The sequence below is a fragment of the Gasterosteus aculeatus genome, chromosome 7, assembly GCF_964276395.1.
Source record: "Gasterosteus aculeatus chromosome 7, fGasAcu3.hap1.1, whole genome shotgun sequence".
Classification (NCBI taxonomy): Eukaryota; Metazoa; Chordata; class Actinopteri; order Perciformes; family Gasterosteidae; genus Gasterosteus; species Gasterosteus aculeatus.
Window position 1 is genome coordinate 5,353,471 of NC_135694.1, and position 257,500 is coordinate 5,610,970.

At 45.6% G+C, this 257,500-nt stretch overlaps 14 protein-coding genes, 6 long non-coding RNA genes and 4 other non-coding genes across 47 annotated transcripts in view; 7 read left to right on the forward strand and 17 right to left on the reverse strand.

The window, feature by feature from the left end:
• Nucleotides 1-1,737, reverse strand: part of LOC120823039 (alpha-2 adrenergic receptor) — a 3,525-nt gene extending 1,788 nt beyond the window's left edge. The window contains exon 1 of the mRNA XM_040183102.2: nucleotides 1-1,737. This exon is cut by the window's left edge and continues 1,788 nt beyond it. Within this exon, the coding sequence (XP_040039036.2) occupies nucleotides 26-1,324 (1,299 nt within the window). The 5' untranslated portion in view covers nucleotides 1,325-1,737 and the 3' untranslated portion in view covers nucleotides 1-25.
• Nucleotides 1,738-20,237: 18,500 nt separating this feature from the next.
• Nucleotides 20,238-39,815, reverse strand: LOC120822677 (protein Dok-7). 14 transcript variants are annotated; one of them, XM_078107214.1, is made up of 13 exons: nucleotides 39,685-39,815; nucleotides 39,506-39,551; nucleotides 38,246-38,476; nucleotides 36,693-36,893; nucleotides 34,232-34,351; nucleotides 30,651-30,749; nucleotides 29,558-30,363; nucleotides 28,234-28,282; nucleotides 27,516-28,040; nucleotides 26,594-26,682; nucleotides 25,861-25,930; nucleotides 23,628-23,798; nucleotides 20,238-21,938 (listed from the first exon to the last, which is right to left on the reverse strand). In XM_078107214.1, exons 1-13 carry the CDS (start codon nucleotides 39,736-39,738, stop codon nucleotides 21,802-21,804), a joined length of 2,598 nt encoding a protein of 865 aa, XP_077963340.1. In that variant the 5' UTR covers nucleotides 39,739-39,815; the 3' UTR covers nucleotides 20,238-21,801. The 14 variants fall into 14 exon arrangements, with proteins under 14 accessions (XP_077963340.1, XP_077963337.1, XP_077963338.1 ...); XM_078107211.1 differs by having other exon boundaries at nucleotides 23,556-23,798; XM_078107212.1 differs by having other exon boundaries at nucleotides 25,861-25,963.
• A 421-nt stretch (nucleotides 39,816-40,236) lies between these two features.
• On the reverse strand, nucleotides 40,237-48,517 carry hgfac (HGF activator). 4 transcript variants are annotated; one of them, XM_040182515.2, is made up of 15 exons: nucleotides 48,189-48,517; nucleotides 48,042-48,090; nucleotides 47,476-47,569; nucleotides 46,174-46,247; nucleotides 45,943-46,086; nucleotides 44,959-45,090; nucleotides 43,996-44,106; nucleotides 43,616-43,790; nucleotides 43,308-43,405; nucleotides 42,585-42,626; nucleotides 42,184-42,433; nucleotides 41,451-41,590; nucleotides 41,077-41,217; nucleotides 40,814-40,956; nucleotides 40,237-40,546 (listed from the first exon to the last, which is right to left on the reverse strand). In XM_040182515.2, exons 1-15 carry the CDS (start codon nucleotides 48,252-48,254, stop codon nucleotides 40,373-40,375), a joined length of 1,833 nt encoding a protein of 610 aa, XP_040038449.2. In that variant the 5' UTR covers nucleotides 48,255-48,517; the 3' UTR covers nucleotides 40,237-40,372. The 4 variants fall into 4 exon arrangements, with proteins under 4 accessions (XP_040038449.2, XP_040038452.2, XP_040038451.2 ...); XM_040182518.2 differs by lacking the exon at nucleotides 44,959-45,090; XM_040182517.2 differs by lacking the exon at nucleotides 42,585-42,626.
• A 1,781-nt stretch (nucleotides 48,518-50,298) lies between these two features.
• Nucleotides 50,299-78,990, reverse strand: LOC120822579 (regulator of G-protein signaling 12-like). The gene is made up of 18 exons (XM_078107210.1): nucleotides 78,771-78,990; nucleotides 75,994-77,879; nucleotides 74,363-74,455; nucleotides 64,613-64,634; nucleotides 63,233-63,402; nucleotides 62,638-62,730; nucleotides 61,064-61,207; nucleotides 60,407-60,589; nucleotides 60,144-60,294; nucleotides 59,329-59,426; nucleotides 58,922-59,107; nucleotides 58,644-58,717; nucleotides 58,399-58,525; nucleotides 57,818-57,914; nucleotides 57,592-57,650; nucleotides 57,040-57,145; nucleotides 56,324-56,890; nucleotides 50,299-51,456 (listed from the first exon to the last, which is right to left on the reverse strand). Exons 2-18 carry the CDS (start codon nucleotides 77,788-77,790, stop codon nucleotides 51,158-51,160), a joined length of 4,266 nt encoding a protein of 1,421 aa, XP_077963336.1. The 5' UTR covers nucleotides 77,791-77,879; nucleotides 78,771-78,990; the 3' UTR covers nucleotides 50,299-51,157.
• Nucleotides 75,553-76,268, forward strand: LOC144410402 (uncharacterized). The gene is made up of 2 exons (XR_013468437.1): nucleotides 75,553-75,693; nucleotides 76,039-76,268. It is a non-coding gene; the product is annotated as an uncharacterized LOC144410402 (long non-coding RNA).
• Nucleotides 78,991-79,847: 857 nt separating the features above from the next.
• Nucleotides 79,848-82,471, reverse strand: msantd1 (Myb/SANT-like DNA-binding domain containing 1). The gene is made up of 3 exons (XM_040180198.2): nucleotides 81,971-82,471; nucleotides 81,580-81,870; nucleotides 79,848-80,915 (listed from the first exon to the last, which is right to left on the reverse strand). Exons 1-3 carry the CDS (start codon nucleotides 82,222-82,224, stop codon nucleotides 80,624-80,626), a joined length of 837 nt encoding a protein of 278 aa, XP_040036132.2. The 5' UTR covers nucleotides 82,225-82,471; the 3' UTR covers nucleotides 79,848-80,623.
• Nucleotides 82,472-84,135: 1,664 nt separating this feature from the next.
• dtx4a (deltex 4, E3 ubiquitin ligase a) lies at nucleotides 84,136-102,160 on the reverse strand. 3 transcript variants are annotated; one of them, XM_078107219.1, is made up of 10 exons: nucleotides 101,848-102,141; nucleotides 101,503-101,637; nucleotides 101,009-101,223; nucleotides 98,250-99,456; nucleotides 87,552-87,613; nucleotides 87,235-87,396; nucleotides 87,054-87,115; nucleotides 86,658-86,978; nucleotides 86,474-86,563; nucleotides 84,136-86,359 (listed from the first exon to the last, which is right to left on the reverse strand). In XM_078107219.1, the coding sequence occupies exons 3-10, from the start codon at nucleotides 101,214-101,216 to the stop codon at nucleotides 86,129-86,131; spliced, it is 2,343 nt and encodes a 780-aa protein (XP_077963345.1). In that variant the 5' UTR covers nucleotides 101,217-101,223; nucleotides 101,503-101,637; nucleotides 101,848-102,141; the 3' UTR covers nucleotides 84,136-86,128. The 3 variants fall into 3 exon arrangements, with proteins under 3 accessions (XP_077963345.1, XP_040036127.2, XP_040036125.2); XM_040180193.2 differs by lacking the exon at nucleotides 101,503-101,637 and having other exon boundaries at nucleotides 101,848-102,160; XM_040180191.2 differs by lacking the exon at nucleotides 101,848-102,141 and having other exon boundaries at nucleotides 101,009-101,816.
• A 184-nt stretch (nucleotides 102,161-102,344) lies between these two features.
• Nucleotides 102,345-102,416, reverse strand: trnaa-cgc (transfer RNA alanine (anticodon CGC)). The gene has a single exon. It is a non-coding gene; the product is annotated as a tRNA-Ala (tRNA).
• Nucleotides 102,417-102,764: 348 nt separating this feature from the next.
• Nucleotides 102,765-105,028, reverse strand: LOC120821736 (uncharacterized). 2 transcript variants are annotated; one of them, XM_040180682.2, is made up of 4 exons: nucleotides 104,870-105,028; nucleotides 104,405-104,518; nucleotides 104,069-104,174; nucleotides 102,765-103,720 (listed from the first exon to the last, which is right to left on the reverse strand). In XM_040180682.2, the coding sequence occupies exon 4, from the start codon at nucleotides 103,716-103,718 to the stop codon at nucleotides 103,110-103,112; it is 609 nt and encodes a 202-aa protein (XP_040036616.2). In that variant the 5' UTR covers nucleotides 103,719-103,720; nucleotides 104,069-104,174; nucleotides 104,405-104,518; nucleotides 104,870-105,028; the 3' UTR covers nucleotides 102,765-103,109. The 2 variants fall into 2 exon arrangements, with proteins under 2 accessions (XP_040036616.2, XP_040036618.2); XM_040180684.2 differs by lacking the exon at nucleotides 104,405-104,518 and having other exon boundaries at nucleotides 104,870-104,965.
• A 738-nt stretch (nucleotides 105,029-105,766) lies between these two features.
• On the reverse strand, nucleotides 105,767-112,165 carry coro1b (coronin, actin binding protein, 1B). Its single transcript, XM_040180687.2, has 11 exons — nucleotides 111,406-112,165; nucleotides 110,304-110,509; nucleotides 110,049-110,171; nucleotides 109,699-109,828; nucleotides 109,075-109,256; nucleotides 108,845-108,964; nucleotides 108,336-108,440; nucleotides 108,107-108,252; nucleotides 107,660-107,717; nucleotides 107,200-107,529; nucleotides 105,767-107,124 (listed from the first exon to the last, which is right to left on the reverse strand). The coding sequence occupies exons 2-11, from the start codon at nucleotides 110,505-110,507 to the stop codon at nucleotides 107,002-107,004; spliced, it is 1,521 nt and encodes a 506-aa protein (XP_040036621.1). The 5' UTR covers nucleotides 110,508-110,509; nucleotides 111,406-112,165; the 3' UTR covers nucleotides 105,767-107,001.
• Nucleotides 112,166-114,105: 1,940 nt separating this feature from the next.
• trnar-ucu (transfer RNA arginine (anticodon UCU)) lies at nucleotides 114,106-114,194 on the forward strand. Its single transcript is given in 2 exon segments — nucleotides 114,106-114,142; nucleotides 114,159-114,194. It is a non-coding gene; the product is annotated as a tRNA-Arg (tRNA).
• A 566-nt stretch (nucleotides 114,195-114,760) lies between these two features.
• Nucleotides 114,761-123,412, forward strand: LOC120821737 (oxysterol-binding protein 1). The gene is made up of 17 exons (XM_040180685.2): nucleotides 114,761-115,159; nucleotides 115,940-116,113; nucleotides 116,224-116,432; nucleotides 116,563-116,731; nucleotides 117,036-117,147; nucleotides 117,319-117,502; nucleotides 117,590-117,704; nucleotides 117,969-118,026; nucleotides 118,202-118,366; nucleotides 119,246-119,491; nucleotides 119,710-119,830; nucleotides 120,003-120,106; nucleotides 120,448-120,543; nucleotides 120,669-120,853; nucleotides 121,058-121,293; nucleotides 121,430-121,468; nucleotides 121,598-123,412. The coding sequence occupies exons 2-17, from the start codon at nucleotides 115,977-115,979 to the stop codon at nucleotides 121,738-121,740; spliced, it is 2,319 nt and encodes a 772-aa protein (XP_040036619.2). The 5' UTR covers nucleotides 114,761-115,159; nucleotides 115,940-115,976; the 3' UTR covers nucleotides 121,741-123,412.
• Nucleotides 123,413-123,967: 555 nt separating this feature from the next.
• On the forward strand, nucleotides 123,968-127,292 carry LOC120822705 (N-acyl-aromatic-L-amino acid amidohydrolase (carboxylate-forming) B). The gene is made up of 7 exons (XM_078107222.1): nucleotides 123,968-124,337; nucleotides 124,531-124,802; nucleotides 124,916-125,111; nucleotides 125,223-125,316; nucleotides 125,409-125,516; nucleotides 125,608-125,720; nucleotides 126,409-127,292. The coding sequence occupies exons 2-7, from the start codon at nucleotides 124,531-124,533 to the stop codon at nucleotides 126,643-126,645; spliced, it is 1,020 nt and encodes a 339-aa protein (XP_077963348.1). The 5' UTR covers nucleotides 123,968-124,337; the 3' UTR covers nucleotides 126,646-127,292.
• Nucleotides 126,761-130,498, reverse strand: LOC120822704 (claudin domain-containing protein 1). The gene is made up of 4 exons (XM_040182550.2): nucleotides 129,540-130,498; nucleotides 129,064-129,171; nucleotides 128,797-128,934; nucleotides 126,761-128,279 (listed from the first exon to the last, which is right to left on the reverse strand). The coding sequence occupies exons 1-4, from the start codon at nucleotides 129,844-129,846 to the stop codon at nucleotides 128,059-128,061; spliced, it is 774 nt and encodes a 257-aa protein (XP_040038484.1). The 5' UTR covers nucleotides 129,847-130,498; the 3' UTR covers nucleotides 126,761-128,058.
• A 208-nt stretch (nucleotides 130,499-130,706) lies between these two features.
• Nucleotides 130,707-136,161, reverse strand: LOC120822706 (uncharacterized). Its single transcript, XM_078107447.1, has 9 exons — nucleotides 136,134-136,161; nucleotides 133,906-133,966; nucleotides 132,753-133,819; nucleotides 132,575-132,639; nucleotides 132,278-132,450; nucleotides 131,899-132,164; nucleotides 131,630-131,691; nucleotides 131,386-131,534; nucleotides 130,707-131,288 (listed from the first exon to the last, which is right to left on the reverse strand). The coding sequence occupies exons 1-3, from the start codon at nucleotides 136,159-136,161 to the stop codon at nucleotides 132,799-132,801; spliced, it is 1,110 nt and encodes a 369-aa protein (XP_077963573.1). The 3' UTR covers nucleotides 130,707-131,288; nucleotides 131,386-131,534; nucleotides 131,630-131,691; nucleotides 131,899-132,164; nucleotides 132,278-132,450; nucleotides 132,575-132,639; nucleotides 132,753-132,798.
• A 2,981-nt stretch (nucleotides 136,162-139,142) lies between these two features.
• On the reverse strand, nucleotides 139,143-143,952 carry LOC120822145 (uncharacterized). Its single transcript, XR_013468438.1, has 13 exons — nucleotides 143,763-143,952; nucleotides 143,590-143,654; nucleotides 143,315-143,493; nucleotides 142,794-143,050; nucleotides 142,440-142,501; nucleotides 142,195-142,343; nucleotides 141,765-142,021; nucleotides 141,423-141,484; nucleotides 141,179-141,327; nucleotides 140,400-140,599; nucleotides 140,062-140,123; nucleotides 139,817-139,965; nucleotides 139,143-139,720 (listed from the first exon to the last, which is right to left on the reverse strand). It is a non-coding gene; the product is annotated as an uncharacterized LOC120822145 (transcript).
• Nucleotides 143,953-148,635: 4,683 nt separating this feature from the next.
• LOC120813921 (uncharacterized) lies at nucleotides 148,636-152,680 on the reverse strand. Its single transcript, XM_078107448.1, has 2 exons — nucleotides 152,607-152,680; nucleotides 148,636-152,467 (listed from the first exon to the last, which is right to left on the reverse strand). The coding sequence occupies exons 1-2, from the start codon at nucleotides 152,678-152,680 to the stop codon at nucleotides 148,639-148,641; spliced, it is 3,903 nt and encodes a 1,300-aa protein (XP_077963574.1). The 3' UTR covers nucleotides 148,636-148,638.
• A 10,562-nt stretch (nucleotides 152,681-163,242) lies between these two features.
• Nucleotides 163,243-163,837, forward strand: LOC144410403 (uncharacterized). Its single transcript, XR_013468439.1, has 3 exons — nucleotides 163,243-163,377; nucleotides 163,408-163,602; nucleotides 163,711-163,837. It is a non-coding gene; the product is annotated as an uncharacterized LOC144410403 (long non-coding RNA).
• A 634-nt stretch (nucleotides 163,838-164,471) lies between these two features.
• Nucleotides 164,472-180,264, forward strand: LOC144410433 (uncharacterized). The gene is made up of 3 exons (XM_078107449.1): nucleotides 164,472-164,475; nucleotides 175,285-177,168; nucleotides 178,366-180,264. The coding sequence occupies exons 1-3, from the start codon at nucleotides 164,472-164,474 to the stop codon at nucleotides 178,533-178,535; spliced, it is 2,058 nt and encodes a 685-aa protein (XP_077963575.1). The 3' UTR covers nucleotides 178,536-180,264.
• A 2,265-nt stretch (nucleotides 180,265-182,529) lies between these two features.
• Nucleotides 182,530-185,871, reverse strand: LOC120822152 (uncharacterized). Of its 5 annotated transcripts, none has more exons than XR_005712641.2 (4): nucleotides 185,736-185,871; nucleotides 183,721-183,804; nucleotides 183,499-183,570; nucleotides 182,530-182,738 (listed from the first exon to the last, which is right to left on the reverse strand). It is a non-coding gene; the product is annotated as an uncharacterized LOC120822152 (long non-coding RNA). The 5 variants fall into 5 exon arrangements; XR_013468441.1 differs by having other exon boundaries at nucleotides 185,687-185,739; XR_005712640.2 differs by lacking the exon at nucleotides 185,736-185,871 and adding an exon at nucleotides 185,058-185,373.
• A 6,333-nt stretch (nucleotides 185,872-192,204) lies between these two features.
• Nucleotides 192,205-195,758, reverse strand: LOC120822147 (uncharacterized). Its single transcript, XR_013468440.1, has 8 exons — nucleotides 195,574-195,758; nucleotides 194,999-195,279; nucleotides 194,819-194,883; nucleotides 194,489-194,673; nucleotides 193,729-193,985; nucleotides 193,399-193,460; nucleotides 193,163-193,311; nucleotides 192,205-193,066 (listed from the first exon to the last, which is right to left on the reverse strand). It is a non-coding gene; the product is annotated as an uncharacterized LOC120822147 (transcript).
• Nucleotides 195,759-195,895: 137 nt separating this feature from the next.
• LOC144410404 (uncharacterized) lies at nucleotides 195,896-196,832 on the reverse strand. The gene is made up of 3 exons (XR_013468442.1): nucleotides 196,648-196,832; nucleotides 196,074-196,354; nucleotides 195,896-195,960 (listed from the first exon to the last, which is right to left on the reverse strand). It is a non-coding gene; the product is annotated as an uncharacterized LOC144410404 (long non-coding RNA).
• A 41,382-nt stretch (nucleotides 196,833-238,214) lies between these two features.
• On the reverse strand, nucleotides 238,215-239,410 carry LOC120822153 (uncharacterized). The gene is made up of 3 exons (XR_005712643.2): nucleotides 239,260-239,410; nucleotides 238,573-238,633; nucleotides 238,215-238,477 (listed from the first exon to the last, which is right to left on the reverse strand). It is a non-coding gene; the product is annotated as an uncharacterized LOC120822153 (long non-coding RNA).
• Nucleotides 239,411-251,649: 12,239 nt separating this feature from the next.
• Nucleotides 251,650-254,991, forward strand: LOC120822154 (uncharacterized). Its single transcript, XR_005712644.2, has 3 exons — nucleotides 251,650-253,577; nucleotides 253,890-254,013; nucleotides 254,566-254,991. It is a non-coding gene; the product is annotated as an uncharacterized LOC120822154 (long non-coding RNA).
• The last annotated feature ends 2,509 nt before the right edge of the window (nucleotides 254,992-257,500 follow it).

Below are 257,500 nucleotides of genomic sequence, written 5' to 3' on the forward strand. Positions count from 1 at the left end.
GCGGTGCAGCCATTCGCCTTCAGATTCAGAAGGACTTTCTCCAGGACTTGCACATGATCTTTTGGAAGGCTCGTCTGAAGTCCCGGTTGAAGATGGTGTAGATGGCCGGGTTTAGGGAGCTGTTGCAGTAGCCGATCCAGAAGAAGAATTTGAAGAGCGGGTCGGGGATCTTACACGAGTCCCTGCACACACCGTACAGGCTGTAGCTGAAGAAAAAGGGGAACCAGCACACAACAAACACCCCCATGACCACAGCCAAGACGAACGTGAACCTCTTCTCCCTGGCTTGAGAGGCCTTTTTCCGGGCCAAAGAGCCCCGGCGGCGTTTCCTCCTGGAGGTGAAGAGGTCCATGGATTTGTTGCTGACTCTGGAGATGCGAGTGGACTGCTTGGAGAGAGCGCTCCTCTCGTGGCCGGCCCTCTTGGCCGCCGTGGAGTCGTCCTGTTTGGTCTTGTGACCTTTGCCCTCAGAGGAGGAGCTCTCCATGTCAGCATCGTCCGTCTGTTGCCCGCCGGTGACGGTGCGTTGGCTGGGCGTAGGCGGGCACTGGCAGTGTCCGTTCTCTCTCTCGCCCTGGAAAGGGGAGCTGGCTTTGCTCAGCCCATTCTCAGTTTGCGTGACACCATCCGGCCTGGGCTTTTTACCCGACATGGTTCTGGTTCTGGTCTTGGCCACCTGGTATATTCTGATGTACACCAGCACCATGATTAAGCACGGCGCGAAGAAGGACGCGATGCTGGAGGAGAGGATGTACCAGGTGTCGTCGTTCAGCGCGCACTGAGGCTGAGAGCCGATAGTAGAGCTGCTGTCGATAGACAAGAGCGGCGGGGACGAGATGAAAGCAGATATCAGCCACACGATTACGATGATGCACTTGACGCGCTTGGGGGTCCGCTTCAGGTTGTACTCGACCGCCTGCGTAACGGACCAGTAGCGGTCCAGGCTTATTGCGCACAGATGGACAATAGAGGAGGTGCAGAACAGAACATCCAAAGCCAGATAAATACCGCACCAAACATTTCCAAAATACCAGTAGCCCATAAGTTCATTCGCCAGGGAAAACGGCATCACCAGAGTGGCGACCAGGATGTCCGCGGTGGCCAGAGACACCAGAAAAAGGTTCTGTGGGGCTTTCAGCGCCCTGCTCGTCAGCACCGCGATAACCACCAGAATATTCCCAACGACGGTGAAGAGAATGAGGAAACTCACAAGAGCGGCGATGCTGGCTATCGCCCCTAAAGAATATCCGCTGTCCAGACTCCAGGAGGAATTCAGATGGATCACCGCGAACGCGTCCATCCCGCTGGCGTTAAAGGAATCCATGGCGGCGGTGCGTGCGCTCTATGTACATCCCGGAGTGGCGGAATCTGGGCAAAAACAATTCACGTCCAGCCCTACAATGACCGTGGAGTCCATCCAAACGCGCAGCTCCGCGGCCAATTCGCTAATCTGACGACATGGCGACGCGCGCAGGAACAGAGCCCCTCTTTGGGGGTTTATTCGTAGACAGTTGATCATTATTCGAGATAACTTACTTAAAGGGACAACAAACTGCTCCTCCGCACTCTTGCCAACGCGTGGTCGCGCGTCTCCGGATGGTCAGGAGTGGAGTGGCGTCCAGCCGCGGCTGCGCGTCCCCAGTGCGCTCCCGCGCCTTAGTGATGCTCCATGTGTTGTTCTCACCAAACATCGCGCGCCGCTGCCCCGCCCGCGCCACGCGGGATTACTTTCATATTTGTTAGGATAAGGCCTACAGGACAACACCTGAACATATATATTTCTAGATTGTATGTTTCCAAACACATTATGTTCTTTTAACAAAAAAAAACAGATGTGTCCAGTGGATGCTGCTGCTCAAGGATGTTCGTGCCCTACGACTTAAATCCAAGCCTGCCAGAGGATTTTTGTTGGGGAGTCGTGTGTTGGTAAGTAAGCAGCCTTGAAGAGGAGTGTGTGAATGAGTCGTGTTGGAGTGTGAGGTGGGGGAGGTGAGGGAGGGTAAACACATTGAGGGAGTTGAGCTCATGAGCAATCGAATCGGATGCGCACATTTGTTTTGTCAACACACAAATAATAGCACCGGACAGCTGTTCTCCAGCAGAGCCCAGTGCACAGTGCACATGTCATGTGATGGAAGTAAAGAAACCCCCAGTACACCTAAAATGTGCACTAAAGTTCACATTTGAAAATGCCTTTCACTCTTCAAGGGATGATCTTTGATTCATGGACATCTCAATCAAATTCACCATCATTTTGTCCTGGATTTGAGACGACAAAGCCTTAGTAACGTGAGAAATGATCAGTGTTAATATTCACCCACATGAACAACTTAAAGCAATATATGGATATGAAATATTCAGATATTTGGCCTCAGCTTTGTTTGTGCTCGGCTGCGTGTCGTCCTCTGCAAGTTGAGGCAAGTCAAGAACATTTCAAGTGATGCAATTAATCAATAACTACAGTGAGACTAAACATAAAACGTTTTCTTACGGGATAATTCCTTTTTAATGGATGATTTCAAAGTAGTTATTGAGCCCTCATAACGCAGTCCTATTGAGTCTTTTTATAAAAGATATCTGAGACGACGCTCACAGGATTTATGTGACCTTCTGCTGCTGTCAGCTTCAGACGATGGAGAACACGTAGTTCTAGAAAAGCATCTCTGTAATCTCTCATGAGAACTTCCATCCCCACTAAGTCAACAAAATCAAGGCTTTACTTCTTTCAAAAAGCACGAGTCATCTTCTTCTTCTTTTTTTCCCCCCCCATATCTTTCTTTGCTTCGTAAATCCTTTGTGATACGAGCTGCTGTAGCAGAGTCCAGCAGTTCAATATCCGTTACGTCACCCTGGTTCTCCGCGGAGTTGAACCGGTGACCTTTCAGTTAGGCGCCCGCCTCCCTCGTTCTCCTCCGGCTGCTAGCAGCCTCCGACTCACCGCAGCAGAGGACCTCGTGTTGCCAACTGACACTAATAAACTAACCCGGCATGAGGTAAGACGTCTCTGCGAGAGGAGGGGAGAGGAGGAGAGGAGGAGAGGAGAGGAGGAGACAGTGAATTGATTAGTGGGGACCTGCAGAGTTTAAGATGTGTTGCATGTCCAGACCATTCATGTTCGTTTTTATAGAGCTCAACGATGGGAACTGATGCATCGACTTTTAAGCACATAGTCATCTGCTCCTAATGGGGTCGACTGTCAAGTGACTGTCACCACCAAAGGAATTGTGCTTTTCTTTATTCTCTCCTGTACAAGCTTGGTCTGATAGATCGCCGTTTACTGATTGGCTTACTTGGATTACCTGCTTTAGATGTTTGTCTTTTCATACAGATGTCTCCGTATGTGCAGGGCACTCGGTTGATTTTCAAAGTCAGTACACAGGTCCTATGAAACACGTGAAGGACTTGTATAAAACCTTGTGTGGCTGTACAGGTAAGCTACGTGTGCAACGTCACGCATGTGCACAAGGTGAGCAAACCTATTTCTTCAATAGAAAAGAAGAGTAAACCAGATGTAAGGCATGGGGTCAGAGGAGGTGAGTAGAAGAGGTCTGTGACGTTAATGGATATGTCAATAGTGGAAACAGAGAGATCCTCATTACCTGAATCCTTAGAAACGTGATAAGAAAAACGTTTTTTTTTTTCTACTTTAAAAGAAGGGCAACGTTTCCTCCACCTTCATGGAAACGTGGCGCATCAGCACGCTGGCTGCCTACAACGCCTGCAGCTGGAATAAAGAAGAGCAGGTTTACGGAGGCAGCAGAGCTGAGCAGCCAGTCCAGGAGAGCTGAATAAACAACCCGTCTTTGCACAGCGCTGCCGAGGGGTGAGTGGCGTGCTGTTAATTGAGCACAAAGCGCACTGGCAAGGCAAGACAAGGAAATGGGAGAGGGGGGGGGGGGGGGCAGTCACCCCTTTTGAACCCTTTTGTTCCCTGATCCTTACGGGGGAGTGAAGCATTACCCTCCTCATTAGACATTTATTTGCAGGTAATATTTATACATCTCATTTACATATTTGGTGTTCGACAATGTGAACCTTCACTTCACTTCGTCCTGAGCGAGATGCACAATGAATGGGACTTGTTTTATATATATATATATATATATATATCGACTTTGGCGGTTTCTCCTTAAAGCAAATTATTGCCATTAATGTAATGACTGGTGTTAGGAGCCAACCCTCACAGATTGTTGGCTCAGTGCCTGTGGTTTCTTATTGGTTTGGTATATTGAGGCCTCAAGTCTTCTCCCACATGATGTAGTATTGCACCACACGAGCAGCTCACATTGAGGATAAATTACGTTAAGAAATGAACGTTCCAAGCGCACCAAGGATTGTATTGAGGTGCAGATCCTCTTTTATTCGGACGTGTTTTTCTTGAAGATCTTGCAAACAGGTGTTTTCCTGTTGGTGCTGTAAACCCGAGTGATACAATGCAACCAAGGTTGAAAAGGCACAGCGTTAATGATCAGCCGAAAAAAGAACTTCCCCAACCGTTTGGCTTTAATGGCTCTATTTGTCAGTCGGAGTTCAGAGAAGGGTACGATCCTTTTCCATGGGGAAAACAGAAGGCGGCCGGTGAGGCTTTGGGCGAGGGGCAGATAAACCATTAGACAGAACGGGTTTGATAGACTGATGACAATTTTATGACTTGATTTTCTCCCTGAAGCTTTACCACAAACATCCTGAACAGTGTCACTATACAACGGCAAATGTATTGTTTTCATACATCTATAAATAATACAGTCCATTGTTAACCGTAACCTTGGAAACATCGGCCTAATATCCTACTGAATCAGTCTCTTCGCTCTTATTATTCCGCTTCAGTAGTGGAACGCTGCACCAGGTGCATATTATTGATCTTCTTTCTTGATTCACAGTAAAATAATCCAGATCCATGTTTACGGCTGCAGGCCCACACGCTAATAAGTTCTATAAATGAAATGTAAACCCCGCTTTGTCCACAGTTTCTAGTCCGATATAGTAGTTTGTCAGCAGGATTGCAGTGAAATCCGCAGGTCTGAACATAGAACCCAACATTTATTTTTCTTGTTAAGAGTTGGAATAAAGCCCTAATAGCAAACATCCACATATGACGTGAGAGCTAAACTTCTTCTGGGTGTCACTGCATATTACAATATGATATCTAGAAATAAACTAAACTAAAACAAACATGTGGCGATTGACAGCCACATGTTTGCACTCAGCGTTGACACTTGAACGTGAAATAAAATCCATGTCAGCTTCAGGGGCAGATGTTGCAGCAGCTGTCAGAGCTTCACATTTTAGAGTCCTGTCCCCAAGAAGCGGGCGTTGGACACGGAGCCTCTACGAGGGTTCACTTCTAAAGGTACAGTGTGTTATTTAGGTCAATCCATTGACAGCAATGGAATAAAACATCATTAAGTATGTTTTCGTCGAATGAGATGATTATATCTTTCTACTTAGTGGGTCCTCTTCAGCCCAGAGAGGACAAACCAAACATTTGTCCTTGTATTGCCTGAAGTATTTCTTTATTTCTCTGAAGTGAAACTATAAAATGTGACCTGGTGGACAGACTGTTCCTCTCCTTCCATCACAGAATGTTTTGGTGCTTTTGCATTGCAAGTTGAGTGAATCAACAGGTTATTCTTTCAAACCCTTAGAACCAGATCTTTTGATTTCCATAATTGGAATATCAGGTAGAAATAAATGTATAAATTATCTATTGACCTTGAACAAATCGGCGAAAACTGTCACCGGCAGAAGCTCTCACACACAAACATAACAACCTCTCCAGCGAAGACACATTTCACCACACGACCGCGTCTCTGAGAAACGCTATATTTGAATCATTCATATCTGTCGGCGAATGCGATTCTGGATGATGGACGGGCCGGCCGCCCAGCAGCCTGTGAAGACAATAAGCGATGGAGGGGGGGGGATTGAATGCATCGTTGCAGGCCGCTCATGCTCTTTGATGTCTGTTTCAACCCAGCAGTGTCACATACGATCCCAAAACACACCGGTGCTTGGCTCAGCATCCACTTTCACATTAGCACGAAATGAAGTCCACTTCTTTCCTTGTGTTAAATGTCCCTTGGGGGCCTGTTAAGACGTGAACCTGGATTCTAATTGTTTAAGACGGACTTGGAGAGATTGTGCTGGGAAACATGGGAGGAAATGACTGATGAATGAAACGAGCACCTCCATCCTCATTCATAGAGTGACGCATAAGCTCAGTGATGTATAAGAGAGGAAAGTACCACCCTGTGCTTTCCTTTTAACAGCAGCTTGCTCTCGCCGAAGAACTATCAGCCACAAAGTCTTTCAAGACTGATAAATTGTCAGAGGCGCATGCACCACCCCAGGCGGATGCGTGACATTGATATATTGAATTCGTTTTATGACAAATTCGCTGACACAACAAAAGGCTTAAACGCGGCAATGTCAACGTCTTCGCATCTTTTCGCTGTTTGACCAACAGTCCAACACATGAGGACAGTTATTTTACTTTGAGGGCAGAATGAAAGAGCAGAGCTTCACATGTGGGAGTCTCTTTCTCTATTGTTTTATTAGTATAATAATTATAATCAGTCACCTCTAAACGCATGCACGTAAGACATGAACACGCCAGCACCTGCAATGTAATGTACAAGTACATGGTAACAGTAAGTTGAGCTTTGTTTAAGCCTGATGACAGCAGTAGACTGAAGAAGACCAATACAATCAATGTTTAACTGACACCAGGCGCTGAACACGCATCGTTGTTGTTGATACATTTCAAATGTCAATAGTTGTCTTGTTTGGATGCGCATCGCCTAACAGCTGTTTCTGCTCGACATTTCCCATTTGGGTTGAATTCGAAAGGAGATCAGTTCGAGCTGTTTAAACTTTAATACATTTGGTTCTTTTTTCTCCTCCTCTAATTTTTTTTCTTTTCTTTCCACGATGGTTATTCAAGAGATTAAGCCGACCGTGATCATCCGCGCATCACGCATGTCTTTTCTAATTCAATCAAACAGACACAAATTGTCCTTTTCGTGCGAGTGTGAGTCACGGTGTGTGCGTCACACACTTGGGGAAGGCGCCGCGGGCACCTTTTGTGCGTCGGTTTTAATGTATTCTTTGTGTATCTGTGCTGCGTCACATGATCAATTAGGAACTACAGACACCTTCCTAACCTTCAGAACGTGATAATATTCACTTCATTGGTTTAAATGAAAACTCGGAACTGAAGCGTCCTTGAACGAGGCCGGACTTGTGCTAAAAGAGACTTTCTCTTTTCTGACATGGTCATAATCTTCAATTAATATTATGGTTCTTCCAATATTTTGCTGGCCGTAAAAAGCGGCATGTCAGCAACGGTAAGCCACAGTAAGGACTTTATACTTTAATATCTTTTATGCAAAAGAATGAGTAAGACTTCATGAATAATTGCTCGGGCACACTTTTTGTTCTTTACCATATGCTGCGTCTCCTGCGCCGTGATGACCTTCTGAAGCGTTCGCGTCACTCATCCTAAGCTGTGCTCAGCAGGAGAGCAGACGATAAGAAATAAAGAAGAAACATTTACTCTGTAATCCAAATTAAAGTCACTGTCTATTTTCAAGACATTAACACCAACAGCAAAAACAAGCCTACCGGTATTTGTAATATGAGTAAAGTGATGTGGTTGCTTGTGTCTTACCCTCAGTTCTCTTAGCTCAATGTTTGGGTTTTACTTCCCGGGGGGGGAATCTTAGAGTATTCATAACACGTAGGCAGTTAGTTTCCCTTTCACGCACGTAAAAATAGCGGGGAGTGTTAATCAGAGTGAAGGATCCATGTTATGCGATGACAAATAGCTGCAGATTGACTCATTCACTGATTAACCATTCGTGTTGAGACCTAATTGTTCGAATCAATCACAGTTGTTCGCCGTGACACGCACAGCACACGTGTTCTCTGTATGTGGCACGCGGGGGAACAAAGAAGCTGTAGATCCTCGTGAGCTCCGCGGCTTCGTAGTAAGCAACTGTCACACAAACTTTAAACGCGCCGCCCTGCAGGCCGATTTCTGTGAGTGATGGAATGATGGTGGGAGCAGTTCAGCGTGGTCAGGTCATGTTCACTTGCCTCATGCAATAGATATTATTTCATGAATACACATTTAGGTGTAAATTGTAGAGGCACAGCTGCTTTGAACCAAATGCATTCCATTTTTTTATTTTATTAATTTATAGGTGTAAAATCAGATGTTTTCTGATTGTAGTTAGAAATATAAATCTTTTTTCCAGAGTATTAATATAATTTCCCCCTATAGTTTACTATTCCCTAAAATTTCCCTAAAAGAACTTATTTAGCTGCAGGATTTTTTGGAGCTATAAATAATTGTTTGACTAACCTGCAGGGCTGTGATTTTTCTTGCTAAATAAGGAGCAAAAGCTTCTGTCATGGTGCCAAAACCAAACATTTCTGTGCAGGTATGCAGAGACTCGGAACAAGATGAGTGGGCGGGCTTGAGAATACATTCAATTTAACTGCTGCTATTTAGTGCACTTGTCAACACGGATTCTGTCTTTAGACGTTGACCACAGAGTTTAAGAAACAGATCAGCAGAGAGTGAGATTCTCATACAGAAAGGCCCAAGGTCGCGTCCTGAGAGAGAAAATAGTCCCGGCTGAAACGACCTTCCTGCTTGAGTAACGTTTTCCTCCCAAGAAACAATTTCACACAAAACAATTGCAGATTTGGGGCGTGCTGCGTAGCGTTGTCCCCCCGACGTTATTCTCTCACTGTGGGCAGGAACCGAGGGGAAAGCAAACAAGGCCGACTGCTTTGTATCAGCTCACTGAGCCGTGAGCGGCTCAGCGATGCCACACATCAGTGGGTCGTCTGAGCATCTGCGCAAATAACGTCTGACTCTGCGTGAAAATGAAATAATAAATCACCGCCATCCCTCTGATGTCTCCACAGCTCACTCGCAGCGAGCCCCCCCCCCCCCCGCACGCCCGAATCCCTCCAGCGAGCAGAGGGGAAAAGCACGCGAGAGGGCCGACGTCGTCTCCTGCGAGTCAGTCGCTCCACGTGTGCAAACAACAGCTCAGTCTGATGACAACGAAACGCTCCGAAAGGGAAGGTGAATCGGTCTCTTCGAAGTCTGACAGTGCGATTTATGGTATTTAACTTTAAGAGAGACGGACCAATGAATTGTTTTTGTGTCAAGGCAATGCTTTCTTTGTCCTCGTTTAAGTAGAAAAAAAGGTCCTTCTAGGATGCTTTCAAAGCGGTTGTTCTGGTGTTATTGTGTCTTCAAACGCTCGTGTCAGCCCAACTCAGCAAAGGAAACAGGAAAATCAGACGGGGATGAACATCCCATGACATGATCGGTCTGTGTTCACGCACACTACAAAGGACATCCGTCAACACATTAGCCTGGGCTACAGAAGATAAAGCTGAAGCGTTTTGTAATCACACGCAACCGTGCTTCGAAGCAGGAGTTTGGACAGACTACAACAGACTTTTAGCAATGATTTATTAAACAGCATCAATCTGAATAGTCTTTGGGGCTTGATCCAAGACGTCTTTTTGTGTGTTCAGTGAAAGTGAAGCAAAGTTAACTGCGTCAGTGGGTACAGTCTGTTTTACTTAGGGTGAACATCGTCCCCTCAAGGCTGCACTGTTCCATCAGGCAGCGCTCATTCTAAAAGTGCTCCCAAGGACGACCATCAGTTATGTAAGTGAAGCAGCACTTAACTTCGCCGCCAAGTCGACGGTGAAACCAGAATGGACGCGGCGCAGGATAAGGAAATAACCTCCGATAGCTCGTCGCTTCTACGTGTTTCCCGTGGTGAAAACCCCTACAAACAAACATCACAGCGTTGAGCCCGAAAAGTTGAGGTTTAGGGTTCAGGGGTTAGGGGTTAGGGGTTAGGGGTTAGGGTTTTAGGGTTAGGGTTTAGGGGTTAGGGTTCATTTTCCCCAAACGGTATGTAATTGCGTGTTGCGGCCCTCTCATGCAGGCTGAGATGCCGTGAATTCCAAATGCGTGCCCTTTGAGAAGCCTTTCCTCGGGCCAGAGTCCTTAACGCGAGGAGACACAGAGGACAAGGGATTGGTAAGGAGCGCACGAGAGGTTAGAGTGCTTCCTATCCTTCAGCCAATCAAGTGCGGGATAATGTCAAGCTGTGGAAAGGCCAGGCTGAGAAACCAACATGGCGGTTCACTCCCTGAAATGTCAGCTAGTGTTCCTGCAAAGTTAATTTAAAATCCCTCCCGCCGCGGCAACCCGCCTAAACACGTGAACGCTCTGCTGAGTACACGCCACTACAGTAATAAACTGAGACTTTCTTATAGTCTTTTGCTTGTTGATGAAGATGAATGGCGGTGGGATAACAAGCTTCCTCCTCAGCCGTGAGAAACTTTCAAAAAGAGCTTGTTTAATAGTTTACATCACATTTTGTGGATCATCGTGGCTTTTATGCTATTTTCCGTTGGATGGGATGTGACTGCAAAAATAAAAACAATTTACTATCATATTCTGCACATACTGTATATATGTAGCTACAAAGGGCCCTTTAACATTCTGTCTAATAACTTTATTTAATTGAATAAAGAACGTAATTTTAACAAAATGACTGCTGGGTTTTACAATAAAATCCACATCAAGTTTCACCAGTTGAATGCTTGTAAAGAAGCACCAGTAGGAAGATCAGAGGTAAAGTATGTAAAGTACAACTGCAGCGAATCAAAAATGTGGTTTGATTTCATGGAAATATTTCAGGGTAACAGCTTGAATAATCACATTTAGAGGTTAGAGCAGGGAAGTTGTAGCTACACCTCAAATGAGTTGGTTTCCTGCTGAGTTATTGTGATATTATATCAGGAATAAATGAAGCCTCTTGAGTCATTTATTTGATGGAAAAGAAAAACTCTCTAACAGTATCAACCAGCCATTACCTTCAAACCTCTGAAGCGCGTTGAGCCTCTGAGAGACAACGGCGAGCTCCATGTTCTCCGGCCCTCATTGGTACAAACAACAGTTACACTAAAAGTGCTAAACCATGTTGACCCTCAGGCTGAGGCTGAACAGTCAAACGCTTTTCTCCCTTGAAAAGGGACATGTGTCCTTCCGTCTTTGTCCTCCTCAGGACAGACATCCGAAGTGTCTGACTGATGCGTTTACGAGCTTCTGCAATAGTTTACAGACCTTTTCGATGTCTTTTGCTGTAGTCTTTTTACAGCCCACACCTCTGATTTCAGCTTAACGCTGCAAGCTTGAGGTCTTGATAACCAAATGAAATGTATTCTTAAAAAATATCATTTTGAATAAATACTTTCTTCTTTGTATATGAACGTAAAAAGAAATCTTGGACAGAACCCTTATTACAATTGTTGCTACGGTAAAAACTGATCACAACAGACAACAATGAGGCACAACATGTGCAACATTTCCAAAAGGTCTTTTCAAGGACCTTGGTTCCCAGATGAGATCCGGATCGCTAATATAACCTCTGACCTCAGCGTACTGCAAAGAAATGGACAAATAATTCCTGTTGCACTGCTGCGAATGGCTCCTGCTGGCTGTGAAATAATTGGACCAACAGCACCGAGGTCACTGAGAGGCCTGCACGAGGCCGGCCGGCCCCCTTCGAGTCTGCAGAGGTACAGTTTCCCAGTACAGACAGTCAGACCCGTCGATTCCCCCCCCCCCCCCCCCCTCCATCCATTATCAAGCCTCTGTCTTCTGCCCGGTGTCTTTACCACCACCACTACGTCTGCTAATTGCTTCATAATGACTTGGCCTTTCCTTATGTTTGTTTTTTACATGGCTCAGGGGATTTCAGAGAGAATCACCAAACCCCAAAATCAAACCGAGCCTGATGGAAGATTATAGCTTCTGGTCTCAGATTATTGATTGCTGGAAGAAAATGCTCTTCCTTAATGTGTTTGTTTAATTTCAAGAGTAAGATTTGATTAGTTAACGCGGCTCTGTCCAAAGTTCATCCATTCATTTCAATTTGAAATGCATCTTGTTTGTAAGCTACGTGTACTTTTGCATCATCCGATTTCTTCTGCCAGTCTTTTGCTGGACAATTATTGGCGATCAATAGAGTCCTTAACTGTGCGTCTGCAGTAAAAGCGTCAGCTAAATGACATGTAATGTAATGTAATACTACCATCACACTACGTGGACACGCCTACTGTCGGCGAACACCCGTCATCTTTTGTCAACATGTCAACGTCCCTTCATGAAACCCAACAAAACATACTCGGCCCAATTATTCACGAGATACACACGAGTTATACAATGTTATAGGTGCCTTCTCCACAATTCAGATCTGTTTGTTTGAGCCGGCATGCTGTGACAACTCCCACTCATCCTCTCTCGCGCTAAAGTGAAAAGAAAATGGAGAAAAGACAAGACATTTAAGTGGTTTTGAAAGCACTGCAATTTAAATAAATTGTCGTTTGGAAGAAAAAAAAGAGCAGCAGTGAGCTCGCTGTGCATCGAGCGAGTCCTTTGATTTGACAAACCACATGCGTTTGTTTCATTTTCTCTGGAGAATTTACTCTCAACTTCAAGGAAATAACGTGAAACAAGGGTTCTTGAAAAAAGTATGTAAAACTTTTACCTTCCGCTCCGTTAAACTTGCCCATTATTTCTAATCCAGTCTAATGGGAAGTGACAGACTTTTTTTGTGCATTGGTGTTTGAATAAATAACAATATAGGCCTGTTACTCAATATTAAGGCTATTCCTGCTATTTTATAACTGCATAAAAACATTTGACTATTTACATACTAAAAAGTATGAAACTTATTTTCAAGGTTTTTCTTAAATGACATTGATCCACACATTTTTAAATAAGATCTTTGCAGATTATCCACAGGCATCTTAACGCGATGACGAATGGACCCGTCTTGCATATCAAACAGGCCCTCGTGCACGCTGAATAAAGCTTTCCTCCTGGATTACTGGTGTCCCCATCACGTTGTCACATTTGCACCGCAGCATTACGGTATCTGCGCACAGGCACTGGCTACACGGAGGTGAAGCCTGATTAACATTCTGCCGAGCAATGCGTGTCTATTTTTTGCAGCCGACGCCATCGAGAAAAAAAAAAACCCTCGTGACTCATCTGCCGAATGTCAAGTCCGTTGGTGCGCGATGAGCGTCTCAATTGATTCTGCCTTAAAGAGCTAATCGAAGGCCGCGTTTTCTGCTCGGCGCAGATGTGCCAGAGGAGCAACGGGGAAGCCGAAGGTGTTGTCGCGGAGAAGTGCCATGACATTTAAGAGTGGCACAGGTTAAATGAAAGTTTTCTCTTTATCAATTCTACCCCCACCCGGGGTCGTCAGCAGACGTTCCAGGTGACGGCTCCTGTGAAGCGAAAAAGAACTGCACTTAGTTGAGATATTTTCAGCCGCAGAATTACAGAGAGTCGCACCGATATAGAGAGTCCTCCTGTGCAGGTCACACGGGGTCAGGACGCGCCACATTTAATGTAACGCAGCACAGAGGCCTCCGCCCCCCATTACATCCCCAACCCCCTGCGTACGGCGACCTCGAATCAGGCCGCCCCCCCTCTCGGGGTGCCCCGCTTCCGCTTTAGGGGCCGCTCTGAGTGCCACGTGCCCCACGGAATGCGTCATGTGCATCCAGTGCTTCTCGGGGCGTCTCGTCACCACGTGACAGACGGGGCTCCGTCCCCTCGCAACGCCGTCTCGTTAAAAGTCCATTGACACGTCGCCCGCTCGTTTGTGATTCGGGACATCTTGACATGTTTATTCCAATGAGGGGAAGCAAGGGAAATAAACAGGAATGGCAACCAGGACACACTCTGTAAAGAAGGAATCACTCTAATCCCTCGGTCGGTCTACAGACCTTTGAAAAGGGCCTTTGAAAAGACTTGAGGAGGAGGATTTCTACCGTCTTGAGTCCAGTCACACTGTGATAACTGTTCGGCATTTCAAGGCAACTTTGCCAGTAAAAGATTAAAACATCAAGGAGGAGGTTTTTAGGGATGTTTGGCAAACCAAGGTCGGGGTAAAGAACACTGAGGCAGAGGAAGCTGGAATAATATATATACTTTTGTCCGATCAACGAGGTAAAGACGTCACCGAGAAGATGACGGTTTTTGTTGAGTAACAGTCAGCAGATGAGCATCCAACGATATCAAGCCGAAGTGTTTGTATTTGGCTGGACATTCATTGTTGTTCAAAAAAAATCATTGAAAAAAACGGACCCCATTTGGCGCGTTACGTAACTCACACTCACACTGCTTTGTTCTCTTTTGATGCGTCACAGGAAAAAAGTGGGAGGCCGGAAAAGCGAGCGCATTCACAGGCGTATTCCCCGATGTTTTACACACACTAAAGCGTATGAGCCGGTTGGTCCATTTCACTCGACCCTTGCAGCGACATCACACATTCTAAAACGCTCAAATAACGTAACTTGCCTCGGCTCGCTCGATATTTGGCACCATGATCTTCTCTCCCAAAGCTGCATGCGAGTGAATCATAAGGACAGATTAGGAGCGCAGCCTGGAGCCCTTTAAAGGATAATCAGAGACTAAGAAACGAGAGGACAGTGAGCTTCAGTGATCACGTCCAAGAGCCCTTCATGTTGTGGTGTTAATTTGGAGCGATGCAGATCATTGAGCAGCCCCGAAAAATCTACTTTTCCTTTCCTTGAAACCATCTGAAATCATCCAAACCGTTTCAGTCATTTCTTCAGCCCACTGACTCAGTCACATTAAAAAAGGGAAAAGGACATTTGACATCGATCATCTCTGTAGCCTCAGCTGTCCTTTAAACCGCCAACTGTTAGCAAATTATCAGCACCTTTAATAGCAGCAGGGCAATAAAACTGCTACAATCCGAGGAAAATAAAAGCTTCATGAAGGGGGAATAAAATAAAATAAAAACCTGATTAAGGCTTTTCATCTTGAGATGCCTGCTGGGCAAGAGGCCTCTTTGTGCGTTGGTGTAAGACGTTAGGGGTCGTAATTGAGTTGGTCCCAACGAGGCCGACGACGGGAGCAAAAAGGTCAGCGGCTGGACTTTATTGGGTTGCCGTTGTCGAAATGCTGCTAAACCCCCGCGGGCTCCGACCGTTGGCGACAAATCACTCCCGACAGATAAAGCAGATCAGCTGCTATTTGTGGAAGCGTAACATTTACTGAGAAGCCACGAGGCCCCGGCGCTTGATTTAAAGTCAGCGGAGCCGGGCTCCACACTCGGGACGCTGTACGTACCTGCGAGCTGGAGCAACAACTCACATCTGGCCTCTGTGAAGGACTTTAAGATGAAACTCTGACAGTTACTTAAAATACTTTGTATTAAAAACGCTGACTTAAAGCATCGTCGTCCTGCTTCAATTTGAGTCAATTTGTTATTGTGAATTGTCCCTCTTGTGAAATAATCTTTTTCATTTAAGGTGCAACCCCCCGTGAACTCTCATTTGTCTTTTGACATGTAAATAAGAGACGGGGTTGCTGCTGCAGGGAATTAAATGGTCGCGGCCATAATTGGATGCTGCACACTGAGGCTGGACAAACAATAATGTGCTCAATGTTCTCCGAGAATTATTAATGCACTTTGTGGCAAGAATTTCCTGTCAGGCCTTAAAGTGCTGCGGCTTGAAAATGAACCGTTCTCTCAGCTCCTGCATAATTTAGTCCTTATTTCTTCTGAGTCCTATGAAAGGAGCAGCGGGATCAGTGATGAAGTACGAGTGTGTGTCTGTGTGGAGGTCGGTGATGGTCCCTGTTACGGCTGACTCAAGGCCGCAACAAAAGAGGGGAGACCATGCCACGAGCAACGGTGCCAAACATAAGTTTATTGTGCCTCAAACACAACTTTAAACAACAAAACCAACGATGAGGTGTGAACGGCAGTATCAGTGGTGTAAAGCAAGTGTAGGGATGTGTTGTATGTGTGGGAGCAAGTGTTGATTGTCAAAATAAAAGACATAACCGCAAATAAACTTAAATGTGCATCTGTCACGTCCTTGGAGCCCCAAGCGAGGTATGGAGCCGGACGGGCCAACCGAGCGGCATCTAATCCTCCCGTCGCCAGACCAGCGCAGGAAGAAGAACCTCATGCAGCAGAGAACCTCCCATTTAACCCCCATCGTCCCAGGTGTCCGCAATTAGGCCTGAAACGAGAGGAGGGGCAGGAGAACGACCAGAAACAGGCCAAGGGCCGTAACACCCCCCCCTAACAAAACAGGGACCACCTAAGGGTTCCCTTGAGCTGCAGGTATCCCATGAAACTACGCAAATTTTTAGGCGGCATATCTTACCCAACACATTGGAGACCGGGACAACGCGTCTGCCACCACATTGTCCCGCCCCTTGATATGTCGAATGTCCAAAGTGTAGGACTGGAGGTGGAGAGCCCAGCGCATCAGGCGCTGGTTGGGAGTCTGTAGAGTGCTGAGGAAGGTTAGAGGATTGTGGTCAGAGAAAACTACCACCGGACCGGAGCCCAGATACACACTGAAATGCTGTAACGCCAAAATAAGCGCAAGCGTCTCTTTCTCTATGACGGAGTAATTTCGCTGGTGGCAATTAAATTTCCTGGAAAAGAAACACACAGGCTTGTTAATCCCCTCATCATCCTTCTGCAGCAACACTGCCCCAGCCCCAACCATGCTGGCATCCACCTCCAGGCAAAACTCACGATCCCACCTAGGAGCCACTAGAACCGGAGCATTCGATATCAGAGCTTTTACCCTCTCGAAGGACTGCTGGCATACCGGAGACCACACATACTTCGTCTTCCCTTTCAGAAGATCAGTTAGAGGTGCGACCACTGTAGAGAAATTCCTGCAAAAACACCTATAGTAGCCCACCATACCGAGAAATCTCATGAGCTCCTTCTTTGTCGTTGGTGTTGGGATGTCATCAATTGCACATACTTTAGCACGCACTGGTCTCACCGACCCCTGGCCAACCACACGACCCAAGTAGACCACTGTGGCCCTAGCAAATTCACACTTTGCCAAATTCACTGTCAAACTAGCATGAGCTAGACGCATAAACAAAGCTTGAACACGCCCCAAATGCTGTTCCCAGTTGTCAGCGTATACCACCACGTCATCCAAATACACTGCACATCCTTCCAGGTCACGCACCACCAAGTTCATTAGGCGCTGGAAAGTTGCCGGTGCATTCCTTAAACCAAAAGCCATAACATTGTAGGAGTACAGCCCCCCTGGTGTAATAAAAGAAGCAATCTCCCTTGCCCTGTCTGTCAATGGCACTTGCCAGTAACCTTTAAGTAAATCCAGCTTAGTCACAAATTTCGCCCCCCCCACTTGATCAACACAATCCTCCATACGAGGAAGAGGGAAGGAGTCAGGCTTGGTAACTGCGTTCACTTTACGAAAATCTGTACAGAACCGAGGAGTATTGTCTGGCTTTGGGACCAAGAGACAGGGTGAGGCCCAACTAGAGTCAGAGGGAACTGCTATTCCATTATGAAGCATGTATCTAATCTCATCCTCCAGGTTTTTACGCTTCTCTGGGTGAACACGGTAGAATCTTTGCCTAATGGGCTTCGCACCTCCAACGTCTATATCATGCCACGAGCAACGGTGCCAAACATAAGTTTATTGTGCCTCAAACACAACTTTAAACAACAAAACCAACGATGAGGTGTGAACGGCAGTATCAGTGGTGTAAAGCAAGTGTAGGGATGTGTTGTATGTGTGGGAGCAAGTGTTGATTGTCAAAATAAAAGACATAACCGCAAATAAACTTAAATGTGCATCTGTCACGTCCTTGGAGCCCCAAGCGAGGTATGGAGCCGGACGGGCCAACCGAGCGGCATCTAATCCTCCCGTCGCCAGACCAGCGCAGGAAGAAGAACCTCATGCAGCAGAGAACCTCCCATTTAACCCCCATCGTCCCAGGTGTCCGCAATTAGGCCTGAAACGAGAGGAGGGGCAGGAGAACGACCAGAAACAGGCCAAGGGCCGTAACAGTCCCTCGCATAAATAATGCTAGATTGAGTTTTCTTATTAATTTGTTTTCTGACGTGTAAGTACGAGATTGACAATTCAGAGGGTTTTCTTTGCGAGCACCGATGACTTATTCATTAAGATGTCATTTTCTAACACGGGAAAAATAATGGAAAGAACTGAATGGCCCCGAATCTATAGAAGACATACAGTACCAGTCAAACGATTGGACACGCTTTCTCATTGAATGAGAAAATGTCAAATGTGTAAGACAGCGTGTGCTTTCTGTTGAGGACCATGTGGAGCGCAGAGCTTTTTCTTTGCATTTTATCTAGTATGATGGAGGTAAAAAGGAGAGCGCATATTGAGTTGGGTTTTGTCGGTGCAAATTTCCAATCAAAGCAAGATTCCAATCAGGTCTCCATAATTTAGAATCAAGTTCCCAGTGACATCAAAGCCAGAAGAGACCTTTTAAATTGTGGTCCCCTCAAAGCAAGTCTTGGGGGAAGTCTCAAGTCTTTTTAAGTGGCGTCAGAGTCGGTCGAACATTTAGTCTCAATAGACATAATGCATGTGGCCATCCGAGACCCGCCTGTTTTTTATGTTGAAAAAAAAAGTTTATATAGCGTGTTAAAAAATGGTGGTAGTATAGCATGTCAAAAAAGTCTTGTTTTGAGATGCTATACTATGACCGTTTAGTCTTATTTCGACGTGCTATACTATGACCGTTTAGTCTTATTTTGACGTGCTATACTATGACCTTTAGTCTTATCTTGACGTGCTATACTATGACCGGTTAGTCTTATTTTGACGTGCTATACTATGACCGTTTAGTCTTATCTTGACGTGCTATACTATGACCGGTTAGTCTTATTTTGACGTGCTATACTATGACCGTTTAGTCTTATTTTGACGTGCTATACTATGACCTTTAGTCTTATTTTGACGTGCTATACTATGACCTTTAGTCTTATTTTGACGTGCTATACTATGACCGTTTAGTCTTATTTTGACGTGCTATACTATGACCTTTAGTCTTATTTTGACGTGCTATACTATGACCTTTAGTCTTATTTTGACGTGCTATACTATGACCTTTTAGTCTTATTTTGACGTGCTATACTATGACCTTTAGTCTTATTTTGACGTGCTATACTATGACCTTTTAGTCTTATTTCGACGTGCTATACTATGACCTTTTAGTCTTATTTCGACGTGCTATACTATGACCGTTTAGTCTTATTTCGACGTGCTATACTATGACCTTTTAGTCTTATTTTGACGTGCTATACTATGACCTTTTAGTCTTATTTCGACGTGCTATACTATGACCTTTTAGTCTTATTTCGACGTGCTATACTATGACCGTTTAGTCTTATTTCAACGTGCTATACTATGACCGGTTAGTCTTATTTCGACGTGCTATACTATGACCTTTTAGTCTTATTTCGACGTGCTATACTATGACCGTTTAGTCTTATTTCAACGTGCTATACTATGACCGGTTAGTCTTATTTCGACGTGCTATACTATGACCTTTTAGTCTTATTTTGACGTGCTATACTATGACCTTTTAGTCTTATTTCGACGTGCTATACTATGACCTTTTAGTCTTATTTCGACGTGCTATACTATGACCGTTTAGTCTTATTTCAACGTGCTATACTATGACCGTTTAGTCTTATTTCGACGTGCTATACTATGACCTTTTAGTCTTATTTTGACGTGCTATACTATGACCTTTAGTCTTATTTCGACGTGCTATACTATGACCTTTTAGTCTTATTTTGATGTGCTATACTATGACCTTTTAGTCTTATTTTGATGTGCTATACTATGACCGGTAAGTCTCGTCTCGGTGTGAGAGATTCACACTTTTCCTACATGAAGTCAGGCACCGGCTGTCTGTGAATTTGCATAGTTCATTTTACTACTGCCACCGGCTTCCGAATTGCGTTAACATCCATTTATTTAGATCAATATTGAACCGCAGAGACAACCAATTACGCTTTTTCCCTTTGCATCCATATTTAATGAGTTTCTGAGACACGCTTGGCCGTACGGTTTAGTTGCACGTCGGTTTAGTGGCAGAGAGCCGTCAGTCAGGGGCAACAATCAGGAGCAATTCCTGTTGATAGAACCTCTGTGAGACGGCGTTCAACCTGGACCTTCTAAACTGCACTGTAGTTGTGTGTAAAATGCGACTTAATGAAAAAGAATATAATATATAATGCATTTCATGTCGCGTTCAGGGAGTGCAGGAGGATCCCCCGCTGTATGCTATGACCTTTTTAAAAAAAAATCACTTTTCAACGTGCTATACTAAACATTTTTAATATTATTATTAATTATATAATTTGATCAGAGCTAAGAAACAGCGTACTATAGCTCAGTCATTCAAATTCATAGCAGTGCTGAGTGATAAATAATTATTCCAAAGATGCTTCATATATGTGGGGAAAAGTCCCATACAGAATATGCTGGTCTAGAAAAACTGAACGTGCGGAGCAGTAATGATGTATTGTTATATATAATTTACAAGAAAAATGGCAATCATTGAACTCCTCCCATGCACGCTTTCTGTACATACATAATGTCTTTACATGTATAGAACAATCCAGATCTAAAAAGAAAGAAAATGTATTTACAGATATGAAAATAGAGTGTAATCATAGCAGAGTTTGAAACTAAAACAATACATGGACTAAAATGTGCTACTAAAACAGTTGCTCAAAACATTACTCAATACCTATTTTGGTTTCAGTAAAAATGCTTTTGTGTACACACGTAACAGGAATAAGGGAAAGCATTTAACCATTTCAGGGAGTAAAAAAAGAAAACCTCAAAAACTCTATTCAAATACGTAATTTCACAAATCAGGAGCATGAGTGCCAGGCAGCGAAATCTGGGATACATTTGTTCCAGAATAATTAAGAATATCAGTTGATTTTGACATCCTCTCTGCTTTGCATTAGTAATAAAGAGATTATGTTCATCACGAATGTCCATTAGTTACACCCGGGCTAAACGTCCTCATGCACAGGATGGAAGTATTATGAGGCAGCATTTCTTATCCTGTATTTAACAGCACCGATTCAGTGTGAAATGTTATTTCTGGGTAAAACTGGATGAACTTTATCCCTAAATATCAACATACACTAATGTAGAATTAACGATTCGGTTGTCTCTGAGGATATGAACTCCTTGTGAGAATAAAACACATCTCCCGCTGCCAACCTGCCTCCTTCTCCCAAAAAGAAAAGGCAAAAAGCATACTGCATGTTATTAGTGATTAGCCGGGTGAGCTGTGGGGGGTGTTTGGCGTCGGTGACTCAGCTCAGGACTCGCACATTTTCCTCCAAATTGGCCCGAGGCTCCGCCACTGACATAATGCCATTTAATGAGATGCCCAAATCCACCAAGGAGAATAATTCAAAACGTTGGTGCAAATCCTCTGCTCCGTCTTTAAGTTGCTTTTAGCCGTCAAACCTGCATCTTAGAGAAGTGGAGGAGGTCCGGGCAGACCACACGTGTAGACCAGGAGGAGTAGAGGAATGCCGGTTGCTCGATCCAGGCTCAAGCCTTCTTCCCCCAGGTTTAAATCTTATACGCTTTAGGTAGGAGTTCATAAGAAAACGAAACTATTGCATCTGAATAAGACGAAACCCACTTAAAACTATATTCACAGGTTGACCTGTCAGTTAGGACCAGGCTTAGCAACCTGCAGCAGAGAATCTTTTGGAACAGTCTCAACTAAAAAAAAAAAAAAAACATCTCAGAGCGATGGCCGGCATGTGGTACGCTGTCCTCGAGGCAAAAAAAAAAAAAAAGCACACCCTGCTGAGATCAACAGTCCAGCGACCGAGGGAATCAGTGCGGCGTCCCCTTCCTCCTCTGCTCCAGGGCGTGCAGGCCCTCCTGGCGTCCCAGGGCGTGCTGCGTGCCCACTTTGTGGGCTGTCTCTGTGGCGGTGATGTCAATCTGCGCGTACTTGGTGGAGCTCCTCCCTGCCGAGACACGAAAGGAGGCCCGAGATTTGAATGCGGGTCGGATGTATAGAAACACTTTGGTAATTTTGCTTCTAGTGGGAGAGATCCTCTGAACTGTCCAGGGACGACAATTCTAGCCAAAGAGCGTGTGATATTAGGCAGATGCATATTTAACAAAGGGTCGAATTTGAAAGCCTTTAAATTTGATTTATAATCACCATCCAGGGAATAATCCGAAGATGAAAGGAGAGAATAAGGAAGTAAAACTGCCCATTTATCTTGTCGGTTTTTGAGAAATAAGCTTGTTTGCTTTCATAACAAGAATTAGAGAAGCAGATTGGTAGCAGACAAAACTTGAGCCAGCTCCAACTTGTGGTTTTATAAAGGTGAGGTATAAAATCTTGAATGAGACAAATAAGCAGATTTCCTAGTTTTGAAGCATATTTTCAATTGGCAACAATGTAATTAAGACAGAACTGGACCTTTCAGATATGAATATATACTCTTTTTGTCTGTACAGTTTTGTCTTTGACCTACTAGACAAAAGAAAAAAACATAATAACTTTTTCCAATTCCAGCCAATTCCTACCCCGATTAGCTGAAGCCAATTAATGCTTTAGAATGCAGCAAAAGCATTCTTCTGAATCAGCATCCAATTTCGCGAACTGCTGGGAACATCCAAACCAAACACGACAACAGAGAGTTAAGTGGATCTCTGCCCCCGCTGCCAACGTGATTGCTTGTGGTCTGCGGCGCCGTGTCGCCGCGCCAAGCAGAACGATATGGCAACGATTCAGCGGAAGCCTCTTAACAACCCCCCTCCGCCCCCCACCTTCCCTCCCTATGCAGCCCTCCATACAGCGCGTCAGTGGCCCTCCAGGAGGAGGAGCGCGTGTGAGCCGGTGGATGCCCTCTACTGCGCCGCCTCGGATGGAGAGGACGCCGCCGTCTTTCAGCGAGACGGAAGGAACGCCGCGGAATGGCTCGGGAGCCGACGGAGTGAAATAGAATTACAGGCTAATCATGTATCTGCGGCGACTTTTCATGTATCCCGGCGCGTTTTTAAATTGGCTCTTTCAGAACCGTCTGCACGGCTTGAACATCTTTTTAAATATTGCCTTTGCATGGAGCTGCACGGATCAGACACGGATCAGGAAGCCTTGTGTTCAAGACAAGAGCACGAGGTCAAGACCGAGGGCATTTTACATCGACCTTAATCAATTCAGTAATGCCTTCACCTGCATATGAATGAAATATCCTTTGAATAATGAATATGCATCATAGAGTATTCTATATTTCCAAGCTTATGACCATGGCGATTTACAGCATTTCCTTTTGGGCTGATGCCGTGAGCGCGCAGATTGATATATATATATATATATTAACATTTATACAGTGGACCAAAAGCTAGATTTCATGTATGTTTAATAAGAACAAAGGAGTTCTGTGTGTGTGCGAAAGTAGATCAATTCTGACGCAATATCAGTAAAAAGGATGAGTACAATAATGCTAAATGATGGCCATTACTAATTTATTAAAAGTGCCCTTTAGGGCTCAACAGACACTAAAAGAATATTTCCCACTGAGACATTATTAACATTTCACTTTGAGAAATCAAAACAGACCCCTCCATACATTTTCTGACCGTTCTTCTTGCCCGACACCAACCGTTGACCTTTGACTCATCAGAGGTTATGCATGCCTTACGCTGAGGGGGGGCGTGCGCCGCGGCACCCGGCTCCTGCAGCTCCAGCTCCATGTAGTTGAGCTGTTTCTTGGATGTGGGACTGACGGGAATATTCACATACGTCACGCCTTCGCCGCGAGGTCTTTCGGGGAGCGCTGCCTCCGGGGGGGGGACGGACGCCGCCGCCGCCCCTGTCAACAAAAGAGTTAATTGAGTTTCGGTCATACGTGTCGTTGACAGAGAAACAAAAAGAGGCAGAAACTTAATCCCACAACGACGCCACAAGCAACAAGTGGTTCGTCATTGTCTATTTATTACAATGAGCACTGGCGAGTTATTTCACTGTGTCTGTTCAAATCTTTCTTCAATTATGTCACGTGACTTTTTCGGGTGTACCAAATAGTTTTTTGGAGAGTTCTATGACACATATGAGGAATATGCTTCACCCGGCTGTGGATACATAGACAGTATGATTCACATGTCCTTTTACAGGAATTGTTGATAATATTAAAAAGATAAAATAACTCAAACTTTTACTTATTTAAAAGGAGAGGATTACTAATTTGTCGTTATGACCTTAATTAAATGATAACAGCGACAGAAGATTTTTGCCTCCAGGGTTGAGAGTTATTGAGGAAAAAGTCCTTATCAACAGCGCAAACGTTAATTAGTAATTAACATCCTGTACTTAATATTGTTACGTTAGTCATTTGAGTCTGCACACATCTGCAGCAAAACGCACAGCAGCAGATCTGGGATCAGCAGCCACACTGGCACACATTGCACAAAATTGCCCTTGTAACTTATCACAAGCATTAGGGTCATTTTATATCATGAGGCGGTAAAAGCACCTTGTTGTCAGTGCTAGAAATCCGATCCCTTAAACATGTGGAAACCTGGTGTGTTTACAGACACAAATGTTTTTGTTTGTCAAATTAGTGGCAAAAAGAAGGAGGCCACAAATTAAGCTTGCAGCGTCACCTGAAAAACACTACCAAGCTTAAAAAATATTTTACTAAAACAACTTCTGCAAATAACACAATATCCATTTAAACGTATTAATTTAACCAATTTTTGCCACACCAACCGAGGTACAAATCCGAAAAAGAGCTCCAGGGTAAAGGCTATTTATTCGATTGTCTTATTGAGACCGTTTCAGGCCAACAGCATAAAATATGCACATATTTTATTGCTTTTCTTCAATGTCCGTGTCTAAAATGCCATTAAGGATAAATAAAACCTTTGGTGCACTCAAGGATATCTGTGAAATTTCCCCACTTGCAAACCTGCATACTTCCGTTCTCCGCCATGAATAGTGTAATGCGTGACGCTCGGGGACTTTTGACTCCCCCTAAACGCTACCAGACAGATCAAACCCCCGAGCTGGGGGGGGGGGGGGGGGGTCAGTCACACTGTCAGTGAGAGGCCATCAGACGCCGGGAGAGTGCGGCCTTTGGCGACGCCCAAGAGGAACCGATTCCTGATCTAGAAACCCGGCGGCTACTCTCGGAGGTGTTACGTTTTATAACGCCCCCCCCCCCCATCACGCCTGTTGACAGGGGGCGCACGTTGCTCAGGAGGGAACACCTCGTGTCCAGAATTACACAAAGTCAACCGCTTTCCAGGGAAACATGACGGGTTCGGTGACAGCTGCGTCTCCGGGGTAACTGGCCTGCGAAAAGATGGGGGGGGGGGGGGGGGGTCCTACCTTTTACATGACAGACGTTGAGGCAGAGCTGGAACCGACTGACCCAAAAAGGCCAATGCGATGTTACACAGTGTTTTCATATTTACCGCTTAGTTACTCTTCAATAGAATAGTGGCGAGAATTCTATGCACAAGGGGGCGGAACCAACCGGCGGGTCCCATCAGTGTTGGGACGGCATCCTCAAGTAAACCTGAGCCGTCGGACTCGGCCGCCGTGCCGACCGTCCCCGTCCATTAACTGCTCTGTTCGTGTGCGTGTGTGTGTGTGTGTGTGTGTGTGTCTGTACGCGAACATGACTGATGTGTTCGGTGCCACATCCTGACAGCTGCTGGGACTTCCTGCAGCGGGTGTGCATTAGACTGAGGGTACCCTTTCCGAGGCGGTCCCCCTCCCCTCGCCGTCAGGGCAAGGCGTGCCGTCAACACGTCACCGCGCTCGCCGCTTGTTTGTGTTTTCTCTGGACACAATTGAGTGTTACGTAACTCGAGGAGCGAGCGATTATGAAAAAGCGATCCTGTTCATTCCTGGCCGCCGGTCTCACTCACCTTGGTCTTCCTGCAGGAACCTCTTCTGCCCACAGCTGCCCATCAGCTCGTACTTGCTTTTTTCCTCCGCCTGCGGCACACAGCGCGCAGCGTTGATTAGAATCTGCGGGAAGCAACTACGGCATTAAATCTATTGGTAGAAGTTGGTCCGCCACAGCTCGGCGGACACGTCAGGAGGAGGCCCAAATCCGTGTGGAAACGATGGTTCATCGCTGTGGATGGATGACCATGCAGCCACGTGATCTTTGATCCCACACAGCCACTGTGAGCGCGCCATGTTGGCACTGAGAATGTATATATACAGGTGATCAGCTGACTCTAAGTGACAACATCTTGGAGGTCTTTGCGTTGTCAACCAACCAACCTCTATTGTCCCTTGACTTTTCTTACTTTTGGCTTTTTGCGTCTGAAAAGGTCTCATCTCGAACCCACGTAGAAGTCCAAAGCAAAAGGTTTTAAAAGGTACAGTCCATTAACGGCTACCAGCTCATTTACATCATTCTCAACTGCTTATTCCAATCCACATGCGGGACGACTAACCGGACATCAGGTTCAAGACCACACACTTTCCCCGTGTTTAATTTCAGATACTACTTGAACCTATTATTCCTGCTCTTCACCCTCGATATCGGACACATTGTTTAGCTGAACTCGCAGCACAATGAGCTGCAGTCAAAATGTGTCGGTGGTTGATATCATTAAAGCGGATTAGAGGTTTTTTAAACGGGCCTACCTCCAAGTTCCTCTCCAGCGGCCGACTCTCCATGATCTCATAAGCGGGATCGGCTCTGCGTCTTTCCCCTTTGCTATTAAGCCTTTTGTCTGTTGGGGGGGAGAGAGAGAGAGAGAGAGAAACATTTTTAACATAAGAAACTGCAAACTCTTGTGCCAATAGCCGCGGCATAATCATTATCCCACAGCGCTTTTTAATCCATTCTGTGAATGACTTCAGACAGGCTGCTCTTTGCATGAATTCCTCCAGAGCTCCAGTGGTGGGAGGAAAAGGAAATGATAGTGGATCGATTAATCATCCTCTATTGCACACGGGGGGGCTTGAACTACAGATCTGGATGGGTGACATGCAGAAGATAAACGTGCAGCCCTTTAGTGCCATTTCATGCTCTGCGCCGCCTCGTTAGTTACTGTAAAGAATATATGTCGTCATTAGGCCAATAGTAAACTGATAAATTAGCCCTCCAAGTTTTAGTGTTCTTATTCTACTTTGCGTATACGTGCACAAAGATACTCCTGCTATAACCGGGTTGGAGGCTTATAATGTTGAGCTTTTTAAAGAGGTGCACATTCAGCCGAGGGCGCTGACTCTCGTAGAGCCTGTGCATAATTTATGATTTCATAACTCGCGCCGCAACAACTTCGGCCCCGTTGACTTTTCAAAGCCCTCGAACTCAGTTGTACGAGCAGCACAACAAAAGGGAAGGTCACAGAGTGCGGAGGAGGAAAACAAGCAGTTGATTAAACAAAAGAAGCCAGGAGGAAAAGAGGTGTGTTCATCTTTTTTTTTTTTCTTTATTGATGACGGAGCGGAAACAAAGAGGAGGTCCACTTTCGGGAGGTCGGCGGAGCAAAGGGACGCCACAGGGATCGCAGCAGCTTTGCTGGGAGTCGAGGAGAACATTGGAGAAGAGGCCTCTTACCTTCGCCGGCCGCTGTTCCACCATCCGGCTCCTCGCCGGCAAACGGGCGAGACCCGTTCGTAGGCGGTCGAGAGGCGGGAACCTTCCCGCTGCGTCTCTCCGCGGCGGGGGGCACCCGCGGGGGAGGGCGGCAGTGCTCTCCTCGACACTTGAAACAGTTTTCGTAGATGACGGCTCCTCTGTCGTCGGCCCCCGAGTCGTGAGATGCGGGCGTACGGGCGCCAGTCGGTGCAGATTTCGGCTCATTTCCCAAACTGGGGCTCATTGACTCGTAAAGGTTCAGTCTGTTGCTCTTCGCCTCAAGCTGCCTATCGGCATTTGGGAAGCCGAGCAGATCAGCTAAGAGACTGGCTAATTTATCTCCTCCTTTTCTTGGCAGCGGCGAATCGTCGCTTCTCCTCACCGGTGGCTCCTCTAAGCCGCGAGTGTTCTCAGACCCAGACGGTTTATCCAGAATGTTCCACGCCGCGATATAGTGTTTAGCGGCGTTGCAGGGTCTGCATGGTGATTTGTCAGCACTTTGATCTGCTGGATTGAAAATATGATGTTCCGGAGGCAAAGAAAAACCTTCAACATGCTTTGATTTCTGTCCCAATCAGCGAGCTCTGGCTGCAACAGCATAATATTACTGTTATTTTGACCCCAACGTGCATCCACTCTGTCCATGCACGCACGGTCCAATGCATGCAATGAGGTGTGCATGCAGCGCTTCACTTACCTGGTATGACAGGTATCACTGAAGCACTCGCAGGGATGCATTGGGTCCCCTGTAAGATGAAAAAAAAACCACAATTAACAATTTAAATTCTTAAAAGTGGTTCAAATTAAAGAAAAAGCAACAAGCTCCAATGTTTAGTTGAGAGGCATCTTAAAAAGGAACCAATTGGTTCCCAATGAAAATGTATATCTGGAAAAACAGGGCTTACAAATATAACCTTCATTTTAGAGGTTACATAGTTTTCTTTAACAGTTTAGCATTGTGGTTTTTATGAAATGATCACTTAAAAGCACTCCAGTGGCCTGTTAGGTTTCTATAACTTTTATACATTAATATTTAAAACTTAAAATAACTCCAGATGAGTACACCAATCACACTGAGAATATCGTGTTTCTACACATACATCCGTCTCTTGTCTCACCAGCAAAACTGAACAATTTGTTAAACCGCGAGGCTCGTAGAATGAATTCCAATGAACCATCTTAACGCATGTATAAATATACTTATTCAAACCGCGTATATTTAGTTGTGTCCCTTTAACTGTGAGCCAATAAACACCTCAGGGCGGAATGTGTTGCTCGCGCTGACTGTGATAAATAACCTCCCACACTCCTCTGATGTGTGATCCATAAGCTTCTGGCCAATAACTCGCATGTATTATTTAGTTCACTGAGGACTGACGGCGAGGAAACGAAAAGACAAAAGAGAACACGTTGTCCAGGTAAGCAACGGCAATTTGTCTTTCTTGACCGAATGCACCGCCAGTAGGTGGAGCTGTTAGTTTAGAATATGCAGTGAACATAAAACTGCCCTGGACGCAACAGAACAAAGACGCTCGTGGTGAGTTTGCATCTGGTTATAATCCCCCTGGAACCACTTTACGATCGTCAAACCGAGGATTAAAGCACACTCACTTCATAGTAAAGTTTTTACTACAAGCTTCTTTTCGGCATAAACAAATTCCACGGACATTCAGTTTGGAGTTTACCTGCTTCTCCCTCAAGCTAAGCCGTATTAATTCAGGCACTAAATATGCACAAGAGGTCACGAGGTTAAAATATTCAGGCGTACGATGCCGACTTGTGGCGCAGATGGACAATGCGACTGCCGCTTGTTGCGACGCCGAGCGCCGTGAAGGTCATATGGACAGTGAGCTACGGAGCAGATGATACAGTGATGATAAGGCCTTTTTTTTTGTGAGGGCCGCTGCGTAAACAGATGGCCGACGATGATGGAGCGGCACTCATATCTGAGCTTAGTCGAAGTGCTTTCTTTTGTTGCAAAAAAAAAAGAAAAAAGGATAAGACGATATTTTTCGTCTTACCTTAAATCCACCACAAACTAAGCAGATGGTCACAATGGTTTTGGAGGCAGACGCGAGGGGGCTGCAGGTGTGACACGAGTCTTGCTGTTGGCTCGAGGCCAACCAGCTTTTCCTACCCTCCTGCGAGGGGATCTGCGAGTGTTCACTCGTCGACGGCCTCTCAGTGGTTTCCGAGTGGCCGTCGGCGGTCGCGCCGCCGCTTTCATCCTCCTCCTGCGCCGAGTCTGCGGCGAGGCCTAAACAGGCAGCTTCCTCTGTTGAGCTGGAGGGTTCGTTGTCTTTGGCCCCTCCACTCGCCTCCTGCAACAGACTCCTGGGGCTCTCGTAGAGGTACCGGAGCGAGGTTGGCGCTCGGTATTCGTGGCGAGGGACGGTGGCGCAAGTACAGGGGCTCAGGTCTTGAGCCAGGCGGGGCGGCAGGCTGAGAACGGAGCCGAAGTCCTCCCCGCTGGTGATGTCCAGGCTGCCCGTGCAGGAGGAGAAGCTTCCAGAGTAAGAGGAATGGCTGGCGGTGGCGATGCCGCTGTCAGAGGAGCTCTGGCGGCCGATCTCCTGGAGCTGGCGGGGGGGCTTGGCCGCGGGCCGCTCGACGCCCCCCTGGGTGACGGAGAGCTTCTCGATGCTCTGCGAGGCCGATTTAGCTGCCGCGTGGTGGCCGCCGCCGTCGGAGGGGTTGGAGGCCGGCTCGGTCCAAACGGCCGCTCGGCTGCCAATGCTGCCGTCTGATTGGCTGGTGTCCGACGCGTCAGAGGAGCCGGAGATGCTGCGGTCGTCTCCGCCGGCAGACGGGCAGTACGAGGACGAGGCTGCCAAGGAAACATTAATGCGGTTTGAATCGATTCCTTTCAGAGACAAAGCATCATAACACCATCGCGCAAGATTCTTCTCCCAATTATTAACCACATAATAGGAGCCATAAATCAGCAGGGTGTGTATCATTACAAGCTAATGCAGCATTTATTCCCTCGGGGTGCCTCGGGAAAATCCTACGACGAAACACCCACATTCAGAGCGCCAAAATTTGTCAAATTAAGCTGTAGTTTCACCCCCTTTTTTCTATTTTGAATCCCGGCGCACATCAACCGTGCCGTACCTGTGCTGCTCTGGTGAGAGAGAAGGCTCAGTCGTTTCTCCAGCTCCTGGGCCTCGTGGTCCAACCTCTCCTCCAAATTCGTCTGGCTGGCGGAGAGTTCTGTTCGAGAGAGAATCCCAAGAATAACCCACAATATATATTCATACACATATATATATTCAATAGAAACACACAAACATAAGCGCGTACAATGTGTTCATCAAACAAACTCTCGAGTCTCGCTGCCGTCTGTGAAAACAACAACCCCAGAGTGACGAGTCGGGACCCTTTAAGCCCACGAGAGCCACCAAATGATGTAAAACAAGCACTTTGGCCAGAGGGCCGCGTGCTGTCATTTGGCCCGTAAGTGTAACAAGCCTTTTCCACAAGCTCAGGAAAAAGGGGTCACGCGGCAGTGTGTGTGGGGGGGTACTTTGCAGTATTTGTGTAACACTATTAGGTTTATTAATAGCGGTGCCACGTGGCTGTTGGAGCTAGCGGCTAAAGATCGTTGGCGGCGTACAGGGAGCTCATGTACCTTGGAAGGTCAACGCTGACACTGGATTGATTTTTTTTAATGTGGTAAATGGACCTTTACTATGGTAAAGTTCACATCCTACATGAGGAAGTTTAACTTAGTATAGACAGTGTCCTCGAATGTATCGAGTTCCTCTACATGTTGATCTTTGATTTTCAAATCTACAACTCCAAGTTGCACATCTGAATTAACATATTACAGTCAATCTGTAGGTTAAAAGTCCAAACTGAAATATTTTGAGCCAGGATTTCTAATGTTTGAATAAATATTAATCTTATACAATGTATTCATTACTGTTATATGTTGATTATGAAATATTTCTCCCTTATTTTAAACTTCAAACCTTGAACTAAATCCTAAAGCTATTTGTCATGCTCATCATAAGAAAAGGTACAATTAGAACTGAATGTTTTTTTATCAAGGTTGTTTGTGGGGACATTTGAAAATAAATACTTCACATTGACAAGGGTCAATCTTAAAATACGTGCAACCCAGCCAGAATAAAATTGATTCACTATAACTTATTCAAATAATATTTTTCTCATTTTCTTTCTTTTCTCAAGATGAAAACCTACTTTCATCTTTAGACAAAAATACGTGTATTTTTAACGATAACAGTTCTTATGCATCTTGGTGTTTCAAAGACCCGAAGAATCTGTGTGGCATTTGAATTAAAGTGTCCACGGTGTTCGGGCAGCATCATAAACATCGTATACAAACTGACACATTTCACATCCGTCGCTATGGCCGCAACCAAAAAGATCTGCGGCTACCTCATCTCAGTCAACTTCCACAAATATCTCCTCCCCTCTGATCAAATTAGGATTTTCTAACTGGACTGTAACGCGGTCTTCACTACATTTATCTCATATCCAGGGTTATAAGACCCAGCATGCATTTATATGAAAGTATAAATGTTCCCCCCCGGGCGTCGTCTTTGTATCCTGGGGACTGAACAAATAGCAGCAGAGAGCGAGAAGCAGAGCGAGGTGGAAACCGCGCAGCGGGCAAACTGATTTATGCAATTAATAAAAACACAGAGGCGGAGAGATTTAGTTCGGGGGCAGCGTGACAGCGACAGAGGCGGAGACGAGGGCAGAGGTGAACCGTGGAGCGAGAGACATAATCAAGGGCTGCAGAGAGCAATGGGAGTATAAAATGAGCGGCGGGCGACTGAGTAGGAAATCAAGTGGGGAGGCAGCAGTGGAATCCGGTGGATGAGGTTACACGCATGCCGGGAGTGATTAGGAGGCTTTGGCTGCTCTGCTTTGTGGGAACTGTGACTTTGACCCCTCGCTCTCCCCCAGACATCCTCCCCGCTATTTATTCTACGACGCAGCACAATAATAGCAGTATGAGCTCAACCTGTGATTGAAGGGGGAAGGGGGGTGTGAGAACCCGAATATCCACCAGGGCCCACAGCTGCATCGAAGTCGTTCGCCGGGAGAGACAGTTTCTTTTAAAAGTGCGAGTGTGAAAAATGGAAATGTGATAATTTGACAGCTTTGGTAATAAAAGACCAAGCGTCCAAATGTGTGAATATAACAGAAATAGAAGAAATCACAAAGATAAGATAGAGGGTTGACAGTGGGTATGACTCTTTGTATCAGAGACCATTTCCACTATTTCTATTTAATATATCATGAATAGAGACAGCAAATTAGTACACAAGTACACAAAATATCTGTAAGACAATAGATTATGTCTGTAATTCTTTTTTCTATGCGCCAAGTTACAGGTCAGGATTGATTTTAAATTTAAAACTGCAATAAGTGAAGTTATATTGACATATGAATGCCTAAAAAAACTGTATGGCTCATGTTTCAGCATTACATTACAAAAAGCAGCTTACTTAAACTTTTAGCTCCATTTTTGGTCGCCACCTGCTCTCGAAGTGATTGTCGGTCTATTAAGCTCCTAAACGATCATCAGATAGTCGCTAAAATGATTCGTTTGTGTCTGCCGTTGAGCCAGTAGCGTACCGCGCATCTATTGGGGCCTTTTAGCCAAAACGAGCACTCACACAGAAGCTGGAGAGACTTGGAGCGAGACGAATGAGAATGAGCGAATGAGAGTTGATGGCAGCCGTAAGGTCAGACGATAACTCGCTCTGCCTTCATCACTACATATGATCCTTGTCACACTGTCATTTGATCCATTGTTGATATAGAAGGAGAAAAAAAAGCAATAGCCATAAATTCAAGAGGAGTTCTATCAGTTTGTTTGTTGTTGATTGGTTGTTGAGCTATTTGATTGGTTAGCATGGAATTGAATAAACACTGTTATTGTCATCTCACAAACACCCTCGGGCTTGTACAAACGGGGGCCGAACAGTGAAGACCACATATTCAGTCCAACGTCTAACCTTCGTGCTTGACACCTTTAACAAATCGAAATCTCGCACGAAGGCCGTGATGTAATAAGAGCAGAAAATAAACCGAATGTCTATTTGGAACTCGGCCCGTTCTCCAGCGTGCCCACCAGTAGCACTACACTCTCGACTATACATAGACCGCCATTCAATTTGCTTTCCATAACCACAGTTAGTACAGTAGTTATCCTCCTGACATATGTTTAAGGTGACCCAGAGCTTTACGTTCATCACAGTACATTTAAATCAGGGGTTAGGGCGTTTGACTAAAATTATAAATTGCTTCAACGGATTACCCAATTACATAAAAACAGCTGTCAGTCATATTTTAGTCACATAAAAGCACAGCCATGCAGGGAGGAATCCTTTGAGTCATTCTGCCAAAAACGATTGGATTCCAGGAAGGGAGCACACCTAACAGCTATGATAATCCCTGGAGGCACAGGAAGGGAGCCAAACACGGTTTGACACAATTTAGACTTGTTGACACAAGTTTTTCTCCCCCCCACACTCCTTGGGTGACAGCAAAGCCGCTTGTCTTAATCGTAAAATAGGCATAACACAGACATCCAGCTTCTTTCTGTAAACGACGTTCCTTACAAATGATCCTTTCAGTCTCCCTGCGGGACTCAAGGTTTGGTATTCCGGTCCTTTTTCCGACAAAGCACCTTTTTAAACACATCTGGAACTGACCTGGTAAGACGGGCCGCAGTCCAAAGGGGCCTCTGGTGGGGGAGATGCCTCGGACGATGCAGTCGAACAGAAAGCTGATCTGCTCGCTCTCAGCGGACGCCAGCAAGAAAACACCGGCCCCTGCAGACAGCAGACTTTGTCAGTGTCACGTTAGCCAATATCCACCAGAAGTATCCGCTACGCCCAAATAGGGACGATTCCTGCTAGTGCTGCTACGACTGACATTTATTCTTATTTCGGTTTTAGTTTGTTCGGTCTCTGCGTGTCAAAATGATCATAATAATATAATTCATACCGAGGAGAACATCATTGTCCAAACCAAATTACATGGTAGTGCATCCGATTGACAACTATCAACGCCACGATGGCACGAGAGGAATAATCAGCTGGGCATCATGAATATCTGTACAAAGGATTGATGGAAATAAATTCAATAGATGTCAAGATACTTCAGTCAGAGGATCAAAGAGGACCAAATCTTCATTTGCCATCTGAAAGAAGAAGCCACATCACGATCGAAGACGGGGACAAATCTGGCCGGTCGTTCAGGGACATTCTTTGGCACTCGTCAGTTTCTGATTCAAAAGAAATCCCTTGGCTTGGCTGCTCTTCTGCATTTTTCTTTTTGACGACGTTCTAAACTGAAGCCAATGCCATCAAAAGGTTGTATGGGATTGCAAAGGTTAAAGGCCACGCTCCCCAGGGGTCTCTTTACCTCCCTCCAACGATACAAATGGGTGTTCTTTACAAGGTGTCCCCGGGTAAAGGGTGGTTGTGTCTCCCTGTCCCTGAGACCACCCATCTCAAGGCAGGCTTCAATAACATTCCCAACAATCCCCTTTTAGGGGGCAGGGTCAAGGGTCAGCAGTCACGTCTGCACCAATCTACATTGAATAGGTATAATTAACTTCAACTTAATTGCATTAACCTTATATTGTGCTCTCATTGGTCACAGGAACTTCCTTCAGGGTTCAATGTAATCTCTGCAAATCGTTTCTTTTGGAGGAACCACATCTACTCGTGTCACGCGTTTTGATAGCAGGTGACCAAACATCAGGTGTCAAAGGTTGGAGTTAAAACAAGTAAACAAAGCAAAACCAACAGGACAGGTGGTTTGGGCTGGTTTAGGTTACGACAAAGATTCTGCACAGGAACAAAAACAACAAGTGGACCCGGCTGGTTTCGCCTCTCAAGAGTGATTAAACAAACAGAACATTAAAAGGTGTTCAGTTTAAATGTACTAAATTCACTAAAGCAAAGGCTTTAAAACTATAAAATAAAGCAAAAAACCTTCCGACATTCAACAAATCTTCAAAATGTTTTCCATTTGTACTCGATAAATTACTATTATTATTGGTCATCTCTTGTGATAATCCACTTTTTAGAGTTTGTTCGGTTTCTAGTTAAGATTTCCTTGACTATTACTCTGATCTGGTCAGATTTACAGTATGTTTGATTCATTGATTCATTCATGTGATAATAAAGTATTATCCTCACTGATTCTCCAACCTTTCGCTCATTCCCTTCCCATCCATCATTGTCCACCTGAACACTCATTTGAGCCCTCACTGGTCATCGAACCCATCAGGATCTAAAAGCTCTTTTCTGTGTTTCTTCACGTTATCCACGAGTGAAGATTCGACGGCGCTAAATAAATCACGCTGCACATAACCCACGCGTCGCGTTTCCCTCACAGTAAGAAACGCTAATGACAACAAGTATTTGATCGCCGTGATCGTTCACATTCCATTCCAGCAGTTGATAAACTCCACGTTGCAATTACTGGTATCAGGATCATTTCGATCGGTCATAGCAATGTGCGGTATTGTGGACGGAGAAAGGCGCCGATTACCCGATGAGCTGCAGATTTCGTAAATACGACGTTAGCTGAAGTAAAGAAAAATAAGAGAACAGACCTACGAACATCAACACCAGGGTTTCTTTAACTTATCCTGTAAGGCTGTGGAGCTAAACAAACCAACCAATGGTGTGAAGCCTGATTGTAGGCTGTAGCATTAAGAATTCCCATAATTTGAACCAAGCAAAACAGGACAGACGCAAACAAAAGCCTTTTTCTTCTGATAATTGCCGGTATAACGTGTACTACGCATATCATTACGGTACTTCACAGCCTGATGAATGAAAGCTGCAAATTGATCATCTACAATAATAGCTTATGTGGTCTGTCTGCGAAAGACGCATTAGAGCCATTAGCCTCTAATGATGTGACCCGATTTTAATCAAGATCTTATTTTCCTGACACGATGCAGATAGGGAGGGTCTGAAGTAAAGATAACTCTGTTCTTTTTCCCTTATTTGGTTATCTTAACCGTGCTTCCATACGTTTTCCTGTCCATTACGCTGCTGATGTTCTTCTTTCCAAGCCACCCATTCGGTCAAAATGTTCACAGTTGCTTCAGTTCCCATTATGCAATTATTCCCATTAAGAGTCAAAACTCACAGTAACCACATCTTGATCCGCCCTCGAACACGAATCCATTGGGTACAGGCCCATATCTGCGCAGGTCTGGAAGGTTCCAGTGGCCGATGATCACCGGAGGGACGTCCCTGGCCAGAGTCAGCAAGTTATTGCACAGATGAAGAGTTGCGGGTCCACTCTCCAACTTGGTCCCTGGTAAGACTCCAACGCTGAATCTGTGCACTGCGGAAACAGAGAAACCAGTCAGACCAACAATGAAAATCTCTCATCTTTTTTCCTCCACCCCCTTAGTACTTGAATTTTGCCTTCAAAAGGAGAAGGAAACAGTGTCCTTACAAAAATGATGACTTCAGCGGGGATGAGATGCCAAAGGTGACGGAGAATGAGATCAGCGAGCTGAGGTCTGACAACAGCCGCCTCAGATCTGAAGCCCAAAGTAACCGACCGAAGCCCGTCGCAAACATCTGCATAATCCAGCTAGTTACACACTGACGGGGAACGGTGGGTGTAAATTTAGAAAGGCCCGTGGGTTTGCGGCAGCGGCACTGAGCCAAAGACTCCTGCTGCGCCGAGTAAAAGTCTTTGATTGACGGAGGCGACGACGGGGACGCGTCAGCGGGCGGCGCCTCCTCGTCACAACAGTGGACGAAAGATTCGTGCCGCAGAGCGACGAGAGGATCCGATCGCAGACGTTATATATAAATGTATAAATGGATTCCCACGTAGCACATCAGACTGGAAGGGTGTCCTCTACCACAGTCATTACAGACGCCTTTAGAATTCAGCTGGACTTTGGCCACCAGCCGAACAGCCCAATGCTATAATTAGCGACTTATTTGTTTATCACTTACATAACTTATACAAGTACAACCGTGGGCCTGAAGCTTGCAGCATCGGTGGAATCTTTTAAAATCACTTCTCGACCCATTTTCTTTTTCTTTAAAGATCACAGTTTTATTTTAAACACACTTTATTTCTTATAATGAGTCATCTGATGATTATCGTAATGTTGTTTCTTATTGTCACTATACATTTTTTTACTTTACGAATGTCCGTAGAAGGGAATACAACTACTCCCCTTGGTCTGACTCGGTCCAGCCAGCGTCTTCATTAAAAGTGTTTTCATCCCTCATAGTGCCTCTTATTACATTTCAACAAGCGATGAGAAAGTGTTTCCCATTTTATTGCCAAAAGCACTTTATAAAATCCTGCAAAACCTCAATAAAAACACAACAAATACTTCAGAGAGGAGTTTCATCTGGGCAAGTCAAAACCACAAGCATAACCACAAATTACGAATTGCTTCCAGATGCATCTCTCCGTCCTGGTGACAGCTGGATATGACTCTAGAATATGAATCGGAATTCTCTTGTATGAATGGCAGTTACGAGAGTGCAGCTTTTCCAAAAAGCGCTGCAGGCCTCAAGCGCGACGGATGAACCACCCGGCTTGCAGACAATTGCTTTGTTTCCAGTTTCGCGCGGTTATATTTCGGTTATATTTCGGTAAATAAATAAAATAAACGCGAAAGGGAAAGGACACCCAAACCAAAAGCACGGGCGGAGCCCCCCCACCTTCTCCGAGGCTGTACCGGAGGCGGGCGTCCCACGCCTGCAGGGCCTCCTTGCTGTCGAAGCCCAGCAGAGCGGCCTGGTTCAGGCACAGCACGGCCAGGGTGAACGCCACGCCGTCGTGCCACTGGCCCGCCTCCACGCCGCAGATCTCCTCCAAGGTCACACTGGCCCGCTCCCTGCTGCCCTGCGCCTTGTCCGCCTTGTCCTTAAAGACCAGCAGCACCAGGCAGTCTGGAGTAGACGGAGGGTGACAATGAGCAGAGAGACAATACAATTATATATATATATATTTATTTTTTTGATGGTTTGCTGAAAATAACTGGAAACACCATCCATGAAGTCGGTGATTAATCACATTGTAAAATACTGACACAAAGTATCCCGACACACAGTAGCCGTTGTAGCGTCCCGTTGTCTTTTGGCACCTTCAAGCAATCAGTGTCAACTGACAAAACAAGACTGTGTGTGTGTGTGTGTGTGTGTGTGTGTGTGTGTGTGTGTGTGTGTGTGCGTGTACCTCACTCCTTCACACACAGACACACACACTTCTTAACCCTCCACCGGTGAGGCATTGAGCGCAGACAGCTGTGATAACACTGACATCAAAGATGTGAAGAGGAGCGGCACTCGACCTCGGGTCCAACCTGTGAAGCGTGTGAAGCTGTGCAGCAGCACATATTCAAAGAAGCCTTTCTGCGTAACGCAACGCCGCCACTTTCCCCAAATCCTCGTCTCTTGTTGGGAAACGCACAGAAAGGCCCGAGGCGAGGTCGGTCCGAGATGACCTCATGCTCCAAATAACAGGAGGCGAGTCACACAGAGCATGAACGCGTGTCCAAATACACAGCAGGCCTCAAATCCGCTCTAAAGAGGCAGAAATGCTTGGTGGGGAATTGAAGCGGGTGAATGTGTGACATCCAGAAGGCCTGAATGAAATCCGTGCACCAATCATATCAACAGTGAGGCTACAGAAAGAAAAGAAAAGAAAGAAGTAAAGACAAGAGAGCCACAGAGCAGGATTCTAGATTACAAACGACGTTTAAGCGCCTTCACCGAGGGAATAAGGGCAAACGTTTGCACTTTAAATGCAGTGCAGCCCACACGAAGCGGGGCTCGTAAACACGGAGCCTCTGCGAGCGGACGACGCACACTGATTGAAGAGTCTGCTTTCCTCCTCAGCGGCGCGGCGAATGTGCGCAAAACGTCGCAGAGAATAAAGCGAGAGGAGCGCAAATTCGTAATTTTCTTTCTTGTATTTACCTGCTACAGGAGACGGCTTGCGCAGGACGAGCCACCTAGTTTTCCACTGTGGAAGAAAGCAAAAAGTAAAGTCAAACGTGTCTTTTTGCTTGCTTGTTGTTGTTGTTGTTTTGCGTGCGTGCGTGCGTGCGATAACTTCCGCCGTGTCCGTCAGCAAAACATATCGACGCGCTAAGCACCTTTTTTCCATCTCGGAGTCTGGCATATCCCTCCACGACAACAGAATCCGTCATCTTCAGTCATGGTTCCGGACAGCTGCACGGTCGCTGCCTGAATGAGGGGGTCACTTTCAAAATAGCCCCCCACCCCCCCCTCTCTCTCTGTCTCTCTCTCTCTCTCTCTAACCCAGAGAGAGAGAGAGAGAGACAGTACCTTGGGCTGGTTTGCACCACCTGCTGCTGGTGGTGCTGCTGGTGGAGGAAACAACTACATGGCTCTCGGGCCGCAGGTACCACGTCTCCTAAGCAGCGCTGACAGGGGACGGGTCTTTATTCTGGTTCGTGCACACAGTCGTGTATTTTGCAATACAATACAAAAAAAAAGTCCCAAATGGCTCTTCGGGTGTCGGCGTTGGTGGAAGGTCACATTCTCTGGTGAAAATGTAGCTGTGCGTTCTGCCACTGAATCATACGTATAATGTTTGTATCATAAAATCAGTTCTATATATTGACATATAGCATTAAGAAGAAGTATTTTGTGTGATATTCAGTTACTCACAACACAAAAAGCTCTACAAAGTCAGTAAAGGTTTATTCAGTCACAAAATGTTTCACAGTTAGAAATAGATAACTCATAAACTTCCACAAGCAAACAAAAACAACAGTATAAAATCTCATATATTAAAGCTACTGTCCGGGTGACGTTCCATCACGAAGCCTTGGGTTTGCGTCTGATCACTGAATTGATCCAATCGATATAATTCACCACCTTGGTGTAAACACCAGGTTTTCCGGAGGTGCCGCAGCCCTCCCCCCAGCTGATGATCCCGTACAGGAAGCTGACGTCATTCCTCGCGCAGGCCAAAGGGCCCCCGGAGTCGCCCTGTGGAAAGACGCAAATAGGAACGGTTCACGCGCGTAAACATACGTGTGCGCGGATCAAAGCGGGAGTCGCAAGAACGCCTGAGTCACTCACTCCGCCTGATTCATTCCTAAAAATGTGCACTTAACCCGAGAGGTGGACGTAAACGTAATCCCCCCGCTGCCATCAGATTGTTACGCTGACGACGCGGGACGATACGCAAACCAGTGGTAGAGGACGATATACACACGGCCGACCAGTGAGAGGGCTGTGAGGAGGTCGTCCTACCTGGCAGGCGTCGGCACAGCCGCTGAGCCCCGCGCAGATCATGTCGGCGGTGACGTGGTTGCCGAAAACGTCCGGCCTCCTGCACACCTCGTGGGGAACCAGCCTCACCCCGGCCTCCTGCAGGCTGGAGTAACCCTCGGCCTCTGTCCAAAATAAACCCATCAATAAGCCCTTATTAGCTGAGGTATTCTTACCTCGGCATGTCCCGATTTACTTCATCAATTCAGTCCCCCCCCCCGACACCCCCCCGCCACCACACTCACTCTCGTCGATGTGTCCCCAGCCGCTGATGGTGCAGCAGTAGCCATCGGGGAACGTGGTGCTTTTGTCCGGGAGGCAGACGGGTGCGATGAACGGGGTTCTCCTCACGCAGCGCCCGTCCTGCTTGGCCAGTTTGATCAGGACTGACGAGCGGAAAAAACGCAGCGTTATGCAACGAGGTGGAGCGGGGGGGGGGGTTCCAACGATAAGTGTGTGTTTGTTTGTTTGTTTGTTTGTGCGGGGGAGCACGGGGACACAGCTGCTCAGTGACGCACAGCTGTGCACGCAGACCGCTGTGTTTCTTCTTCTGGTTTATGTGAGTCACTGGTGTGTGTGTGTGTGTGTGTGTGTGCGTGCGTGTCCACTTAATGCTTACCAATGTCATGTAGCGTCGGGTTAAACACGGAGAACTGCTTGGGAAAGATGTACTTCTCCACTCCAAACGTCCGAGTGTTGGGACCAGTGGCGTTGAAACTGTGCTGGCCGAGCACCACTCGAAGCTGAGACATCAGGGGGCTGAGGGAGGACACAAGAAGGCGTGCGTCACCAACCGTCCCGTCCGACACATTAGTCCGCAACCAAGTTGCCTTGACAACCACCAGCTGAACATTAAATGGGCCATAAGACGCCGTTAAAATAATTACCCATAATACAGTTCTGTGTTCTAAGAACCCAGAGCAAAAAATGCAACTTTCACTTTTGACGTCCAATTCTAGTGCGTAATGATTCAGCTCTCTGGACTTGGGCGATGACAGCAGATGCCTGTTTGCGGACATCAAAAGGGAAACGTATGCACTCGCATGTAAGCAGCGTCTGTGCGTGAGACCTTTTTAGGTTTTCCTCGAACTGGATGTCTAAATATAGGGCGTTCATAAAGCTGCGGTGCTGTGTGAAGTCTTTAAATCACGCGCCTTTTGAGCCGCGACCTCTTGCTCGGCCGCAAAGGTCGGAAAAACAAATAATGCTTCCCTGTGAACCAAGAACGTCCTCTGGACGCTCACGGTTCTTTTTCATTGCTGACTCGAACTTAGTGCTTTCGCTCTTTTCTATACGCGGCTGTAAGCTGAAGGGCTCTTGAGGACACGAAATGTTTCACATCCGCCACGTACTTGCGGAAGAAGCAGTGAGCCGCTGAGACGATCCAGCACGAGGAGACCAGGGTGCCGGCGCAGAAGTCTGACTTCCCGATGTAAATGGCCGCCATCCAGGGGTGAGAACCGGGCAGAGCCGCCGTCCCGAGAAATATCCGGCCCATGGCGACCGATCGCCTCTTCTGGTGCTTTTTGCCACACGCCGCCGTTTTGGCGAGCACGGAGGGTTTGGCTTCTCTGTCTTTGGGGATGTTCCTTCGGGGAGAAGCTGCGCGAAAGAGAGAGAAGAGTGAGCGATTGAGCGAAGACACAGTGGCGCGACGGCTACCATTTGCAAGCAGGAACTACGACTGCAGCGAGCGACTACAAGGCGTTCTAAACGGCTACAATGTTCCGCTACTGCGCCCTCCCTCGGGTACCTCTTCTGCGTGTTTTCGCTTTGGTCGCCGGCTCGTTCTCCCCTGCAAAGAGGCAAAAAGAACACACGTGTTCTGTCGGAGGCGAGCGTGTTGCGGCAACAGCTTGTGGGCTCTGTGCACGGCCAAAAACGGCGAACCTCGCTGCGCAGAGCGTTCCGCTGCACCTGACATGACACGTTGACTCAGGGTGAGTCAGGCCTTTATTCCCCTTCACCTCGGCAAGCCCACGTTATTCAAAACAAACGCCCGGCTGCAGTCCACCTTCGGAGCGGCGTGACTTCGCACATTAGCCGTATTGTCGAGGTAAAAGACGAGGCACTGCGCGAGGACACAGGGCTGCGAGAGTCAAGTTGTGGAATGTTCCGGCGATAAAAATCGTCCTCTCTTTTCATTCCTAATGAGGACTTCATGTTCTAACAGGGGGAAACAATAAAATTGACGGCTAGATGAGTGTGTCATCCTTGATGAGGAAAAATGGTTTCTGCTTTGACTTACCTAAATAATAAGGCCGATAATACCAGAGGATTTCTCAACAGTTGAACCAAATGATTAAACAGCAATGTGGAACATCAACGTATACAAACAACAATCTCTACAATATTTGAATGTTATTTAGGTGGCGTTTTGCCTCTTCCGGAACTGTGAAGGTTTGTTTGTTTATTTATTAATTCATTTGCAAACAAAAAGAGCACCAAGCTCCTTCCCGGTGCCCCCTGTACTCACACGCAGACATCACACAGGACGGGACGTCGCAGTACTCCCAGGAGATGGCGCCCTCATGTAGTGTGTAGCACCACGGCATCTTGTCGTCATCTGGGTTCCTGCACACGCGGAGACACAGCGGACAGAGTGGATGTGTGTGTGTGACGTGTTATGACACAGCTAAGTGGCTCACAGGGGCCCCATTGCCTTTTTTCCTCCACCGAGCAGCAACATGAAACTGTCCCGGGAATTTGTGCTGAAAATCCTCATGTTTGGCGCCAAATGTGCTCGGGTGTCGCGGCGCGGCCAGCGGGAATCTCAACACACACCTGCAGTACGCGTGCTCTCCGAGGCCCTTGAGGGCCGACGCGGCCGCCGCGCCGACGTGCAGCTCGTCGTACAGCAGGTCCGAGTTCCACGGCAAGCACCTGGCGCCGGACAGCGTGGTGTTGGCCAGCCCTCGGTAGTCTCGGCCCCGGTGGTTGTAGCACTCGGCCTCGGGGTCTGCCGCACACACACACACACACACAATCAGACCACAAGGGTCTCGACATGTTAACACCTCTCGCACTAAAATCAGTCAGAGCACGTCCTCCTCGCTGTACGCTTTCACAACAATTGCCCCAATTGTAAAGCGCACACATGCAGGAACACGCGTCCTGGACAAAGACCCGGCAGGGAACGCCGCTACGGTCCTGCTCTCACTCACCGAGGCCGCAGCGCGGCCCGCTGTGGCCGCTGCGGCAGTTGCACACTTCCTTGCCGGTGGAAGTGATCAGGCGACACGTTCCGTCGTTCTGGCAAGGGTTCGACCGGCACACTGGACACACACACACACACACACAGAGGTCAAACCTTGATAGCATGCATACTCTGCATTTACACAGCTCGTAGGGGGAGATGTCTGCCCCCCAACCCGCTCAGCATCTGATGAACTGACAGTCCAAACCGGAGTTGATATACAGACTGACCCTGAGTTGAGATCTGACCCGTGAGATCTAATCTGTGGAATACGCCTGAGAAAAGTGACGTGTGTTTGAGGAGGAGAATTTGTTGGCAAAAGACCAGATTGTGGAGGAAAGTCAAGGAGCGTTCAGGTGCATTTCAGGTTTTCTTTCCACTGTAGAGAAAAAGAAAAGCCCCCACCATCATGATAGCAAAACGGTTTCGGCTCAGCGAGGATGAAACCACCTTAATTTGTCTCTCTTTTATGGCAGGGATTCCCCCCCCAGCCCACCCTCCCACATACCCCCACACCCTTACACCAAGATGAAAGCTCCTTACGGCCCCATGGGGTGTGTCCAAAACCACCATTCATGAGTCACAGCGAGTCATATAATCTGTCTTTTCTTCCGAGGCAATGTTGGTCATGTAACTATGGAGCTGTGATCAAAGAGGAAAAGCATGGGGGGGCGGGGGCAACACTTGAGAAGTGTGAAACAGGAATCAAGAAAAACCTAAAGAAGTCTCTCGTAATCGCCATTCGCGGTTAGTGTTTTAACAGATGTTGTAGTGTACAGAAATGCACTCTCAGTCAAAATCAACTAAACCGGCTCGGCGTTTTTCAACCGTTGCACGCAATCGTCCCCCGGTCGGGTTTCCCTCTCGCCATCTGAACAAAGCGGGGCGAAACAAGGCGAAGGCACAATCGAAGCTTGAAAGCACATCTTACTGGAGTAGCGAGTCCTTTCGCACTCGATTTCCCCCGACACGCACGTGCACTGTTCCACATTGCGGAGGTGAATCCGTCCCCAAGACTCTCCGATGTCATAGTAGCGCAGGTGTGCGGTTTCGTAGCACTTCTCTGGGGGAAAAAAAGAAAAGCAAAAAGCCGGGTAGACGCGTGAAAGACATTTAGGGTCGAGATGTGAGAGACGAGGTTGAGAAGCTCGGTGGAGCGTTTGATGGCCGAGGCTCTGCTGCATTCCGGGTGGATCCGGGTTCTTTTTTGCTCTTTTTCTTTTTAAACTAACTTCCCCCGAGAGAAGGCAGAAGCAAGAGCGTGACATTTAATTATTGATGTTTGGCAAAGAAAAGATTTTGAATCAAGAGAAGACGTAATTTGAACAGTACACGTCTAACTTCGTTATAATGGCAAAGCACGACAAAGACAAGACTTTTTCAAATCTTTTTCTGATGCAATTTCCCTGAAACTTTTATCGTCACAGTCGTTCTAAGCATTTAAGCAGCACTTGGCTTTTTTTGTAATTTCATTAGGTTTGATTAAGTTTATTTCCGAAAGGTTTCAAACAAATCTCACTGCCTTCATGAGGAAATGGAGTTGGCTCAGGTCACCCGAAGGTGGTGTGCGACTCCATTCATCCAAACAAACTCCTTTTGCAGATGAAAACCATGAGATGCGTTTGAAAGCTCTGGAAGAAAGCCAGTAATTATTAGCTGCAATCATCTAAAAATATCCTAATAATATAGCAGAGTGACAGATCCCTGTTGCCATACGCTTGCTTTAAACATCCTGAAGCTGACAATTACTTGTTTGTCTTCCAGGAACTATTTCCTGGCAGCGACCTGTGTTTCCTTTGGCGGCTGTGAGGTGACGGTCAGCCACATGTGCACAATGCTGTGAAAACCCTCAACTCCAAGAAGGCCCGGAGGATAAAATGCTATTATTATATAGATCATTTCCTACTGCACCCACTCTTCTCGCAGACGGTCCCCGTGAACCTGTCGGGACAGGAGCACTCGAACCAGCGGCTGTGCGAGATCGGCGTGCAGGCACCTCCGTTCTGACAAGGATTCACCGCGCACGGGTCCGTGTTCCTGCGCGGCGTTTGGCCGGAGGCTGAAAAAAGAAAACGGTTGCAGGATGAACGGTGCGGCGCTCTCGTGGGTTCGATTCTTTAAAGTGCGCCGCGTCCGGCGAACTGACCGGTCGGCCGGGTTTCCTCCAGCGCGCAGAAGCCCCACTGCCGGTCGCGGTCGAAGTTGCTCGTGAGGGAGCACCTGCAGCGGAAGAGGAGAGCAAAACGGACTTGGATTGCGGATGTAGGGAAATTGCATTTGGAGTGAAAGTTAAGACCACGTTGTAAACAGTCAGAGGTTTCGCAGTATCGCGTTAATCGGTGGCTTCTCTCCCAACACGACGGGCAGGTGGACGTTAAATCTTGAGGGAAATATCTCAAGCGACATTAATCTGTAACACATTCCTTCATCTCTTCGGACGACTTGTTACTGTGTAAGAGCCTCAAGTGAAATTCCCATCGGCCTTGAACGTCCTTTCTGTAATCAGACTTAACTAATGACTCAAAACTAGGATGGTTGATCTGGTGAGTCATGTTTTAAGATTTATGCTTCATACAGTTAGACAATAATTGATTATTCTATATATTTGAAATGTTGATATTGGGACTTACAACTACTTTTCCTGTGAGAAGATTATATTCACTCCCAAATGGTATAGGAAATACTTGAAAGTTCTTATGAGACAGTTTAACAGGCCAATTTTATTCAGGGAGAAAGAGAAGATCTTTGGCAAACGCAACCAATAAAACCTGACTAACTCTGTTCAAAGTATCCTCCTGCACCGCTCACTGCATCTGCAGTACATAAGGACAAACCTTTTTAGATGCATGAGCACATCAGAAAAACACGCAGGGTCATATTGTGTAAACTTCATGTGCAGGTGGACCAGTGATGTTGGGCCATATCATGTTGCTCCAACTTGCTGCTGGCACCCACCTCTTGTCTCACATCCAAGAAATGATGACTGGGAAGCCCTTGAGCCATTTTTTCCAAAATAAAGATCCAATAAAAAGGAGGATTTTGTTACTGTGACGCAATCGGCAGCAACCGAAAAAGCACACAAGTTACCTTGATCGAACCTGATAAAACTGTAGGAAGCAGTAAATGGGTTTAAACTACAGAGATTAAGATGGATTTTCTACGTTTCTATCATTCTACGATTCAGCATTAGCTGTAATTGCCCACGACTACACACACGAATACACAAGAAATTGCCTCGAGCCTTAATCCACGTCATTACTGCAAGCGAACGAGACAAACGGGTGTGACGTCACACCTGCGGTCTGCGCGCGAGAGACGCAGACGAGGTGTGCGGACCGCGAGCGAGTGTGACGACGCGACACGTCAAGTGCGTGTGGCAACTTTGCGCGGTTGTACGCGCGCATCGACGGTGGTTTGCGCAACCAAAAAGCGCGCAGTCAGGACTCACCATGGTTTGGAGGAGAGGACGGTGAGGCAGTTGTGGTGAATCCTTCCACCCTGACGGAATGGGAATTTACATTCTTTGTCCGTTGTGGTAAACACTGGCGGCAGAGAGAAGAAGGAGGGGAAAAAAACAGCTTCAACATATTTATCAATGAGTCAAGCTTCAACCACGGTCCTCATGAACACATAAGGGCAAAAGAGTGGAAACGCAAACTGTCTTGAGTTCACACCTCACAAAGACAATTAAACGTGAGTTAATGGCCATGTGTGTTTGCACATAGAAGCTGTTTTGACGTGGTAATGTATGCATAACAATAAACAATATAACATGACATCTAAAATAAAAAAAAGGGTTTAAATGAACAATGCAATTTGAAAGAAATACAATGATCGTGTTGTTAAAGTGTACAGATGCGGTTCTGCTGCTGTGAGGCAGAGCTTAAACCACATGTTTTAGAGTTACGTTGCACCACCAACTTCAGCTGGAAATACATCACATTCCCCGCCAGTTCAACGACCCCCCCCCCCCCCCCCCCGTAAATCAGACATCACACTGAGGTAAAAACTTACCTTTGCGACCCCACCTGGAGATGACCGTTTCATGCGGAGATAATATACGCTGGGGGGGAAAAAAGAGCCGAAAATAAGTTACAGCGCTTTTTTTTTTCTTGCCTTGGATGACGGATGAAAACACGCACGTGGATGAAACCACCTTACCCCCCGACTGCCGAACGCGCAAGGGAGAAAAAGTAACGCGAGGCACGCCGCCGTGATGGTTTGCATCGTCTTGCTGCGCGGTGTCCGCGGGGGGAACCTGGTTTCCAGGAGTCGTCGGAAGGTCTGTCACGTCACACCAGTGAGTTTCCGAGTCCTCCGCCTGGTTTTGGTCATAGGAGACGTGGGAAACCCTGCAAGTAGTGTCCTGTTCCACACACTTTGCCGCATTGAGTAAAGCCGTTGCGTCATGGGGCTTGTCTATCTCTGAGGCCTCCTTTATCCCGGCCGGTGTTCCCTCTGCGGCTCCTCCGCCTGCGCCCACGCGCTGCGGGGGGAGGACGGGCCCGGAGAGCCCGAAGGCGGAGGCGGGGGGGGAGGGGGGACGGTGCCGCGAGACGCCCCTCGCCCGCCCTTTCGTTGGGGGTCACATAATATACGTTTTTATTTGGGTTTAAGATGTAACTTCTGGAGGTTTTTTTTAAATTGGTTGTGTTAATAATATATGTGTATATATATAACATAGTATTATGCAATTCACTTTTGATAGTTAACGTTAGCCTGTGTGCTAAGCTAACGTTAGTTATGTATGACCATGACTTTGACAGTCAACATTTAACGTCACATTAAACTTATTCACGTTAGATAATGACAGAGGATTGAGCTAACGTTAATATTAAAAATACCGAACAATTTAATTCTGTACAGATTGATGTTAGTTTAGTTACATTTGTGTATTTTAGCATGTTTAGCAGCTAGCTAGCGTTAGCTTACAACAAGCGCTCTAACGTTAGTGAGTAAAGTCCGGCGCATGCTTCTGTTTCTGCGTCTTTACGCACTCGTTTCAATTCATGGTTCTAAAAGTCTTGCGTGTGTTGCAGAGCAATTCACCTCCAGAACAATAAGTGGAGTAACGTGTTTCTGTTGAAGACGACCTAGAGAGTCACACCTTTGTGTGTGGAAGTTGTTGGTTTGTTTATTTATTTATCATAGACTTTATTGCTTTTGTCCCGTATTTTCCTCCACAACTTTGTTCTCTTCGACCGGCAAACGACGTTTGCGGAGATCTCCCTCCATGAATCAGAGGCCATCCGCGCGCTCTCATAGTCCACCAATGACGGCTTGTAGAAGTGGTCATATTTACGCATTTCTTCCGACAAAAGCTCTTCAATTTGATTAATTCTCTCGTGAAAATCATTGTTTTAATAAATCGTTTTAATAATAGAGGCTTGCGTCTCTGAAAACGCACAACCATAAACTAGGCTTAACTGGGTTAGCTACGTTGATTAGCTACCAGTTAACCCAGTTAGCTAACGAAACCCTGCCATTTACGGTAAATAAGAGCGACGACTTGTCAGAGGAGGTGACTCGGGCCAAAGTAGCCAATGTTACAACAAGAGATGCAACATAAGAGTCAGCTTTAATCTTTTAAAAATACCGACACACAGGGAGCAAAGTGGCTCCGAGAGCTAAGAAACAGTCTAGACTTGAAAGCATCCACAGCTGGGCCATTGGGCCTATCTCATGTCTCCGAGTAAGATAAGGCCATATTAAGGAGCTGGAAGGAAAACGCTACTGCTCTCATTAAGAATTCAATAATGACAGTGCCTTTGAAACAAAGGGAAATCTGAAAGTAAAGTGCCCAACCCTCCTCAATGGCCCATGTGTTGCATTCCAGCAGTAACATGCTGTGTCAAGACTAACCCTTTAAGTCCCATAGTCTAACCTCTAATTTCCCCCAGCTGCAATAATCTCTCCAGATGCTGAGCTATAAACACCAGGTGGAGGCTGGACAGCACGTCCACACTGAATCCTGAATTCAGTCCTGAATTATAGTGCGTTTCCAAATACGAAATTGTTCATTTCCGTTAATCATTTACAATTCTGACTAACTTAGCGAACACGTTTAGCCGGCCCGATGTGACAAGTAGGAGAATTCTGAGTTGTGGATTCCTTGCGCAGCACATGTGGTTATAAACCACAACAAAGTATTCCAAGTATTTTTTTTTTTACAAGGGTGGCTGGAGGTTAGAACGGGATGGTGAGGATCGACGAGCTGTCAGAAATACTAGGATTAATCCTACTACGTTAAATGTGCAAAAGAGAAGAAGAGTTTTGTTGGAATTTACAGCCATCAAAGCTTTTTAATCATTTAACACGTGGACATCCTCAAAATCACGGAAGCAGGAAGCACAGGAACAGAGGTACCGTCATGTATTATCTGCAAAACATAGGAGTGATATAACGGAAATATTTAAATATGCATTAAAACTGTGATTTGCCTCCCTTTTCATCCTTAAAAACAGAGTCCTGTCTCGCATGTGTTCCAACAAAAGTGGGCACTTATTTCTAATAGGTCAACAATTTAAGATTCACAAAACTCATTGGCTTTTCTGGAGTTTTCAAATGCGCGCCAGACTTCCTCAGCCTCAGTAGGTGGACATTAAGTCAAGATTCCCTCATCAAACTTCATACGTCAATACTACTTGTACTTATTAGCTTCATTAATGGTTTATTCCTTGGCTCCTACATATTACAATATAACATCGTTTACTTTTTAGTAAGCTATTTAATTCATTTTGATGGCCTATTAGAAAGGAAATAATTACTACAAACCCATTGATAACCACCTATCTGAAACGCATGCCCTGCTTAAAAAGTACCCCAAACTTCATATTCCTGCTTCTCACACGGTCCTTGGTCTTCGCGGCTCTTAATAATTTTCCTTTGCTTATCATTAAACCACAACAAAACCATATCACTGTCCAAAGAAAATCACAACCAGTACAAAAATCCCACAATATCACGGCAGAATTGGTAACAAATTTACAATATCTATCCCCGGAATGTAGATTAGATTATAGGGGGGTGTTCATGCAGCCCAGCGTTCATCTCATTCCCTTTTGAAAGACAGTGCCTCGGGTTTAAAAAGTGCAGCAGTGGGGGCGGAGGGGAGGGGGGGGGGGTTCCGTTTAGACAATCGTGGCCTTGTACAGGTCCGTCTTGCAGTCCGTGCGCCCCGGCGCGTCGCAGCCGCTCGGGGGGGGCACCGACGGGCCGTTCCTCAGCTTGCTCTGGCACTGCCGCAGCTCGGCGACGTAGCCCTGGAAGCTCAGGCTGAGCTCGGAGTCCTCTCCCCGGGAGGTTTCCGGCGTTCCCTCCTCCAGGTGAACCCCCTCCACGTCCATCGCTTCCGGCACGTCCCGGGGAGCAGCGTTGGCGCCGGCGGCGGGGGGCGATTCGGTGTCGGCGGTCGGGCTGGTTCCTTTCTCTGTGCACCATAGGAAAAAGCACTTTCAGGATGTCGCTCTAAACTTCTACCAGATTATAGCACACGTTGTTATAACATTAACAAAATATCCCAAAGTCCTCACAAAATGAGCTTTTTCTCCGACGCCTCATTGGAATTGTTAAGACGTACAAAATTGCAGCATTTCCATCGAAATGAGATTGACAGGCCTGTTCGTCGACCAGGATCAGCATCGTGGGAAAGGGTCGGGCAGGCAAAAGATGGACGCGTAACCTTTGAACATTCCACCAAAGAACAGAAGCTTCCAGAAGTGGTCGTACTGGCACACGGGACGTTGCGGTCTCATATTAAGAGTGTTACACTTTTCATGGCTAACTGCTATAAGGAAAGGGACATTTTACAAATTTCTTCTGTCAAAAACGATTTGTTACTGATGTTCTTTGGCTGATTTGTCGCTAAGGGCTTTACCGAAGAGGCGGTTGCTGTAGGTCTATTTTTCTCAGCAGTTTTAACAGCAAATAGTCGCCTCACAGCAAGAAGGTCCTGGGTTCAACTCCGCCCAGTGGCCTTTCTGTGTGGAGTCTGCATGTTCTCCCCGTGTCTGCGTGGGTTTTCTCCGGGTTCTCTGGCTTCCTCCCACAATCCAAAGACACGCTCTGGGGATCAGGTTAATTGGGGACTCTAAATTGCCCGTAGGTGTGTGGATGTGAGTGTGAATGGTTGTGTGTCTCTGTGTAGCCCTGCGATTGGCTGGCGACCAGTCCAGGATGTACCCTGTCTATCACCCGAAGTTGGCCGGGATAGACTCCAGCCCCCCCGCGACCCTGTGTGCAGGATAAGCGGATTGACGATGGATGGATGGATCAAATATAACTTTGTGAATAGTGAAAGTCTTCTCCCGGCTGTGGGGCTTAAGTGGTTTTATATGTTGATGAGCGTGGTCCTTCTCAAGTTATCCCTTTCACAGTTTTACATCACATCATAACGTTGTTGTTGTTGTTGTTGTTAAAAATGACTAAACAAACATAGATACATGTTTGTATTCCTTGGTGGTTCCTTCTGTGTGCAGCGTTGGCTCACGTGGACCTGCAGGCGACTGAGCTTTGCCTTCTCATCAGTCTGGACGTTTAGCATGAATGAGACTTCAGAGGGACTAAGGAATGGAAAGCGTCCCCCATGGTGCGCGTGCACATTGCACTTTTAACTCCACACCGCTCAAATGAACACATCGGGTTAACATCCGTGCGTAATCTATCTGCGTGATGTGGACAGCGGTCGTAGAAAGAAACAAAAGACTCTTCGGCTCCAACTTGCTGAACCCGCTCGCCAGGTCACGGGACAGAGCGGAAGGGAATTGCTGCAAGGTTAAATGCACTACTTCGTGGGCTTGTTGTCACATGTGGTGTATTGCAACATTACCACATGTGCCTCGTTTCAGACCAAAAACGCTGCTGCATGACCTCATCAGGCAGTTAATGAAAGTTTTAAGTGTTCTGTCCCCTCTTCTCACGCCGGTGCACTCAGGCGCCTACAGATCTACAGTTTTTTGGAATGCGGGGGCACCGCGGGTTCTGATGGCTGATGAGCTTTCCACTTCTAATGTGAACCCCCCCTCCGGATTCTAAACACAGAGCGGCCTGAGTGACTCTAAAAAGCAGAGTCACGCGTATACTCTCCTCGCTGTGCCGACGGTGATTCACCGCCGTTCAGCTCCGGAGGTAAACACAGCCTGTGAGCTCCAACAGCTGTCCGCACCGGGCGGACCCTCCGCCGCGCTGCAGAACCAGAACCTGCTGGGGGGGGGGGGGTTGCCAAAAACATACTCAAGTGCCCGAGGCCGGAAGTCCGAGGCTGTGGTGCTGATTAAGATCTAATAAAGAGTTTAACACAATACAAAAAAATCCTGCATTGTTAGAATTTGTTTGTAATCCCGATTCTCCCGTGAAGTACAGGATAATTGAACCTCTTCGTCCCTAGAATGTTATATATTTTTTAAGATAAGCCAAATATACCAAATATAAGAAATAAACTTGTGGCTCATCCATTGAGCCACCATACCACTAGTTTTATTTGCAACGTGGTGATAATTCAAATAGGTCTTTTAAAAAAGGGAAACTCCAACACCAAGTATTTATTTTACATTTTTTTGGATCAACATGCAACTCTCGGCTGTTTATTATTTTCTTTCTCTTTTTTTTTTTTTACCCCAAAACCTTTTTTTTCTTCTTCTTTTCGACGTTCAGGCCGGCTCACTCTGCTGTGACGGGATGAACACAGTGTCTCGACACAGACGGTGAACCATGTCCACTGTGTCCACTGCGTCTCCTCTGGCGAGTCTCGTCAGCAGCCTGGAACTGGACCAGCTACAGCTGCCAAAGATCCATGTCGAGCCCTTTGTATTATTTAGCCCTGAATGTAACGCTCAGTGGGAGCGAGTTCATCTCTGTCCTTTCGAATGGAGTTACGCTGTGCAACATCGCCCTCTACTGGGCGTCCTCATGCTACACCCCCCCCCCCCCCCCCCCCCCACCACCCACACCAACAGGTTGCCAGACACCGAGAGGTGATTACAGCCACAATTAGGAAATAATGGTAATGGCCTGGTTCCCAGTCGAGGCGGCTCATCTGGGTGCAGACCAGAGGCCTTTTAGTTTGGTTCCTTAACGGGCTAATTAGGGGCTAATTTACACTTGATATGCCGACTAAATGCAACCACCTGTGGGGCTGGAAGTCCTCTGTGTACCCTCTACTTCCCTGTAGAGACACGGCTTTTATTAGGAATTCTACCCACTATAAAATTCCAATGTGGTCTATTAACACCTTTTAATGTGTTATGGATTTGTATAGTTTGATGACTTGTGCACTCAGAGGAAGAACGCGGACTTTGTCTTCGGCGTAGCTGTAGCTCTTTATTATTCGTGACGTAATGGCAGAGATGTCTGAAGAACGCGTCGATCCACCTTTAGCGGCACGCTGCTCCGTTGGAGACAGCAGAGGGCGTCAGCTCAACAGGGACACGCGCTGTCCACCGAGTTAAGAGGCACGGGCCTGAATCACAGCTCCGCTTCTATTTCAGGGAGAGGGAGAGAAACGGGGGCCGGGAGATGGGAGGACCAAAGCGGCAGCGACAGTTTCTATCCGTGGCTCAGCCGACTCGTGGATAAGGTTACCATGGCGCCCGGTGGTGGGAAGAATCAGGCCGGTTGCACTTAGCAACCATGAAAAGATGGAGCGAGGAGCTTCGATCCTTCCCCCGGATTCTCCCGCACATGCCTCGTATTAAAGCCTGGCTGTTAGTTAATACGAGGCCCCCCCGGGGGTTTGAAGTGTGAGGGGCTTTGTTGCACGAGTCTGTAGGGTTCGCAACGGAGGTTTGAAGTCAGGAAGCTTTTGGCCGTATTTGATGGATTCCCAGCAACCAGCAATCACAAATCTATTGGCCATTTGATTGTTTTCCTCATTTCACAAACTAACACGGAGGAGGAGGAGGAGGAGCAGAGGGAAATACAACATGGAAATAACTATCTCCGCGAGATGACAACAATCTAGCCGCCCCACACACAAAGAGTACGACAAAGCTTTGAAAACACCCGTTTAAAAGAAGACGCAGCGAAAAAAGACCCACAATGCCGCGCTGAGGCGACACACAACAGAGCAGTGACCCCATTAAATAACAATACACCAAGGAGGTGGGCCAGGAGGTGCTCCAACGACAGCGAACAAACACCGCACTGGGCAATCAAGAGCCGACAACACACAAAAACACACACAGCAAGCGGCGACACCCTGAAACCAGCACACAGAAAAGTACACAAAGGAGTGGGCGCTGAAGAGAGGAGAAAGCCACAGGACAATTATGAGACAGAGCTAAGGCAGAAAAGGAGAGGGGGGGGGAGGAGGCATGCGGAGGAGGAGAGGGCGGAGGAAGAGGAGGCGGAGGATGAGGGGGCGGGCATGGAGAAAACAGAGATCATAAACGTGTAAAAAGACAGACAAGAGTGATTTCCAATTCTAACATTTATTAGATCTACTCAATCACAGGTACAGAGTTTATTGGCAGTGGTTATCTACAACAAGCATCTAGAGAAGGAGCGAACGACGGGCAATTCAACCATGTCCCCGGCAGCCAAGGAGCACTTGTCCTCCTCTGGTGACTAATTGTTTCTTTCGGCCTTTGTCCAATTTGCTGACATCATTTAGTGACTCACCGGTTGGAGAGAAGCGTTTGGACATCGTTGAATTGCTCTGAACTTGAGGTGGTGGGACGGAGAGGAATACGGTAATCATACCGTACCGACCGTCACGGGTCCAACACTGCAAAACAATTTCACGGGGTCTGGTTCGCTACGGCGGTTTTCCTCACTGTGCATAATCAACCCCCGGATGCCGGGGAGCACAGCTGCTGATCTCATCGCCTTCAGCCGTCCTAAGTTCCGTGCGCGCTGAGCGGCGCTTTTCTTTGCGGTCACGAGCTCATGTCAATCAGCAATTCTCGCGCACCCCAAACTACTGAATGAACAGCTGAATAGCTAACAGGAGTGAAGTAAACCCCACGTGGCGAACCCGACAATCTGTGGCGTGGGAAGTGACGTCCAAGTGAGACGTTGCTCACTGAACAGAATACACACACATCCCTATTTACAAGGCGGGTCACACGCATGCTTTGAGGCGTTGAATAAGAATACATCAGCTTCATGGAGCGGCACACTGAGGAAGTGTCAGTATCAATTTCTCACTAAAGTGCATCACAGTCAGTGTGGAGGGAGTTTAATGGGGGTTTAGACCACCGAGGAGTCGAGGAGAGGGGGGGGTGGCACACATGCACACACCTCACACACACACACACACACGCACGCGGAGCACTGGTTCGTTTACACTGCAGAAGTACCTGAGCGTGACTTTCCCTCTCCACCCGCGTCCTGAGGGGGGGCGCAGGGGGGCGGCGGGGTGAAGTTCGCCTCGGGCAGGCTGCCGTCGAAGGGCGGCATCGGGGACGGGGGCAGCAGGGTGCTGTTGGGGCTGCTGATGTCGCCCTCCCCCACCAGAGTCAGGTCGCCGTGGGCGTCCTCCTCCACGGTGCGGAGGATCGGCCGGGTGTCCAGGGGCCGGCAGATGGGCGAGAGGTGGGTGCCGAAGGTGGAGTGGCGAGGAGGGGGCATCAGGCACCGCCTGTTGCCGGAGTGTCCGTTGGCGCTGGAGCCGAGCGAGGAGTCCAGGCTCTCTGAGCGCAGGCCGGCGGTGAGGGACCCCCGCGGTGGGACGCCGTTCTCCCGGCCTTGTTTGAGGGAGTCTGGGGTGGAGCAGGCCAGGGCGGAGGAGGAGGAGGAGGAGGAGGAGGAGGTGGCAGCCGGGGTGAGTCGCAGGAAGTCGGGAAGCACCAGGTCTTCCTTGCTCAGGAGTCCGCGCTGGTCGTTGGCTCGGCTGCTCTGCGCCCGGCTCAGCAGCTCAAAGAATTCTGCGTTACAAAAAAAACAAAAAACAGATCAGACACCTTCCCCCAGCGGGGAGCCTCCTGGAATCGGTTAGTCCCGAGGCAAAGCGAAGCAAAGCCAAAGAAATCCACCGAATAAGTCAAAGAGAGAAAGAAGGACGAGAGGGATTTACCTTCAGCTTCATCTATATTAATCTTTTTCTGTTTTCTCTTTTCTCCTGGGAGGGCGGAGTCTTGTCCACTCACAGAGAAGTCCTTTGGTGTTGACCTCTCATCTCCCTGCAGATGCAACAATAACAATGCACTCTGTTAGGGGATGGAGGGCTGGGGAGAGATTAGGTTTTGGGGTGTGTGTGTGTGTGTAGGGGAGGTGGGGGGGGGTCGTAAATGGGGAGGCTAAGCAGGACCCGTCGAGCACCCTACTGAGCACAGTGTCCGGATTTAGTGACTCCCTCGCGTAAGGGATGGCGGCCTCGTCCATCTGTGCCCCCCCGCGACCCCCACCCTTCTGGCGTTCCTGGTTGCTACCTGCCTACGAGCGGTGCAAGCGTGGAAAGCGAGCGAACCGGTCAGCCACAGGCAGTGCGAGGGACGAGGAGCAGGGACTAGAAACCCGCCCTCGTCAAAGATGGGGAGCGTTAACAAGAGACGAAAGCGGGCCACCGATAGAAGAAGGTGCACGGGTAGCGTAAGCAGCGCAGCAGTGGGATGTCGGGAGCGCTTACCGTGGCAGAGAAACTTTTGCTCGGAGGGTGGTTTTTTAGGGAGGAGGACTTCGATTTGTCTGTTCGAAAGAGAAAAAAACAAAAACGAAAAATGAATCATCAGGCTGAAATAAATGAGAGGACATTTTGGACGCACTAAACCAAGTGAAGACAATGTTCCGCTGGGATGAAAAACGTCCTGTACCTACTGTGGATTACCAGGGATTTTTGCTACGCGTGTTCTTACCTTTCCCTGAAGCCGAGTCGATTCGGTCCAAAACCACGCGCAGGCCATCCAAGCTCGATATGGGGGCGCCCAGGTCCAAAGGCTCAGTTTCCCCGCTCTGAGACGGAACACAGCGTGATGGGCAACACGTTAAGAGTCTTCGCCCGTTGTGCAGAAGAATAAACATAATAATCATTCCTCCAATTCTCTGTTTAATGTATAAACTATTTGTGAGCGCTGGGCTCCTGTGTAATATTGTTATAATGCCCAGAAGAAGAAAAAAAGCCACAGGACTAAAATAAATCTTCTGGCTGGGGCGAAGGGGAGGAGTTGGCGTGTTTAAAAAGTGTCGTCATTCTTAATTATAGCCCCGGAGGTCTGTCTTTGGAGGCCGGGCTGAGTCAGAGCGCTAACCACCGAGGGGAGATGGAAAAGGATGCGGTCGCTTCCCTCCCCCTAAACCATGATGCTCCACCCTGTGGCAGCGTCACACGCTGCTCCCCGCACACACGGGAGCTTCAAACGGGAAAAAAAAGAAGAAGAAGAAGAAGAAGAAGAAGAAGAAAAGATTTAAGGCATTGTAGCCGCCGGGTGGGACTTACTACTTTGGCCACAAGATCGCTGAGGTGGAGGCCGTATTTGGCCACCACGGGACGCAGGACCTCGGTGACCGGCTTGGTGGGTTTGGCTTTAAGCCCCACGGAGCGGTTAATGGGCACCAGGTCCAGTCTGGGGGGGCGGGAGAAAGGGCACAAGTAAATGTCAGCGCAGACCTAAAGTACGGACAGAATAGGTCACTTTCAAAAGAAATCGCCGGATCCGGCAAACTTTGATTCATTATTCATACCTAAACAAAGTCCGCTTCTCAACCCTCAGCTCCCGAGAGCTGAGGGTCATGCAGTCCTGGTCCAACACCAAAGGCTGAGAGAAAAAAGATAAATTACATTAGCAACACATAAAGCTCCAGTGGAAAAGCATGAAAAAAACACTACGTGCTATTGTCCACTATAATCTTTCAATTCACTTTGGTTTCATTGCCAAACTGAAAGCGGAGTGCCGTCGTGCTGCATTAACCAAAACATAGATGTGCAGCGGAGGCTCGAAGGCGTCATCGCTAGTCCTCACCTTCTCCCCTCCCACCAGGAAGAGGTCGACAGCAGCGATGTTGATGCTGATGCTCCGGCAGAGGTCCTGCAGGACTTCCCTTATGGAGGCGCCGGGCCGGAGGCTGAGCGAGGAGCAGGAGCCGCTGGGCAGCACCACGCTGCAGTGTTTGGGGGAGCGCTCCCACGCGGAGTGACGATTGTCAGACTGAGGACGCAGGATTAGGAAAAGAATGAGCAAAGATCCGCATCGTGGCTTTTAAAGTGTTAAAGATCCACAGTCGTTTTTTTTCTCTTCTTCTTTACTCTATGATTCATGCCATCCATAAACAAACAACGAGTGGGCTGACAAGAAAACTGCAACTATGGCCGGCTTCAGCAGACACGGGGCTCTGTGTTGCCATGGCGATCCGTCCGGAGGAATCTTACCTCAATCTTGCCAGCGGAGCAGGAAGTGGCCATCTCCAGACTGGTACCGGACGACAAGGAGCCCTGGGACTCCCTCCGCCCATTACTGCCCCAGTGATCTGCACAAGAGCGCACCGGATGATGAATTCATGCAGATAAGAGACGCTGCTTACATGAAAGGACGCTCACAATCTGCAACAACGGGACATTGCAGTCAAGCTGTGGGACGACTTATGACACCAAACAGGCAAAAGAGCGAATGTCCTCACAGAAGATATTTTACATTTTTTTCAGTTTCAGGAAATTGTGCTGCAGCTACATTTAGGGGGGGCATTTATGTTGAAGCACGCGTGTGATGTGGTTCAATTTATCAAGAATTCCCATGATTGAAATGGAGATCATTTAAATGGGAGAAAGACGCTATTTTGTATGTTTTGTATACTAAAATTACTACTTTCAGAGAAATATATTTACAAACAAAACGCTTACTAATATATTCCATAAAGCTTTTATTCCATAAAGTCAAAAAATTTGATCTGGGAACGACATCAAAGTCATTCGAAGCCTTTGAAGTAGATAAACCTGAAGCTATAAATCATTAAAATCCCCAACAAAAGTTCAGAATCAGCATGTCAATCGACCTCATCTTGGTATTTTGCCTCCTTTTAAAGCCCGCGCCCCCCCCCCCCCCCCCCCCCGCATTGCGCTCATGGCTACCCGGGGCCTGACGGAGACTGGGTGTCCTGTTCGAGGACGCATCAGGAGGTCCGGCGCGTTGCCAAAGCCTTGAACAGGGACCGGCGTGCTGCCGGCTCGGCGGTCGCATTCATTCTCACCGAGGTTAATGTCGCCGACGTCCTTCTTCTTCGGGCCCTTCCCGAAGCTCCTGTTGCGTGACCACGAGAAGAACATGCCGCGTTTCTTGTCGGCGCCCTCATCCCTGCTCTCCTCGGTCAGCGACCTCCCCGACCTCTGCTTCCTGGCCTCCTGTCGGTTGGGCAACAAAACGGTTTTAACTTGTCGTACTGGGAGTGTTTTGTTTTTTTTCCTTCTCCCACCAACAGTAACTTTGATGCAGTCCAAAAAGCAACGGCGTCACCTTTTTGGGAGTGGAGAGGGTGGAGCGGTCGGAGCCGGCACTGTGCTTAGAGGGCGCCGGACTGCAGGGGATCTGGTAGGGGTCCGGCAGCGGCCGGCCGTCCACCTCGGCGCACATGCACTCCTGGTAAAGGGAGGACTTGAGGAAGCGCGAATAACTGTCGAACTTCATCAGGTTGAAGATCTGTGGATGCAAACGGAGGGCGAGTCAAGTTAAAACAGTTAAAGAGATGGAGGGGAAGAGGTGAGATCACTAGGGGTCACTAAGGGTCAAACGACACATCGACGGATACAAGAGGGCGGAAAGCACTAGTGTCAACATATGGTTACGGTAGATGTTATGACGGATCCCGACAGTTGGCGTCCATCGTGCTCGTGTGGCAGCTGGTTACACAAAGCGCCGACTGCGCGTCTACGTGTCAGGGTGCGCTGGGTTCGCCGTGGGCGGATGGCAGTTTGTGTTCATCGCTCTCGCAAAGGCTCGCGGGCCCTTTTTTCTTAAACAGACCCAGATGGCCGCCAATGAAAAACCCAATATGCTGGAGAGTGAATGGAGCACTAGATGAGAACGCGATGAGAACGAACCCACCCTCCGCTAACACGCGCGCGTGTGTGTGTGTGTGTAAATGAAGACAAGAGACGGCGGTCCTGCCGCTACCTGTAGCTGCTGCGTCTTGAACATGTCGGGCCGCGGGGAGGTGAGCACGTCGTCGGCCAGCTGGGCCTGGCTGTCGATGTTGACCGGCATCGTGGCCTTGCTGGACAGGAAGCTGTTGTAGATCTCCCCGGCTCTCTGGGACAGCTGCAGGGCGCAAATCAGAGCAGTGTTCATTTTGGCAGCTATTTTAGATTTAGTCTTAGGCTTTAGACGAAAAATGCATATTAGTTTTAGTCACATTTAGTCATTTGAATCCTTCTTAGTTTTAGTCACATTAAATAGCCATATTTAACTCATTTTCTTCCCTTCTCAGGCCCAGGACCCCCTGTGTTGTGTCTACAGCTGCATAATAGTCTAGCTTGCAGTACTTGGTCGTCCATCAGATGTCCCTCCTAGGACAGGTCTATAGCCGAGGTCGGCAAACTTTTTGACTCGCGGGCCACAATGGGTTGTAAAATTTGACGGAGGAGCTTAGGCCAAGAACAAATGGTTGAAGTGTTTGTGTGAGCGAATATAAATGACAGGTGAAAAATCATTACATGAAAGGATTTGGATTTTAACAAATAGAAAAGCATTTATTTTCAAGGCAATTTAACAAATTGGCAAAGGTGTTACAACTTCATGAGGACCAGGGATCTAAACGCAACACTTGGTTGTCTTTGTCTGTTTACTTGCAGTGCTTTTGAAACTTCATGCTCCTTTATCGTTTCCACTGTCCCAACAAGAGACCCCTTAACGTCCTACAATTGTTGCAATACATTATTTCCTTGGCTTCAGAACCTGCAATGACTTTATTATGTTAGACGTGTTAACAGCCCCGAGCTGTTAAACGGGTCTTCATGTTTCTCTGAAGCAGCGCCGCTAAACCGAGACAGCTGAGCTAAACTAAGGAAGCCACATTCAAACTCGCCGAAGCGTAAAATAGTCGTCGCGGTCCGTAGTCGGTGCACAAGAACCACCGATGCGAGCGTTCGGGGTTCGTGGATGACGTCATCATGACGCGTTAATATCCGCCGTACTTTGCCTGTTGTCTGTCGGCTGAGTGCGACTTTAGGGGGATAAAAGTATCGTGACTTCGTCAACCACCAACATGTTCGTCTCGTCTATGAAAGTTAGAATAGATTTAGTCATAGTTTTTATTTTTTAAGATCGTTTTCGTCACATCTTAGTCTCTCGTCTTAGTCATGGAAAAAATGTTCGTTAAGCGAAAAATTTTCGTCATAGTTTTTGTCGACGAAATTAACACTGAATCAGAGGGTGGGAGATTTTCAAGTGTGGGAAAAAAAACATGTAGCCGCACGACTCCTCATTCAACATTTCATTGATCCAGCTAATGTGGATCAGCCCCTTTGCAAATAGGGGCGATTTTATTGTGGTCCAGAGCGAGAACCTAAAACCTACACACGCACGCATGGACATGTCTTTATTTCATCTGCCTCTAAAACATTCACATTATATAATCTGAGGGAAGGAAAATTCTCTTGATATTTAATCTGAGAGGTCACACATTTTGATTTACTCGAGCGTCTTATTGAGACTAAAAACATTCCAATTTCCTCACACTGTGGACCAACCTGCTTCTTATCAGCTGCAGGGACATGACTGAAGTATTCGCAGGCCTGCCAGAACAAGATATTCTCCTCGCTGAATTCTTTCTTGAGAAATTCCTGTGGAGACACACAGCACAACAGCTTTTACGGGATCTCGGACTCGTTCCATCCTCGGCGTTCTGGGGAGCGACCGGCGGTGCGACGAGGCAGCGGTGCGAGAAGTGGTCGGGTGTGATGTTGCGAAGAAGACAGAGTGTGGGCGAGGGACGGCGTGGGACGGCGTGGGAGCACAGTCCAGCTCGGAGGGAAGGTGAGGAGAGAGGTGGTTTCTGGGACGCCGCGTTGTGGGCCCAATTTTAAAAGGCACATCTTTTATGTGGGAGGTAACGTGGACGAGGCGCCTGTTCTCAGGGAGGTCGGACATTGAGAACTGGGCCACAACCAGTTTCAAATCTCTATATAAACCCGGGATTCAACTAAATTCAATGATAAGATGATGGCCTGTACCTGGTCTACTACTGCTCGCCAACTTTGTTTTACTTTTTTTTCGGTGGGGGGGGGGGGTTAAGTGAGACAGGATTCAATCAATCGATGGAACCTTTTTGTTTCTTTTTCTTACCGAGAAGTAGCGCACGCCCACCGGGTCCTGGAGGAGGCGTTCGAAGCAGGCGGCCCACCTGGCGACGCGCTGCTCGGGAGCCCCTCGGAGGCTGCCCCCTCCAGGAAGACTGCCATTGCTGTTCAGGCTGCTCTGGCTGCAGCATCCCTGCAGCTGGACTCTGCTGTAGTCTGCACGGGCCGGTAGAAAAAAAGGATCAGCCTGTGGTGTTAAGAAAGCTTTTACAAAGAGTTGTTTTCTTGTTATAACTAATCGTGATCTTGTAGCAGTTAAAACTGGGAAGAACTCGCCATAACATCATAAAGATAATAACGGGGAGCCGAAAGGTGCCGTACATCTGCAGCACACATGATTGCCAACAGAAAATGGATTCGACCAGAAATTCAAGGCGATCTGAAAGAAAAACTAATGGCTTCTCACCGTTGGGCATTTCTACGCCTCCCACCGGTAAATGTCACACAACAAGTGAAAGTCAGAGTTCAGAACACTTAACGAGGGAAGTGTGGGCTAACAGATATGATTGCGGCCGACAAACAGCAGATGTTTGTAAGAAAAGAGCAAAAGGGGATGAGGGGGTGGGAGGTGGGGGGGCAGTTTAGGACAGAGAGCACAATAAAAGAAGACAAAACAGAGGAGCCAAGGATGATTGGAAGGACAGAAGGAAGGGAGAGTGGGTGAGGATCCAGGAGCTGCTGGTGAACTAAATTGGGGGGGCAGCATCATGGCAGCAGATGGCCACTTTAGTGCTGTGGGCCCGAGTACGAAAAGAAGAAAAATCACAAAACATAAAAGGGTCACAGCGAGACACATCACTGATGCGGCGGTGGCGTCGTGGTGGTGCTGAGTCAGCCGGTTGCCACGGGCAACGGCGTTGATAACAGAGCGCATCCTGGCTGTAGAGGAAAGAATGTGAGCGCCGGGGTTGCGCGTCCTCACGTCGGTTAATGAGCTGGCTTTTAGGAAGCAAACAGCCTGATGCGCGTCCGCGGTGAAAGGAGCCGAGCGGCTCTGTTAGCAAATGTTAATAAAACCCGCAGTGAGCGGGAGGACCAGACCGCCCCCGCCGAGTGTAACCCGAAAAACACACTCGGCAAACATCCTTTGCTAACGAGGCATGCTGCCGCCTACAGTACATCAGCGTCGCTGTTCCTTTTTTTAGAACACTTTTTAAAAAGAAAAAAAAAAATTATTGAGTAACTAGAAAGTTCTGCAGAAATAGAAACACAAAGTACAAAAGCACCGCGAGCTGCATAAGTTCAAAAAGCTCTGCAGTTTTGTTCAGTTTGGCCCGGGCGGCTGGCACCACTTCCCACGCCTCGCGTGGACCTTCTCACAGAATGGCCTTTTAAAAGCAGCCGCGACAAAAGGAATTGTACTCACCGCCATCGGAGGAAGCCGCCGACTGAAAGAGAACAAAGAGAGACATGAGTGAGCGGCTGCCCTCGTGACCTCCTGTGCCGCGGCAAGAAGCTGAAGATAGCGACGTCCCACCGGTCGTCCCACCGGTCGCTCTCTGAGGTGTGTGTCCTTGTGGTCTCTAGGCGGGAGCGTGTGTGTGCTCCTGCAAAAGTGTTGGATCTTCACAAGACTTTTGTAAGTGGGTGGACCCTCAACATCAACCAAACACAGCTGTTCACACCTCCACACCAGTATACACACACACACACACACACACACACACACACACACACACACACACACACACTCACACTCACACTCACACTCACACTCACACTCACACTCGGAGCCCTGAATGTGTGCATTCCTGCTTACTGCAATCACAAAGACCGGAGCTCATCAAGGCACAGCTACTTCAGAGGCCATCGCTGGGCACAATGGGGCTCTTTTTACTTGCTAATTCCAGCCGGGAGGAGTTTATGCATGCGTAGACGTCCCGTGAATAAAAAAAGGACAACTGCACGAAATCCCGGCCTCAACATTGGGGCTCCTCTAAAAACATGCAACATGTACACAGCGATATTGTGATTTGAAGCCCGAACTGTTAAGCTGCTGTCACAGATATTTTTAAACGCAGGGGAGGATATGAGAGGCGCATCTCAGGGTTCGATCCAAGAACTAAACAACAAAAAAAAAGAAGAAAAGAAACGGCGCGTTGGTGGATTCATCTGAAAAGGTGGAGGGGTGCGCGGGGGGGGGGGGGGGGGGGGGACTATTTCCAGACGAGTGCTTTTTCCGTTTCAAAGTGTGAATATCCGAGGCTGATGATGCGTCTCAACGAGTCCCTCGCCGGGAGCGGAACACGGTTTGTACTTTAGCGGGATTGCATAATGCCGCCATGTCACAGAACAACGGAGACCAGCAGAAGGGAACAGGAGGAAGAGGCCAAGGCCTCTTGCGTGGGTTGGAGAAGAGGGAGGGCTCTGTTCCATTTCGGGAGCGACCACATGTAAAAGAGCCACCAAACCACCGCCACTAATGGCCCGTTGCGGCCTCTTTGCCGCTGACCCGCGATGCAGTCGACACCCAAAGGGCCATCCCTCCTGCGGTGGCTGGCGTGTGTGCCGTGATCGTGGGTGGGGAGGGACGGGGACCTGCGCACGAAGCCCAAACAGAAGGTGGAACACACAAAACAGACCAACCTCAAAGCTTTAAAAAAAGATCGGCCTTTTCGGTTTCCTTTTAAAAAGAAACCAGACGGACGTCACACACACACAATGGGACGTGGACGTTAGTTTTGGACGGAGAAGAATAGTATGAGAAATGTGACAGATATTCTTCTTACTCGCAGACGTGTCATCAGAGCGGGAGGGGTTCAACGCCCTCCTGACACACACACACACACACACACACACACACACACACACACACAGGGTTAAGTAACAGTGTTGTATGCAAAGGGGCAGAGTGTCAGAGGAGAATCATGTTGATGACCAATAAGTTCGTTAAAGGTCGGTATGCAGCCTGCAGCGTCTGAATCAAAGGACATGTTGCAAAACACTGACGCGGGGGTTGTGTCCCCCGCCGGGCATTTGGCAATATCAGTTTCCACCGCTGGAGCGAATCCGAAAAAAATGGTCAAAAAAACAAAACACATTCAATTATAAAAAACTGTAACCGAACGTTTGGCTGTTTAGGTTGACCAACGAACCTACAAGGACAAACATGTGGTGAAAACGTCCCACAAAGGAAAACATCACGGCGGTCGAGCATCCCGCTGATTAAAGTTGAGCGGGTAACTACGGCAGACATGCAGCGTGGTGTTTGCGTGTCTGTGTGTATGATAGACCACACACACACACACACACACACACACACACACACACACACACACTTGTTATTACCTCCTCGCCTACAAGTGCCCCGCGAAGAGGGCCCGCCGTCACCTCCTGTCCGCCGTCCCCCGCCGACACCCGCGGCGTCTCGGCGGTACCACGGAGCCCGCTTTGATCCCGACCATAGGCGGCTGAACTCAAGGATCCCATTTCACGGCCGGGACCCCCTCCGTGAGCCGTCCACGTGGTGCTGCTGCCAGATTGGACAATCACAGCGAGTCGCCCCGAAACGGAGCAGGATTTGGCTGCCGGGTTTCGTGTGGTACAGCCCGACCCCCCGCCGCACGCCCCACCCACTCCTTCCCGCTCCACCCACCCACGCCACGCCACGCCACGCCATACAGTCTGGCATCCCGAGACACCGCATGCAGAAGGAACGCAGACGAATCCCAGCGGAGACGGATTCACGCGTGTGCTCTGGAGTGAGCGCGCTACGTGCCGGGGGTCAAATCCTCTGAAGGGCACGAATGGTAACGACACCCATTGACACCCCTCACACCGTGCATTTCTAATAAAAAGGGATGTCTTTTTACCTTTTGGACTTGTTTACTCATCTTCCTTCCCTCAAAAAAAAACGGAAAAAAAAAAAAACACGTCGCAACAGTCAGATAAAAAAATTAAAAAATAAATAAATAAACTTCCACACAAGTCAAGGCGGATTCCAGCATCCCGGGAAACAAAAACAACCACGAGTCCCCGCCGCTCCAAACAGCTGTTCTGAGGGGCAGAGAGACGAGCACCATCGGGGGAGATTAATGAGAAAAGCAGCTGACTGAAGGAAGGGAGTCGGAGGAGGGAGAGGAGGCTCGCTGGGCGAATCACAGTTTACTTACGGTGTTGAAGTTCCAAGTCCTCTTGAAGGAAAGTCTCTTTTTGAGACTCATTGTTGCCCCAGTCGGCTACACAGCACACAGACAAGCTGTGTGTGTGTGTGTGTGTGTGTGTGTGAACGCATACCTGAACATTCCCCACCCAAAACTCCGCAAACCATGTCTGTACAAGTCAGGGAGAGAGAGGAAGGGAGGGAGGGAGGGAGGGAGAAGAAATTTGACAAGGCACTGGACAGAAAGGGAGATGAAGAGGAGGGGGGGGGGGATTTCCTTACGCCCGCAGCTGTTGCCGTGGCGACGCGCCCGACAATACATACAGCCTCTGCCACAGCGGCATGAAGGAATCGGATGAATTAACCTCCCCCAGATTGTCCTTCGACACAAACACAAACACACACACACACACACACACACTGGCCATGTTGAAACCACAGTGCCCCCCCGCCCGCCCCCCCCTTCTGTTTCCAGTCGGGGCACGAGAGAGAGAGAGGGAGAGAAGTAATACCCAGTGAGTTCAAATGGAAAGCAGATGAATATCGTCTTAATGAAAATAAAAAGTTTGCTCGCCCACGGCCTGAACTCTGCGCGCCATTAGCCAGCGTGCACCGAGCTGTCTGTCATGTGTTGATGACGTTAGCAAATGACGTCTTGTAGGTCATGAAAGAGTAGAAAAAAGAAAGCATGCTGCAAAACACACCAGGTCCAACGGCTCTCGCCCTTTGACCTCCCAGAGGTAGAGCATCTTTGAAATCTTTAACCCCCCCCCCTTAAAAAAAGGCCTTTCTCTGCTTCAGGGCGGCTGATCGAGGAGTCCGCGGCCTCGGCAAAGCAAACCGGCTCCACGTGAGCTCCGAGCCCCCCCCTCCGTCACTTTGGGTTCAATTCATCCGCCGACCTTTTTGTCTTCCTGGAAAGACCCCACGTGTCACAAGACATCACGAAATCGAATGTCGAGTTCTCCGCCAGGCCTTCCGGAGCGGGGAGGGGAAAAAAACAAAACAATCTGGGTCCCCGCTATCTGCGACAAAACTACCCCCCCAGCTCCCCTGACAATAACACAGCAATGTCGCATCGGAGGGCACTTCCCGTTTGAGGCGGAGAGCGGCGAGGGCGTGACGGCTGATAAGACGCGAGCAAAGAGTGTGTGTGTGTGTGTGTGTGAGAGAGAGAGGGAGAGAGGCTGATGTTAGAGAACTCCAGATTACGCACCGTGACGGAATCTATGAGGGGGGGGGTGGTCCGTCGCGACGCATCTGTCGGGGCGCTCGCACAATGTGATGTGATGAGGTCAGCGTGCTCGAGGGAGAGCGGAGCGGCCGGGGAAGGTAAACAAAGCGGACGTTATCGTCGTCCCCTTAGATCTGCTATCTGCATTGTGACCGCAGATCGAGGGCAGATATCGAGTCCCCTGCGGACGCCATGTTATTGTCACTTGTGGCCTTGCCGTGCGATTCGCCCTTTTGCTTTTATATCAAGAAAAGGTCCAATGCCGTTATTGTCTCACCAGCATTGAAAACAAGTAAACATTTACTTGTCAAAAAATCATTTCAAGGCTCAGATTTACATTCATCAAGGATCATTTTGGGCCCAGTGTAGAAATTCTGAATCTTGTCGAGCTGTCCAGATGTGTCCACATTCCAGGAGTTGAGTCGCGACTCAATTTTTAAATTGAAAATTTCTATTAAAAAAAATGTATGTGAATCAAATTTCTAAACAGAAATCTTCAATCAAACCCTAAAATACCCCTCCTCCCCTCCCTGTAACAGTCCAGACTTTTAAACGTAATCCCTTCAGCCAACAAATGGGTTGTTCTCCGTCAGCGTGGTTACATGGATTCGAATAACTGGCTTAGTCGGACTGAAATCGAATGATCCGTTTCATGTAAACACCTTTGTCCGACTATGTGCGGCCCGACTACGATCCGACTAACACCCCTGGATAACTCGATCCGATCCAGTTGATAGTTCGACTATTGCGGCATGTAGCGGTGAATCGGATAAGGAACTGGACTTTGCGTCTTTGCGCATGCTTGAGATCCCGACGGCGTATCAAATCAGCCAATAGCGCCATTCGCTGTGCTCTTATTAACATCATGCACACATAGCAGAGGGATGTAGCTTCACCTTGCTCTCCGTTCGCCATCTTTCTCCTAATGTTGATGTTGTTGTTGTTGTTGGTAGTGGTGAAGCGGTCAAGCGGAAATGGCTGCATCACAACTAGTTGTAATGAAAACAGCGCCACCTATCGTATCGGGTATGACGTGCTTTCGGCCAATGATTCGATTTATTCACTGCCATGTATATTGGGATAATAGCACCTCCTCCCGAAAGACAGCATAGTCCGACTAAGCAAAGATTCCAATTATACCACCATGTAAACACACTGAGTGTCTTTAAAGAGGTCGAGTGATTTGCATGCAGAAAGAGGCCGTCGCGGCGATGCGATTCACCCCCTAATCCCCGTCCTCAGTGGTAATCTGCTGCCCGTTTCCCCAACTTCCCCCGGTGAGCCCCGGCAGATGGGTCGGGCTCTGCTCCCGCCCGGACCAAAGTGGCATCACTATGATTTGTTTAGAGCCGCCTGTATGTGTGTGTGTGTGTCCACCACTTGTTGCTGACAGGGAGTACTTCAATTCTTGAACTCCATTCTGGATGGAGAGTGTTTACCTCCACCCCCCCTCTGCCAATCTACTTCTCGCAGAGCACAAAGCAATAAAAGTTCTCTCTGCCCGAGTGATGACGACAATGTAAATTCTGATCTGGCTAAACTCTGCCTGAAGCTGTGCGGCTCACGTCAGGTCCGAGAAGGGCGCGAGGAATACGTAGTTATTGTCGGAGGAAGCGCTGGAATCAAATACAAAGTATCGGATTTACATGGCTCAGCTACACAAAAAAAATTTAAAAAATAGAACCGCACAGAAGGAAACTGGAACCGGTGGCCGCGGCCCCTCCCGTCTCAATTCATTATCACAGGGAAAGGGCCCGAGGTGGCTCAACCACACCAGACACGGCCACACCCTGTTGCTGCCACTTTTCCTCCTCCGTTAAGAAAAACACACCAGAAACGGACTTTCCATCCTGAAACTAGACACGTGCAATTAGCTCTGCGAGGTCGGTTTTTATTTCTCACACCAGAGCGACTCACACGGAAGCCTAACGCACGGCGTTTAGAAAAACCTCCGGGCGTACGTTTGCCGTTGGCATAGAAGAAACATCTGCTTTCCTGGAAGTGCGCGGGGGCTCGATGTCGCCAGTGACAAAGGAAATCCACAACTGTTGACTTCCTGCGTAATTCCCACTGACCTCACGCCCCCACCGGTGATACTTTTCGTCATGCAGGGAACCCGAGCCGGTTGAGGGGGGTTCATAGCCCCCAAGGCCGAGCACAACACGATCAATCATTTTGTCTTTGTGGGTATTTGGCACGGGACTCCTTCCACAAACATGTGCAACATGTATTGCATGCAAACCGCCACTGCATCATTTGCATTTCAAGGCAACCATTTTTTTTTTTTTAAATCAACTGCCTTTAGAAGTACCAGAAACGCACGGTGGTGCGAACACAAACAATGTGCATCAGTTCACCTTCCACCTAAAGCAACCAGCAGCCGAGCCACATGGACGGATGGATCGTATTTCTGGATGTTGGATGAATCACATGCACATTGTGCAGAAACAATAAATCACACTCCGAGTCAAACCCATTCATGTTTACCACTTTCACACAGTGCGAGGTAGACGAGGCTTCGGCCTGGCTCCGCTGGAAACCTGTGCCGACACGAGCCCCCCCCAAGAAAAGGTCTAAAACATACCGACTACAGGCCTCGTTGCTCAACGCCTGACAGACGCCACATGTACGGCTGCCGTGGTCTGAAGAGTTTGAGCCCCCCCCCCCCCGTCTCTCCGCAGACATGTCCCAACCGTCTCCCGCGAGGTGGTAAGAGACTTTGGCCCCCTTCCCGAGCCGTTGCTCGCTGAGTAACCTCCACGCCCTTGGCAGCCGACCCGCCTTAGCGGGGGAATAATATCAGTTCGATTGGGGAAGGTAAACAGCGTGCAGGGAATGAATCACCCAACCAAGTTGTGGATCATGTGAGTAAAAATATATTTATATAGATATATGAAAAGAATCGGAATCCTGAATGTCGATAGACGATGTCGTAGCGTTGGTGGGGCGACCGCCGAGTGGAGCTGCCGAGGCGGGCGGGTATTTTTTCCGTGGGGGACAGTTTTGGTCAAGTCAGCAACCACAGACACATCTGGTGATCTGGTTACTGGCTGCTACATTATTCAGCTGGACAGTTAAAGAACTTTCTATTGAAGTTCAGTTGTGTTAATATACCATTAACACCCTGTCGGTGGGTTTGGAGAGAGACGTAATTGCAATAGATTTTTTTTTTTTTTAAACGGTAGCAGGAGAAGAGAAAAAAAGAGAAGGAAACATTCTGGAGACATTTTGAGAAAAAAAGCCAAGCTGCTTGGTACTTTTCGTTCTATACTGCTCGCCCGAGGACCCTTCTCCTGAGCGCGCAACCGTCCACCCACACTCCAGAGCCGGCCCGGTGATGTCGGACAGATGAAAGCGCGTCGTGTTTCGCCGCAGAAAACACGCGGTTCCTGCTCATCTCTCCCAAAGATCGTACAAGAACCGCGCGCAGAAGGACGGCGTCTACGTTTGGCGGCTGGCAGGGTATTAATGAGAGTTGTAGTTGAAGGTACGAGGGCCAGAGGGGAAGAGGGGCCGGTTGTATCGCACCGCCGCAACCAAAAAGGTCACACAGTAGTCATGCAGCACCGAGAAAAGACACGACGTCTCCTTCTCGAGACAAAGTGATTAAGAGGGCTGGTGAATCAGAGCAGGGTGGGGACGTGCCTGGACAGGGGCCACAGGCAAGTTCAAACAAAACTTGATTTAAGGGATCGCCTCAGGAGACCATGCACGAGAGGCTGAGCTCAGGATCGCGTTCCAAACTGACCACCGAAAACCTCTGACCCGTCCCCCCCTCCACCTCACACCGAATGGAACTTCTCTGGAGGCCGCCAAGTGAGGGCCAAGAAGCCCACAAAAGGAGATCACTTGTCAGGGAGACACGGCGCAGTGGACTCGAGTTCGCGCGTGTGTGTGTTTGTGTGTTCGTGAGCGTGAGTGTCATGCAACACGCGAGGGCTCAGCGGGCACCGGTCAAAACATTCCTCTGACAGCCCGCACAAGCTGCCCAGTGTGCGCGGCTCGGAGAGGAGGCTGCGGCGGGAGCGACAAAAGAGCCCAAAGAAGGATACGGTGACCCCCTGAGGTGGGGGGGGGGGGGTATGGTGGGGGAAAGGGTAAAGGGGGGGGGGCGAAGAAAATAAGTCAGATCTAAAAATAACAACAACAGTGAAGACTCGGGGATCTTCGTGGAAACACTTACAGAGCCGAGGGTCAGATTGTGCTCCATGTGGACGCCGCGGTGTGTGTGCGCGCGCGCGCGCGTGTGTGTGGCTCCGTCCTCAGCGCCGCTCCATGCGCCAGCTGCGCGTGGACCGGTCCATCCGCGTGCGTGAGTGCGCGCGAGCGAGCGAGGAGTCGGTATTTGCCGCGCGGGGGGAGACGCGGCTCAACCGTGGGGAAGAGAGCCGAGAAATCCTCCCTGCTGCGGGGAGTTCAGAAGCTCCGTGTCGCTGCCTCCGCTTCTCCCTCTGTCTGTCTCTCTGTCGGTCCCTCCCTCTGCTCCCACCTCCTTCCCTCCCTCCCTCTCTCTCTCTCTCCCTCTCCCTCCCTCCCTCAAGTGTCAGAATAACACGCACGTGCTCGTTCCTGCACACCGCGGCCACACGCGGCGGCGCCACGCGGGGGTTTACCCGCAGTGGCTGTTGGCCATTATCTTTCTTCCTTTTGCAAAAGTTGCCGTGACGACAGTTTTACAAAATCCTGGCAAACCACGCACAAGTCCAGCGAGACCTCAAACGACGTGGACCCCCTGTAGACCTTCCTCCTCACGCGGGATCGACGTACCCCCCCCCCCGTGGTGTTATCACCCGGAGTGCTTTGGCCCAGCGCGAGTTAAAAACCACTCGGGTTAAAAATGACTTGTGTGCAGGGACATTGTGTCCTTATCAAAGCGGTTGTCCCCGTGGGGAAACGGAACGACACGATCGATAGACCGACATAATGGACTCTTTCGCAGCTGCAGGTGTGTGAGGCGCAGGTTTCCCACCGCGCACGACACATTATGTAACCGAGAGCTCCGCGCGCGCGAGAGACTACGCGTTTCAAAGCGGCCGCTTAATGTCCAACCAATGGGCGCGTGCTATTGGGTTTGTAAGCCAGGGGACTGAATTAAAAACAGCATGACGGGACAGAGACAGAAACACGGCGAGGGGTAATTATCCAGAACTATATATATGTTATCTAGGTAAGAATCGAGTACCACGTGGGGTCTCGGGGTAAGTCTGCTCTACACAATGCGGCATTCGGTCCGTTTCCGGCTCCGTTCGTCTGCTTTTTGGCGCAATTACAAGACGCGGGAATTGGCCTGTTTGCGCATTACATTTTGTGTGTTTGAATACAAGTCAGAATTTCGTGTGCAATGGGCGAGAAGATAGAGAGAGGGAGAAAGTTCCCCCGGAAACATTGATATGACTAAATGCGAGCCCGATATATATTCGGTGGTTCAGCAGCGGTCATTAGCGAGGCCAAACAAACAGGGCCGCGCCTCTGGTGCAAACAAAGACCACTTTGTGAGTCTCTCCCCCCCCACCAGCCCCGTGCCACAAGTTTAGCAGCAAAACGCACAGTTCAAGGCCACGGAAACCAAGGGCTGAAAGTGGAGCCGCATGGCGAAGTTGACTGAAAGTACTCGCTAACGTAGCAGACCGCTTGAAAACCACTGATGTTTTTTGCATTTTGAAAAAAAAAGACATACGCAAAAAAACTTACATGTGAACGCTATGATGCAAATAAAATCGGTGGGGGGTGGGGGGTGCAGAAGATAATTCAAATAAAAAGAAATGCAACGCGTTTCCTACCTCAAGGTCATCCAGAGACCTCGCCAAGCTCATCCGCTTGGAAGCCCGGCGTTTGGAGGCCCGGGTGACTCCCATGCCCCAAAACCTGGAGCCCTGTGAGAATAAAGCAGGAACGCATGAGCAATAACATCCAACCGCCGTATCCTCGTATTTCATCAGGAAACAATGGACTGTTTGTCCGAGTTAATGAAATTCTATTCAAATCAATGGTGTGGGTGAATTACCAGTAACAGGTGACTCATATTTACATATGATGGCACAAGGTCGTCTTTGACAACAAGCTGGTTGATAAAGTTTACCTCTACTACTACAACCCTTTACAGAAGCAACCCAACAACATTGATTTCACTGTAAAAAAAAAAAGTTAAACAAAACAACGTCAGACCACCGTAGCTTCCTGCCTCTCCGACCACATCTCATTCCTAAAACTGGAGGGTCTGAGATTAATGTTTGTCAGAGAATTGCAGATAATTGCCGCTGCAAGACATGGGCTCTACCCTTTAATTTGCCTGGTTTCCTTTGGAAGTCTTTCAGGACTAATGCGGGACACTAATAAATGGTGTGAAAAGCAACATATATTCCCAAGTGTTGACGGATGTTTGTTTAATGTCCACCCGGCACCGTGACACTTGTTTGGATGCGGATGTTAGAAATAGAACGGGGAAGAGATAAATGTCAGCAAACAATAATTAGCATGGTCCAAACAAGGGCGTTAAACCAACACCTGTCAACACCTGGAAACTAACAGTTTGACTGAAAGAAAATAAAAAGAAGATAAAGAAATATATACCACATAGAATAGATGATGGAGTAGCAAAACTAAGAGATGACCCGAGGTTAAACTGGGGCCGAACCTTAAATTACCAGAATTAAAATTTTCCGTTCCCGGCAGGTTTGCAAACATGTCACCTAAAAAAAAAGAAACTGCTTGCACATCGCGGATCTCGGGGGGCTCCTCGTTTCCGTGGGGTGTGTGGAGAGGGCCATCTTGTGGGCAGCGAGGATCGGTGACATAACAATAAAATCTCTCTCCCTCTGTGTGTGTGTGGGTGTGTGTGTTTATGACAATGACATCATTGACTCAAAACCGGTGACGCTGAGAAAAGGCGGATTGTATTTCGTTCCACCAGAAACGGCCTACTGACGCCCACTCGGCGTCTGGAAAGTAACCTCCAGTCTGACCCCCCAATACTTCCTGTGTCGCCGTGTCAAACATGAATGAAGCACAGAAACAGATGTCTCGGCCCGCCCGTGCTTCTAAAGAAACACGATATGCAAGGATGTGCGCGCTCAGTGGCGCTCCACATCCTAGGATATGTATTCTAAAAAAGGTAAATAGTTGTTTTTTTCCCCCTTTTAGACGGTGAATCTTCAAAATGCAGCAGTTAGTGAGCATCTTTGGTTATATTGTTTAAGGTGGTTCCCCTAATTGGGGTCACAAATATGTAAAACTGGCATTGACTGACCGCTTTTAGTTGTATATGAATTCATGCAGACCACAACCATAACAGCTATGTTCACACAAGATGATTACAGGGCGCAGACCAAATTGGTGCTTGAACAATGTTGATTGCAGACCTCAAGTCCGACTGAAGGTTTTAAATTAAAAAACAAAAAAGGCTCTTACTTACATTTTTGGCAACGTCATCTTTCCGCTGTTTCTCTCTCTGTTCCAGAAACCTTTTGGTCCACTCCTGTCTGGGAGGGAGCATCATGACCTCTGCAGAAGGGTACCGGTTCGAGGGGATGTTGCTCATGGGGGGGGGCGGGTTAGCGGTGCCGGTCCCGGTCCCGGGGCCGATGCTGGTGGGCCACTCGTCGCTCGGCGGAGGCTCAGGGTCAACGCTTAGGGCTTTGGACCACTTGGGCTTTGAGAACCACCTTTGGCTACCTCTGAGAGGGTCGCCCAACACGTTTGCCTTTTTATTTAGAGGCAGGGGAGGCGGTGGGGGCTTGAACTGAAACTCGAGCCTGGGCGGAGGACCGCCGTAAAACTTATGAAGGGAGTCGGGGCCCGGCAGCGACTCTGAGAGGGAATGTGTGCCGCCGCTGTTGCCGCCGTGCAGTTTCTGCCCGCTCTTTGAGAGTTTTATTGGAGGGAGGTCTTCGGCCCGGGGATAATCCCACGGGCAGCTGGGGAGGTGGGCCCCCGGGTGCTCTCGGACGGCGGAGGGGAAATCCCTGTCCGCTCTCTCCCCAGGGGGGGACGCGTTTCCAATCCCGCTGTCCCCGTTGCTGCTGGCGCTGCCCTGTTTGCCCGCGTCGCCCATCTCCTTGGCCTGCAGCTCGGTCTCCGCGTCCAGCTTGACCCGCAGCCTCTCCACGGCCTCGCCCATGTCGCTGTACAGCACCGTGACGAAGTGCAGCACGTCCTGGGGAGACAGAGGGAATTCCAGGCAGCCCAAGGCGTCGGGATCGGGAGTGCAGTCGAAGCCGAAGCGCCCGGCGATGCCGATGTGGTCCTCGTGGTTTCCCAGCTCGGGGTCGATGAAGAAGACGTGGCAGGAGGCCCGCAGAGGTCCGTCCTCGGGGATGCGACCGTCGACCACGTGCGCCGTGGTCACCAGGCAGAAAAAGCGCGGGTCCTCCGCGCACACGGCCCCCAGGACCAGGTTCTCGGCAGGCAGCGCGGCCAAAACGGCCCCCGCGTCGTCGCAGAGGCGGACGCAGTCGAACATGACCTTCATCATCACCAGAGTATGGGTGCTCTGCTCGGTTCCCAAAAGCCGTATTCGCTCCCGGATGGCTTTAAGGCAGCTCTCCTCGGACTCCGTGGGGTTCAAAATCAGCTCCGTGGAGCTCAGGTATCCCACAACCAGGGTCATGTTCAGCGTGCTCCAGTCTGGATTCGCCTGGTCCGTGAACACGGGGTCCGTGTCCCCGGACGATTGCTTCTTCCGCTGCTCTGCAAAAGGGTTCGTCTGGCGTCCGCCCCACTGGGGCCATTGCGACATGTCAGGCTCGGACACCGGCCTCGGTTTGGCGATTCCGGAGTGACTGGAATTGAAGGAGGAGTTGCTAGAATCGTGCGAGATAGCGCGTAGAACGGCGGGCTTTTGGAAAACGCCACTTTTGGGGCCGGTCCCGAATTTTGCGTCGTTAAGAATGGGGTTGGCCATGATGCGGCTCGCGCCCTGCACCACCAGCTGCAGGGGTCCCTCGCAGCTGCCGATCAACTGCACCACGGTCTCGTGCAAAGCGGTGGACACGTCGCTTCCGCCGATGGCCATGATGTGGTCCCCCTGTTTGAGACCCACCAGGTCGGCGGGGCTTCCCTCCATGATGCCGCTCAACAGGCAAGGCCTTTGACCCGAGATGGTGAAGCCATATCCGGCACGACCCCGGATGACCTCCACGCCCCTCAGCTCAGCGGCAGAGTTTAAATCCAGACGCCTCCTCGCGCCCTCGGGCTGTCCCTGTATCCTCATGGGGTTTTTTTTTTGAGGGGGCTGTGAGATCCAGCGCGTGGGGAACTAAAGCACTTGCAGGTCGCCAACACTATTGTGTTGTTGTCATCCTGCAAGACATGAGTGGGGGAAAACAGGAAGGAACTTTAGGTGTTTACCTTACATTAAAATTATACCCCAAAAAAGAAAAACACAGGATCAGACATTAAAGTCGAGTTGCTAAACAGACACGTTGAGGTGAAATAATACTTTTAATAATTAATTAATCTGGTAAATTCCTTGGCAATGAACCTAGTTTGGTTCACAGTTCCCCAATATCATGTCCAAACAACAAAAATATTTAGTCTGCCATTTGAGTATATGAAAGGAAAACTTAGCGCGTGTTCTACTTTCTGTTCTGCTTTCTTTTTCAAAAGATTTACTTCAACTAGCAATAAATCATTAAATACCCCCACCCGATCCGTTTACTTGTGACCACTGACCACTTAACCGGCTGATATTGTATATAATATCCCTGTATGTTAGGATTGAATAAAAAATGTCACACTTCAATGATACTTCTGGTTGAGACAATCTGGTTAAGAACAGAATTATAACAAATGCAAATTAAAACATTGAGGACGGGCTGCTCCTGCAGCTTTTTTTTTAAACTCACACTGAGGTCAATTATGAACAAAACAAAACTCCGATATCAATCTTCTTTAACTGATTATGTGTCAGAGATGAAGCACAGCTTGCCTGGTGCCCCCCCGACCCCCAAACAGCACGCCAGCTGGCTCTCTCTCACCGGCGACATTTAAAGGGGAACCAGCCTCTTTGGTTTCGGTCATACACTTTTTAAAAACTCCGGATAAAACACTATTTTGATCCGGGTATTGAAAAAAATATATACATAATAAAACATAACTTACATTAGCTCGTTTCGGTGTTTCACTTAACGTCAAAACACAAACTATCGCCGCTAACGAGGCTGCGTGACGACGAACTTTTAAAAAAATTACCCTTTTTCCGGAAGTGAAAAGATCCAAGAACGCTGCCACGGAGTCACGTGGAAGCTGCTGCACGTCGGAAAGTTTACATTTTCACTTTAACCTCCCGTTTTGTGTGGTAAATCAGTGCGGCGATTCAGCGAGTCCACATGGCATCGGGCGGAGAACACAAAGCGTCTTTCATTGTAACCATGACAGCGTAACGTCTCTGGAACACGTGACCTCCCTCCCCGGCCAATCACCACGCACGTCATGCCCAATATTCAAATAATTGGAGGAACGCCATTGGCTGATGCTGGTGGCTGCTGACAGCCTTCATTTTGCAGACAAATCCGTTTTAAAAGCACAGAGGTGTTGTTTTTGGTAAACGACGACACTTAAATATGGAAATGGTGGGTTTTAAGTGCGCGTGTACGTCTAAGTGTGTGCCCTCTTATAATCCCAGAAACGTTTTGTTTTAAAACACACACAAAGATTCAATGTTCATAAGTTGTTAATATGACAAAAACACACACGCATATATGTATTCTTACCTATATGATTCTGCTGTTACTGCAGTATCTCTCTCGTGCATGCGGGTCTCCGTCCCCCCCCGTCCCCGTCCCCGTCTCTTCCACACAGGAGCAGCTGCACTTTACTGCGGTTTACCTTCGATATGCCTCTCTGGTCAAAGGCCGTCAACGGTTTGCGTTGTCACATGGCTTTGTTACACACGTGCAGCAGCCTGCGCGTTTGCAAGGAAGAGTGTTTGGATAAAAGGTGTCACATTTTGAGTGCCGCTAAATTGGTTAATGCTATCCGTCATGAAGCCATTGTGTACTTTATATGTGAATAGCTTATAGGTATTGTTACCTGCCATGTCACAGGTAACAACGTTTGCTTTTGAAAAACATTTTCTTTTTCATGAAGCACCGACGTCTGTGCGCGTTGGTGTAGTGAGCGACGAAACCAACTTAATCCCCAGTTTCTCCAAATCCTCTTAAAATGGGCTGAAAGGCAAAGACTAACATTTTGGCTTTAAAACAGGCCGTCTGTGTAAAATACATGTAAATAATTACTCTGCAGTAAAAAAAAGAGAAAGACAACGAATAATGGTAGATTGCGTGTTGTTTTATTTGGCAGAAATGCACACGAAAACAGGACATCTTTGCATTCTCAGGAATTTAAATGTCAATCTCTGTTTTTGTCTCCGTTTGGCTTTGGGCCTTAATCTAATTCTAAGAGCACAATGCATAATGCACAATTACACTGCATATTATCTGATTGTGCTCAGTCAGTCCAATTAGTGTGCAGGCAGAGAGCCAAGTCACAGTAACGCACAACCACAATTTTCTGGATATGAACAAAAAAAAACGTCATTTTTCAATTTGCATCCATCGCAGCTAAATAAGATTCACAAAATGAACATTTCTGCAGGCTTCAGCCGTGTATGTTGACCTTTGGCATCTTTCATCTTTCCGGCACAGTGAAAAAGTGACCAGATGAGTCTGTATTTTGCAATGCTGTTGCTCTCACAGGTATTTCAATTGGGTACTTGACAAATGAGCACAACATCTGATCTGATAGGGATAGCTATGAGATCTAGCTAACATAAAAGTTCACATTGGTGTCTGACACACGTGGGATGCTCATGTGCCAGCATATGTCATTATGGTCATCAACACGGGTCATTCAATCCATTCCCCTTTGAAAACACGGTAACATTATATCCGTAACTTTCTGCACTGTTGAAAGCTACACTTTGACATTTGCATCCCAAACTGTTGAACTGAAATCCAAAATAAATATTATTTTCTTCCCGCTTCAACAAGGCTTTAAGTGAGGCAAGACCGTGATCCCTCCCCGACCACCACAACCCTCATGCTTCATGGCTTCGCTGGATCTTTGACCCCACTCTGACCCCAGGAGGCCGACGTGGTGGAGGGGGGCTGGATCATCTTCTCGAGAAGGTTCATCATGCGCTCCTGCAGCTGCAGGCACTGGACCTGCAGGAGGTTCTGTTGGTGCATGGCTCGACGTACCTCCCTGCACGTCTCCTCGATGGCCCTGCTCGACTTCTTCTGTTGCTGCAGCATGGCCTGCATCACCCGCAGTTTCTTCCTCTTCATGGACAGGTGCTTGTTGGCATATCTTTTCCTGGCTGAAGTAGGGTGAGAGCTGGAGAACAGAGAATGGACCTTTTCAGAGCAGGCAGTGTCTTGTGGTAAGAGATCACTTCTGGGTCGCAGCTAAATCCTGTCATGCTTTATATGATCGTGGAATTTATGGCTTGCTGTGGTGTTTAAGCTTAGGCGGTCTTTAAATCACATATTCTTTAACTCACAAATTGTTATTTTCATTTGAGGGCAAAGATGGGAAGTACGTCATGTTCAAATCTGGGGTTTTCCCTCCCCAAAGTTCTTTCCAAATTGTTTCCTGTTGTTGTTCTGAAGGGAAAACGTCAAATGCCCTTTTCTCAAATTTGTTTTTCTCTGTATTTACGTCCGCTCTCTACGCTGCGCCTCCTGGAGCGATGCATAATGACATGTTTACAAGTTCCTTCTGGAGATCGAGTCTTCACCCGCACAAGTTCTGCTTGCTTCCCGAGGTTTCAGCCTCGTTTGGTTAACACGGTCACGTGATAGCAGGTGGGAAGTCATGTGAAAGTATCACATCAAGGCATTACATTATATGACATTATCTCACCACACTAATGTCGCATGCACGTATTTCTCTCGCCATCTGAGGAAGACGACGAGCTATGGATAAAAGCAAAGCGGAGTGTATTCTCTTCTGTCATATATATATATATATATATCAATATGTCAGTAGTCTTTGTCACCTGGAATCCTGCGTCTCACTGTCGGAGCTCAACGAGTCCAGCTCTTGTTTTATCTCCATCTCGTCTGAGGAGCCCGTGTACTCTGGCAGGTATCCCAGCCCCCCTTCCTCGGACTGGGGCACCAGGTTGTCTGTAGACTGGGAGGAGGTGGAGGGACCTGCGGCGGAGGCCTGAAACTCCAAAGAGTTCAAACGTCCGTTCTCCGGCGGCTTGGAGAGGATCTTCTCGATGGCCTTGAAGTACGGCCAGTCTGGCGTCTCCCCACTCTCAGAAACCACGGTTTTCAGTCGCCTGTTGGATGAAAAAAGAAAAATTTGAGGTTTTAAGTCGTGCAAGCGGCTGAAGTCTGTTGTCAGACCTCCGGCGGGCCGCTTGGATCTGCTGCCCTTGCCTGTACTGAAATGACATGTTGGTGATTTTCATCTTGATCTCCTCTTTAAAGCGCTGCTCTCCGGTCAGCTGGTAAAACCGCTGGGACATCTTCTCGTAAACCTTGGCGTTCCTCTTGCTCATTTTCAGCTCGTGGTGGTGTTCCTCCCACACGTACAGGAGGGCTTTCATTTCGCCGTCGGTCCAGTTCGGGGCCCGCCTGTGCTTCTCGCTCTGACCCCCCATCAGGTAGCTGAAACCGTCCTCTGTTGCCATTTTTGAAAATGGTGTCCCCTGGCTTTGTTTGCAGAAACAGGATCTTTGGTTGGTTGTGTTTGAAAGGCTTTTACTGTGCTGAGAGCCGTGTGGAATCTGCAAGGAGGGAGTGATACTTGCAAGCAGGCACAAACGCCTGACGTCCTGACTCTGCCCTTCCCCCCCTAGCCTAGCTGAAAGAGAACTCAAAATGGGGCCTAAGGCGGGAGAGGAATCCGGTTAAAAGCTTTTAGGGGTGTGTGATGTCACCGTGACATCAAGTTGCCTTGGCAACGACAAGGGGGAGGCACTTTGTTTTCCCTCCCTCTCTTTTAACCACTCCCCCGCGTCCGCTCTCCTTTTCCCCTCTGCTCTGCTCCATTGGCAGGACAAAAAGCTTTTAGCTGAAAGGCAGCAGCGTGAGCTGCACGCGATAGCTGACATTTTTGAAATATGAGCCTGCGGGGAAGAGGGGGGAAGAAGAAAGAAAAAAGGACAGCTCAGGGTATGCGTTTCCGTGGCAACGAGGGAGCCGGATTTGGTCGTCAGCCAACACGCTGCTCCATTTAAAAGCTTTTAATAATAGACAAGTCCTTTGGAGACGGACGACAGAGGTTTGGCTCTATCTGTCGTGATGTAGAACAGAGGAAGATAATTCCTGTCTGCAATTTAGCCCTAAAAGGCAGGAAAAAAAACGCTCAGTGAAAAACTGTGAAACACTTTAGGTGGAAATAACAGGGGGGGGGAGAGATGTCAGACCATCGGCGCCACTGCAACGAAACACAAAATGCTGACTGCTCTGTAATCAGCTTTCTATTCATAGCCCTAGTTTTAGCAACATGCACCCCTGCAGGAGGGGTTTCTCTGACCATTTGAGGACCCCTCCCCCGTTTACATCTCAGCAAGGGGCCCATCTCCATCCACCCCCCTTATCTCAAGCGTCCTAATCTGCCATATTATGCACATTTGTTCTTAAATTCCCTTCCTCTTTGGTCCCATCTGTCCTTCAAGAGTATTTATGCACGAAAGGCACACTGCACAGACCTCAAACCGCTCCCTCGCTGCAGCATTTAGACATTTTCTTTGTCTCTCCACATTTACTTTTGTCACCCAAAAAGTGCAGAACTGGGAAAGGAACTTAAGCCCAACCTCACTTCATCTTTTCCCAGAGCCACTGGTTGCTGTCAGAGCGGCTTAACTCAGTCCTGGCCTGATTAGACGTTTAACCCATCTGCTCCGCGGTGACCTGACAGGCGGCCGGTGCATTTTGAAGACACAAATTAGCATCTTTGCCCACTCCATCACATCTGTCACTTAAGAAAAACCTTCCGAGAAATGGAAGGGCAAATGAAAGTTGATGTGAAAGGTTTATTTCTCCAGTGTGCACTTAAAAGGGCCTGTGTCACAAAAAGTGAATTAGTCTTTTTAGTATCAGGTTATGTTTATTGCTTTCTCACTCCCTGATTGTGATGTTATTTTTTTTGTAGGGTTGTGATTGTTGCCTTGACAGTTCTTTCACTAACCCTTGTCCGTGTCCATATCAGGTCCAAATCCTATTGCAGAGGGTCCATTATAATTGTGTCTAATTATCTCCGTAATGTTTCATTCGTTAAAGTGGAAGTAATCCAGACCACTAATCCAGGGCCCAGACTAATCTACTGGTAAACTGGTCATACGCCCCTCACGTCTTGAAGTAATATACCCACATCTACAACTTATATAACTTACAGATACTATTTTCCAGCATGTGTTTTTAATTAAATCTTGTCATGATGGCAGAACATGTCTGAAAAACTGCACGATCTATAACAAATTGCACCGTTTTGAAACATCAATGAAGTATTCTTAAAGCGTTTAAATGTCTCAGTTGGTTTTAAAGTTGATAATTAGGCATGAAATGAAAGAGTAAACCAGATTAAAGTTCTCTTATCTCTTTGAACCTTAGAAAAACGTTTAATGCAAATTTGTGCACATAAAACAAATACATACAGTACAGTGCATACAGTAAGTCATCATCATAAAGTATAAATGCTATTAATGTTGGCCTACGTTAGTATGTCAAGACATGTCGAACATCTCGTCTATTGTACGTCATAATAAACCGGTCCACAATGGACCCAATGCAAACTAACTGGACCACTTTGGCCAAAGCTGGATCCACAACAAGAGATAGTCTTCTGCACCTGCTCATGGCAAAAACTACGGATGACGAAGAAACAAACGATGAGCACATTTTGTTTTGTAATTAGCGCATTTGAGGCTGGTTTGTGTGTCCTATGCAATGATACAGTAGATGCAAGCTGTCCGGTTCATTTTGATACTAAGTAGAAAGCTCTGTGCAAGTCTGAGCTTAGGCAAGAAGTCCAATCCTAGCCTTTTGGGGTATTTACTCCTGCTGGGGAGGGGGGGGGGGGGGGGGGTGTAATCCATTGTAGCCTTTCCTATAACGCAGATACAAGAAGACATAGAAAGCTATCAAATGCACTCATGATTTGAGGGCAGAACATTTAAGGAATGTCAGTTTGTGAACTAATCTAATACAAAATACTGTTAAAGAAAGGGGGCTGGTATATGGCTGGCATACGTTTGCATAAAGAACAGGCATTCAAGGGGGCGGGACAAAGACTTTCATAAAGAGGCAAACATTTTGGCAAGGCGGTGAAGAGACGCTAAACAACTGTACTGCGAGAAGCTCCACGATCAGCGCTCATAAAGTGACTCTGCTACGGTCTGGGAAGGTCTCAGACAAAATCACCAATTACAAGCCTAACCCCCCCCCAACACACACACACACACACACACACACACAAACAAACACACTCCTTGGGACGACCGTCGCCTGGCAGACGAGCTGAACCAGTTCTACTGTCGCTTTGCAGGACAATGGGACCTCCCCCCACTCAACAGGGGTCCCATGCCTCTCAACCACCAACTCCAGTGCCGCCCCCCATCGACAACTCTTTATTCGGTCACTCCAAGGACAATTTTTGACCATCATCTCTAGTCATTATTTAGTATTTGATATCTAATACACTTAAATTAAAACTAGAACATTATTCTTGTTTTTTGCACGCGTTTGTCTATTTATGACTATGTATGTTTATTGTTTGCACCATCCCGACAAGAAACAATTACTTGTGTGTTCAACGTACTTGGCAATAAATGGTTCTGGTTCTGATTCTGATTGTGTCTGATCTAACCCCCCCACCTGAAGACAACGCAAATAAAACAAAGCATACAAAACAAAATGTCTAATTAAAGTATTTTAAAAATGATAGAATGGAAACAATATCAGATATCAAGTATTCATAATATACAACAATACAATAAAATATAAATCAAACCTAAACAGGAATGTAGTTCTGGAAAAGTACCACTAGAGGTCAGCAAATATTCATGCTCAGATATCCAGTTATACATTTGAAATATTCATCTGCAATGACAAGTTTCTTTTGCTTGTGGACTTCACACGCAAAACAGCTTACAGACGTCCCTCCTTTTCAGTTCCACGTAGCAGCAGCAGTGCTAAACACATGACCAATTCAGCAAAATTCACGTTGTTACATTCTTAAAATGAAGTCTCACAGTATAAATGAAAGTTTTTCTTGTTTTTTTTTATATCTAACACTGACTCATATGTGCACAGTGGTCTCACTGAATACCATCTTCGATCTTGACACCGTTACTGCATTGGGAGGAAATTTTTTTTCCCATGTGTCGAAACTGACCCATGCAGTCACGAGAGACATTTCATTCCCAGCGAATTCTGCCGAACCGCTTTTACCGACGCTCCCGGAAAGAGTTCTGCTTTTTAAAGTTGCTTGTTCCTGTTGGTAAAAGTCCTCTCAGTTCATGTTTTTTTTCCCCACAGAGACAAAAAAAAAAGTGGATTTGTCCTTCCGCCCACGAATCCCAATGCGTCCGTTCAGTCTCTGGGCAGGCACTCCTCCTCCGTGATGCCCTGAGCCTTGAGCTCCTCCAGCACGTTGTCCAGGTGGCCGGGGTCCGGGTAGCCGTGGCCCGTCAGGTTGGAGCCAAACTCGGTCTTGTGGTGCACCTCGTTCCAGATTACCGTGTCCGACTCGCCGGTGGTGCTGGACGTACCCACGGAGAAAATGAGTCGGCGGTCCCACGCTACCAGAAGGAGCCTCAGTACCTAGGAGGGAGAGACGAAGGGAGACATGACGCGTCGTCACAGAATCCGGTCACTTCAACTCTAATCCTAACCCAAATCGGGAGGTTCGCCTGTGGAGACGAGTTCTCACTTTACCTTGCGTCCCTTCTCGCTGTCGGGGAGGTAGCAGTGTCTGGGGAACCCGCGGGCGGTGAACGGTTTGCCCGGACTTGGGTGCTCTGGGCCCTAAAGGTCGAGAGAAAAGTTCATCAAGTCATCCGAGCAAAATCGAACATCGCATCAGAAGGTACCGCTCACGCAGGCGTGTGCGAGACATTACCTGGATGCCAGGAGGGATGTTATAAATGATACGGATTGTTTTGCAGTCCGGGTGGCCTGGTAGCGAGTGCGGGATGACGTGGTACTCCATCTTGCCCGGGGGCTGGTTGCCTGTCTTGACCCCGTAGATGGTCTTGCAGGTGGGACACTGCAGGCTGCCGTCCTTGTTGCCATTGTTGTACATGGCGACGAGGCATTGGAGGTGGTACTGGTGGCCGCACTGTGCGAGGCGGCCCACCGACTCGGCCCTGGAGATGCCCCCCACGCCAGGGCCTTTGTAGCCCGATGGCCCGGCCAGGGCCTCCATGCATATAGTGCAGTCCTGGTATGGAAAACCGGCAATTTTAGGGGGGGGGTTCAGGTCTTTTGAAAACAACTAGAATTAAAAAAAACTCACCTCCTCCGGGGGATTGCGGACCTTCTGAAGGTATCTCTTCACCACCTCCTCAGGGGTCTTTCCTACAAGACAGAAAGAAAAAATAAGATGATCCGTTTGTCACAGGAATGCAGGCGATAGGTGCGATTGCATATCGGCGAAAAGGTAAAAAGCAAAAAAGGACTTTAATCGTCAGACCCACCTTTGCGAGCCTGCTTCTTGGTGGTTTTGCGACAGCAGTGGCCCAGACCGGGCACGGGCTTGATGTCACTCTTGCTGACGGGTGGAGGATGGAGCACCAGCTTGGGAGGGCGGGTCAGGCAGACAGGAAGTCCTGCCGCGCTCATCAGGATGCCTGTAATCCCTAGGTGCGTCCAGCAGAGGGGGCATGTCAGTCACTATATATTGGGTTTTTTTCATGCAAATGGATATCAATTAACCATAGGGGTTACATTTGGGAGCAGACCCATTTTTAAATAATCAGAATTATAATGAGTAAGGCTGTGTCGATTAATTTACCTGCCAGGGCAGGATGCACGGGACTTGACCCATTCAGGTTCTTCACTGGAACAGTTGGCACTCTGAAAAAAAGGGGAAAACAAACATAATCTACCGATTGCTGAGACACACTATGGGGCAGACATCAAATGAGTCAAATGTAATACAGGAGGGATGACACAGAGAATATGCCAGCTCCTTAACCATCAGGCTAAGGAGCTTTTGCCGAGTCATGCAGAGACACAAACAGATGCTGCTCATCACGACTTGATTTACTGTCCTCTAATTACCAGGCGGGACTTCCTGGTATGGAAGGTTTAAGATTAGGATTGTGTGTACGGCAGCATTATCGACACCTTAGTTTAGGCAAATTAGTTATTTTTTCCCCCTTCCATTTGCAAAGCTAATATTAAGTACACTTAAAATTGGGAGGTCAAACTAATTTAAGCGGCTCTCATTTCATACAGAAATTAGTCAGCAAAATCCATATTTTATTTTTCAAAAGACCTAACATTTTTTTTTCTAAAAAAAGAAATTCAACAGCAGTGAAGAAACCCTTATCTAACATTATCCTCCGATCTACTTCACACCCGGTGGGTGTTTTGCTGTGCATCCAGTGGACTGACTTTTTCAAATGTGGTGCCATTTCACGTTCAACAGGAACAAAAACTTTGATTAAACAAACACACGGCTTGGTGTAGCAGCAGGGGCGGAGCCTCAGGCGGTCCATGGGTTCACTAAAACATGCAGCGTGATGGACGTTTTTTTAAAGACACCCCGTCACCGCTTCACAAGTAAAACTATTACTGCCGCACAGTGAAAGTCCCGCGTTAAATCTTTTGCTGAAGAGTGACAAAGGCCACCACGTACTTAATGTTTCCATTCTAATATGATGCTGGATAGTTACATGAATAACTACGTACCATAGCATTAATAACAAAGGTACCAGTAGCCCCTGCTGAGGACCCCCAGAGTTTGAAGTGGTTAGTAAGGGCGGTGCTGCACAGAGCTGAAGGCAACATCCCGGCAGGCTCGTTTTGGACTACTTCTAAATCCCTGTGTCTCTGCTCACTACCAGGCAAACAGACACATTAACTGTCACCACACTGTCCAGTCAGAGGCGTGTACTTACGTTGTGCCAATTCTGATAATGGTCATTTTTTTTACAAGATTTTCCAGTAATATTTTTTTTTTACCGGGGACAGGATTTGAGTCCCTCGGTCCGTCTCCGGTCTCTCTCTCCCTCTCGGTTTGTGAGCAGCTGTCAGGTGTCTTTCCTCCTTTTATAGGGATAATCCACCAGTTCCCATCTGTTGACTAAACTCTGGGCCAGAGAAGCGTCCCAGGAGGGATTTAGCGGTCAGTTACCACGTCACACCGCCAGGTCGTTGTTCCCACGGACTGCCACTGTGTGGATGTTACGCCTGCTATTGTAAAACCCTGACCTGAGATTTGGGGGCAGGATGACTTAAATACTGAACAAAGCTGTCCACAGAACCTGACCTCTGACCTTACTGTGATCTCTTTTGCTGTCATTAGGTACAGCCTGCAGCCCCTGCTGATCAAAGGTAACCACAGCTCCTGGAACACCTAGTGGAGGTGTTTGCATCAATACATTTATCTTTTATTTATTATTTTTCTTATAATAAAGAGCCTACCCTTTACTTATTTACGCACATATTAATGTATTTTGATTATTTTTATTGTATTTGTGTAGGGTTTACCGTATATTTTTGACTTTTTTCTCTTCTCCTAATTTTTGTACATAATATACATAAATTACATAATTACATAAAGTACAAAAAAATGTAAAAATACTTTTCCAAGAGATGTTTTACTGCGTCTTTCTCCGCCTTTATATTTTGTTTTTCTACCTCCCACATCTGTCTTTTTTTTAATAGATTTTGTACTCGACCGTACATAATGTCTCTGGTATGATGAAGGACTTAATTAAAAACAAAGCAGAAATTAGGTGACGCTACACAATGATCTTTTAAAAAAATGGTTGAATTGGTAAAAATACTGTGTATTAAATCAGAAATTAGGGGATCTTTTTAAAAAAATGGTTGAATTGGTAAAATTACTGTATATTAATCAAATTCACACTGTGTCGTATTATTTCAAGGTTAAAGATTGCTTACTGGTACAAACAAAGACAGCAACAACACAACTATACACAGCTCAACAAACCGAGCGACATCCTGTGCGTCATTTGACAAAAAAGGTTTAAAGGGAAGGTGGAGGAAAAGCAGAGAAAGTGTAAGAAGTGTCCATTGGTCACGTTTATTTAATCGTTAGAGCAAAATCTGTATCTGCAACGCTGGATGATGCAAACACAAGGTGCCAGCATGGACCAACACACACACACACGCACGCACGCTTTGTTACGTTGACGCGCTTGCAGGAATCATTCCCGGCGCGGTGAGAGGAGAAAGCATCCCGACAGTTTTAACACCTCGATCGGAAAACCATCTGCTCCGTTTCACTTGAGGCGAGCTCTCGCAGGGACATAACGACAACAAATGTTACTCTTCAAAAATGCCTTTTTTTTTTCTTTAATAATGTGTCGTTTTGTACATCATTACATTTGAATTTAGCCGACGCTTTCTGCCAAAGCGACTTACAATAAGTGCATTCAACCGAGAGGGTACGGATCCAGAACAGCAAGGGTCAAGAACAACTTCTTCAAGAATAGGTAGCGGACTCTTGTAGCAGATAAACTAGTAATAGCAGAGAAGGATTTACTGAACTTAGTTCACTGCCTTGACCTCCTGGCCTTCAACTTGTTTGACCCTCAGTGCCTTCAGCAAAAAAAAAAAGAGCACCAAACTGCAGACAACTAGCTGCTAGACAAAGAGGACCAATGTTTTTCACACTTTCCACTGTCTTATTTCAGACGCCGTGCTCGGACCTCACCAGTCTTTATACATCAGCCGCATACCTGGTTTGTGACTACCTTTGGTTCACGGCTGGGACTCTCATCACAGTGATAAAATCTGCCCTGATGGAAAAAAGCTCTTTTTTTTTTTTTTTAACAATACACTAATAGCTCCGTGCAGATGTGCCAGCGTGACTGGATGCGTTGCTCAATTTCCTGCATGTTTTTATTCGAGGCAACCGCATAACATAAGTGACATCTAGAGCAAACCCAGAAAGGCCCCTGTCAGAAATGTTATAAAAAGAACGGCTATAATTGGAATCTGTTGCTAAAACCTCTAGGTTGCTCACGAGGAGTCAAAAGTGAGGCAGCAGAAAAACCGCCAGGCACGATAACACGACGAAGGAACAGCGGTGCGGTTGGTTACAATGCAATCTAAAAGTTGTCAAATGTACCAATAGCCGTAATCCGGAGTAATTAGAAGCTATCAAAATCTGACGCACTAGACCTTTAAGACCTTGTTTAGACTGAAGATACGATCCTCATCCCCGAAGACAACATCTGAAAACCTCCGTTTCCTCTTTGGGAAATTGTGCTTTCCACATCAAATGGGGAGAGCCCAGATGTTACACCCCGGTTCCCCAAGTGGTTTGCTAAATAAAACCTGCAGCGTGTCACACGTTTTAAATTTGGGAGGTTTTATTCAGCCCAAGTCATCAGGATATCTCAGTAAACCTACATTGTGAAACAAAGCCCCTGGTCCACACTGGTTGCTACGGTTACCAACCCCAGTGCTGACACGCACGAAACCACAAAGCTCTCTAAGGCTCTGCAAACCAATTAGGGAGGCCTGTCTGGCTTGCCTTACGTTTCCGGTTTGGTCGGCCTCGTTTGGTTCCATGTGGGGTATGTTGATGAGGGACGCGGTGCCTGTGAGGAGGTCCTCGCAACGTCCGGTCAAACATGAGACAATAAGTGAGACAGACTGCCTGTGACGGCCCTGCCTATTGGCTCATGTCATGACGTCACTGTCTTTCCCAGAGGTAATGCCATCAACTGGATTGGGAGCAGCTGGGGCGTTCTGGCAGTATAAGAGCTCATGGTTCCTGCCTGCCAGGGTCGCTGGTTTTCCCTGGCCAGCGTCCGCACCTTTGTTTTGTGTCTTTTGACGTTTAATTTAGGTTCACAACATTCCTCCGACATGATCAAGCACCCACACTGACATGACTGAAACTACTGACGTACACACCTCATAGTTGTTTTACTTTTGGATTAGTTACTTTACTTAAATAAATATATTTGGAAATCACCTTTGCATTGTGTCTCTCCCGTGTTTGTCATCCCCTTCGAGCCGGGTCATGACAAAATGGGGGCTCGTCCGGCCGTTCGTCTGCGCAATTTAGTCGAGTGTGTTTAAATTTAGTTACTTGAGCTTGTGATTTGGTAGGCCTGGCTGCAATGGTGTTTTAAGTACGGATTTTTGTAGTCGGTGCCGGTGGTTGCGCACACGTGGAAAGTTGCGATAGAGCGTGCTTGTTGCGTTGGTTAGTTTGCCTAGACTGTAAAACATTTGGTTGTATTCGTAGTAAATTAGGGGAGAGTTTACAGTGCATGTGGGCTGACTGATCAGGGAGAGCATCGGATTTGGCACAGTCTGTCTATATATCGGTTTGTGTGGATTCCTTTACCTTCAGCGGGGTCAGGAGGAGCTTGTTTTATTTTGGGTTCGGTTGTTTAAGTTTATGCCAACGTCCGGGGAGACAAGTGTGAGTGTTCTTAGCGTACCTGGAGATCAAAGTCTGGAGCGGAGTTTTCCCTTGTAGGTTTGGTAGCGTTCCTCTTTTAGGATCGTTGCGTGGGTTCGTGGTAGTGTTGTGGTGGCATAGTGGTTAAAGCTTTGTCTTGGGAGCATATCCGTGTCTTTGGGAGAGTTGCTGGCTTGCTAGTTGCTCCCCCGGGGCAGCGGTCTCTGGTGCATAAATACCCACCACTGCCCGCTGCATGAAGACTAGCCGGGAGCTTAGATAAGGGGGTTAATGTTAGATAGCGGGGAAACTCCAAACCGAGATCTTGGTGCGCACGGGGATACCTCGCTGTCTTGCTGGTCCTGTTTGGCATAGATTGGTGTTGTTTGCCTGTTCTGGGTAAACTATTGATGTTGCGATGGCTGAATATGAGGCGTTCACGGCAGCCCCGTCAGAAGAGGCCTTGGAGAGCTGTACTAAGAAGCAGTTATTGGAATTGGCTGAGCATTATTCAGTAGTTGGGATGGATAGGAGGCGTAAAGACGATATTAAAGCTGCTTTGAAATTAAAACTTTGTGAACTGGGAGTTCTTACGTCTGGCCGGTCTCCACCGGTCGTATGCGTTCCTGCACAAACTCAGGGGTTGACTTTTGAGCAACAGAAAGAGCTTCTCCTGTTGCAGATGGAGCATGAAAAACTCAAGTGTGAGTTAGAAGCTAAAAAACAAATTGAGCTGGAGATGATCCACCAGCAGACCGAGAAGGCAAGGATGGAGCTGGAGAGCTATCGTCTGTCCCTAGGTAAGGACAATAAGTGGGCTGGTGAGAGTGAAGGTCGGCAGCTGTCTGGGGTCGGTGCGCGGCCCTTCGACATAAACAACTTGCGGTTGTTGCCACCATTCAATGAGAAGGATCCTGACTCGTTTTTTGTGATGTTTGAGCGTGTTTCCACGGCGAGGGGCTGGTCGGATGGAGACTGTGCTCTGCTGCTCCAGTGCGTACTCACCGGTAAGGCGCAGGGGGCATACTCGTCTTTGAGCACGGCTGATAGCGGTAGCTATGTTAAAATAAAATCTGCCGTGCTGAAGGCTTATGAGTTGGTGCCGGAGGCGTATCGCCAACGGTTCCGGGCTTGGGAGAAGAGAAGTGGCCAAACGTATGTTGAATTTGTTCGCGATTTAACAACTCATTTTAAACGTTGGCTGGCTGCGCTTGAGATCACTACTTTTGATGATTTGTGTGAATTAGTCATTTTGGAGCAGTTTAAAAACAGGTTGCCTGGTCGGATTGCAACCTACATTAATGAACATAAGGTTGCCTCCGCTGCAGAGGCTGCTGTGTCAGCAGATGAGTATGTGCTGCTTCATAAGGATGGTGTGAGAGAGCGCACGCCCAACCGCGATGATGCTGGCTGGGGTGAACACAGTCGAAGCACCGTAGCGGCTGACCAGATGCGTTCGAGGAAGCCTGGCTTTGTTAGATTCGAGTCTCACTCACGGAGAAATTTTGACAGCAGTAGAAGCTGTAATTACTGTCATGAAAAGGGTCATTGGAAGGCGGATTGTCCAGGGTTGTCTAAACATAGAGGGGGCCATCCTAATGTTAAGCCGGCTGCGGCTGCTGTTCCGGTAGTTACCGGCTGTGCGTCAGTCGGATGTTCTGAGCCGGATGTTCTGGAGGCATATGCTCCTTTTATCAGAAGTGGTTTTGTGTCGCTTGGGGGTAGCGATGTTAAAGTCCCGGTTACGATATTGAGGGACACGGGGGCATATGATTCCTATATGATCGAGTCCGTCCTGCCGTTGTCCGTAGAAACTGACAGCGGGGACCGTATCCTCAGTCGGGGGATGGGGTTGACTGTGTTACCTGTGCCTGTGCATAGGGTGGTTCTGGATTGTGAGCTAATACAGGGGGAGGTAGCTGTGGGAGTGCGGCCGGCGTTTCCTATCGAGGGGGTTCAGTTCATTTTGGGAAATGGCTTGGCTGGCGGCCGCATCTGGGATGATGTTCCTCCCGCACCTGTTGTTACACACTGTCCAGTTAGTACTACGCCTGACTGTAGCTCCATTGAGATACCTGAGGATTTTCCAGCCTGTGTGGTTACACGCGCAATGAGTAAGGCTGAGCCTGGGTTAACCGATGAGGAGCGTGGTGATGCGGATTTTGAGACTCTGTCCTTGTCCAATTTTCCACTGTCGGTGCCACAGAGCGAGTTGTTGCAGGAGCAAATCGGTGATCTCTCCCTAAAAGAATTGTTCGAACGTGTGTTGTCGGCTGCGGAGATAAAAAGTGCAGCCAGCGGCTATTTTCTGCGCAACGGCCTGCTGTTTAGGAAATGGATTGGGGTGAATAGTGACTGTGTAGGGGATGCTATTTTCCAGTTGGTCGTGCCGGCTAAATTTCGTCCTTTGGTGCTTAAAATAGCGCACGACGAGAGTGGGCATTTTGGGGTCAGGAAGACATATCTAAACATCTTGAAACATTTCTTTTGGCCGCGCGTGAAAAGAGATGTTGCTGTATATATTAAAACATGTCAGGTGTGTCAATTGACGGGAAAACCAAATCAGCGTGTGAAGTCTGCTCCTCTACAACCGATCCCTGCCATAAGCCAACCTTTTGAATATTTGATTGTGGACTGCGTCGGCCCGTTGCCGTGTGCTAAATCTGGCAGTAAGTATTTATTGACAGTGATGTGCCAAAGTACCAGGTATCCGGCTGCATACCCGCTAAGGTCCATTACAACTAAAGCAGTGGTGCGGGCTCTGACTCAGTTTATTTCGGTTTTCGGTATCCCGAAGATTATCCAAAGTGACCAAGGGTCAAATTTTTCCTCTCATATGTTTGGTCAAGTGTTGAAATGTTTGCGCATCAAACACAATCAGTCATCTGCTTATCATGCGCAGAGTCAGGGTGCGTTGGAGAGATTTCATCAGACTCTCAAATCTCTCCTGCGTGCTTATTGCACTGAGCTGGATCGAGACTGGGAAGAGGGGCTCCCATGGCTTATGTTGGCTGCGAGGGAGGCCGTACAAGAGGGCACTGGTTTCAGTCCAAATGACCTAGTTTTTGGGCATGTGGTGCGGGGCCCTTTGGCGGTGTTAAAAGATGATTGGGTCGATGCTGAGCCGCCCAAGAACTTGATCGATTTTGTGAACGGGTTTCGGCATCGATTGTTCGTGGCAGGTGGTAGAGCACGCGATAAATTGCAAATGTCTCAGAGCAAAATGAAGGGGAATTATGACCGCCATACAGAGCGGCGCGAGTTCAGTCCGGGGGACCAAGTCCTGGCATTGATGCCTATTGTAGGTTCGCCCTTCCAGGCCAAGTACACTGGTCCATATACGGTAATTGAGAAAATCACGGATTTGAACTACTTTATTGCGACACCGGGGCGGAGGAAGTCCAAACAGCTTTGTCACGTGAATTTGTTGAAACCGTTTTACAGCCGTGGTATGGGGTCAGGACAGACCGAGGAAGGGGTTTGTCCAGCTCTGGCCGTGGGTTCAATGGCTCTGATACATGAGGATGGGGTGCCTGAGCCGGATGACAGTCTGCTGTGTGGTCGCTTAAAAAATTCAGAATCTCTGAGTAACTTGGATAGGCTGCTCTCTCATTTACCGGAGTCTAAACGTTGTGAGCTCACTAATTTGGTGCGCAAGTTTCCCTGTCTGTTCGGCGATGTCCCTTCGCGCACCGATTGGGTGGAGCACGATATTGAGGTGGGAGATGCACAGCCGATAAAACAACGTTTCTATCGTATGTCACCAGAGAAGCGTCAACATCTGGACTCTGAAGTAAAATACATGGTCGAAAACAATATTGCTGTACCGTCCAATGCCAGTTGGGCATCTCCGTGTATTTTGGTACCGAAGCAGGATAAAACGCCGCGGTTTTGTACAGATATGAGAAAGGTAAATTCGGTTACAAAGCCAGATTCTTTCCCTTTGCCGCGAATGGAGGACTGTGTTGACAGTGTTGGTGCCGCCAAGTTTGTGAGTAAATTTGATCTGCTCAAGGGATATTGGCAGGTACCTCTGTCCAAGCGGGCTCAGGAGATCTCGGCATTTATTACACCAACGGGTCTGTATTCGTATACTGTCATGCCATTCGGACTAAGAAACGCTCCCGCTACGTTCCAGCGATTAATGAACAGAGTTGTGTCCGGGCTGGAGGGATGTTCGGTTTATTTGGATGATCTGGTGATTTATAGTGACACGTGGCACTCCCATTTGCAGCGCATTCGGGCGCTGTTTGAGCGCTTGGAAGAAGCGCGACTCACCATTAATTTAGCAAAGTGCGAGTTTGCTAGGGCCACTGTTACTTATCTGGGGCGGGTAGTTGGGCAAGGTCGTGTAGCCCCAGTCCAGGTTAAGGTTATGGCCATCGAAAAATTTCCACGGCCCACCACCAAAAAAGAGCTGCAGCGGTTTCTGGGTCTGGTGGGATACTATAGGATTTTTTGTAGAAATTTTTCCACTGTGGTGTTTCCTCTTACTGAGCTGCTGAAGACCAGAGTAAAGTTTGTGTGGTCTGTGGAGTGTCAACAGGCCTTTGATAACGTTAAAACTGTGCTATGCTCTTCTCCTGTTCTGGCAGCACCGCGTTTTGATCGGACCTTTTTGCTCCAGGTTGATGCCAGCCAGGTGGGAGCAGGCGCCGTCTTGATGCAAGGAGATGACCAGGGGGTAATGAGACCAGTGAGCTTCTTTTCTAGGAAATTCAATGGTTACCAGTTTAATTATTCTGTTATCGAGAAGGAAGCATTAGCGTTGGTTTGGGCGTTGCAACATTTTGAAGTGTATGTGGGGGGTTGTGCACCACTTGTTGTGTATACAGATCATAATCCTCTGACCTTTCTTCGTTCATTGCGATGTCCGAATCAGAGATTGATGAGATGGGCTCTGTTTCTGCAGGGATATGATCTTGACATTCGGCATATCAAAGGGTCCGATAATACAGTTGCAGATGCGTTGTCACGTGCTCCGTTGCCTTGAATTAGTGTTTCGGAAAAGGGAGGTCTACATTTGAGTTATGCCATTTCATGTTGCTCGTGACTTGTTCTTGCTGTGCCTGTTGTCTTAAATTGCTTCTCAGGTACCAGAGTTGCTGAGGACAGGTGGGGAAGGGGCGGAACATGGGCAGGGTGATGGGTTTCTTGTTTATAAATTTTTTGTAGTAATTCGGTTATTTTTGTTTTTCTGGTCAGGTGCTTATTTTTTATTAGCATTGTTTAAGTTTCGTTTTAGTGTTTTTCTAGGGGGACTAGTCCTGCTTTATTTGTTGTAGTGTGTCGGTGTTCCCTTTGGGACACCGATCTTATGGGGGGGGGTGTGACGGCCCTGCCTATTGGCTCATGTCATGACGTCACTGTCTTTCCCAGAGGTAATGCCATCAACTGGATTGGGAGCAGCTGGGGCGTTCTGGCAGTATAAGAGCTCATGGTTCCTGCCTGCCAGGGTCGCTGGTTTTCCCTGGCCAGCGTCCGCACCTTTGTTTTGTGTCTTTTGACGTTTAATTTAGGTTCACAACATTCCTCCGACATGATCAAGCACCCACACTGACATGACTGAAACTACTGACGTACACACCTCATAGTTGTTTTACTTTTGGATTAGTTACTTTACTTAAATAAATATATTTGGAAATCACCTTTGCATTGTGTCTCTCCCGTGTTTGTCATCCCCTTCGAGCCGGGTCATGACACTGCCACTCAAACAGACACACAAGTCACATCCTTTTGACGATTTTCTTTCTCCCCGATTTGTTTTGTCGGCGAATGTGTTTATAAAGGTTCTTTCATTCTTATATTGAGGTCGTTAGCAGACAGTTGTCTTCTCGCCACTGAAAAACGAACGTCTTCTGCTGCTGGTTGATTCTCGGGAGCTTCATCACTACGAGCACAACCTTTCTACGCCGCACACACACACACACACACACACACTCGTCATGTGATCCGCTGCACGTGTAATAACCTTGATGGTCGCAGCTTTAAGCTAATGATGCGCCTGATTCAGTGTAGAAGATTTGGATGTTGGGACTAAACTGAATGGATAGTACTACTAGCACTACTACTATACTACAGTGGATGTGTACTCACCCAGAGGCAATAAGAGCACGCGACTGGGCCATGGCTATGCGCTGCAGTGCAGGTCGGCTCAGCCCCGCCAGGCTGGACCGGGGCGGCAGAGGGGCCGCGCAGGCAGCGGCACCAGACGAAGACACTGGGCCCAGGACGCGGGCCGAAGGCGACGGCGTGCAGGTGGAGGCAGCCGTGGAGATGAGTGGCGGGCCCGGAGAGGGCGCCGCGGGGGCGGAGCCGGACGCGGACAGGGAGGAAGAGGCGGAGGGGTGAGGGGGAGAGGTGGCGGCGGCGGCGGCAGCGGCGGACGAGAGGGCGGTGGAGGGAGGCGGAGGGGGCGGCGGAAGAGGGGGGAGCGGCGGAGGAGGGGGCCGGGCAGAGGAGATGGAGAGGGCGCCGGTGGCCGAGTTGAGGAGGGAGAAAGAGTGGGGGAAGCCTCCTCCGTAACCGAGGCCGCCGAGGCCACCGATGCCGCCGCCGCCGCCCCCGAAACCGCCACCTACTGGGCCACCCATGCCGCCGACGCTGAAGCCACCTGTCGCCCCAACTATGGACGTCCTGTGGGGGGAATAGGACCGCGACAGGGAGGGAGGTCGCGGGAGGGTCAAGGAGTACGACCCCCCCGGCACAGGGTAACTGCTGATTTTGGGGCTGGGTGGCTTGGTCTGCGGCGGCCTCCGACCCAGGGTGTGGGCCGACATGGCGCCCGCCTTGACGCTCAGCACCAGCATGCACTGCTGACAGGCGCAGGGCTGTCCCAGGGAGGTGATGGCCGAGGCCGGTAGCGCCCCGCTGGGGTACGCGCTCCCATTCCCGGTCCCGCCGCCACCGCCGCTCATCCGGACCCCCATGCCCGCCCCGGACACGTCCACGCCGAGCAGTCCCCCGTGGCTGGGCATGGACATTGGCCCCCAGGCGTGGTGGGATTTGGGCAGGGGCCCGGACACCAGCGGGTAGGCCAGGTCGGCGCGGCGCTGGATGCGTCGGCAGCGCTGCGTCTGCCCGTTGATCTGGGTCATGCTTTCGAAGTCAATGAGGTAGCAGAAGCCCAGCGGCGCCAGGTCCAGCCAGGGCTGCTGGCGGTCGCGCGCTGCCTGGATGGCGATGCCCACCTCCGTGTCGTACGCCGTCCAGCTGCCGGCGTCGTTCTCCCACTCCCACAGCCAGCCCTGGCCCGGCGCCGAGGTGGGGTCGTAGAAGCTACGTCGTACCGGTCGAAGGGTACCTGAGGCAGGGGGTTGGGAGGTCAAACACAGCAGGAAAGGGGCAGTGCCACAGCCTTTCGCATTCGGACCGCATGTGTGATTTGCACCGATTCGACGAGGCTTTCTACAAAGTGACGTTTTAAGAGGAGGTAAGAGAGGAACCGTTTACTGCAGACAAGTAGACCGTGAGCCGGACAAACTCGACGTGTTTGTGTTTGCTCGCTAAGAATTTGGGTAAACGGGTTGCCCCTGGTAACGGCACGCGGTGTTCTCAATTTCCGATTGGCTGGCAGCCCGTGATCCGACCCCAAAGGCTGGCCGTGTTTGCTTTCCCAGGGCGCCTGGAGAATGTCGACAGAGCCTGCGCATACTGTAAAGCCTTCGCACGTCAAACCCTGTGTCTGAAAGGGGGGCGATTGGGGGGCCAGAGATTTCTGGAAGCAAGTGAGTTTGAATCTACAAGTGGGAGGTGAAAGCTTTTCGGGATCCCATTGCAGTGCCGTCAGGGCGTATGTATGTTTCCCCCCCTTCCGTAGTGTACGGACAACAGAGAATTGAAAAAGCGTTTGTAGCAAAACCTCAAATGTGACTAAACCCGTTGATTCATTAAACATAAATTGCAATTTAGGGCGTACAGTTTATTTGGTTGAGACATTTCACAAGACAACAAGGCAGTTCATTCACGAGATCTGCTCCCATCGACCCCGTTTCATCAATGACCTCAGACTCCCGAAATTCCCCCCCACCCTTCTCCCTTCCTCCTCTCCCCTCCTCCTCCTCCCTGTCTCCTATTTAGACTCGGGCACCCTCCCTGCCCGCCTCCCCCTAGCTCAGCTTCTGCTGGGATTTGGAAAACAAACTCCACAAAGGCTTTTGTCAGCCAATGTTTAGAGAAGGAGAGAAAGAGGGAGAGAGGGGGGAAATGTTAGGTTCTCTGCCAAAGTAAGGCGCCTGACAACTGACAACTCCCTGCTTTGTCTTACTGCTCCGCTCGCCTCTCCCTCCCTCCCTCCCTCTCTCTCTCTCTCTCTCTCTCTCTTTGTGACGCTTTGATTTGCAAAAGATGATTTACAGCGCCTGTAGTCTGTTACATGAGACAGTGGTGCTGATGACGGTGAGGAAAAAGAAAAAGAAAGACTGGATGGTTCAGCCGCTACTGTGGCCTGTGGGCCGGTCGCTAAAAACACACACACACAAATGCTCAAACAGTATGAGTCACTTCGAGCAAAGACACCTTTCAGAACCACAGACAGCATCCGTCCCTCACCTTTAGATGAAATGTCAGCTATAGGGAGACTCGACTTATAGTAGAGTATAGAGTATAAACAATATTTCAAAAGAGAAAAGAATGACACAGTCATTGCTGCAGATAATGGAAAATCCACTTTACAACCTCAACGTCTTCTGGAGCAGAATCAACACCGGAGGCCTGCAAACGTAACGTGGTCGCACAACAGCAACTAACAATAACACAACAACAAAACAGGCCTCCACCTCAGGGCCCCGGCTACACCGCCACAACATCAACGCCCCGCGTGCGTGCGTGCGTGCGCGTCTGTCCGTCTGTCTCACCTGTGTCTTGTCGGAACTGGTGCATGGAATGCAAGTCGATGATGTAGGGCGAGAGGCGAGAGTCCACCTGGCCGAGGACGACACTACCACACCGCGGGTCGCTCCGGATGACTGCCTCGATGTGATGACAGACAGCCGGGCTGTAGGGCCGCCAGCGTCCGTGCTCGTTCAGCCATTCCCATACCAACACGGCGGATGCTAGTAACATCCTACTCCTGCAACAACAACAAAAAGGATTTATATATATATTTAAATGTATTGCATAAAGGCGACAAGACGTAGGTGCAAACGTTCGGCGAAAACCGCGAGTATTGATCGGGCATTTAAAGGCAACCTGCTGCCGCTCCGCCGCGCATCCCTGCGCACAGCGGCGCTGCATCCATCTTGGACAGTTTGTAAGCCAGATGTGTTTTTCCTATCTGTGAATAGAACTATATATATATTTATTTGTTGTTGTTTTTTTCTTCCACCAGGACACGACATGCAAACCGTACCTTCCATGTTTGTAGTTTCGTTTATGCAGCAATTAGGAGGTCCTGTAATCACACGACGAGGTGGCGTTTCGGGTTCGTGAGGAGCTTGATGCAGGATGGTTGCATTTTAGTCCCTATGCAGATGAGTGACGTCTGCTGAAATCATTTCTCCGGCACAGTCAAGTTAGGGTGAGAGGAGAAAATGCAACTTGGATGGCTCACGGTGCCACAACCGAAGTACCGTTAGGTTGCCGTGACAGAAAGGTTGCAATTATTATTATTTCTGTATTGTTAGTTTTTCGCTAGATCTGTGCATTCGGGAAAGGGAGGATCACATCCCTAAAAAAAAAAGATTGGAATATTTACCGCGTTGAATGGGCTCCAGTATGTCCAGTGTCCCCAGTCCAATCACGGACCAGTTTGGGTGTATTTGTAGCCTAATGGTCCACCTGTCCCTGTAAGAACGTCGTCAGTCTCGAGGTGAAATCTCGGATTTGTGGTTACATAATTGCTTTGGTAACGTGTCACCGCATCAGTTATGTTTACTTTGACTTTGGGGTAATTATTGGTTAATCCATAATGTCTCCATTGAGTGCTTCTCCCCCACATCTGACGATCATTTGGCCGGTGGAAAAAAAGAATGTTTGACATTATCGTGCGTGAACACTCCCACTCTTACGGAGATCTCCGATCCGACCAATCACGAACACGTTACAGCTTACGCGCACGTTGTTCTCAACATTAACTGCGTGTTCATTTTTTTGCGTTCGTTTCTATTAAAATAACGTTTTAAAAAAAGCTTCAATGATCTAGTGATAGTTTATGCAGTACAGTTAAACTCAAGGGGAAAACACTAAAAAGAATGGAGATGCCGGGGATTGAACCCGGGACCTCATACATGCGAAGCACGCGCTCTACCACTGAGCTACATCCCCACTGATCCTTTAAGCGGGCAGAGTTGGGAATTTATAGGATACATGTCACCGGTTCTAAAATGAAAATATGATTAAACTGTCTTAATACGTAGATGATACGGGGAAGTAGGTCAAACATGTACATGTTTGGGAATAATCGTTTAAAGTGTCCTTAGTATGTATTCCTTTCATGGTGTCATTGATACCATTCAACATGTATGGAGCCATTCATCAGGTCACAAAATATATTCAATATAATCATATATATATATCATATATATCATAATATATCATCATATATATATATATATAAAAATCAATTAATTGATCAGTACTTCAGCATTCAACAAATGATATCAAGAAGAAGGATACAAGCACAGTCAGTTTTTATTGTCATGTAAATTAGACATTTAAAGTTTTAAAAATCCACAATAAACACTATGCAATATGCTGACGATGATACAAAGTTAATTTGAAAAGTTTTACAGGTAAACATTTACACACATTCAAATTGCAATACATTGTTCTCCTGCATATCAATATGCGTCTCTTGTTTTTTTAGGGGGGGGGTGGAACATCATTTAGACCTCAATTGACAATTAAAAAAACCCGATTCACAATATTTTTAACATCTAATGAAGGAGAATCGAGACCTGAGTCGGCTGCTACGTCCGAAGCCACCCCTGTAATTTGATATTTCGTTTTATCCTGTTCTCAAAGTGCAGTCACGTCACTGAGCATGCGCCCACCACCCTCTTCCTCAGACCAGATGGCACTTCCAGAGAACTTCTTCAGATCTATCAACACCCCGGCTCCCCCACTCGCCTCACCTTTACATTCCCCATCTCCCACTTTCTCCCCCGTCCCTCTTGCTTCCCCCTGATCCGTTATTCTGTCTAGCTCGCCGGCCTCCGAACTCTCGTAGTCTGAGCTACGATGTCCGTCGTCTTCCTCTCCCTTTGACGTGCTGCACTGCTCCCCGTCCTCCCCGCCGTCCCCCTCGCTGTCACTCGACTGGCTGCCCCCCTCCTCCAACTGACCCTCCTCATCCTCCACTTCCCGCATCTCCTCTCCATCCTCATCGGCGTCGCTCCAGGGCCACAGCCGGACTCCGAGGCGCGTCCCCAGGGCCAACGACGCGCCTCTCACCCGGTCCCTGACCCCTCCATCCTTATACACCAGGCGGCGCACGGTGTACTCGCCCTTGGCCTCCCTGTTCAACATCTTGTAAAAGAAGAACAGCAGTAAAAGTAGGCCGATCAGACAGAGCGAAAGGACCAGCACGGTTGGCTTTTCGTCTGTAGTGTCTGTCATGCCTGTCATGCCTGAAGTGAAAAAAGGGAGAGAGAGAGAGAGAAAAGGGTTACCATTGGCATTTTTTTTTTTTAATCCAGCACATCATCGTTAACCAGCAAATTGAAATTATTCACACTTAGAGTTGTTTTTTGTAGTTATATTTTACTTGGGTGCCACATGGATGCGTTTTGTCCTACTGTGCCTGTGGCAGATTAGATGATGCCGGCAAATGTAAATTTCAGGATTTCCATTTCACCAGAGGTAATATAAAGCAGGTGAACCTTGAACTGCTTGAAATCCACACGGCTAAAGTCCTTTTCGATCGAGCTGTAGACGCCACAAAACTGAGACGGGTGACGTTTAGAAATGTAGTTTACCTTCTCAGAGTAGAGGAGAAAGTCGGCTTTATAGAAGTTAGAAGTCCTTGTACTTTAAAGCGAAGTTCTCATCAGAAGATCCATTGGTTGGGTTTAAACTAAGAAGCTAGAACAAAAAAAGAAAGAAAATTTTAAAAAGAAATAATGCTTCCAGATAAACCATAAGCTCGCTTTACATGAAAGATTAACCATTCCAATAAACGCCGCTTCAAAACGCTGCAGAAGCTGCTACATTCTGACATCTGCTCACTTGCTCACACAAATACAGTGAGAGAGTTACCAGTTGTGCTGGTTAACCCATAACCAAAGGTTCATAATTGCATTATGGAAACGTACACTGCAGGCGTGACAGGAAGTGCGTCTATGGCCTTTATCTTATGCCACTGTAAGCCGGCTGCGTTCTCTGCGGCGGCAGGAAGCGAGGAGGCCGCTCGCAGCGTTGCTGGTTTCCTGTGAAAGATATTTGAACAGAATCAGTCAGCCTGCAACGGGTGGAACTTTTTTTTTTTTTGTCACGGTTGATTAGACTGCCGGAGATCAGTCGAGGGGGGGGGGGGGGGGGGGGGTCGCAGCATCATTTTTAATGCGAAAATAAAAATACAAAATGGGAAATAAGCACACACACAATAATACAACCATTTAAACCGTGGAGCACGTTAAGCTGGAGATTCAAGTGTTTAAACTGAGTATATAGTGCTTTCATTTTTAACAGAGAGGAGAAACGTGTGCAGCAAAAACGAGGTTAAGATGCTGGTCAAAATATTTTTTTAAAAAGCGGGAAAGGAACTGAGAAGCACTTACCAAAGTCGTGAGCCGGAAAATAAAGTTTGAGGTGCCGAACGCTGCGGAGAGACTGACTGAACTGTGTGACAGCGTGTGTGTGTGTGTGTGTGTCTGAGAAAGGGGCTGATGCATGAAACCTGCTGCAGCCCTTTGAGGTGGGAGAAGGCTGCAGGGGGCGGGGGGGGGGGAGAGGGGGCAGACTAAGTACAACATGAGCAGGGTGTGGTGAAGACGACAGATATGAATTGTAATTATTTTTATTTTACATCATGGAAAGGGGAAGCAATTTTTTTTTTCAAGCTGCAGAACCGCTGCAGATGACTTTACGCAGCACGCAGTCAAAAGCATTCAAAAGACATTTCCTCCCATTTGCTGACTAGAAGTGAATACTTAATACATGCGCTTCTTCCTTCCATCCCAATGAGTTACGTGAGTCCAAGACAACCCAAGAACTAATGATCCAGACAAGTCGCTTGTATTTACGCAAAATAAAGATAAAACACTTTTTGAAGTAAGAACGCAAAGAGCACAGCTTTCTTAATGTGAAACAAGACGACCACATCCTGCTTTGCTTCGTTTAGCGAAGATTCATATTCAATTTAGTGCTTCCCCGCAGGCCCCGATATATTTAACTCCGGTGCAGAGCACCTGCCTGTCAGCGATACGAGGAGCATTATTTACATGTTACAATATTTAATGTTGAGAGAGTCAAATACAGTTCCGTTAATAATACTCCAATATGACGAAATGGGACCATGGGGGAGGTTGTGAGGGTGTTAGTTGTTGCTTTAAGTGTGTGCGTGTGTTCATACGTCTAGCAGCAGTTGCTTTGCCCACAGCTGACACACCCAAGATGTTCCAATCAGAAGTCGACCAGAGGAATCATCACAAAAAAAAAATACACAAAAAACGCGATCATGATCAGAACATTTCTTTTAATACAAAAGGAGGAATGCACGTTTTATCATTTTTTTCTTCACAATGTCGTCTCATTTAATCTGCTACTGGTTTTACAGTTAGTGTTGTGAGGTCAGCGCATAAAGAAATATAATGTGATAAAGGGACAAGCTGTATGTGGAATGTGCCGACGGAAAGGAAACACAAAAATGCATCTAAATGCAATGGCCAAAAGCACGAAAACAAAATAAATAAAATAATCTAAGCGTCATCTTGTCACCAATAGAAACGCAAACTCTGAAGACGTTCCTCGATTTACAGTAACTTCCTCTTCTCTGAACCGCTGTTCTAAATAAAACTAAACCGACTTCGATTCAATTTGCATGTATTGTTTACAGCGCGATTTAGGCCTCGTTCACTGAACACATCGTTTTAGCTTCCAGCTCGCCAACGCTGGACGCCCGTGAGGCCGCATCTCGCTCCAGATAACATTAAGTAAAAAAAAGAAATTAAAAAAAAAAGAGAGAAAAGAAAAGTGCTACCTTTTCCAACGACTGCAAAGACGACACAAGAATTCTGACACACAAACATTCAGCTACTCTCGCCAGCCATCAGTCACACAACTGACTTACGGCTACGGTTGAGCGTGCGCATGGCGCCCTACGATGAAGCAGTAAAGCAAAGCATAAGTCACACGATGAATAACAGTTGGGGGCCGGATATGACATCACTGTTTAGCAGCTTTAACTACTTGATTTAATAGCCCTAATGGTTATATTTAGAGTCCTTTAGAGATCAACCTTCAATGACTTCAACACAATTCTATTAATCACTACGTTGTGCATTAACGTGAGAAGAACAACTTCAAAGCCCTTCAATAATAGTGTGGGGGATTTTGCTCAAAGCTGCACTACACCACGACCAAACAGCTGCTACGACACTCCTTCATTTGAAAAAAAAAAGAAAAAAAGAACCATTTTAAAATGATTATCTCACTGTCAGAATTCACTCTACGTAGACGACGCCTCGCTCTCAACCCTCGGAAACAAATCACAGAAATATTCGGTGGTCTCGTCGCAATATTTGACCTGGTTGCGAAGCCCCCCCCCCCCCCCCCCCCCGCGGCCGGGCCGCTGCACTACATTCCTCCACTCACACAGCCTAGGAAAAGGTACCGTTGATTCTAGTAAGGCTAAAGTCTGTGGATTCAGCGAGTGCGCCCCTCCGAATGCAGTGGCTCCCCGCCGCCGCGCTCACACGTCCCCGTCCTCGATCCGGGCCAGCTGCCTCTCCAGCACCTCTATCCTCTGGCTCTGCGCCACGACGACGGCGCGCAACGCCTTCATCTCCGCCAGCAGCTCGTTCAGCAGCTCCTCCTGAAAGAAGGAGAAGGAGTCAGAAAAAACAACCCGGGGAAGGGGGGGTCAACGTATCTCGGTCCGTCCACTCGCCTCTCTCTTCGGCCTCTCGGCGTTTCCGTCCGTCTCCCTTGCGGCTACCCGGGGCGCAGCCGCCTCGTCCTCCGGCTCCCTGGTGGCGGAAACGAAGGAAGACGCCGCTGCGTTGCCGGCCGGAGGCGCAGCCCCGCCGCCGGAGTCCTGCGAGACCAGCTTGGGTTTGCTCCGCAGGGTGTCCCTGTGCTTGGACGGAGGGGCCGAGTAGCCGCCGCTCAGGGAGACCAGCAGGGGCGCCGCGTCCTGCCCGGCGATCCACTCGTCGGCCAGGAGCGCCGGCTCGGAGCCGGCCGTGTCCGGGTAGAGGTCGCCCTGGAACAGGTCCGACTGCCGAGGTGCCGGGGAGCAGAAGTGGCGCTTACGCTTAGCACGCAGGTCATGGGTCGACCCGCCGGCCGGGGCAAATGCTGCTTTCACTTCATTTTCAAAGAATAAGTCGGGTGAAATGGCGGCTTACCTTCCGTGGGACGGTCATAGAGATGGGTTCCACTTTCCTCTCGTGCAGTTTGTAGAACCTACAGAGGACCAGGACGTTAGTAATCACACTGAAAGGCATGAGGCCGGCCCAGTCTACAGGAAGCCATGCATTTAAATGCTTTGTCCAACTCTGGGACGAAGCTTCCAGACCAATCGTACCTTAGAAATATACTTAAGTTTTAAGTGAAGGCTCAGTAACGTCATATTGAAGCTGTTCACTGTAGTTTTAAAGCAAACATTCCTCAAACGGGAGTAAATGCTGCATTTGTCGGGGATTATTCTCAGCTGCGGATTAATAAACATGAGGTTTGGACAGACTGACAACAAATAGGATACAGTTGCTGTTGTTTTGTGTCTGAATGATGACATTTCCAAATATTAACCAGTGAAAAAGAACGTCGAGGCCGAAACGACCAAACACATTCACCTGGCAATTTCACACTTGTTGACGTCGACGCCTCTTTTACCGAGAAAGCCGCCCCCCCTCTGGGGCTCCTTGCTGCTGTACAAGCTGAGGAAGTGAACATACGGGGATTCGTCCGTCACTTCGAAATACCGGATGGTGCAGTCCCCCTGAAAGCCAGCACATAAATTGAGACCACGGAGACAAACGGGATTTGGGAATGGATGCGTTAACACGGTCCTTTGGGTCCTACCTTTCCACACAGGTAGACCATGTTTGTGTCCGGGTCGTAGAAGGGTAACAGGACCCCGTTGCTCGTATCCATCTCCTGCACGGCCATCGGCTCAGAGAGATCCTTCTGTTGGAAGATAGCAAAACGAAAACTGTGATTGCATGCGCACAACACGCACATTCCACTAACCGCGGGACAATCGAGACTTAACGCATGTCTTTCGGTCCCATCGTTGGGAATGCGAGATCACAGGAAAAGTTCTCTGGGCTCAAGATTTGACTGAATTTTTTGGGGGGTTCAAAAGGTCAGCGTGACCTCACGGTTCCTGTTGTCGCCTCGACCACAAGTATGACAATTCAAAACTGCTCTAATCATTTTCTCAATCTGTGTAAATTTAAAAAAAAACACACCGATTTTGAAGGATATCCGCTGGTTTCGACGAGCTCTGACCGCTGTTTACTCAGACAAACCTTAACACACCAGCTACATCCCCCATAAACGCCACCGCATACATGGTACACTAGACTCACCGGATCCCACAGGGCCATCTGCCGCTCGCTCATGCGGCTGAAGCCCGTGGTGAGGATCTTCCCGTCCGAGAGGAACACGGCTCTCATCGGCCTGGTGCCGTCGTGGACCTTCTCCCTCACCTGGAGGAACAACAACAACAAACTCCCATGGGGCTAACGGGGAAACAACAGAGCATCGACGTAGCCGAGCGCGACGGCGCCTTTGTGCCGGCGCGGGAACGCGAGGTGACCTTGAGGACGGTGCCCCGTCGCGGGTCGATGACACGCAGAGCCTTGTCCTTGCAGACGGTGCAGACGGCGCTGCCGTCCTTGTTCCAGCCGACGCTGTAAATGAGGTCGGGGTGGGCGTCGCTCAGCTGGTACAGCAGCTCCCCCGTGCCCACGTTCCACACGCAGATCACATTATCGCAGCCTGGGGAGAGGGAGGAGGACACGGGACGCGCCGGGTCTTTAAGTGCGTTACTGCAGGAATGTAGATTTAGAGAGATTCGCCGTCTTGTGACTTTGCGTCTCTTCCGTGCGGATCCTTTATCCCCAAATGTCTTTGTGTTCGAAAAGAAAGCAACAAGCCGGCACAACAATCCTTGAAATACATCCGTCTATCTATTCTCTCTGGGGGAATGTGAGTTTAGCCGTGGGGGGAAATCAACATAACCTAAATCATGTTGTCATAGTTATTGCCAATATTTGCCAACATGTGTTGTGGGGCAAAGTTGATTTACATTTGAAATAGAAAACTCTTCTTCCTCGGACGTGGACTCGCCAGCACAACTTATGCAAATTATGCAAAAAATCCCAGATTGTTCCCTCCAGCGTCCAAACGAGGGCCCCCAGGAGGCGACGGGTGACGTTACCTGCAGTCAAAAGGATATTGAAGGCGGTCGGGTGCCAGGCCAGGATTCCCACCCGCTTGCTGTGTCCCTCCAGGATCACAATGGCCTCCGTCATCGGGCTCGTCAGGCCTCCGTCTGGGATCTGCCAAACCTTCAAACACAGCGCGCACACACAGATTTGTGAATGCGGCGCATTCCGGCGCGCGACAGCTTCTGCGGATTTATGTCACGCACGTAACAGCCTTTAGTTCAGGGAAACCTTCTTTCGCTCTTGCTGATTTCTGCCCTCATGAAAAACCCTGTGATCACACTTTTCTGTGTCAGGTCAGGGAGACAAAACAAAACCCCCGCTAGACCAAGTGTTGACATGCCTTCACTGTGCAGTCCTCGGAGGCACTTGCAATGATGTTGTCGTCATGAGGAGACCACTGGATTTCCAGCACCGGTGCTGCGTGTCCGCACACCGTGGGACACGCCTGATCGATCCGGCCGCTCTGTGGGAGGAAACGAACACGGCGACGTGAAGCTGCGTTGGCATGGCGACAGAGGCTTTAAGCAGCAGAGTGGAAGACAGGAAAAGAGATGAAAGCGTTGTACAAATATACATATATACGGGGCGGCTGAACCTTGCTGATGGGGACGACGAGGAAGGACCCCCCTCCGCCGGCCTCGATGATGACGGCGATGAATTTGGGGTTGACGGCGCAGAGGCCGCTGTCCCACGTCACGCGGGACACCCTGACGTCGTCGATGCAGTGCTCGGCTTTCCACGCCTGCGCGAAGACGTGGCGGAACTTGCTCTGGCGGACCACACCGCGCCGGAAAGACATGTCTGTGGATCGGGAGGCGGGAACATGAAGAGTCACGTGGCGCATTCGGCCCGAAGACATGAACACAACAACTTTGAATTCATCCCCAATAATGTTGGTTAATCAAAAGCTCGAATAACATTCTCCGGTTCCCTTGGGACCCGAGTTGCAGGCGGTTTAATTGTCTGTAATAACCACACAACCACTTAAAGAAAAAAAAAATATTGCTTTAAAATAAACATGTTGGGACCAAGTTGACCAACAATTATTTGGCCTGCAGCATTCCTTTTTGACTTCTGCTTTTCTGCAAACGTGTTAGTTTAAAGCACATCGCAGGACTCAACAGATGTTTTTTCTTTTTTGTTCTTGTGTAACTGAACTATGGCCTTTTTTTTTTTTTTTTTTAACTTTTGGTGTTTGATGAACAGCAAAGAAGTTCAACTCGGAAACAAAAAACACCTAAATTATGCCAATATTTAAAAGAGACGGCTGTCAGCTAGAGAGGGAGGAACGAAAAAGGTCAAAGCAGCATGAGAATCGTCGGACAAAAGGACACGATCCGCCTGAAACCAAAACATGCCGTGGCACCGAGGGGGGGGGGGGCTGCTGATCCATGCAGGAACTGCACATGCCATCGAGCTAATGATTCACTGTTGTCAAAACACATTTTTTGGCTGGTGTGCCAAACGCACGCAGCTTTGTTTAGCGGCCGCATTGCATCCGTGCAAGATGTGTGTTAGGCCATGAAACTGCGTCCTCCTGTTAAACAGCAGGGGGGAGTAGAAAAAGGGGGGGGGGGGTAATTCCCCGCTACATTGTTACAAAATATTCACATTTCCCGTTATTGGTTCTATTGCGCATACAGTTTGGCCAGTTTAAAGAAACGACGGGGTCATTGTCATCGAGTACAATAGCCTACCTGGCTTTGGACTTCTCCTAATTGCAAACAACAAAAAAGGATCACTAATGGACTCGGGCGTGACAGGAGGAGGCCAATAAAATAATCCACCAGCAGTAACCTAATCCTCTACTGCGTCCGGGGAGGCGTTCGCGTTTATGGCGTAGACCCACAACAAAACACGTCCATTAGAGAGAAAAAAAGCCAACAACAACAAAATCCAGCTATTCTCGTGTTAGTTCGTCAGTAATTACGCGTCCGGACTGCGCATGCTCCGTGGTGATGCGGCGCTATCGTTTCATTAAACGACGCACAGCGAAGCCGAAAGAAGAGAAGCGGGAGTCGGGAGAAGTGGCGCAGGCTGGGCGGCACGCAAATGTACGCTGTCTTCTTCTGCGGAGGAACAATTTGCGTAGCGCAGCCGAGAGAGAGAGAGCAGGATCCCGGACACTTCCGGTGCTGGCGGGATCAATCAAAGACCACGCAGGAGCGTCAAGAGGAACACCATCCGCCTCTACATCCGGGTCCCTGTTCACTGGACCGGAAGCGCGAAGAACGAACGCTGCATTAACCAAGAATTACCCCCCAATCACCTGACGACATTTACCTCCGTTTACCCGCGCAGTGCACACATGTGAGCGTATACCAGGTTGTTGACGTGGGGACTTTAATAAGTGTTGAGAATTGCCACGAGGAATCAGCAATGTACGGGAAAAGATCCCGAGCACGCAGCCACCAACTCCTCGCTCTACTCCATCTTGGTGAGGCCTGACCGATGCTTTGACCGGGCAGGCTGACAGCACATTGCCCACACAGTATAGTATGTATAGTGAGTAAGGAAACACAGCTTATGTCCCACCTGTGGCAAAAAAAGTATATTTCTTTACTAAATGTAGGAATACATCATTGGGAAAAATTTAATTTTTCATTAGAATTTAATTAGAAGTACAAAAGTATTAACATTTAAATGCATGTTTAAGGTATTTAAAACATACAACCTAGTATTTTACTTACTTTATGTACAGGTTCAGATGTTTCTGTGCTCTTGATTTTCTTCTCACTTTATTAATCATGATCAAGACATTACATCACATATTTTGTCTTCTTTACGCTTCAAGTATGGAGGTTTTTGTGTTCATATTTTCTTCATCTTCCAATTCCCTTTTATAACTAATATAATTAATTAGTTATTACAACAGCTTCACATTCAAAATGTACAACTTTTAACATCCAGGATTATCTGAACTAGAGTAATGTAAATAAATTGTAATAATCCTCATATTAGTATTTGTCTTCTTGATCATCACAAGGTCTTTAGTTCAGGTTTGCAGGCTTTCCATAGGGGTGGACACTAATAAGTAAATTTACTGGTTGAATAAAAATAGCTTCTCCTAGGCCTAACCCCTCTGCATCTATTTGATAAATAAAATGAATGAAAATGAATCAACAATGATTTACTTCAATTAATTAGAAATACAAAAATATTAGCTGCGAAATGCAAGTGAAAGTACTCCACATGCAGCAGAACGACCCATGTCATCGTCACACGTATTATTGGATTATGATTACATGCATTACTTTTGTTAAGTGAAGGTATTGCAAATTTGAAGTTATTAAAAACTACCTCTGCTTGAAACATTCGGCCAAACGCACCACCTGGTGGCGGAAAGTGAGCAGTACACCGGGATACACAAAAGGTATGGCTGAAAGCAGGCTGAGACATCGCTTTAAATCAAGTGTATTTGAGATCACATACATGCCTCAAAAATGTAAACGATTCCATATAGTCATTTACAACAGCTAAAATGCAAATAAAGCTTCTAAAATGTAACTGTTGGGGTTCCTGCTAACCAGTACGAATCATGTAACAGCAAAATGTACACAAATATTCATAAACACTAATGTATGTAACAATATCTGTATATACCCACCTGATAACACCTACCTTGCTGTAAAAAGTTTAAACTCTTCTTTCTACATGCGGACATATGTAATACGGACTTATACTAAAGCTACAGGCACTAACTTAAACATCCTATTTGGCTAATTTAAAAAAGAAATGTTGAAAGTAGTCTACCTTCTGAGAGCAGTTCATAAGAGGATGAAGCAGATCCAGAAGGTATTGAAACAGGGCCAAATGTCACCTCTTAAACTAACACCAAATCATCATCTTGTGAAATAGTCCATGCGCGTTTATAGTTCTAGTTGTACAAAGTCCGTTAAAAAATCTCCATAACAACTTTTTTATCAAGGACCGACTGCTTCAGTTTTTCCTATTATAATTCATGGACAAGATATCAACAGGGAAACTTCTTTATTACATTTAATATAGTTAGAAGCACAACGATATCAACAAAAACACTAAACTGACCTCCACGTCATACATGTCGCTGACCTCCTGTTGGTGAGCCGAGAGGCAAGTCGAACCCACCAATAGAAACTCCCGGTCAATGTAGCCCCGCCTACTCCAAGAAAACTCGGCTCGCAGATTTTTGTTTTGAGAGCATATATTTACAAAAGTGCTTTTTGATTGCAATGTGAGAAATTAGCTCTCAAAAATTATTTTTTGTTTGAGTAATGAAGACACAAATACACCTTCATACACCCTTTACGAATGCACATGTACTGTGCTAGTTAAAAATCATAATCACAATACAACCATGGAAGCAGTTGGCCAATAGTTTAGTGTAAATACTTACTTGCCAGGGACAAGCAACAAGTGGCTCCGTGGCGCAATGGATAGCGCATTGGACTTCTAGGGTTGATCCGAAGGGATTCAAAGGTTGTGGGTTCGAGTCCCACCGGAGTCGTCTTTTTTGCCAAGTACTACCGAAAACACGCACATTTCCACACTGCAGTTCTTTATGTGTAAAGACAATATTTGTATTTTGTATCGGATCCACGAAAAGTGGATATCCAGTTTGCTCAAACGTTTATATAGCCTATCCAGAAAAGTGAACTCATTAATACACGGTCTTATCCGAAGTGAATGGGCTCTAAATACAGTGGTTTACATTTATTTCAATTTCGATCAATTGGCATTACATAACGTCAGCTGACGTAAATGTGAGGCAAGCATGCTAGTTAGTAGTAAAAAACAATACATTGAATGTGTAAAACTAGCAAGATTCAATCAAGTTTCTTTCCGATTATATCCTTCAAAATAAAGTATTTTACCATTATAAAAATAACTGAGTGCACTACAAGAACAATTATCAGTCAATTTACGGCTGATCCATCATTACAATAACGCTTAAATGAATGCATGTATGAATATGCTTATAATATTTCGATCACCTTTGACTTAGACGAATATTACGACGTGTTTTTACGTGGGAAACAACACCAACAACATGGGTTTACTTTGAAAGCAGAAAGCCGCTGTCGCCACACTAATTGGGGATACAATGTAGCACAGCTCGCTGTTTCCGGACGAGTCCAAATTATGTTGCACCGGGTGTAACCAACAAGCTACCGTTAGGCTAGTTAGGTGTAGCTAGCTAGCTTTAGATCCTCACCCGCGTACGCAGCTGTAGAATGAACACTATACACACTATTATTGAGGGCTACTAATGAAACTGGCTGGCGTCACCCTATTTTAAATCCACCACGCTGCGGTTGTCCTCTTGTGGTTTAACCGCTTCCATCGTTTGCTGTTCTGTGCTGGTCAGTTAGCCTCGTCAGCTAGCTAGGTACAGTAGCGTATGGGTGTCAAAGTTAGCTGTGACTTCACCGGGTGTCTGGTTGCCTGATCTCACATTTCGGACACGTCAAGGTAAACAGTTATCCGCCCGTGAGCTTGACGGCGAGCTACTGGGCTAACGGGTGTTCAGGCGGCCTGTCTTTACTTTTTACCACGTTGTAAATTCTGCACGTCAGCTGGTTAACTTCGAGAAAACACGACACGTTGCTGTTTCTTAAAGTTGCTCTATGAGCTCCTGGTGCCGTGACTCCCACTGGCCTAACCGGAGCTAACGTCGGTTAGCCTCCCTACGGTGGCACCCTTCTTCAGTGTGTTTGGAGTTTTATCAAGTTTCTGTTGTTATCGTCTGTGTTCTTCCGTATATTGCACAACTGTCACATGTCCCTGGTTATATCGTTAGAATCCCAATTTTTAAAAACTATATCGGCTACTGTGTGTTGATAATGTGCATCTGAGATCACAGACAATTAAGAAGACATAATCACACAGATTGGTATAATGATGAAGCAGTCCCTCTTTTATTGAACAAGTTTTTTTTTTCTTTTGTAAAACATGTCAGTGGATCTGTATTGATTCCATTGTTAATCATTTATCTTTCAAACCACACTGAACGATCAATATCAATCCCCAGAATTTTAGTCCTGTTATGTAAAATTAAATGCTGAGATGAGTTCGTATTAATGCAAGTCAATCAATAATGGATTCACATAAATTGAACGATGAGTCAATTAACAAAATAGTTTCTGATTAATTTAGTGGCAGCCTGCTTATTGTTTAATAAATTCAGCCATAAAACACAAACAGAAGCTCCGTCATTTATAAGATTTGTAACCTTCTTAATCTCCCTTCAAGGTTCTTAAAATCCGTCTCTTGATTTTGGGGGGCTGTGATGTCGGAGTCCAAGACCCCCACTCCCACTCCGGCTGGCGACACGTACAAAGGATGGGTGTTCAAGTGGACGAATTACATCAAGGGTTATCAGCGCAGGTGGTTTGTCCTGAGCAATGGGCTCTTGTCTTACTACAGGTAGGCGTCACCAGAGAAATCTCCCAACTTTAATCTGTGAAAAATCTCAATTTTTTCTTTCCCCGCTTTCCCCCCCGGAATGTCAAATCGACCGACCTCGTGACTGTCAGGACCCAAGCAGAGATGGGCCACACGTGTCGAGGCACAATCAACCTGGCCACAGCAACCATCTCCGTGGACGACGCCTGCAACTTTGTCATCTCCAACGGTGGAGCACAGACCTATCACCTGAAGGCCAGCTGCGAAGTGGAGCGCCAGCGCTGGATCACGGCCTTGGAACTGGCCAAAGCCAAGGCAGCGCGCATGCAGGCGGAGTCCGGTAGGACGTCCACACGGGCAGACGACCAAAAAAATGCAAAAACAAAAGGTCTCGTGCAAGCGCTTTTATCCTGATGTGTGTTTTTATTTATTTATTTTTTTCGCTTTCCTCTTGCTTTGATCGTGAGCAGATGACTCTGGGGATGACTTTTCCCCATCTTCCCCGCCGACGGCACCCGGACAAGGTGGCGGGTCGCAGAATTCCGAAGTTCAGTCGGCTCTCAGAACACTAGGCAGCAAGGTGGAGGATCTCAGCACCTGCAACGATCTCATTTCAAAGCACGGCTCTGCCCTCCAGAGGTCAGGCTTTAACCGTCGATCGCTCTCCAGCTCTCTCACTCTCTCTGATCTTCCCTCGTGCGTCCTGGGGCCCGGAAAACAGTCACATCTTTTCTTTCCACATAAGTGGACACATACATCTCAAACATACACAATCTAATGTCTGACATGAAGGCTCCATTTCAAAACTCCACAATATCATCTCACAGTTGCTTTTAACATTCACAGTTATTTGACAATAAACCCATTGAATCTCAGGCTGGTAGCTTGTTTTATGATGATGTATTGTCCAGAGTCCTTAATGACATTTTAATACGTATTGCAGGTCTTTATCCGAACTGGACAGCTTGCGTATGACTGGCGAGGCCGGGGATAAGATCCGTCAGGTGACGGAGAGGGCTACGCTGTTCCGCATCACCTCCAATGCCATGATTAACGTAGGTGGAGGTCTTGTCCACGTGTAACGTGTAAACGAGAAAAGGCGCCTCGTTAAATCTACACTCGCATGCAATCTGCACTGTGCGCACACCGCTCACAGCGGTCCTCACTTGAATGCAGCGTTTGCAAAGCTCTAGTTTGACCACGTTGGATGTTTTCGCCACCTCCAGGCGTGCCGAGACTTTCTGGCACTAGCGCAGGCTCATAGCAGGCGATGGCAGAAGGCCCTTCAAGCGGAGCGGGACCAGCGAGTCAGGCTGGAGGAGACTTTAGAGCAGCTGGCCAAACAGCACAACCACCTGGAGAGGGCGTTCAGAGGGGCGTCTCAGGCCAACGCCACCGCAGACAATCAAAGTAAGACTGTGGAACAGCGAGGACATGGTCAGACACTGACGGGGGACTGACAGTTCTGTTCTCTTTTTTTTTTTTTTTCCTGCTCAGGTGCTTCCGGGCCGGGGAAAGGGGAGGCCAGCGACGACGACGACAACGAGTTTTTTGACGCCATGGAGGAAGCGCCTGAGTTTATCACTGTTCCGGCAGATCCTCAGTTCCACAAGTCAGTGTCCCGTCCCTCGTCCTGTTTACAGGAAATGGTGACACACGGAAATTATTTCAAGCTATTTAATTCCTTCCTCGTAAAAGCTGCTGGCCTTAGATGGGTTCAAGCCAGCTGGGTTGTTGCCTCTACCACTCCCTTATCAAAGGTTCCGTGTCCGTTGAACCAGTTTGTGCCTCACTTCCTTGTTGTGGAATCTGAAGGTAGATGTAACCTCAAACAGCTTGAACACTCACCGGTTCTTTGTTTTAAATCTCTTTACAGAAGGTCGAGCAGTAATGTCAGCGGGTTCAACAGTGAAAATTGTCCTGATGACCAATCGGTGGGTTTCGTTCTGGCCTCTTGAGTTTTTCCACCTTGTTAAAAGCATTTAGTGCTACGAATAAAGGTTGCAAACATGTTTAAAAAACGACAACAGCAGATGTGTTTCGAGAGCCTTATTACTTCCGTGAATAGTGTGACGTGTCCTTTTATTAACGCCATCGTCCCCCTTTCAGCTTAACGAGGAGCCTTTAGCAATGAACCAGGAGTCCCCCTCGCAGGAGTTGGTGCCGCTGAGGAAGAGGCGGACAAAGATTTCAGACAAACCCAACTACTCTCTCAACCTGTGGAGTATCATGAAGAACTGCATCGGCAAAGAGCTGTCAAAGATCCCGATGCCTGTGAGTATTGTCCCGGGACATTACGCCACATCAAATGTGAATTACAGAAAGTTTCGTAACGAACCAGTTCCATTTTCCTGCAAATTGGCTGCTCCTTCAGTGTTTGACAGGCCGAATTCCTGAGACGGATGTGTCAGTACATTGTGACCTTCTGGCACCAGCTGGCTGCTCTAGAGTGCGTGTTTGTCAACGCTGGGGAGTCATCCATTCTTTATTTAGATGTATTCACAGATTAAACGAGATGACAGATACAAAGGAGTTGTAGCCCTCGAAAGATTTGCGGGTAGATTTATATCTGGGATCTTTTAACAGATTGCTTTGTTTTCGCAGTCCTTTCAATTCGGCAGCGTTAAACCAACACGCCTTTTAAAAAAATGAACACCGATTCAATCGAACATGAAAAGCCAAAAGTATTTCACAAGACACGCAACATCCTCCAACCATCATCTTATCTTATCGTTATTTGTAGCTCACTGTCTCGTCTCTTCTTTTTTCAGTACGGACCCACCCAAAGCCATTGTCGTCCAAACATACCGCACCTAATGTTCCGCGTCGTGACACAAATACCGGCCCAACTCGACCTAAATGATAACACAATGTCCATAATACAATACGTCAATGTACTCCTTCTACAAACAGGTTGTTGATAGAACGTTGGACCGCGCGGTATGTTTATTGTCAAGATACTTGGGATTCTTCACACCATATATACTACCTTGAACTGTATCTGTTGAATCGTGTAATTTTCTAAATGTTTAAAAGTGGGCCTGTTTTTGCTAGGAAAGATAGACATCTACATTTCGAAACTGAGCGCTCCGCACGTTTTGCATTCGAGGGAACGCTAACACGGATTCATTCCCGGGCCACGGTGCTTTGCAGGTAAACTTCAACGAGCCCATCTCCATGCTGCAGCGCTTGTCGGAGGACCTGGAGTACCACGAGCTGCTGGATAAAGGCTCCAAGTGCCAGAGCTCGCTGGAGCAAATGTGCTACGTGGCCGCCTTCTCCGTGTCCTCCTACTCGACCACCGTCTACCGCACGGGCAAACCCTTCAACCCGCTGCTGGGCGAGACGTACGAGCTGGACCGCCGGAGAGAGAGCGGCTACCGCTCCCTCTGCGAGCAGGTGAGGGGGGGGGGGGGCAGTGACGCGTCGAGGAAGTGGAACCGAAACAAAGAATGTTGTTCACTTGATCTGCAGACAAAGATGCTGATGGGCCGTTGAGATGTGATTCCTCCTACTCTAGACTGTTTGCTCAAAGGCTTTTCCAATGTGGCGGGCTCTATTTTTAAAAAACCAGTCGTGCCTGCATGTGCTTACATGCCCTGAACCTTTTGTCCCAGGTGAGTCACCACCCGCCTGCAGCGGCGCACCATGTGATTTCCAATCGCGGCTGGACACTGAGACAGGAAATCACCGTTGCCAGCAAATTCAGGGGAAAATACCTCTCCATCATGCCATTGGGTAAGGACGGTGTGAACAATGCATGTCTTGTGGTGCATGACGTAGGTTGAGGCTGAGATCTGATCACAGACCTGCGCTGATTGATACGACGTGTAACCGCCTCGCCTTTTTTGTTTTGTTAAAATAAACTTGTTTGTTTTCTTGTCTGCATTTCTTTTCCTCTTCCTCGCAGGCACAATACACGCAATCTTTGAAAAGGGCAACAATCATTACACATGGAAGAAAGTTACCACCACAGTGCACAACATCATTGTAGGGAAACTGTGGATCGATCAGGTGAGACCGACAAAGTTAAAAAGAAGATGACACATAAAACCCTTTACACCATTTATGTGTTTTATACACCTGGCTAACTGCACAGCATTTTTCTTCTACTTGTTATTGATTGGTTCTGATTTTGGATAGAGCACCTCAGCGTGTGCGGCGTTAAGTGCGTAGCAACTTGCATTGCACGACGCATTAGACAAACTGATGCAAAATCCTTTTTAAAAGTGTTGCACACCACCTCATCATTCTGAGTAGAAATGTAGACTTTGTACCAGTCTGAAAATGTCTCTGCGGTGTCAGCCACGTCTTTCCAACCTCCTCGCGCTCCTCTTTCTGTTTCTCTCCGCCAGTCGGGCGAGATAGACGTGGTGAACCACACCACCGGCGACCGCTGCCACTTGAAGTTCGCTCCTTACAGCTACTTCTCCAGGGACGTTGCCAGGAAGGTGAGGGGGCGGGGGGGGGGAAGGACCCTGTCCCACTCTCCGGTCTCTTTGGCTTAAATGACCCGCGATGCCTGGCTGCCCCCTGTTGACCCCTCGCTTGTCTCTCCTGTGTCTTTTGCCTTCAGGTGACCGGTGTGGTGACGGACAAAGACGGCAAGGCTCACTACGTGCTGTCGGGCACGTGGGATGAGAAGATGGAGTTCTCCCGGGTGATGCAGAGCAGCAGAGGGGAGAACGGCTCCGAGGGCAAACAGAAGACCGTCTATCAAACGCTCAAAGCCAGAGAGGTCTGGAAGAGGAACCCTCTACCGTGAGTACGATCCGGCAAAAGGTCATACAGTATGCAGCGCACAAAATCCGCCGCCATGCATTGTGAAAGATGATGTCGTCAACAAGCAAAGCTACTTAAAAAGTAGGTTAAAAGTAGGTAGAGGGAGGTGCACGTTGATTTAAGGTTCATTCGGACCCTTCTGACTCTCGCTGCCCTCCACCCCTCCTCCATCCCACCCATCAGTGAGGGAGCAGAGACCATGTACTACTTTACCTCCCTGGCGCTGACCCTGAACGAGCTCGAGGAGGGCGTGGCCCCCACCGACAGCCGGCGCCGGCCCGACCAGCGCCTGATGGAGGACGGCCGCTGGGACGAGGCCAACTCGGAGAAGCAGCGGCTGGAGGAGAAGCAGCGCGGCGTCCGGCGGGAGAGGGAGCGGGAGGCCGCCAGCCAACGCACCTCCAGCCAATCGGAAGAAGGTTTGTGTCTTGTGAGCGTTTTCCGCTGTGTCTGTGTTCCTTTCTGCCATGCAGGGGGGGGGGGGGGCAATCTTGGAAATAAAGGGGTAAAAAAGAAATATAAAACTCTACGATTCCCCCTTTTCTCTTCCAAAAGCTGTCGACGAGGATTCCCTTACTGACCCGTCCTTAAAAAGCAAGTACTGCGTATCTGCCACCTCCACACGCTGTCATTTGTATTTTGGAGTCTTCTGTCTCCTCTTGTTTTGTTTTTTTATTGTCGGCTAACAAATCTCTTCTTTTGTTTTTTTTGTCTTTCCTTCAGGCGCACCTCATGACAGCCACAAGGCCCTTTGGTTTGAGCGCAGCGAGGACCCGATCACAGGTGAGCAGATCCACATCTATAAGGGAGGCTACTGGGAAGCCAAGGACCGCGGAAGCTGGGAAGAATGCCCGGAAATTTTTTGACCTCGGCATTGACTGAGACGCGACCGATCCATCGAGGCCACCTGGTGCCCCCCCCCCCCCCCCCCCTCACTGCCAATTTGAATAGTTGACTCTCGCCGGTGGATCTCTGTTCTAAGAGATCTTCCGGATGGTCGCTGCTGTCTGGTCCCACCCGGATCTGATTTTGGTTCCTGTCACCTTGAGGCCGTCACACACTTGAGAGGACTGGAACAAAATAAATGTGCTGCTTTGACTCGGGGCGGACTGAGGAGGGAGGAAATGAAATGTGCAGTGTCTTCCAAATCATTAGTTGGACTTTGTTTTAGTCTCTCAGATCACAGGTTTAAGTGCTGATAACACCCTCTGAGATAATATAGTGTCCATGTGGGGGTGGGGGGGGGTGTTTAAGACTGATTAATATATACATTTATGTATAGATATGATTCAAATAATCTCATTAATATGTCGACAGGTGGCCTTTAAGACGTTAGCGAGGATATCATTTTTCTGTCTCTGATTTAGTGTCTTAATGTAACAAAGTGAAGGTTCTTGTGTGCTCGTGTGTATGACTGCATATCTGCTCCTCCGTCACTTTACCACACTGCCGCTGTACAGTACAGTGTTTAAAAATAAGTGATAGTCTGAATTACGGATTGAACCTCCATAATCACGGATAGGAGGTAGAAGAGACTCGCGGTGGAGATTGTTTTCCACCACGAAGGCCAAACTAAAGTGATGATGATGATGATGATAAGCTTGATTTGGACAATGGGGCCCTTTCTCTCTGCCTTAGGAAGAGCAAACTGTTTAAATTTGTGTTTAAATCACACCTGAGTGAATACGACATTTTTAGAAGTTTCTTGTGCAACAATTTCACATTTTGAAGAAGCAGGAGAAAGACATCGTTGCTGCAAACACTTGTTCCAGGTCTCTGAAAATCTCACATTAGTGCAGTTTTATTTAATACCAATTATTGGAATTACCCCCTTTGTGTTCAGAGACACAACTAAGCAAAACCAACATTTAAAGTAAATGCAGTGGTGACAATAAACCTTGGTTTATCTGCTTAAGAGGTCATACATATGCAAGTACATTTTGAACCCATAAACATGGGAAATTGCGTGTGTGAGAGAATTTGATTTTGTTTTCCAAGTGTACTTAAAATGAAGAATAAATAAGCATAGAAAATAACTGGTTTTATAAATGTATAGAGATTCACTCAAGATACTTGGGATTCTTCACACCATATATACAACCTTGAACTGTATCTGTTGAATCGTGTAATTTTCGAAATGTTTAAAAGTGGGCCTGTTTTTGCTAGGAAAGATAGACCTCTACATTTCGAAACTGAGCGCTTACAAAAATGTAAGGTAGTTTTTTTTAATTGTAATTTTGTTTCCAGTCATTTTATTGGAAAAGGTCTTCATTTTCAGAAAAAAGGGAGTTTCTATACTTGGGAGGGTAGATTTGACATTGTATTTTGTATTAACACCGAAAAAAGATCATGTAATAGGCAAAAGCTTTAATGTCAAATAGCTTTTCATACTGTTCTTCAACTGAATTTGCTCCAACATTTTAATAAGTTAGGAAAAAAAATTAACTTGCCAGATCAATTCTTTTGTGAGTTTCTGTCACGTTGAGCTCAAGATGGGACGACAAATCCTGTCAATAAAATAATACAACCCAATGAAAACAAGTTTGTGTTCCAGTTGGATTTTTTTGTGTATGTTTCTTAGTTTATTTTAAATAAATATATACTGAATTTTCACTAGTGACCAAATTAGTTCTTGAAATCCTGTTTCATTTGTACCATTTTAGTTCAAACACAAACTATTCCATGAAAATTATAAAAGACACTGATGGGACACCCAACGCATCGTAACAGCTGCGTGGGTTAAAAAGTCATGGCTGGTTTATCTACCATTATTAGCTTATTGTGGTTATACAGGTAAGGCTGTTTATTTAACATATTTACAATTTAAGGGTTCTCTTTAAATCAGCTGCTGTTTAGTTTCTGGGTTTGAGGAGCTGTTTCTTCCCCCCCCACCCTCCATCCCCTCCATCACAGGCGCCTCTCCTGCTGTGTCATGCCAGCAGATTTATTTTGAGCTAAAATCTGTGAAAGGTAAACTGGAACATTCCATCCTATACATGGGGCAGAGGTAATTGTGGGAGGGGGGGGGGCTTACAGTTAGCGGCTGATGCAGGCCTCGTCACACTCAGGCCACGCCCCCCCCCCCCCCACGCCACAGTGCAGTGGACGAGAGGTGGTGGGGGACAAGGTGAGCGTTTGCACAACAGGCCTCCACAGCCTGTACAGTGGGAGGGATGGAAATGCTGAGTCGGTGAAACTGCATGAAAGCCTGGGAGGAGGTGGGAGAGGGTAATCGGCAGGGGAGAGGGACTGGATGGGAGAGACGGGGAAAGACGCATAGAACAAATCCTCTTCATACATTTCAACACCCCCCGTCCCACCCGTCCCGGTTTGTGAACGTGGAGCCGACCCGGCTTCGCGTCGAGTTACAGAGACTTTAAAGACCTTTTAATCTCAGTGCTGAAGCAGCAACTGACCCTTTGCCGTTTCCAGTCCCGTTTCCGGGACACACGAGGTAATTTAGGTAAGTGAATCGTAACGCGTGCTTCTTCATCATTCAATATTGATCCACGCAGAACAAAAAAGGCCTTGACTGGTGTGTGCGCGTGTGTGTGTGTGAGCGGAGCATGTGCCGCTCAGAACTGGAAACTGGAACATACAGTAAAAAAAATGAAATAAGCTTCCTGCATCAACCCCTCGTCCTGTGTCTCGCTCAGATGGAGGTGGACGAGGTGGTGCGCTTGCCCAGGTTGTCCCGGGTTGCCGTGTGCGGCGGTACCCACGGCAACGAGCTTTCCGGGGTGTACTTGGTGAGGGAGCTGCTGAAGGGGAGGAAGGAAGTGATGGAGAAGAAGGAGGAGGAGGAGGAGGAGGCGGAAGAGCAGCCCCCGTCAGTGTTGACGGTGCTCGCCAACCCGCGAGCCGTGCTGCAGTGCCGCCGATACGTCGACACCGACCTCAACCGCTGCTTCACCCACGCCGCCCTGAAGTAAGGCGAGGCGATGCCTCTCACGCCCCCCCCCTCCCCCCGTCGTGATGACGACGATGGTGCTGATGATGGTGCTGATGCTGATCAGGTCGGATGGTTTCTCTGTCTCCCAGGGGTCCCTTGCCGGGCGCTGTGCCCTACGAGATGATCAGATCCCGCGAACTGAACGCCACGCTGGGTCCCAAAGGAAGTCCCGGCGCCGTGGAGCTCGTGTGCGACCTCCACAACACCACGGCCAACATGGGCCTGTGCCTCATCGCCTACTCCGACTGCGACTGGATCTGCCTGCACATATTTCGACACCTGCAGGCAAGCGCACACTCCGGTAAAATCAACCCCAGCGCGTTTAACCGTTAAACGAAAAAACACAGAACTGAGACACTCGGACACCTGAGGTTAAGAGTGACTTGTCGTTTTCAGAGGAAGATGCCAGACATACCCATGAGGTACATTCATTTCGACGTCCCCCACAAAGAGTCATATTCCCTCGATTCGGTGGGGAAGCACGGCTTTGGTGAGCTTTTCCTACGTCCACAATAACGCCGGTTCGTCGAAAAAGCAACCGGACGCCGGTCGTACTCATGGTCTTAAATCCATTCTCTGCAGCCATGGAGATCGGGCCGCAGCCCCACGGCGTGGTGAGGTCCAACGTCTACGCGGCAATGAAAGCTGGCGTGCAGCACATGCTCGATTGGGTCTGTTTCTTCAACTCAGGTACTGGACTTCCCAAACTTTCTGCATCTCTCAAGCCCCCCCCCCCCCTTTTTTTTCGCGGACGTGTTTTAAGCCGCTCTTTCAATCACAGGTAGTACTTTTGAAGGAGAATACGTGGACGTGTTCACCATGATCAAGCACATCGACTACCCGAGAGACAGCGAGACTCGCAACATCACAGCGGCCATTCATCCTCAGCTCCAGGTACGGTGTGAAAGCCACTCGTAGCCGGAGGCTCTATTCAAAGACAATGCCGGATTTAAAAGAAACATTCACGTCTGAATAAACCAGGCAGGACGTACAATAATAATGCCAGCAATGTAAATGTAAATGTAAACTACCTCACGCCACGGGACACAGAAACAAATGACTCAACTGTGCGTGCTGTGTGGCCGGTTCCTGTTCAACAATAAAAATTCCACCACCTACGCCAGCAATTATGCCTGTTTACAAAGCAGTGATCATAAAACAGGTCGGGCCTCCATTAAAAGTTATGAAACTGTACTTTACCAAAATGGTAATCATCAGCACTCAGTGTTGAAGATTAGAAAGCGAGAAATAGATTACTCCTCAAATGTATTTTTTTTTGACGCACTCTTGTTTTACGTAATTGTAATTAAGTTAAGTAATCGGATTAACTATACTTAGTTCCCTCCCTGGTATTTAGAGGTGTTAAACAACTTATTCTAATATACACTGTAGGCCTGTAATCCATTCATCTGTGTTCAAAAAACCTAAACACAATTCTTAATGTTTAATGCTTGGATTGTTGTTAAGCATCATAACCTTAAGTCCCAAGCCACAAAGCGTTCAAATGGCGGCTTGCTCTATATATTATATGTGACTTCTAGAATGTTGCACTTTCAAAACAGTTTTTTTTAACCCCCGCCAGGACCAAGATTTCTGCCTGCTCCACCCGGAGGACCCGCTGTTCCAGACTTTCTCAGGGGAAACTCTGAGGTACAAAGGAGACGAAGCGCTCTACCCTTTCTTCATCAACGAATGCGCGTATTACGAGAAGGGCATCGCCCTGTCGCTGGCGAGGAAGAGGCGTGTGATGGTTCCAGCCATCCGCGTGCAGACGGAGCGAGAGCGACAAGCCCACATGGAGGAGGAGGAGGAGGAATGAGGAGGAGGAATGAGGATGGGCCCGACTAGATGAGACTGATGTGACTGTGAAATAAATTTGACAAAGAGCTTTTATTGAAACGGCAGCGGTTGATTGAAACTCGCTTACACTCACATTTGATATTTAGTTGTACTTTTTATTAACCGTTTGAGCTCAGAACGGGAGTGAACAACACATTCACAATAGCACAGTCGTACATGGACATACTTATATTTACGTCACACTGGATTCAGGAATGGAACGATGTTTTCAATTAAAGGGCTGAATATAGAAAATCTGACACACACATTTCATTACACAGACATATATATATATATGAAAACATAGATCATAGTTTTTAGGGTAATGTTTGTTTTGCTAAAATTGTTTCTTTTTGAGACACTTGTGTTTTCCAAGAGTAGAAATTCACAACTGACCACAATATTGAGGATATGTTAAAAAATAATTTAAGTGCAGAGTAATCGTGTCGTTTATCACAATATGGCCTTTAGTCTACATTCATAATGTCTAACAGGGAAACATATTTACCTTTAATCCTGTTGAATTGAAATGGTGGTAAACGTGTCTTTAAAATGAAACAAACAATTGTATAAATCAAATACACAACAACAAACAACTGAATTCACAAAAGGAAACACATCGTAAAAGTAATAAAAGTAAATGGTGAAAAAAACAAAGATCTTTTGATCTTTCCTGCTACAGCCGACCAAACATGTCAAAATGTAAAAAACTCTGCTTGAAAACAGAAATATAATTTACTTAACAAATCATAAACAGAAACATAATCGGACCGTAACAATGGCCCTTAATATATAAATACCCACAAGGGAGTCTACACCTTTTGTAACAGAACACTATATACGCCATCGTCGTCTCCGCTAACATTTGCAAACCAGTCACAAGAAACTAATTATTGACAATAATTACAGGCATTCCGTCTTGCTGGAACAACAAAACACATAACGGGTGTGTCCAGTAAACCCGTGCAGCCAAGTGCTTTTACAGGTATAATAAAGGAGGAATTTGACCACACCCGTCTGTGACTTTCGCTGTCTGTGACTTCAATACTCAAACCCTTGAGTACATGGACCGGCTGAACATTTTGTAAGCAGGGTGACGTTGATGCAACCCTTTGTTGTACTGATTGAGGAGTTGCTAAAATATTTAAATATTAAAACATTGTCTTAAAAAAAAAAATGATGACATGTTTTTGAGTTGTGAGCATGTTGCCCTGTGGCTTCATAATGTAATATGTAATATAAAACTGGCAAACAGAAAATTCTTTCCGGTTTGGTGGCGAGAGAGGGAAAACGAACAGATTAACCCGTCCGTCTGAGACCATTATAAAACGTGTCTTAATGACGGGTCAGGCATAGATACATCCCAACGGGGCAGAGACCCAGAGCTGAATCTCTACGCCACCCGGTAGGCGCTCATGCGGTAGTAGGTCTGACTGTGGCTGCGTGCCGCCCACACAAGCAGCGCAGCGGCCATCATGTGCAGCGGCGAGGAAATGAGGGCCAAGTAGAGGGACCAGCCCAGAGAGCCGTCCACCTTATCGGGCAGCATCGACACCCTGTGGAGCAGGTCCATCCCGGCCAGGTAGCAGCACACTGTGGCTAAGGTGCAGAGGCCTGTGGGACACAAAATGACGATGTTGTTGGGGGTTTTTTGGCCAAAAAATAGTCTGTGCACACAAGTCTATTGTTGAGTTCTTTATGCAACACTAGCTGTTGGTCTAAATATCAGATGATTTGCCGTCAGAGTTTCTGCCCAAAATCATGGTCCCTAGAGGATAAATCCTACTGACATTGGTGATCCTGTGACTTCTTATCAAGTGCCATTATAAAGTAAAATCTTCGATTTGTTTAACACGTAAGGTTTATGACAAAATGCCTGCGAAATGAATGACTTTTTCATCAGGCTAAGTTGCAGTTTATGGTTAGTAAATGTTAGAATCATAATGTTGATACCATACAGAAGCCCACGGGACTCTAACTGAAATACCTTGGACATCAGCAAGGGTTAAAACCTTGCACTTATTTATATCCTATCGCGTAAAGCATCAACCTTTTAACAATTTGGGAGACCCATACAAAACAAACTGCCGGTTACTTTAAAGTGCTTTAACTGCGGCCGAACAGGTCTTACCGGCCAGGAGGTGCAGTATCCCGACACCGAGTGTAGGGGCGAGGCTTTGGCAGAGGCAGGCACAGAACCCGATGAGGCCTGCCAACACGACCAGGCCCAAGGACACCAGTGGCAGCAGAAATTGGCTCCTCCACATATCTATGCAGACACGCAAGAAGACACAGAAAAGTGTGGGTTCGTGGGTTCATCAGTCACTACGGTCTTCATTCGCCTTATATATGACGGAGCAAACCGAGTTTTAAGACGGGTGTTTGTGACGGGACTCACAGGTGCGCAGCAAGTCCTCTCCACTGTTGTGGTTGCCCGGTTCTTTGTACTTGGGAGTGAGCTGCTGAGAGACAGTGAAGCTGCGGCACTCCAGCATCATCTTGGCATCTGAAAACAAAAAGGCTTATTAACAGTTCGCACAGAGCCAACGGCATAATGCATCAATAGTTGTGTGCATCTTTCGCGGACACGCTATTGAAGAAAGGCCAACTTGTACACCCAGAGAATTTTCAAAATAGACAAGAATGGTTTATTACCATTATAATAATCAACTCAACTATCAACTAAATTATGTAGACAGGAATGTTTAGGTGGAGTTCAGCTGATAGCGTCACGAGACGGATCTGACAGCATCAGGGTGCCGAACGCTCTCCCTTTACAGACAGTTACTCCACACTTGCCACGATGATAGCACCACCCGACAAAGTGGAGCCCCTACGTGCGTAATGCGCGCGTTTACGCTCCGCCAAACATACCTCGCTCTCTGTGCCAGTGCGCGGCGTCGGCGGCGGCGTCGGCGGGGGCGAGCACGCACCGCCACCACAGGCCCACGGTGCCGTTGAGGCGGAACAAAGTGTCGCTGTAGGCCTTCTCGTCGAACTCCCCGTCCATGAACTCCTCGTACAGGGAGCGCAGCTCGGACACGTTGGCCTCGCCGCGCACGGCGGGGCTGCTGTACTGGTACCAGTGCTGCGTGCCGACGGCCACCGACAGGTACACGGTGGCCAGCGCGCTCAGCACGCCGGCGATGACCAGAGCCGTGGCGTAGCGGTTGTCAACCATTGTTCAGCGAGACAGGGACACGTCCGTTAGCGGGTGGGCGGTGGGGGGGATGGGGGAGGAGAGGGGATTATGTTAGACGTCACTCATCCATGTGTTCAATCTGTTTATTGCTCTCGGTCAAACGCGCGGCGGGGGGGTCGTCCGTGCAAAAGCTAACGACAACTCCTCTTTTCTTTATCCCCCCGTTGTTGTTGTTTTTTGTTTTGTTTCATTGGCCGGTACTCGTCTGCATCTCGGCCCTAATAGTCCGCGTCAGTAGCCCCGCAGGCCCGCTCGGATGCGCCATCTGTTCCCATGTCCCGCTTCCACGGATGGCGGGTGACCCGCGCGACGTTAAACGCGCGGAAGACGGTCCGGGACAACGAGCCCGAGTCCTCGCCGAAGACCAGTCGATCCGGGCTGGGTCGCAGGCAGCGTTGTTCAGACTGCATGAGGTTTATTTTGGACGGTGGTGTGAGGGCTGGTGCGCCCGGGATGATGCGCGTTACATTACACTAATCCGTTTGTTTCCCACTTCCGCTTCCGCCGATGAGCAGCAGCCTACAAATAAGCTGCTTCTTTCTTTCTCATTCACGACGCTTGTTTATTTCTTCCTTTTTTTTCATTTTTTCAGAAAGCAAATAATTCCCGTTTTGATTATTTTTTTCTCATTCGTCGTCGTCGTCGGCGCTTTTATTTCTCACTTTGAATAGCGTTTGAATAGACGGAAGAATCGAAAATGCGAAGTCAACGTTGATCGCCTCACAGTTATTTTTCTTAGCAAACTGGAATTACTCGCCCAACAAAAGCTGTGGTGCGACATTGAAGAATCTCTATTACACTTTTCCCTTAACATTGCTAAACAATAAACAAGAGACGACTTTAATTATTTAAGATTTTTTATTACGGTTCATTGTAGTTTCTGACAAAAGTTGAACAAACAAGAAATCTCCCAGAATAGAGCTATGAATATTACATGAATACAGTTTGTATGAACAAAAAGACAGTAAAAAGAAGTCAGAAGAAAGATTTTATATTTTTTACTTTTACACATATATAATATTATGTATATCATAATACAAATCTATGCCCATATATTTGTTCATCATTGGGATACTCAGCTCATGGTGAGCTGCAGTGTATTCCTTAAATCTTCCCTGTACAATATTTTCTCTGATACAGTCATGGAGTGTTATGTAATGCTGTAATATCAAGTAAAACCTGAATATGAATTTGACGTGCATTAATTTAAACACCAAAAATACAGTGTAAAATTTAGAACAAAAATATCATTCAATAATCAAGAAGTCATTTGTCATGCCAGTGATGGCAGTCATACAATCAGGGCTTTTCTAACAGGAGTCAGCGATGATACTATTGCTGGTTTGACAGTATCCATGACGACAGTACGAGGAAGGATGCAGTGATGAGACTGATCTTGTGGCTTACTCCACTTGAAACCTCTGTAATGAATGAGAAAAGAAAACATGATATTACTTTTACAAATAAAAAACATAAAATGGAAAAAATATTTGTGAGATATTGTTTAATATGTCTCACGTGAGCCATCCACGAAAATGGAGTTCAGGTCAACATTGAAGACTGTGATGTTTGAAGCTGCTTGAATCAAAACATTTCCAATCTGAGTGCCATTAGGAACAGAAGCTGATGCAAATCCAATGTCCATGTTGTTGATGATTGAACCATTACTGCAAATGAAATAACAATATGTAGTATTATTTATTTGGAATACATTGATGATCAGTGCACTTAATATCTGGTCACAATAAAATTAACAAATTACCTGAATGAAGTCACTGTTAAGGAGCGGAACGAAGTAAATGCTCTTTGGTAGAACGGCTCGAGCTGCAGAAATAGAAGTAAATTGTTTAAATGAAAAGATATATATGTTTTTGGTGTTTATTGATAACTTGTGGATTGTTTATCTCTCCTATTTTCTATGAATGAATGTAAAACTGACTGTAAATATTTTTTTCTTTGAAAACTCACCAGGAATAAAAAAAACTTTTTTTCCATTTACAATAAATAATGTTTCATCCATCCATTACTTACATTTGACGTTATCAATGAGGCTCTTCTTTGAAACGCTGCAGATGATGTATTTAGCAAGTCAGTGATAAATGTCTCTCCAGCAGATCTGAAAGACAGTCGCCTTGTTGTGACCGCCTCAGTTGTTACAGGTGCAGCTGTTGTAGGTGCAGCTGTTGTAGGTGCTGCAGTGGTAGGTGCAGCAGTTGTAGGTGCAGCTGTTGTGGGTGCTGCAGTTGTAGGTGCAGCTGTTGTGGGTGCTGCAGTTGTAGGTGCAGCTGTTGTAGGTGCTGCGGTTGGGATAAGCGATTTGTCAAATACTGACTAGATTAATTATTAATGACAAGCTGTATATTTCATTGCGTTCAAAAGCATTACCATTTTATGCAGGCAATATACTTACAAACTGCACGGACAGACTCTGGATCAACACCGAGGTCGGAGAGACTGTTGTTATTCGCAGCGTCTATCAAGGTCTGTGCTACGTCAGCAGCCTGTGGGATTTCAGCATCCGGAGTGAACACAATGTCGACCACTGCTTCAGTATTAGACGTTCGTGTTGCCGCCGTAGCTGGTCTGCATTGTGAAAGAATATAAATTCAGCAAATTATAGACGTGATTTATATATTTCATATGTGTCATCATTAAATCAAAATATTGGGAATGAAGACTATATGACTCTCAAAATTTGAGGTTTTACCTGAACTCACTGACACGAGAGTTGGAAAACATCGAGCCAAATCGGGCCATGTAGACTGAATTAAACTGTAGGAATGAAGAAAATAGATAACATGAAAGAATTAGAAATACAGCAATCTCTCAAATTTTATTAAAAACTGCCATAACAAAAGACAAAAAAGATCACAGTGAGTACTGACCGAAGATAGAACTCTTGTCTCGAGAGTCATGAATTGACTGCTGCTTCTATCCATGAGTTGAGCTGTGAATGGTTCTGCCAAGGTTGCTGTGACAACAACAACTGGTGCAGGTGCAGCAGTTGTAGGTGCTGCAGTTGTAGGTGCAGCAGTTGTAGGTGCAGCTGTTGTAGGTGCAGCTGTTGTGGGTGCTGCAGTTGTAGGTGCAGCTGTTGTGGGTGCAGCTGTTGTGGGTGCAGCAGTTGTAGGCGCAGCAGTTGTAGGTGCAGCAGTTGTAGGTGCAGCTGTTGTGGGTGCAGCTGTTGTGGGTGCCGCTGTTGTAGGTGCAGCAGTTGTAGGTGCAGCTGTTGTAGGCGCAGCAGTTGTAGGCGCTGCAGTTGTAGGCGCAGCAGTTGTAGGTGCTGCAGTTGTAGGTGCAGCAGTTGTAGGTGCTGCAGTTGTAGGTGCAGCAGTTGTTGGTGCAGCTGTTGTAGGTGCTGCAGTTGCAGGTGCAGCAGTTGTAGGTGCAGCTGTTGTAGGTGCTGCAGTTGTAGGTGCAGCTGTTGTGGGTGCTGCAGTTGTAGGTGCAGCTGTTGTGGGTGCAGCTGTTGTAGGTGCAGCAGTTGTAGGTGCAGCAGTTGTGGGTGCAGCTGTTGTGGGTGCAGCTGTTGTAGGTGCAGCGGTTGTAGGTGCTGCGGTTGTAGGTGCAGCAGTTGTAGGTGCTGCAGTTGTAGGTGCAGCAGTTGTTGGTGCAGCTGTTGTAGGTGCTGCAGTTGTAGGTGCAGCAGTTGTAGGTGCAGCTGTTGTAGGTGCTGCAGTTGTGGGTGCAGCTGTTGTGGGTGCTGCAGTTGTAGGTGCAGCTGTTGTGGGTGCAGCTGTTGTAGGTGCAGCAGTTGTAGGTGCAGCAGTTGTGGGTGCAGCTGTTGTGGGTGCAGCTGTTGTAGGTGCAGCGGTTGTAGGTGCTGCGGTTGTAGGTGCAGCAGTTGTAGGTGCAGCAGTTGTAGGTGCTGCAGTTGTAGGTGCAGCTGTTGTGGGCGCTGCAGTTGTAGGTGCAGCTGTTGTCGTCGTTGTTGCACCTGGACTTGTTACTGCTATTTCAAGAAATATTAAATGATTACCGACACAAAGCTTACATTTTACTTGTGTCATTGTGATTCATATCTGATGCTTAGCTTACCCATTATAACCAGGAAGATTAATATAATCCGTGCCACAGCCATCTTTTTTGTTTTGAATCCCTACAAATTGATCAACGTAGGGGTTCAGTCACATAGGTACATGATGAAAGCTTCCATGTATTTGAAACTTTTTAAGTTGCATACTGTATTCAGTTTGAACATGACTATGGTCATTGTAGCAGTACGTTCAATTTACACAACATTCAAAGGGAAACATATATATTTTTCAAAACAGTGTCTCAAAATATTCTAATCCTGAGTGACAGAGATTCTATACTATGAGACAAGGTATGGAATACAACACACGTTTAACAGGAAACAAAATCCGAATTTTATAATATGTTATTGTTTTGTAGCTAAAGTAGTCAATATATATACATGTGCAATGCTAAGAAAAAAATAAAACGCTTGTTCCATAAACGTGATGAAGAGATAAAAAAACTAATAGAACTGGATTAAAAAATGAATATCAGAAAAAGACAATATCCCACGAAATGTTAAAAAAATGTTAGTAATAAGTGAAAATCTCTTCTGTAATCTTCAATCAAAGTAAAGCAATGAAATACATAAATATCTTCAAAAAATCTGAACGTATGTATAGACACATTCAAACTCTTTCTCTTTATCTCTCTCTTTGACACACATGCAGAGACTATAAATATACAGAAATCTGTTTATTGACTTAAAAATATACTTACAGGAATCTATCAGATGAAGACCAGAGATGAAAGGTTGTGAATTCCCCTTTCTTGCTTACTTTGCACCTGGGATGTAGGAAACCTTACACTTGATGTGACAAATCACATAAATTACAGTCTTTTATAGGGACACGATCGAAAGCCAAAGACGTCACTCCCGAGTTAATTATCGTAAGCTATAATTTCTTTCGGATTCTTGGCTAAGTGTTTCCTTCTTTTGATCTATTAAAACAAGTCTCATTCCATTTACTTAAAAGGAGAAGGAAGCTCCATCCACGTCACAGTAAGTTAGAATAAAAAATATGTCTAAAGTATTTTATAAAAATATATGACAAAAGTACAAAACAATAATCCCCATTGAAGCTTAGCTACTTATAGACTGAAAAAGGTTTATTAGATCAATATTTTTTGGTAAGAAGTGGTTATATTTAGTACATAGTGAATATCATCTGTTAATTAGATTAGATTTCGTAATTTAACTAATGCAGCATATTTTAATAATGTTAAGGGTTGCGGAAGCTCTCGAGGGAGGCCTCAATCCTTTGTTCTCGTCCCGGCCGGAAACGAGGACACGAATGAGTCAATTCGTTTAAATTCAAAAATCAAAAAGTATTTAATGACTAAACAACATAATAGGGATTACAATTACAAAGTGAAATACTAAGCGAACAGTGGAATATTTCGCGAAATAGAGAATTCCCTGAGCAAGTCTAAAGTGAATAATCAACGCGGCTGCAGGAGAAGATCTAACAGTCTTTTCCCCGCTTTGGTCCTTTTAAAACTCTTGAGGTGTGTCTTCTTTGGTGCATTTGAATGTCATTGGCCTCTTCTCCAAAGGGTCACCTCCTCCATTGTCCCTTCCACGTCGAGGTGTGAAGCTGCAGCCGTAACCTGAAACCTCTCTGACCTAGCTGTCCCTCACATTCCAATGCACTCAATACTGATAAAGTGGCTTTATGCCTCAATGAGTGAACCCAACAAAGCATACATCGTTTAAGTCTTCATCTTATAACTAGTACACTTTGATTACAACAACCCATCATTAATGATCCTCGTTCATCACACTTCATCATAAGATCTAAACAGTTCATGTGGTTCAATTCGCAAGACATTTGCCTCAGTCGGCTGCCTTGCAATAAGTTGTTCGTTTTATTACCTGACAGGAGAAAAAACTCCCAAAAAACCCTTTTTGGGGAGAAAATTGGGAGAAATCCATAAAGAACGGCAATTGGCATCCGTTCCCAGGTTTTAACATCACATTGTAACAGAATGTAAATGTGTAGTGTGTTTCTACGTTTTAAAAGACTATAAACTGTGTTTGATTCACATTGTATTCACTTCATCTAACATGTTAATGTAATAACTAATCTAACATCACACAAACTACAATTCTATCACTAAACATCATTACACGTACTACAAATTCTATGACTAGACATTCACTTCTACTTAAAACCCCAACAATAACAAGTAAACAGCAGCTGCATAATATAGTCATCACCTCGTTAAATGTTACATATTTAAAGGACCTTCAATGTACTTCTGAAGCAGTTCCATGATAATCCTGGCTAATATGAAGTATGAAAGTATTATATATGATTTCATTTTTAGTTTTTTTTTACTCCTCATACTTTTAGGAAGAAAACTATTTAAATCAACTTGACCTGTAAAAACAACATCAAATGCATTCATCGATTGATGACAATTTTATTGAAGCTTTTGACCAAATTGATATTAGCCCATTGATTGTGATTAACTTTGAGACACAACTACGGATTAGTTTTTCATGAAAACAAGATTCTATATCCTTTCTACACTGGCAGTGGAGGTTACAACAGAACATTTTAGCTAAAACTAAACGTTTTTCTCATTTGTGTTTATGTGTTTTCACTCATTTAAATGTTTCTTTTCAATTTTACTCGTTTCTTTCAACGTCAGCTTATGTTATGCCGCAAATAATGAATACGCAGTGATCATCTGTCACCCTATTCTATGATGCTATGCTTAGCTTTTACTCTTAGTGATGTCTTTGTTAACAAAGACTATCCCTGTGGTTTTCTTTTGTCTTGTACTTCCTGGTGATCAACCGTCAACAATCCTTCGATTAAATTGTTGGTTAATTGCAGGTTGGTTTCGTCTTCCATTGCCAATACTCTTAGTTAAGTTCTTGTAGGTTTTCATTAATTAGACTAAAGACAATTTTCCTACAACTCAACAGCAGAGATATAGCCACAGCAATGACTCAGCAAATCTATGACCTTGTATGACCTTAGAGGACTTATCAAAGTTACAAGACAAGACATACCTGATGCATGAGGTGTAATGTGTTGTATAATCTGCTAATAAGATAATGGCCAAAAATATATTCATGATAGTTTGGCTTATTGTGAAACATGCAATGTGTTACACTATATATTAGGGGTGTAACGATTCGATTCAAATCGCGATTCATGGTTGCCGATTTGATTCATGGACGATCTGGGTTAATTTAGAACGATTCGATTTGATTCAGTGACTTGAAATCAATTCAGTAACTTTACTGGACAGTGCAGGCAAAGTTTCTGAGATCCCTGTTGTTTCTTGTAAGGAAATCAGGTTTAAATTAATTATGGATATTATAAACAAGCAAACGACAATTAATGGCAAATGTATTAACCTTTTATTTGAATCAAGTGCCATTTTCAATGTAAACATTACACAATAATTACACAATGTTTGGATCAATTCACAGAACCCCGGATTTTCAACCACATTGTAGGGTCGCATGTCTTTACAGCTAAACTTGGCAATTGTTACTGTGATGCTGAGTTTTGTGCTGGCGAGGCCTGAGGTGTCTGCAGAGCTGCAGTTACCTGCTGCTGCTGCAGCGGTGACGCTGCTACAGGCGCCTGACTGTCGGCGTTGTTTAATCCCACGGCGCCTTAGTAGATGGCTGGAAAGATTTGTCGTGTTTCCGTGTTTTTTATTTGGCTTCTACACATTCTACAAACAGCGACAGACTTATTTAGAACACCTCCGTGTTTGCAAAAGCCAAAATGTTCCCGCACGCTGGATCGATAAGTTGGTTTGTAAATGTCTTGCTCGCAGTCGTCTCCTCCACGCTGTGTTTTGTTGTTGTTCAGAGTTTCGCGCGGCTGCCACTTCGTACTGAAGACGTCACAGTCAGGCAGACTGAATCCAGTAACGTTCAACGTGTTTAAAGTGCTAAAAAACAAACAAACAAACACGCATCCATACCGTTTTTGTACTTAAATCCAATGTGCAGTTTCCAAGTATCGATACAATCGATTATGTACCATTTCAATCGATTTGTAATCGATATATGTTGTCCTGAATACCGATTTGCGGAGCACAGATCGATTCAGTTGGATCGCAGGAATATAAATCAATTAATCGATTCAGTGAATGAATCGTTACACCTCTACTATATATATATATATATATATATATATACATATGTATATATTTTTTTGTTTTCTTCCCAGTAGCGTGGAAGTTAGTTAGCTTTTCAGAAGAAGCAGGAGGAGAAACAGAAAAAGGTTGAATTTCGCCGTGCATTCTTAGTGTTCATGTTTAGTTGAGCTGTTTATCACATTTGACCAGCCTCAGGCTGTCACGTTGTACTATTGCTCTTTGAAAAAAGTTATGATATTGGAAATATCAAATTGACATTAGTGTTTGTTTTTTTCTTTTATTCGGGCATGATTGCGAGTAGGATGGAATATAATTTTTAAAAACATAGCAAAAAAATTAAACTCTAATTAGTATAGTAAGTAATATAGATAACATGATATTTACTCTTTTGTTGCTTTTTAAATTAAGTAAATGTCCTTTTTATAAAATGTTTTGTATCTGACCAGAATACTTGTGAGTAAATAGGTACGAAAACATGGTTCTTCCTTTATCTACTGTCATAATTCCTAAACTCATTAGGGCAGAAATGATGTAATGTATACATTCAATAAAGCCAGTCAAAAATTAATCAGGTGACTTCCATGGTCCTGTTGAAAAAATAATTTTGATTTGATTTTAAGGAACGATACAAGGGGATAACAAATTAGTTAGCAACAAACCAACAAGCATATGGCCAGAGTATCGGAGAATGGTGCGTGTATGTGCATGTAGGTGTGCATGCGTGACCCTTTTGAGATGAAAAACATAAAGCAGGGAAAATTAAATAACAATAATATATATCTATGTGTATAAGTGGCCGTGGGGTTCAATTGGTAAAATTAAATAAATAAATCAACAAGTGTTGCACTGGTGTGGCATGAATGTAGCTATCTGGGCTACTTTAAGTGAATAGATCTCTCACATAAATAAGCTAAGATAAGTCTAACTCTGAGTTAATTTTTTTGAGGAGGTGATATTAATTAATTGTAAGGTTGAGGGGGGTAAATTTGAATGTCCTTACAAACTGTTCTATATCTAACCATGTGTTGCCTGACTGATTTTGCAATGTGCCTACCAGAAATGGTCAGTTTATTTTTTAGAAGGCTTTTAGCTTTTTGACGACAGAAATGGCAAATCATTACGAGAGACGATTTTAATTATTCAAGATTTTGTTGTTATGATTGTTAAAAAGGTTCTAACAAAAATAGAGAAAACAAGAAATCTTAAAGAATACAAAAGAAGAGGCTTTAAACACATTTTTTAAATCAAATATTTAATTCAATTTGATATGGGTTGACGTGGTGCTGTGGTAGAGAGGGGGTGCTGGGAAGGTTGGCGGTTCGAGCCCCGGCTGCCCCATATTGAAGTGTCCCTGAGCAAGACATCTGGCTTATTAAAATTGGCTACATATTGTTTTTGGTCCATGATCCTGGACATTTCCAGCCGCAAACGTGTTCAGATCAAAAGATCTATTCCACTGTCATTATGCTGTGCGGTCAATGCTAAAGCACATTTGATGATATGTTTATCCAAAGATGTACAAGGTTCCTTGGACAATAATCAAGAAGTCATTTGTCATGCCAGTGATGGCAGTCATACAATCAGGGCTTTTCTAACAGGAGTCAGCGATGATACTATTGCTGGTTTGACAGTATCCATGACAACAGTACAAGGAAGGATGCAGTGATGAGACTGATCTTGTGGCTTACTCCACTTGAAACCTCTGTAATGAATGAGAAAAAAAACAAGATATTACTTTTACAAATAAAAAACATAAAATGTAAAAAAGATTTGTAAGATATTATTTAATATGTCTTACGTGAGCCATCCACAACAATGGAGTTCAGGTCAACATTGAAGGCTGTGATTGTTGAAGCTGCTTCAACCAAAACATTTCCAATCTGAGTGCCATTAGGAACAGAAGTTGACGAAAATCCAAGGTCCATGTTGTTGATGATTGATCCATTACTGCAAATGCAATAACAAAATGTAATATTGTTTAATTTGTATTAATACATGTGTATTATAATCAGTGCTCTTAAGATCATAAAATTAACAAATTACCTGAATGAGGTCACTGTTAAGGAGCGGAATGTAGGGAATGCTCTTAGGTAGAATGGCACGAGCTGCAGAAACACAAGTATATTGTTCAAATAAAAGTACTTGTCTATTTAATTTGGTTGTTTTTTCTTAAGCAGTGCATTTTTCTTTTGATGATTTGATGACAAACTACAATAGCAAGTTGTAACACCATAACCATTTTTTGAGCAACTACCAGATTGTTTATCTGTTCTATTTTCAATGCATGAAAATATGATTTATTGTAAATAGATTCAGTACAGACATAAAATGTCCCTTTTTCCCTCGAATTTGAAAAAAACAACGTATCATCCATTACTTACTGTTGACGTTATCAATGAGGCTCTTCTTTGAAATGGTGCAGATGATGGATTCAGCAAGTCAGTGGTAAATGTCTCTCCAGCAGATCGGAAAATCAATCGCCTCGTTGTGACCGCCTGAGATGTTACAGGTGCTGCTGTTGTGGGTGCTGCAGTATTCAAATTCGAGGGTGCAGTTGTAGAACTTGAAGTAATGTTTGGTTCTGTAAAAAACAAATAAAGATGGAGATAATGAATAATAGCCAGAGAGCTTTCTCTTGATCCAACCCAAACATTAGAACATTACACTACAGTACAGGTCCCTTAGCTGACGCTTTTATCCAGAGCGACTTACATTGCATTTTTAACCCATGGCTGTTTACATTTTGCCCAGGGAGCAATTAGGAGTTAGGTGCCTTGCTCAACATGGGGCAGCAGGGGCTCAAACCGCCAACCTTGCGGTTCCCAGCGCACCCTTTCTACCCCTGCAACACGTCACTTTGGTAAATCAAAGGTTGAGTACTCTTGCTAATGCCACTGTGGACTTCATGATATTCATATTTAGATTATGTGTTCTTTGTCAAACAACCGATTTGCCAAAGAAGGATCAGGAAACCACACAAACCAACTCAGAGACTCTGGCAGATTACTTGTTAGTGACATGGGGTATATTTCTTTGTGTTCAAAAGCATTACAATTAAATGCAGTCCTATATACCTAAGAATTACAGTGACAGAAGTTTTAACAAATGAAAAACACAAAATCCCAAAAAGATTTGTAAAACATTATTTAATATGTCTTACGTGAGCCATCCACAACAATGGAGTTGAGGTCGACATTGAAGGCTGTGATGGTTGAAGCTGCTTCAACCAAAACATTTCCAATCTGAGTTCCTTCAGGACCAGAAGTTGATGAAAATACAATGGTCATGTTGTTGATGATTGATCCATTACTGCAAATGAAACAACAAAATGTAATATTGACTTAATTTGTAAACATTCATGTTCAGTGCTCTTAAGATCCTGTTATAATAAAATAAAAAATTACCTGAACGAGGTCACTGTTAAGGAGCGGAACGTAGGGAATGCTCTTAGATAGAACGGCACCAGCTGCAGAAATACAAGTAAATTGTTCAAATAAAGGTACTTGTAAATTTAATTTGGTTGTTTTTTCTTAAGCTGTGCATTTTACTTTTGATGATTGTTTTTTTCCAAACTGCAACAGCAAGTTGTAACACTATAACCTTTTTTTCAACAACTACTGGATCGTTTATCTGTCCTATTCTCAATGCATGAAAACATAATTTATTGTAAATAGTTTCAGTACCAGGAATAAAATGTCACTTTTTCCCTTAATTTTTAGAAAAATAATGTTTCATCCATTACGTACTGTTGACGTTATCAACGAGGCTCTTCTTTGAAACGCTGCAGATGATGGATTCAGCAAGTCAGTGGTAAATGTGTCTCCAGCAGATCTGAAAGTCAATCGCCTCGTTGTGACCGCCTCGGATGTTACAGCTGCTGGTGATGCAGGTACCACTGCGATTGTGGTGGTTGGAGGAGTTCTGGCTGTAGTACTCATACTTGCATTAGCTGTAGTATTCAAGGTGGGAGGTGCAGTTGTAGAATTTGATGGAATGTTTATTACTGTAATAAAAGAATAAAATTGGAGTAAATTAATAACTGTATCCAGAGGGCTCAAAAGCATTACAATTAAATGCAGCCTTATATACCTACGAATTACAGGGACAGAAGCCTTAATAAATAAAAAAACATCAAATCTAAAAAAGATTTGCAAAACATTATTTAATATGTCTTACGTGAGCCATTCACAACAATGGAGTTGAGGTCAACATTGAAGGCTGTGATGTTTGAAGCTGCTTCAACCAAAACATTTCCAATTTGAGTTCCTTCAGGAACAGAAGTGGATGCAAATGCAACGTCCATGTTGTTGATGATTGATCCATTACTGCAAATTAAATAAACAAAATGTAACATTTTTTAATTTGTAAACATTCATGATTAGAGCTCTTAAGATCCGGCCATAAGAAAATTGAAAAATTACCTGAATGAAGTCACTGTTAAGTTCCGGAAAGTAGCGAATGCTGTTTGGTAGAACAGCATGAGCTGCAGAAATACAAGTAAATCGTTTAAATAAAAGAATTTGTATATTTAATTTGGTTGTTTTTTCTTAAGCTGTGCATTTCTCTTTTGATGATTGTGTTTTTTTCCAAACTACAAAAGTAAGTTGTAACACCATAACCCTTCTTTCAACAACTACCGGATTGTCTATCTGTCCTATTCTTAATGCATGAAAATATGATTTATTGTAAATAATTTCAGTAACAGGAATAAAATCACAATAAAGACACTTCTTCCCTTGATTTTTGAAAAAAACAACGTATCATCCATTACTTACATTTGACGTTATCAATGAGGCTCTTCTTTGAAACGCTGCAGATGATGGATTCAGCAAGTCAGTGGTAAATGTCTCTCCAGCAGATCTGAAAGTTAATCGCCTCGTTGTGATCGCCTCGGATGTTACAGCTGCTGGTGATGCAGGTACCACTGCGATTGTGATGGTTGGAGGAGTTCTGGTTGCAGTACTCATACTTGCATTAGCTGTAGTATTCAAGGTGGGAGGTGCAGTTGTAGAATTTGATGTCATGTTTATTTCTGTAAAAAACAAATAAAGATGGAGATAATGAATAATAGCCAGAGGGCTTTCTCTTGATCAAACCTAAAAATTACAACATGGCTATCACTTCGGTGAACCACAGTTTAATTAGCCTTGCTAATGCCACTGCGAACTTCATGATATTTATATTTACATTGTGTTCTTTGTTAAACAAGCAAGGAAAGCACACAAATCAACTCACATACTCTGGCAGATTACTTGTTAGAGAAGAATTACAATGAAATGCAGGCCTATGTACTTACGAATTACAGCGACAGAAGCGGCATCAATAGAGAGGTTGAAGGTGCTGTTGGGGTTATTCACAGCTTCTACTAAGGTCTCTGCAACATCATTAGCCTGTGGGATTTCAGCGGCCGGAGCAGTTCGATTGAACTCAATGCCGACCTCTGCTTCAGTGGTCGACATTCGTGTTGGACCTTGTCTGCAATGTGAAAGAACATGTTGATAAAAAATGTTAACATAGACAACTGCTACATGATTGTTATGTTATTAGGACTTCATACACTTGAAATGTTACCTGAAAAAGATCACAAAAGTGCGGACAAAAAGGAAGCCAAATCTTGCTCTGTAGATTATGTCACACTGTAGGAATAATGGAAATGCAGAATATGAACGAAGTAGGAATACAGTAACAAAATTCAATAAAAACTGTGATCACAAAAAAGAATAATGATGAAAGTGAGTACTAACCACGGTCACAACTCTTAATTCGAGATTCCTGAATTGGTCGCTGTTTCTATTATTGAGTTCTGGTACGAAGGGTTCTTGCAAGGTTGCTGAGAGAACAAAAACTGGTGCTATTATAGGTGCAGCTGTTGTTGGTGCAACTGTTGTGGGTGCTGAAGTTGTAGGTGCAGCTGTTGTAAGTGCAGCTGTTGTAGGTGCTGCAGTTGTAGGAGCATTAGTTGTATCTGCTGCGTTTGTGGGTGCTGCTGTTGTAGGTGGAGCTGTTGTGGGTGCTGTTGTTGTGGGTGCAGCTGTTGTAGGTGCTGCGGTTGTAGTTGCAGCTGTTGTAGGTGCTGCAGTTGTTGTAGGTGGAGCTGTTGTTGGTGCTGCAGTTGTAGGTGGAGCTGTTGTAGGTGCTGCGGTTGTGGGTGCTGCGGTTGTGGGTACTGCAGTTGTAGTTGGAGCTGTTGTAGGTGCTGCAGTTGTAGGTGCTGCAGTTGTGGATGCAGCTGTTGTAGGTGCTGCAGTTGTGGGTGCTGCTGTTGTGGGTGCAGCTGTTGAAGGTGCTGCAGTTGTAGGTGGAGCTGTTGTGGGTGCTGTTGTTGTGGGTGCAGCTGTTGTAGGTGCTGCGGTTGTAGTTGCAGCTGTTGTAGGTGCTGCAGTTGTTGTAGGTGGAGCTGTTGTTGGTGCTGCAGTTGTAGGTGGAGCTGTTGTAGGTGCTGCGGTTGTGGGTACTGCAGTTGTAGTTGGAGCTGTTGTAGGTGCTGCAGTTGTAGGTGGAGCTGTTGTAAGTGCAGCTGTTGTAGGTGCTGCAGTTGTAGGTGGAGCTGTCGTAAGTGCAGCTGTTGTGGGTGCAGCGGTTGTGGGTGCTGCAGTTGTAGGTGCAGCTGTTGTGGGTGCAGCTGTTGTAGGTGCTGCGGTTGTGGGTGCAGCAGTTGTAGGTGCAGCTGTTGTTGGTGATGCAGTTGTAGGTGCAGCCGTTGTAGGTGCAGCTGTTGTGGGTGATGCAGTTGTAGGTGCAGCCGTTGTAGGTGCAGCTGTTGTTGGTGCTGCAGTTGTAGGTGGAGCTGTCGTAAGTGCAGCTGTTGTGGGTGCAGCGGTTGTGGGTACTGCAGTTGTAGGTGCAGCTGTTGTAGGTGCTGCAGTTGTAGTTGGAGCTGTTGTAGGTGCTGCAGTTGTAGGTGCTGCAGTTGTGGATGCAGCTGTTGTAGGTGCTGCAGTTGTGGGTGCTGCTGTTGTGGGTGCAGCTGTTGAAGGTGCTGCAGTTGTAGGTGGAGCTGTTGTGGGTGATGCAGTTGTAGGTGCAGCCGTTGTAGGTGCTGCAGTTGTAGGTGCTGCAGTTGTAGTTGGAGCTGTTGTAGGTGCTGCAGTTGTAGGTGCTGCAGTTGTGGATGCAGCTGTTGTAGGTGCTGCAGTTGTAGGTGTAGCCGTTGTAGGTACAGCTGTTGTGGGTGATGCAGTTGTAGGTGCAGCCGTTGTAGGTGCAGCTGTTGGTGCTGCAGTTGTAGGTGCTGCAGTTGTAGGTGGAGCTGTTGTGGGTGCTGTTGTTGTGGGTGCAGCTGTTGTAGGTGCTGCGGTTGTAGTTGCAGCTGTTGTAGGTGCTGCAGTTGTTGTAGGTGGAGCTGTTGTTGGTGCTGCAGTTGTAGGTGGAGCTGTTGTAGGTGCTGCGGTTGTGTGTGCTGCGGTTGTGGGTACTGCAGTTGTAGTTGGAGCTGTTGTAGGTGCTGCAGTTGTAGGTGGAGCTGTTGTAAGTGCAGCTGTTGTTGGTGCTGCAGTTTTAGGTGGAGCTGTCGTAAGTGCAGATGTTGTGGGTGCAGCTGTTGTGGGTGCAGCGGTTGTGGGTGCTGCAGTTGTAGGTGCAGCTGTTGTGGGTGCAGCTGTTGTAGGTGCTGCAGTTGTGGGTGCAGCTGTTGCAGGTGCTGTAGTTGTAGGTGGAGCTGTTGTTGGTGCTGCAGTTGTAGGTGGAGCTGTTGTAGGTGCTGCGGTTGTGTGTGCTGCGGTTGTGGGTACTGCAGTTGTAGTTGGAGCTGTTGTAGGTGCTGCAGTTGTAGGTGGAGCTGTTGTAAGTGCAGCTGTTGTTGGTGCTGCAGTTGTAGGTGGAGCTGTCGTAAGTGCAGATGTTGTGGGTGCAGCTGTTGTGGGTGCAGCGGTTGTGGGTGCTGCAGTTGTAGGTGCAGCTGTTGTGGGTGCAGCTGTTGTAGGTGCTGCGGTTGTGGGTGCAGCAGTTGTAGGTGCAGCTGTTGTTGGTGATGCAGTTGTAGGTGCAGCCGTTGTAGGTGCAGCTGTTGTTGGTGCTGCAGTTGTAGGTGGAGCTGTCGTAAGTGCAGCTGTTGTGGGTGCAGCGGTTGTGGGTACTGCAGTTGTAGGTGCAGCTGTTGTAGGTGCTGCAGTTGTAGTTGGAGCTGTTGTAGGTGCTGCAGTTGTAGGTGCTGCAGTTGTGGATGCAGCTGTTGTAGGTGTTGCAATTTTCGGTGCTTTAGTTGTGGATGCAGCTGTTGTAGGTGTTGCAGTTGTAGGTGCTGCCGTTGTAGGTACAGCTGTTGTGGGTGGAGCTGTCGTGGGTGCAGCCGTTGTAGGTGCTGCAGTTGTAGGTGCTGCGGTTGTTGGTGCTGCAGTTGTGGATGCAGCTGTTGTAGGTGTTGCAGTTGTCGGTGCTACTGTTGTGGGTGCTGCAGTGGTAGGTGGAGCTGTTGTGGGTGCTGTTGTTGTGGGTGAAGCTTTTGTAGGTGCTTCGGTTGTAGTTGCAGCTGTTGTAGGTGCTGCAGTTGTTGTAGGTGGAGCTGCTGTTGGTGCTGTAGTTGTAGGTGGAGCTGTTGTAGGTGCTGCGGTTGTAGGTGCAGCTGTTGTGGGTGCTGCAGTTGTGGGTGCAGCTGTTGCAGGTGCTGTAGTTGTAGGTGGAGCTGTTGTGGGTGCTGCAGTTGTAGGAGCAGCAGTTGTGGGTGCAGCTGTTGTAGGTGCTGCAGTTGTAGGAGCATTAGTTGTATCTGCTGCGTTTGTGGGTGCTGCTGTTGTAGGTGGAGCTGTTGTGGGTGCTGTTGTTGTGGGTGCAGCTGTTGTAGGTGCTGCGGTTGTAGTTGCAGCTGTTGTAGGTGCTGCAGTTGTTGTAGGTGGAGCTGTTGTTGGTGCTGCAGTTGTAGGTGGAGCTGTTGTAGGTGCTGCGGTTGTGGGTGCTGCGGTTGTGGGTACTGCAGTTGTAGTTGGAGCTGTTGTAGGTGCTGCAGTTGTAGGTGCTGCAGTTGTGGATGCAGCTGTTGTAGGTGCTGCAGTTGTGGGTGCTGCTGTTGTGGGTGCAGCTGTTGAAGGTGCTGCAGTTGTAGGTGGAGCTGTTGTGGGTGCTGTTGTTGTGGGTGCAGCTGTTGTAGGTGCTGCGGTTGTAGTTGCAGCTGTTGTAGGTGCTGCAGTTGTTGTAGGTGGAGCTGTTGTTGGTGCTGCAGTTGTAGGTGGAGCTGTTGTAGGTGCTGCGGTTGTGGGTACTGCAGTTGTAGTTGGAGCTGTTGTAGGTGCTGCAGTTGTAGGTGGAGCTGTTGTAAGTGCAGCTGTTGTAGGTGCTGCAGTTGTAGGTGGAGCTGTCGTAAGTGCAGCTGTTGTGGGTGCAGCGGTTGTGGGTGCTGCAGTTGTAGGTGCAGCTGTTGTGGGTGCAGCTGTTGTAGGTGCTGCGGTTGTGGGTGCCGCAGTTGTAGGTGGAGCTGCCGTAAGTGCAGCTATTGTGGGTGCAGCGGTTATGGGTGCTGCAGTTGTAGGTGCAGCTGTTGTGGGTGCAGCTGTTGTAGGTGCTGCGGTTGTGGGTGCCGCAGTTGTAGGTGCTGCAGTTGTAGATGCAGCAGTTGTAGGTGCAGCTGTTGTTGGTGATGCAGTTGTAGGTGCAGCCGTTGTAGGTGCAGCTGTTTTAGGCGATGCAGTTGTAGGTGCAGCCGTTGTAGGTGCAGCTCTTGTTGGTGCTGCAGTTGTAGGTGGAGCTGTCGTAAGTGCAGCTGTTGTGGGTGCAGCGGTTGTGGGTACTGCAGTAGTAGGTGCAGCTGTTGTAGGTGCTGCAGTTGTAGTTGGAGCTGTTGTAGGTGCTGCAGTTGTGGATGCAGCTGTTGTAGGCGCTGCAATTGTGGGTGCTGCTGTTGTGGGTGCAGCTGTTGAAGGTGCTGCAGTTGTAGGTGGAGCTGTTGTGGGTGATGCAGTTGTAGGTGCAGCCGTTGTAGGTGCTGCAGTTGTAGGTGCAGCTGTTGTAGGTGCTGCAGTTGTAGTTGGAGCTGTTGTAGGTGCTGCAGTTCTAGGTGCTGCAGTTGTGGATGCAGCTGTTGTTGGTGCTGCTGTTGTGGGTGCAGCTGTTGAAGGTGCTGCAGTTGTAGGTGGAGCTGTTGTGGGTGCTGTTGTTGTGGGTGCAGCTGTTGTAGGTGCTGCGGTTGTAGTTGCAGCTTTTGTAGGTGCACCAGTTGTTGTAGGTGGAGCTGTTGTTGGTGCTGCAGTTGTAGGTGGAGCTGTTGTAGGTGCTGCGGTTGTGGGTGCTGCTGTTGTGGGTACTGCAGTTGTAGTTGGAGCTGTTGTAGGTGCTGCAGTTGTAGGTGGAGCTGTCGTAAGTGCAGCTGTTGTGGGTGCAGCGGTTGTGGGTGCTGCAGTTGTAGGTGCAGCTGTTGTGGGTGCAGCTGTTGTAGGTGCTGCGGTTGTGGGTGCCGCAGTTGTAGGTGCTGCAGTTGTAGATGCAGCAGTTGTAGGTGCAGCTGTTGTTGGTGATGCAGTTGTAGGTGCAGCCGTTGTAGGTGCAGCTGTTGTGGGTGATGCAGTTGTAGGTGCAGCCGTTGTAGGTGCAGCTGTTGTTGGTGCTGCAGTTGTAGGTGCAGCAGTTGTAGGTGGAGCTGTTGTGGGTGCTGTTGTTGTGGGTGCAGCTGTTGTAGGTGCGGCGGTTGTAGTTTCAGCTGTTGTAGGTGCTGCAGTTGTTGTAGGTGGAGCTGTTGTTGGTGCTGCAGTTGTAGGTGGAGCTGTTGTAGGTGCTGCGGTTGTGGGTGCTGAGGTTGTGGGTGCTGCAGTTGTAGTTGGAGCTGTTGTAGGTTCTGCAGTTGTAGGTGGAGCTGTTGTAAGTGCAGCTGTTGTTGGTGCTGCAGTTGTAGGTGGAGCTGTCGTAAGTGCAGCTGTTGTGGGTGCAGCGGTTGTGGGTGCTGCAGTTGTAGGTGCAGCTGTTGTGGGTGCAGCTGTTGTAGGTGCTGCGGTTGTGGGTGCAGCAGTTGTAGGTGCAGCTGTTGTTGGTGATGCAGTTGTAGGTGCAGCCGTTGTAGGTGCAGCTGTTGTGGGTGATGCAGTTGTAGGTGCAGCCGTTGTAGGTGCAGCTGTTGTTGGTGCTGCAGTTGTAGGTGGAGCTGTCGTAAGTGCAGCTGTTGTGGGTGCAGCGGTTGTGGGTACTGCAGTTGTAGGTGCAGCTGTTGTAGGTGCTGCAGTTGTAGTTGGAGCTGTTGTAGGTGCTGCAGTTGTAGGTGCTGCAGTTGTGGATGCAGCTGTTGTAGGTGCTGCAGTTGTGGGTGCTGCTGTTGTGGGTGCAGCTGTTGAAGGTGCTGCAGTTGTAGGTGGAGCTGTTGTGGGTGATGCAGTTGTAGGTGCAGCCGTTGTAGGTGCTGCAGTTGTAGGTGCAGCTGTTGTAGGTGCTGCAGTTGTAGTTGGAGCTGTTGTTGGTGCTGCAGTTGTAGGTGCTGCAGTTGTGGATGCAGCTGTTGTAGGTGCTGCAGTTGTAGGTGTAGCCGTTGTAGGTACAGCTGTTGTGGGTGATGCAGTTGTAGGTGCAGCCGTTGTAGGTGCAGCTGTTGGTGCTGCAGTTGTAGGTGCTGCAGTTGTAGGTGGAGCTGTTGTGGGTGCTGTTGTTGTGGGTGCAGCTGTTGTAGGTGCTGCGGTTGTAGTTGCAGCTGTTGTAGGTGCTGCAGTTGTTGTAGGTGGAGCTGTTGTTGGTGCTGCAGTTGTAGGTGGAGCTGTTGTAGGTGCTGCGGTTGTGTGTGCTGCGGTTGTGGGTACTGCAGTTGTAGTTGGAGCTGTTGTAGGTGCTGCAGTTGTAGGTGGAGCTGTTGTAAGTGCAGCTGTTGTTGGTGCTGCAGTTGTAGGTGGAGCTGTCGTAAGTGCAGATGTTGTGGGTGCAGCTGTTGTGGGTGCAGCGGTTGTGGGTGCTGCAGTTGTAGGTGCAGCTGTTGTGGGTGCAGCTGTTGTAGGTGCTGCGGTTGTGGGTGCAGCAGTTGTAGGTGCAGCTGTTGTTGGTGATGCAGTTGTAGGTGCAGCCGTTGTAGGTGCAGCTGTTGTGGGCGATGCAGTTGTAGGTGCAGCTGTTGTAGGTGCTGCGGTTGTAGTTGCAGCTGTTGTAGGTGCTGCAGTTGTTGTAGGTGGAGCTGTTGTTGGTGCTGCAGTTGTAGGTGGAGCTGTTGTAGGTGCTGCGGTTGTGTGTGCTGCGGTTGTGGGTACTGCAGTTGTAGTTGGAGCTGTTGTAGGTGCTGCAGTTGTAGGTGGAGCTGTTGTAAGTGCAGCTTTTGTTGGTGCTGCAGTTGTAGGTGGAGCTGTCGTAAGTGCAGATGTTGTGGGTGCAGCTGTTGTGGGTGCAGCGATTGTGGGTGCTGCAGTTGTAGGTGCAGCTGTTGTGGGTGCAGCTGTTGTAGGTGCTGCGGTTGTGGGTGCAGCAGTTGTAGGTGCAGCTGTTGTTGGTGATGCAGTTGTAGGTGCAGCCGTTGTAGGTGCAGCTGTTGTGGGCGATGCAGTTGTAGGTGCAGCCGTTGTAGGTGCAGCTGTTGTTGGTGCTGCAGTTGTAGGTGGAGCTGTCGTAAGTGCAGCTGTTGTGGGTGCAGCGGTTGTGGGTACTGCAGTTGTAGGTGCAGCTGTTGTAGGTGCTGCAGTTGTAGTTGGAGCTGTTGTAGGTGCTGCAGTTGTAGGTGCTGCAGTTGTGGATGCAGCTGTTGTAGGTGCTGCAGTTGTGGGTGCTGCTGTTGTGGGTGCAGCTGTTGAAGGTGCTGCAGTTGTAGGTGGAGCTGTTGTGGGTGATGCAGTTGTAGGTGGAGCTGTTGTAGGTGCTGCGGTTGTGGGTGCTGAGGTTGTGGGTACTGCAGTTGTAGTTGGAGCTGTTGTAGGTTCTGCAGTTGTAGGTGGAGCTGTTGTAAGTGCAGCTGTTGTTGGTGCTGCAGTTGTAGGTGGAGCTGTCGTAAGTGCAGCTGTTGTGGGTGCAGCGGTTGTGGGTGCTGCAGTTGTAGGTGCAGCTGTTGTGGGTGCAGCTGTTGTAGGTGCTGCGGTTGTGGGTGCAGCAGTTGTAGGTGCAGCTGTTGTTGGTGATGCAGTTGTAGGTGCAGCCGTTGTAGGTGCAGCTGTTGTGGGTGATGCAGTTGTAGGTGCAGCCGTTGTAGGTGCAGCTGTTGTTGGTGCTGCAGTTGTAGGTGGAGCTGTCGTAAGTGCAGCTGTTGTGGGTGCAGCGGTTGTGGGTACTGCAGTTGTAGGTGCAGCTGTTGTAGGTGCTGCAGTTGTAGTTGGAGCTGTTGTAGGTGCTGCAGTTGTAGGTGCTGCAGTTGTGGATGCAGCTGTTGTAGGTGCTGCAGTTGTGGGTGCTGCTGTTGTGGGTGCAGCTGTTGAAGGTGCTGCAGTTGTAGGTGGAGCTGTTGTGGGTGATGCAGTTGTAGGTGCAGCCGTTGTAGGTGCTGCAGTTGTAGGTGCAGCTGTTGTAGGTGCTGCAGTTGTAGTTGGAGCTGTTGTTGGTGCTGCAGTTGTAGGTGCTGCAGTTGTGGATGCAGCTGTTGTAGGTGCTGCAGTTGTAGGTGTAGCCGTTGTAGGTACAGCTGTTGTGGGTGATGCAGTTGTAGGTGCAGCCGTTGTAGGTGCAGCTGTTGGTGCTGCAGTTGTAGGTGCTGCAGTTGTAGGTGGAGCTGTTGTGGGTGCTGTTGTTGTGGGTGCAGCTGTTGTAGGTGCTGCGGTTGTAGTTGCAGCTGTTGTAGGTGCTGCAGTTGTTGTAGGTGGAGCTGTTGTTGGTGCTGCAGTTGTAGGTGGAGCTGTTGTAGGTGCTGCGGTTGTGTGTGCTGCGGTTGTGGGTACTGCAGTTGTAGTTGGAGCTGTTGTAGGTGCTGCAGTTGTAGGTGGAGCTGTTGTAAGTGCAGCTGTTGTTGGTGCTGCAGTTGTAGGTGGAGCTGTCGTAAGTGCAGATGTTGTGGGTGCAGCTGTTGTGGGTGCAGCGGTTGTGGGTGCTGCAGTTGTAGGTGCAGCTGTTGTGGGTGCAGCTGTTGTAGGTGCTGCGGTTGTGGGTGCAGCAGTTGTAGGTGCAGCTGTTGTTGGTGATGCAGTTGTAGGTGCAGCCGTTGTAGGTGCAGCTGTTGTGGGCGATGCAGTTGTAGGTGCAGCTGTTGTAGGTGCTGCGGTTGTAGTTGCAGCTGTTGTAGGTGCTGCAGTTGTTGTAGGTGGAGCTGTTGTTGGTGCTGCAGTTGTAGGTGGAGCTGTTGTAGGTGCTGCGGTTGTGTGTGCTGCGGTTGTGGGTACTGCAGTTGTAGTTGGAGCTGTTGTAGGTGCTGCAGTTGTAGGTGGAGCTGTTGTAAGTGCAGCTGTTGTTGGTGCTGCAGTTGTAGGTGGAGCTGTCGTAAGTGCAGATGTTGTGGGTGCAGCTGTTGTGGGTGCAGCGGTTGTGGGTGCTGCAGTTGTAGGTGCAGCTGTTGTGGGTGCAGCTGTTGTAGGTGCTGCGGTTGTAGGTGCAGCCGTTGTAGGTGCAGCTGTTGTTGGTACTGCAGTCATGGTAGTTCCTGTTCCTGTTGAGACACCGCTTTATGTCAGCGTTCCACTTGTCATTGTTATTGCTATTTTCAATTTAAAATGTTTTTAACGATTACCAACACAAAGCTTCATTTTTTTATACCCATTGTTATTCATGTTTGAGGCTCAGCTTACCTATTAGAATCAGGATGATTGATACAAACCGTCCCACATCCATCCTTTTTTCTTTTGAATCCCTGCAAATTCATCAAAGTAGGGATCAAAGGGTTCAGTAACTCACATAAGTAGCACAATGACAGCTTCTGAACCAATGATTTTTAGTTCTTACTTACCTTTTCAATTTTATACAGTATTACGTCGTATTATGACAATATTCGTTATAGCAGTATGTTTTACTACATTTAAAGAGAAACATATTTTGTTTACAAAAACAGTGTTTTTCCACCTCAAAATAATCTAGACACAAGGTATGGAATACAACACACATTTATCAGAAAAAAAGAATTTGATAATATGATCCTTTAGCTAAAATATTCAACATACATGGATGGGCCATAAATCCAAATACTAATACCACTTTTAATTGGTCTTAAACATGAACATCAGATGACGCTATTATTTTACAATGTGAAATTGAAATGGTAATAATCTCAAGTGACAATTACCTGTTGTTATTTTCATGTGTAAATCAAGAAAATCCCTAAACATTTCCCCAAACTTTAAAAGAATAAGAATCTGGCATCATTGTAATATGGTATCTTGGTACATTAATAAATATACTTAATATTATCAAGTAGACACACACAGGTGGTGGAAAACTACTTTTCTCGCTCGCTCTCTCTTTGAAACCCACGCAGAGACTATAAAAATACAGACACCTGTGTATTGACTTAAAAATATACTTACAGGAATCTATCAGATGAAAATTGGAGATGAAACGTGGTGAATTCCCCTCTCACACTGCTCTTGATGTTTAAAACTATCTCAGTGTCAATTAATTCCGTCTGCTTTGCACCTGGGATGTTGCAAACCTTATATCTGATGTGACAAATTACATCTATTACGGTCTTTTATATAGACACAGTTTAAAAGCTAAACACGTCACTCATCAGCACATTTTTTCGATTTGTTTATACAGATACACAATGACACATCCCCTTCTTGGGGCCTGTTAAACAGGTTTCTGGTGCATTCCACCTACTTGAATGAAAAAGGATGTTCCACCAACGTCATAGTAAGTTAGAATAAACCAATTAATAGTGATTTATTAAAAGATTTATATAAATACATGAGACAATACAGTAAAAATACAAAACAATAATGCTAATTTCATATTGTTCCAATAAAGTGACAGTTTACTGGATCAATATTATCCAATAGAAATCGCTATATTTAATAAATGGTAAATATCACCTGGTCATTTTAGTTTAAAAATAACAAGTAAACAGCAGCTGCTTAGGCTTTCTCTAGTCTTCTCCACGTTAAATGGGTATTAATTAAATTTCATTTAAAACCAGTTCCATGATGTGCCTGGCTAAGCAAGATATGCAATCATTTTTCAAACCTTTGGTGCTTCTCTTATTTTGTTTGGATAAAACCGGTTAAATCAACCAGAGCTGTTTAAACTTATAAAATATATTGATGGTTCAATGAAATGTCTTTTGGAGCTTTTTTTAACGTCAGCTTATGTTATGGCGCAAATATTTAATAGGCAGTGATCTTCTGTCCCCGTATTGTATCATGCAGGGATACATACTGATGTCTTTTGTAACAAAGACTATCCCTGACGTTCTTTTTGCGTTTTACTTCCTGGTGATCAACATTCCTTTGATTTGTTTGTTGATGAGACAGACAGATTTGTTTTTCTATAACTACCTTACCGCAACAAAAATCACAACAAACTACTATAAAAGTTCACACTGTTATATAATGTCTAAGTCTGCTCCTTAATCTGTTACTCTGAGTTAAGTAATTGTTTTTTGTAAATCAGACTAGACAATATTCCTCCAACCCAACAACAGTAAGTATGACAGGACTTATCAAAGTTACAAGACAAGATATACGGGATGCATGAGGTGTAATGTGTTGGGAGTACAATCTGCTTATATAAATATACATATATATTTGTCAAACTTTGGCTTATTGTGGAGCATGCCTTGTTTTATAGCGTTTATATGCCTTCTGTCTAAAGTCTATTAGTAGTGTGGAAGTTAGATGGTTAGGGTATTAGATGGAGCAGGAAGAGTGGAACAAACATTGGAAACAGAAAAAGGTTGCATTTCACTGTGTATTCTTAGTGATCATGTCTTTTAGTCTTTTTTACGGCGATATAAAAAGAGTGGTCGGTAGGCATTGATTACATTCATGATTAAAAAATACATCACCAAATTAAATTAACCGTAATATCTTGAATGTTAATTTCATGGCGTTAAATGTTACATTTGAGTAGGTTATGTGCTAGGTCAGGGTTCGGCAGCATGGAGTTCCCCAAGACTTTGATATAAAATATCATGGAAATACGGTAGGGCTATTCTTCTTTTAATATTTTCACAGTAGAACATTTTTCAAAGGGAAACACTCTTATCTTGTTATCTTGAGTTTGAGAGGGATAATATGTCACTGAAAAAAGAAAAAAGTTTTAATATTTTGCAGTTGAATTAATCTTACTGCGCCGCTGTCTATAACAACTTCCCCTGCAGGTGGCGGACTATGATTTGCATTCCTCTGCAGTCATCAGTGGAATAATCCGAAATAAGGGAGTTTAATTCTGCGTGGACGATCTGCTTTCGCTGCCAACGATGCTGGCTTACCTGTATCCTTCAGAGTGAGATTTTCGCAATCAGGAAAAAATATAATGTAAATATAGCTTTAACTAAAATAAAGTACAAAGTATCGAGCTGAAGATGAGCAGAAAAGAGCGATTTCTCAACTGCTGCAACAAACTGCGCAAAGTAAGTCTCCTTTTAATCTACTGTGACGACTCTTGTTGAGCAAAGCGACGAGACGCCAACTTGCTTTTATACTTTTATTTGTGGCTTGATAATAGTCAATGCTGCCAAACGATCACTCGCATGTTTCACATAGTGTGACGCACACACATCTACCACGATCACATCGTACCGTCCCACCCGCCTCTCTCTGCCAATCACAGGGGGAGCCAGGATGATTGACAGGATGAACCGTGAGCGCTTCACTGACCTCCTCAAATGAAATGCGACAACAATTTCACACATCTTGAAATACAATTCTTTCACAAAGTGAATCAAGTCTAAACTAGACAAGAGTAACGTGTGCCGTGGAGGTCAGATCTAAATGTTTTTTTTTAATTTTATTTGTCATTTTTTTGTGCTACACCACTTCACCTTACTCGCGTGAGTTTACTCGCCCGACTAGTTGGGAGTTATTTCGCTTCATTCGCGTGGCTTATCTCTGCTGCATTTTTCCGTAAAGACAGTTATTGTTTCCACCATGGAAATAAATAACCACTTTTTCTACTCTTTATTTGTCGTGTGAATTACACAAACGTCAGGAACGCACACGGTGTTGTGTTCGGGTTCATGACATCATCCGTCGCCGCACAGCTTGAATTTCACCGACTCCTCCAGGAACCGCGTCTGGATGACTGCGGCTTCCAGCGCTGCTTCAGGCGGACCAGCAGCCGGTTTGATGACCTGTTGTGTCGGCTCGGTGCCGGCGTCTTTCGGTTAGACACCGACCAACAGCTGTGCGAGTGTCTCCGGTGAGCGGCAGTTTAATGAAGTGTATTCGCGCTTTGGCAGCAGGACGACGGCGATGACGCGCGGAGCATCTCAACGCTGATTGGCTTTCGCAAGTCAGCGTCGGGTGAACGTTTCGCCCAAAATTAAAATATTTTAAATTTGGGTGAAATATTTCAACTTTCGCTTTGCTCCCTTCGCTTTTTCGCGTCCGACGCGTTTATTATTTCGCGCCGCCCGTCGTTTCCTCCGCGACCAGTCGTGTCTGTGCATTGACTTTGCATGCAATCTACTCGAGCAAATCATTCGCTTCACCTTTGGTGTAAACGCAGCATAAAAAGGACCGTTTACTACTGAACATACGCTGCATTATGCAGTATGCTTTTCCCTGATAAAAGACAAATGTCTCTTCTGGAAATAATTATATTTATATAATGTATATTAACTGGATGTTGCTCTGGGAGTGCATCTTATATTGTTCTGATAACATTAATTTAAAATAAAATGTATATGTATTAAGGAATTTTGTACATAATGCCATTAATCGCTTTTAATCAAAGAAGATTATGCGATTAATCAATTTCAATCTTTTGTTTGTTTGCCCAGCATATAGATAACGAAATGATAATACATGAAATGTGTTGCTTTTGAGAGGAGAAATGGCAAATCATTTTGAGAGAATTTTAATAATTTGATATTTTGTATTATGATTGTTGCAAAGGTTCTGACAAAAATAGAGGAAACAGGAAATCTCACAGAATACAAGTTTAAGTTATACATTTTTACATCTTTTGGCCACTAACGACATTTGAGGATATATTGTCAATAATGTTCCATTGCTTTAAATGTAATTCAAACCTTCACTGAAGTCTAACCTTGAGGGTGAGTAGAGAGAGAAAGAGTCCTGACCACACATAACCAATAAAGCGGCTTTAAACACATTTTTCAAAATCAAATATTGAATTAAATTTTATATAAATGGCATTTCCCAAAACAAAGCTCTAGATTTGGCTGTACTTGAAGCTGAATTAATACTAAAGTGTCTCTTATAGTCTCGGGTGGTATTTGAATGTTTAGAATAAAGAGGCAAAGTAATGCGTATCATGATGGTAATAAACATTGTTTCTTTTACATCTCAGTGCTAAATGGTATTCTATTTGGGTTATTAAAATTGGCTGCATATTGTTTTTGGTCTAGAATCCTGGACATTCCCAGCCGAAAACATGTTGACTTCTATTCCACTGTCATTATGCTGTGCGGTCAATGCAAAATCACATTTGATAGTATGTTTATCCAAAGATGTACAAGGTTCCTTGGACAATAATCAAGAAGTCATTTGTCATGCCAGTGATGGCAGTCATTCAATCAGGGCTTTTCTAACAGGAGTCAGCGATGATACTATTGCTGGCTTGACAGTATCCATGACAACAGTACGAGGAAGGATGCAGTGATGAGACTGATCTTGTGGCTTACTCCACTTGAAACCTCTGTAATGAATGAGAAAAGAAAACAAGATTTTATTTTTACAAATAAAGAATGAAAAAATGTAAAAAAAGATTTGTGAGACATTGTTTAATATGTCTTACGTGAGCCATCCACAACAATGGAGTTGAGGTCAACATTGAAGGCTGTGATGGTTGAAGCTGCTTGAACCAAAACATTTCTAATCTGAGTGCCATTAGGAACAGAAGTTGACGAAAATCCAAGGTCCATGTTGTTGATGATTGATCCATTACTGCAAATGCAATAACAAAATGTAATATTGTTTAATTTGTATTAATACATGTGTATCATGATCTCTGCACTTATAGATCCTGTCATAATAAAATTAACAAATTACCTGAATGAAGTTACTGTTAAGGAGCGGAACGTAGGGAATGCTCTTAAATAGAATGGCACCAGCTGCAGAAATACAAGAATATTGTTCAAATAAAAGTACTTGTATATTTAATTTGGTTGTTTGTTCTTAAGCTATGCATTTTCCATTTGATGACAACAGCAAGTTGTAACACTATAACCATTTTTTCAACAACTACTGGATCGTTTATCTGTCCTATTCTCAATGCATGAAAACATAATTTATTGTAAATAGTTTCAGTACCAGGATTAAAATGTCACTTTTTCCCTTGATTTTTAGAAAAACAACGTATCATCCATTACTTACATTTGACGTTATCAATGAGGCTCTTCTTTGAAACGCTGCAGATGATGGATTCAGCAAGTCAGTGGTAAATGTCTCTCCAGCAGATCTGAAAATCAATCGCCTCGTTGTGACCGCCTGAGATGTTACAGGTGCTGCTGTTATGGGTGCTGCAGTATTCAAAGTCGAGGGTGCAGTTGTAGAACTTGAAGTAATGTTTGGTTCTGTAAAAAACAAATAAAGTTGGAGATAATGAATAATAGCCAGAGAGCTTTCTCTTGATCCAACCCAAACATTAGAACATTACACTACAGTACAGGTCCCTTAGCTGACGCTTTTATCCAGAGCGACTTACATTGCATTTTTAACCCATGGCTGTTTACATTTTGCCCAGGGAGCAATTAGGAGTTAGGTGCCTTGCTCAACATGGGGCAGCAGGGGCTCAAACCGCCAACCTTGCGGTTCCCAGCGCACCCTTTCTACCCCTGCAACACGTCACTTTGGTAAATCAAAGGTTGAGTACTCTTGCTAATGCCACTGTGGACTTCATGATATTCATATTTAGATTGTGTGTTCTTTGTCAAACAACCGATTTGCCAAAGAAGGATCAGGAAACCACACAAACCAACTCAGAGATTCTGGCAGATTACTTGTTAGTGACATGGGGTGTATTTCTTTGTGTTCAAAAGCATTACAATTAAATGCAGTCCTATATACCTAAGAATTACAGTGACAGAAGTTTTAACAAATGAAAAACACAAAATCCCAAAAAGATTTGTAAAACATTATTTAATATGTCTTACGTGAGCCATCCACAACAATGGAGTTGAGGTCGACATTGAAGGCTGTGATGGTTGAAGCTGCTTCAACCAAAACATTTCCAATCTGAGTTCCTTCAGGACCAGAAGTTGATGAAAATACAATGGTCATGTTGTTGATGACTGATCCATTACTGCAAATGAAACAACAAAATGTAATATTGACTTAATTTGTAAACATTCATGTTCAGTGCTCTTAAGATCCTGTTATGATAAAATAAAAAATTACCTGAACGAGGTCACTGTTAAGGAGCGGAACGTAGGGAATGCTCTTAGATAGAACGGCACCAGCTGCAGAAATACAAGTAAATTGTTCAAATAAAGGTACTTGTAAATTTAATTTGGTTGTTTTTTCTTAAGCTGTGCATTTTACTTTTGATGATTGTTTTTTTCCAAACTGCAACAGCAAGTTGTAACACTATAACCTTTTTTTCAACAACTACTGGATCGTTTATCTGTCCTATTCTCAATGCATGAAAACATAATTTATTGTAAATAGTTTCAGTACCAGGAATAAAATGTCACTTTTTCCCTTAATTTTTAGAAAAATAATGTTTCATCCATTACGTACTGTTGACGTTATCAACGAGGCTCTTCTTTGAAACGCTGCAGATGATGGATTCAGCAAGTCAGTGGTAAATGTCTCTCCAGCAGATCTGAAAGTCAATCGCCTCGTTGTGACCGCCTCGGATGTTACAGCTGCTGGTGATGCAGGTACCACTGCGATTGTGGTGGTTGGAGGAGTTCTGGCTGTAGTACTCATACTTGCATTAGCTGTAGTATTCAAGGTGGGAGGTGCAGTTGTAGAATTTGATGGAATGTTTATTACTGTAATAAAAGAATAAAATTGGAGTAAATTAATAACTGTATCCAGAGGGCTCAAAAGCATTACAATTAAATGCAGCCTTATATACCTATGAATTACAGGGACAGAAGCCTTAATAAATAAAAAAACATCAAATCTAAAAAAGATTTGCAAAACATTATTTAATATGTCTTACGTGAGCCATTCACAACAATGGAGTTGAGGTCAACATTGAAGGCTGTGATGTTTGAAGCTGCTTCAACCAAAACATTTCCAATTTGAGTTCCTTCAGGAACAGAAGTGGATGCAAATGCAACGTCCATGTTGTTGATGATTGATCCATTACTGCAAATTAAATAAACAAAATGTAACATTTTTTAATTTGTAAACATTCATGATTAGAGCTCTTAAGATCCGGCCATAAGAAAATTGAAAAATTACCCGAATGAAGTCACTGTTAAGTTCCGGAAAGTAGCGAATGCTGTTTGGTAGAACAGCACAAGCTGCAGAAATACAAGTAAATCGTTTAAATAAAAGAATTTGTATATTTAATTTGGTTGTTTTTTCTTAAGCTGTGCATTTCTCTTTTGATGATTGTGTTTTTTTCCAAACTACAAAAGTAAGTTGTAACACCATAACCCTTCTTTCAACAACTACCGGATTGTCTATCTGTCCTATTCTTAATGCATGAAAATATGATTTATTGTAAATAATTTCAGTAACAGGAATAAAATCACAATAAAGACACTTCTTCCCTTGATTTTTGAAAAAAACAACGTATCATCCATTACTTACATTTGACGTTATCAATGAGGCTCTTCTTTGAAACGCTGCAGATGATGGATTCAGCAAGTCAGTGGTAAATGTCTCTCCAGCAGATCTGAAAGTCAATCGCCTCGTTGTGACCGCCTCGGATGTTACAGCTGCTGGTGATGCAGGTACCACTGCGATTGTGGTGGTTGGAGGAGTTCTGGCTGTAGTACTCATACTTGCATTAGCTGTAGTATTCAAGGTGGGAGGTGCAGTTGTAGAATTTGATGGAATGTTTATTACTGTAATAAAAGAATAAAATTGGAGTAAATTAATAACTGTATCCAGAGGGCTCAAAAGCATTACAATTAAATGCAGCCTTATATACCTACGAATTACAGGGACAGAAGCCTTAATAAATAAAAAAACATCAAATCTAAAAAAGATTTGCAAAACATTATTTAATATGTCTTACGTGAGCCATTCACAACAATGGAGTTGAGGTCAACATTGAAGGCTGTGATGTTTGAAGCTGCTTCAACCAAAACATTTCCAATTTGAGTTCCTTCAGGAACAGAAGTGGATGCAAATGCAACGTCCATGTTGTTGATGATTGATCCATTACTGCAAATTAAATAAACAAAATGTAACATTTTTTAATTTGTAAACATTCATGATTAGAGCTCTTAAGATCCGGCCATAAGAAAATTGAAAAATTACCTGAATGAAGTCACTGTTAAGTTCCGGAAAGTAGCGAATGCTGTTTGGTAGAACAGCACGAGCTGCAGAAATACAAGTAAATCGTTTAAATAAAAGAATTTGTATATTTAATTTGGTTGTTTTTTCTTAAGCTGTGCATTTCTCTTTTGATGATTGTGTTTTTTTCCAAACTACAAAAGTAAGTTGTAACACCATAACCCTTCTTTCAACAACTACCGGATTGTCTATCTGTCCTATTCTTAATGCATGAAAATATGATTTATTGTAAATAATTTCAGTAACAGGAATAAAATCACAATAAAGTCACTTCTTCCCTTGATTTTTGAAAGAAACAACGTATCATCCATTACTTACATTTGACGTTATCAATGAGGCTCTTCTTTGAAACGCTGCAGATGATGGATTCAGCAAGTCAGTGGTAAATGTCTCTCCAGCAGATCTGAAAGTCAATCGCCTCGTTGTGATCGCCTCGGATGTTACAGCTGCTGGTGATGCAGGTACCACTGCGATTGTGATGGTTGGAGGAGTTCTGGTTGCAGTACTCATACTTGCATTAGCTGTAGTATTCAAGGTGGGAGGTGCAGTTGTAGAATTTGATGTCATGTTTATTTCTGTAAAAAACAAATAAAGATGGAGATAATGAATAATAGCCAGAGGGCTTTCTCTTGATCAAACCTAAAAATTACAACATGGCTATCACTTCGGTGAACCACAGTTTAATTAGCCTTGCTAATGCCACTGCGAACTTCATGATATTTATATTTACATTGTGTTCTTTGTTAAACAAGCAAGGAAAGCACACAAATCAACTCACATACTCTGGCAGATTACTTGTTAGAGAAGAATTACAATGAAATGCAGGCCTATGTACTTACGAATTACAGCGACAGAAGCGGCATCAATAGAGAGGTTGAAGGTGCTGTTGGGGTTATTCACAGCTTCTACTAAGGTCTCTGCAACATCATTAGCCTGTGGTATTTCAGCGGCCGGAGCAGTTCGATTGAACTCAATGCCGACCTCTGCTTCAGTGGTCGACATTCGTGTTGGACCTTGTCTGCAATGTGAAAGAACATGTTGATAAAAAATGTTAACATAGACAACTGCTACATGATTGTTATATTTAGGTTTGTGTGCCATCAATAATTCAGAATTTTGTAAAAAAAACGACATCGGGACTTTATACACTTGAAATGTTACCTGAAAAAGATCACAAAAGTGCGGACAAAAAGGAAGCCAAATCTTGCTCTGTAGATTATGTCAAACTGTAGGAATAATGCAAATGCAGAATATGAACGAAGTAGGTATACAATACCAAAATTCAATAAAAACTGTGATCACAAAAAAGAATAATGATGAAAGTGAGTACTAACCACGGTCACAACTCTTAATTCGAGATTCCTAAATTCGTTGCTGTTTCTATTATTGAGTTCTAGTACGAAGGGTTGTTGCAAGGTTGCTGAGAGAACAACAACTGGTGCTATTATAGGTGCAGCTGTTGTTGGTGCAACTGTTGTGGGTGCTGCAGTCGTTGGTGATAGAATGGTGGGTGGAGCTGTTGTGGGTGCAGCAGTTGTAGGTGGAGCTGTTGTAGCTGCTAATGTTGTGGGTGCAGCCGTTGTAGGAGGAGCAGTTGTAAGTGCTGCGGTTGTAGGTGGTTCAGTTGTGGGTCTTGCTGTTGTGGGTGCTGCAGTTATGGGTGATGCAGTTGTAGGAGCTGCTGTTGTGGGTGCAGTTGTTGTAAATGCTGCAGTTGTAGGTGCTACAGTTGTAGGAGAAGCAGTTGTGGGTGCTGCGGTTGTAGGTGCAGTCGTTGTCGGTCGTGCAGTTGTAGGTGCTGCAGTTGTAGGTGGAGCTGTTGTGGGTGCTGCAGTTGTAGGAGCATTTGTTGCAGGTGCTGCGGTTGTGGGTGATCCAGTTGTAGGTTCAGCCGTTGTAGGTGCTGCAGTTGTAGGAGCATTTGTTGCAGGTGCTGCGGTTGTGGGTGCTGCAGTTGTGGGTGCAGCTGTTGTGGGTGCTGCAGTTGTAGGTGGAGCAGTTGTAGCTGCTAATGTTGTGGGTGCAGCCGTTGTAGGAGGAGCAGTTGTAAGTGCTGCGGTTGTAGGTGCTTCAGTTGTGGGTCTTGCTGTTGTGGGTGCTGCAGTTGTGGGTGATGCAGTTGTAGGTGGATCTGTTGTCGGTGCTGCAGTTGTAGGTGGAGCTGTTGTGGGGGCAGCTGTTGTAGGTGCTGCAGTTGTTGTAGGTGGAGCTGTTGTTGGTGCTACAGTTGTAGGTGGAGCTGTTGTAGGTGCTGCGGTTGTGGGTACTGCAGTTGTGGTTGGAGCTGTTGTAGGTGCTGCAGTTGTAGGTGATGCAGTTGTAGGAGCTGCTGTTGTGGGTGCAGTTGTTGTAAATGCTGCAGTTGTAGGTGCTACAGTTATAGGAGAAGCAGTTGTGGGTGCTGCGGTTGTAGGTGCAGTCGTTGTCGGTCGTGCAGTTGTAGGTGCTGCAGTTGTAGGTGGAGCTGTTGTGGGTGATCCAGTTGTAGGTGCAGCCGTTGTAGGTGCTGTAGTTGTAGGAGCATTTGTTGCAGGTGCTGCGGTTGTGGGTGCTGCAGTTGTAGGTGGAGCAGTTGTAGGTGCTGCGGTTGTGGGTGCTGCAGTTGTTGGTGCTGTAGTTGTAGGACCATTAGTTGTAGGTGCTGCGGTTGTGGGTGCTGCTGTTGTAGGTGCAGCGGTTGTAGGTGCTGCAGTTGTAGAAGCATTTGTTGCAGGTGCTGCGGTTGTGGGTGATCCAGTTGTAGGTTCAGCCGTTGTAGGTGCTGCAGTTGTAGGAGCATTTGTTGCAGGTGCTGCGGTTGTGGGTGCTGCAGTTGTGGGTGCAGCTGTTGTGGGTGCTGCAGTTGTAGGTGGAGCAGTTGTAGCTGCTAATGTTGTGGGTGCAGCCGTTGTAGGAGGAGCAGTTGTAAGTGCTGCGGTTGTAGGTGCTTCAGTTGTGGGTCTTGCTGTTGTGGGTGCTGCAGTTGTGGGTGATGCAGTTGTAGGTGGATCTGTTGTCGGTGCTGCAGTTGTAGGTGGAGCTGTTGTGGGGGCAGCTGTTGTGGGTGCTGCAGTTATGGGTGATGCAGTTGTAGGAGCTGCTGTTGTGGGTGAAGTTGTTGTAAATGCTGCAGTTGTAGGTGCTACAGTTGTAGGAGAAGCAGTTGTGGGTGCTGCGGTTGTAGGTGCAGTCGTTGTCGGTCGTGCAGTTGTAGGTGCTGCAGTTGTAGGTGGAGCTGTTGTGGGTGATCCAGTTGTAGGTGCAGCCGTTGTAGGTGCTGTAGTTGTAGGAGCATTTGTTGCAGGTGCTGCGGTTGTGGGTGCTGCAGTTGTAGGTGGAGCAGTTGTAGGTGCTGCGGTTGTGGGTGCTGCAGTTGTTGGTGCTGTAGTTGTAGGACCATTAGTTGTAGGTGCTGCGGTTGTGGGTGCTGCTGTTGTAGGTGCAGCCGTTGTAGGTGCTGCAGTTGTAGGAGCATTTGTTGCAGGTGCTGCGGTTGTGGGTGATCCAGTTGTAGGTTCAGCCGTTGTAGGTGCTGCAGTTGTAGGAGCATTTGTTGCAGGTGCTGCGGTTGTGGGTGCTGCAGTTGTGGGTGCAGCTGTTGTGGGTGCTGCAGTCGTAGGTGGAGCAGTTGTAGGTGCTGCAGTCACTGTTGCAGAAGTTTCAAGATCCGCTGTTGTACTTGCATCATTCGCTGTTGTGGCAGTTGAAGCTGCTGTAGTTGTAGGTACAGCAGTCGTTGCTACTGCAGTTGTAAGGCCATCTGTCACTGTTGCAGACGTTGCAGGATCCGCTGTTGTACTTGCAGCAGTCGCTGTGGCGTCAGTTGAAGATGCTGCTGTTGTCGGGACAGCAGTCATTGCTGCTGTGGTTGTAGGGGCATCAGTCGCTGGTGTGGCAGTTGAAGCTGCTGCAGTTGTAGGTGCATCAGTCACGGTTGCAGAAGTTGCCGGATCCGCTGTTGTACTTGCAGCAGTCGTTGTTGTGTCAGTTGAAGATGCTACTGTTGTCGGAACAGCAGTCGTTGCTGCTGTAGTAGTAGTAGTTGCATCAGTTGCTGTTGTAGTAGTTGAAGCTACTGCAGTTGTTGGTGCATCAGTCACTGTTGCGGAAGTTGCCAGATCCGCTGTTGTACTTGCAGCAGTTGCTGTTGCGTCAATTGCAGCTGCTGTAGGTGTAGATGCATCAGTCACTGTTGCGGAAGTTGCAGCCGCTGTAGTTGTAGGTTCGTCAGTGACTGTTGCAGAGGTTGCAGCTGCTGCAGTTGTAGCTGTAGAAGTCACTGTTGCGGAAGTTGCAAGATCCGCTGTTGTACTTGCATCATTCGCTGTTGTGGCAGTTGAAGCTGCTGCAGTTGTAGTTGCAGCAGTCGTTGCTAATGCAGTTGTAAGGTCATCTGTCACTGTTGCAGACGTTGCAGGATCCGCTGTTGTACTTGCAGCAGTCGCTGTGGCGTCAGTTGAAGATGCTGCTGTTGTCGGGACAGCAGTCGTTGCTGCTGTAGTTGTAGGGGCATCAGTCGCTGGTGTGGCAGTTGAAGCTGCTGCAGTTGTAGGTGCATCAGTCACTGTTGCAGAAGTTGCCGGATCCGCTGTTGTACTTGCAGCAGTCGTTGTTGTGTCAGTTGACGCTCTTGTGGTTGTAGGTGCATCAGTCACTGTTGCAGGATCCACTGTTGTACTTGCAGCAGTCGCTGTTGCCTCAGTTGAAGATGCTACTGTTGTCGGAACAGCAGTCGTTGCTGCTGTAGTAGTAGTTGCATCAGTCGCTGTTGTGGCAGTTGAAGCTGCTGCAGTTGAAGGTGCATCAGCCACTGTTGCGGAACTTGCCCGATCCGCTGTTGTACTTGCAGCAGTCACTGTTGCGTCGGTTGAAGCTGCTGTAGTTGTAGGTGCAGCAGTCACTGTTGCGTCAGTTGAAGCTAAAGTAGTTGTAGGTGGATCAGTCACTGTTGCGGAAGTTGCAGTTTCCACTGTTGTACTTGCATCATTCACTGTTGTGGCAGTTGAAGCTGCTGCAGTTGTAGTTGCAGCAGTCGTTGCTAATGCAGTTGTAAGGTCATCTGTCACTGTTGCAGACGTTGCAGGATCCGCTGTTGTACTTGCAGCAGTCGCTGTGGCGTCAGTTGAAGATGCTGCTGTTGTCGGGACAGCAGTCGTTGCTGCTGTAGTTGTAGGGGCATCAGTCGCTGGTGTGGCAGTTGAAGCTGCTGCAGTTGTAGGTGCATCAGTCACTGTTGCAGAAGTTGCCGGATCCGCTGTTGTACTTGCAGCAGTCGTTGTTGTGTCAGTTGACGCTCTTGTGGTTGTAGGTGCATCAGTCACTGTTGCAGGATCCACTGTTGTACTTGCAGCAGTCGCTGTTGCCTCAGTTGAAGATGCTACTGTTGTCGGAACAGCAGTCGTTGCTGCTGTAGCAGTAGTTGCATCAGTCGCTGTTGTGGCAGTTGAAGCTGCTGCAGTTGTAGGTGCATCAGCCACTGTTGCGGAACTTGCCGGATCCGCTGTTGTACTTGCAGCAGTCACTGTTGCGTCAGTTGAAGCTAAAGTAGTTGTAGGTGGATCAGTCACTGTTGCGGAAGTTGCAGTTTCCACTGTTGTACTTGCATCATTCGCTGTTGTGGCAGTTGAAGCTGCTGCAGTTGTAGGTGCAGCAGTCGTTGCTACTGCAGTTGTAAGGTCATCTGTCACTGTTGCAGACGTTGCAGGATCCGCTGTTGTACTTGCAGCAGTCGCTGTGGCGTCAGTTGAAGATGCTGCTGTTGTCGGGACAGCAGTCGTTGCTGCTGTAGTTGTAGGGGCATCAGTCGCTGGTGTGGTAGTTGAAGCTGCTGCAGTTGTAGGTGCATCAGTCACTGTTGCAGAAGTTGCCGGATCCGCTGTTGTACTTGCAGCAGTCGTTGTTGTGTCAGTTGACGCTCTTTTGGTTGTAGGTGCATCAGTCACTGTTGCAGGATCCACTGTTGTACTTGCAGCAGTCGCTGTTGCCTCAGTTGAAGATGCTACTGTTGTCGGAACAGCAGTCGTTGCTGCTGTAGTAGTAGTTGCATCAGTCGCTGTTGTGGCAGTTGAAGCTGCTGCAGTTGAAGGTGCATCAGCCACTGTTGCGGAACTTGCCCGATCCGCTGTTGTACTTGCAGCAGTCACTGTTGCGTCAGTTGAAGCTGCTGTAGTTGTAGGTGCAGCAGTCACTGTTGCGTCAGTTGAAGATGCTACTGTTGTCGGAACAGCAGTCGTTGCTGCTGTAGTAGTAGTAGTTGCATCAGTTGCTGTTGTAGTAGTTGAAGCTACTGCAGTTGTTGGTGCATCAGTCACTGTTGCGGAAGTTGCCAGATCCGATCCACTACTTGCAGCAGTCGTTGTTGTGTCAGTTGACGCTCTTGTGGTTGTAGGTGCATCAGTCACTGTTGCAGGATCCACTGTTGTACTTGCAGCAGTCGCTGTGGCGTCAGTTGAAGATGCTGCTGTTGTCGGGACAGCAGTCGTTGCTGCTTTAGTTGTAGGGGCATCAGTCGCTGGTGTGGCAGTTGAAGCTGCTGCAGTTGTAGGTGCATCAGTCACTGTTGCAGAAGTTGCCGGATCCGCTGTTGTACTTGCAGCAGTCGTTGTTGTGTCAGTTGAAGATGCTACTGTTGTCGGAACAGCAGTCGTTGCTGCTGTAGTAGTAGTAGTTGCATCAGTTGCTGTTGTAGTAGTTGAAGCTACTGCAGTTGTTGGTGCATCAGTCACTGTTGCGGAAGTTGCCAGATCCTCTGTTGTACTTGCAGCAGTTGCTGTTGCGTCAATTGCAGCTGCTGTAGGTGTAGATGCATCAGTCACTGTTGCGGAAGTTGCAGCCGCTGTAGTTGTAGGTTCGTCAGTGACTGTTGTGGCAGTTGAAGCTGCTGCAGTTGTAGTTGCAGCAGTCGTTGCTAATGCAGTTGTAAGGTCATCTGTCACTGTTGCAGACGTTGCAGGATCCGCTGTTGTACTTGCAGCAGTCACTGTGGCGTCAGTTGAAGATGCTGCTGTTGTCGGGACAGCAGTCGTTGCTGCTGTAGTTGTAGGGGCATCAGTCGCTGGTGTGGCAGTTGAAGCTGCTGCAGTTGTAGGTGCATCAGTCACTGTTGCAGAAGTTGCCGGATCCGCTGTTGTACTTGCAGCAGTCGTTGTTGTGTCAGTTGACGCTCTTGTGGTTGTAGGTGCATCAGTCACTGTTGCAGGATCCACTGTTGTACTTGCAGCAGTCGCTGTTGCCTCAGTTGAAGATGCTACTGTTGTCGGAACAGCAGTCGTTGCTGCTGTAGCAGTAGTTGCATCAGTCGCTGTTGTGGCAGTTGAAGCTGCTGCAGTTGTAGGTGCATCAGCCACTGTTGCGGAACTTGCCGGATCCGCTGTTGTACTTGCAGCAGTCACTGTTGCGTCAGTTGAAGCTAAAGTAGTTGTAGGTGGATCAGTCACTGTTGCGGAAGTTGCAGTTTCCACTGTTGTACTTGCATCATTCGCTGTTGTGGCAGTTGAAGCTGCTGCAGTTGTAGGTGCAGCAGTCGTTGCTACTGCAGTTGTAAGGTCATCTGTCACTGTTGCAGACGTTGCAGGATCCGCTGTTGTACTTGCAGCAGTCGCTGTGGCGTCAGTTGAAGATGCTGCTGTTGTCGGGACAGCAGTCGTTGCTGCTGTAGTTGTAGGGGCATCAGTCGCTGGTGTGGCAGTTGAAGCTGCTGCAGTTGTAGGTGCATCAGTCACTGTTGCAGAAGTTGCCGGATCCGCTGTTGTACTTGCAGCAGTCGTTGTTGTGTCAGTTGACGCTCTTGTGGTTGTAGGTGCATCAGTCACTGTTGCAGGATCCACTGTTGTACTTGCAGCAGTCGCTGTTGCCTCAGTTGAAGATGCTACTGTTGTCGGAACAGCAGTCGTTGCTGCTGTAGTAGTAGTTGCATCAGTCGCTGTTGTGGCAGTTGAAGCTGCTGCAGTTGAAGGTGCATCAGCCACTGTTGCGGAACTTGCCCGATCCGCTGTTGTACTTGCAGCAGTCACTGTTGCGTCGGTTGAAGCTGCTGTAGTTGTAGGTGCAGCAGTCACTGTTGCGTCAGTTGAAGCTAAAGTAGTTGTAGGTGGATCAGTCACTGTTGCGGAAGTTGCAGTTTCCACTGTTGTACTTGCATCATTCGCTGTTGTGGCAGTTAAAGCTGCTGCAGTTGTAGTTGCAGCAGTCGTTGCTAATGCAGTTGTAAGGTCATCTGTCACTGTTGCAGACGTTGCAGGATCCGCTGTTGTACTTGCAGCAGTCGCTGTGGCGTCAGTTGAAGATGCTGCTGTTGTCGGGACAGCAGTCGTTGCTGCTGTAGTTGTAGGGGCATCAGTCGCTGGTGTGGCAGTTGAAGCTGCTGCAGTTGTAGGTGCATCAGTCACTGTTGCAGAAGTTGCCGGATCCGCTGTTGTACTTGCAGCAGTCGTTGTTGTGTCAGTTGACGCTCTTGTGGTTGTAGGTGCATCAGTCACTGTTGCAGGATCCACTGTTGTACTTGCAGCAGTCGCTGTTGCCTCAGTTGAAGATGCTACTGTTGTCGGAACAGCAGTCGTTGCTGCTGTAGCAGTAGTTGCATCAGTCGCTGTTGTGGCAGTTGAAGCTGCTGCAGTTGTAGGTGCATCAGCCACTGTTGCGGAACTTGCCGGATCCGCTGTTGTACTTGCAGCAGTCACTGTTGCGTCAGTTGAAGCTAAAGTAGTTGTAGGTGGATCAGTCACTGTTGCGGAAGTTGCAGTTTCCACTGTTGTACTTGCATCATTCGCTGTTGTGGCAGTTGAAGCTGCTGCAGTTGTAGGTGCAGCAGTCGTTGCTACTGCAGTTGTAAGGTCATCTGTCACTGTTGCAGACGTTGCAGGATCCGCTGTTGTACTTGCAGCAGTCGCTGTGGCGTCAGTTGAAGATGCTGCTGTTGTCGGGACAGCAGTCGTTGCTGCTGTAGTTGTAGGGGCATCAGTCGCTGGTGTGGCAGTTGAAGCTGCTGCAGTTGTAGGTGCATCAGTCACTGTTGCAGAAGTTGCCGGATCCGCTGTTGTACTTGCAGCAGTCGTTGTTGTGTCAGTTGACGCTCTTGTGGTTGTAGGTGCATCAGTCACTGTTGCAGGATCCACTGTTGTACTTGCAGCAGTCGCTGTTGCCTCAGTTGAAGATGCTACTGTTGTCGGAACAGCAGTCGTTGCTGCTGTAGTAGTAGTTGCATCAGTCGCTGTTGTGGCAGTTGAAGCTGCTGCAGTTGAAGGTGCATCAGCCACTGTTGCGGAACTTGCCCGATCCGCTGTTGTACTTGCAGCAGTCACTGTTGCGTCGGTTGAAGCTGCTGTAGTTGTAGGTGCAGCAGTCACTGTTGCGTCAGTTGAAGCTAAAGTAGTTGTAGGTGGATCAGTCACTGTTGCGGAAGTTGCAGTTTCCACTGTTGTACTTGCATCATTCACTGTTGTGGCAGTTGAAGCTGCTGCAGTTGTAGTTGCAGCAGTCGTTGCTAATGCAGTTGTAAGGTCATCTGTCACTGTTGCAGACGTTGCAGGATCCGCTGTTGTACTTGCAGCAGTCGCTGTGGCGTCAGTTGAAGATGCTGCTGTTGTCGGGACAGCAGTCGTTGCTGCTGTAGTTGTAGGGGCATCAGTCGCTGGTGTGGCAGTTGAAGCTGCTGCAGTTGTAGGTGCATCAGTCACTGTTGCAGAAGTTGCCGGATCCGCTGTTGTACTTGCAGCAGTCGTTGTTGTGTCAGTTGACGCTCTTGTGGTTGTAGGTGCATCAGTCACTGTTGCAGGATCCACTGTTGTACTTGCAGCAGTCGCTGTTGCCTCAGTTGAAGATGCTACTGTTGTCGGAACAGCAGTCGTTGCTGCTGTAGCAGTAGTTGCATCAGTCGCTGTTGTGGCAGTTGAAGCTGCTGCAGTTGTAGGTGCATCAGCCACTGTTGCGGAACTTGCCGGATCCGCTGTTGTACTTGCAGCAGTCACTGTTGCGTCAGTTGAAGCTAAAGTAGTTGTAGGTGGATCAGTCACTGTTGCGGAAGTTGCAGTTTCCACTGTTGTACTTGCATCATTCGCTGTTGCGGCAGTTGAAGCTGCTGCAGTTGTAGGTGCAGCAGTCGTTGCTACTGCAGTTGTAAGGTCATCTGTCACTGTTGCAGACGTTGCAGGATCCGCTGTTGTACTTGCAGCAGTCGCTGTGGCGTCAGTTGAAGATGCTGCTGTTGTCGGGACAGCAGTCGTTGCTGCTGTAGTTGTAGGGGCATCAGTCGCTGGTGTGGCAGTTGAAGCTGCTGCAGTTGTAGGTGCATCAGTCACTGTTGCAGAAGTTGCCGGATCCGCTGTTGTACTTGCAGCAGTCGTTGTTGTGTCAGTTGACGCTCTTGTGGTTGTAGGTGCATCAGTCACTGTTGCAGGATCCACTGTTGTACTTGCAGCAGTCGCTGTTGCCTCAGTTGAAGATGCTACTGTTGTCGGAACAGCAGTCGTTGCTGCTGTAGTAGTAGTTGCATCAGTCGCTGTTGTGGCAGTTAAAGCTGCTGCAGTTGAAGGTGCATCAGCCACTGTTGCGGAACTTGCCCGATCCGCTGTTGTACTTGCAGCAGTCACTGTTGCGTCGGTTGAAGCTGCTGTAGTTGTAGGTGCAGCAGTCACTGTTGCGTCAGTTGAAGCTAAAGTAGTTGTAGGTGGATCAGTCACTGTTGCGGAAGTTGCAGTTTCCACTGTTGTACTTGCATCATTCGCTGTTGTGGCAGTTAAAGCTGCTGCAGTTGTAGTTGCAGCAGTCGTTGCTACTGCAGTTGTAAGGTCATCTGTCACTGTTGCAGACGTTGCAGGATCCGCTGTTGTACTTGCAGCAGTCGCTGTGGCGTCAGTTGAAGATGCTGCTGTTGTCGGGACAGCAGTCGTTGCTGCTGTAGTTGTAGGGGCATCAGTCGCTGGTGTGGTAGTTGAAGCTGCTGCAGTTGTAGGTGCATCAGTCACTGTTGCAGAAGTTGCCGGATCCGCTGTTGTACTTGCAGCAGTCGTTGTTGTGTCAGTTGACGCTCTTTTGGTTGTAGGTGCATCAGTCACTGTTGCAGGATCCACTGTTGTACTTGCAGCAGTCGCTGTTGCCTCAGTTGAAGATGCTACTGTTGTCGGAACAGCAGTCGTTGCTGCTGTAGTAGTAGTTGCATCAGTCGCTGTTGTGGCAGTTGAAGCTGCTGCAGTTGAAGGTGCATCAGCCACTGTTGCGGAACTTGCCCGATCCGCTGTTGTACTTGCAGCAGTCACTGTTGCGTCAGTTGAAGCTGCTGTAGTTGTAGGTGCAGCAGTCACTGTTGCGTCAGTTGAAGATGCTACTGTTGTCGGAACAGCAGTCGTTGCTGCTGTAGTAGTAGTAGTTGCATCAGTTGCTGTTGTAGTAGTTGAAGCTACTGCAGTTGTTGGTGCATCAGTCACTGTTGCGGAAGTTGCCAGATCCGATCCACTACTTGCAGCAGTCGTTGTTGTGTCAGTTGACGCTCTTGTGGTTGTAGGTGCATCAGTCACTGTTGCAGGATCCACTGTTGTACTTGCAGCAGTCGCTGTGGCGTCAGTTGAAGATGCTGCTGTTGTCGGGACAGCAGTCGTTGCTGCTGTAGTTGTAGGGGCATCAGTCGCTGGTGTGGCAGTTGAAGCTGCTGCAGTTGTAGGTGCATCAGTCACTGTTGCAGAAGTTGCCGGATCCGCTGTTGTACTTGCAGCAGTCGTTGTTGTGTCAGTTGAAGATGCTACTGTTGTCGGAACAGCAGTCGTTGCTGCTGTAGTAGTAGTAGTTGCATCAGTTGCTGTTGTAGTAGTTGAAGCTACTGCAGTTGTTGGTGCATCAGTCACTGTTGCGGAAGTTGCCAGATCCTCTGTTGTACTTGCAGCAGTTGCTGTTGCGTCAATTGCAGCTGCTGTAGGTGTAGATGCATCAGTCACTGTTGCGGAAGTTGCAGCCGCTGTAGTTGTAGGTTCGTCAGTGACTGTTGTGGCAGTTGAAGCTGCTGCAGTTGTAGTTGCAGCAGTCGTTGCTAATGCAGTTGTAAGGTCATCTGTCACTGTTGCAGACGTTGCAGGATCCGCTGTTGTACTTGCAGCAGTCACTGTGGCGTCAGTTGAAGATGCTGCTGTTGTCGGGACAGCAGTCGTTGCTGCTGTAGTTGTAGGGGCATCAGTCGCTGGTGTGGCAGTTGAAGCTGCTGCAGTTGTAGGTGCATCAGTCACTGTTGCAGAAGTTGCCGGATCCGCTGTTGTACTTGCAGCAGTCGTTGTTGTGTCAGTTGACGCTCTTGTGGTTGTAGGTGCATCAGTCACTGTTGCAGGATCCACTGTTGTACTTGCAGCAGTCGCTGTTGCCTCAGTTGAAGATGCTACTGTTGTCGGAACAGCAGTCGTTGCTGCTGTAGCAGTAGTTGCATCAGTCGCTGTTGTGGCAGTTGAAGCTGCTGCAGTTGTAGGTGCATCAGCCACTGTTGCGGAACTTGCCGGATCCGCTGTTGTACTTGCAGCAGTCACTGTTGCGTCAGTTGAAGCTAAAGTAGTTGTAGGTGGATCAGTCACTGTTGCGGAAGTTGCAGTTTCCACTGTTGTACTTGCATCATTCGCTGTTGTGGCAGTTGAAGCTGCTGCAGTTGTAGGTGCAGCAGTCGTTGCTACTGCAGTTGTAAGGTCATCTGTCACTGTTGCAGACGTTGCAGGATCCGCTGTTGTACTTGCAGCAGTCGCTGTGGCGTCAGTTGAAGATGCTGCTGTTGTCGGGACAGCAGTCGTTGCTGCTGTAGTTGTAGGGGCATCAGTCGCTGGTGTGGCAGTTGAAGCTGCTGCAGTTGTAGGTGCATCAGTCACTGTTGCAGAAGTTGCCGGATCCGCTGTTGTACTTGCAGCAGTCGTTGTTGTGTCAGTTGACGCTCTTGTGGTTGTAGGTGCATCAGTCACTGTTGCAGGATCCACTGTTGTACTTGCAGCAGTCGCTGTTGCCTCAGTTGAAGATGCTACTGTTGTCGGAACAGCAGTCGTTGCTGCTGTAGTAGTAGTTGCATCAGTCGCTGTTGTGGCAGTTGAAGCTGCTGCAGTTGAAGGTGCATCAGCCACTGTTGCGGAACTTGCCCGATCCGCTGTTGTACTTGCAGCAGTCACTGTTGCGTCGGTTGAAGCTGCTGTAGTTGTAGGTGCAGCAGTCACTGTTGCGTCAGTTGAAGCTAAAGTAGTTGTAGGTGGATCAGTCACTGTTGCGGAAGTTGCAGTTTCCACTGTTGTACTTGCATCATTCGCTGTTGTGGCAGTTAAAGCTGCTGCAGTTGTAGTTGCAGCAGTCGTTGCTAATGCAGTTGTAAGGTCATCTGTCACTGTTGCAGACGTTGCAGGATCCGCTGTTGTACTTGCAGCAGTCGCTGTGGCGTCAGTTGAAGATGCTGCTGTTGTCGGGACAGCAGTCGTTGCTGCTGTAGTTGTAGGGGCATCAGTCGCTGGTGTGGCAGTTGAAGCTGCTGCAGTTGTAGGTGCATCAGTCACTGTTGCAGAAGTTGCCGGATCCGCTGTTGTACTTGCAGCAGTCGTTGTTGTGTCAGTTGACGCTCTTGTGGTTGTAGGTGCATCAGTCACTGTTGCAGGATCCACTGTTGTACTTGCAGCAGTCGCTGTTGCCTCAGTTGAAGATGCTACTGTTGTCGGAACAGCAGTCGTTGCTGCTGTAGCAGTAGTTGCATCAGTCGCTGTTGTGGCAGTTGAAGCTGCTGCAGTTGTAGGTGCATCAGCCACTGTTGCGGAACTTGCCGGATCCGCTGTTGTACTTGCAGCAGTCACTGTTGCGTCAGTTGAAGCTAAAGTAGTTGTAGGTGGATCAGTCACTGTTGCGGAAGTTGCAGTTTCCACTGTTGTACTTGCATCATTCGCTGTTGTGGCAGTTGAAGCTGCTGCAGTTGTAGGTGCAGCAGTCGTTGCTACTGCAGTTGTAAGGTCATCTGTCACTGTTGCAGACGTTGCAGGATCCGCTGTTGTACTTGCAGCAGTCGCTGTGGCGTCAGTTGAAGATGCTGCTGTTGTCGGGACAGCAGTCGTTGCTGCTGTAGTTGTAGGGGCATCAGTCGCTGGTGTGGCAGTTGAAGCTGCTGCAGTTGTAGGTGCATCAGTCACTGTTGCAGAAGTTGCCGGATCCGCTGTTGTACTTGCAGCAGTCGTTGTTGTGTCAGTTGACGCTCTTGTGGTTGTAGGTGCATCAGTCACTGTTGCAGGATCCACTGTTGTACTTGCAGCAGTCGCTGTTGCCTCAGTTGAAGATGCTACTGTTGTCGGAACAGCAGTCGTTGCTGCTGTAGTAGTAGTTGCATCAGTCGCTGTTGTGGCAGTTGAAGCTGCTGCAGTTGAAGGTGCATCAGCCACTGTTGCGGAACTTGCCCGATCCGCTGTTGTACTTGCAGCAGTCACTGTTGCGTCGGTTGAAGCTGCTGTAGTTGTAGGTGCAGCAGTCACTGTTGCGTCAGTTGAAGCTAAAGTAGTTGTAGGTGGATCAGTCACTGTTGCGGAAGTTGCAGTTTCCACTGTTGTACTTGCATCATTCACTGTTGTGGCAGTTGAAGCTGCTGCAGTTGTAGTTGCAGCAGTCGTTGCTAATGCAGTTGTAAGGTCATCTGTCACTGTTGCAGACGTTGCAGGATCCGCTGTTGTACTTGCAGCAGTCGCTGTGGCGTCAGTTGAAGATGCTGCTGTTGTCGGGACAGCAGTCGTTGCTGCTGTAGTTGTAGGGGCATCAGTCGCTGGTGTGGCAGTTGAAGCTGCTGCAGTTGTAGGTGCATCAGTCACTGTTGCAGAAGTTGCCGGATCCGCTGTTGTACTTGCAGCAGTCGTTGTTGTGTCAGTTGACGCTCTTGTGGTTGTAGGTGCATCAGTCACTGTTGCAGGATCCACTGTTGTACTTGCAGCAGTCGCTGTTGCCTCAGTTGAAGATGCTACTGTTGTCGGAACAGCAGTCGTTGCTGCTGTAGCAGTAGTTGCATCAGTCGCTGTTGTGGCAGTTGAAGCTGCTGCAGTTGTAGGTGCATCAGCCACTGTTGCGGAACTTGCCGGATCCGCTGTTGTACTTGCAGCAGTCACTGTTGCGTCAGTTGAAGCTAAAGTAGTTGTAGGTGGATCAGTCACTGTTGCGGAAGTTGCAGTTTCCACTGTTGTACTTGCATCATTCGCTGTTGCGGCAGTTGAAGCTGCTGCAGTTGTAGGTGCAGCAGTCGTTGCTACTGCAGTTGTAAGGTCATCTGTCACTGTTGCAGACGTTGCAGGATCCGCTGTTGTACTTGCAGCAGTCGCTGTGGCGTCAGTTGAAGATGCTGCTGTTGTCGGGACAGCAGTCGTTGCTGCTGTAGTTGTAGGGGCATCAGTCGCTGGTGTGGCAGTTGAAGCTGCTGCAGTTGTAGGTGCATCAGTCACTGTTGCAGAAGTTGCCGGATCCGCTGTTGTACTTGCAGCAGTCGTTGTTGTGTCAGTTGACGCTCTTGTGGTTGTAGGTGCATCAGTCACTGTTGCAGGATCCACTGTTGTACTTGCAGCAGTCGCTGTTGCCTCAGTTGAAGATGCTACTGTTGTCGGAACAGCAGTCGTTGCTGCTGTAGTAGTAGTTGCATCAGTCGCTGTTGTGGCAGTTGAAGCTGCTGCAGTTGAAGGTGCATCAGCCACTGTTGCGGAACTTGCCCGATCCGCTGTTGTACTTGCAGCAGTCACTGTTGCGTCGGTTGAAGCTGCTGTAGTTGTAGGTGCAGCAGTCACTGTTGCGTCAGTTGAAGCTAAAGTAGTTGTAGGTGGATCAGTCACTGTTGCGGAAGTTGCAGTTTCCACTGTTGTACTTGCATCATTCACTGTTGTGGCAGTTGAAGCTGCTGCAGTTGTAGTTGCAGCAGTCGTTGCTAATGCAGTTGTAAGGTCATCTGTCACTGTTGCAGACGTTGCAGGATCCGCTGTTGTACTTGCAGCAGTCGCTGTGGCGTCAGTTGAAGATGCTGCTGTTGTCGGGACAGCAGTCGTTGCTGCTGTAGTTGTAGGGGCATCAGTCGCTGGTGTGGCAGTTGAAGCTGCTGCAGTTGTAGGTGCATCAGTCACTGTTGCAGAAGTTGCCGGATCCGCTGTTGTACTTGCAGCAGTCGTTGTTGTGTCAGTTGACGCTCTTGTGGTTGTAGGTGCATCAGTCACTGTTGCAGGATCCACTGTTGTACTTGCAGCAGTCGCTGTTGCCTCAGTTGAAGATGCTACTGTTGTCGGAACAGCAGTCGTTGCTGCTGTAGCAGTAGTTGCATCAGTCGCTGTTGTGGCAGTTGAAGCTGCTGCAGTTGTAGGTGCATCAGCCACTGTTGCGGAACTTGCCGGATCCGCTGTTGTACTTGCAGCAGTCACTGTTGCGTCAGTTGAAGCTAAAGTAGTTGTAGGTGGATCAGTCACTGTTGCGGAAGTTGCAGTTTCCACTGTTGTACTTGCATCATTCGCTGTTGCGGCAGTTGAAGCTGCTGCAGTTGTAGGTGCAGCAGTCGTTGCTACTGCAGTTGTAAGGTCATCTGTCACTGTTGCAGACGTTGCAGGATCCGCTGTTGTACTTGCAGCAGTCGCTGTGGCGTCAGTTGAAGATGCTGCTGTTGTCGGGACAGCAGTCGTTGCTGCTGTAGTTGTAGGGGCATCAGTCGCTGGTGTGGCAGTTGAAGCTGCTGCAGTTGTAGGTGCATCAGTCACTGTTGCAGAAGTTGCCGGATCCGCTGTTGTACTTGCAGCAGTCGTTGTTGTGTCAGTTGACGCTCTTGTGGTTGTAGGTGCATCAGTCACTGTTGCAGGATCCACTGTTGTACTTGCAGCAGTCGCTGTTGCCTCAGTTGAAGATGCTACTGTTGTCGGAACAGCAGTCGTTGCTGCTGTAGTAGTAGTTGCATCAGTCGCTGTTGTGGCAGTTAAAGCTGCTGCAGTTGAAGGTGCATCAGCCACTGTTGCGTCAGTTGAAGCTAAAGTAGTTGTAGGTGGATCAGTCACTGTTGCGGAAGTTGCAGTTTCCACTGTTGTACTTGCATCATTCGCTGTTGTGGCAGTTGAAGCTTCTGCAGGTGTAGGTGCAGCAGTCACTGTTGAGGAAGTTGCAGCTGCTTTAGTTGTAGGTGCATCAGTTGCTTTTAACATAATTATTAATTAAATGTATTAAAATAAACAATTATTAGCAACACAAAGCTTACATTTTACTCAGTCATTGTGATTTATAGGTGATGCTTAACTTACCCATTATAATCAGGAAGATTGATATTATCTGTGCCACAGCCATCCTTTTTCTTTTGAATCCCTATAAATCGATCAAAGTAGGGGTACAGTCACATAACTCCCATCATGACAGCTTGTGAACCAGTCAATTTAGTAGAACTATTTCTTATTCAATTTTCCTACAGTATTAAGAAAATGAAAATGTCAATATTCATTATAGCAGTATGTTTAACTTTCAGGTACAACATTCAAAGGAAAACATCCATCCATTTTCAACCGCTTATCCGGGGTCGGGTCGTGGGGGCAACAGCTCCAGCAGGGGACCCCAAACTTCCCTTTCCCGGGCCACATCTACCAGCTCTGACTGGGGGATCCCAAAGCGTTCCCAGGAGATATAATCTCTCCACCTAGTCCTGGGTCTTCCCCGGGGCCTCTTCCCAGCTGGCTGTGCCTGGAACACCTCCCTAGGGAGGCGCCCAGGGGGCATCCTCACCAGATGCCCAAACCACCTCAACTGGCTCCTTTCGACGCAAAGGAGCAGTGGCTCTACTCCGAGCTCCTCTCGAATGGCTGAGCTTCTCACCCTATCCCTAAGGGAGACCCCAGCCACTCTCCTGAGGAAACCCATTTCGGCCGCTTGCACCCGTGACCTAGTTCTTTCGGTCATGACCCATCCTTCATGACCATAGGTGAGGGTAGGAATGAAGATTGACCGGTAGATCGAGAGCTTTGCCTTCTCTTTGCCTCTTTTTCTCAAAGGAAAACATTTTGTTGACAAAAACAGTATTTGTTAACCTCAAAACAAACTTTTCTTGAACTACAGAAAGTTTGAGACAAGGTATGGAATGCAACACACGTTTAATACAAAAAAATAATAGACATAAAAGAAATAAAAGAAAAGAATAAAATGGATGGGCCGTATTCAAGGACAAGCTTAGGCGTAAATTCAGATTTGAGTCAAATTAAGACTGGACAGGCTGTGCCATTCCCTGTTGGCCCTCTCTCCCCTGGGGAGCACGGCCAGCTGATTAGGGGCAGGGTCGGGTAGTACCAGCCACCGTAAATCAATGGCGTCGGTGCAGGCGAATGTTAAAAACTGTTCTCTCTTTTGCTGTCAGTTGTCATTTCAGTACCAAAGGTGACCCGCCACCACCCCTGACACCTCCAATCTACAGCAGAACCTGGCATATCATTGGAGCAATTTATCGTCTACCACTACCATCAGTGTCTGGACTCCCAAAGGGGGGGATATGCCTCATCTCGGCTCGACATCCCGGGCCAAGCCCCAAACATCTTTGCAATATAAATATATGCCTGTTATAACAAAGTGTTTTTCAAATTTCAACAATTCTCTCCGGATCGTCCTGCTTCTCTGAGGGAGAAGGAAGAACCGGGAGAAGGAAGAATCTGTCCCTTTTCAGCTGAATTTAGTCATTTAAACTTCTGCTTGTACTTACGGCTTGTGTTGATAATTTCTGTATTCTTATATATTTTTCTATATTCTAGTTAGTAATAAATACTTAATCACAAACAAGTTTAAAATACTTGATGGATTTCTCACAAGGGCTTAATCCAAGAATTTCCACCACAACATGTAAACTCGTTTTCTTGCTCTCTCTTTCAAACACACGCAGAGACTATACAAATACAGAAATTTTTCTATTGACTTAAAGATATACTTACAGGTGAAGAGAAAGATGAAACGTTTTGAATTCCCCACCCTCACTGCTCTTGATGTTTAAAACTATTTCAGTGTCTATTTCGTCCACTTTGCACCATGTTGCAAACCTTACATCTGATGTGACAAAAATCTATTGCGGTCTTTTATATGGACACAGTTTAAAGGCTAAAGACGTCACTTATCAGCACATTTTTTAGATTTGATGATACACGTACACAATGGCACATGGTTAAACAAGTTTCTGGTGCATTCCACCTACTTGAGCGGAAAAGGAAGTTCCACGAACATTACAGTTGGTGTTGAAATAGTGATCGATTGGAGGAATAAATACATGAGACAATACAATAAAAATACAAAACAATAATGCTCATTTTATACTCTTCCAATAAAGTGACAGGTTATTGGATCAATATAATCCAGTAAGAAATCGATATATTTAAGGATTGTGAATATCACCTAGTAATTTTCTTCTGACCTAAATTCAGAAAAGATTAGATTTGTATTTTAACCATTGCAATATACTTGTTTAACAATAACAAGTAACAGCAGCTGCTTAGGCTTTCTCTAGTCTTTTCCACGTTAAATGTAACACACAAAATGTATTTTGATACCATTAAATTTATTTCAAAACCAGTTCCATGATTTTTCTGGCTAAAGTAAAGGTGTTTATTACTTCTCTTATTTTGTTTGGATAAAACCAATTAAATCAACCAGGCCGTTTAAACTTTTACCATTAAGCTTTTGACATAATTTAAACTAGCCCATTGATTGTGATTGAATAAACTATTTTCTAGTGTTTTCTACAGTTCGAAGGTGCCGATTGAAATGTTTGACTTATCACTAACATCACTATTTGTCAAGGGGTGTGCATGGGAAGGCAGGAATCAAACGCAGACTTCTCAGAAAACAAAAGACTTTAATAGTCACAAGGCAAAAGCAAACGGCAAAAACACACAGGAACAAGGGGGGGGGGGGGGGGGGGGGGGGGGGAAGTTACCCGGGGACACGAGTGGCAGAAAACTACAAAATAAGACAGGAAGAGAACCACACCGTGACACTATTAAACACGCACAAGAGAAATGTTTCGTGTTAAAACTGCGTTGTTGTAAAACATACAAATGCATTTGTACCTCAGCAATTTGACACAGCCATGGATTTGTAAAAAGAAATATTCTATATCCTTTCTACACTGTTAGTGGAGGTAACAACAGCACATGTTAACTGAAACTAAAGGTTTCTCTGGTTTATGTGTTTTAACTCATTTAAATATGTTTCTTTTCAGTTTTACTTGTTTCTTTCAACGTCAGCTTAAGCTACGGCGCAAATAATGAATACGCAGTGATCTTCTGTCCCCGTATTCTATGATGCAGGGATGCCTACTTAATGATGTCTTTTGTAACAAAGACTATCCCTGTGGTTCTTTTTGCGTTGTACTTCCCGGTGATCAACATTCCTTTGATTTGTTTTGTTGATAAATGACGCATTAGTTTCTTCTTTTTCCATGACTTCCATACCACAACAAAAATCTCAATAGACTACTGTTACATAATGTTTAAGTTTAAGGTTTTCATAAATCAAACTAAAGACGATATTCCTACAACTCAACAACGGAAATATAGCCGGCACAATGATTCAACAAATCTGAAGTATGACCTTCTCGAACTTATGGGGCGACGGTAGCGCATTGAGTACAGAGGGTGCGCCGGGAACCACAAGGTTGCCACTGTCCAAAATGCTGAAACACCTTATCCAAGACGCTGAAAAGCTAATGTCATTGTGCTTTATTCAGCCCCTTGCACTGAATTGTTCTCCTGGGCCCTGGGGCAAAGAAACACATGCATGATAAAGAGCTATTTACAAATAAATTGTTTAAAAGTAAAATGTGTACCCCACTTTGCTGTCTACTGGTTATCACTATTTTAGTGAGACAAAAGATGAAATACTATTTTTTGTTTAACTGATCACTACGACAATTCCTTCATTGTTGAAGGTGAAAAATAGGTTGCCCTCTCTAGTCAAAACACACACCTGGTTGTAATCAGGAAACTTCTAAATATAGTTATTGTTGCATCATAATCATGACAAATCATTTTAACTATTTATCAACATGAAGACAGTGTTTCATTATAATCAGCATTTGATACATAGACAGTGCAATCATTATCATGTACTCACTGGGATAGGATGTGATGAAGCTAAAGTTGAAATCAGTGTAATGGCTTCATAACTCATTCATGACATGTAGACATTAGTGAATTAGATGTATTTATTACAACAGGGACATCAAATGTTGAATACAGAGTAGCGTAGTTCCTGTTCACAAGCTTTAGCGTGTCCTTCTGCTCACGGCGTTTATAGAGCAGGAAGTGGAAAGCTGCGGTCCAAGACGAACCGTCTCCTTCTTGTCTACAAAGGTCCAGTTGGTGAGGACAGCAGGGGTGGAGACGGACAACGTGGTTTCTATGAAGACAGAGTACAATAAGTTATTCTGACCTACAGAATCCTACACTTGTATGGGTGAATACAATTTAAGATAAATGCTCGTAACCTACTGTATAAATTAAGAGTTACTTCTAGTTAATGCTGAATTGTTGTTGTTGGAAAACCCTTTTTACTTTACTTAGACAACAGAGTCTAACGCGTCTCTCTCACACCGACACGTTGTGTTCAGGGTCTGCTGATAGTCAAGATGTTTGTATGTTAATGTCCAGACAATCTAGAGTGAACTTGTGGGGTAAATGTGTGTCCTAAGGTGAAGAGCATGATGACGTATATATCTGAGGGTGATTACCATCGCTCGGTGTTTCCAGCTACCTTTTTCAGTACCAGGGAAGAAGACATTAGCGTAGCATCAACGCAATCACTTGTTTGTGTCTCAGTTCTGTCTCCTTCTCGCAGGTATTATTCAATAACTGTGCTCTTTAATGATTTACAATTATTTTTACTGATAGTAGGATGAAGCAAGAAGGTAACTTTACATTTACACTTTACTGCAGCTTTACACTCGAATGCCTCCTACATTTAGCCAGAAAAGAATGCACTGATTTCTAATTGACGAAAAGGAAACCACTTTAAAGACTTCACAACAGCTGAACACTGTTTGTGAATATTCTTGCCGGTATAGATTACACAGTTTACAGCAAATCAGCTGGATTGTAAGTGATTGAGTATCTTAATGTGGTAGAAACAAACAATTAAAAGAGATTAAATGTTTACTCACAGCTCTGCACTTGATACTTTGAAGGAAAGATGGTCGACATGGGCCTCCACAGCTCCTCATCTTCATCCTTCACTGTGATGTAAACATACAACAATGAAAATGTCATTAAAGGAACATCTGAAGTGCAAACATGATGCAGTGCATCTTCTGTGTGTATGGAGGAGCCAGAGGGAGGAGGCTGCTTCTTCTGGAGATACATGTGGAGTGTGTGCATCTTCGTACCTGGAGCACAGCTCTTCTTAAGGGTGAAGGGTGCAGAGCCGTCGTCCCTGCTGTTCCAGATCTCTCGCCCCGAGCACCATTTACCTGTCATGACGAAGAGCGCGACATTGGTAATAAGTGTATCGAAGTGTAAAGTGTCTTCTCAGGAAAAGCCTCTTCCGTTCACCTTCTGACAATAGCACTATGTAATAAACAACTTGACCTTATTCGTCTGTCTGTTCTCTCATTCTCACACTGATGAAGGAAGTGTGCAGCTATTGTACTACAGTAAAAAAAACACACCACAACCTGCTGTAAACACTGTATTGATAAGTAGAAATTATTCATTCATATAACGTGCTTGCTACTTACTTAATCAAAGTCTATAAATCAGATATTATCCTAATCATTGAGTCATTAATGTGTTTACATTAGACTGACTTTAAACAGTTTAATCTATAATCAGATCCTCATATTAGTTAACACAGGTGCACACAACTAACAGGTGACGTGACACATAAAGTCATTTATAGGACGTGGCTCTTGTACTAAAGTACAGTATTCATGGCTAATGATCAGGCTGCATCAATGTTAACCATTAGCAGTCACTTTGTAATATTTATAATATATATAAAATAGTCATGATATGTAGCTGTGGAAACATAAAATTGTCACTGGCGTATTTTCTTTTTCTTTCATTTTATTTGGACATGATGGGGAGTACAATGTAACATAGGACTTATTTTTAAATATAACAACTACGAGTAAATAATACAATTTTCCATTCCGATGATTTAAAATGAAGTAATTGTCCTTATTTTCAAAGAATCCTCAGTATCCAACCAGTCTATTTGTAAAGTAAATTTTTAAAAATGGAGCAGATTTTTGTATACAGACATTTAATATACATTCTAATGCTCTGCAAGAGTTTTGTTCTCTCGGTTAAAGTATGGAAAAACAAACAACAGTATTTTGCTGAAGGTTATAAGGTCCCTTAATCACGTGTTTTTGATTAAGTGAAGGAACGATCAGACATGAAGACCTGGCAGCCCTCAAGCTGGGCCCATCGATTAGCCGATTAAAAATTTAAAAAATAAGTAGTAGGCATCGATTACATTCATTTCGTTAAAAAATACATAAGCAAATTAACCGACAGTAATATCCTTAACTCATATGATTTAAATGTTTTAACATATCCGGTGTAGGAAACATCAAAGTGTCCGCTGTCTGTAACAACCTTCCCAGCAGGTGGCGGACTATGATTTGCATTCCTCTGCAGTCATCAGTGGAAAAATCCAAAAAGTTTAATTCTGCTTGGACGTATTCATCTGCTTTCACTGCAAACGATGCTGGCTTACCTGTATCCTTTAGAGCGACAAATTGGCAATCAGCAAAAAAAAAAAAATATATATATATATATATATATAAAAATGTAAATATAGCTTTAACTTAGCTGAAAAAGTATCGCGCTGGAGAGGAGCTGGAGAGGAGCAGAAAAGAGGGATTTCTCCACTGCTTCAACAAACTGCGCAATGAAAATATACTTTCAATCTACTGTAACGACTCTCAATGCGGAAAGCGACGAGACGCCAACTTGCTTTTACACTTTTATTTGCTGACAGTCTGCTGACAATAATGCTGCTAAACGATCACTCGCATGTCTCACAAAGTGTGACGCACACATCTATCACGATCACATCGGACCGTCCCACCTCCCGCTCTCTGCCAACCACAGCGGGAGCCAGGATGATTGACAGGATGAACCGTGAGTGCTTCACTGACCTCCTCAACTCAGTAAATACGATAACAAATACTCTGATCTTGAGCAGTTCATAACAGATTCACATACTATTGGAGCTACGTCACAACACTTTCACGAAGTAGATCAAGTCTAAACTAAAAGGGTTGCCACCCGTCCCTTAAAATACGGAATCGTCCGGTATTTGAGAAAATAGCGCGTCCCGTTTTGAACCAATACGTATTTTACCGTATTTCCGAGATGTAGTCAATGCAGCATCCTATGCAAATAATCCCACCTGAATTCTGTGAAGTCTCGTTTTATTCTGCTCCTGATTGGGTAATACTCGCTGCCATCGTTGGTTTGATTGTCCGTGAACCGGAAACAAGCCTATCAGAGTCAGAGGAGGGTGGGTCTCTTGGCGAGTGTCGATTTGAAAGAATGGCGGAGGTAGCTCCAGACATAGATATATACATAAAGACTAGACGTCCGCACACAGTAGCCATCTTGGTACGGTCAGCTCGCTCACCCATAACATTGTGTTGTTAGTAGTACATGTACTTTAAAAAATAATAACTTTGTCAACCGATTTTTAAACGGTTTGGTTTGTTATATACGTCAGAGATGTAGTTATGACAATGCATACGTGAATAATGTTTTGTTTAATATAATGTTCATAGGAAAACCCCATGGTTCTAATTATAATTAATAAATAAGTATGCAGTGTCATAAATACATCTCCGTACAGGGTGGGGATTTTAACATATATATGTTGTATATGTATATTTGTAAAGGGAAATCTTAACCTCTTAACCTATTTTAAAACATTATTCTATATTTTAGAACATAACAGAATTATTCATAGTATGTATGCAGTGTCAGAACTATATCTCTGACGTTTATAACAAACCAAACGGTTTAAAAATCAGTTGGAAATTGTGGTTATTTAAAAAGTACATGTATCACTACCAACACAATGTTATGGGTGAGCAAGATGGCCGCCATGTGCGGACTTTCAACTGTGTTGGCCGGCAACGCGGACAAGACATCTAGTCTTTATATATTATATATAGCTATGCCCCCTGAAATTACGAACATGGACAGAGGCAACCAGCTCTGAGCATTGCAAGACCTCAAAAACTACATGGATGAAGATGAGGACGACGCAGACGCACCGATAAATGTCTTTGTCCTTGAATTTCAGTACAGAAGTGACTACGAAATGTTTGTGGGAGAGTTTATTGACAAGGGCTACAAAGTCAATGCCTGGTTCAAAGAGTGGGACTAGTTAATTTTTTTAATTTATTTTCATGTTGTTTTTACATATTTATATTATTTCTTGTTGTTCTTTCTGACAGTCTCTGCGTCTCATTTAATTCTTCTAATGGTCCCACTTATGACAACTTCAGCTCTATTGATTAGGCAAATATTTATGCTTTCATGTGTAACTGAATTTCTGTTCCAATGGCACTTTTCAGTGAAAACATAAAAGAAAAAAATAACCTTAAAAAGAGTATTTTTTGAATAAACTCTGACATCTAGAGGTATTATTGTGGCAGCGTGCATATCCTCAGGCAATAGGAAAAATAAGTGCTAGAATAACAAAACAACATGCTCAACATGCTCAGCAAACCCAATAAATTGAAAAACAAAACCCCACTCAAGTCAATAAAAAACAAGAAACAGCTCGGCAGCCTCTCGGATCGAGTGGCGCTTTGAGGACGCCTAACAGGTTGCCAATGAATTGCCAGAGTGGCCACTGATGTGCCACTGTTGCCACTGATGTGCAACTGTTGCCACTGAATTGCCAATGAATTGCCAGAGTGGCAATTGATGTGCCACTGTGGCCGTTGAATTACCAGAGTGGCCACTGAGTTTCCAAAGCCCCCCCCCCCCCCCCCGATCCCCCCCGCGGAACACCACCTGCCCGCGGAACACCCACGATGCGGAAAGCCTGGCTCCGCCCACTCGGCGTGGCATTGTGACGCCAGCCCCTTACTTGCCACTCACTTGCCTTTGTTTGTCGCTCACTTGCCGCGAGTTGTGCCACTGAGTGCCACTGAGTGCAAACTAATCCAAAACTAATCACGAAACTCAGTCACCTGGGTATCAACACTTCCCTCTGTAACTGGATACTGGATACTGGACTTCCTATCCAACAGACCCCAGTCTGTTAGGGTAGAGAACCACACCTCCTCATCCCTCATCCTGAACACCGGCGTGCCACAGGGCTGTGTGCTAAGTCCTTTCCTCTACTCCCTCTTCACCTATGACTGCACACCTGTACACGGTTTTAATACCATTGTCAAGTTTGCAGACGACACAACGGTGATTGGCCTCATCAGTGACAACGATGAGTCGGCCTACAGAGAGGAGGTCCAGCACCTGGCGGTATGGTGCGCCGACAACAACCTGGCCCTCAACACCAAGAAGACCAAAGAGCTAATTGTGGACTTCCGGAAGAAAACTGGCACACACATCCCCATCCATATCAACGGGACGGAGGTTGAGCGTGTCGCCAGCTTTTGCACTGTCACTCAATCCCTCTCCTCCTACTCATAAAACACCTTGACTACATATTCACCAGACACTGCTTTACCTATAACCTCACTTTAACTCCACTTCACGTCTCTGACCACTTATTCATCTCCTACTCTTCCGCTCTCTCTAACTCTAATGACCTCTCTCTCTAATGACCCCAGGCCATCAATTAACTCTGTAACGGTTCGTCGCAACATTCACTCCCTCTCTAAATCCTCTTTCGCCTCCTCTGTTCTATCAGCTCTCCCAACCTGACGACCTGCCTGTGATTCAATCTCTCCTCACCTCTTTTTCTTCTTCTATCTCTGCTGCCAGAAGCTCTTTCTACCAATAAAGAATTTAGTCTTCATTTTTTACTCCCCCAAAAAACTTTTTTTATCTTCTCCAACCTCCTTAAACCCCCCAGTCCTCCTCCTCCCTTCTCCCTTCTTCCGGTAGACTTTGTCAACTATTTGACCAAAAAAAATAGCTGACATACTCTTCGCAAACCCATCTCCTATCAGTTGTTTCAGTTGTTCCCTGTTCTTGGGTCCGCCCTCCAGGCTAAGTTTTCGGGGCCTTATGAGGTAGAGTCCCAGTTAGTGACACTGACTATGCTATTGGTACGCCAGACAGACGTCGTGAGACTCGCGTGTGTCACATTAATATGTTGAAGCCGTATGTCTCCCGGGAGACTGAGTGTCCTCTGCTTGCGGTTTCTGCAACTATGCTATGGTCTCCTCCTGTTCTACAGAGGAGGACGGCCTGAGTTTTCGTGACGTCTCTGTTTCTTGTCCTCGTCTTCAGAACTCTGAAATGTTTAAGGATTTGCCTAATATTCTTGCCCACTTGTCGGATTCTCGCGCTAAGGATGTCCAGGGGTTGAGAGAGTTCTTTCCTGAGTTGTTTTCAGATGTTCCATCGCAGACTAATGTCCTTACTCACAACATTGATGTGGGTGACCATCAGTCCATCAAGCAGCATGCTTATCGGCTTAATCCGTCAAAAAGAGCTGCTATGAGTTCGGACGTGCAGTACTTGGTGGATCACGGGTTAGCTGAACCGAGTTCCAGTGCCTGGAGCTCCCCTTGTATCTTAGTTCCAAAGCCTGATGGAACATTTCGTTTCTGTACTGATTACCGTAAGGTCAGTGCTGTGACCAAGCCTGACTCGTTTCCACACGCATGGAGGACTGCGTGGACCGAGTGGGCTCAGCCCGTTTTGGCACCAAGCTTGACTTGCTAAAGGGATATTGGCAAGTCCCCTTGACCCACCGTGCTGCTGAAATTTCTGCATTTGTCACCCCTGACTGCTTCATGCAGTACTCAGTCATGGCTTTTGGACTTTGCAACGCTCCAGCCAGTTTCCAGCCTGATGAGTAAGGTTTTAGTTGGCCTGCAGAACTGTGAGGTGAATCTAGACAACATAGTCCTAAATCATCCTCTTGGACTAGTCACCTCGAGCTCATCCACATTGTTTTCCATCAGCTCTATGATGCCTCAATGACCTTGAACTTGGCCAAGTGTGCGTGTGGGTCGTGGTGGCGCAGGGGGTATGTAATCAACATGGTCTGTTGATTGTGAGACTGCATTTCAAAACGCCAAGGCGTTGCTCTGCAGTGCGGTGCTCGCTGCTCCAAATTTTGACCTGCCGTTTAAACTGGAGGTTGATGCCAGCGCATGACTATTGTTGGTGGCCTGTATCTTTCTTTCCGTGTTTTGCAGGCAGCCCAGCAGACAACTTAATTGAGGATCCATCTGGATTGGGTGCACCATCAGAGCCGGTCCCTTTAAAACACATCATCCAGGGGGGGATCGGGGGAGGGAAAGAAGCATGTGGCTGGTTTGGCTGCCACCATGTTCAAGAACAATAAATTCTTTACTATTGGCTGCTACGTTCTTTATTTTCCATCGCATTTGTTTCTGTTATGTTGCCGGACCCTACCAAGGAACATAACACTAATAGAGCCGCCTCTCTCTCCTCTGTCCTGATCCTTCTGGACCTTTCTGCTGCTTTTGAAACAGTAAAGCACGAGATCCTTAGCTCGGTGTCTCAGGCTCTGTCTCTCTTCCTTCTCTCATCCTACCTTGATGGCCGCATCTGGAGTTCCTTAGGGTTATATATATATTCTATTAAACTGTTAAAATTGTTTAAATGTGTTTAGATGTATTATTTATAATTTGCTGAGACTGTCGAGTCCAAATGTGAGACAAAAAAGTGGAAATTCAATCTTAGCTTCCCGTTATTTCATTTTTTCTGAATTGAAGCACTTTATTTGAACATGCAGAAATTTTTACATTTTATTTTTTTTAAATAAAGCCCTACTTTTATTTAGTTAATTGAAAGAACATTATTTATATTTGCAGTCCCACATATATGTTCAGTTCTTTGTTACGTGACAATAAATATTTTCAAAAGAGTTTTATAATCGTACTGAATTCATTTGATTTGTTAGTCGTGTATTGATTAAATGCAAATGAATATACAATTCTATTCCTCTTTAATCACTAAGTAGTCACATTATAGTCTTCCGGACTTTTGCTTTTAGAAATGTTCTCTAACTGGACCTCATCACATTTTAGTTGAATATCCCTGCTCTACAACATCAGGAGAATACGTCCCCTTCTCACTCAAGGCGGTGCAGGTACTGATTCAGGCTCTTGTCATCTCCCGCCTTGATTATTGTAACTCTCTCCTGGCAGGTCTCCCTGCCACCGCCATTCGACATTACATTACTTCTGCAGCTCATCCAGAATGCAGCAGCTCGACTGGTCTTTAACCTTCCGGAATTCTCCCACACTACTCCACTCCTCCGCTCTCTTCACTGCTGCTCGCATCCACTTGAAAACATTGGTGCTCACGTACCATGCTGTGAATCAGTGTTAATTTTGGCAGGTATTTTTGATTTAGTCTTAGTCTTAGTCTTTAGATGAAAATACATATTAGTTTTAGTCACATTTAGTCATTTTAATCTTTCTTAGTTTTAGTCTAGTTTTCGTCGACGAAAATGTAATTAGTTTTAGTCACATTTAATCTACAACTTGTCTACAACTGCATAATAGTCTAGCTTGCAGTACTTGGTTGTCCATTAGATGTCCTTCTTAGGACAGGTCTATATCAGGGGTCGGCAAACTTTTTGACTCGCGGGTCACAGTGGGTTGTAATATTTGACGGAGGAGCCGGGCCAAGAAGTGTTTGTGTGAGCTAATATAAATGACATGTGAAAAATCATTACGTGAAAGGATTTGGATTTTAGCAAATAGAAAAGCATTTATTTGCAAGGCAATTTAACAAATTGGCAAAGATGTAACAACTTCATGAGGACCAGGGATCTAAACGCAACTTTGTCGTCTTTGTCTGTTTACTTGCAATGCTTTTGACATGGCCACCGAAAACTCCATGGTCCTTTATTGTTTCCACTGTGAAATTGCTCGTCCCAACAAAAGACACCTTAACGTCCTACAATCGGTGCAATACATTATTTTACACGTGTGTTCACGCGTCTATGTTGCTTAGTAACGAACGAACGAGACGGTTTAACACCGTCTTCTCACGATGTGGCGGGTGAACTATAGTTGAAATGCGTGAGGCTTCAGAACCTGCAATGACTTTATTACGTTAGACGTGTTTGGAGAAGCCTGTAACGGACCGTCTCCTCCAGCCGAGGAAACGCTGCCTGCCGTCGCCAGAGAACAGAGCAGAAAGGTCCGCATGGATCTCTGCTGGCCGACAGCCTGTTAAACGGGTCTTCATGTTTCTCTGAAGCACCGAGACAGCTGAGCTAAACTAACAAAGCGCACATTCAAACTCGCCGAAGCGTAAAATAGTCGTCGCGGTCCGTAGTCGGTGCACAAGAACCACCGCTGCACCGATGCGAGCGAACGTCTGGGTTCGTGGATGACGTCATCATGACACGTTATTATCCGCCGTACGGGGCCGTACGGGGCCTGTCTGTTTTCTGTTAGCTGCGTGCGAATTTATGGGGAAAAAAGTATTGTGACTTTGTCAACACTTACAGTCTCGTCTCGTCTCGTTAACGAAAGTTAGAATAGATTTAGTCATAGTTTTTGTTTTTTAAGATCGTTTTCGTCACGTCTTAGTCTCGTTTTAGTCACGGAAAAAGGGTCGTTAACGAACGAATTTTGTTATGCGATGGGAAATGTAGGCATTAGTCTTAAATGTCCATCCTTATAAACACAAATTTGTTAGTTTTGACGAGAGAAATGCCAAATTATTACAAGAGACAATTCATTTTTTTAGATTTTGTATTATGCTTGTTGCAAAGGTTTTCACAAAAATAAAGAAAACAACAAATCTCATAGAATAAATGGATGAATTATGCATTTTTACACTTTTTGGCCACTAACGACATTTGAGAATATATTGTCAATCATTTTTTCCATTCCTTTAAAGTCAATTCAAACCTTCAGTCAAGTCTAACCTTGAGGGTGAGTAGAGAGAGAAAGATATGATTGTAGAAGTCCTGACCACACATATCAAAACAACACATTTTTAAAAATCAAATATTAAATTAAATTTTATATAACTATCATTTCCCAAAACAACGCTCTAGATTCCGTTTTACTTTAAGGTGAATTAATACCGACTTGTCTCTTCAGCTATCAGGTGATGTTTGAATATATAGAAGAAAGAGGCAAAGTAATGCATATCATGATAATACAAATATCGGCATTTGTATTTGTTTAGATTTGGGATTGCTAATAAACATTGTTTCTTTTACATCTCAGGGCTAAATGGTATTCTATCTGGCTTATTAAATTTGACTGCATATTGTTTTTGGTCCATGATCCTGGACATTCCCAGCCACAAACGTGTTCAGATCAAAAGACACATCTATTCCACTGTCATTATGCTGTGCGGTCAATGCAAAAATTACATTTGATAATATGTTTATCCAAAGATGTACAAGGTTCCTTGGACGAGAATAAAGAAGTAATTTGTCATACCAGTGATGGCAGTCATACAATCAGGGCTTTTCTAACAGGAGTCAGCGATGATACTATTGCTGGTTTGACAGTATCCATGACGACAGTACGAGGAAGGATGCAGTGATGAGACTGATCTTGTGGCTTACTCCACTTGAAACCTCTGTAATGAATGAGAAAAGAAAACAAAATATTACTTTTACAAATAAAAAACATAAAATGTAAAAAAATTTGGGAGATATTATTTAATATGTCTTACGTGAGCCATCCACAACAATGGAGTTGAGGTCAACATTGAAGGCTGTGATGGTTGAAGCTGCTTGAATCAAAACATTTCCAATCTGAGTGCCATTAGGAACAGAAGCTGATGCAAATGTAATGTCCATGTTGTTGATGATTGATCCATTCCTGCAAATCAAATAACAATATGTACTATTCGTATACATTCATGATCAGTGCTCTTAAGATCCTGTCATAATGAAATGAACAAATTACCTGAATGAAGTTACTGTTAATGTGCGGAACGCAGTAAATGCTCTTTGGTAGAACGGTACAAGCTGCAGAAATACAAGCAAATGTTTTAGATCAAAGTACTTGTATGTAATTTGGTTGTGTTTCTTAACAGCATGTGCATTTCTCATTTGTTGATATTCATTTTTTTCAAACTACAGACGGAAATTGTAACATCATTCCTGTTTTTTCAATGACTACCAAATTGTTTATCCGTGCTATTTTCTATAAATGAAAGTATGATTTACTGTAAGCTTTTTTTTTCTTTTTAAAGTCAATACCAGGAATAAAATATAAAAAAATGTAATTACTTACTGTTGACGTGATTAATGAGGCTCTTCTTTGAAACGCTGCAGATGATGGATTCAGCAAGTCAGTGGTAAATGTCTCTCCAGCAGATCTGAAAGTCAATCGCCTCGTTGTGACCGCCTCGGATGTTACAGCTGCTGGTGATGTAGGTACCACTGCGATTGTGGTGGTTGGAGGAGTTCTGGTTGCAGTACTCATACTTGCATTAGCTGTAGTATTCAAGGTGGGAGGTGCAGTTGTAGAATTTGATGTCATGTTTATTTCTGTAAAAAAGTAAAGTAAATAAAGATGGAGTCAAGATCACTCAACGTCACTCATCTATAGCAAATTGTAAATTGGCTTATTTGAGGAAATTGCACTTTCTTGTTCTCCTGAGTTTGTACCCTATGGTTGAATGCACTTATTGTACGTCGCTTTGGATAAAAGCGTCCGCTAAATGACATGTAATGTAATGTAAGATGGAGTGAATAACGATATGCAGAGGGCATATTGATCTTTCAATCTTGATTCTTGATCAAACCTAAATATTACAACATGAGTATCTTTTTGGTAAATCAGTCTAAGTAGTCCTGCTAATCATGAAGTCCGCCACTGAAGACTTCATGATATTTATATTTAGATTGTGTGTTCTTTGTCAAACAAGCGATTTTTCAAAGAGGGATCAGAAAAGCACACAAACCAACTCAGACTCTGGCAGATTACTTGCTAATGGCATGTGGTGAATTAATTTGCATTACGATAAAATGCAGGCCTACTGTATACTTACGAATTACAGTGACAGACGTAGCATCAATAGAGAGGTTGAAGGTGCTGTTGGGGTTATTCACAGCGTCCACTAAGGTCTTTGCAACGTCTTCAGCCCGTGGGATTTCAGCAGCCGGAGCAGTTTGATTGAACTCAATGCCGACCTCTACTTCGGTTGTTGATATTCGGGTCACTGCTGGACCTGGTCTGTAACGTGAAAAGACATGTAGAATCAAATAATGTTAACAGAAACAACCGCTGCATGATGACATATTTCATTTTATTGTGTTATCATTCAAATTCAAAATATTGTGAATAAATACAGTAGGACTCTCAACATTCGAAATGTTACCTGAAAAAGATCACAAAGGTGCGGACAAAAAAGAAACCAAATCTGGTTCTGTAGATTAAATCACACTGTAGAAATAAAGAAAATGCAGAACATAAACAAACTGGAAATACAGTAATATCCCAAATTTTGTGAAAAACTGCCATAAAAACACAAAGACAAATGATAACAGTGAGTACTAACCGCAGTCACAACTGTTGCCTCGAGATTCCTGAATTGCTGGCTGGTCCGATCATTGAGTTCTTCTATGAATGGTTGTTGCAAAGTAGCTGAGAGGACAAACACTCGTGCAGGCGCTTCAGTAATAGTTGCCGATGTTACTGAAGTTGCAGGTGCTACAGTTAAAGGTGTCATTGCGGATGTGTTGGTTGTAGATGTGTTGTTTGTTCCACTCGTTGTACTTGCATTGGCCGTAGTATTCAGAGCAGGCACTGTTGTTGGGGTACTTGACGGAATACTGCTTTCTATAAAAAGAAATAATGACGGACAAAAAATGAGGGTATTCAGAGCACCTTTTTCTTGATCAAACAAAAACATTGCTGCTAGAGTTTAGCTCTGATAAGTCACGATGAAGATAGTCTTGCCAACGTCACCGTGGACTTCATGATAAGTGTGATTGTCTATGCTCTTTGTGACCGAAGAAACAGGAAATGACACACCCCAACGCGAGGAGTGATGGATTCCTTATTGACGACATGGGGTATATTTCTCTGCTTTCACAGGCATGGGAAGGAAATGCAGGCCTACTGTATACTTACGAATTACAGCGACAGAAGCGGCATCAATAGAGAGGTTGAAGGTGCTGTTGGGGTTATTCACAGCGTCCACTAAGGTCTTTGCAACGTCTTCAGCCCGTGGGATTTCAGCAGCCGAAGCAGTTTGATTGAACTCAATGCCGACCTCTACTTCAGTATTAGACATTTGTCCTGCCGCCTGAGCTTGTCTGCATGTGCGAAAGACAGAAATGGGTCAAATAACATTGACGTGGACAAATGTATAATATTTGTCAAATGTTTTGTAATTATTACGTCTAAAATATGTCATTGCAGACCGTGGGACTCGAAACATTTGAAATTTTACCTGAACACAATGACAAAGGTCCGGATGAAAAGGACGCCGAATCTGGTCGTGTAGATTGAATCACACTGTAAAAAGGAATAAATGGACAACATGAACAAACTGGAAATACAGTACTCTCCAAAGTTGACTAAAACCTCCAAAAGCAATGCACAGAGAAATGATGACAGTGAGTACTAACCGCAGTCACAACTGTTGCCTCGAGATTCCTGAATTGCTGGCTGGTCCGATCATTGAGTTCTTCTATGAATGGTTGTTGCAAAGTAGCTGAGAGGACAAACACTCGTGCAGGCGCTTCAGTAATAGTTGCCGATGTTACTGAAGTTGCAGGTGCTACAGTTAAAGGTGTCATTGCGGATGTGTTGGTTGTAGATGTGTTGTTTGTTCCACTCGTTGTACTTGCATTGGCCGTAGTATTCAGAGCAGGCACTGTTGTTGGGGTACTTGACGGAATACTGCTTTCTATAAAAAGAATAATGACGGACAAAAAATGAGGGTATTCAGAGCACCTTTTTCTTGATCAAACAAAAACATTGCTGCTAGAGTTTAGCTCTGATAAGTCACGATAAAGATAGTCTTGCTAAGGTCACCGTGGACTTCATGATAAGTGTGATTGTCTATGCTCTTTGTGACCGAGGAAACAGGAAATGACACACCCCAACGCGAGGAGTGATGGATTCCTTATTGGCGACATGGGGTATATTTCTCTGCTTTCACAGGCATGGGAAGGAAATGCAGGCCTACTGTATACTTACGAATTACAGCGACAGAAGCGGCATCAATAGAGAGGTTGAAGGTGCTGTTGGGGTTATTCACAGCGTCCACTAAGGTCTTTGCGACGTCTTCAGCCCGTGGGATTTCAGCAAGCGAAGCAGTTTGATTGAACTCAATGCCGACTTCTACTTCAGTATTAGACATTTGTCCTGCCGCCTGAGCTTGTCTGCATGTGCGAGAGACAGAAATGGGTCAAATAACATTGACGTGGACAAATGTATAATATTTGTCAAATGTTTTGTAATTATTACGTCTAAAATTTGTCATTGCAGACCGTGGGACTCGAAACATTTGAAATTTTACCTGAACACAATGACAAAGGTCCGGATGAAAAGGACGCCGAATCTGGTCGTGTAGATTGAATCACACTGTAAAAAGGAATAAATGGACAACATGAACAAACTGGGAATACAGTACTCTCCAAAGTTGACTAAAACCTCCAAAAGCAATGCACAGAGAAATGATGACAGTGAGTACTAACCGCAGTCACAACTGTTGCCTCGAGTTGTCTGAATTCCGTGCTGTTTTTATCATTGAGCTGTTTTACGAATGCTTGTTGCAAAGTAGCTGAGAGGACAACGACTCTTCGGGGAGCTTCAGTGGCAGGCGCTGCTGTTGTGGTATTTGATGGGATACTGCTTTCTATAAAAACAAATAATTACGCACAAAAAATGAGGGTATTCAGAGCACCTTTTTCTTGATCAAACAAAAACATTGCTGCTAGAGTTTAGCTCTGATAAGTCACGATGAAGATAGTCTTGCTAAGGTCACCGTGGACTTCATGATAAGTGTGATTGTCTATGCTCTTTGTGACCGAGGAAACAGGAAATGACACACCCCAACGCGAGGAGTGATGGATTCTTTATTGACGACATGGGGTATATTTCTCTGCTTTCACAGGCATGGGAAGGAAATGCAGGCCTACTGTATACTTACGAATTACAGCGACAGAAGCGGCATCAATAGAGAGGTTGAAGGTGCCGTTGGGGTTATTCACAGCGTCCACTAAGGTCTTTGCAACGTCTTCAGCCCGTGGGATTTCAGCAACCGAAGCAGTTTGATTGAACTCAATGCCGACTTCTACTTCCGTATTAGACATTTGTCCTGCCGCCTGAGCTTGTCTGCATGTGCGAAAGACAGAAATGGGTCAAATAACATTGACGTGGACAAATGTATAATATTTGTCAAATGTTTTGTAATTATTACGTCTAAAATTTGTCATTGCAGAGCGTGGGACTCGAAACATTTGAAATTTTACCTGAACACAATGACAAAGGTCCGGATGAAAAGGACGCCGAATCTGGTCGTGTAGATTGAATCACACTGTAAAAAGGAATAAATGGACAACATGAACAAACTGGAAATACAGTACTCTCCAAAGTTGACTAAAACCTCCAAAAGCAATGCACAGAGAAATGATGACAGTGAGTACTAACCGCAGTCACAACTGTTGCCTCGAGTTGTCTGAATTCTGTGCTGTTTTTATCATTGAGTTGTTTTACGAATGCTTGTTGCAAAGTAGCTGAGAGGACAACGACTCTTCGGGGAGCTTCAGTGGCAGGCGCTGCTGTTGTGGTATTTGATGGGATACTGCTTTCTATAAAAACAAATAATTACGCACAAAAAATGAGGGTATTCAGAGCACCTTTTTCTTGATCAAACAAAAACATTGCTGCTAGAGTTTAGCTCTGATAAGTCACGATGAAGATAGTCTTGCTAAGGTCACCGTGGACTTCATGATAAGTGTGATTGTCTATGCTCTTTGTGACCGAGGAAACAGGAAATGACACACCCCAACGCGAGGAGTGATGGATTCCTTATTGACGACATGGGGTATATTTCTCTGCTTTCACAGGCATGGGAAGGAAATGCAGGCCTACTGTATACTTACGAATTACAGCGACAGAAGCGGCATCAATAGAGAGGTTGAAGGTGCCGTTGGGGTTATTCACAGCGTCCACTAAGGTCTTTGCAACGTCTTCAGCCCGTGGGATTTCAGCAACCGAAGCAGTTTGATTGAACTCAATGCCGACTTCTACTTCCGTATTAGACATTTGTCCTGCCGCCTGAGCTTGTCTGCATGTGCGAAAGACAGAAATGGGTCAAATAACATTGACGTGGACAAATGTATAATATTTGTCAAATGTTTTGTAATTATTACGTCTAAAATTTGTCATTGCAGAGCGTGGGACTCGAAACATTTGAAATTTTACCTGAACACAATGACAAAGGTCCGGATGAAAAGGAAGCCGAATCTGGTCGTGTAGATTGAATCACACTGTAAAAAGGAATAAATGGACAACATGAACAAACTGGAAATACAGTACTCTCCATAGTTGACTAAAACCTCCAAAAGCAATGCACAGAGAAATGATGACAGTGAGTACTAACCGCAGTCACAACTGTTGCCTCGAGTTGTCTGAATTCCGTGCTGTTTTTATCATTGAGTTGTTTTACGAATGCTTGTTGCAAAGTAGCTGAGAGGACAACGACTCTTCGGGGAGCTTCAGTGGCAGGCGCTGCTGTTGTGGTATTTGATGGGATACTGCTTTCTATAAAAACAAATAATTACGCACAAAAAATGAGGGTATTCAGAGCACCTTTTTCTTGATCAAACAAAAACATTGCCGCTAGAGTTTAGCTCTGATAAGTCACGATAAAGATTGTCTTGCCAACGTCACCGTGGACTTCATGATAAGTGTGATTGTCTATGCTCTTTGTGACCGAGGAAACAGGAAATGACACACCCCAACGCGAGGAGTGATGGATTCCTTATTGACGACATGGGGTATATTTCTCTGCTTTCACAGGCATGGGAAGGAAATGCAGGCCTACTGTATACTTACGAATTACAGCGACAGAAGCGGCATCAATAGAGAGGTTGAAGGTGCTGTTGGGGTTATTCACAGCGTCCACTAAGGTCTTTGCAACTTCTTCAGCCCGTGGGATTTCAGCAAGCGAAGCAGTTTGATTGAACTCAATGCCGACTTCTACTTCCGTATTAGACATTTGTCCTGCCGCCTGAGCTTGTCTGCACGTGCGAAAGACAGAAATGGGTCAAATAACATTGACGTGGACCAATGTATAATATTTGTCAAATGTTTTGTAATTATTACGTCTAAAATTTGTCATTGCAGAGCGTGGGACTCGAAACATTTGAAATTTTACCTGAACACAATGACAAAGGTCCGGATGAAAAGGACGCCGAATCTGGTCGTGTAGATTGAATCACACTGTAAAAAGGAATAAATGGACAACATGAACAAACTGGAAATACAGTACTCTCCAAAGTTGACTAAAACCTCCAAAAGCAATGCACAGAGAAATGATGACAGTGAGTACTAACCGCAGTCACAACTGTTGCCTCGAGTTGTCTGAATTCTGTGCTGTTTTTATCATTGAGTTGTTTTACGAATGCTTGTTGCAAAGTAGCTGAGAGGACAACGACTCTTCGGGGAGCTTCAGTGGCAGGCGCTGCTGTTGTGGTATTTGATGGGATACTGCTTTCTATAAAAACAAATAATTACGCACAAAAAATGAGGGTATTCAGAGCACCTTTTTCTTGATCAAACAAAAACATTGCTGCTAGAGTTTAGCTCTGATAAGTCACGATGAAGATAGTCTTGCCAACGTCACCGTGGACTTCATGATAAGTGTGATTGTCTATGCTCTTTGTGACCGAGGAAACAGGAAATGACACACCCCAACGCGAGGAGTGATGGATTCCTTATTGACGACATGGGGTATATTTCTCTGCTTTCACAGGCATGGGAAGGAAATGCAGGCCTACTGTATACTTACGAATTACAGCGACAGAAGCGGCATCAATAGAGAGGTTGAAGGTGCTGTTGGGGTTATTCACAGCGTCCACTAAGGTCTTTGCAACGTCTTCAGCCCGTGGGATTTCAGCAAGCGAAGCAGTTTGATTGAACTCAATGCCGACTTCTACTTCCGTATTAGACATTTGTCCTGCCGCCTGAGCTTGTCTGCATGTGCGAAAGACAGAAATTGGTCAAATAACATTGACGTGGACCAATGTATAATATTTGTCAAATGTTTTGTAATTATTACGTCTAAAATTTGTCATTGCAGACCGTGGGACTCGAAACATTTGAAATTTTACCTGAACACAATGACAAAGGTCCGGATGAAAAGGACGCCGAATCTGGTCGTGTAGATTGAATCACACTGTAAAAAGGAATAAATGGACAACATGAACAAACTGGAAATACAGTACTCTCCAAAGTTGACTAAAACCTCCAAAAGCAATGCACAGAGAAATGATGACAGTGAGTACTAACCGCAGTCACAACTGTTGCCTCGAGTTGTCTGAATTCTGTGCTGTTTTTATCATTGAGTTGTTTTACGAATGCTTGTTGCAAAGTAGCTGAGAGGACAACGACTCTTCGGGGAGCTTCAGTGGCAGGCGCTGCTGTTGTGGTATTTGATGGGATACTGCTTTCTATAAAAACAAATAATTACGCACAAAAAAATGAGGGTATTCAGAGCACCTTTTTCTTGATCAAACAAAAACATTGCCGCTAGAGTTTAGCTCTGATAAGTCACGATAAAGATAGTCTTGCCAACGTCACCGTGGACTTCATGATAAGTGTGATTGTCTATGCTCTTTGTGACCGAGGAAACAGGAAATGACACACCCCAACGCGAGGAGTGATGGATTCCTTATTGACGACATGGGGTATATTTCTCTGCTTTCACAGGCATGGGAAGGAAATGCAGGCCTACTGTATACTTACGAATTACAGCGACAGAAGCGGCATCAATAGAGAGGTTGAAGGTGCTGTTGGGGTTATTCACAGCGTCCACTAAGGTCTTTGCAACGTCTTCAGCCCGTGGGATTTCAGCAGCCGAAGCAGTTTGATTGAACTCAATGCCGACTTCTACTTCCGTATTAGACATTTGTCCTGCCGCCTGAGCTTGTCTGCATGTGCGAAAGACAGAAATGGGTCAAATAACATTGACGTGGACAAATGTATAATATTTGTCAAATGTTTTGTAATTATTACGTCTAAAATTTGTCATTGCAGAGCGTGGGACTCGAAACATTTGAAATTTTACCTGAACACAATGACAAAGGTCCGGATGAAAAGGACGCCGAATCTGGTCGTGTAGATTGAATCACACTGTAAAAAGGAATAAATGGACAACATGAACAAACTGGGAATACAGTACTCTCCAAAGTTGACTAAAACCTCCAAAAGCAATGCAAAGAGAAATGATGACAGTGAGTACTAACCGCAGTCACAACTGTTGCCTCGAGTTGTCTGAATTCCGTGCTGTTTTTATCATTGAGTTGTTTTACGAATGCTTGTTGCAAAGTAGCTGAGAGGACAACGACTCTTCGGGGAGCTTCAGTGGCAGGCGCTGCTGTTGTGGTATTTGATGGGATACTGCTTTCTATAAAAACAAATAATTACGCACAAAAAATGAGGGTATTCAGAGCACCTTTTTCTTGATCAAACAAAAACATTGCCGCTAGAGTTTAGCTCTGATAAGTCACGATAAAGATAGTCTTGCAAACGTCACCGTGGACTTCATGATAAGTGTGATTGTCTATGCTCTTTGTGACCGAGGAAACAGGAAATGACACACCCCAACGCGAGGAGTGATGGATTCCTTATTGACGACATGGGGTATATTTCTCTGCTTTCACAGGCATGGGAAGGAAATGCAGGCCTACTGTATACTTACGAATTACAGCGACAGAAGCGGCATCAATAGAGAGGTTGAAGGTGCTGTTGGGGTTATTCACAGCGTCCACTAAGGTCTTTGCAACGTCTTCAGCCCGTGGGATTTCAGCAGCCGAAGCAGTTTGATTGAACTCAATGCCGACCTCTACTTCCGTATTAGACATTTGTCCTGCCGCCTGAGCTTGTCTGCATGTGCGAAAGACAGAAATGGGTCAAATAACATTGACGTGGACCAATGTATAATATTTGTCAAATGTTTTGTAATTATTACGTCTAAAATTTGTCATTGCAGAGCGTGGGACTCGAAACATTTGAAATTTTACCTGAACACAATGACAAAGGTCCGGATGAAAAGGACGCCGAATCTGGTCGTGTAGATTGAATCACACTGTAAAAAGGAATAAATGGACAACATGAACAAACTGGAAATACAGTACTCTCCAAAGTTGACTAAAACCTCCAAAAGCAATGCACAGAGAAATGATGACAGTGAGTACTAACCGCAGTCACAACTGTTGCCTCGAGTTGTCTGAATTCCGTGCTGTTTTTATCATTGAGTTGTTTTACGAATGCTTGTTGCAAAGTAGCTGAGAGGACAACGACTCTTCGGGGAGCTTCAGTGGCAGGCGCTGCTGTTGTGGTATTTGATGGGATACTGCTTTCTATAAAAACAAATAATTACGCACAAAAAATGAGGGTATTCAGAGCACCTTTTTCTTGATCAAACAAAAACATTGCTGCTAGAGTTTAGCTCTGATAAGTCACGATGAAGATAGTCTTGCCAACGTCACCGTGGACTTCATGATAAGTGTGATTGTCTATGCTCTTTGTGACCGAGGAAACAGGAAATGACACACCCCAACGCGAGGAGTGATGGATTCCTTATTGACGACATGGGGTACATTTCTCTGCTTTCACAGGCATGGGAAGGAAATTCAGGCCTACTGTATACTTACGAATTACAGCGACAGAAGCGGCATCAATAGAGAGGTTGAAGGTGCTGTTGGGGTTATTCACAGCGTCCACTAAGGTCTTTGCAACGTCTTCAGCCCGTGGGATTTCAGCAAGCGAAGCAGTTTGATTGAACTCAATGCCGACTTCTACTTCCGTATTAGACATTTGTCCTGCCGCCTGAGCTTGTCTGCATGTGCGAAAGACAGAAATGGGTCAAATAACATTGACGTGGACAAATGTATAATATTTGTCAAATGTTTTGTAATTATTACGTCTAAAATTTGTCATTGCAGAGCGTGGGACTCGAAACATTTGAAATTTTACCTGAACACAATGACAAAGGTCCGGATGAAAAGGACGCCGAATCTGGTCGTGTAGATTGAATCACACTGTAAAAAGGAATAAATGGACAACATGAACAAACTGGAAATACAGTACTCTCCAAAGTTGACTAAAACCTCCAAAAGCAATGCACAGAGAAATGATGACAGTGAGTACTAACCGCAGTCACAACTGTTGCCTCGAGTTGTCTGAATTCCGTGCTGTTTTTATCATTGAGTTGTTTTACGAATGCTTGTTGCAAAGTAGCTGAGAGGACAACGACTCTTCGGGGAGCTTCAGTGGCAGGCGCTGCTGTTGTGGTATTTGATGGGATACTGCTTTCTATAAAAACAAATAATTACGCACAAAAAATGAGGGTATTCAGAGCACCTTTTTCTTGATCAAACAAAAACATTGCCGCTAGAGTTTAGCTCTGATAAGTCACGATGAAGATAGTCTTGCCAACGTCACCGTGGACTTCATGATAAGTGTGATTGTCTATGCTCTTTGTGACCGAGGAAACAGGAAATGACACACCCCAACGCGAGGAGTGATGGATTCCTTATTGACGACATGGGGTATATTTCTCTGCTTTCACAGGCATGGAAAGGAAATGCAGGCCTACTGTATACTTACGAATTACAGCGACAGAAGCGGCATCAATAGAGAGGTTGAAGGTGTTGTTGGGGTTATTCACAGCGTCCACTAAGGTCTTTGCAACGTCTTCAGCCCGTGGGATTTCAGCAGCCGAAGCAGTTTGATTGAACTCAATGCCGACTTCTACTTCCGTATTAGACATTTGTCCTGCCGCCTGAGCTTGTCTGCATGTGCGAAAGACAGAAATGGGTCAAATAACATTGACGTGGACCAATGTATAATATTTGTCAAATGTTTTGTAATTATTACGTCTAAAATTTGTCATTGCAGAGCGTGGGACTCGAAACATTTGAAATTTTACCTGAACACAATGACAAAGGTCCGGATGAAAAGGACGCCGAATCTGGTCGTGTAGATTGAATCACACTGTAAAAAGGAATAAATGGACAACATGAACAAACTGGAAATACAGTACTCTCCAAAGTTGACTAAAACCTCCAAAAGCAATGCACAGAGAAATGATGACAGTGAGTACTAACCGCAGTCACAACTGTTGCCTCGAGTTGTCTGAATTCCGTGCTATTTTTATCATTGAGTTGTTTTACGAATGCTTGTTGCAAAGTAGCTGAGAGGACAACGACTCTTCGGGGAGCTTCAGTGGCAGGCGCTGCTGTTGTGGTATTTGATGGGATACTGCTTTCTATAAAAACAAATAATTACGCACAAAAAATGAGGGTATTCAGAGCACCTTTTTCTTGATCAAACAAAAACATTGCTGCTAGAGTTTAGCTCTGATAAGTCACGATGAAGATAGTCTTGCCAACGTCACCGTGGACTTCATGATAAGTGTGATTGTCTATGCTCTTTGTGACCGAGGAAACAGGAAATGACACACCCCAACGCGAGGAGTGATGGATTCCTTATTGACGACATGGGGTATATTTCTCTGCTTTCACAGGCATGGGAAGGAAATGCAGGCCTACTGTATACTTACGAATTACAGCGACAGAAGCGGCATCAATAGAGAGGTTGAAGGTGCCGTTGGGGTTATTCACAGCGTCCACTAAGGTCTTTGCAACGTCTTCAGCCCGTGGGATTTCAGCAACCGAAGCAGTTTGATTGAACTCAATGCCGACTTCTACTTCCGTATTAGACATTTGTCCTGCCGCCTGAGCTTGTCTGCATGTGCGAAAGACAGAAATGGGTCAAATAACATTGACGTGGACAAATGTATAATATTTGTCAAATGTTTTGTAATTATTACGTCTAAAATTTGTCATTGCAGAGCGTGGGACTCGAAACATTTGAAATTTTACCTGAACACAATGACAAAGGTCCGGATGAAAAGGAAGCCGAATCTGGTCGTGTAGATTGAATCACACTGTAAAAAGGAATAAATGGACAACATGAACAAACTGGAAATACAGTACTCTCCATAGTTGACTAAAACCTCCAAAAGCAATGCACAGAGAAATGATGACAGTGAGTACTAACCGCAGTCACAACTGTTGCCTCGAGTTGTCTGAATTCCGTGCTGTTTTTATCATTGAGTTGTTTTACGAATGCTTGTTGCAAAGTAGCTGAGAGGACAACGACTCTTCGGGGAGCTTCAGTGGCAGGCGCTGCTGTTGTGGTATTTGATGGGATACTGCTTTCTATAAAAACAAATAATTACGCACAAAAAATGAGGGTATTCAGAGCACCTTTTTCTTGATCAAACAAAAACATTGCCGCTAGAGTTTAGCTCTGATAAGTCACGATAAAGATTGTCTTGCCAACGTCACCGTGGACTTCATGATAAGTGTGATTGTCTATGCTCTTTGTGACCGAGGAAACAGGAAATGACACACCCCAACGCGAGGAGTGATGGATTCCTTATTGACGACATGGGGTATATTTCTCTGCTTTCACAGGCATGGGAAGGAAATGCAGGCCTACTGTATACTTACGAATTACAGCGACAGAAGCGGCATCAATAGAGAGGTTGAAGGTGCTGTTGGGGTTATTCACAGCGTCCACTAAGGTCTTTGCAACTTCTTCAGCCCGTGGGATTTCAGCAAGCGAAGCAGTTTGATTGAACTCAATGCCGACTTCTACTTCCGTATTAGACATTTGTCCTGCCGCCTGAGCTTGTCTGCACGTGCGAAAGACAGAAATGGGTCAAATAACATTGACGTGGACCAATGTATAATATTTGTCAAATGTTTTGTAATTATTACGTCTAAAATTTGTCATTGCAGAGCGTGGGACTCGAAACATTTGAAATTTTACCTGAACACAATGACAAAGGTCCGGATGAAAAGGACGCCGAATCTGGTCGTGTAGATTGAATCACACTGTAAAAAGGAATAAATGGACAACATGAACAAACTGGAAATACAGTACTCTCCAAAGTTGACTAAAACCTCCAAAAGCAATGCACAGAGAAATGATGACAGTGAGTACTAACCGCAGTCACAACTGTTGCCTCGAGTTGTCTGAATTCTGTGCTGTTTTTATCATTGAGTTGTTTTACGAATGCTTGTTGCAAAGTAGCTGAGAGGACAACGACTCTTCGGGGAGCTTCAGTGGCAGGCGCTGCTGTTGTGGTATTTGATGGGATACTGCTTTCTATAAAAACAAATAATTACGCACAAAAAATGAGGGTATTCAGAGCACCTTTTTCTTGATCAAACAAAAACATTGCTGCTAGAGTTTAGCTCTGATAAGTCACGATGAAGATAGTCTTGCCAACGTCACCGTGGACTTCATGATAAGTGTGATTGTCTATGCTCTTTGTGACCGAGGAAACAGGAAATGACACACCCCAACGCGAGGAGTGATGGATTCCTTATTGACGACATGGGGTATATTTCTCTGCTTTCACAGGCATGGGAAGGAAATGCAGGCCTACTGTATACTTACGAATTACAGCGACAGAAGCGGCATCAATAGAGAGGTTGAAGGTGCTGTTGGGGTTATTCACAGCGTCCACTAAGGTCTTTGCAACGTCTTCAGCCCGTGGGATTTCAGCAAGCGAAGCAGTTTGATTGAACTCAATGCCGACTTCTACTTCCGTATTAGACATTTGTCCTGCCGCCTGAGCTTGTCTGCATGTGCGAAAGACAGAAATTGGTCAAATAACATTGACGTGGACCAATGTATAATATTTGTCAAATGTTTTGTAATTATTACGTCTAAAATTTGTCATTGCAGACCGTGGGACTCGAAACATTTGAAATTTTACCTGAACACAATGACAAAGGTCCGGATGAAAAGGACGCCGAATCTGGTCGTGTAGATTGAATCACACTGTAAAAAGGAATAAATGGACAACATGAACAAACTGGAAATACAGTACTCTCCAAAGTTGACTAAAACCTCCAAAAGCAATGCACAGAGAAATGATGACAGTGAGTACTAACCGCAGTCACAACTGTTGCCTCGAGTTGTCTGAATTCTGTGCTGTTTTTATCATTGAGTTGTTTTACGAATGCTTGTTGCAAAGTAGCTGAGAGGACAACGACTCTTCGGGGAGCTTCAGTGGCAGGCGCTGCTGTTGTGGTATTTGATGGGATACTGCTTTCTATAAAAACAAATAATTACGCACAAAAAAATGAGGGTATTCAGAGCACCTTTTTCTTGATCAAACAAAAACATTGCCGCTAGAGTTTAGCTCTGATAAGTCACGATAAAGATAGTCTTGCCAACGTCACCGTGGACTTCATGATAAGTGTGATTGTCTATGCTCTTTGTGACCGAGGAAACAGGAAATGACACACCCCAACGCGAGGAGTGATGGATTCCTTATTGACGACATGGGGTATATTTCTCTGCTTTCACAGGCATGGGAAGGAAATGCAGGCCTACTGTATACTTACGAATTACAGCGACAGAAGCGGCATCAATAGAGAGGTTGAAGGTGCTGTTGGGGTTATTCACAGCGTCCACTAAGGTCTTTGCAACGTCTTCAGCCCGTGGGATTTCAGCAGCCGAAGCAGTTTGATTGAACTCAATGCCGACTTCTACTTCCGTATTAGACATTTGTCCTGCCGCCTGAGCTTGTCTGCATGTGCGAAAGACAGAAATGGGTCAAATAACATTGACGTGGACAAATGTATAATATTTGTCAAATGTTTTGTAATTATTACGTCTAAAATTTGTCATTGCAGAGCGTGGGACTCGAAACATTTGAAATTTTACCTGAACACAATGACAAAGGTCCGGATGAAAAGGACGCCGAATCTGGTCGTGTAGATTGAATCACACTGTAAAAAGGAATAAATGGACAACATGAACAAACTGGGAATACAGTACTCTCCAAAGTTGACTAAAACCTCCAAAAGCAATGCAAAGAGAAATGATGACAGTGAGTACTAACCGCAGTCACAACTGTTGCCTCGAGTTGTCTGAATTCCGTGCTGTTTTTATCATTGAGTTGTTTTACGAATGCTTGTTGCAAAGTAGCTGAGAGGACAACGACTCTTCGGGGAGCTTCAGTGGCAGGCGCTGCTGTTGTGGTATTTGATGGGATACTGCTTTCTATAAAAACAAATAATTACGCACAAAAAATGAGGGTATTCAGAGCACCTTTTTCTTGATCAAACAAAAACATTGCCGCTAGAGTTTAGCTCTGATAAGTCACGATAAAGATAGTCTTGCAAACGTCACCGTGGACTTCATGATAAGTGTGATTGTCTATGCTCTTTGTGACCGAGGAAACAGGAAATGACACACCCCAACGCGAGGAGTGATGGATTCCTTATTGACGACATGGGGTATATTTCTCTGCTTTCACAGGCATGGGAAGGAAATGCAGGCCTACTGTATACTTACGAATTACAGCGACAGAAGCGGCATCAATAGAGAGGTTGAAGGTGCTGTTGGGGTTATTCACAGCGTCCACTAAGGTCTTTGCAACGTCTTCAGCCCGTGGGATTTCAGCAGCCGAAGCAGTTTGATTGAACTCAATGCCGACTTCTACTTCCGTATTAGACATTTGTCCTGCCGCCTGAGCTTGTCTGCATGTGCGAAAGACAGAAATGGGTCAAATAACATTGACGTGGACAAATGTATAATATTTGTCAAATGTTTTGTAATTATTACGTCTAAAATTTGTCATTGCAGAGCGTGGGACTCGAAACATTTGAAATTTTACCTGAACACAATGACAAAGGTCCGGATGAAAAGGACGCCGAATCTGGTCGTGTAGATTGAATCACACTGTAAAAAGGAATAAATGGACAACATGAACAAACTGGAAATACAGTACTCTCCAAAGTTGACTAAAACCTCCAAAAGCAATGCACAGAGAAATGATGACAGTGAGTACTAACCGCAGTCACAACTGTTGCCTCGAGTTGTCTGAATTCCGTGCTGTTTTTATCATTGAGTTGTTTTACGAATGCTTGTTGCAAAGTAGCTGAGAGGACAACGACTCTTCGGGGAGCTTCAGTGGCAGGCGCTGCTGTTGTGGTATTTGATGGGATACTGCTTTCTATAAAAACAAATAATTACGCACAAAAAATGAGGGTATTCAGAGCACCTTTTTCTTGATCAAACAAAAACATTGCTGCTAGAGTTTAGCTCTGATAAGTCACGATGAAGATAGTCTTGCCAACGTCACCGTGGACTTCATGATAAGTGTGATTGTCTATGCTCTTTGTGACCGAGGAAACAGGAAATGACACACCCCAACGCGAGGAGTGATGGATTCCTTATTGACGACATGGGGTACATTTCTCTGCTTTCACAGGCATGGGAAGGAAATTCAGGCCTACTGTATACTTACGAATTACAGCGACAGAAGCGGCATCAATAGAGAGGTTGAAGGTGCTGTTGGGGTTATTCACAGCGTCCACTAAGGTCTTTGCAACGTCTTCAGCCCGTGGGATTTCAGCAAGCGAAGCAGTTTGATTGAACTCAATGCCGACTTCTACTTCCGTATTAGACATTTGTCCTGCCGCCTGAGCTTGTCTGCATGTGCGAAAGACAGAAATGGGTCAAATAACATTGACGTGGACAAATGTATAATATTTGTCAAATGTTTTGTAATTATTACGTCTAAAATTTGTCATTGCAGAGCGTGGGACTCAAAACATTTGAAATTTTACCTGAACACAATGACAAAGGTCCGGATGAAAAGGACGCCGAATCTGGTCGTGTAGATTGAATCACACTGTAAAAAGGAATAAATGGACAACATGAACAAACTGGAAATACAGTACTCTCCAAAGTTGACTAAAACCTCCAAAAGCAATGCACAGAGAAATGATGACAGTGAGTACTAACCGCAGTCACAACTGTTGCCTCGAGTTGTCTGAATTCCGTGCTGTTTTTATCATTGAGTTGTTTTACGAATGCTTGTTGCAAAGTAGCTGAGAGGACAACGACTCTTCGGGGAGCTTCAGTGGCAGGCGCTGCTGTTGTGGTATTTGATGGGATACTGCTTTCTATAAAAACAAATAATTACGCACAAAAAATGAGGGTATTCAGAGCACCTTTTTCTTGATCAAACAAAAACATTGCCGCTAGAGTTTAGCTCTGATAAGTCACGATAAAGATAGTCTTGCAAACGTCACCGTGGACTTCATGATAAGTGTGATTGTCTATGCTCTTTGTGACCGAGGAAACAGGAAATGACACACCCCAACGCGAGGAGTGATGGATTCCTTATTGACGACATGGGGTATATTTCTCTGCTTTCACAGGCATGGGAAGGAAATGCAGGCCTACTGTATACTTACGAATTACAGCGACAGAAGCGGCATCAATAGAGAGGTTGAAGGTGCTGTTGGGGTTATTCACAGCGTCCACTAAGGTCTTTGCAACGTCTTCAGCCCGTGGGATTTCAGCAGCCGAAGCAGTTTGATTGAACTCAATGCCGACCTCTACTTCCGTATTAGACATTTGTCCTGCCGCCTGAGCTTGTCTGCATGTGCGAAAGACAGAAATGGGTCAAATAACATTGACGTGGACCAATGTATAATATTTGTCAAATGTTTTGTAATTATTACGTCTAAAATTTGTCATTGCAGAGCGTGGGACTCGAAACATTTGAAATTTTACCTGAACACAATGACAAAGGTCCGGATGAAAAGGACGCCGAATCTGGTCGTGTAGATTGAATCACACTGTAAAAAGGAATAAATGGACAACATGAACAAACTGGAAATACAGTACTCTCCAAAGTTGACTAAAACCTCCAAAAGCAATGCACAGAGAAATGATGACAGTGAGTACTAACCGCAGTCACAACTGTTGCCTCGAGTTGTCTGAATTCCGTGCTGTTTTTATCATTGAGTTGTTTTACGAATGCTTGTTGCAAAGTAGCTGAGAGGACAACGACTCTTCGGGGAGCTTCAGTGGCAGGCGCTGCTGTTGTGGTATTTGATGGGATACTGCTTTCTATAAAAACAAATAATTACGCACAAAAAATGAGGGTATTCAGAGCACCTTTTTCTTGATCAAACAAAAACATTGCTGCTAGAGTTTAGCTCTGATAAGTCACGATGAAGATAGTCTTGCCAACGTCACCGTGGACTTCATGATAAGTGTGATTGTCTATGCTCTTTGTGACCGAGGAAACAGGAAATGACACACCCCAACGCGAGGAGTGATGGATTCCTTATTGACGACATGGGGTACATTTCTCTGCTTTCACAGGCATGGGAAGGAAATTCAGGCCTACTGTATACTTACGAATTACAGCGACAGAAGCGGCATCAATAGAGAGGTTGAAGGTGCTGTTGGGGTTATTCACAGCGTCCACTAAGGTCTTTGCAACGTCTTCAGCCCGTGGGATTTCAGCAAGCGAAGCAGTTTGATTGAACTCAATGCCGACTTCTACTTCCGTATTAGACATTTGTCCTGCCGCCTGAGCTTGTCTGCATGTGCGAAAGACAGAAATGGGTCAAATAACATTGACGTGGACAAATGTATAATATTTGTCAAATGTTTTGTAATTATTACGTCTAAAATTTGTCATTGCAGAGCGTGGGACTCAAAACATTTGAAATTTTACCTGAACACAATGACAAAGGTCCGGATGAAAAGGACGCCGAATCTGGTCGTGTAGATTGAATCACACTGTAAAAAGGAATAAATGGACAACATGAACAAACTGGAAATACAGTACTCTCCAAAGTTGACTAAAACCTCCAAAAGCAATGCACAGAGAAATGATGACAGTGAGTACTAACCGCAGTCACAACTGTTGCCTCGAGTTGTCTGAATTCCGTGCTGTTTTTATCATTGAGTTGTTTTACGAATGCTTGTTGCAAAGTAGCTGAGAGGACAACGACTCTTCGGGGAGCTTCAGTGGCAGGCGCTGCTGTTGTGGTATTTGATGGGATACTGCTTTCTATAAAAACAAATAATTACGCACAAAAAATGAGGGTATTCAGAGCACCTTTTTCTTGATCAAACAAAAACATTGCCGCTAGAGTTTAGCTCTGATAAGTCACGATGAAGATAGTCTTGCCAACGTCACCGTGGACTTCATGATAAGTGTGATTGTCTATGCTCTTTGTGACCGAGGAAACAGGAAATGACACACCCCAACGCGAGGAGTGATGGATTCCTTATTGACGACATGGGGTATATTTCTCTGCTTTCACAGGCATGGAAAGGAAATGCAGGCCTACTGTATACTTACGAATTACAGCGACAGAAGCGGCATCAATAGAGAGGTTGAAGGTGTTGTTGGGGTTATTCACAGCGTCCACTAAGGTCTTTGCAACGTCTTCAGCCCGTGGGATTTCAGCAGCCGAAGCAGTTTGATTGAACTCAATGCCGACTTCTACTTCCGTATTAGACATTTGTCCTGCCGCCTGAGCTTGTCTGCATGTGCGAAAGACAGAAATGGGTCAAATAACATTGACGTGGACCAATGTATAATATTTGTCAAATGTTTTGTAATTATTACGTCTAAAATTTGTCATTGCAGAGCGTGGGACTCAAAACATTTGAAATTTTACCTGAACACAATGACAAAGGTCCGGATGAAAAGGACGCCGAATCTGGTCGTGTAGATTGAATCACACTGTAAAAAGGAATAAATGGACAACATGAACAAACTGGAAATACAGTACTCTCCAAAGTTGACTAAAACCTCCAAAAGCAATGCACAGAGAAATGATGACAGTGAGTACTAACCGCAGTCACAACTGTTGCCTCGAGTTGTCTGAATTCCGTGCTGTTTTTATCATTGAGTTGTTTTACGAATGCTTGTTGCAAAGTAGCTGAGAGGACAACGACTCTTCGGGGAGCTTCAGTGGCAGGCGCTGCTGTTGTGGTATTTGATGGGATACTGCTTTCTATAAAAACAAATAATTACGCACAAAAAATGAGGGTATTCAGAGCACCTTTTTCTTGATCAAACAAAAACATTGCCGCTAGAGTTTAGCTCTGATAAGTCACGATGAAGATAGTCTTGCCAACGTCACCGTGGACTTCATGATAAGTGTGATTGTCTATGCTCTTTGTGACCGAGGAAACAGGAAATGACACACCCCAACGCGAGGAGTGATGGATTCCTTATTGACGACATGGGGTATATTTCTCTGCTTTCACAGGCATGGAAAGGAAATGCAGGCCTACTGTATACTTACGAATTACAGCGACAGAAGCGGCATCAATAGAGAGGTTGAAGGTGTTGTTGGGGTTATTCACAGCGTCCACTAAGGTCTTTGCAACGTCTTCAGCCCGTGGGATTTCAGCAGCCGAAGCAGTTTGATTGAACTCAATGCCGACTTCTACTTCCGTATTAGACATTTGTCCTGCCGCCTGAGCTTGTCTGCATGTGCGAAAGACAGAAATGGGTCAAATAACATTGACGTGGACCAATGTATAATATTTGTCAAATGTTTTGTAATTATTACGTCTAAAATTTGTCATTGCAGAGCGTGGGACTCGAAACATTTGAAATTTTACCTGAACACAATGACAAAGGTCCGGATGAAAAGGACGCCGAATCTGGTCGTGTAGATTGAATCACACTGTAAAAAGGAATAAATGGACAACATGAACAAACTGGAAATACAGTACTCTCCAAAGTTGACTAAAACCTCCAAAAGCAATGCACAGAGAAATGATGACAGTGAGTACTAACCGCAGTCACAACTGTTGCCTCGAGTTGTCTGAATTCCGTGCTATTTTTATCATTGAGTTGTTTTACGAATGCTTGTTGCAAAGTAGCTGAGAGGACAACGACTCTTCGGGGAGCTTCAGTGGCAGGCGCTGCTGTTGTGGTATTTGATGGGATACTGCTTTCTATAAAAACAAATAATTACGCACAAAAAATGAGGGTATTCAGAGCACCTTTTTCTTGATCAAACAAAAACATTGCTGCTAGAGTTTAGCTCTGATAAGTCACGATGAAGATAGTCTTGCCAACGTCACCGTGGACTTCATGATAAGTGTGATTGTCTATGCTCTTTGTGACCGAGGAAACAGGAAATGACACACCCCAACGCGAGGAGTGATGGATTCCTTATTGACGACATGGGGTACATTTCTCTGCTTTCACAGGCATGGGAAGGAAATTCAGGCCTACTGTATACTTACGTATTACAGCGACAGAAGCGGCATCAATAGAGAGGTTGAAGGTGCTGTTGGGGTTATTCACAGCGTCCACTAAGGTCTTTGCAACGTCTTCAGCCCGTGGGATTTCAGCAAGCGAAGCAGTTTGATTGAACTCAATGCCGACTTCTACTTCCGTATTAGACATTTGTCCTGCCGCCTGAGCTTGTCTGCATGTGCGAAAGACAGAAATGGGTCAAATAACATTGACGTGGACTAATGTATAATATTTGTCAAATGTTTTGTAATTATTACGTCTAAAATTTGTCATTGCAGAGCGTGGGACTTGAAACATTTGAAATTTTACCTGAACACAATGACAAAGGTCCGGATGAAAAGGACGCCGAATCTGGTCGTGTAGATTGAATCACACTGTAAAAAGGAATAAATGGACAACATGAACAAACTGGAAATACAGTACTCTCCAAAGTTGACTAAAACCTCCAAAAGCAATGCACAGAGAAATGATGACAGTGAGTACTAACCGCAGTCACAACTGTTGCCTCGAGTTGTCTGAATTCCGTGCTGTTTTTATCATTGAGTTGTTTTACGAATGCTTGTTGCAAAGTAGCTGAGAGGACAACGACTCTTCGGGGAGCTTCAGTGGCAGGCGCTGCTGTTGTGGTATTTGATGGGATACTGCTTTCTATAAAAACAAATAATTACGCACAAAAAATGAGGGTATTCAGAGCACCTTTTTCTTGATCAAACAAAAACATTGCCGCTAGAGTTTAGCTCTGATAAGTCACGATGAAGATAGTCTTGCCAACGTCACCGTGGACTTCATGATAAGTGTGATTGTCTATGCTCTTTGTGACCGAGGAAACAGGAAATGACACACCCCAACGCGAGGAGTGATGGATTCCTTATTGACGACATGGGGTATATTTCTCTGCTTTCACAGGCATGGGAAGGAAATGCAGGCCTACTGTATACTTACGAATTACAGCGACAGAAGCGGCATCAATAGAGAGGTTGAAGGTGCTGTTGGGGTTATTCACAGCGTCCACTAAGGTCTTTGCAACGTCTTCAGCCCGTGGGATTTCAGCAACCGAAGCAGTTTGATTGAACTCAATGCCGACTTCTACTTCCGTATTAGACATTTGTCCTGCCGCCTGAGCTTGTCTGCATGTGCGAAAGACAGAAATGGGTCAAATAACATTGATGTGGACCAATGTATAATATTTGTCAAATGTTTTGTAATTATTACGTCTAAAATTTGTCATTGCAGAGCGTGGGACTCGAAACATTTGAAATTTTACCTGAACACAATGACAAAGGTCCGGATGAAAAGGACGCCGAATCTGGTCGTGTAGATTGAATCACACTGTAAAAAGGAATAAATGGACAACATGAACAAACTGGAAATACAGTACTCTCCAAAGTTGACTAAAACCTCCAAAAGCAATGCACAGAGAAATGATGACAGTGAGTACTAACCGCAGTCACAACTGTTGCCTCGAGTTGTCTGAATTCCGTGCTGTTTTTATCATTGAGTTGTTTTACGAATGCTTGTTGCAAAGTAGCTGAGAGGACAACGACTCTTCGGGGAGCTTCAGTGGCAGGCGCTGCTGTTGTGGTATTTGATGGGATACTGCTTTCTATAAAAACAAATAATTACGCACAAAAAATGAGGGTATTCAGAGCACCTTTTTCTTGATCAAACAAAAACATTGCTGCTAGAGTTTAGCTCTGATAAGTCACGATGAAGATAGTCTTGCCAACGTCACCGTGGACTTCATGATAAGTGTGATTGTCTATGCTCTTTGTGACCGAGGAAACAGGAAATGACACACCCCAACGCGAGGAGTGATGGATTCCTTATTGACGACATGGGGTACATTTCTCTGCTTTCACAGGCATGGGAAGGAAATTCAGGCCTACTGTATACTTACGTATTACAGCGACAGAAGCGGCATCAATAGAGAGGTTGAAGGTGCTGTTGGGGTTATTCACAGCGTCCACTAAGGTCTTTGCAACGTCTTCAGCCCGTGGGATTTCAGCAGCCGAAGCAGTTTGATTGAACTCAATGCCGACTTCTACTTCCGTATTAGACATTTGTCCTGCCGCCTGAGCTTGTCTGCATGTGCGAAAGACAGAAATGGGTCAAATAACATTGACGTGGACCAATGTATAATATTTGTCAAATGTTTTGTAATTATTACGTCTAAAATTTGTCATTGCAGAGCGTGGGACTCAAAACATTTGAAATTTTACCTGAACACAATGACAAAGGTCCGGATGAAAAGGACGCCGAATCTGGTCGTGTAGATTGAATCACACTGTAAAAAGGAATAAATGGACAACATGAACAAACTGGAAATACAGTACTCTCCAAAGTTGACTAAAACCTCCAAAAGCAATGCACAGAGAAATGATGACAGTGAGTACTAACCGCAGTCACAACTGTTGCCTCGAGTTGTCTGAATTCCGTGCTGTTTTTATCATTGAGTTGTTTTACGAATGCTTGTTGCAAAGTAGCTGAGAGGACAACGACTCTTCGGGGAGCTTCAGTGGCAGGCGCTGCTGTTGTGGTATTTGATGGGATACTGCTTTCTATAAAAACAAATAATTACGCACAAAAAATGAGGGTATTCAGAGCACCTTTTTCTTGATCAAACAAAAACATTGCCGCTAGAGTTTAGCTCTGATAAGTCACGATGAAGATAGTCTTGCCAACGTCACCGTGGACTTCATGATAAGTGTGATTGTCTATGCTCTTTGTGACCGAGGAAACAGGAAATGACACACCCCAACGCGAGGAGTGATGGATTCCTTATTGACGACATGGGGTATATTTCTCTGCTTTCACAGGCATGGGAAGGAAATGCAGGCCTACTGTATACTTACGAATTACAGCGACAGAAGCGGCATCAATAGAGAGGTTGAAGGTGCTGTTGGGGTTATTCACAGCGTCCACTAAGGTCTTTGCAACGTCTTCAGCCCGTGGGATTTCAGCAACCGAAGCAGTTTGATTGAACTCAATGCCGACTTCTACTTCCGTATTAGACATTTGTCCTGCCGCCTGAGCTTGTCTGCATGTGCGAAAGACAGAAATGGGTCAAATAACATTGATGTGGACCAATGTATAATATTTGTCAAATGTTTTGTAATTATTACGTCTAAAATTTGTCATTGCAGAGCGTGGGACTCGAAACATTTGAAATTTTACCTGAACACAATGACAAAGGTCCGGATGAAAAGGACGCCGAATCTGGTCGTGTAGATTGAATCACACTGTAAAAAGGAATAAATGGACAACATGAACAAACTGGAAATACAGTACTCTCCAAAGTTGACTAAAACCTCCAAAAGCAATGCACAGAGAAATGATGACAGTGAGTACTAACCGCAGTCACAACTGTTGCCTCGAGTTGTCTGAATTCCGTGCTGTTTTTATCATTGAGTTGTTTTACGAATGCTTGTTGCAAAGTAGCTGAGAGGACAACGACTCTTCGGGGAGCTTCAGTGGCAGGCGCTGCTGTTGTGGTATTTGATGGGATACTGCTTTCTATAAAAACAAATAATTACGCACAAAAAATGAGGGTATTCAGAGCACCTTTTTCTTGATCAAACAAAAACATTGCTGCTAGAGTTTAGCTCTGATAAGTCACGATGAAGATAGTCTTGCCAACGTCACCGTGGACTTCATGATAAGTGTGATTGTCTATGCTCTTTGTGACCGAGGAAACAGGAAATGACACACCCCAACGCGAGGAGTGATGGATTCCTTATTGACGACATGGGGTACATTTCTCTGCTTTCACAGGCATGGGAAGGAAATTCAGGCCTACTGTATACTTACGTATTACAGCGACAGAAGCGGCATCAATAGAGAGGTTGAAGGTGCTGTTGGGGTTATTCACAGCGTCCACTAAGGTCTTTGCAACGTCTTCAGCCCGTGGGATTTCAGCAGCCGAAGCAGTTTGATTGAACTCAATGCCGACTTCTACTTCCGTATTAGACATTTGTCCTGCCGCCTGAGCTTGTCTGCATGTGCGAAAGACAGAAATGGGTCAAATAACATTGACGTGGACCAATGTATAATATTTGTCAAATGTTTTGTAATTATTACGTCTAAAATTTGTCATTGCAGAGCGTGGGACTCAAAACATTTGAAATTTTACCTGAACACAATGACAAAGGTCCGGCGGAAAAGGACGCCGAATCTGGTCGTGTAGATTGAATCACACTGTAAAAAGGAATAAATGGACAACATGAACAAACTGGAAATACAGTACTCTCCAAAGTTGACTAAAACCTCCAAAAGCAATGCACAGAGAAATGATGACAGTGAGTACTAACCGCAGTCACAACTGTTGCCTCGAGTTGTCTGAATTCCGTGCTGTTTTTATCATTGAGTTGTTTTACGAATGCTTGTTGCAAAGTAGCTGAGAGGACAACGACTCTTCGGGGAGCTTCAGTGGCAGGCGCTGCTGTTGTGGTATTTGATGGGATACTGCTTTCTATAAAAACAAATAATTACGCACAAAAAATGAGGGTATTCAGAGCACCTTTTTCTTGATCAAACAAAAACATTGCCGCTAGAGTTTAGCTCTGATAAGTCACGATAAAGATAGTCTTGCCAACGTCACCGTGGACTTCATGATAAGTGTGATTGTCTATGCTCTTTGTGACCGAGGAAACAGGAAATGACACACCCCAACGCGAGGAGTGATGGATTCCTTATTGACGACATGGGGTATATTTCTCTGCTTTCACAGGCATGGGAAGGAAATGCAGGCCTACTGTATACTTACGAATTACAGCGACAGAAGCGGCATCAATAGAGAGGTTGAAGGTGCTGTTGGGGTTATTCACAGCGTCCACTAAGGTCTTTGCAACGTCTTCAGCCCGTGGGATTTCAGCAGCCGAAGCAGTTTGATTGAACTCAATGCCAACCTCTACTTCCGTATTAGACATTTGTCCTGCCGCCTGAGCTTGTCTGCATGTGCGAAAGACAGAAATGGGTCAAATAACATTGACGTGGACCAATGTATAATATTTGTCAAATGTTTTGTAATTATTACGTCTAAAATTTGTCATTGCAGAGCGTGGGACTCGAAACATTTGAAATTTTACCTGAACACAATGACAAAGGTCCGGATGAAAAGGACGCCGAATCTGGTCGTGTAGATTGAATCACACTGTAAAAAGGAATAAATGGACAACATGAACAAACTGGAAATACAGTACTCTCCAAAGTTGACTAAAACCTCCAAAAGCAATGCACAGAGAAATGATGACAGTGAGTACTAACCGCAGTCACAACTGTTGCCTCGAGTTGTCTGAATTCCGTGCTGTTTTTATCATTGAGTTGTTTTACGAATGCTTGTTGCAAAGTAACTGAGAGGACAACGACTCTTCGGGGAGCTTCAGTGGCAGGCGCTGCTGTTGTGGTATTTGATGGGATACTGCTTTCTATAAAAACAAATAATTACGCACAAAAAATGAGGGTATTCAGAGCACCTTTTTCTTGATCAAACAAAAACATTGCTGCTAGAGTTTAGCTCTGATAAGTCACGATGAAGATAGTCTTGCCAACGTCACCGTGGACTTCATGATAAGTGTGATTGTCTATGCTCTTTGTGACCGAGGAAACAGGAAATGACACACCCCAACGCGAGGAGTGATGGATTCCTTATTGACGACATGGGGTATATTTCTTTGCTTTCACAGGCATGGGAAGGAAATGCAGGCCTACTGTATACTTACGAATTACAGCGACAGAAGCGGCATCAATAGAGAGGTTGAAGGTGCTGTTGGGGTTATTCACAGCGTCCACTAAGGTCTTTGCAACGTCTTCAGCCCGTGGGATTTCAGCAGCCGAAGCAGTTTGATTGAACTCAATGCCGACCTCTACTTCCGTATTAGACATTTGTCCTGCCGCCTGAGCTTGTCTGCATGTGCGAAAGACAGAAATGGGTCAAATAACATTGACGTGGACCAATGTATAATATTTGTCAAATGTTTTGTAATTATTACGTCTAAAATTTGTCATTGCAGAGCGTGGGACTCAAAACATTTGAAATTTTACCTGAACACAATGACAAAGGTCCGGATGAAAAGGACGCCGAATCTGGTCGTGTAGATTGAATCACACTGTAAAAAGGAATAAATGGACAACATGAACAAACTGGAAATACAGTACTCTCCAAAGTTGACTAAAACCTCCAAAAGCAATGCACAGAGAAATGATGACAGTGAGTACTAACCGCAGTCACAACTGTTGCCTCGAGTTGTCTGAATTCCGTGCTGTTTTTATCATTGAGTTGTTTTACGAATGCTTGTTGCAAAGTAGCTGAGAGGACAACGACTCTTCGGGGAGCTTCAGTGGCAGGCGCTGCTGTTGTGGTATTTGATGGGATACTGCTTTCTATAAAAACAAATAATTACGCACAAAAAATGAGGGTATTCAGAGCACCTTTTTCTTGATCAAACAAAAACATTGCTGCTAGAGTTTAGCTCTGATAAGTCACGATGAAGATAGTCTTGCCAACGTCACCGTGGACTTCATGATAAGTGTGATTGTCTATGCTCTTTGTGACCGAGGAAACAGGAAATGACACACCCCAACGCGAGGAGTGATGGATTCCTTATTGACGACATGGGGTATATTTCTTTGCTTTCACAGGCATGGGAAGGAAATGCAGGCCTACTGTATACTTACGAATTACAGCGACAGAAGCGGCATCAATAGAGAGGTTGAAGGTGTTGTTGGGGTTATTCACAGCGTCCACTAAGGTCTTTGCAACGTCTTCAGCCCGTGGGATTTCAGCAGCCGAAGCAGTTTGATTGAACTCAATGCCGACCTCTACTTCCGTATTAGACATTTGTCCTGCCGCCTGAGCTTGTCTGCATGTGCGAAAGACAGAAATGGGTCAAATAACATTGACGTGGACCAATGTATAATATTTGTCAAATGTTTTGTAATTATTACGTCTAAAATTTGTCATTGCAGAGCGTGGGACTCAAAACATTTGAAATTTTACCTGAACACAATGACAAAGGTCCGGATGAAAAGGACGCCGAATCTGGTCGTGTAGATTGAATCACACTGTAAAAAGGAATAAATGGACAACATGAACAAACTGGAAATACAGTACTCTCCAAAGTTGACTAAAACCTCCAAAAGCAATGCACAGAGAAATGATGACAGTGAGTACTAACCGCAGTCACAACTGTTGCCTCGAGTTGTCTGAATTCCGTGCTGTTTTTATCATTGAGTTGTTTTACGAATGCTTGTTGCAAAGTAGCTGAGAGGACAACGACTCTTCGGGGAGCTTCAGTGGCAGGCGCTGCTGTTGTGGTATTTGATGGGATACTGCTTTCTATAAAAACAAATAATTACGCAGAAAAAATGAGGGTATTCAGAGCACCTTTTTCTTGATCAAACAAAAACATTGCTGCTAGAGTTTAGCTCTGATAAGTCACGATGAAGATAGTCTTGCCAACGTCACCGTGGACTTCATGATAAGTGTGATTGTCTATGCTCTTTGTGACCGAGGAAACAGGAAATGACACACCCCAACGCGAGGAGTGATGGATTCCTTATTGACGACATGGGGTACATTTCTCTGCTTTCACAGGCATGTGAAGGAAATTCAGGCCTACTGTATACTTACGAATTACAGCGACAGAAGCGGCATCAATAGAGAGGTTGAAGGTGCTGTTGGGGTTATTCAGAGCGTCCACTAAGGTCTTTGCAACGTCTTCAGCCCGTGGGATTTCAGCAAGCGAAGCAGTTTGATTGAACTCAATGCCGACCTCTACTTCCGTATTAGACATTTGTCCTGCCGCCTGAGCTTGTCTGCATGTGCGAAAGACAGAAATGGGTCAAATAACATTGACGTGGACCAATGTATAATATTTGTCAAATGTTTTGTAATTATTACGTCTAAAATTTGTCATTGCAGAGCGTGGGACTCGAAACATTTGAAATTTTACCTGAACACAATGACAAAGGTCCGGATGAAAAGGACGCCGAATCTGGTCGTGTAGATTGAATCACACTGTAAAAAGGAATAAATGGACAACATGAACAAACTGGCAATACAGTACTCTCCAAAGTTGACTAAAACCTCCAAAAGCAATGCACAGAGAAATGATGACAGTGAGTACTAACCGCAGTCACAACTGTTGCCTCGAGTTGTCTGAATTCCGTGCTGTTTTTATCATTGAGTTGTTTTACGAATGCTTGTTGCAAAGTAGCTGAGAGGACAACGACTCTTCGGGGAGCTTCAGTGGCAGGCGCTGCTGTTGTGGTATTTGATGGGATACTGCTTTCTATAAAAACAAATAATTACGCACAAAAAATGAGGGTATTCAGAGCACCTTTTTCTTGATCAAACAAAAACATTGCCGCTAGAGTTTAGCTCTGATAAGTCACGATGAAGATAGTCTTGCCAACGTCACCGTGGACTTCATGATAAGTGTGATTGTCTATGCTCTTTGTGACCGAGGAAACAGGAAATGACACACCCCAACGCGAGGAGTGATGGATTCCTTATTGACGACATGGGGTATATTTCTCTGCTTTCACAGGCATGGGAAGGAAATGCAGGCCTACTGTATACTTACGAATTACAGCGACAGAAGCGGCATCAATAGAGAGGTTGAAGGTGCTGTTGGGGTTATTCACAGCGTCCACTAAGGTCTTTGCAACGTCTTCAGCCCGTGGGATTTCAGCAACCGAAGCAGTTTGATTGAACTCAATGCCGACTTCTACTTCCGTATTAGACATTTGTCCTGCCGCCTGAGCTTGTCTGCATGTGCGAAAGACAGAAATGGGTCAAATAACATTGACGTGGACCAATGTATAATATTTGTCAAATGTTTTGTAATTATTACGTCTAAAATTTGTCATTGCAGAGCGTGGGACTCGAAACATTTGAAATTTTACCTGAACACAATGACAAAGGTCCGGATGAAAAGGACGCCGAATCTGGTCGTGTAGATTGAATCACACTGTAAAAAGGAATAAATGGACAACATGAACAAACTGGAAATACAGTACTCTCCAAAGTTGACTAAAACCTCCAAAAGCAATGCACAGAGAAATGATGACAGTGAGTACTAACCGCAGTCACAACTGTTGCCTCGAGTTGTCTGAATTCCGTGCTGTTTTTATCATTGAGTTGTTTTACGAATGCTTGTTGCAAAGTAGCTGAGAGGACAACGACTCTTCGGGGAGCTTCAGTGGCAGGCGCTGCTGTTGTGGTATTTGATGGGATACTGCTTTCTATAAAAACAAATAATTACGCACAAAAAATGAGGGTATTCAGAGCACCTTTTTCTTGATCAAACAAAAACATTGCTGCTAGAGTTTAGCTCTGATAAGTCACGATGAAGATAGTCTTGCCAACGTCACCGTGGACTTCATGATAAGTGTGATTGTCTATGCTCTTTGTGACCGAGGAAACAGGAAATGACACACCCCAACGCGAGGAGTGATGGATTCCTTATTGACGACATAGGGTACATTTCTCTGCTTTCACAGGCATGGGAAGGAAATTCAGGCCTACTGTATACTTACGAATTACAGCGACAGAAGCGGCATCAATAGAGAGGTTGAAGGTGCTGTTGGGGTTATTCACAGCGTCCACTAAGGTCTTTGCAACGTCTTCAGCCCGTGGGATTTCAGCAAGCGAAGCAGTTTGATTGAACTCAATGCCGACCTCTACTTCCGTATTAGACATTTGTCCTGCCGCCTGAGCTTGTCTGCATGTGCGAAAGACAGAAATGGGTCAAATAACATTGACGTGGACCAATGTATAATATTTGTCAAATGTTTTGTAATTATTACGTCTAAAATTTGTCATTGCAGAGCGTGGGACTCAAAACATTTGAAATTTTACCTGAACACAATGACAAAGGTCCGGATGAAAAGGACGCCGAATCTGGTCGTGTAGATTGAATCACACTGTAAAAAGGAATAAATGGACAACATGAACAAACTGGAAATACAGTACTCTCCAAAGTTGACTAAAACCTCCAAAAGCAATGCACAGAGAAATGATGACAGTGAGTACTAACCGCAGTCACAACTGTTGCCTCGAGTTGTCTGAATTCCGTGCTGTTTTTATCATTGAGTTGTTTTACGAATGCTTGTTGCAAAGTAGCTGAGAGGACAACGACTCTTCGGGGAGCTTCAGTGGCAGGCGCTGCTGTTGTGGTATTTGATGGGATACTGCTTTCTATAAAAACAAATAATTACGCACAAAAAATGAGGGTATTCAGAGCACCTTTTTCTTGATCAAACAAAAACATTGCCGCTAGAGTTTAGCTCTGATAAGTCACGATGAAGATAGTCTTGCCAACGTCACCGTGGACTTCATGATAAGTGTGATTGTCTATGCTCTTTGTGACCGAGGAAACAGGAAATGACACACCCCAACGCGAGGAGTGATGGATTCCTTATTGACGACATGGGGTATATTTCTCTGCTTTCACAGGCATGGGAAGGAAATTCAGGCCTACTGTATACTTACGAATTACAGCGACAGAAGCGGCATCAATAGAGAGGTTGAAGGTGCTGTTGGGGTTATTCACAGCGTCCACTAAGGTCTTTGCAACGTCTTCAGCCCGTGGGATTTCAGCAGCCGAAGCAGTTTGATTGAACTCAATGCCAACCTCTACTTCCGTATTAGACATTTGTCCTGCCGCCTGAGCTTGTCTGCATGTGCGAAAGACAGAAATGGGTCAAATAACATTGACGTGGACCAATGTATAATATTTGTCAAATGTTTTGTAATTATTACGTCTAAAATTTGTCATTGCAGAGCGTGGGACTCGAAACATTTGAAATTTTACCTGAACACAATGACAAAGGTCCGGATGAAAAGGACGCCGAATCTGGTCGTGTAGATTGAATCACACTGTAAAAAGGAATAAATGGACAACATGAACAAACTGGAAATACAGTACTCTCCAAAGTTGACTAAAACCTCCAAAAGCAATGCACAGAGAAATGATGACAGTGAGTACTAACCGCAGTCACAACTGTTGCCTCGAGTTGTCTGAATTCCGTGCTGTTTTTATCATTGAGTTGTTTTACGAATGCTTGTTGCAAAGTAGCTGAGAGGACAACGACTCTTCGGGGAGCTTCAGTGGCAGGCGCTGCTGTTGTGGTATTTGATGGGATACTGCTTTCTATAAAAACAAATAATTACGCACAAAAAATGAGGGTATTCAGAGCACCTTTTTCTTGATCAAACAAAAACATTGCCGCTAGAGTTTAGCTCTGATAAGTCACGATGAAGATAGTCTTGCCAACGTCACCGTGGACTTCATGATAAGTGTGATTGTCTATGCTCTTTGTGACCGAGGAAACAGGAAATGACACACCCCAACGCGAGGAGTGATGGATTCCTTATTGACGACATGGGGTACATTTCTCTGCTTTCACAGGCATGGGAAGGAAATTCAGGCCTACTGTATACTTACGTATTACAGCGACAGAAGCGGCATCAATAGAGAGGTTGAAGGTGCTGTTGGGGTTATTCACAGCTTCCACTAAGGTCTTTGCAACGTCTTCAGCCCGTGGGATTTCAGCAGCCGAAGCAGTTTGATTGAACTCAATGCCGACTTCTACTTCCGTATTAGACATTTGTCCTGCCGCCTGAGCTTGTCTGCATGTGCGAAAGACAGAAATGGGTCAAATAACATTGACGTGGACCAATGTATAATATTTGTCAAATGTTTTGTAATTATTACGTCTAAAATTTGTCATTGCAGAGCGTGGGACTCGAAACATTTGAAATTTTACCTGAACACAATGACAAAGGTCCGGATGAAAAGGACGCCGAATCTGGTCGTGTAGATTGAATCACACTGTAAAAAGGAATAAATGGACAACATGAACAAACTGGAAATACAGTACTCTCCAAAGTTGACTAAAACCTCCAAAAGCAATGCACAGAGAAATGATGACAGTGAGTACTAACCGCAGTCACAACTGTTGCCTCGAGTTGTCTGAATTCCGTGCTGTTTTTATCATTGAGTTGTTTTACGAATGCTTGTTGCAAAGTAGCTGAGAGGACAACGACTCTTCGGGGAGCTTCAGTGGCAGGCGCTGCTGTTGTGGTATTTGATGGGATACTGCTTTCTATAAAAACAAATAATTACGCACAAAAAATGAGGGTATTCAGAGCACCTTTTTCTTGATCAAACAAAAACATTGCTGCTAGAGTTTAGCTCTGATAAGTCACGATAAAGATAGTCTTGCCAACGTCACCGTGGACTTCATGATAAGTGTGATTGTCTATGCTCTTTGTGACCGAGGAAACAGGAAATGACACACCCCAACGCGAGGAGTGATGGATTCCTTATTGACGACATGGGGTATATTTCTCTGCTTTCACAGGCATGGGAAGGAAATTCAGGCCTACTGTATACTTACGTATTACAGCGACAGAAGCGGCATCAATAGAGAGGTTGAAGGTGCTGTTGGGGTTATTCACAGCGTCCACTAAGGTCTTTGCAACGTCTTCAGCCCGTGGGATTTCAGCAAGCGAAGCAGTTTGATTGAACTCAATGCCGACTTCTACTTCCGTATTAGACATTTGTCCTGCCGCCTGAGCTTGTCTGCATGTGCGAAAGACAGAAATGGGTCAAATAACATTGACGTGGACCAATGTATAATATTTGTCAAATGTTTTGTAATTATTACGTCTAAAATTTGTCATTGCAGAGCGTGGGACTCAAAACATTTGAAATTTTACCTGAACACAATGACAAAGGTCCGGATGAAAAGGACGCCGAATCTGGTCGTGTAGATTGAATCACACTGTAAAAAGGAATAAATGGACAACATGAACAAACTGGAAATACAGTACTCTCCAAAGTTGACTAAAACCTCCAAAAGCAATGCACAGAGAAATGATGACAGTGAGTACTAACCGCAGTCACAACTGTTGCCTCGAGTTGTCTGAATTCCGTGCTGTTTTTATCATTGAGTTGTTTTACGAATGCTTGTTGCAAAGTAGCTGAGAGGACAACGACTCTTCGGGGAGCTTCAGTGGCAGGCGCTGCTGTTGTGGTATTTGATGGGATACTGCTTTCTATAAAAACAAATAATTACGCACAAAAAATGAGGGTATTCAGAGCACCTTTTTCTTGATCAAACAAAAACATTGCCGCTAGAGTTTAGCTCTGATAAGTCACGATGAAGATAGTCTTGCCAACGTCACCGTGGACTTCATGATAAGTGTGATTGTCTATGCTCTTTGTGACCGAGGAAACAGGAAATGACACACCCCAACGCGAGGAGTGATGGATTCCTTATTGACGACATGGGGTACATTTCTCTGCTTTCACAGGCATGGGAAGGAAATTCAGGCCTACTGTATACTTACGTATTACAGCGACAGAAGCGGCATCAATAGAGAGGTTGAAGGTGCTGTTGGGGTTATTCACAGCTTCCACTAAGGTCTTTGCAACGTCTTCAGCCCGTGGGATTTCAGCAGCCGAAGCAGTTTGATTGAACTCAATGCCGACTTCTACTTCCGTATTAGACATTTGTCCTGCCGCCTGAGCTTGTCTGCATGTGCGAAAGACAGAAATGGGTCAAATAACATTGACGTGGACCAATGTATAATATTTGTCAAATGTTTTGTAATTATTACGTCTAAAATTTGTCATTGCAGAGCGTGGGACTCGAAACATTTGAAATTTTACCTGAACACAATGACAAAGGTCCGGATGAAAAGGACGCCGAATCTGGTCGTGTAGATTGAATCACACTGTAAAAAGGAATAAATGGACAACATGAACAAACTGGAAATACAGTACTCTCCAAAGTTGACTAAAACCTCCAAAAGCAATGCACAGAGAAATGATGACAGTGAGTACTAACCGCAGTCACAACTGTTGCCTCGAGTTGTCTGAATTCCGTGCTGTTTTTATCATTGAGTTGTTTTACGAATGCTTGTTGCAAAGTAGCTGAGAGGACAACGACTCTTCGGGGAGCTTCAGTGGCAGGCGCTGCTGTTGTGGTATTTGATGGGATACTGCTTTCTATAAAAACAAATAATTACGCACAAAAAATGAGGGTATTCAGAGCACCTTTTTCTTGATCAAACAAAAACATTGCTGCTAGAGTTTAGCTCTGATAAGTCACGATAAAGATAGTCTTGCCAACGTCACCGTGGACTTCATGATAAGTGTGATTGTCTATGCTCTTTGTGACCGAGGAAACAGGAAATGACACACCCCAACGCGAGGAGTGATGGATTCCTTATTGACGACATGGGGTATATTTCTCTGCTTTCACAGGCATGGGAAGGAAATTCAGGCCTACTGTATACTTACGTATTACAGCGACAGAAGCGGCATCAATAGAGAGGTTGAAGGTGCTGTTGGGGTTATTCACAGCGTCCACTAAGGTCTTTGCAACGTCTTCAGCCCGTGGGATTTCAGCAACCGAAGCAGTTTGATTGAACTCAATGCCGACTTCTACTTCCGTATTAGACATTTGTCCTGCCGCCTGAGCTTGTCTGCATGTGCGAAAGACAGAAATGGGTCAAATAACATTGACGTGGACCAATGTATAATATTTGTCAAATGTTTTGTAATTATTACGTCTAAAATTTGTCATTGCAGAGCGTGGGACTCAAAACATTTGAAATTTTACCTGAACACAATGACAAAGGTCCGGATGAAAAGGACGCCGAATCTGGTCGTGTAGATTGAATCACACTGTAAAAAGGAATAAATGGACAACATGAACAAACTGGAAATACAGTACTCTCCAAAGTTGACTAAAACCTCCAAAAGCAATGCACAGAGAAATGATGACAGTGAGTACTAACCGCAGTCACAACTGTTGCCTCGAGTTGTCTGAATTCCGTGCTGTTTTTATCATTGAGTTGTTTTACGAATGCTTGTTGCAAAGTAGCTGAGAGGACAACGACTCTTCGGGGAGCTTCAGTGGCAGGCGCTGCTGTTGTGGTATTTGATGGGATACTGCTTTCTATAAAAACAAATAATTACGCACAAAAAATGAGGGTATTCAGAGCACCTTTTTCTTGATCAAACAAAAACATTGCCGCTAGAGTTTAGCTCTGATAAGTCACGATGAAGATAGTCTTGCCAACGTCACCGTGGACTTCATGATAAGTGTGATTGTCTATGCTCTTTGTGACCGAGGAAACAGGAAATGACACACCCCAACGCGAGGAGTGATGGATTCCTTATTGACGACATGGGGTATATTTCTCTGCTTTCACAGGCATGGGAAGGAAATGCAGGCCTACTGTATACTTACGAATTACAGCGACAGAAGCGGCATCAATAGAGAGGTTGAAGGTGCTGTTGGGGTTATTCACAGCGTCCACTAAGGTCTTTGCAACGTCTTCAGCCCGTGGGATTTCAGCAGCCGAAGCAGTTTGATTGAACTCAATGCCGACTTCTACTTCCGTATTAGACATTTGTCCTGCCGCCTGAGCTTGTCTGCATGTGCGAAAGACAGAAATGGGTCAAATAACATTGACGTGGACCAATGTATAATATTTGTCAAATGTTTTGTAATTATTACGTCTAAAATTTGTCATTGCAGAGCGTGGGACTCGAAACATTTGAAATTTTACCTGAACACAATGACAAAGGTCCGGATGAAAAGGACGCCGAATCTGGTCGTGTAGATTGAATCACACTGTAAAAAGGAATAAATGGACAACATGAACAAACTGGAAATACAGTACTCTCCAAAGTTGACTAAAACCTCCAAAAGCAATGCACAGAGAAATGATGACAGTGAGTACTAACCGCAGTCACAACTGTTGCCTCGAGTTGTCTGAATTCCGTGCTGTTTTTATCATTGAGTTGTTTTACGAATGCTTGTTGCAAAGTAGCTGAGAGGACAACGACTCTTCGGGGAGCTTCAGTGGCAGGCGCTGCTGTTGTGGTATTTGATGGGATACTGCTTTCTATAAAAACAAATAATTACGCACAAAAAATGAGGGTATTCAGAGCACCTTTTTCTTGATCAAACAAAAACATTGCCGCTAGAGTTTAGCTCTGATAAGTCACGATGAAGATAGTCTTGCCAACGTCACCGTGGACTTCATGATAAGTGTGATTGTCTATGCTCTTTGTGACCGAGGAAACAGGAAATGACACACCCCAACGCGAGGAGTGATGGATTCCTTATTGACGACATGGGGTATATTTCTCTGCTTTCACAGGCATGGGAAGGAAATGCAGGCCTACTGTATACTTACGAATTACAGCGACAGAAGCGGCATCAATAGAGAGGTTGAAGGTGCTGTTGGGGTTATTCACAGCGTCCACTAAGGTCTTTGCAACGTCTTCAGCCCGTGGGATTTCAGCAGCCGAAGCAGTTTGATTGAACTCAATGCCGACTTCTACTTCCGTATTAGACATTTGTCCTGCCGCCTGAGCTTGTCTGCATGTGCGAAAGACAGAAATGGGTCAAATAACATTGACGTGGACAAATGTATAATATTTGTCAAATGTTTTGTAATTATTACGTCTAAAATTTGTTATTGCAGAGCGTGGGACTCGAAACATTTGAAATTTTACCTGAACACAATGACAAAGGTCCGGATGAAAAGGACGCCGAATCTGGTCGTGTAGATTGAATCACACTGTAAAAAGGAATAAATGGACAACATGAACAAACTGGAAATACAGTACTCTCCAAAGTTGACTAAAACCTCCAAAAGCAATGCACAGAGAAATGATGACAGTGAGTACTAACCGCAGTCACAACTGTTGCCTCGAGTTGTCTGAATTCTGTGCTGTTTCTATCATTGAGTTGTTTTACGAATGCTTGTTGCAAAGTAGCTGAGAGGACAACGACTCTTCGGGGAGCTTCAGTGGCAGGCGCTGCTGTTGTGGTATTTGATGGGATACTGCTTTCTATAAAAACAAATAATTACGCACAAAAAATGAGGGTATTCAGAGCACCTTTTTCTTGATCAAACAAAAACATTGCCGCTAGAGTTTAGCTCTGATAAGTCACGATGAAGATAGTCTTGCCAACGTCACCGTGGACTTCATGATAAGTGTGATTGTCTATGCTCTTTGTGACCGAGGAAACAGGAAATGACACACCCCAACGCGAGGAGTGATGGATTCCTTATTGACGACATGGGGTATATTTCTCTGCTTTCACAGGCATGGGAAGGAAATGCAGGCCTACTGTATACTTACGAATTACAGCGACAGAAGCGGCATCAATAGAGAGGTTGAAGGTGCTGTTGGGGTTATTCACAGCGTCCACTAAGGTCTTTGCAACGTCTTCAGCCCGTGGGATTTCAGCAGCCGAAGCAGTTTGATTGAACTCAATGCCGACTTCTACTTCCGTATTAGACATTTGTCCTGCCGCCTGAGCTTGTCTGCATGTGCGAAAGACAGAAATGGGTCAAATAACATTGACGTGGACCAATGTATAATATTTGTCAAATGTTTTGTAATTATTACGTCTAAAATTTGTCATTGCAGAGCGTGGGACTCGAAACATTTGAAATTTTACCTGAACACAATGACAAAGGTCCGGATGAAAAGGACGCCGAATCTGGTCGTGTAGATTGAATCACACTGTAAAAAGGAATAAATGGACAACATGAACAAACTGGAAATACAGTACTCTCCAAAGTTGACTAAAACCTCCAAAAGCAATGCACAGAGAAATGATGACAGTGAGTACTAACCGCAGTCACAACTGTTGCCTCGAGTTGTCTGAATTCCGTGCTGTTTTTATCATTGAGTTGTTTTACGAATGCTTGTTGCAAAGTAGCTGAGAGGACAACGACTCTTCGGGGAGCTTCAGTGGCAGGCGCTGCTGTTGTGGTATTTGATGGGATACTGCTTTCTATAAAAACAAATAATTACGCACAAAAAATGAGGGTATTCAGAGCACCTTTTTCTTGATCAAACAAAAACATTGCCGCTAGAGTTTAGCTCTGATAAGTCACGATGAAGATAGTCTTGCCAACGTCACCGTGGACTTCATGATAAGTGTGATTGTCTATGCTCTTTGTGACCGAGGAAACAGGAAATGACACACCCCAACGCGAGGAGTGATGGATTCCTTATTGACGACATGGGGTATATTTCTCTGCTTTCACAGGCATGGGAAGGAAATGCAGGCCTACTGTATACTTACGAATTACAGCGACAGAAGCGGCATCAATAGAGAGGTTGAAGGTGCTGTTGGGGTTATTCACAGCGTCCACTAAGGTCTTTGCAACGTCTTCAGCCCGTGGGATTTCAGCAGCCGAAGCAGTTTGATTGAACTCAATGCCGACTTCTACTTCCGTATTAGACATTTGTCCTGCCGCCTGAGCTTGTCTGCATGTGCGAAAGACAGAAATGGGTCAAATAACATTGACGTGGACAAATGTATAATATTTGTCAAATGTTTTGTAATTATTACGTCTAAAATTTGTTATTGCAGAGCGTGGGACTCGAAACATTTGAAATTTTACCTGAACACAATGACAAAGGTCCGGATGAAAAGGACGCCGAATCTGGTCGTGTAGATTGAATCACACTGTAAAAAGGAATAAATGGACAACATGAACAAACTGGAAATACAGTACTCTCCAAAGTTGACTAAAACCTCCAAAAGCAATGCACAGAGAAATGATGACAGTGAGTACTAACCGCAGTCACAACTGTTGCCTCGAGTTGTCTGAATTCCGTGCTGTTTTTATCATTGAGTTGTTTTACGAATGCTTGTTGCAAAGTAGCTGAGAGGACAACGACTCTTCGGGGAGCTTCAGTGGCAGGCGCTGCTGTTGTGGTATTTGATGGGATACTGCTTTCTATAAAAACAAATAATTACGCACAAAAAATGAGGGTATTCAGAGCACCTTTTTCTTGATCAAACAAAAACATTGCCGCTAGAGTTTAGCTCTGATAAGTCACGATGAAGATAGTCTTGCCAACGTCACCGTGGACTTCATGATAAGTGTGATTGTCTATGCTCTTTGTGACCGAGGAAACAGGAAATGACACACCCCAACGCGAGGAGTGATGGATTCCTTATTGACGACATGGGGTATATTTCTCTGCTTTCACAGGCATGGGAAGGAAATGCAGGCCTACTGTATACTTACGAATTACAGCGACAGAAGCGGCATCAATAGAGAGGTTGAAGGTGCTGTTGGGGTTATTCACAGCGTCCACTAAGGTCTTTGCAACGTCTTCAGCCCGTGGGATTTCAGCAACCGAAGCAGTTTGATTGAACTCAATGCCGACTTCTACTTCCGTATTAGACATTTGTCCTGCCGCCTGAGCTTGTCTGCATGTGCGAAAGACAGAAATGGGTCAAATAACATTGACGTGGACAAATGTATAATATTTGTCAAATGTTTTGTAATTATTACGTCTAAAATTTGTTATTGCAGAGCGTGGGACTCGAAACATTTGAAATTTTACCTGAACACAATGACAAAGGTCCGGATGAAAAGGACGCCGAATCTGGTCGTGTAGATTGAATCACACTGTAAAAAGGAATAAATGGACAACATGAACAAACTGGAAATACAGTACTCTCCAAAGTTGATTAAAACCTCCAAAAGCAATGCACAGAGAAATGATGACAGTGAGTACTAACCGCAGTCACAACTGTTGCCTCGAGTTGTCTGAATTCCGTGCTGTTTTTATCATTGAGTTGTTTTACGAATGCTTGTTGCAAAGTAGCTGAGAGGACAACGACTCTTTGGGGAGCTTCAGTGGCAGGCGCTGCTGTTGTGGTATTTGATGGGATACTGCTTTCTATAAAAACAAATAATTACGCACAAAAAATGAGGGTATTCAGAGCACCTTTTTCTTGATCAAACAAAAACATTGCCGCTAGAGTTTAGCTCTGATAAGTCACGATGAAGATAGTCTTGCCAACGTCACCGTGGACTTCATGATAAGTGTGATTGTCTATGCTCTTTGTGACCGAGGAAACAGGAAATGACACACCCCAACGCGAGGAGTGATGGATTCCTTATTGACGACATGGGGTATATTTCTCTGCTTTCACAGGCATGGGAAGGAAATGCAGGCCTACTGTATACTTACGAATTACAGCGACAGAAGCGGCATCAATAGAGAGGTTGAAGGTGCTGTTGGGGTTATTCACAGCGTCCACTAAGGTCTTTGCAACGTCTTCAGCCCGTGGGATTTCAGCAACCGAAGCAGTTTGATTGAACTCAATGCCGACTTCTACTTCCGTATTAGACATTTGTCCTGCCGCCTGAGCTTGTCTGCATGTGCGAAAGACAGAAATGGGTCAAATAACATTGACGTGGACAAATGTATAATATTTGTCAAATGTTTTGTAATTATTACGTCTAAAATTTGTCATTGCAGAGCGTGGGACTCGAAACATTTGAAATTTTACCTGAACACAATGACAAAGGTCCGGATGAAAAGGACGCCGAATCTGGTCGTGTAGATTGAATCACACTGTAAAAAGGAATAAATGGACAACATGAACAAACTGGAAATACAGTACTCTCCAAAGTTGATTAAAACCTCCAAAAGCAATGCACAGAGAAATGATGACAGTGAGTACTAACCGCAGTCACAACTGTTGCCTCGAGTTGTCTGAATTCCGTGCTGTTTTTATCATTGAGTTGTTTTACGAATGCTTGTTGCAAAGTAGCTGAGAGGACAACGACTCTTCGGGGAGCTTCAGTGGCAGGCGCTGCTGTTGTGGTATTTGATGGGATACTGCTTTCTATAAAAACAAATAATTACGCACAAAAAATGAGGGTATTCAGAGCACCTTTTTCTTGATCAAACAAAAACATTGCCGCTAGAGTTTAGCTCTGATAAGTCACGATGAAGATAGTCTTGCCAACGTCACCGTGGACTTCATGATAAGTGTGATTGTCTATGCTCTTTGTGACCGAGGAAACAGGAAATGACACACCCCAACGCGAGGAGTGATGGATTCCTTATTGACGACATGGGGTATATTTCTCTGCTTTCACAGGAATGGGAAGGAAATGCAGGCCTACTGTATACTTACGAATTACAGCGACAGAAGCGGCATCAATAGAGAGGTTGAAGGTGCTGTTGGGGTTATTCACAGCGTCCACTAAGGTCTTTGCAACGTCTTCAGCCCGTGGGATTTCAGCAGCCGAAGCAGTTTGATTGAACTCAATGCCGACTTCTACTTCCGTATTAGACATTTGTCCTTCCGCCTGAGCTTGTCTGCATGTGCGAAAGACAGAAATGGGTCAAATAACATTGACGTGGACAAATGTATAATATTTGTCAAATGTTTTGTAATTATTACGTCTAAAATTTGTCATTGCAGAGCGTGGGACTCGAAACATTTGAAATTTTACCTGAACACAATGACAAAGGTCCGGATGAAAAGGACGCCGAATCTGGTCGTGTAGATTGAATCACACTGTAAAAAGGAATAAATGGACAACATGAACAAACTGGAAATACAGTACTCTCCAAAGTTGACTAAAACCTCCAAAAGCAATGCACAGAGAAATGATGACAGTGAGTACTAACCGCAGTCACAACTGTTGCCTCGAGTTGTCTGAATTCCGTGCTGTTTTTATCATTGAGTTGTTTTACGAATGCTTGTTGCAAAGTAGCTGAGAGGACAACGACTCTTCGGGGAGCTTCAGTGGCAGGCGCTGCTGTTGTGGTATTTGATGGGATACTGCTTTCTATAAAAACAAATAATTACGCACAAAAAATGAGGGTATTCAGAGCACCTTTTTCTTGATCAAACAAAAACATTGCCGCTAGAGTTTAGCTCTGATAAGTCACGATGAAGATAGTCTTGCCAACGTCACCGTGGACTTCATGATAAGTGTGATTGTCTATGCTCTTTGTGACCGAGGAAACAGGAAATGACACACCCCAACGCGAGGAGTGATGGATTCCTTATTGACGACATGGGGTATATTTCTCTGCTTTCACAGGCATGGGAAGGAAATGCAGGCCTACTGTATACTTACGAATTACAGCGACAGAAGCGGCATCAATAGAGAGGTTGAAGGTGCTGTTGGGGTTATTCACAGCGTCCACTAAGGTCTTTGCAACGTCTTCAGCCCGTGGGATTTCAGCAACCGAAGCAGTTTGATTGAACTCAATGCCGACTTCTACTTCCGTATTAGACATTTGTCCTGCCGCCTGAGCTTGTCTGCATGTGCGAAAGACAGAAATGGGTCAAATAACATTGACGTGGACAAATGTATAATATTTGTCAAATGTTTTGTAATTATTACGTCTAAAATTTGTTATTGCAGAGCGTGGGACTCGAAACATTTGAAATTTTACCTGAACACAATGACAAAGGTCCGGATGAAAAGGACGCCGAATCTGGTCGTGTAGATTGAATCACACTGTAAAAAGGAATAAATGGACAACATGAACAAACTGGAAATACAGTACTCTCCAAAGTTGATTAAAACCTCCAAAAGCAATGCACAGAGAAATGATGACAGTGAGTACTAACCGCAGTCACAACTGTTGCCTCGAGTTGTCTGAATTCCGTGCTGTTTTTATCATTGAGTTGTTTTACGAATGCTTGTTGCAAAGTAGCTGAGAGGACAACGACTCTTCGGGGAGCTTCAGTGGCAGGCGCTGCTGTTGTGGTATTTGATGGGATACTGCTTTCTATAAAAACAAATAATTACGCACAAAAAATGAGGGTATTCAGAGCACCTTTTTCTTGAGCAAACAAAAACATTGCTGCTAGAGTTTAGCTCTGATAAGTCACGATAAAGATAGTCTTGCTAAGGTCACCGTGGACTTCATGATAAGTGTGATTGTCTATGCTCTTTGTGACCGAGTAAACAGGAAATGACACACCCCAACGCGAGGAGTGATGGATTCCTTATTGACGACATGGGGTATATTTCTCTGCTTTCACAGGCATGGGAAGGAAATGCAGGCCTACTGTATACTTACGAATTACAGCGACAGAAGCGGCATCAATAGAGAGGTTGAAGGTGCTGTTGGGGTTATTCACAGCGTCCACTAAGGTCTTTGCAACGTCTTCAGCCCGTGGGATTTCAGCAACCGAAGCAGTTTGATTGAACTCAATGCCGACTTCTACTTCCGTATTAGACATTTGTCCTGCCGCCTGAGCTTGTCTGCATGTGCGAAAGACAGAAATGGGTCAAATAACATTGACGTGGACAAATGTATAATATTTGTCAAATGTTTTGTAATTATTACGTCTAAAATTTGTCATTGCAGAGCGTGGGACTCGAAACATTTGAAATTTTACCTGAACACAATGACAAAGGTCCGGATGAAAAGGACGCCGAATCTGGTCGAGTAGATTGAATCACACTGTAAAAAGGAATAAATGGACAACATGAACAAACTGGAAAAACAGTACTCTCCAAAGTTGATTAAAACCTCCAAAAGCAATGCACAGAGAAATGATGACAGTGAGTACTAACCGCAGTCACAACTGTTGCCTCGAGTTGTCTGAATTCCGTGCTGTTTTTATCATTGAGTTGTTTTACGAATGCTTGTTGCAAAGTAGCTGAGAGGACAACGACTCTTCGGGGAGCTTCAGTGGCAGGCGCTGCTGTTGTGGGTGCAACTGTGGTTGCAAGTCCATTACATAATGGTACAGCATGTATAACTACAGCAGTTTTTGTCTTGTTTGTCACAGCTGGAGCAGTTGTAGGTGCAGCAGCTGTTGTCACTGCTCCAGCTCCTGCCATTTTTGATTACAAAATAAAAAATTACTACCAGCACAAAGCTTACTTTTACTTTTAAGTTATTTGCATTCATACATCATGCTTAGCTTACCTATTACAAGCATGAGAACTGATATAGTCCATCCGACATCCATTCCTTTTCTTCGTAATACCTTTAAATTGATAAAAATAAGTTTTTACTTACAGAGATTCCTTGACTACAGCTTATGTCTCACTGATTGTTTCCACTCTTTTTATTTGCACTTATTACACTTTTTTGTTACACTGCACATTACGATATTAGTCCTAGCAATACTTTATACTTTTTAAACTCTAGGTACATGTATAAAATCCACCATTTATTTAATACAGTCTGTATGAACAGATTTTTATGAGGACACAATTTTTTCTGTAGCTAAGGCAGTTCATTATTTCCAATGCTAAGAAAATAAGAAAGTGCAAATGCCATAAACCAAAGAAGAAAAATACAACCAATAGTCGTTTTAAGTTTTTTTAAAACGTGAACACAGGATAAAGAGACATTTGCTGAATCTGTCACAAACATTTTAACATGATGGGACAATTACGTTTGTATTTTTCAATCAATGGATTCAGTAATGTGGAAACTATCAAACTACTACTATTACCTAAAAACTGAAAATAAGTTATCATTAGAATGTTTCTGTACATTAATAAATCAACATACCATTATCAAATATATCATACTTCTTGTCCTCTGCTTTTCACACATGCAATTGAGTCAATACACAGAAACCTGCGTATTGAAATATGTACTTACAGAAGTCGATGGAATATGAATGGAAAATGTGCAAATTCCCCTCTCTCTGTGCTCGTGATGTTCCAATCAATTGCAGTTTTTATGAATTTGTCCACTTCACACCTGAGATGTTGCAAACCTTTCATGTGATGAACTACTGAACGTTACTGTCTTTTATATGGACACAGTTTGAAGGCTTAAGATGCATTCATGCACATACTTATTTACACGATGATTCACCTCCTCACCTGCCAAAATCAAACAATGGCCACTCCAGTTATTTCAGATGCTTGGCATTTCGTACATTCCCTTCTTTGAGCCTGTGAAACAAGGTGCTACTGCATTCCACTTACTTACTGGTGAAGAAAGTTGCACCGACGTGAGAGTAAACAAATAGTGATTCATCGGAAGAATTATATAAATACGTGGACATACAAAATAATGCTATAAATTAGTTCCCTAATATTCTAAAGTGACCACTCAAGGGGTAAACATCTTCCAGTAAGAAAACACTAGATTTAGAGATGGTGAATATCATCTGGTAATTTTCTCACAAACTAACTTTACAATTTAGATTTTTAGCTGTATGTATATGTATATATACATGTTGGAACAGAATATAGGCAAACCATTTACATGCATATTACAAAAAATAACCGTCTCATCTTTATTATATAATATTTCCATAACACTAAGAATGTCATCCGTGACAGCATTTTGCTCGATCAATTTTGTTTTATTTTCCTTTTAAAATGAATGTAAATATAACTGGATCTTGACTTAGGTTGGACTGTTGTTGTAATAAATTATTAACTAATTACCTAATGTAGCACTCGAACAGTCCATCAAACTGGATTAAACTTCATGCCTTTTTAATCGGAATGAAAGCTAATGACTCATCTCCGAAATGTTGTGTGAACTAGCAATGAAAAAACAAACTGTCAGTCATTCAGTTTCTTGGCTCGGTATCCTGGGACACACCCTTCTTAGGTCCCGAGCATTGTTTGAGCATTCCACCTGTTGAAAGAAAATCAACCAGCACGACAGTAGGTTAGAACAAACAAATAAAAATAGATTTCTTGGAATTTGCAGAACCAAACGGTCTCCGAAAGGATGTTTGCATCATCAGCTTGTCCTCTGCTGCTGCTGTTGACTAGCAACCTGCTGCACTGGAAGGTAAAATCCTTATAACTCCAAAAAAAGAGCAACACATTCAGGGAAATCTGTTACAACTGCAGCAAGGATTGTACATTGTACGCATCCACTGGTACCCCTTTGGGTTAACACGGTTAGCTCCTCTGCTCCAGAGGAGAGCTTTGCCTTGCTTCCTTGAAGGCCAACACCTACAACACGCTGCTAGAGGCCCTGGCTGTTTTACTGGACGTGCTGGAGGTTAGGGCAGCAAGGTCGTTGTCAAAACATTAAGATGAGGCGTCTGTTTTTTGCACGGCGGAGTGGGTGAATTCCAACAATCATAAAACATGAGTTTAAGAAACGCCTTTACTGCAGGCAGCCCAATATGGTCATTCATGTTGTCATATTGGATTAAAAAAAACATTTACTCTGAAATCTATCCAGTGGCAAAGTAAGCATTTAGAAGTGAGGCAAGTGCATTTCGATGAAATAAATCACATAAATGATGAGTAAAGAAAAAATAATTTACTAAGAAGTAAACTGATATTCTTATGTAACAATTTAATTTGAAATTATTTCATATTGTTATTGAATCACCTCAGTTTACATGCAGCAAAATTGAGTACAGTTGTGGGACATTGTCAAAAGTTATGTTTCGATCCATAAAATGTTTAATTAATATATATTAATATATTATTTTGGGAGGTGATCTAGGTCCTGACAAAACTGATAATGGCGCTGGTGAAATGAGTCGGTGTATCACATGTAAATATTCACACACTATTGAACCAAGAGCTGTAAACTGGTTTTACACATCTGACATGGCCGCAGCGAGTGTGAAACAAAAATGTGGGACGGCTCAAAAACAAAGGCGAGATTGAGCTGGGTGAAACCAGTCGAACGGGGTTCGAACACGGAGTGACACCCTTGTTTAGAGTAATGCAGAAGAATGAGTGTGAGAGGGTTGCCTTTATGCCTCAGTGCATGGATAAAATGGCATAAAAAGCTGAAAGGGTAGCGGCCCCAACGCCCTGAAGTTGGTGGAGCAGTAGGTACTCCAACTACGTGCAGGAGAAAGAGCAGAAGTGACCTAGTCCCATTAATGTTGCTGTCAGGGATTCCACCAGACGCTTCTCTTGTTATTCAATACGTCAACGACATTCTCATCTGCTTGCTTACAAGAGAATAGTGTAAAACAGACTCCACTGCAGTATTGGAACATTTATCAAAAGGAGGCCACTCAAGTGAGCAAGGATTAATAGCCATTTTTCCAGGGTATGGTCAGGTATCTAAGCCGAGAAGTACATGGTTCATCACGGGCTATTTAGGCGGAACATCTCTACGTAATTTGACCCCACAAACGGTCTCTGACCACGCCTTGAAATCCCTGCAAGCTAGACTATTATGCAGTTGTAGACACAACACAGAGGGTCCCTGGGCCTGAGAAGGGAAGAAAATGAGTTTAATATGGCTATTAAATGTGACTAAAACTAATTACATTTTAGTCTAGTTTTTTTCGACTAAAAGGTTCTGAGTTTTCGTCGACGAAAACTAGACTAAAACTAAGAAGGATTAAAATGACAAAATGTAAGTAAACTAATGCATTTCTTGTCTAATGACTAAGACTAAATCAAAAATAGCTTCCAAAATTAACACTGGTCACTTAACATCTTTCAGATATAGACAAGTTTCCTGAGTGAAATAGGCGGGCCGCCATTGGCCTTTCACTCTGCCAACGACTTCCGGTTGTGTCTGCCAAGCACTTCCGGTTAGGGAGTTAGCGTCTTTTACTGTCTTTGGTTAGCGTGCAGAAAAAGTAAACTATGGATGGTTACATGCCGACATGGCTCCGGGACATATTGTGCTGTTCACGGTTGCAACAACTCGTGGCGATTGCTGAAAGTTTGGTCGTAAGGAGAATGTTTTGACCATCAACCATCTACAAGGCGCCAATGTGGATGTGCGGTAAAATGCTATAGATTTGCACTCAAATACGGAAGGCTTATCATTCGCGGAAGTCAACACAGTCTACTAATTATTACGCAGACAAATGTCAGCTTTTTCATAGAAAAAAAAGTAAGTTAATACCTTTATCCATTCCGAAGCTATTAATAGATATGTCAGGGGTGCACACTTTGACGCTCCTCAGTCGACTTTGAAGGGTTAAAGCATGCTTTTAGTGCAGGCAGCCTAGAACGGATTACCTTTTCTTTTTATATTACTCTTCGTGTTCTGTTATATATTAACACACGGATACATACAAACATCTTAATACAAGCATAAGATGGGCTAACGTACCTTCCAAAGCACGGCGGCTGCATGGCTACAGGAACGTCCAGGTCCGGCGATACAGGTACAGCCTGCAGTCTCCACATCTCCCGTCTTGGTAACCAAAACCCAGGCGTTATGCGCTGAATTGTTAACGGACTGGCTTGGTTGAACATCGGCCTTTAGGTAAATTAAACTGCCCATATCGTGTCAAAGTACACAGCCCACTTTGTCGGAATGGAGGTACTAAAACGCCTCTGTGCTTTTCAGGTTATTAATTGCATTCCCATCCACCGCCATGGAATCAATAAAATAAGAAAAGATATTGGATGTTGTGATGCTGGGCCATATCGACATGTTGTCCACCCATGATGTTACCTTACTTGGATGCGGAATGGTCAAAACACCATTTTTAACAAGATTTTCGGTCAAATGTTGCCATTCCAAAGCCATTTTTACACCACTACTCAGCCTGCGCCGGAAGTTCTTGGCAGAAACAGGAAGTAAACCGGAAGTGCCCGGGAAACTTGTCTATAGTAAACTTTCCTTTTACAGCTATGCGGAAAAAACAAAATACTTTCAGCAACGGGTGAAAATAATCAATAACCCATAGTGCCAGTTTATATGTGTGTGTGATCTGGAAACACCTTGTTTATGATAGATATATACCAGCTTCCTTTTATTAAATTCAGATTTAAAAAGTAAGTATAAAATGTAGTGACTGCAGTCCAAGACCTTTCAACAAGCTTAACTAAATGGCTCCTCTTACTGCTCCATTTACAACAGCTTCACCTACATCAGGGACTCTTGTGACAGCTGCACCTACATCAGCGACTCTTGTGACTGCCCCACCTAGAACAGCTGCACCTACAACAACATTCAAAACATCAGAACAACACAACACAAAACCATGGCAACAAGTTGGCATGGTTTTTGACAAGAGGACAGATCCTTTTCATCATTCATGTTAACTTTTTCAATTACGTATATAACTAGAATCTATCCTAGAGGTCAGTGGTTCCCTTTGATGACATAGGAGCATTGTAAACCTTCCCACCCCAGATGAGCTTTACCTTCTTTGTTTTGAATCAATTGCATTATAATATGTATAAGTCTTTGTTGGACAAACTTGACAAATAATAGTCAGCAGAGCTCTTGAGAGCGCAGAATGTCTGCATCCTCTTTCAGCGATAACTGTGTACGTCATGTCAGCTGGAGGGCAAGACTCAAACGCAGAGTTTTTTGGGAAACAAAAAGCCTTTAATAGTCAAAATCCAAAAGGGGCCAAGGGCAAAAATGCAGACGGGCCCCAGGAACACCCAAACATTCATCAATGACAGATAGTCCCTCAGAATCTCTAGATTCCACCCTGGAGCCTCATTTATAAAACCTTGCGTAGGATTTGCGCCAGAAGTGGCGTACGGATTAAACGTAGGACGTGCGTACGCACAGAAATATTCAGACTTATAAAACAGTGCGCACGCACGTCCTACGCAATTTTCCCTTAATAAATCACAATCACTTCTAAATGCAGCGCAGCTTTTGCGGCTTCATGTCACGGCCATAGTTTCCATATATATAGTCTGTGGAAGGCCCACAAATTAATATTCATCGATTGCGAAATCATGGCAAACACTGAGCGGAAAACGAAGAAACGTTACTTCACTCAGTGTGAAGTCGAAATGATCATTGGCGAGGTGGAAAGGAAAAGTAAAATGCTTTTTGGAGGGCACAGTATGGGCATTAATAATGCCAAAAAGGCACTCGAGTGGCAAAAGGTTGCAGAGCAACGCTGCAGCCTCACAACCTCGGACCGTGGCCGAAATAAAGAAAAAATGGTCTGACATCAAAGTGGATGCAAAAAAGCGTTCAGCGCGCCATCGCAAAAGTGTGTCTGCCACGGGTGGGGGAAAGGGGACACCGGAGCTGTCCCCTCTTGATGAGAGACTGGCGGCAATGATTGGGGATCGGGGACAGGGTCTGGGCCAACATCGGCGTCAGGGGGGTCGAGGCACGTTTCGAAGCTGTGCCACATTATGTAGCACAGCACATGCCAGCACGATTTTGCATACCTTTTCAGGAGTAAACAACAACCTCCCTCCAGTGCAGTCAAGGCAGCACCATCTGCCCTTAAACAGGCCGATGGTGCGCTGCACTACAGCGCGAATCCTTCCATTTGCCACATCTTCTAAGAGCGCAAGATCAGCCATTTCGCGTCATAACGCATTGTGATGGCATCATGGGATTTCATTACCGTCCATTTGATTGCATCTGACAAGCAACAGCTGTGTTTTGATGATGAATTGCATAACATGCCAATATTATTGCAGAACGTATTTCACTTTTCTTTTTGAAAATGTGTTAATTTGTATTTCTGTTTGTTTTACGCTGCAGATCGATCAAACAGGTGTTCATGTTATTCATGAGAGGCAGTATTGGCATTTAATTTACACAAAGTCTAGTTTTACACACTTTCACACACGTTTGCGTGTTTCTTGTATTTGCTGACGGTTCTCACTTCACCCGTTTTGTGCGTACGCATGGCTCCGAGCTTGGACCAAGTCAACACAGGAGCATTTGATACATGTACGGCTAGTCCTCAATAGACTTCTAGAGAACCACCTCTATGTAAAAGCCGAAAAGTGCATGTTCCACACCTCGGAGGTATCCATTCTGGGCTTCATAGTCAATGCGGGCAGTGTCCAGATAGACCCAGCAAAGACCAGAGCAGTGGCGGACTTGCCTCAACCCTCCACACGCAAGGAACTGCAGCGTTTTTTGGGCTTTGCAAATTTCTATCGGCGGTTCATCCGCAACTACAGTTCTGTGGCTGCTCCGCTCACAGCCCTCACCTCCACCCACATACCATTTCAGTGGACATCTGCAGCAGCAAGGTCATTTGGTGAATTAAAGACGCGATTCACCTCTGCGCCATTCTTGTTTTCCCCGACCCTGCTCGCCAGTTCATGGTGGAGGTGGACGCTTCGGACACCGGCGTAGTGGCTGTTATCTCACAGCGATCATCTGCGGATCAGAAGGTTCACCCATGTGCTTTCTTCTCCCGGAAACTGTCTACCACAGAGAGAAATTATGACATCGGGGATCAGGAGTTGTTAGCAGTTAAGCTGGCGCTGGAGGAGTGGAGACACTGGCTGGAGGGAGCTGAGCAGCCATTTATGGTATGGACGGACCACAAGAATTTAGAATATATTCGCTCTGCCAAGCGGTTGAACTCCCGCCAAGCAAGGTGGGCTCTTTTTTTTTAACCGTTTTGAGTTTACCTTATCCTACCGTCCCGGCACAAACAACGTCAAACCCGATGCCCTGTCTCGTCAGTTCCAGTCAATGAGCTGCCCTCAAAGTCCGGAAAACATTCTCTCCCCTGAGTGTGTTATTGGGGCAGTGACCTGGGAAGTGCTCCCAGTGCCTGTCCCGATAACCGTCTGTTTGTCCCGGCAAATCTCCGTTCTCAGGTCCTCCAGTGGGGCCATTCCTCCCGCCTGGCTTGTCACCCTGGGGTTACCCGCACGCTAGCTCTGCTCAGGCAACGGTTTTAGTGGTCGTCGATGGAGGAGGACACAAGGGGATTTGTCGGTGCCTGCCTGATCTGCGTTCAGCAAAAGAGCTCTCGCAAAGCACCATCCGGTCTCCTTCACCCTCTGCCCATCCCTCATCGCCTCTGGTCCCACATCGCGTTGGATTTCGTAACCGGCCTACCCCCCTCTGAAGGTAACACAGTTATTATGACCGTCATTGATTGCTTCTCCAAATCGGCCCAACTAATCCCTCTACCAAAGCTGCCTTCTGCTAAGGAGACGGCAGAGTTACTGTTACAGAACGTGTTCCGCCTGCATGGTCTGCCAATCGATGTGGTCTCCGATCGGGGGCCACAATTCACCTCACACTTTTGGTCTGAGTCTTGCAGGCTACTGGGGGCCACGGTCAGCTTGTCATCTGGGTTTCACCCACAGACAAATGGTCAGGCAGAGCGCATGAACCAGGAGATGGAGACCGCACTACGCTGCATGGCAGCACCAAAAAGGGAGCTGGAAGTTTCACCCAGCAGGAGGTCTTCCGACTGAGGAAGTTCCTCCTAAAGATCGCCATGGAAGGAAGGAGTACTACTGGGACCGAGTAAGGCATCCGTCCAGCTGAGGAGGATCCTGAGTGGGGGGCGGCCTACTGACAAAGAAGGAGATGCTGGAGGAGAACGGCGGAGTCCAGATCAACTGATTATATTGTGCTATGTATATTCTATATTACATACCTGCTGTATTGTGTTGTTTTATATAAAATAAAGGTTTTCAAAAAATCTCTCTCTCTCTCTCTGCAGGCTGTGAGTGAGTGTGTGTGTGTGAGTGAGTCATTAAGCAAGTGGCGTTTTTTTTCAAACTTTTGTTCTTTTCCCTAGTTTATGTGTATTACTTTAATGTGGTTAGTTAGTTGGGTTTCACATTAAGTTTGGTTTAATCTTTTTTAGCGTGGAACAGGAGTCAGGTGCGATAGAGGCACAGTTGGGGGGAGTAGACGGAAGAGGTTGAGATAGTGGAGGAGGATGCAGGGGAATCAAAAGCTGCAACCAAAAAAAAAACGCCAGCAAGGTTGGGGAGGAAGAGGAGACAAGTGGGGGGCAGGGGCAAGCTGACGGCAGTGAGAGTGAGGGCTGTGTGTCAGACAGCAGCGACATCCGCAGTGCCTGTCTAACTAACATCCAAAGGTATGGCGGCAAATCACTGTCAAAATTCAAGAGTGTAAATCAGGTTGATGCGCGCGCGTAAATCAAACATCCGCGAGCAAATCTCCGTCTCGCGCAAGCAAAAGTTCATCTCGCGCGAGATATTTGCTCCCTCGCTAAACGTGAACTTCCTCGCCCGCGAGGTTAGTCTCTGCTCGCGCTCGAAGGTGTTTTTCTACGCGCTCGCTGTATTTCTTTTTGACAGTAAGAGGGCGGAGAACGCCGGCGTAGGGGCTGTTATCTCACAGCGATCATCTGCGGATCAGAAGGTTCACCCATGTGCTTTCTTCTCCCGGAAACTGTCTACCACAGAGAGAAATTATGACATCGGGGATCAGGAGTTGTTAGCAGTTAAGCTGGCGCTGGAGGAGTGGAGACACTGGCTGGAGGGAGCTGAGCAGCCATTTATGGTATGGACGGACCACAAGAATTTAGAATATATTCGCTCTGCCAAGCGGTTGAACTCCCGCCAAGCAAGGTGGGCTCTTTTTTTTTAACCGTTTTGAGTTTACCTTATCCTACCGTCCCTACCGTGACGGCAGTGAGAGTGAGGGCTGTGTGTCAGACAGCAGCGACATCCGCAGTGCCTGTCTAACTAACATCCAAAGGTATGGCGGCAAATCACTGTCAAAATTCAAGAGTGTAAATCAGGTTGATGCGCGCGCGTAAATCAAACATCCGCGAGCAAATCTCCGTCTCGCGCAAGCAAAAGTTCATCTCGCGCGAGATATTTGCTCCCTCGCTAAACGTGAACTTCCTCGCCCGCGAGGTTAGTCTCTGCTTGCGCTCGACGGTGTTTTTCTACGCGCTCGCTGTATTTCTTTTTGACAGTAAGAGGGCGGAGCCAGTCACCATGGTATTGTGAGATGCATGTACTGGTAAAATATATTATAACATTGTTTTGTGCTTAAGCCGTGTCTCAAGTGTCCTGTATTTGACCCTGATGTGCAAAGAGCAGCATGATACAAAATGTTGCTTTGCAGCTGTGCCCTGAGAAGGGAGGGCGGTCAACTCGAGCTCATAGACGCTTCAAAACAAAGGACTTCTGTTCATGGCCTTGGTTCATATCTTATTCGGTACGAAAGTTCCGGATCCACATTTTTTACTTTATGTCAATTAATTATGATTTGCACCGGCCACTGAGGAGCTACCCTCAGCTTCACCTGGGTTCTTATCTCAACCTGCTTTGTAGCTTCTCGTAACTGGCACGGAGAATGTCCTTCAAAAACTCAGCGTTTTCACTGCTCGGAGACCTCATTACACCGAGCGCTGAGATACGTGCTGGTGTGTTGGACCTCCTGCTTGCAAGCAATAGTTAGAGCCAGATATCTGCGGAGAATTGCTCATGTAATCTTTTTCTTTTCTAAATAAATGTTAACTTTTTGACTTGAATTGATCAACGTGCTGCGATTCTTCTCATCAACCAACTCGGGGGGATTGGAGATCCTGACAGTATGTACATCTGATTGGTTACAAACCCCGTCTTTGGATTGGCTGGAGTGATGTATTCACACAACTATAGAAGCCCATTTCCGCACTAAAGAAAGGGGATAGAAAGTCGAAATTATGAGATAAAACGTTGTCAAAAAACGCCCCCCTTCGGTAATCGTAGTGGACCGTAGATTTAAGCACCATTTTTATGTTTTTAAAATGTGTACCATGTTTTCACAGATCATTCCCTGCTGGTGTGTAATGTTTTTGTTAGGAATATTTAGCCAAAAAGCGCATACTGGCATTTTAACTCAGTTTTAACCTTTGCTAAGAATTTTAGAGAGGTCCTTTTATATTTCTGGAGTGTTTTTAGGCTGAGGAAGAGTGATTTTCGTAGTTATTACATTACATTACATTACAGGTCATTTAGCAGACGCTTTTATCCAAAGCGACTTACATTACACTTTAAACCTATGGCCAGCTAGTAGTGGTGGGACCAAGGTAAGATTGAGAATTAGCTTCTTTGTCAGCACCACACTTTCAAGTCACCAGAGACATCAGCAGATCTATGAAGGACCTGGAGACTGATATAGTCAAACCAGAGCGTTTAAGCGAGTCCACAGAAGAGCGAGGACATGTTGAAGTCCTCAAGATTAAAAAAATGGCTCTGGCCGAACTGTTGGACGTTAAAGTTCAGGGTGCACTGGTCAGGTCCCGATTCCAGACCATCACGGAGATGGACACTCCCTCTAGCTTCTTCTTTGGCCTGGAGAGTAAGAGTTGGCAGAGAAGGGTGATCCACGCACTGCTGGCAGACACAGGGTTGCCATGCCAGATAAGGAAGCGAGCGGTCAGCTTTTACTCTTCCCTCTACACCAGCGAGTACAGGGAGGAGGAAGCACTGACAGAGGAGTTCATGAGTGAACTACCTCTAGTCTTTGAGGAGACAAACCAAGCGCTCGACAGGCCTATAATCGTGCAGGAGCTGAAGGCCGCCTTGTAGGGCATGCAGGCACGCGGGCTCTCAGCATCGACGGCCTCCCTGCAGAATTTTCATAAAGCATTCTGGGAAATATTTGAACCTGACATACTGGAGGTTTTTAATAAAAGTCTGGCATCGGGTTCCATGCCGATGTCGTGCCGCAGAGCTGTTATAGCCCTACTGCCAAAAAAGGGGAACCTGGTCTGATTTCTCTAGAACGGGAAAAGGCTTTTGACCGCGTTGAACACAACTTCCTCTGGAAGGTCATGGGGAAGTTTGGGTTCAGCGCTGGTTTCATAGCCATGATCAAAGTGTTGTACAGTGAGGTTGAGAGTGTGCTGAAGATAAACGGCAGTCTGTGTGCTCCTTTTAGGGTGCGTAGAGGGGTCCGGCAGGGCTGTGCTCTGTCCGGGATGCTCTATGCACTCTCCCTGGAACACTTTCTCATCAGAATATGCTCTAGCCTGGAGGGCTTGGTTTCAGTAGAAACAAGATTTTTTCAGCTTATGCAGATGATGAGGTTGTTTTTATTAAGAACCAGAGGGATGCAGACCTTTTAAATCGCTTTGTGGAGGATTTTAGCACAGCATCGGCAGCGAGGGTGAACTGGAAGAAAAGTGAAGCCCTCGCTGTCGGGGAATAGCGTGACAGTCTTCCAGTTCTTCCCCAAGAGTGTGGAGAAAAGACGGTTTTAAGTACCTGGGGATTTATCTGGGACAAAGCGACATGGTCCAAAAGAACTGGGAGGGCGTCACAGAGAAGATCGAGGGAAAACTTTCCAAATGTAAATGGCTGCTCCCTCAGATGTCTTTTAAAGGTAGAGTGTTGGTTTTAAACAATCACATCCCAAATGTGGCACTGCTTAACTTGTCTTGACCCTCCCTCTGGTTTTCTAGCCCACATACAGAGAAAGATGGTGGATTTCTTTTGGGAGGGTTTACACTGGGTGCCACAAATGGTGCTGTTTTTTGCCAGAGAGGAGGGGGGACAGGGCCTCGTCCACTTGGCCAACCGTGCGGCCAGTTTCAGGTTACAGTTTTTGAAAAAATACCTCACATATCCGGAGGGTTTAGTGTGGCGAGATGTGGTCAGTTGAATCCTCAGACGTACAGACAACATGGGGCTGGATACTGCTGTTTTTAATGGATCTTTTAAATGTAAAAGGGCTGCCTCCATTTTATCAGGATGTATCAGTCTTGGGCTCTTTTTATTCAAAAAAGGTGTCCACTGTCTAACTCTTTGTACTGGTTGTTGAGAGAGCCAGTCAGCGTGGTTAGATGGATTCAAATAACTGGCTTAGTCGGACTGAAATCGAATTATCCGTTTTATGTAAACACCTTTGTCCGACTATGTGCGGTCCGACTACGATCCGACTAACACCCCTGGATAACTCGATCCGATCCAGTTCATATTTCGACTATTGCGGCATGTAACGGTGAATCGGATAAGGAACTGGACTTTGCGTCTTTGCGCATGCTTGAGATCCCGACGGCGTCTTCTCTCCGTTATCAAATCAGCCAATAGCGCCATTCGCATTCGCTGTACTCCTATTAACATTATGCAAAAATAGTAGAGGGTTGTAGCTTCACCGTGCTCTTGATCTTTCTCGTAATGTTGATGTTGTTGTTGTTGGTAGTGGTGAAGCGGTGAAGCGGAAATGGCTGTATCACAACTAGTTGTAATGAAAACAGCGGCACCTATTGTATCGGATATGAAATGCTTTCGGACTATGATTCGATTTATTCACTGCTATATTGGGATAATAGCACTTGCCCCGAAAGATAGCATAGTCCGACTAAGCAAAGATTCGAATTATACCATCATGTAAACACACTGATTGATTTGCAGGACCAAGCTGCAGGAGGAGGAGGCTCCTGGAGCTCTGGAGCCAGAGGCTGACTGGGGAAGAGAGGTGCCTCCTCATGGAATATAGCCAGAAGAAGATGGAGCCGGACCCTGCAGACCCTTTTCCAGAAATCTAGCTGAGCCCGGGGCTAGGGGACCTTACCGGCCCCTTGCTAGACACAACACGCCCAGAGCAACTGACTTTGCATGAAGCAGGCAAAAAGACATGGTATTTTAACTGCGTGAAGGTCACAAACAGAACTGGACTGTGCATCAGGCTCCCCAGGATTTTATACAAACCTCTCCTCAACAGAATTGACTGCCGACCTCCAGTGAAGAATTTTGCTTTTATCTCTGTTCTTAATCCCTCTGTTATTAGCCAGTGCCCTTTCTGTGAGCTCAGGGACTATTTATCATGTTTTTACTGAGTGTAAGCGACTCACAAAGTTCTTCTCTCTTTTAACATTGTTTTTTTGTCTTTTTAGATAAGTGTTTTTTACAGAAAGGGTTTTTATCATGGGAGCTGCCTAGAGAAAAGAAAAACGGAAAAAGAAAAAATGGCAGCTCGTTAACTTTCTGTGCAGAGGCGCCAAAATGGCAATTTATTTAGGCAGGATAAACAGTTGAGAACAGAGAGGGGCAGGAGGCCAAGGTAATATGGCTGTCAAGTTACCGGAGTCTTCCTACTTTGTTGCACTTTTCCCCAACTTGAAAGACAAATTGAATGTGGAGATTTACGTTACTGGATTCCACTCAAATTGCGGACCGATTTAATGACTGAGTCCCAGGCAGTACATTACATTACATTACAGGTCATTTAGCTGATGCTTTTGTCCAAAGCGACTTACATTACATTTTTAACCCATGGCTCTGATCGGAGCACTTAGGGGTTAGGTGTCTTGCTCAGGGACACTTCGACATGGGACATGGGGCAGCCGGAACTCAAACCACCAACCTTGTGGTTCCCAGCACACCCTCTCTACCCCCTGCGCCACGACGACCCAGTAGCTACATTTCACTTCTTTTATTTTTATTTTCAGGTTAGCAGCATTTGGTCACTTCATTTGTGATTATCTCAGGCAATCAGCCAGGCAATCAGGTAAAAAACATTAAAAAACAAGACAGAAACATAGAACACACATAGGTCCCCAGCAACAGCACAGAAGCAAAAATAGGTAATTCAGTCCATCTGGGGGGTATTCCAGAAAGCGGGTTATGTGAAAACCCAGCGTGAGTTAACCCTGAGATCAGGGAAACTGAGTTATCTGTTCCAGATAGAGAAGTAACTGAAACGTTGAGGTCAATCACAATGTTAACAGACTCTGAACATAACCTTCTCGCTGGCAGGTTAACTATATGAAACCCAGAGTTTCTACCCGTCTCCTCCCACATGAAGAAAGCTGGTAGACATGGATTGCCTATTCCTACCAAATCCAATTGACATCGAAGCCTTAGTTATTCGAAATGCTTTACGTCGTGAGAGAGTCTTCCGACAAAATACAAGTTTAGCAAGGCGGTGAGAGATGCTAAACGACTGTACTCTGAGAAACTCCAACAACAGTTCTCAGCAAGTGACTCTGCTTCGGTTTGGAGAGGCCTCAAACACCTCACTAACTACAAGCCAAAACCCCCCCACTCCATGAATGACCTCCGCCTGGCAGACGAGCTGAACGAGTTCTACTGCATATTCGAAAGACAATATCCTGATCCCATCCCCCACAGCTCCACCAACCTGCGCCTGTCCCCTTCCCCTCCCTCCCCCAGCCCATCAGGGGCTCACACCTCTACATCTTTATCACCTTCCCCTCCCCCACCAGCAACGACCCTCTCTATTCTGGAGAGAGACGTTAACCGGCTCCACCATCATCCCTGTTCCCAAGAAGCCCAGGATCACAGGACTCAATGACTACAGGCCCGTCGTCCTGACCTCTATAGTCATGAAAGGTGCGTTTCCACCGAGCGGTATGGTACGGTATGGGTCGGGTCGGTACGGGTCGGGTCTGTTAACCATGATTTGGCGAGCGTTTCCACCGCCAACAGTACCCTTACTTGATAGGCGTGGTATATTCCAGAAAGTAGTGATAACGTCACTTGATAGGCGTGGTATATGACGGAAAGTAGATTGACGTCATTCGATCGCGCGAAAACTGAAAGCTAACCGCAAACAACAATGGAGGACATACAGCCGATCCTGTTCTTGCTTCTCGATATTTGGCTGTTTGTCACAAGGAGACGACAATCTTTGTCTACATGCAGGCTACATGCTGCAAGGAAAAACACAGCGGAAAAATACAGGCGAATTCTGGAAGTTTTAAGGAGCTGGGAGATAGACCACCGCGTGAGTCAAGACAAGGCAAGACAAACACGACGGCGCAAGAGGGTAAGTTTGAGCTAAGCTATCTTTTTCATGTCATGTATTAATGTATTTCGTCTTATGTGCTAACTATATTCTAATAAATTAAATAATCCTAAACTAAAAAAAAAAGCACAATAAGCCCTGCCTGTGAAACCAGATTTTAACTGTGCTAACTGTAAACTACAGTCTGTTCATCATTTACGCACTATGAAGGTTACTTAAGATTATTAAACTCTCACATGAATGTGTTGATTCCTAATATTATTTCAAGTGCAAAACTGTTTGTGGTTAATGATTGATTATTTTGAGAAAATAGTTATATCTTTAAGCTAGTTTTTCTTTGTGCTTTAATGACACCAAAGTTCCCTCTCTGGTGCAGTATATTAGATATTTTAACACATTTATATATTCTTTCGTGTCCAAGGGTAACACTTACAATGTTTATAATACTTTATATAATGCTTTATGTATTTTTTCATCTGGCGTATGATAGTTGCCCTAATAATTAAATGACTTGAACACACCCACCGTCACTGTGACATTGTTTTAACCTTAACATTGCTTTGTGTTTTCTAGATAATAAATCTGTTATTGGCTCCTAAAACCATTCCCTGACAATGGCCGGCTGACAGCAGAACAACTGACCTACAACAAAAAAGTGTGCAGGGCTCGGGTGGTGGTGGAAAATGCTTTTAAGAGACTCAAAGGAAGGTGGCGGTGCCTTATGAAGAGGAATGACAGCGACATCGAATTGGTGAAGTCCATGGTGTTGACTTGTTGTGCTCTGCACAATCTTTGTGAAAGGCATCGAGAGGATTACCAGCACGAATGAGATACACCTGTTGCTGCGGAGCCTGTGGTTACACAGGCACAGGGCGCAGAGGAGGAGGGCAGGGATGTACGCGAGGGTCTAATGCGTTATGTGAACAGTTAAATCTGTTGTACACCTATAAATGTGAAGTTTTGATTTTATTGAAAATGAATAAATCCTTTTTACTTTTACCCTGCCTCTTCATATTTTGTAAAATATTTTTGCCGCTGCATCTTATGTAGATGTGTTTAAACATGAGGTATAATTCATTTTGGGTAGCTATATCAAAGGGACAATCTGGTAACGCTGTACATAATACTGTGCAAGTACACAATTTACAGCATACCCTTTGGTAATTTTAGTGTACTTATAAATTATGTACGTGTAATTAGGAGAACAATTTATAATATGTAAAAACTAAATAATTAAATTCAGATTTTTGTTTGCAATAGGTTACTTTAAAAATCATATGATTAGGGTAAAACCTTGGAAGATCAGCTATTGTAAATGTAAAGTAACATTACAGACTTTTGTATTTAAGGCAAGCTTAATCTCCCAAATGGCCACGTTAGCAAACAATTGACAGATGACAGGAACATAAATAAAATGACCTCAATTTATAGAATGGATAAGGGAGGAATTGTGGGAGATGGCCATTGAACACAGGAGACAAGAGGTAATAAAAAAGTACTTTAATTTGAAAAGTCAAAGAAATTGCAAACAAAAGTAAACGAGTGCAAACAAAGTAAACAAGTGTAAACCAGTCCAAAAAAGTAAACTAGTCTAAAGTGCTGTGTGCAAAAGAGCACTAGTGGCTGGATCATAGCACAGAGTTGGGGTGCACCAGTACCAGCTGAGTGAGCGTTCCGAGGAAGGCCTGATTAAAGTTCGCAGACTGCTCCATATGTAGGCGAGTTATATCAGCCTCATGCCGCCTTGCCTCACGGGCATCCTCCATCATAAGTTAGAAGCGCCGGTCACAGCGGTCTCCATCTTTTCCAGCCACTCCTGCATCTCAGCCTGGGCCGCAACAACAACAATATATAATAATATAATAAATATTTATTAAATTTCTTTTCACTCTGGTGTTAATGTCTTACCAATTGTAATACGCCGAGGTTCACTCCCAGTTGATGGAGAAGATAGTGGTGGTGTTGAAGTCCTGGCAGGGGAACTTGCGCTTTCAAGGGTGGAAATTGGGGTTCCATTTCCTCCCGACAGCTAGGATGCTCAACTGAAAAGTTACACAAGTCACGTTAATTACACAAACGGCAACAATGCGGTTGAGATAAATACAGAACATACAACGTAGTAGGTCTAGCCAAACTAGTCAAGTGCATAGCCAAACAAAGCATTTTTACATTGTACAATGTACATAAGTATTTTTTCAAGTATCTATAATTTTATAGGAGATTTTATAGGACACACATCTCTCTTTAATATATATTTAGTAGAAGTACAAGTAACGTTACTGGACATGCACTCCGTGCACAACGTGCTAATAAACTAGCGTTTTGCTAGCTTGCAAATTATTGGTTGATAGCACACTGGCTGGCTGACAGACAAACAACAGACTTGCACAAAAGTTGTGCATTGAAAGTACACTTTCTCGTGATCTTACTATATTTCACAATTAAAAACTTACCGGGAGGCTCCATCGTCGACTCCAGCAACGAGGTGGCCCTATCGATGCCTCCTTCTCGTCCCAAACTCGCCGGTCTGTGTCCGTAGATTAAGTCCATCATATCTAGCCACTTCCAATTTTTCTGTGAACACCACTCCGGCTGTTGTGGTCTTTCACCTTACGGTAGTCACTCCGCAGATTCTTGCATTTAATGCAGCACTGCTCGGATGTCCGCTGGTAACCCTCGACAGCCATCCTCTCTGAAACATGCTGAAAAACATTTTCGTTTCTCACCATGCCATAGAGTTCCCTTTGCACCCTTTCTTCACCGATGATACCCAAGAAGGTCTGCACCTCCTGGGTTGACCACGGTAAAGTAATGCTGCGCGGCGACATTGCTGCGACGGTGTTGTAGTTTAAAAATGGCGCCTCGTGTGTTGTCTTTTTTCCCCTCGCGGCATGCACAAATGACGACACTCTTTCAACCAATCAACGTTCTGCAGTGAGTCTAGCTCCACCCTTTAGTACCAAACAACTGTGCCAGGTACCCTAACGGAAGGGTCCCAAGAAGTGGTACGGTATAGATTTTTGGTACTATTCTCAACTTTTGGCAGTGGAGACAAAAATAAAAGGGTACCGACCCGTACCGTACCGTACCGCTCGGTGGAAACGCGCCAGAAGTCTTTTGAACGGCTAGTCCCGTCCCACCTGAAGTCCCTTACCGACCCCCTCCTGGACCCCCTGCAGTTTGCCTACAGAGCCAACACGCCTGTGGACGACGCTGTCAACATGGCCCTCCACTACATCCTCCAGCATCTGGACTCCCCAGGAACCTACGCCAGGATCCTGTTTGTGGACTTAAGCTCTGCCTTCAACACCATCATCCCATCTCTGCTGCAGGACAAACTCTCCCAGCTGCACGTGCCCGACTCCACCTGCAAGTGGATCACAGACTTCCTGTCTGACAGGAAGCAGCACGTGAAGCTGGGGAAACATGTCTCAGCCTCTCGGACCATCAGCACCGGTTCCCCCCAAGGCTGCGTTCTTTCCCCCCTGCTCTTCTCCCTGTACACCAA

Excerpts from the sequence above, each read along its gene's own strand:
- LOC120822677 (XM_040182505.2), bottom strand. The coding sequence starts at position 39,738 with ATGACGGATTCTGTTGTCGTGGAGGGATATGCCAGACTCCGAGATGGA. Across the intron at positions 39,552-39,684 it reads GACTCCGAGATGGAAAAAAG|TGGAAAACTAGGTGGCTCGT; the intron begins GTGCTTAGCGCG and ends TTTCTTCCACAG. Across the intron at positions 26,683-27,515 it reads TGGAACAGCGGCCGGCGAAG|ACAAAAGGCTTAATAGCAAA; the intron begins GTAAGAGGCCTC and ends CCCCCCCAACAG.
- LOC120821736 (XM_040180682.2), bottom strand. The coding sequence starts at position 103,718 with ATGACAGGCATGACAGACACTACAGACGAAAAGCCAACCGTGCTGGTC.
- coro1b (XM_040180687.2), bottom strand. The coding sequence starts at position 110,507 with ATGTCTTTCCGGCGCGGTGTGGTCCGCCAGAGCAAGTTCCGCCACGTC. Across the intron at positions 110,172-110,303 it reads TCGTCGTCCCCATCAGCAAG|AGCGGCCGGATCGATCAGGC; the intron begins GTTCAGCCGCCC and ends TTCCTCCCACAG. Across the intron at positions 107,530-107,659 it reads CTATGACCGTCCCACGGAAG|TCGGACCTGTTCCAGGGCGA; the intron begins GTAAGCCGCCAT and ends GCACCTCGGCAG.
- LOC120822704 (XM_040182550.2), bottom strand. The coding sequence starts at position 129,846 with ATGGTTGACAACCGCTACGCCACGGCTCTGGTCATCGCCGGCGTGCTG. Across the intron at positions 129,172-129,539 it reads GCACTGGCACAGAGAGCGAG|ATGCCAAGATGATGCTGGAG; the intron begins GTATGTTTGGCG and ends TTTTGTTTTCAG. Across the intron at positions 128,935-129,063 it reads AGAGGACTTGCTGCGCACCT|ATATGTGGAGGAGCCAATTT; the intron begins GTGAGTCCCGTC and ends GTGTCTGCATAG.
- LOC120821737 (XM_040180685.2), top strand. The coding sequence starts at position 115,977 with ATGTCGGAGTCCAAGACCCCCACTCCCACTCCGGCTGGCGACACGTAC. Across the intron at positions 117,148-117,318 it reads CCTCCAATGCCATGATTAAC|GCGTGCCGAGACTTTCTGGC; the intron begins GTAGGTGGAGGT and ends CGCCACCTCCAG. Across the intron at positions 117,503-117,589 it reads CGCCACCGCAGACAATCAAA|GTGCTTCCGGGCCGGGGAAA; the intron begins GTAAGACTGTGG and ends TTTCCTGCTCAG.
- LOC120822579 (XM_078107210.1), bottom strand. The coding sequence starts at position 77,790 with ATGAGGATACAGGGACAGCCCGAGGGCGCGAGGAGGCGTCTGGATTTA. Across the intron at positions 63,403-64,612 it reads GGCGGCTTCCTCCGATGGCG|ACTACAGCAGAGTCCAGCTG; the intron begins GTGAGTACAATT and ends CGGCCCGTGCAG. Across the intron at positions 59,427-60,143 it reads CGTCGGCGACATTAACCTCG|ATCACTGGGGCAGTAATGGG; the intron begins GTGAGAATGAAT and ends GCTCTTGTGCAG.
- hgfac (XM_040182515.2), bottom strand. The coding sequence starts at position 48,254 with ATGCAAACCATCACGGCGGCGTGCCTCGCGTTACTTTTTCTCCCTTGC. Across the intron at positions 45,091-45,942 it reads GGGGACCGTCTGCGAGAAGA|AGAAGTGCTACGAAACCGCA; the intron begins GTGGGTGCAGTA and ends TTTTTCCCCCAG. Across the intron at positions 44,107-44,958 it reads CGAAAGGACTCGCTACTCCA|TGTGCCGGTCGAACCCTTGC; the intron begins GTAAGATGTGCT and ends GTGTGTGTCCAG.
- LOC120822706 (XM_078107447.1), bottom strand. The coding sequence starts at position 136,161 with ATGGAACTGCTTCAGAAGTACATTGAAG. Across the intron at positions 133,967-136,133 it reads GCTTCAGAAGTACATTGAAG|GGATTCAAAACAAAAAAGAT; the intron begins GTCCTTTAAATA and ends ATCAATTTGTAG. Across the intron at positions 133,820-133,905 it reads AATCTTCCTGGTTATAATGG|CAGTAACAAGTCCAGGTGCA; the intron begins GTAAGCTAAGCA and ends TTCTTGAAATAG.
- LOC120822705 (XM_078107222.1), top strand. The coding sequence starts at position 124,531 with ATGGAGGTGGACGAGGTGGTGCGCTTGCCCAGGTTGTCCCGGGTTGCC. Across the intron at positions 125,317-125,408 it reads GGTGGGGAAGCACGGCTTTG|CCATGGAGATCGGGCCGCAG; the intron begins GTGAGCTTTTCC and ends CATTCTCTGCAG. Across the intron at positions 125,517-125,607 it reads GGTCTGTTTCTTCAACTCAG|GTAGTACTTTTGAAGGAGAA; the intron begins GTACTGGACTTC and ends TTTCAATCACAG.
- LOC144410433 (XM_078107449.1), top strand. Across the intron at positions 177,169-178,365 it reads TGAAGCTAAAGTAGTTGTAG|GTGGATCAGTCACTGTTGCG; the intron begins GTGGATCAGTCA and ends AAGTAGTTGTAG.
- msantd1 (XM_040180198.2), bottom strand. The coding sequence starts at position 82,224 with ATGGCAACAGAGGACGGTTTCAGCTACCTGATGGGGGGTCAGAGCGAG. Across the intron at positions 81,871-81,970 it reads AACATGTCATTTCAGTACAG|GCGACTGAAAACCGTGGTTT; the intron begins GCAAGGGCAGCA and ends TTCATCCAACAG. Across the intron at positions 80,916-81,579 it reads AGTGAGACGCAGGATTCCAG|CTCTCACCCTACTTCAGCCA; the intron begins GTGACAAAGACT and ends TCTGTTCTCCAG.
- dtx4a (XM_040180191.2), bottom strand. The coding sequence starts at position 101,387 with ATGCAGCGCCGCTGTGCGCAGGGATGCGCGGCGGAGCGGCAGCAGGTT. Across the intron at positions 87,116-87,234 it reads CAAGAAGCAGGCTCGCAAAG|GAAAGACCCCTGAGGAGGTG; the intron begins GTGGGTCTGACG and ends TCTGTCTTGTAG. Across the intron at positions 86,564-86,657 it reads ACATCCCTCCTGGCATCCAG|GGCCCAGAGCACCCAAGTCC; the intron begins GTAATGTCTCGC and ends CTCGACCTTTAG.
- LOC120813921 (XM_078107448.1), bottom strand. The coding sequence starts at position 152,680 with ATGAATTTGCAGGGATTCAAAAGAAAAAAGGATGGATGTGGGACGGTT. Across the intron at positions 152,468-152,606 it reads AATCATCCTGATTCTAATAG|GAACAGGAACTACCATGACT; the intron begins GTAAGCTGAGCC and ends GTGTCTCAACAG.